Source organism: Aythya marila (genome assembly GCF_965140915.1).
Source record: "Aythya marila genome assembly, chromosome: W".
Taxonomy (NCBI): domain Eukaryota; kingdom Metazoa; phylum Chordata; class Aves; order Anseriformes; family Anatidae; genus Aythya; species Aythya marila.
Genome location: NC_139081.1, coordinates 14,434,983 through 14,723,340, shown reverse-complemented (window position 1 = coordinate 14,723,340; position 288,358 = coordinate 14,434,983). Strand labels below are relative to the sequence as shown.

General features: G+C 43.8%; 1 pseudogene across 1 annotated transcript; it reads right to left on the bottom strand.

Moving 5' to 3' along the window:
* Positions 1 to 103,813: 103,813 nt before the first annotated feature.
* Positions 103,814 to 252,912, bottom strand: LOC309889515 (very low-density lipoprotein receptor-like; annotated as a pseudogene). Its single transcript has 5 exons — positions 252,812 to 252,912; positions 151,172 to 152,272; positions 106,840 to 106,870; positions 104,382 to 104,502; positions 103,814 to 103,842 (listed from the first exon to the last, which is right to left on the bottom strand). The product of its transcript is annotated as a very low-density lipoprotein receptor-like (transcript).
* Between the last annotated feature and the right edge of the window lie 35,446 nt (positions 252,913 to 288,358).

The window sequence follows — 288,358 nt, the reverse complement described above, 5'->3', positions numbered from 1 at the left end:
CAAGGAGTAATGGCTTTAAATTAAAAGAGGGTAGATTTAGATTAACTATTTGGAAGAAGTTCTTTACTCTGAGGATGATGAGGCACTGGAACAGGTTGCCCAGAGAAGCTGTCAATGCCCTATCCCTGGAAATCACATTTAAGGCCAGGTTGGATGGGGCTTTGAGCAACCTGGTCTAGAGCAAGGTGTCCCTGCCCATGGCAGGGAGGCTGGAATTAAATGATTTTTAAGGTCCCTCCCAACCCAAGACATTCTATGATTCTATGATTCTGTGATTCTATGATATTTTTGTATCTAGAGAATATGAATTTTAAGAATGATTTGTATTCTCCTGGCAATAACAGTTTTGGACCAATAAAGAAGTTAATCCCATGGTGGATGTTTCTCCTCCAAAACATCTTCCCTCTATTCCAGCTGTCTTGCTCACCATCATCAGCTTACCATAATGTTTGAGATGGAAATAATATGGATGGAAAAATCAAACTGCAAAGGCTTCTTAATTAACTCACTTCAGAAATATATTTAAAAAATCATTTTCAGCTAACAGTATTCAATAACTGCAGTTTTGCATGCATTTCCAAGGAGTAATGACCACAAGAAAAATCCTTCAACCAGTTATTTACACTCAATTATACAGGAAATAACAAACAATACTGTCATAGCAATTATGGTAGGTTAATTAGACAAATGGCAAAATGGTAAAAATTTTGATGCTTTTATTTGTAGTGAGATAGTTTAGTGTATTGTAGATAGCGCATTTGTGTAATATTTAGAGCTAGTTATTAAACTAAGAGGGAAATATGTATAAGATAGGAGACCCAATCAGGATAGCTTTTATGTCACTACTTCTGGTGTAAATACAGTGAAAGCATTGCAATGTGTTTCACACTTAATAACTACCTAAATTCCTTGTAAGATTTGTGTAAGTGCACTGAACACTATTATTTCATATTTTTATTTTTTTTTAATTATTATTATTTTTTTATGTTTTTTTATTTTTTTTTCCCCTTGGGCAAACTGTGGCTTGTTGTGGTGTACACCTTGTTGCAAATGATCTTGTTCCCAGAATAAATTTTTTTTGAGACTTCACAACTACCTCTTGAATAAACACTGCTAATTGTGGCAATTAACAGTTTGCATTTCATAATAAACAGTTTACCATAAACATGATTTTGAGTCATGTATTTTCAAAGTAAGAAAGTACGATTAATTTCAATCAGATTCTGCTTACTGGCAGAGGAAACAATTTACAGAGTCACAGGATCACAGAATCATCTAGGTTGGAAGAGACCTCCAAGATAACTGAAACCAGGACATTCTTGTCTCCTCTCTTGACATTTCTAACCAATAAATCTGAGGCCAAAATCCAAATTTGTTGTTCATCTAAACAGTAATATATCAGAAAACTTGTGTACTCTAAGGAATAATTTTTGAAAGAAAGGATCCTGCTATGAAAAAAATGCTTATTTGCCTTAAAATCTTAAAGAACTTCCTTGACATTCATTCTGCCATTAGTGCTGTTAGACAGTAATATATGAATGTGTTAAACTGAGTAATTAGAGTAATCTGCATTTCCTGACATGAACGTAAAGAGCTAAAATAGAATATGGAAATTTCATTGGCTTTCATTTCATTCAGATTTACCTTTGAAAGATATGTACAAAATACATAATCTTTGTAACTTCAAGATGACACGTAAAATAATTTACTGCTCTATATTGTCTACTGATATGTATGTGAAAACTAAGCAAAAGCAAGTTTGAATGCCAAATATAACACACTTTGGCATATGAATAAACCCAGAAAAGACATCTTGAGTGTTAGCCAAGTCAGAAATGACCTATTTCATGATTTATAAGCATTTTAGTTATAGTTTTACCTTTTGACTTTTTCCTCTCTGTTGGGCCTATAACACTATTAACGCTACAAGAAAGATTGTATTTATTAACCAATAATTCCATTCTATTATGTACCTTCATTCTAAACAAACATGCACTTCATTTTGACATCATGATGACAAAGGAAAACTTTATTATAGCATAACAAATTTTGGCAGCAAAATGTAATTCCTTTTATGATAATCCTTTCTGAAAGAAGTAATAATTTAGATACACTTGAACTGTAATAGTTTTTACTTAATTATCTCTCTATTTAATTATCACTTCAGGCATGTTTTTTTATGGCATCATTTAAGATGTGGTATTGTTCACCTAAATGTAACTACTTGGTACCATTTTTATACATCTTAGGGCACTAGAGATAACTAGAGATAAATGGTAGACAAAATGCAACAGCTGGATTTTTTGGGATGTTTAAATAATATTAAAATCCTATATTAGGGAGACCAAATGGCATCCACATTAACTAGTCCATGTATTTTCAAATATTTATCCATAAAGAATTCTTCTGATAATGTGAGTGACTACTGGACATAGCAATCTGCTGCTAATCTGTGCACTGGTAAGAATCATTAAACACACTAAACTTTCATGTTAAAAGTTACAGACCTATAACTGCAAGCAGCACGGAAAGGACACAGAAAGGTGATTTATACTAAAAAGATGCCTATAGTTCTAAATAATTTGTAAATGCATCACAAGTCCTATAGTTCAGACCTTACTGATGTGCTTTTATTATATAATAAACACAGAAATATTTACCTTCTCAGTATCCTACACAAGTATATGTTATTTTTATGATTTCATGTTTGCTTGTTTTTCTTGCAAGATGGAGTAAACAAACAAACAAAACGCATCAAAAACAATAAACAAACAAACAAACAAACAAAAACAAAGAAAAATCACCACCACTAACAAAGCAATTGTGATATGTTAGTTTGCATTAAAGGATTCATACACAGCATAAGCATAGCTACCAATCTAACAATACTACAGGAGAATACAGGACTGTCTTTCTGTGCTGTATCTGACTGGTGTATCTGGCGTATAGACTTACAAACAATGCTCTTCCTTCCTTCCCACCCTTCTTAAGTTTGACTTCTAGCTTATGATTTCTGCACAGAATCCTTTCATTAACATTTTTTCCCCAATTTTTCCCAACGAGTACCGTTCACTAGTGGATCAGTTCTAGATACTCATGAACAAAGAGTGAATATCTTAGTGATATTCACCTTCAGAAATTTAGCTGGTTTGTTTAATTTATATATATCAAAAAGCTGAATTAATCGTCAAGAATGAGAACTACTTGCCTTTTTGTAAGCAAACATATTGCCAGAGCATGAGGTAATGGGAGTTTTCCTTCAGAATCAAGTCTGCAGTTGAAATTCCAAGATTTTGCCTTAAGGTTTGTTTTTCATGCTAGAATCTACAATTGATAAGAGATATTTTTATAAAACCTAATCATTATTCTGTAGGCCAGTCAGAATTAAAATAATTCTTTTGCCAGTGGTCTTATATTGTCATCTGAAACATTTTGTACAGCACGGTATGTGCACCTTAGAAATATTTCCTCTAAAATTTAGTACTTTTTTTCCATTACTGTTTTAAAATGAAAAAAAATATATATATTCACTGCAAATTAGAAATACATCGTTTGGATTCAAAGAACATTTTTGTATGCCTTGAATGAAGGAAGCCCATGGTTTCCTATCCTGCTCCATCATACGCATGATGAAAATGGGGTGTAGAAAACAAACAAAACATTAGTGTATTTATAGGAACCTATTAACCTTTTCTCCTTCATGAGAATAAAATCTGTACACTCCACTAATAAAAAGCTAATCTCAACAACAAAAAATATATAATTGCATATGGAAAGTTGCCTAGAAAGCAAAACACTCCATTTATCGATTGATTGATTGATTGATTTTCAATGTTAAAAATAAACCAAAAGTAAGAAGAAGGGAAAATATGTTTTGGAAATGTTGCAATTTTAAGTCTAAAGAATAGCAATTTGAATTATTTGTTAGATTTCAAAACACAATCTAATGTCTTCTGGCTTTCACCAAGATTATATTTTAGAAAATCCCATGTATATATGGGGGGGTCAATATATATATATATATATATATTTATATAGGAGATATATTGGATATTATTTTATTTTATTTATTTTAATTTTATTTTTCCCCTCTGGAGTGTTACCACATTGTTGACAATCATATTAGACAGAGTAGGAACGTTAATACTGTTTGCAGAGGTGTGTTCATCTTGCTGCAGTTGTGTTCATTCTTAGCTTCAGATATTTCTAACATGAAATATTCTGTTCACTATACCACACTTTATTTGATTGCTCATTTCAATCATCATTTTCTAATATACAGACTGGGGGATGAGAGGCTGGAAAACAGACCCATAGAAAGGAATCTGGGTGTTTCAGTCAATGGCAAGTTGAATATGAGTCACCAGTGTGCCCTGGCAGTCAAAGGGGCCAGGCATATCCTGGGGTGCATCAAGCATGGCGTTGTTAGCCAGTCCAGGAAAATGATTTTGCCACTCTACTCTGCACTGGTGCAACCTCACCTTGAGTATTGTGTGCAGTTTTGAGCACATTATAAGAAGGACATAAAATTGCTAGAATGTCCAAAGGAAAGCAACAAAAATGTTGAAGGGGTTAGAGGGGAAGAAGTATGAGGAGCAGCTGAAGTTGCTTGGTTTGTTCAGCCTGGAGAAGAGAAAGTTGAGGGGTGACATCATCGTTGAGAAGCTTTATGAGCACTGGAATAGACTTCCCAGGGAAATGATCACAGTTCCATGCCTGTTGGAGTTCAAGAAACATTTGTACAATGCACTCAGAAATATGGTCTGATTTCTGAGTGGTCCTGTGTGGAGCCAGTTAGACTTGAGGATCCTCATAGGTCCCTTCCAGCTCAGAATATTCTATGGTTATATGACTCCATTGTCTTGAGAATAGTGACATGGAGATGCAGTCTATCTGCATAAAAGTTACCCTCCAAAAATAAACAAGCAAACAAACAATGGTCTAAAATTTTGGGAAGACCTGTGTGGTGCCAGGAGTTGGACTCAATGATCCTTATGGGTCCCTTCCAACTCGGGATATTCTATGATTCTACGATTCTATGATTCTATGAAACAACAAAAAATTCCAGTAACTGGAATTTCTTTTATAATTCTTCTTCTTATTATTATTGTTTGTTTTTTGTTTTTAACCTCATAGAAATATTTAACTGAGAAACAGAAGCTCTTAAAGACCACAGCATGAACATTGACTCTGCTATAACTGCAACTACAAGAGTCTTACTTTCTCAGCAAGCTTATAATAATGTACTTTTTTTTTTTTTTTTTTTTTTTTTTAAGAATGGTTTTGGACAAAATAACAAAGCAATTGTTTATCATTCAGCTTGACAAATGTTTAGTATTTTCTTAATGTTGAGACAATATTAATAAACATTATTTGTCCTAAGAATGTAATATAAGTAGCCATGAGAGTGTGGTATTCCAGTAGCTTAACAACTACTTGATATTGTTCTCTGACATTTTCTGTACAGGGTGGCAACCTCATCAAATTTTGCATAGCAGCTGCAGGTTGATCTGATTAGAAAGTTGTTTTAAAATGCCCCCTTAAGTCGTAGTTCAGATACAGATATCGTCTTTGCCTCAGGGTGAAGGGAATAATAAAAGTATCACTATTCTCATCTTTGGCTTAATGCAGGAAGCCTGTTTTAGTAGTAGTACCAGATCAACTCAAACCAGGAAAAGCAGGGTTGAAGAACAAAAAATATGGTCAGACTTTCAGAAAGATAGCAGAGAATTGAGTCTAGCTTTGCCTGCAGCTAACACTTCTACTGGCTCTGACTGCATTTTTTTTTCTTGTATTCTACCTTAGAGTTGTATCTTACAGCATAATAATATTACTGGATGTTAGTGGACAAGGGAAACTAGGAATCATCTTCAAAAATTATAACTGTTAGAAATAATTAACCCTGAACCTTTGCGAATGCCATGGTTTACTTCCTCAGAGCATTTTATTTCCTTGAGAATAACCCATCTGAAAAGAAGAGAACATCAGGGATATAAAGATGAATGCAACTTAAAGTACACAGTTGCCTCCACAACACAAAATCAGAAGATATTGTGTCACACAAGACAGGAAAAACTTCTTCAGTGCCCAAGCAAAGAATAAGAGAACTTTTCTTTCTTAGGTTCAGCACAGCAGACAATGAACTATGAATATACGTTCATGTGAAACTAAACACGTAGAAACCTGTATGGACAGCAAAAGACAATATGCATTAAGGTGTGCTTGTTATTAATGATGAAATGGTAATGTGTGGAGCCTCAAATTTTCGTGGAAACTGCTAAAATGACTCAAAAGCCAATGTAACAAAGGCCCACAGAGCTGGAAAAGGAAATGTGGCAGTAAAGCATCTAAGTCTAAAAAGACAACTGGAAAAGTCATGACTAATAACAAATAAGGAAGAAATAGACAAAGCAGCTTTGCATTTATATTAAGTGGAATATTTGTTCCTTTGAGGATGAAGAAGTGACAGGAAAAAAAGAAAAAAGACTTAAAAGAATGGTTTGGAGACAAATGTCCAAAGCATTTCTATAGCATTTCTCATGCATTGTATGGGTGAAGTGGTAAAAGACAATATAGACAAAATCCAAGATATCTTTCATAAAAAAGAAACATCAAAAATGTCTGCAGAGATGTAAATGTTGTGCTGGACTCAACAGCAGAAGAATGTGATGTATCCTAGGAAAGACCAAACAGGCACATAGCCAACATTTGTGCCTAATTACACATTTGGCCTCCTACTCATTTGGACTATGGGCAGAACATATACATTAAATATTTGAGTGCGTTAAAACAGACTTTTAGGAAGCATTTAAGGTGAACAGCAATTTCTATCCTCCTTTCCATATTTGGAAGGTATGAAGATAAGGGTAGCCACTCACTGAACAGTGAGGACAAAAGTAAGTATTTTAAAAATATTGAGAAAAAAATAAAATTAAGAAAAAAAAAGTTTATTTTCCTCGGTCTCTTTTCTAAAGCAGTAAAATATCTTGCATAGTTCATTTAACTATCCTTGATTCATGAAATGCCAGGGATCAAAATTCTTGCCCTGCCACATGGACTTCAGTATAACATTTTATTTTTTTTAATCCCTTTGTTTTAGTTAATTTGTTACATAATATTAACTTTAAAATACAATAAGTTTTGCCTGTAGTTTCCATCAGCTACAGTCAAGAGAATAATTATGCCTATAAAATAGACCATTGTGGGAAAGTAAATGCTGGGTGGTTATATAACATTTCAGGAGATACAGCATCTCCTCTGCATAATTGATAGAAATCTGCTTAAAGAGGATACTCACTTGACAACTCTGCTTAATAAATTATTGTTTAATATTTATACCTTTCAATTTTTCTCCTTCTGTGTGATTTAATGACCCATTTAAGGTGTTCCTAATTCCTTAGATGATATTAGAATTCTGTTTCATTAGCATGGTTTTGTTCATACTCACTATTTCAAATTTAGGACACAAGACAGCTTTTCTTATCTGAGTTTACTATGTACAGATTACCAATATGTAAACCAGACCACGGAGAGTTAAGTTTGTTTTCAAAGGAATAACAATAAATTGTAGGGTTAAAAACAGTTAAAAACAGTTGATGAAGAAGCACTAAGAGCACAGGTTATTTAGTGGAAATCACTTGACAGGCTTATGGTGGCGTTGCTAATGGTTATGGCCACTGAAGAATGATCCTTTTTTTTTTCAGTATTTTTCTGAACACACACAGCTTTATGGTATTCCCTCTCCTGACAGGCCGAAAAGCAGTCTGATATAAAATGCACTTCAAAATAACCTTGGTGATTGTATGTTTTGACTCACTGCATTTCCATCTTTTGCCTTAATATTAGCAGGTTGGTGGCAGGGCTGGTTTTGTTTTGGTTTGTTTTGGTTTTATTTGTCTTATAACAAGAGTAAGCAGACTTGGAGAAGAGCGACTAATTCATTGTAGCACTGAGAAGTCTATCATCTTGGAGGATTTAAACTCTTGAAGTATGGGTATATTTAGACAGTGAGGTGGATTGAAAATTAGGTGAATGGCAGAGTCCAGAACGTGGTGATCAGTGGCATGACATCTAGTTGTAGGCCAGTAAATGGCAGTGTACTCCTGACACTGTACTGAGTCTGGCCCTGCTTCACAGGTACATGATCTGGATTATGGGGCAGAGTGTACCCACAGCAAGTCTTCAGATGACACAAAACTGAGAAGCGTAACAGATACTCCAGACAATCACGCTGTCATTCAGAGGAACCTGGGCAGGCTGGAGAAATGGGCTGGCAAGAACCTCATGAAGTTCAACAAGGAGAAATCCTAAATCCTGCATCTGGGGAGGAAGAAACCTAGGTACCAATACAGTCCAGCAGGGGCACCAGCTAGAAAGCAGCTTGGCAGAGAAGGACCTGAAGGTCCTGGTAGACACCAAGTCTATATATAGTGCCAAGCTCTTTGCAGTGGTGTTCAATCACAGACCAAGAGGCAAAGGGAAAAAACGGAAACATGGGAGATTATGTCTGAACATCAGGAGACACTTCACTGTGTGGGTGACTGAACACCAGAACAGTTTTCCCAGAAAAGCTGTGGAATCTCCCTCCTTGCAAATATTCAAAACACATCTGGGCAACCTGTTCCAGGTCTACCTGTTTGAGCAGGTGGGTTGGACACGATGACTTCCAAAGGTTCTTGATTTTTATTATTATTTTATCTATTTTTTCTTTTATCTATTTTCTTTCTTTCTTTCTTTCTTTCTTTCTTTCTTTCTTTCTTTCTTTCTTTCTTTCTTTCTTTCTTTCTTTTAATTATCAATGGAAGGATAAAAGAAAATTGAGAGGTGAAGCTGTAGAAAGCCAGTTCTCCGTTGCTTATTAGAGCAGGAAAAAAGGAAGTGTACAGTTAAAGGTTAATTTAGGACTTCATTATTTACTATTGCTTTGCACAGAGCCTCTGGCTTCTTAACAACAGCTAATGCGTTGTTGTTCTACTTGATAAGTTATTAAGTTTTAAACTTTTTCAGTTTCATGGAGCTTTGATTTTATTTTATTCTTTTGTAAGAATTTGCATATAGTTTTGTACATGTAAATAAGGATGCATTTAATAAAACAGGGAAGCTACAGTTGAATAGAGCCTGTAGGCACAGCTAATATAAAGAATGCTATACCAGCTGAAAATTGCTGCTGACTTCACACCAGTAAAAAATATAATTGTAAGAGCCATAGCCACAAACATGGCTCTTACACGTCATATGAGTGACGCAGTATTTACATAAACTTCTAGGTTAAAAGAAGTGTCAAAAGCCTGCTGGGAGCAGAAGCATATTAAAGACTTGACTTCTTTCACTTAAACTGTCAGCTTCAGCACAAAGCTAATCTACAGAAAGAAAGCAATGTTTAAGAACTATTTTTCAGGCTTCACTTTCCTCTTCCCTTTCCCCTTCCTAATCCTTTTTTTTTCTTTTTTCTTTTTTTTTTTTTTTTCCTTCCCATTGTATAGCACATCCATTTGAACTTTAGTCAAACAAAAACATAAGAGTGATACTAAAATGTAAACTTTTTAAAGAAGAGACTTGGGTATAATATCTAACAATGGAGGTAGACACTCCATTTCTTGAAAACTCTTTGTACTCTGACTCCAGTATGTTCTTTATTTATATTCCCACAGCTATTTGTTGTCTGGGTTTTATCAGCAATTCACTACTTACTGGGTGTGATATTCTAGTTTCTATGAAAAGTTTGTACCTGTTCAGAGGAAACTGCAATACGTGATGGCCAATTCTCCTATTGCTTTAGCATAGGAGGTGGGGAAACTTGTCTATAAATGTGAAGAAATTCACAGCTGGAATTTTCTGGCATGAATATATGTATATATACAAAGATATGCATATACATATATAAAAGCAATTATTTTAATACTTAATTTTAAACAAACAACAACAACAAAAAAGGCTCATTCTTTCTAGGTATTTAGAAGCTATATTCTGCAGAACTGGAACTGAAATCATTGGGTTGGTGATGTTGCAGCTATTTAAGGAGATAATTTTACGTTCCTTGTAATCTTTGACATTGGAATCTATTTTAGGAAAATTCATGATATATTCGCTGCCTCGGTCCATAAAAAGGAAACTTTGAAAGAAAAGGTAATGTCCTGACTGTGGACAAAAAGCAACACTTGCTTGAAAGAATCTTGAACTCAAAAGTAACATTAAGATCTAGTTTAGAGAAAAAAAAAGGCTGAAAGCTTCTGAGTCGGAAGACTTAACGCACAAAAGAGTGTAGCTAAAAAAGAGACTGAGGAGAGGCAACAGGACAGAACTTTTATCAGTAGAATCAAGATCTGGTCTTTTCCATTAAGAAGGCTTGGCCTTTTGTAAAGTTAGAAGGCAGATGAAGCAATTGAATGAGACTTCGCAATCTTCACAGTTCAAGAAAACTGAAGTACCACTTATGCATTTTTTTTATTCCCTGGGGCAGGTATTATTGCAGGTAAGGTAAGGTGGTTGCATCTTTTTTTTTTTTTTTTCTTTTACACAAAAATTTCAGGAAGTGTAGTCTCTCCTTGAAGAACAGAAGCCAGTTGAGGACTTCATAAGAGACTGTCATGATTACTTAGGTGATCTACTTGTTCAGTGCACCAATGACCAGGAAGAGCAAAAAGTGAAGGTTAATGTTTTTAGCATTTGGAAAACAGAGCGTGACTTGCACGCATCTCTTCCTCCAATCTCTTCCTCCTGTCTCTCCTTCATTGTCCATGCAAGTTGTGGTGGTTTAACACCTGGAGGTAGCTCAACATCACTATGCTACTTTCTCTGTCCCTTCTCAGAAGGACAGGGGGAGAGAATAAAATGAAAAAAAGCTCATGGGAAGACATAAGGACAGGGAGGTCACACACCAATTACCATCAGGAGAAATCCAGACTCAGCATAAAGGAGATTAATATAATTTATTGCCTACTGATAACACTAGAACAGTGAGAACTGAAAGCAGACTGAAAACACCTGTCCCCCAACCACCTTCTTCATTGTCCTCCCCTCAAGCAGTGTAGATGAACGGGGAATGGAGGCTGTGGTCAGCCCATGATGCTTCATCTCTGCCACTCCTTCATGGTCACTCTCTGACCCTGCTCCACGTGGTGTCCCTCCCACAGGATGCCGTCCCTCCTGAACTGATCCTGCCGACAAGCAGCAGCTCTTCAAGAACTGCTCCCACATGGCTCCGTACCACGGGGTCCATCCATTCCCCAGGAGCACACTGCTCCAGCACGGGTGGGCGGCAGCCCCCCCCAGACCCCCTGCTCTTGCGTGGGCTCCTCTCCATGGGCTGCAGCTCTGGCCCGGGGCCTGCTCCTGCGGGGGGCTCTCCATGGGCCGCAGCCTCCTCCAGGCCACATCCACCTGCTCCACCGGGGGCTCCTCCACGGGCTGCAGCGCGGAAATCTGCTCCATGTGGGACACATGGGCTGCAGGGGGACAGCCTGCTCCTCCAGGGGCCTCTCCACAGGGGAACTGCTGATGTGTGCCTGGAGCACCTCCTGCCCTCCTGCTGCACTGCCCTTGGGGGCTAAACGGCTGTTCCTCACTCTCCCAGCTGCTGTTACACAGCATTATTTTTTTTCTTTCTTAAATATGCTATCACAGAGGTGCAACCAATATCACTCAGTGGCCCAGCTCTGGCTAGCAGCAGGTTCCTTTTGGAGCCATCAGGAGCTAGCTTTTTTCTGACATGGGGCCACTTCTGGACTCCTCACAGAGGCCACCCCTGCAGCCCTCCAGCAAAAAACCTCGCCAATAAACTCAATGCAAGTGTACCACACCACAGAATTAATTTTGTGTATATTAAATGTGACCTTCAGAAGCCTCTATTGCTCACAGCTGCTGCTAACTGTAGGACAGAACCAGCTTAACCTACCTGAAAAGGGACAACAGGAAATGGTAGGTGGTACTGAGGAGGAATATTAATGACAGTATGAAGAAATTATTCTTTATTATTTTTTTTGTCAACTCAGATGCCATTGTCCATAAATATTACTTGCTGTCATACATAGGTTTAGGGAGAAGATACAAACCTAGAGGAAAACTGACGAAAGCAGGATGGGCTTTTAGGTGACCTGTAAAAATTTGCATCAGTCAGCTGGTGTCACATCTGTCAGAGCTTGCATTAGCCCACAGTACACAGATAGGGTCACTAAAACCAAGATAGGAGAGTAGAGAAACCATCAGCTTCTGATGGAATGATGTGGCTCTTCAATGAACAGCAAATCTGGCTTTTAGCTGCAAGTCAAACACAAGGTTGTCAGCAACCAGCTCTGAAATTGAGCTTCCCTCACTGAACATGCATTCCAATAGATTTTGAAAGAATCTAAAAGATTTTGAAAGAATACTAAAATTCTAGGATTAGAATTAAGGAAAGGAGATAGTGGACTGATGCAAGATGAGGTGAAAGCCAAATCCACTGTAAAACAACATTAGTGGTGGCAGCATTTTAAAATTTTGCATATAGAAAAGATACTTCCAGACCCCTTCCTGAAAAATAGATTAGTCACAGAGTGGAGGACTTTCTTTCCCTCTTTCTCTTTCTTTTCCTCTTTCTCTCTTTTTCTCTATCTCTCTCCCTCTCCCTTCTCTCTCTCTCTCTCCCCCCCCCCCCCCTTATCCTTCCCTTCTTCCTTTCTTTTCTGTCTATAACAGACCATAATTCTGGCAGTATCTCTGCCTGTATTTTTGAGATGAACAGTTTGCTTTAAGAGCAACTGTGAAAGATTCTTGTGCACATTAGTATACTTTCTGATTGCATCACTGGCAAGAGAAAAGCAGCAATGAAGTAGAAAACTCAGAATTGAATAATGGAGTTCATTAAGTGGGAAATGGAGGAGGAATGAAGGGGTCTATGGTGATAAAGTAGAATAAAAGGCCAAATAATCCTAAAAATAATGTTAACTTCCATTCCTAATGTAAAACATGGGATTAAATGATAAAGGCTTAGCAATGAGTTTACAGTAAAAGAATTTATATAGTAAAGACTTTTTCTATTAATTTAAAGCTGAGGCTCTGGTTGCATGTTTACAGATACATTGCTCTATTTATCTGAAGTCTGATTCTGGTACTTCTGGTTGCTAAGGTTAATAACTCAATTCAGGTAGAAACCTGATCATAGTTTATTTTATTTTATTTTATTTTTTATTTTTGCTGCATGCTTATTGCAGGGAAGATGAAACTTTTCCCTTTTTTCCATATCTCTGCTTACAGCCTTTCCTTTCTGTGTTTGCTCTACCTACCTTTCCTGGGTCCCACACAATAGTGTGGCCATTTGTTCTCCAAGGAAACCTTGATGTTTCTAGATTTGTTGGTCACAGAAGAAATTAAAACAACTTGATGGAATTACTTGTATGCATAGGACATCAGCATTGTTAGAAACAATAAAAGAAGCTATTACTGTGAAAAATTTCAGATTTCCCTGGAGCAGAAACTTGAGATGATTCAGTGGTAATTTTATAAATTAAAATTAATTTAAAAATAGACACAAATTTTCTCCCGTTTTGCTTTCCCTATGCTCAAAATAGTTATTTGGCCGACAAGTAATACGTTAGCAAGTTCTGGCAAACTTGGACACCTGGGCTGCATGGACCTATATAGAATGAAGCTTTTTGGAGACAGAAACTCTTTGGTGCTCCTGAAAACTGTATTAGGTTTACATGGCAAGGTTTTGGCAGCAGGGGGGCTAGGCTACAGGGGTAGCCTCTGTGAGAAGAGTTCAGCAGCTGCCCCATGTCAGAGCAGAGCCAGTTCCAGCTGCTCCAAAAGGGACCTGCCGCTGGCCAGAGCCAAGCCATGAGCAATGCTGGTTGTGCCTCTGGGAGAGCAGATTTAAGAAAGAATAAGAAATGCCATGCAACAGCTATGAGAGAGGAGTGAGAAAATATAGAGAGCACCAGCCCTGTAGACCCCAAGGTCAGTGGTGTTTTCCTATGCCACTTGGTGTGAGTACATAGATAAGGATGGAAAGGGCTGGGGGGCAGGGGGGTGGAGCAGGGGAGCCCTGCTCTTAGTTTCTCAGTGTTACATTTTTTTAGTTATAGGTAATAAATTATATTAATCTCCCTGGGCTGAGTCTGTTTGGCCTGAGGAATGAGACAGCAGTTGAGGTGGAGTTTAACTACCCAGCTGGGTAAAACCACCACAAGGAATCATAGCATTTTCATTGGAACAGTTTTCCTACTTGTTCCTGAGTTAATTGTCCTGGTTTTAGTTAGGACAGAGTTAATTTTCTTCCTAGTAGCTGGTAGAATGCTATGTTTTGGCTTAGGATGAGAAGAGTGCTGATAACACCCCAATGTTTTAATTGTTGCAGAGCAGTGCTTACACCAAGCCAAGGACATCTCAGCTTCTTGCTCTGTCCTGCCAACGGGCAGGCTGGGGGTGCAGCAAGAGCTGGGAGGGGACACACCTGGGACAGGTGACCCAAACTAGCCAAAGGGGTATTCCATACCATCTGACATCATGCTGGACAACATATAGGGGTGGCTAGCCGGGGGAGGGGGGGGCCGAACTGCTCGGGGCTAGGCTGGGCATCGGTCAGCGGGTGGTGAGCAATTGCATTGTGCATCACTTGTTTGTACACATTATTAGTAGTAGTACTATTATCATCATCATTGTTATTATTATTATTGTTATTATTATTATTGTTATTATTATTGTTGTTATTATTATTTTCCTGTCTTATTAAACTGTCTTTATCTCAACTCACGGGCTTCACTTTCCATTTCTCTCCCCCGTCCCAGAGAGGGAGGGGGGAGGGTGAGCGAACGGCTGTGTGGTGTTTAGCTGCCAGTCGGGTTAAACCACGACAGTTATGTATTACACCAGCATAAGTAAAAATGATTTAACCCCTCATTTATGGAGCAGATCTGTGGTCATAATATTTACAGTATTAATTAAGAAAACAGTACAGCCTGGCAAAATTTCAGAAAACAGACAGTCAAAATGGATACTCAATACCAAAATGGGCACAGAAAACAACTTTGTAGAAAATCTTATTGGCAGAATATCAGATTTGATTATAATCACATAGGCAAACTATGATAAGTTTCAAAAATCAAATGTATTTTTAGTTTAGGAAATCCACACAGGAGTTTCTACCAAACTTAAATTACAAAAGAGGGTCGGGGGTCCCAGCACAAAAAGGATGCTGATCTGTTAGAATGGGTGCAGATAAGGGCTACAGAGATGATCAGAGAGCTGGAGCACCAGTGCTCTTGTATGATGAAGGGAGAAAGCACCAGCTTTGTGAGACCCTCAAAAAGGAAAGGACAAGAAGTATTAGCAGAGTTTAGCTAAGCTGCAGTGCTATAAACATATCATTTGTTCAGATTAAGCAGAAATGTTGTCATTGCTGTTCAACGAGAAAAAGCATTCTCATACTGCTTTCCCATTTTCTAACCTTACATCAAAGAAAGGAATGCGTCTTTCTGTTATACATCTTTTCCGTATCGTGTTACTTATTTTCTATAAAAGTTTAATTCCATTCTTTTCTCAGGAGGATTTTGCACATTGTAATAACATTTTGCTGCAGTTACTCCATTCTCAGGGTCTGACATTTTATATTTTAAAATTCAAAGACAATTCCAAGCACTGAACTGACATTTTAAAGACTGAAAATTGCCTAGATTAAGTTATTAGAAAAAAAAACATATAACACAAATTTACATTTTATTCCTCTTCGGATAAAGTTTCTGACTGCAATCATACATTATTGAAAGCAGTGTCACCATTGAATCCTACACAGCTAGAACTTCATTAGTTTTAGTTAATTTAAAAGGTCAGAGACTATCCGCAGATAAAAACATCCCTCTTCAGAGAGAAAAAAAAATCTCAGATCTGAATTTGCTAGTTTATTTTCAGTTGGTTTCAGTTCAGGACTGATAACCAGATCTATTTTTAATAAAATCTTGTCTGTATACACTTTTGAAATTTGAACTCAAAATCATTACTCTGTAAAATATTTCATTCTAAAAGTATATGACTGAGCTAAATGTTGCTGTTCAATCCTCTTTTGCTTCCATTCATTTTGTATATCAACAGAGTGTTTCATAACAGCCTGGACCTCAGTCCAGATCACAGCTTGTCACCAGTACTGTCCCTCATGACTCAGTCTCAGGACAAGTTCTTTTTAACATTTTTATCAATAATCGGGATGGAGGGATTGAGCGCATCCTCGGTAATTTTGAAGATGTCACTGAGTTGGGCAAGAGTGTTGATTGCTTGAGAGTAGGAGATCTCTGCAAAGGGATCTGGATAGGTTAGATCAACGGTTTGTATCCAGTTATAGGGCATTCAACATTTCTGAATCTTCTTAAGACTCTTAGTTGCAGTAATTAGAATAAGCTTTCTGACATTTTCAACATTTGCAGAGTTAAGTCCTCATCGTGAACTCCAAAACCATGTTGACTGGCCCAACAGGATACAAACCACAGTGCTACCACTCACCTCTAGTAGGGTGTACCAGGACAGTTTTAATCAAAGGAGTTATGACTGAACTTTATTTGTGAACTATATGGAGGAGGAATTACATTTCTCTTTTAGGGTCCTTAAGCACAAATAATAATGAATTAAACTCCTCTATCGATGTGAAAATATTAACTGACATCCAAAGGCCCTCCCACACTTGTTTAATTTTTGAACCATCTAATGGAAAATGGTATTTTGAAAATATACTTGGAAAACAGGACCTCCATCCCAAAGCTGACCAACCTTTTTTAAAAATAGTAATTGCTCTTACTTTTTGCTCTTTCCCATAGTTATCATAACAGTATATTATGGTTTACTTTTTTTGTTTGTTTTTGTTGTTTTTTTTTACGAAAAGAAAATAATAGCATTTTATTTTTTAAGTATGGCTAAACAATCATTTGGCCATTTTTTGGTTAAGATTGCCAAAGATAATGTTTTAGTCTGTCTACATTCTCACGCAGAAAAAATAAGAAAGAACACATGAAACTGTATTTTAGGTTTGCATGTCCTGTGATTGTGTGCTCTCTGTCATTCTCTATCAAAAATTCCCACTTGAGTCAGTGGCACGTACACCCATGTTACGCTATTATTACATCTCATAACTCATATAATTTCTCTATATTCGTTCTTCTAGAGCCAAGATGAGATGGCAGCATCCTCAGACTGTCTCCAGTGTGAGTTGTTGCAATTATAGCTGTTTGTTCATATCAGTTATAAAAACTGAGAACACGGTGACACACCCTGCCTGTGGTCAGGAAAGCCCCAGCAATCTTCCCTGGTCCTCTTGAAGATTCAGCCTGACTCATTACCTCATGATCATGGAGCTGTCGATAGGACCTGTCACCATCCCCATGCCAGCCATGCCTGCAGGCTGCGGGGCTGCAGCCCCGCCTGTGCTGTGGGACCCCACTGTTTCTGCCTTGTCCTCACTCCTGGAACAGCCTCATTCTTGTTGATACTTGACAAGGTCCTGCAGCAAACATGCAATGTTTTCTGTAATCCTGGGTAAAAACTGAATAGAGCATTTTGTCCAATATTCACATAAATTGTTATCTCTCAGAATGCACTTGTATTTGTTAAACCTTTTTTCTCATCAATAATGCATTTGAGACATTGAAATATTTTATTGTAGTTGTCCTTCAAGATAAAGAGATGCTCAGACACAGTATTTGTGTTAAGGAAACACAACTACTGTAAATAAGCAATATGTATGATATGTATATATAACAGAACTGAATTGCCATATTCAGACGTATAAAAGAAAGCACAGCATCTACCTCAGCTTGGATGTAAGTACATCAAAGTAACAACATCTTCCTAATGTTATAAATTCCGAGTCAATTTAGCTTTTCAATTTAGCTTTTCAATTTCAATTTTCAATTTAGCTTTTTTTTTTTTTTTTTTTTTTTTAGCAGGTGGAATATCTGGTAATTTTTCCCCCTTTTTAAACCAGAGGTCCCTCCTCAAACCTCCCGAGACTAAGGATCTGCTTTGTCTCTGACCCATTCCTGGAACTTCTTTTTATACAAAAAAAGTTCCAAAACTCCTGTCTGTGCCTGTATCTAAAGGTGTCTTGTGACTGTTATCCCACCCACAAATACTTAGAACGATCACTTCGGTCCTTCACCAGCCGAGTCCCTCGCAGAATATTGGAACCGCGGTTAGAAGACCTCCGCACTCACTTCGGAACTGAGTTCCATCTCAATCACACCCTTACACACAGGCACACAACTGAACACACCCAACCGAACAGCATAGTCACGAAATGATAAATCTTCATTCGGATCTTCGTGCGCAGAATTACGGGTTTAAACCAGAGGAGGGGAGAGCTCCTTGTTCTTTACTTGCCTCTTATGTTCGTAATCCTGCTGGGCTCCGTACTGCTCCCGGCAAAGGGCCACAACAAAACAAGGGTGGGGGCACCTCCCTTAGCCGTTCACAGCCTCGGGACCCAAGAGGATCATGTCGGGGTCACCAAATTGTTATAAATACCGAGTCAATTTAGCTTTATAAGATTTATTTATGGGGTCAATAAAAGGCAAGTAAACAGCGCTGGGTGCGCAGGGAGTCTGGGCTCCTCCAACACACACACGTTACATCAGGCATCTGGTTTTTATGCTCCTAGGCTCCTACATATTCATTACTACTTCTAGAAAAGGCAGGGTTATTATATTTAGTTCCTGGAATCCAAACCCTCCCACTGGCGCATGCGTATCAGTCTCCAGTGTTCCCTCCGGGGGTCTCTCATGCCGAAGGCTCATACTCTTCCTCCCAGGCTCTGTCCTTGTCCTTCTCCTTTGTCCATCTTGGCCAGATTTCAGAGACTTGCGCAGCATCCCATGCAATAATCACAATAGTTAGCAGTTATTCTGAAACCCCCCTAGATATCAGAGACTCAAGGTCTCTGATAGAGGTATCTGAGACTCAGATACCTCTGATACCCTTCAAGCCCTCTATTGACAGGAATTTCTGGAACATTCCTTACACTAAGGAGAAAGAGATGTTTGTTTGTTTGTTTGTTTTTTTCCTGTAAACATGTCCAGTTGTTATTGTGCATGACTGTTGTTTTCCCCTAGTGGAAGTTAAAAATGAAAGATTAAATATAATGTGTGGTAACCAAAGGAACTGGTGAATTTCAGCAACCTAAACTCACTTCAGTGTTGTTAAATTCTTATGTTGTACTACCCACCCGTTAGGAATATTTCTTCTTCATTAACATGGTTGGTGAATACAGTTTTCTGGTTCACTGAAGTTTGATTTCAGTAATTTACTCTCTTCTGAAATAGTTTTTATTTGTTTTAAAAATTTCCCCCTCAAGTTTTCAAAATTCTCAACATGCCTGGTTCTTTTAACTGAATATCTATAAACCTCTTCTCAAGTATACATGCTGGAAACCATTAATAATTTAAAAATATCTTAAGAAACGATCAGAAAAACATGTTGTGATTACTTTCTGCCAGTAGTGATATAATAAATAATCCTTGCTCATTTTATAAATTAAACAAATAATAGCTCAAAATTTCTCAGTAGATTCTGGGAATAGAATGAGTGAAATATTTCCATGTTTCTTGGTCAATGTTTGCTGTATTTTAAAGTTTTGTGGCTCTTCCTTCTTCCACTGTAAGTAATAATAGATACTCTTTACTTACACATCCTTTCCACTCACACTCAGTCTTCCTATTTTTGTTTTTACCTTAACTCATTTTCTAAGCTGAAAGATCCAGCTTCAATTAGGATTTTTTTTTTTTATTTAGAAGCTTTTCCATCTTTCTGATTATCTTATCACTATAATATGAAGTATGAACACACATTGGGGCACCAGGAACTGAGTCACCCAGAAGTGAAAATGATTAAACTAATTTTTTGTTTGTTTGTTTTCTGGTGTAGATGATTATATGAGCTTCACCAATGCAACTGATGCCTAGGGCAAGGAAGTCGACTCCACGCCTCAGGACTGCCTCCACCAAGACAGAAAGAAGGGTGATTGTTGTAGGTGACTCCCTTCTCAGGTGAACAGAGGGCCCTATTTGTCGGCCTGACCCTGAAACATGGAATTAGAAATTAGAGAGCGATTGATTAAGAATGAATATATGCTACATTTGCGATGTACTGTGCCTGTGCTGCGCTTAGACCTCCAGATAACAGGAGCCCCTCGGACCCCGAGAACCAGATCAAAACAACCTCATGGTTCGGACTGTGACCAAGGGCTCAGAGATAAGGAGGACTGTTCTTAAAAGGACAAGATAAAGAATGTCAAACATGCAAGGTCTCGAGATAACAGGAGCCCCTCAGTCCCGGACAACCGGACCAAACCGACCTTATGGCCCAGATTGTGACCAAGGGCTCAGAGAGCATGCGCAAGGAGACGAGGTAAAAAGTTCAACCCTGATGAAGATATCTTACTTCATCCTCATGACCCTCAGTGCCCACCGCCAGAAGGCACCGCGCAAGTGCAGAGGGGAGGAGTTTATGGAAATGACTTCTTGTAGCTAATTTTAATACTAAGCGGGGACAGGTTATGAATATGTATAGGCATACTGGAAAACCTCATGCATATGTAAATCTTTACTGCATATAACCAAAGCAAGCTGCCGTGTTAGGGGCACACGACTTTGGTGGGACTACCCCCCGTGTCGCCCAGCGCTGCATAAACATACCTACATTACAATCTTACTGATTGTGGAGTCAGCTTTCTGTGAGTCAACCCTACCTGTAGGGAAGTCTGCTGCCTCCCTGGGGCCAGGGTCAGGGACATTGCCAGAAAGCTTCCCAACCTGGTTCGCCCCTCTGACTATTATCCTCTTTTGATAGTCCAGGCTGGCAGTGATGACATTGAAGAGAGAAGCCTGAAGACTATCAAACGGGACTTTAGGGGACTGGGAAGGTTAGTGGATGGAGCGGGAGTACAGGTGGTGTTTCCATCTATCCCTATGGTGGCAGGGAGGGGTACAGAGAGGACACGGAAAGCCCACCTGATAAACACGTGGCTCAGAGGCTGGTGCCAACACAGAAATTTATTTATTTTTTGACCATTGGGCAGTTTACTTGGCACCCGGCCTGATGGTCGCAGATGGGTCCCTATCTCTAAGGGGAAAACGGATCCTAGGCCAGGAGCTGGCAGAGCTCATTGAGAGGGCTTTAAACTAGGTAAGAAGGGGGACGGGGCTGAAACAAGGCTTGTTGGAGCTGTGCCAGGGGTAACAATGGCAAGGCTGGGAGAGAAGGCAATGGCCCAGCTGAAGTGCATCTACACTGATGCACGCAGCATGGGTAACAAACAGGAGGAGCTGGAAGCCATCGTGCAGCAGGCAGGCTACAACTTGGTTGCCATCACGGAAATGTGGTGGGACCACTCACAAGACGGGAGTGCTGCAATGTCTGGCTATAGTCTCTTCAGAAGGGACAGGCAGCATAGAAGGGGTGGTGGTGTGGCTCTCTATATCAGAGAGAGTTTTGATGTTGTGGAACTTGAGGCTGGGAATGATAAGGGTGAGTCCCTATGGGTTAGGATCGGCGGGAAGGCCAACAAGGGAAGCATCCTGGTGGGGGTCTGTTATAGACTGCCGAACCAGGATGAGGAGATGGATGAGGAATTCTACAGGCAGCTGAGCAGAAGTTGCGAAATCATCAGCGCTTGTTCTCATGGGGGACTTCAACTTCCCAGACATATCCTGGAAGCACAACACAGCCCAGAGAAAGCAGTCTAGGAGGTTTCTGAAGAGCGTGGAAGATAGCTTCCTGACACAGCTGGTTAGTGAGCCTACCAGGGGAGGTGCCCCACTAGACCTTCTGTTTACAGAGAAGGACTGGTGGGAGATCTGTTCTGTTTCTTCAGAACAGATTCACCGGGAGAAAAAAAAAAAAAAATAAAAAAAAATCCTAAATTGTTCTGTTTAGTTTCTTGTTGATTATTTTTCTTTCCTTGTGGAGTTTATTCTATTTATATATATATAATTTTTTCTATTGGCTATGTAGGGGTCTCATCAAAAGAGAACATTTTTCTCAAGCCATCTACTTCAAACATAATTTTAAAAATGAGTATCAAAAGGTCTGATTGATGTTTTCAAATTACCGTATTTTTACATCCTTCTTAGTCTGTATAGCTTTATACTCTGCCTAGAGAAGGTGAAATATGGAGACAGAATTTATATAACAGTAGCTATTTTCCACTGTGTTTTAATTTCTCTGTCTGGAAGGCAGTTGTTTTTAGCTTGAATGACCTTGCTCACTAGCTTATTCTATCATAAACTCTACATTGCCAAACCTAGGATTTGTTTCAAAGAAACAAAGATATAACCATATTCTAATTCTGTACCAAAGTGAAGAGCATCACCTGTCATCAAAGTGCCATAAAACTCATTGCGTTATCTTTCATACACAAAAACTTGCACGTAATATTGATGGAGTCTGGTTTGCTTCCAGGCAGGTGGGAGGTATAATTTCATTTTCTGTATCCTCTAAAATCAAAATTCTAGCTACAATTTTTCCTTACAAAATCTTTCTGATTTTCCAATACAAATTTATAGTAGTTATTTAATAATATTTAATCATATGTTTGGATGTATGTCATCTGTCACCTGCAGCAAAGTGTATGTCTATAAATGACTGGGGCGGGCAAAAATTGCCATAATTGATTAGGTTAGCACTTCATCTACTGAAGCATCCTTTGTGATGGTGATCAGTAACTGAAACTAAAGAGAAAGTTGAGTGAACTCCACAGAACAGGACAGACAAAGAGTCTGGCCTGTGTACCAGTTCTTTTTTTTTTTTTTTTTTTAATGAATAAAGGCATTTAAGGATGCCTTCACCATATGTGTAGGCACTCAATCTTTCAAGCAATATATTGAGAGTATGGGCAAACACTGTGGATGTTCCAGTTCCCTTTAACTTCTGTGTTCTTGGATAATGACCACTTCATTTTCAGTGATTTATATTATGTGTACTATGAATTTGGAAGTCATGGCTCAGCTTCACAGTGAAAAAAAAGGTGTGCTTGTTTGTTTGTTTTTCCCACATTATACTGGTTAACATTTGTAAATAATTTAATAAGCTTAGATGACATCAGCAGTAATTTTATTCTACTTCTTATGCCTACCTAAATTACGAAAAAAACTTGAGAGGAAACTTCAGATAAAAACCTAACACTTGTATAATATTTTAGTTTTCACCTCTAAATGTCTTGTATGCTTTCACAAGATTTCCTAAGGAGCAAAGGAAAAGAACAGGAAAGGGACAACTTTATTCACTGTTCAAGAATAGTCAAACCAGAATTTTGCATTGATTAGTAATCAAAACCTCCAACTCCTTTCAAGTTTTAGCTTTAGAACCACTGATATTAGTCATTCATTAAGTAAATAAGCTAATCACGTTGAATTGCAGAAGGATGTATTTAGGGAGTTACAGAATTACAGAATTGTGCAGCTCAGAGGAAGGTACAGCTCCATCTCTGAGGCACAACCAAAAGCAAGGCTCTGGTGCATGCACAGCACACATATGCAATCATATGCAATACACACTGCATACACAGAAGGAGGCAGTTGTCAAAGGAAGTCATACCTGGGGAATGAGTAGACATCTAAGATAATCCAGAAGGGCTTCCAATGTGATTTACTAAATTAATAGGAAAGGCACAGGGAGTACTGAGAGGTGACAGGTCTCGCTGAAAAACAATCAAGTTGATAATTTACTTAGGTACAGTTTTTACTCTCTTGTGTCTTTGTTCTTAACTCCAGAGTATGGAATTCACCCAAAATTATGCATGGGTACAGCTACTGAACAGAACAACAGACTTAAGTATCAATGTTATATACACTCTATATAATGCTCTATGTATTCCATATGGTCTATACTAACTTAGTGCAAGCATAAATGCTCTAAGTATTAATTATCTTCTGTAAACTTTTAAAGTAAATTTGCATTGAAGTCAGTCCTACAGGATGTCTATTTTACTCAGTAGTAAAGGAGTTAGAAGGCTGTTTACTTTTTTTTCAACTTGTAGTGCATATTTGCACTACATAAAATGAATAATAATTACTGATACTAGTAATTCCTCCAGAAGCCCTTTTGCATGTGAACATGTGAAGTTATTAATCATTGAGATTCATGTGTGAAATTGACATATATCCTATTATTTTTAACGTTATACAAAATATGCATTCAGAGGCACTGTTCACTCTGAGGTCCCAGTTCACAGGCACTTGGGGCACATACTCATAGAAAACTTGGATTTCAGCAGGTTCGTCACTGCTGGTGGTCTGTCAGAGATCTCTCCTGGTTGTTGTTCTCTGGAATGCCCTCTTGCTTACTGAGTCTTGTTTCCAGCTCTCTACACATTCCATTGTTTTGCCTATGACAGGCTTTATATTTTATCTAAAGTACTAACTCACCCCCTTTGTTCTCTTCCCATTACTCTTTTTCCATATTCCCATCTAGAGGAGGGTGAATAGAAAAAATCCAAATAGCCTTTGAGCTAGCCAGAGAGCCCTGCTTTTGTCTACCCATTGGACAACTTTCAATTCTGCAGCAAATTTACATAATTTTCTTCTTTCCTTCTCTTTCATAGAACTGTAGAATCATACAATGGTTTGGGTTGGAAGGGACCTCAAAGATCATCTAAGTCCAACCTCCCTGACACCTCCCACAAGACCAGTTTGCTCAAGGTCCCATCCAACCCAGCCTTAAATTCTTCCACGGAAGTGGTATCCATAGCTTCTTTGAGCAACCTGTTTCAGTTCCTTACCATCCTTACAGTAAAGAATTTCTTCCTTATGTCTCATCTAAACCTACCCTATTTTTGTTTTAAGCCATTACCTCTTGTCCTATAACTACACTCACTGACCAAGAGTCCCTCCCCAGATTTCCTGTAGGCCCACTTTAAGTATTGGAAGGCCTCTGTAAGGTCTCCCTAGAGCTGGGGTCCCAAGTGGGTTCTCATGAGAACAGAGCAGAGGGGGAGAATCACCTCCTTCAACTTGAGGGCCACACTTCGTTTGATGCATCCTAGGATACAAGTATCCTAGGCTGCAAGTGCACATTACCAGATCATGTTGAGCTTCTCATCAACCAGCTCCCCCGGGTCCTTCTCCTCAGGGCTGCTTTCAATCCATTCTTTGCCTAGCTCGTATTTGTGTTTAGGATTTTCTCGGCCCAGATGCAGGACATTGCACTTGGGATGACTAATCCTCATGAGGTTTGTACAGGTGCACCTCTCAAGTCTGTCAAAGTCATTCTGGATGGCAAGACCTTCCTTTCTGAATGACAAAGACTTTCTTTAAGTCTTTCAGATTATTTCTTCTGATTGAGTTTGCTCATAGCTGGCCTTACACAGTTTGATTTTGTAGTTGTTTTATGATGCATCTTTTTGAAGATATGTTGACAAAATCTGCAAAAAATACCTTTCCAGATTTCTAACTTCTTTCTTTCAAAATATTTAAACAATTACTAATGACAGATCTGGAAATAAGATTATTAGGGTATGAAGATATGATTGCATAATAATGTTCTTCCTCTCTTATCCTCTTGTAGTTGCAATTACAAAACAGAGCTAACTTTTGGGAAAAAAAAAAAAAGAAAGAAAAAAAAGGTGGTGTTCTTGTTTGCTAACTTACATTCTTACTTTTAAATCAATCCTAAATCCATATTCCTGCACTGAACTGTGAAGTACCGTGCTCTGGATGATGTTATCTTTCAAGTTAAATAAAAAAATAAATCTGAATATTCATAGTCTAGATCACGTACATGCTTTCAGAAAGCTTAGGTTCCTAATTCAAGGCAAATTCCAAATTTTACTTTACCTGTATTTTATTTCACTGACTTTCACTGGGTGGTAGTTTTGGTTACATCTTCCAGCTCACTGAAGAGTTAAGCAACTGTTATGTTTGTCCCATGTCTGAGTTTGTAGAGGTGGGTTATACTTCAGTAAACAAATACTGTAGGAAAAATGTATCAATACTAAGTAATTTAAATTTAATTTAAATATATATGCATATATATATTTTTTCCTTTGAGCTTAGCAAAACTTCCAGAAATCAAGTGGAAGAGCCCAATTTTATCTCGAGTGCTGCTTTTGAGGAGCAGGATAGAGCTCTGCTAGATATTAATGATGTAGTAATAATAACTATAAAAATGCTGCAGTCTTTAAACATGTTTAAAAATACTAAAAAATCCCAAGTCAGACAAAATCAAAGAAAGAAACTTCCCATCTTTTTCTGCAGCATTCCCAGAGCAGATAAGCCTTTTAATAATTTATTCTGGAGATCACAGTTTGGAAGGGAATACAAAGAATTCTGCTGCCAATGTTGTCACACTGTATTCAGATCAGCTTGCTGAGATAGGACACATGCTTCCCCTCTCCAGAGATGCTGAAATAGAATGCATTCTTTCTCTAAACTGTCACAGCTAAATAGCCATGTGTGATTTCATTTACAGTGATGACTTCTTAATGTATTTTTCTGTACATAGTAGATTAAATTTTCCTCTTTGTCAGTGTCAATAGGAATTTCATAGATGCACCGGGGAAAAATGTCTAGAAATATTGTTTCTACCTATGCACATCTGCTTCCCAAGTCAACTATTTCTAAAATGTAATATTAAACACTGACTAACACCCTTTTCACTTTACATGATTTTCCATTTGACCCCCTCATAGTAGTATTGGACAGTGAGGTCTAGGTTAACAAATTTGTAATACCTTATCTGTGGGATTAGATTTGGATTTACATACTATAAATATGAAATACAATTCTAGTGAAATCAATAATGTGGTCTACTAAGTATTCAAACACATTATAAATGTTTGTATACATATGAATGTTCATTTATATACATATTTATACAGATAAATATATTACATAATCTTTTTCAAAAATGCATATACACTAGTTGTACACAAATTTTACAGGAGTTTGCCAGTCCTTGGTGTATCTTTCAGACTAAACCAAGACAGATTAAATATTGTTCACAAGTAATGAAACGTTTTTCCTTCAAGCCAGTTGGTTCTCCAGCTGTGTCTGCATGAGTATTTTTCTGGAATGCAATGATTAAACAGGTTAAACTTCTCTACACACTGTGCAAAACACTAGTAAGTACTACAGGTGGAAAACTGAGCTATTGAGAAAGAATTTTACTTGTACTAATTGCTACAGACACATAAAAAGGTAAGAAAACAGGAAAAAAATATCATCTCACTCCTCACTACCCCTGACTGACTGACTCAGTACCCTTGTAGGCAATCTCAGGGATCATTTGGGCTACTAGAAAGTTTGGAAGCAGTGGCAGAAAGAATGCTTTGATGCTCGGTTCCTGAGGTGCTTCTTGGGATACATTGACTAGCCCATTAGCAATGTGGCAGAAGGAAAGTGAGCTATGCCAGTGTTGGGTTAGTGGCAATGTTGATGCTTGAAAGGAGACACTCTTCTCTGTGAGTCTGATGTGGGGCTCTGCCTGAGTATGGTGGGGCTCCCTTCCCCAGTGGCCCCTCGGGGCTCACCCTAGGGTAGAGATAGCCAGGGTGCCTGGAGGCAGGTTGGCATACTGGCAATATTCTGGGTACAAGCAAGGTTTGCTTCTTCTGAGCTGCATCTAAGCATTGTTATAGGGCTTCTCAGATTTACAAATTCCCTGTTCTGGATAAGTTTATATGAGTACATGAGGAGAGGAAACAAACAAACAAAAAAATATTCTCTCCTAGTCCCCATCAAGATACATGAATATCTCTTTCTGAATTCTGCCATTGTGATTGTACCCAAAGAAAAAATCAAAGCTTTTTTATCAAAAAGTTTTCCCAGCTTTTACACATTTGAGATCCCAGGAAATGAAAAAATGGGTAGGGAAGTTGATCATTGAAGAAAGTTGATCGTTGAGAGAAGTACTGCCAACTGAAGATTTTAGAAGGGAGTTCTTGTCAAAGATTGATTCAATTAAAACTTCCCGTTATTACATATGTAAATATGAATGCAGTTTATAACTGAATATAATTAATATAGTTGTTGTTTTTTTGTTTTCTTTTGTTTTTACAAAGCCTTATATTTAGTGCTGGATGATGTCCTCTTCCTAAATAGGAACAGAAATTAAAGCAGATGTGAAGTGGTTTGAAGAGCTGTCTGACAAACTACAAAATAGCCCATGTAAAATTATTATTGGCTAAGAGGAACCACTAAAAAGGACAGTACTCTTTGGTTAAGGGAAGAGGAGGTCAAGGCTGGGGGTGATCAGAATTAGTAGTCAGGCATTGGAATGGGTTTCCCCCTGTGTCACTGTCCCTGGGGGTGTTAAGGAAAGGTTGGACTTGGTGCTTAGGGACATGATTTTATGGGTAATATTGGTAGTAGGGTTGTGGTTGTACTGGATGATCTTGAAAGTCTTTTCCAACCTTGATGGTTCTATGACTCTATGATTCTAAGGCAAGCACAGGGCTGTTCATCCACTAGACCCTGCAGTACCAGAGACAGAGGGTGCTCAATGAAGCTAGCAGGATATTTATACAAAGCAGATATACATAAAAAAATAATTAAATAGTAAAGTTCACAAAAACATTGCCAGAAGAGGCTAAGTCAAAAAGTGTAAGAACATTCACAAAGGAATTGAGCAAATCCTTGTCCTGTGAATTCAGAAACAAGAGGAAGAGACAAGGATATGGCCTTTTCCTTCTCTATTCTCATGCACGTGAGTGGAACTGACCCACCTGTGTGTTTCTCTGAAGGGCCTCTCCCACCCCCAGGAGACCAACATTGCCTTACAGGTCCCACTGACCTAACACAGTAGAACATTTTTCATTTTCTAGCAGTACATATTTCTAGAGTGATTCCATAAGTATCAGATCTGGTTCTTCTGGTTAATTGATTTAATTCAGATTTGCTGAATTCCTATTTTGTTAATGGCGTTTATTTTATTATTTTATTATTTTATTATTTTATTATTTTATTATTATTTTATTATTTTATTTCATTTTATTTACCTTTAATTGCTAGTCCTTCCTTTCTTGATGGAACAAAATATAATTACTGAATACATCATTTCTTCATCTTATATTAAAATGACAAGAATGATGATTTTTAAATGGCTGTTTTTTTATTGCTGTATTAAGGATGTGGTAGTGAATGTGGTAAAGGAAACGTATGGTGCCTAAGTCCCTGTCTTTTTCTGTGCTTCTCTGGCTGATTTGTTAAGTGCAAATCTGATTGAATTTTTGAAGAAATGTGTTGACTACTAGCCTGATGCATCACAATCTTGTAGGGCATTGTGAAAGACCAAAATTAAAGACACATAATTCACATAAAAGAATCAGAGCTGCAGATAAATGCAGGAAACAAATAAAAGATTCTTGTTCCCCAAATTCAGCAACATTTTGTAGGTATAGTGCAAGTGTAGGTGTGAAATTAAGACTTTCAATAACTGTGATTTCTTTTCTAGTAATGAGTCAAAACACTCCCTATAAAATATTTTAATTTTGCCTAACCTGTGCCTGACATGTCTATATCCATATTTTTTTTTTGCCTGTGGTCAGTCAGAGTGGTCTACTTGGACCAATTGTAGAGAATTCTGTGGAAAAAATAATATTTTGTCACTATCTTGAAACTACTTGCATTAATTATGAGAACTTTTAATGAGATAATCCAAGAGAAAACTAAAGCTTCTTCGCTCTTGTAAGTTTTTAAGTGAGATGAATGTGACTTTGAAGATCACAGAATTGTAGGGGATGGAAGGGACCTCGAAAGATCATCGGGTCCAAACCCCCTGCCAAAGCAGGTTCCCTAGAGCAAATTGCACAGTTAGGCATCCAGATGGGTCTTAAATATCTCCAGAGAAGGAGTCTCCACAACCTCCCTGGGCAGGCTGTTCCAGTGCTCCATCACCCTCAATGAAATAGATATTTTTTCTTCTTTGAAAAGTTGAAGTATTTTTTCTTGTTGTTTCATTTTGTTTTGTTTTTTCCTTCCAAGTATATTTATTTCTGGTTAAAGAATGAAAGCACTCTGTTCTCTTCCTTACATATCCAAATGTCAGCTTATCCTATGTGGAAAAACTCACTATTTGTATAAAAACAAAAACCTGATTTTAGGAATGGATCTCTAAGATAGAGGCATATGGGTCAACAAAAAGAAAAATGCCAGGGGTCAAAGTCTCCTTTCATGAAATTACACTGAATTTATTGAAGCAACAAGTTGAAACGTATCTTCACGGACATAGTTTTTTAACAGTATCCTTCAGACAAAAAAATTTACTGAAAGAGCAGCATGGATAACTGGTTTGTATTTTACTTAATTTTTTCAAGAGTTCAATAGACATCAAATTTTGAATGTGAAAACATACCAAGTAACTATTACATAACTAAATTGTTCAGATGTCCATTATGGTTAACAGCTAATGTTTAACTCTTCTCATTCATTCTGCTCTGCAGACTCTTAAAAGAGGCACATGCCATAAAACTCCCAAGAGACAAATACTTCTACATTACACTGTATTCTACTTCAGAGTTATTAATGTGATGCTAGTGTCAAAATGATGATTCATGCACAAGCTTTATACTTAAGTCATTGAGAAGCTTTGTGTATGTATATATGTACATCATAGATAGAATCACAGTAAAATTAATGACAGTAGATTAACTACATGGGCCCTAAAACAGCAGTAGTCCTTTTTAAGAATGCTCGTGTGAAATTGTGAATCCTGCTCAGAGTATGATTGGAAAGGAAATTAGGTGTGTATGAAGTATCTGCTATTCATTGGAAAAAGCTCTGACTTCGCTTTGTTGGAGTGACTTCCCAAGCCATAACATTTTGAAGTGTCAAACCCATGACTAAATTTCTGAAGTTTGGTAAATGATACATTCCAGCGTGATTGGTCAAAATTTATCTCAGATAGGTTCCCTACAGGTACTTTTGCAAATTTATTTAGATTTGGTGCCTGCCTTTATGTAGATAGATAACCCTAAACTCATTGTGTCATCCAGACTTTTCTTGCTTCTAACACTACAAGAGCTTAAAAGCAAAGCAAAGCAGCCTGGTCAATTGTTCAGACACAGACTGCAACAAAACTTGGCAGACACACCTTTTTCTGATTGTTTGCACTCCTTCATCTAGAATTCCCCAAACACATTCAAGTTTATGGCTAGAATTTTAGAATTTATAGTAGGTCTTCTTCCTATGTTACAATCAGTTTTCTGATATGTTTTAAAACAAGACAGGGGGGAGCTCCCCAAACTTCCCACAGTAATAGGACTGAATTGCATTTTTGTGGCCATTAGATATAGCTGAAAAGTCGAATAAGAAATGCATGGCTCTAGTTTTAAATCACATTGTGCTGGTTCTGAAATTCCATCCTTAAATGTTATACTTCCTACCCTTTGTTTGGCTGCTGGCTTATATCTCATCTTAACCTGGATTATTTATTCAGAATCCTTAAATGCAGCAGAACTTTATTGTGTTTATACTATACAAAATGCTCAACAGGATAATGAGTAGCTTATATTTTGTAAATTTCATAAATCCTGTAATAGCACCTTTCTGCTGACACAATATGAAGTGCTTTTGGACATAAACACATCAGTGAACTGAACATATTAAACAAATATCTACAAATCTAACACCATGAATTCTTTACTTTTCAAGCTTTATCACACCAATTCTTTCCTCCATATGTCAAAACAGTTTGTTTTCTCTCCTGAGGACAAAAGTCCTTTCAATGTTACCCCCTGAATCTTGAAAGAAGTAGAGAATTCTGAAGAACTGCCAACAACCAAAGAACTGTTAGTAATGAGGTACATCACAGGAGAAAAACACAAGCTGAAACAGAGAACTTCCTTTTGCCCCACCTGTGAAGATCAAGCATGCAAAGATACTCAGGTCCCATTCAGATCAAAAAGTTGTTCCTACATAGAGAGTAGTGATATAATCCTTGCACATACATTTACTTTTCTTCGCTTGGCCTGTGAGAAGTATGCACAATTCTGGGTGAGTTCCTGTTATGGTTTAGCCTCACACAGCCACTTGCTCACTGTCCCCAGGTGGGATAGAGAGAGAATCGGAAACGTAAAAGTTCAAGAAGTCATGATCTGAGATAAAGACAGTTCAACAGGTAAAGCAAAAGCCACACACAAGCAAAGCAAACCAAGGAGTTCATTCAATACTTCTCATTGGCAGGCAGGTGTTCAGCCACTCCCAGGAGAGCAGGGCCCATAACATGTAACAGTTCCTTGGGAAGACAAACACCATCACTCCAAATGTGTCGTGTCGTCATCTCTCCCACGTTTTCCTCCAGCTTTTATTGCTGACCGTGACACCACATGGCACGGGACATCCCTTTGGTCCATTTGGACCAGCTGTCCTGGCTCTGCCCCCTCCCAGCTCCTTGTGCATCCCCAGCCTCTTTGCTGGTGGGGCAGCACAAGAAACAGAAAAGTCATTGTCTCTGTCAAAGCACTGCTCTGAAATAACATCAGTGTGTAAACACCACTATTTTCATCAAAAATCCAAAACACAGCATTGTGTGAACCCTTACAAAGAAAATTAACTCTATCCCAGCTGAACACTTTGTGTGGGGCCATTCAATAGAGGAAGGAGTAACATATTCTACCAGCACAAAATGTACACTATGTCCATATCCTCCTGTCTGTTGACTGATGGTGTTGATCATCTGAAAAAGGAAGCCTCACTGCAGAATTCATATAGACAGGAAAAGTACTGAGAAGGAGCTGCATCATACTTGCTGCAAAAGGGACATTTTTTGCTGACAAGAATGAAGTATTTTCTTTGCCCTGCAGAGCTGCTTCCAGAAGAGACACAGTTTTACAAATAAACTTATCAGTGTCACATTCTTCTTCTTTTCATTCTTCATAGACAGCTCCCATGACTGCAAAATTGAAAAAAAAATATTAAGTGACATAACACTATATGAAAAGGAAAAAAGAAAAGAAGAAATAATTAAAAAAAAAAAAATCAGAAAGATAGGGAGACTGTGGAATTTCTTCAGTTCTTATTTCTCAGAAGAGTTAAGGTTTAGGAAACCATGAAGATAAAAGGGAATGAAGACTAGAAATGGCCTGAGGCTTACACCTACCCTCTAGTTGCAGAAGTCTTTGAATCCTCCAGACTATTTTTTCCCATAGTTCCATATCTTGCAAAATCCATATATCTTTTATATTGCAATATTCAGTGCTAGTGGGGAACATTCTCAATGCCTTTCAATTGTAAGAAATCAAAGAAAAAGAAGAGTAACACATGGAAAGGTAGATTAATGTCATCCCATAGATTTTGCATGAGTCTTGTTAGAACAGAAATATCAGAAAAATAATATGGAGCTATCTTTGGGAAAACATTTCTTAATATATCTCAAGACACACACAAAAATTAATTTAGTGAAAAAAATCTGAAACTGAGTTTTTGCTTTTGCTGGTTTTTGTTGTTCTGTTTTGTTTTGTTTTGATTTTGATCTCTTCTGAATCCACATAATAGTTAAGAAAGCACAAGTGGTACAGTTGGCTGATGTACATCAGATCTTAAGCAGCTCTTGAAGAATGCGTTGAAAAGTATTTTTTCTAAAGTTCCTATATGTCAAAGCAGTCTAAATATGCATAGAGTGAAAGTAATATTTAAAACCAGTATTGGAAGTTCAAATAAGTAGCCTATGAACTTTAGGACATAGAAAATAACAGTCAAAGCCTTTCATTATTACTGATTTTGTCAACCATGACAAGAATTTGCTTCTGCCTCAATTGTTCAGTGGTCAACATTAAGTATCGAGATAACCTTAGGCTAGATTCTTACTGAAGATCTCAAAGGTTGAAAGGGGACTTAGCGATGCTCTAAACTGGGAATACACTGAGAATGAAGGCCTCTGGGCATGACATTTAGTCTGTGTCTAGAAGAAGGAAGTCACTAGCAGAGGAAGGATGACCCAAGATCTGCAAAACACTGAGAAGGAAATTTGTATCATTTGCAGTTTTCTCACATCATTGACAGCTTCCAGTTGTGTTGTAGAAGATGTCTCTGGTATTGATTGGTTGTAAGATGTTTATACTACTATTTTTACTACAGTAGGTGTTTGCTTTAAAATGTGCTGTTTGCTTTCTCTAAAATGGAGGTGAGTTCTCTATGCGATAGAAAAGTAACTGAAGATCACATGTTGTGAACCAGAATACTCTGCACCATCTAAAATAACCCCAGACAAAATTACATTCCTCCTCTAAAGAGTTTTAATTAGTAAGGTTTTAATATTTTGGATGGACAGAAACATGCATAGGAAGGCATATATTATTTAGCTTTTTAACTCAAAATATGAGGGAATGTTTTCATTAAATTACCTGCATATTTCTTGTAAGTCACTTCTTATTCCTACATACTGATGGTGATGATGATAATAGCGATGATAATAATAATCACAGAATCACACAGAAGCACAGAATGTTAGGGATTGGAAGGGACATTGAAAGATCATCTAGTCCAATCCCCCTGCCGGAGCAGGAAAACCTAGATCACATCACACAGGAATGTATCCAGGCGGGTTTTGAATGTCTCCAGAGAAGACTCCACAATCCCCCTGGGCAGCCTATTCCAGTGTTCTGTCACCCTCGCTATGAAAAAGTTTTGTCTCTTATTTAAGTGGAACCTCCTGTGTTCCAGCTTGCACCCATTGCCCCTTGTCCTATCATTAGATGTCACCGAGAAGAGCCTGGCTCTGTCCTCCCCACACCCTTTACATATTTATAAACATTAATAAGGTCACCCCTCAGTCTCCTCTCCCTCAGTCTCCTCTTCTCTAAGCTAGAGACTCAGCTCCCTCAGCCTTTCCTCGTAAGGGAGATGCTCCACTTACTTAATCATCCTTGTGGCTCTGCGCTGGACTCTCTCAAGCAGTTCCCTCTCCTTCTTGAACTGAGAGGCCTGGAACTGGATGCAATATTCCAGATGCGTTCTCACTAGTAGAGGAGGAGGAGAACCTCTCTTGACCTACTAACCACACCCCTTCTAATACACCCCAGGATGCCATTGGCCTTCTTGGCCACAAGGGCACAGTGCTGGCTCATGGTCATCCCACTGTCCACCAGGATCTCCAGGTCCCTTTCTCCTTCGCTGCTCTTCAACAGGTCAGTCCCCAACTTATATTGGTGCCTGGAGTTGTTTTTGCCCAGAAGGAAGACTCTACACTTGCCCTTGTTATATTTCATTAAATTTCTCTCCACCCAACTCTCCAGCCTGTCTAGGTCCCACTGGATGGCAACACAGCCTTACAGTGTGTCAGCCACTCCTCCCAGTTTAGTGTCACCAGCAAACTTGCTGACAGTGCATTCTATTCCCTCATCCAAGTTGATGTATTGAATAATACTGGTCCCTGTATATATTGAATAATACTGGTCCCTGAATAATACTGGTCCCTCTACTGACCCTTGAGGGACTCCACTAGATACAGGCCTCCAACTAGACTCCGCCCCATTGACAACAACACTCTGGCTTCTTTTCTTCAGCCAGTTCACAGTCCATCTCAATACCCAATCATCCGGACCACACTTCCTCAGTTTAGCTACAAGGATACTGTGGGGGACGGTGTCAAATGCTTTACTGAAATCAAGATAGACCACATCTACTGCTTCACCATTATCTATCCACCTAGTTATGTTCTCATACAAGGCTATCGAGTTGGTCGAGCACGACTTCCCCTTGGTGAAGCCATGTTGACTGCCCGTAATGACACGTTTATCTTTGATATGCCTAGAGACAATAATAAATTCTAAAAAGTACAAAGTAAGTGATGCACAAAGGAATTGCTCAACACCTTCTGACTGATATCCATCCCATTCCTGAGCAGTGGTTCTCCCCACCCTAGCCAACCACCCCATATTAATTGTTCAGCTTGACATCATATGGTATTGCATATCCCTTTGGCCAACTTTGGTCAGGTGTCCTGGTTCTGTTCCCTCACAGCTCCTTGTGCACCCCTAGTCTCCTCACTGGCAGGACAGTGTTAGAAGCTAAAAAGGACTCGTCTCTTTGCGAAGCAAAAAGGCATTGCTCTGTAAGTGCTAAAATATCAATGTGTAATTATCATTTTTCCCATCCTACATCCAAAACACAGCACCACACCAGCTACTAGGAGGAAAAATAACATGGATGCATTTTGAAGTCTCTCACCAAGTAACCTTTTCTTCACAGTGACAGAAATGATGTACAATTTTCATGGTTTTGGCTGGGATAGAGTTAATTTTCTTTGTGGAGGCTCACATGATGATATGTTTTGAATTTTTGATGAAAAAAAATGTTTGTGTGGGGTTTTTGCTTTACTTCTTGAACTGTCTTTCTCTCTACTGATGAATTCTTGCACCTTTACCTTTCCAGTTCTCCCCCATCTTCTTTCCCCCATCCCACATGGGGAGAGTGAGTGAATGGCTATGTGGTGCTGAGCTGCCTGCCATGGTGAAACCACAACAGCAGTCTTCATTCTTCTTATTTCTTAAGAAGAAAACTAAATTTTCTTAAGATTAGAAAACATTGTTCCTCTCCTTAGTCTCTTAAATGGCCAAGGTCAATATCAACAAAGTTAACTAGTAGGTCTGCAGCAACCCATGCAGAAATCAAAGCCTCTGTCAATAGTACAACTGTCTGTAGTAAAACTTTCTGCTGTATAGGATTAAATAGGAAGGGAAACCTGCACCAGATTAAAAACCCTTCTGTGTGCACTGAAGGTAGCAGCAGGTTCCAAAAAATACAACTGCACAATTTAATTGCCATCATTGTTGTGCATCTCAAACAAATTTGCAAGGCTATTTGACTCAATAAGATACTAAGTGAAATTATAAAGAATACATGAAGTCATTTTACTGAGGCTGAGCTTAAAATAATTTACACTGATTAAAGTTAGTTTTAGAAGTTCCACTTAGTGCTTTGGTTTGCATTTAAAAACAGAGATCTATAATTATAATGTAATGTAATTTTAGCAGTAATGAGTAAACTTGGAAAAGTTGCCCTTTTTTGTGTAAGAAAAGTGACTGAAGTTCAGCTAGTTTCTCAGCCAGAAGTTAACATGTCTTATTAGACTTCAACTTTGTCATACAGAGTTTTCCTACTCGCTACAGTTGTTGAGATGAATCATAGAATCATAGTATCTTTTAGGTTGGAAAAGACCTCTAAAATCATCTAGTACAATTGTTAACCTAGCACTGCCAATTCTACCATAAACCTTATTCCTAAAAACTACATCTACACATCTTTTGAATACCTCCAGGGATTATGACTCAAACACTTGCCTGGGCAGCCTGTTCCAATGCCTTACAACTCTTTAAGTGAAGAAATTTATCCTAATATCAAACCTAAACCTTCCTCGTTGAAATTTGGGGCCACTTCCTCTTGTCCTATTGATTGCTGCTTGGGAGAAGAGAATGACCCCCCACCCTGCTACAACCTCCTTTAAGGTAGTTGTAGGGAGCAATAAGGTCTCCCCTGAGACTCCTTTCATCTAGGCTAAACAACACCAGTTCCCTCCGATGCTCCTCATAAGACTTCTTCACCAGCTTTGTTGCCTTTCTTTGGACACACTCCAGCACCTCAATGTCCTTCTTGTAGTGAGGGTCCCAAAAGTGAACGCAGTATTTGAGTTCTGGCCTCATCAGAGTCGAGTACAGAGGGACAATCACTTCCCTAATCCTGCTGGCCACACTGTTTCTGATACAACCTAGGATGCTGTTGGCCTTCTTGGCTACCTGAGCACACTGTTGGCCCATATTTAGCCAGCTATCAACCAATACCCCCAGTTTCCTTTCCACCAGACAGCTTTCCTGCCACTCTTCTCCCAGACTGTAGCATTGCATGGGGTTGTTGTGCCCCAAGTGCAGAACCCAGAAATTCACCTTGTTGAACCTCATACACTTGGCCTCGGCCCACCAGTCCAGCCTATCCAGATCCCTTTGTAGAGCCCTCCTACCCCCAAGCAGATCAACACTCTCACCCAACTTTCTGTCATCTCCCAACTTACTGAGCGTTCACCAAATCCCCTCATCCAGACAACTGATAAAGATATTAAAGTGAACTGGCCCCAGTACTGATCCCAGGGGGACACCTCTTGAATGGCTTCCAACCTAATTTAGCTCCATTCATAACAGCAGTAGCCAGACTGAGCTCAAGCTGGGCTTTGGTCCTTCTAATTTTCTTTCTGCACAGCCTCATGATATCTTTGTAGTCCTCCTGAGTGTCCTGTCCCTTCTGCCAAAGGTCATAAAACCTGTTTTTCTTCCTGAGATCTAGCCATAGCTCTCTCTGTTCAGACAGGTCATGCCAACTCATATTTCAGCACATGGGGACAACAGAGGCGGATAGTGTCTCACACAAGATTATTGGTCAAAAGCACTCAGACAAACAACTAGAAGAAAACAACCCCACCTGCAAGAAAACAACCCCCTTGTGATTAGCAGTCACGTAGATCCCATCCTTGAAGCCAACTGCTGGCAACAATATTTTTCTAAATTCCTCAATTGGGCGATGTGGGAACACTGTCATGGGAACTTCTCATAGTTGCCCTGGTAGCTTGGTTTGCTCAGCTGCAGCAAGCCATGGGATCTTTGCTGTTTCAAAAATCCCGCAACATGATCCTATCTCTCCAGATACTTTTTTACTCTCTTCTAATTTTGATTCAGGGTAAAATGATTAAACTGAATTTCAAAAATCAAAAAATCTTGGGATGGAGAAATCATAGCTTTTTGGGGGAATGATTGAGAACCTCTAGTTTTCAAGAAAATCAAAGCCTTCTTGAGGAGTGAGATCTGGTATAACAAAAGTAATAACCTAAGTTTAAAGTTACCGAGGTGTTCATCTAGAAGATCATCAAGAAAGAGCTTATTTATGAAAAAAAATAATGAGAAAGATAGAAATATTTTATAATATAATGGTCTTGTTTAATGAACTTAATTTCCTTTTATGACAAGATTACCCACCTAGCTGACCAAGGGAAGCCAGTTGATATAATCTTTTTGGATTTCAGCAAAGCTTTTGATACTGTTTCTCACAGTATACTTCTGGACAAAATGTCCAGCATATAGCTAGACAAATATATAATACAATGGGTTAACAATTGGTTGACAAGTTGAGCTGAAATATGGCCAGACACCAATGAGGTTCTGCAGGGCTACTTTTTCGAGCCAGTTCTCTTTAATGTATTCATAAATGACTCAGATTCTGGATTCAAATGTATAAAATGTAAGTTTGCATATAATACTAAATTGAGAAGAGCTGTTGACTCCTTTGAGACAGAGAGGCCTTGCAGAGAGATCTTGGCACATTAGAGGGCTGGAAATTCACCAACCACATGAAGTTCAATAAAAGCAAGTGCTAGATTCTGCACCTAGGATGGGGCAACCCTGGCCTAGGGAATGAGAGTCTGGAGAGCAGCCCTTCACAGTGATTTGGGCATTCTAGTTGATGGCAACTTTTATATGAATCAGCAGTGTGTCCTGGCAGCCAAAAAGGCCAACATATCCTAGGGTGAATCAAGCATGGCATTGTAGCCAATCAAGGGATGTGCATGTCCATCTCTGCTCTGTGCTGGTTCAGCTTCAACTTGAGTACTGTGTGCTGTTTGGGGTGTCACAATATAAGGACATAAAACTAGTAGATTGTCCATAGGAGGGCTACAAACATGGTGAAAGATCTGGTGGAAAAGATATATGAGAATATGTTGAAGTTCAGCCTGGAGAAGAGGAGACTGAGGTGCAACCTCACAGAATCCTACAGCTTCCTTACTGAGCAGAGGTGCAGGCTCTGATCTCTTCACTTTGGATGGCCAGTGATAGGACCTGAGGGAATGGCATGAAGCTGTGTCAAGGAAGGTTCAGGTTGGATATTAGGAAATGATTCTTCACTGAGACAGTGGTTGGGCACTGTAACAGGCTCCCCAGGTAAGTGGTCATGGCACAGAGCCTGTTGGAGTTCAAGAAACATTTGGACAATGCTCTCAGACATAGGGTCTGTTTTTCCAGTAGTCCTGTGTGGAGCCAAGAGTTGAACTCAATGATCCTTGTGGATCCTTTCCATTTCAGGATATTTTATGATTCTATGATCAATAAAATATTTTCTATGTTACTTTCAGTGAAATTGCAATTTAATAAAAGATTTACTGAATTCAAGCTGTCACTAGAAATATGGTCTCATCTGAAGATTAACCCTGGCTAACAGGAGAGAGAAATAATTCCAAACATATTCAAATTTGTCACAATTCAGGGAGGGTAAAGATCTGGAGGACTCAGAAATGAAAGACACAGGATCCACAGAAATCCTTGGTACTTCTAACAAAGCGCTACAATTGCTTTGGGTGTTTCATTGAAAGCTGGCTTGTGTTCATTTTCATTTTAGAGAACAACAAATGTGATACAGACAAACAACTCCATGTGAAGAGAAAGAATGAAAAAAAAAAAAAAAAGCAACTCTTCTTTGATTTCTGAAAAGTGGAAAACTGCTTCAGGGACAAACATTAGGAATTTCCCCAATCTTTATCCCTTTTTATGCTTTTGATAACTGAATTTTACAAGTGTCAGGAAGAAGGAAATTTGAAACAGGTAAATATTTTGTTGCTAATCTCTTAGAGGTTTTATGAGCATCTGAAGATCCATGCAGCACCAATAAAAGAACAGATAGTGTAGCAAATAATAGGTGAGGATAGTTTCTAACTGAGAGTTATAACGAATACTTCAGTACTTTTTAATATGCAAAATCAAAATAAAACTTTAATTGTATTTGCTCATATTTAAGATCTACATAAGTTACATTATTTTGTGTGAAATTTAACATTTTGTTTATTTATGTTTACTGCTTCATTATTGCATGCATTTGTTTAGTGCACCAATCAAAGACCTTGAGAGAAGATCTTTCAAATGTATTAAAAGAGAAAATTTCATTTCAATATGGGAATTAATATGCACATTTCTGTGTGCATTGATGGTCAAATGTGTCTATGAAAAATGTATCTCTATATGGAAAAAAAAAGCAAAGGAAGATTTAAAGAATCTGCTTTAATTGTATTTATCTGAAGGAATCCATGACAACAGACAAAACTCTATTTATGTGTCATTTATCCTTGGTTTACCCTCAGATTGCTGATGTTATGTGACCTAGATAAAAATAAGCCTTTAAAGGTGGGCAATGATACAAAGTTTTGAAAAGCATCTTCCTGATTTAATAGTATGTTTCTATGAAATATTCAGGAGGACATACCTTCTAAATTACCTCACCACTTTTGAGAAACTTGAAAAACCTTGGTGGTCCTGTATTTTCAAAGAAATGTATTAAAAGTACACAAAATCTTGTTCACTTCTACATTTACATGTTTCTTTTTGTACAATGGCACTGACAAGGGAGAGAAATGTAGTATTGCCTTTTATAAAAGATATATTTACTTTAAAATTTAAACCACAAAGTGCAGTGATATCTATAATGATAAATACTTGATTTGTTTGCTCTAATTAGGTGGATTAGGCCCTGATAATGTGCTATTAATTAGAACATAATTGGCTAAATCTCTCCAAGATGACCTCAGTCTTTTATTTCAGGCTGTTCACAGAAGATTCTGATGAGTTCCTGGTACTTGTCCTGGTTTGCAGAGTCCTCGAATACAGAGCAGCAGGGCAAGTAGTGTTTAAAGTAGAAATTTACAGCACAACCAAATCAATAAATATTGAAAACGAGAGCCTGAGATTTTGACTGACTGCAGAACACTAGCTAAAATGATACCTTAATGTTCAGAGACTCAAAACATGACACAGAGATAATGAAACAATTCAGAGCTAATGGAACTCGATAAGAGAAGGATGTTAATGATCCAAAATAATTTCTCTGTCCTTCAGTGTAACTTCCATGGTATCTTTTGGTAATTTGGGGACCTATCCTTTTTTACATTAGTACTTTCTCTGCAGGAGAGAAGGACAAACAAGTCTTACTCACTCACGTTTTTATAATTGCATTTTAGATTTTTGATGGGGGAAGATAACATAGGACTGAAATTAATTGTGCAGTGCTAAAGGAGGAAGCCACTTTAGTCTTTAGCACTTGGATCTTTTGAAATCTAAGGCCATACCAGATTCTTGCTATGATATCATTTTAAATTACATTGTTGTGTGAAGCTGCTCTTCTGCACTCCTTCCAATGTAGCAAGGTAGGAAGATTATACAGCAACAAGGGGAGTTGTTGCTGGAAATCTTCAAGCTGCCTCCTTTAAACTACAAGTAGAGTACATGGGAGAATCCTTCAAATGTAGAGATAATGTTGAGAGGGAAAGACACATCACCATGCATGCAGAGGGGAACATGAGATCCTTACTAGTTAATGTCAGTGACTGAAATGTTTAATTTAATAATGTTTAATTCTAAAAGAAAAGTAGTTAAGTTAATATTGTTCTTTTAACACTAGCAGATCAATACACCATACAGATCTGGACACCTGCTTTGATTCTGCTGTCTGGTATACTCAACATAATGTGTGTCAAGAAATCATGTTTTGAGTGGCCTACCTCTATCCACCAAGGAGATATTTGAAGCATATACTTGGGAACAGTTTTCTACATACTAGTAAAATCCGTCTTGTAAAATTATACAAGAGAACTAGATTTTATCTTTACTGTTGTGTACTGCAGTAAGTAGTTTATTTTCAGAATAAGACGCTAGCCCAGACTTGCATGTAAAAATACCAAATAGCATTTATGTAGTTTCAGATCAGGTAAATACCCATATAAACATACTATGAGTTCTGTGGACTTTGGAACTTTTCATGTGCTTAGATTTAAAGACTTTAGAGAACAAGTGTAGTAAATTACAGTACACCATTATTTCCCTCATCTCATTGTCCCCTTCTATATAGATTAATAGAAGAGAGCCCCCGTACTGCTTTGTGAGAGAGAGAGACTGAATGTGAAAGTGTTGGTAATAAGATCACTGAAAAAAAAATGAATATCATTCTGGCAGATGGGAAGCTACATACAAGTAGAGTTTGCAAGCTACTGATGGCTTCGCTTCCCACTGGAGAACAGAAAGGAGCAGGGTGAGCAGGCACAGGAGAGGTTTGCCAAGCTGTTATAACAAAAGCTTGTGGGAAAGCAGCAAAGGTTGATCAACAACTCCAGAACCAGAAACATGAGCAAAAGAAATGGAGAAGAGTATAGTCAGGATATCTTTAGTGCAGAATGAGTTTTCACTATACTAATTCCAGTTTGCCTCCAGTGGGATGAACTCAGTTTTCCTAATTTAAACAAATAACACGGCATACTTGTAGGGATTAATTTTATCTATTGCATGCATTGTAATAAGAGCCCCTCTGGGTAGTTACATATGAAATTATAAAATGTGTAAGCAGACTTATTCTTTTTTCCCCAAACATTCTTGCTTCTTGTAAGGCTAAAGATTAATTATTATTTGAACTGCCTTGGGGGATGGAAAAAGGACAATTAGTGGGAAAAAGAATATAAGGTAGAACCAAACTTATGACATGTTCTCATTTAAAAAATATGTATGTTTCCAGATCTTCAATTAACTTTTCTTAAAATGGAAAATAAAATGTTGTCACACGTCTTCCAAGCAGGGTATTCTAATAACACTTTTCATTTGACTTTTTGCCTGACAATTTGCAGACAGGAACTCCTCATGAGTCATCTTAAAATGAATTCCTCAAATGCTACTGTCATCAAGTCTTGACTGGACAATATAAATATAATTTTTTTTAGAACTATTTGTCAGGAAGAAGGTGTTTGAAATTTGGAGGTGTTGAATCTTATGAAGAGTTTCAAGAATGATTAGAATACCTTAATAATTTCTGCTAAGATTTAGGGTTGGTGGGTTGATCACTTCACACAAACAGTTTCTGTCTTCAGTGATTTTTTTTTTAATTTAATTTTATTTTTTTTTGACTACTGCACCTTTAATATTTTTGTTCTAAATCTCTGCAATTATTTATGTCTTATTTTTTTCTCTTGTTATTTAGAGACACATTTTGTTGTTGTTGTTTTTTCCTGTTTTTTAGTTGTCCTAACTTTTGATCATATTCTTTTCTAAAATACCAGCTGTCATTGATATTGCCTTACCACTGCTAAGGATTTTGTTTTATTGACGGTCTTCCTACATTCCTGATGAATAAACAGGACTGAAGTAGGAAACTTCTATATATTGTTTATCTTCCCATCTTTTCATGAAAGCTAATACCCTTTTTTCCTTAATTATTCATTCTAGTCCTCTCCACTCCCTCTTTCACAGAATGATAGACTTCAAGAAAGATTTCAATGACACATCTAGTCCACTTTTCTGTCTTGACAGATGCTTGTTCCCAAAGAAGCTGTAAATAGAAATTCTGTAACTTCCTAAACACTTGTTTCTACTCAGTTATTCATTAGAATTCATACTTGTATTCAGGCAGTTTTGTCAAACTTCAAGATCATATTAGCATTATTGATCAGACTGGGAAGTGCAATAACTAACTTAGCATCTGGTTTCCAAAGATCCTAAGTCATTTTGACATTCAAGATATAACTGATATGAGGTGTTGCGAAGCACGGACGAAAGCATGACAGACACCAGCCGAGTCAGATCATGCTTCACCATTTTATTGCCCGAATAGCCCAACTTTTATAGTGAATTTTACAGGGGTGGACAGTGTTTCAAACAAGATTATTGGTCAAAAGCACTCAGACAAACCGTTAAGAAAATAACACCACCTGCAAGAAAAGAACCCCCCTTTTGATTAGAAGTTAGGAAAACAACCCCCTTTGTGATTAGCGGTCACGTAGACCTAGTCCTTGAGGCCAGCTGCTGGTAACAATATTTTCTGAGTTCCTTAATTGGGTGATGTGGGAGTCATTGCCGTGGGAGCTTCTCACAGGTACTCTGGCAGCTTGGTTTGCTCAGCTACAGCAGGCCCTGAGATTTCTAAGGCCTACCCCTGGTTGCTTAAAGCAAGCTTAGATCGAACAATTATGCCAATTCCCAACAATTCCCCCGTTTTCTTTTTGTACAGGCAGTACTTGGTTTTACAGCAGATGTCAAATACATAACATAACACAACTATATAACTTAATCCTAATAACACTACAATTACTGTAAGCACTTAATGGTAACACAATCTAATAGTAACACACTTAAACCTAATCACTTGATGGTGATCGACGGCTGTTCTTGACAGTCCTTGAGGTGTCACAGCCCACGTCATTGTCAGAATGATTATCAGGAACCTCTTCATGGTCGTCTTCAGCGTGTGCAGATTCTAAAACTGCTTCAGTCCACTTTGCAGTGATCCACTGGGTACCTGTTCCCGGCACCACTTCAAAATCCCTATAACATTTTGCAAGTAACCCTTTAACCACATTTATCACAATACTACGTGTAATGATGATTGACACCACAATGAACAGAATCCTTAATCCCCCTTTGACTAATCCCATTAACCATCTATGCATTGTTTCAAACAAATCAGTGAACCATTGATTGAAAGGATTGATACCATATTGACTCTTTCTCATGTGTTCTTTCAGGAAAGTAATGAATTTGTGAGTTGAAAAGGTCTAAACAGTACATTCCCTTAAATTTCTCCAAGTGGCTACTTCAAACAATGACTCCGTACTAGTGAAACTTGATTTTGCTCGACCGATCGCAACTCGTTCTGCTAGATGCTTACAATTGACTCTCCGTTTTTCTAACAGCGCTGTAATAAATCCATTTCTTCTGATTTTTGCCGGCAACAATTTCCTATGCTTTTAGCCTGCCCTATGGTTATATCCCGGGATCCTGCACTGTGGCAACAATAACCTGTACTAAGGCTATATTCCGGAATCCTGCACTATGGCAACAATAACCTGAACTATGGCTATATTCCAGAATCCTGCACTATGGCAACGATAACCTGTACTAGGGCCATATTCCGGAATCCTGCACTATGGCAATAACCTGCACTAAGGCAATAACCTGCACTGTGGCAAAAGCGCACTCTCACTCACACAGTACACAGCACAATCACACATACAGAGCACAATCGCACACCCAGAGGCCTCTGGCACATCTCACTCTCAATCATACCACAAGAACATAATTTAGAATGATAAGCAAACAAACAAGTATTGTCTCTCATTGTGTTCCTCGTGAAATGACTTGCAACACTTTGTTTTAAAACCTTACCCTTACACAAATACTTTCAACACAAAATACCTGGACATTTAAGAATAACACATACAATTATTAACACTCCAGTTAGTATCCCTCCAGCAGCTGAAAACATACCGTTTGTCTGCAGTTTCAGGAGATCTTTGCTCCTGCGGTGAGCGGCTGAGAGTGGAGTCCCCTCCGAACAAAACGCTCAGGGTGCACCTAGGGGTGTCCACACCACAGCCGATCCCCGCAGCCGAGCAGTTGTTACGTGCGGCCGCAGATGCCACTCCAGGCACTAAAATTGCCAATGCCGCTCTAGCTGCAACCCCACACAATTCAACATTATCATTGCAATCCGGTGCAAGCAATGCCCATTTATGTCTGGTGATCTCACGCAACTGTAACAAGCTAGGAGCAAATACAATGAGTTTATCTAAGTAACATGGACATCTGATAGCATTTGCAGCAATACCTTGCCAGGCCCTATCACCACAAATCAGAAAAACATCAGGAGGTAAGGCCAAAGCTGTACAATTGTTCCAAACACTGTAGTTGTTACCCCTTGTCTCCATGCTATAAACCCCTAAACCCTGCTTAGCAGCATCATTGTAATCACAGGTGTTATTTGTATTTCTATACCTGTATGGCCCTTTCCAGGTTCCTGTAGCAGGATTCATCTGATAGCCACGGCTACATTCACATTCGTAGCCACCTTTCAGGTTGATACAGATTTGACTACAGCTACCAGGGTTTTGACATTCATCGATATCTCCACAGTTTCTCTTGTCTACAAACTCAAACCCAGCTGGACAGTCACATTCATTTATGATGCATTCCTTCAGGGGCTCATCACCCCAGTCCTTGCAGTCTCTCTGCTGGTTACACACTTTATTGATATCTATGCATTCTCCACTTCTGCACTTGAATTTGCCAGGTCCAGAGCACTGAATAACATTGTTACAGTTTGCTTCATCAGTGCCATCCAGACAGTCTCTCACACCACTGCACTGCCTACTCCCATGGACACAGTTCCCATCTTCACATCTGAACTGGTCTGGCCTGCAGGTCCGAGAAGGGCAGTTAATTTCATCACTACCATCCTTGCAATCAGGATCTCTGTCACAGTCTTTTTCACCATCACATTTCCAGGACACTGGGATACACTGGGTTGACTGAGGACCACAGCTGATTTCATTTACCCGGCATGCTCTCATATGACACAGCTCAGAACTTTCGTCAGATCTATCTTCACAGTCCGGATCCCTATCACACTGCCATCTGTTTGGCACACACTGACCACTGCTGCACACAAAGTCAGATTCAGCACACATCTTCTTCACACAAGCACTCTCATCACTGCCATCTGAGCAGTCTTCACATTTTACTCTAGCACTGTCGGCGGCAGTGCACAGGCAGGTGAGGGCAAGCAGCAGGCAAAGCGCCCCACAGCGCGGCAGCACCCGCCGCCGCCCTGCACCTGTGTCACTTATACTACTCCTATTACCCGTGCTGTTAGTGTCAGTGGCATCCTTCTGGTACCGTTTCTGTCTTTGTCGCCCCTTACTCTCCCCCTTTTCTTTTTGCCACTGACCAATCACCACAAATGGATGAGACACATGATTACTAGTTAGGAAAGAGAGTGTAACGTCTGCTATACGGCTGCAGGCCGTGCCAGCTGCAACCCTAGAAGCTGTTTGTGAACAAGCCTGCCGGTGGTCATTTGGCAGTGTAATCTGCGTCTCTGCACTCCTGCCCTGCAATAGAGCTAAATCGTCATTAATAGCCTGTAGAATGTGGCAACCCCACGGAATGTTATCCAGAAACATAGTTATAACACCGATCTGGGGACGAATAGTCTTTTTTGCATTGCAAGATAAACCTCTAATAAAAGGAATGCTAGAGCGAAACAGCACAGCCACTGCTGCCGCTGCCTCCATGGTTCCGTCAGACAGGCTGCAGGGTCCTGATGTTCGTCCCTCTGCTCTGTGCCGACTCGCCACACGGTGAGAGTCGACTACCGTTGTCCACTGACGCCTCTGGTCTCCCATAGCAACTCCATCTCGGATGTCCCGCACTTTCCGCGGCTCCTTTTCCCGCGTCCCTGCGCGGTTCTGTTTCCCGCGCTTCCCCGCGGATCTTTTCCCACGCTCCCCACGGTTTCTTTTCCCCGTGTCTTACCGTGAGTCCTTTGTACAGTGTTTGCGGCTCGGTGTCTGGTCAGGTGCAGCGCCGGTCCGATGTCCACTCCGATGTCCCGCGCCGCTCCGATGTCTCAGTCTCGGCGCTGTGATGTCGCGGCGCCGCTGGTCCCCGGCGGCACTGGTCCCGGCGCCGCGCCGATATCCCGGCGCCCGGCGCCGCTGGTCCCGACGCCGCTGGTCTCCTGCTCTACCTGCGTTCGGATGTGCCGGTGCCGCTGGTGTCCCGCTGCGCTGCGATGTTCGCCCCGGCGCCGCTGCGATGTCCGTGCTCGGCTGCGATGTCTGCTCCGGTGCTGCGATGTCCTGCTCCGGTGCGATGTCTGTCCCGCTGCGATGTCCTGTTCAGGCCCTGTTCAGGTCTCCCGCTGCGATGTCCTGTTCAGGTCCAGTTCAGGTCTCAGCCTGTTCGGGCGCCATTTGTTGCGAAGCACGGACAAAAGCACGACAGACACCAGCCGAGTCAGATCATGCTTCACCATTTTATTGCCCGAATAGCCCAACTTTTATAGTGAATTTTACAGGGGTGGACAGTGTTTCACACAAGATTATTGGTCAAAAGCACTCAGACAAACCGTTAAGAAAATAACACCACCTGCAAGAAAAGAACCCCCCTTTTGATTAGAAGTTAGGAAAACAACCCCCTTTGTGATTAGCGGTCACGTAGACCTAGTCCTTGAGGCCAGCTGCTGGTAACAATATTTTCTGAGTTCCTTAATTGGGTGATGTGGGAGTCATTGCCGTGGGAGCTTCTCACAGGTACTCTGGCAGCTTGGTTTGCTCAGCTACAGCAGGCCCTGAGATTTCTAAGGCCTACCCCTGGTTGCTTAAAGCAAGCTTAGATCGAACAATTATGCCAATTCCCAACAATGAGGCATATTGCATTTTACAGTAGCGTGTACATATCTGTGTTTCTCTTGTCAGCACCTGGAATTATTTCTAATTCAGTTTGTAAGCTTCTGAAATTAAAACTGAAAACCTGCACTGGGTTATTAGTCATTATTCAGTACTTTAACTTAGCATTTTAGCACAGCTTGTACCTGACAGTTTCCCTGATACTGTCTAATTATTTGTGATTGAATCAAATCTATGTGTCCAATAAATAGCTCTGCCTCCCTCAGACCCATGACACTTACCAAGATGGCTTGAATTTGGAGTAGTCAAAAATAGTGGGTTTGTTGTTAACTGTTCTTCAGCTAAATCTTGTTAGGAGTTAATTTTAGCATATGTTTTCCCTGAGGTGTCATAACATGTGCTAGCTCTTGTGGTAACTGGTGATTGGGATCAGAAGCAGCTGCAGATTTAACATAACCCGCAGGTGTTTTTTAGGTAGTTATTGGCTGTATCAAATAGCTTTTATGCCAAACTGTGCTTCTTTTCTTGGTGTTTACTCTTGGTCTTTTATCCTGGGTGTAGCTTGTGGAGGTTTTACTCAGATGGGCAGCTGAGCTCCACTACAGCTGCTCTCTCACTCCCCTTCCTCAATGGGAAAGGGGGAGAAGAATGCATACTGGAGAAAAAAAAAAGAAAAAAAGAAGAAAAAAAAAAGGCTTACTGGTTGAAACAGGAATAATTCAATTAAAGTGAGAATAAAATAATATTTCTTAATGAAAGGAAAAGGGAAAAAAAAGGCACACAAGAAAAGGATGTGTAGAAACAGAGAGAAAGAAAACAAAAATTCTTCTCATCATTAATGAGGAATGTTTATCCACATCCCAGGAAGCAGGGCCTTGATACATGCAGCAGTTATTTGGGAGGATAGATGCCTTCATTATGAGAGCCCCCCCTCTCCTTCCCCTTTCCCACCTTTTATTGCTGAGTGTGACATCATATGGTGTGGAATATGCCTTTGGTTGGTTTAGGTCAGCTGCGCTGGAGATGTCCCCTCCCCACCTCTTGCTACCCTCTCCACCCCCCTGACTCTGGGGGAGGTTGGAGAGAGTTCTAGTGCTGTACCAGCTATAGGGAAAGCATGGGGGTGATACCAATTCTATTCTAGCTATGGGTGCAGAGCACAGCACTATATGGGCCGCTGCAGGGAAAGTTAACTCCATCCCAAACAGACCCAGTACAGAGCTTTGCTTCTGAAACTCAACAGGTTTGACAACTCTATTTATTTCCAGAGACAAGTTATGAATTCTAGTTTAAAGGTTGTGGCCCTTTTTTGGTTTATCCTTTGATGAGACTGGGCTTATCTAGTTCTTCATGTCCTCCATGACTCCACAAAACAAAAAAATAGAACTTCTGCTTGTTTGTTTGTTTGTTTCTAGCAACTATGCACTCTTCCTGAAGAAATTTTGGAGCTGTGATAGAAACTATATTGCTTTTACAGACAGAGCAATTGACAAATAGTTGTTTTCACTCAGGTCTGGTTATACAAACCACATTTCCCCAACTGCATTATAAACAACCCTACTGAAGATTAATTCTCTGTGTCATGGAGAATGTGAGAATTGTGCAGTTACTACTCGTCAGCTTAATGGGCCAAGTCTGATGCAAGTGGGTGAGTTCCTGAACCATTATGGAAAGAGTTGGTCAGGAAATATGAAGATATTTGACCTCACACCCAAGAACTCAGCAAAGCTTTCTAGAAGAGCTAGAAGTTGATGCCTTCTACCAAAGATATAAATTCAAGCTGAGATGCTTCATAGATCAGTCAGGTAGATCAAGGTTATTTTTCTACTAATACTAATTTATCCTCTAAGATTCCATGCTTTCTCAATGAATGGATAAAAAGCTCAGCAGTAAAAATGTGTTAGAATTTTATTCAAATAAATGTGTGGTAGATTAGTTAGGTCAATAAGTGTGTCCAGAACAACTTTGAATACGACAGAATTAAGATAACTAAGGAATATTGTGGAAATGTGAATTTGGGCCTAAACAAAATAAAAAATAATCTTACATTTCCTGAGACAAATCCAACCTAGAAGTAGGTTATGGGAAACTACTTTTAGCAAATATTTCTTTAGATTTTGTTGGGAATTGGCATACAGGACGTGGACATGTGCCCGTTCTATTGTTCAATCTGAGCTTGCTTTAAGCAACCAGGGGTAGGCCTTAGAAAATCTCAGGGTCTGCTGTAGCTGAGCAAACCAAGCTACCAGAGTAACTGTGAGAAGCTCCCACGGCAATGACTCTCACATTGCCCAATTAAGGAACTCAGAAAAATATGGTTACCAGCAGCTGGCTTCAAGGACAAGGTTTATGTGACTGCTAATCACAAGGGGGTTGTTTTCTTGCAGGTGGGGTTGTTTTCTTGTAACTGTTTGTCTGAGTGCTTTTGACCAATAATCTTGTGTGAAACACTGTCCGCCCCTGTTAAGTTCACTATAAAAGTTAGGCTATTCGGGCAATAAAATGGAGCTTGCTGATCACTCATATTGAATGCGCTTGTCTTCCTTCCGTCGACAACAAATGTCCTCGCAACAAATGGCGCCCGAACAGGGACAGACCTGAACGGGATCTGGACACCGCTGGCGGTGAACCTGGGCCACGGTTGGATGGAATAAGGGAGGTACTGGTCCTGCAATGCAGCCCAGGAGGTGAAAGGGACGAGAATCCCCGCACCCGCGGTCTGGAAGGTGAAAGGGACGTGGAGTCCCCGCACCCGGGAGAGGATCCCGCCGGTCACGTGTCGCCGAGGTCTGGAAGGTGAAAGGGATGTGGAGTCCCCGCACCCGCAACTCGGAAGGTGAAAGGGAGTCCCTGCACCCGGGAGCACCTATAGAGGTTACCGCCGGTTACGTGCCGCCGATGTCTTGCAAAGGCTGCAACTGTATAAATAAAGGTATGGAGAGGCAAGCGGCGTATGATTTGCTCAAATGCTTTTTAGAAAAGCGGAGCAAGCAGGGTATAGACTGCAAAAAGGATTTACCAGGATTATTAGCATATGGAGTAGCGCAGGGTTGTTTTATCAATCCTGATACAGTTTTTGAACAAACAGAGTGGCGTAAATTTGGGGACAAATTGTTTGATGAAGTTATTAATGAAAATAAGGCTGCTAAAAAATTATTGAAGCCTTGGAGAGCAGTCACTAACGCCTTAGCTATACATTAGGCTGAGCAGAGAGTCGCTGCTGCTGCTATAGAGCGACTGGGATTGCCGGGAAGTGCTGGAGCTGGGGATTGCCCACTGCCACCTTCGGTGAGAACGATAACGCTGCCTCAGGGGGCTACGGGGCAATGGGAGCCTCCCCCCCCCCCCCCCCCCCCCCCCTCAGTCACCGCCACGAGCAGCATTGCGCTCCGAGCTCCGCGGAATCGAACGGCAGCCGACCCTCACCGTGCGGCGAGTCAGCACAGAGCAGAGGGACGGACATCAGGACCCTGCAGCCTGTCTGACGTAACCATGGAGGCAGCGGCGGCTGTGCTGCTTCTCTCTGGCATTCTTTTTATAAAAGGTTTACCTTGCAATGCAAAAGGGATACTAACTGGAGTGTTAATAATTGTATGTGCTATTCTTAAATGTCCAGGTATTTTGTGTTGAAAGTATTTGTGTAAGGGTAAGGTTTTAAAACAAAGTGTTGCAAGTCACTTCATGAGGAACACAAAGAGAGACAATACTTGTTTGTTTGCTTATCATTCTAAATTATATTCTTGTGGTATGATTGAGGTTGTGGTATGATTGAGAATGAGATGTGCCAGAGGCCTCTGGGTGTGCAAGTGTGCTGTGTGTGTGCGAGTGTGCTGTGCACTGCGTTAGTGAGAGCGCGTTTATTGCCATAGTGCAGGCTGAAATCATAGGAAATTAGTACTGGTCGAGCAAAATCATGTTTCACAAGTATGGGGTCATTGTGTGAAGTAGCCACGTGGAGAAACTTAAGGGAACGTACTGTTTAAACCTTTTGATCATAATGAGTCAATTCACAAATTCATTACTTTCCTGAAAGAACACATGAGAAAGAGTCAATATGGTATCAATCCTTTCAATCAATGGTTCACTGATTTGTTTGAAACAATGCATAGATGGTTACTGGGATTAGTCAAAGAGGGATTAAGGATTCTGTTCGCTGTGGTGTCAATCATCATTGCATGTAGTATTGTGATAAATGTGGTTAAAGGGTTACTTGCAAAAATGTTATAAAATGTTATAGAGATTTTGAAGTGGTGCCGGAAACAGGTACCCAGTGAATCACTGCAAAGTGGACTGAAGCAGTTGTGCACACGCCAAAGACGACCATGAAGAGGTTCCTGATAATCATTCTGACAATGACGTGGGCTGTGACACCTCAAGGACTGTCAAGAACAGCCGTCGATCACCATCAAGTGATTAGATTTAAGTGTGTTACTACTAAGTTGTGTTACTTACCATTAAATTGTGTTACCATTAAGTGCTTAGAGTAATTGTAGTGTTATTAGGGTTAAGTTGTATAGTTGTGTTATGTTATGTATTCGACATCTGATGAAAAACCAAGTACTGCCTGTACAAAAAGAAAACGGGGGAATTGTTGGGAATTGGCATACAGGATGTGGACATGTGCCCGTGGAACAATTGTTCAATCTGAGCTTGCTTTAAGCAACCAGGGGTAGGCCTTAGAAAATCTCAGGGCCTGCTGTAGCTGAGCAAACCAAGCTACCAGAGTAACTGTGAGAAGCTCCCACGGCAATGACTCTCACATTGCCCAATTAAGGAACTCAGAAAAATATGGTTACCAGCAGCTGGCTTCAAGAACAAGGTCTATGTGACTGCTAATCACAAGGGGGTTGTTTTCTTGCAGGTGGGGTTGTTTTCTTGTAACTGTTTGTCTGAGTGCTTTTGACCAATAATCTTGTGTGAAACACTGTCCGCCCCTGTTAAGTTCACTATAAAAGTTAGGCTATTCGGGCAATAAAATGGAGCTTGCTGATCACTCATATTGAGTGTCCCTGTCTTCCTTCCGTCGACAACAAATGTCCTCGCAACAAGATTTCATTAAGGATTTCAAGTATTTCCTGAATGTCAAAAAGGATTTATTATGGTGAAGGTCTTTTTAAAGTTGGTCTACTAGGGTTGCTTGTGGTAAACATATACAGATTTTAAATTTTTAACGTTGTTTTCCAACTCATTAAAGAAAAAAAAATCTCAGTGCCTGGGTCAGTAGATGCTCACTCTGTGGAAATATTATTCTGGTGGTAAGTTGGACATGTCTGTCAGTCCTGCATAGAGGGACATTTTGCCTGGTAAAATGAAAATGTTAAGTAATAGACACTGTTTAAGACATCCATTGCTCCCCTTTCATCCTATCACCAGGCAAAGTTTCCAAACATGGACTAAGGTTTGAGTTACATCACAGAACTTCTCTTGAGGTGGAAACTCATGGAAGACTGTGTTTCTTTTAAAGACTGCATCTGTCTTTACAGGCTTTTATTAGGGCTGCAGTTCTAGAAATAAAAGCTGCCACAGAAGCCATAATTTATCTGTACATTTTAGAGGACACAGCTCTCCATTCATTCTGAATGGTGGCTCACATCCTTATCCCAGGTCCTGGACCTCCCCGACTTGTTGACAGACCTACCTGTTTCAATAAGCTTAAGCACAAAAGACAATGTAGCTGATGGTACTGCTGCTCTAAGGTGCAGAGCAATGGTGGTGATTGATAGGTTATGAGCTCTGGGCTGTGATGCTTTACTCCTCTTACATATCAACTACTAGTGGCCAACAGCTGCCTGAGAGGCTGCATCCTCCTCCTACACAGGGACCTTCTACACAGTAAAGTTCCCTCATTATTTTCTGTCTTTCCAGCTCACATATCCTTGAATTACTGTGTGGAAATTTGACTCATCAGCAAAAGTTTGAGAGGAATTCACCTGAGTACCTGCAACATCAGTTATGAAGTCAGCAATAAAACTGGAAAGGGGTGGGTGATTGGCAACTCATATAAGAAGCAGAGTTCGCAGTTGAGAGCTTTCAGAGCAAACATTCTATTTTCAAATCTTACTTATATTTCAAGTAGATATGATCCCATGTACTCTAATCAGAAATAATCACGTTTAACATTTTACAGTTTTTCAGTGAATTTTTCTCTGAAAATTTGCAGATTCAGACTTGTTAGCAGAAACATTTTAGTGATAAATTTTGAATAACAGATACAGTTGAGAGCAGTAGTTCACCTGAAAAGCATAACTGTGGAAAGAGAGGTGATATTTGTAATTAAATTATTCATTCCCAATTATTTATCTCTATCTGGTTCTAAACAGTGTAGGTGTAACTTGAAACCATATTGTTTATTTATTCAGAAAGTAGTATAATTGATAATGGTAGAGCGAACAAATGGCATTGTAATACACAAAGTACACACCAGATGAAATATCTACAACTCCTTTGTTTAAACATGTGGTTGCTGGGTGAAAGTAAAAACCTTCTTTAGGACCCAAAGTGTAGTCCAATGTGCTTATCCCTCGCGTTATCTTTAAAATAATAACAATAATTAAAAAAGAAAAGGTGTTTTTCGTGTACACCAGAAACAGAATTTGTCAATGTTTCAAGTACTGAAATGTTACATGAATGTATATGCAAATATATATATATCTAAAAATACATATTATCATCATGCAACTATGCAGAAAATTCTTAATCTACTTTGTGTTAAGTTGTTTTCCAAGAAGCTAAGAAGCTAATGTTGAATGGCAAATTCTGAACCCCTTGAGAGATATGATGTATTTCAGTTTTCAACAGAACAGAAGACAAGTAAGTTGAATAGTTTCTGAAGCTCAAAATACACAAGTGGAATACAAAAGGGTCCCAGAAAGCCAAATAATGTGTTCTAGCACATTGGTTCAAAGAAACCTTAAATGCAAAGCAATTACAGGTAAGCAGAAAACAAACAAAGTGTTGTCATTGACCTACTTTGAAGATAGTGATAGATAGGAAAACAAACAAACAAAAACCATGAACTAGAAACTAGAGAAATTAGTGCAATGGACTAGAGAGGAAATTTTTGAAGAATATGAAGAATGTTGAAGAACTGTTCATACTGGAATAAATAGGAAAAAATATTTTATCTGGAACATGTACATAAATCAAAACTTCAGTATTTAATCTTTTTCTTTTTCTTTTCTTTCTCTTTTTTTTTTTGTCCTTCTTTTTCATAGAAAGCAGAAGATATTTCCTTAATGAAAAATAAAATCTCTTGAAATAAAATCTATACTGTCAAAGATGAGTATTCCTACTTACCTACCCTTCAACAATCTTGTTCATATTGTACCATTATAATGTACTTTCACCTAAGTACAGTAGGTGTTGGGTCACACTGCCTACAGAAAGGAAACCTTTTTATTGACATTCATAACATCATAGAGGAATGAGTTCCACAAGACTTTTTTTTTCACATAGGTATAAAATCCTTGTTTGTCCACCAAGATGCTAACCAGATGTCTCCATCTTCTGCTTTCCTCAACTGTCCTTGAAAAGCAGGATTTAGCCCTTTTGCTTTGTTTATTGCTGATCGTTAGCTTTCACACTGTAAGATATTTGAGGTGGCATATGGAATTTCGGTAAATAAGAAGCTAGGTCTGCATTCATGGAATACATGTTCTTATAGTTAAACCTCAATGGATCGATCCAATTTGTTTCTGAAGGTAGCGGTAAAATTGAATTAAGCTAGTATTTTACCAGATTCTTTCACAAGTTCTTTTTAGCATTTTTCATTGATGTTGAAAGTTTTTGAATGACAAGTTATTTAAGATTTTTTTAATCAATATCTGGAGGTTATTGTCTACTGACAACTTCTCATGCAATAGATAAAATTTTTTAAGGAGTAGATAAGGATTAGTAGATAAGGATTAGTAGATAAGGATTTCTAAGGTATGAAAGCTCCTGTAGATCTTTTCTCTTACCACAACTTATTCCTAGTACTTCCTCTTTTGATTAGGAGACAAGTACAGTTGATAATTGGGCCAAATTTTCTTCTGCTTATGTCCTCTGGCAGGCAGTAGCAAAAAATAGAAAGTCACTAAGGAATACAAAAAGTCAAAATATGAATAAAACCACAAGACAGATATTTGTTACCACTTAAACCTTGTTTGCCTTTTTTTTTTTTGGTTGGTTGGTTGGTTGGTTACTTTGGCTTTTCAGCATACCAGTCTGTTCTTTCCAGAGCTTTCATGGATATATGCATCTCTCATATCTTATCTGAGCATTGGTGGATTTTCCATGTGCTAGAATTAAGACCACATGAGTTTAATGAAAAGTGTGTCTTGTTGTCCAAATGCAAGGGAGTTTCAGAAAGTCTATGATAAGCAAGTTGTGAGACACCTTGGATTGACCCCAGAGATAACTAGTAAGTATATTTTCTAAGGAAAAGAGTGAATGTGACTAGTCCATTTTGTATTGTTTCAAAGAATGAGTTATATTCCTCTTGTGATGGGATGACCTTAGGGGCAAATAAAATATATGTCTGCCATGGAACTGCCTGCTGTGCAATGAATGACAATTATAATTTATGTAACTAAGGATGATGTTAAACGAATTGGCTAGTGGCTAGTCAAACTTTTTTTTTTCTCTTTTATGTCCAAATCAGGAAAAAAAAAAAAAAAAAGACTAAATGCAGGCATTGGAATTCTTTTTTTAATGTTCTAACAACTTCCTGAAAATCATAGCTGCTTGCAAAATAAAATGAACAAATAATAATAATAATAAAATGCATAGTGCAAAAAGATAGAGCTATACATTCCTCTGTCATTAGTGAAGAGCAAAATAAAAAAGACATTATTCATGTTTTTTCTTTTTTGAATTCTACTTAAAGGGAGAGAAAAAAATCATATGCAAGAATTAAAGGATAGAATAGACCTGTCTGTGTTTCCCTAGCGTTCTGACCTATGTGTGACTGCAGGGTATTTTTTTCAATTATATTCAAATCCAATACACAGACCTACAAATGTTTTTCAAAACAAGAAAGATGGCACTATCAACCTGAAAATCAACAACGAATGAAGCTAACAGGGAAATCCTGATTCTGCTCACGTACCAACCATTTGGCCATTTAATCAAGAGAAACTCAGGTTGGAACCCCCAAGCTCAGACAATATCCCTCACAGTGTGTTATTGCATGCACTTAATAATAATTCCCTATTTTGCACAGCTCTGCAGAACCATGTATCACCAATTTCTCACCTACCTTTGCAGGGCTGCAAAGGTACAGAGGAAGACAGTGCTAGTTCTTGAACTGTTTGGGGATACTCACAAGTTAACACTCATATGTAATTTCTTGAGATTTTGTTGTTGTTGCTGTTACTGCTGGTTTTGTTTTATTTTGTTTGGGGTGGGGAGGATGTGTGTGTGTGTGGAGGGAGTACACAACACTGGATTCACAAACTCAAGTACCAGGCAGTTGGTTTGAACTCTCAGTGTAAGTTGCACCGGAAGGAGAAAATGACATCACTGAACACCACTCTCCTTCTCTCTCATTATTACATGTTTAGTATTGTCGTGGTTTAACCCGGCCGGCAGCTAAACACCACACAGCCGTTCGCTCACCCTCCCCCCTCCCTCTCTGGGATGGGGGAGAGAAATGGAAAGTGAAGCCCGTGAGTTGAGATAAAGACAGTTTAATAAGACAGGAAAATAATAATAACAACAATAATAATAACAATAATAATAATAACAATGATGATGATAATAGTACTACTACTAATAATGTGTACAAACAAGTGATGCACAATGAAATTGCTCACCACCCGCTGACCGATGCCCAGCCTAACCCCGAGCAGTCCGGCCCCCTCCCCCCGGCTAGCCACCCCTATATATTGTTTAGCATGACGTCAGATGGTATGGAATACCCCTTTGGCTAGTTTGGGTCACCTGTCCTGGGTCTGTCCCCTCCCAGCTCTTACTGCACCCCCAGCCTGCCTGTTGGCAGGGCAGAGCGAAAGTCTGAGGTGTCCTTGGCTTGGTATAAGCACTGCTCTGCAACAATTAAAACATCGGGGTGTTATCAGCACTCTTCTCATCCTAAGCCAAAACACAGCATTCCACCAGCTACTAGGAAGAAAATTAATTCTGTTCTAACTGAAACCAGGACATCTATCCACCCCTTATTCCATACTATTTATGTCATGCTCAGGTTACACTCTTTTCCATACATTCTAATTAGTCACCTATAGTAGTCATGGTAGTGATAACATACACTATTATATAGTAATTAACATGGTACAATTCAGTTCATGGGCTATTCTCACCCAGTATTAAATCTCCTTGAGGTACACACCGGATCTCTCCACTCTTTTGCATCACCCACCAAGTGTATCCAGGTCCCTGAGCGAAAACAATTCCACGAATAGGTTTGCCTTTTCCTGAGGCAGGAGTAGCCCAGACTGTTTTACCCAGCATATTTCTTACATGCACTACAGGAACTTTATCCCCATCTACAGTACGTAACAGGTTTGATTGGGCAGGTCCAGCTCGGTTGGCAGATCCCCTAGTGTTGACTAACCAGGTGGCCTTTGCCAAATGCGTATCCCAATTTTTGAATGTCCCAGCGCCCATTGCTTTCAATGTAGTCTTTAACAGTCCATTGTATCGTTCAACTTTCCCGGAGGCTGGTGCATGATAGGGGATGTGATACACCCACTCAATACCATGTTCTTTGGCCCAAGTGTCTATAAGGTTGTTTCGGAAATGAGTTCCATTGTCTGACTCTATTCTTTCTGGGGTACCATGTGGCCATAGGACTTGCTTCTCAAGGCCCAGGATAGTGTTCCGGGCGGTGGCATGAGGCACAGGATATGTTTCCAGCCATCCGGTGGTTGCTTCCACCATTGTAAGTACGTGGCGCTTGCCATTGCGAGTTTGAGGGAGTGTGATATAATCAATCTGCCAGGCCTCTCCATATTTATATTTCAGCCATCATCCTCCATACCAAAGAGGCTTTGACCGTTTGGCTTGCTTGATTGCAGCACATGTTTCACAGTCATGAATAACCTGTGCTATAGCGTCCATGGTCAGGTCCACCCCTCGATCACGAGCCCATCTGTATGTTGCATCTCTACCTTGATGGCCTGAGGTGTCATGGGCCCATCGGGCTATAAATAATTCACCTTTATGCTGCCAATCCAGGTCCACCTGAGCTACTTCAATCTTAGCAGCCTGATCCACCTGCTGGTTGTTTTGATGTTCTTCAGTAGCCCGATTCTTGGGCACATGAGCATCTACGTGGCGTACTTTCACAGCCAGGTTCTCTACCCGAGCAGCAATGTCTTGCCACAATGCAGCAGCCCAGATGGGTTTGCCCCTGCGCTGCCAGTTGTTTTGCTTCCATTGCAGTAACCATCCCCACAGGGCATTTGCTACCATCCATGAATCGGTGTAGAGATAGAGAACTGGCCACTTTTCTCGTTCAGCAATGTCTAAAGCCAGCTGAATGGCCTTCACTTCACTCCCTCAGCAGCTTCTGCAACTCGTCGTGTAGGACTCCATACAGCAGCCTTCCATCTCCGATGCTTCCCCACAATACGACAGGACCCATCAGTGAACAGGGCATATTTCTTCTCATTCTCTGGTAACTGGTTGTACAGTGGGGCTTCTTCAGCACGACCCACCTCCTCCTCTGATGATATGCCAAAGTATTTGCCTTCTGGCCAGTCCACAATCACTTCCAATATTCCTGGGCGACTGGGGTTTCCTATTCGAGCCCGCTGAGTAATCAGTGCAACCCACTTGCTCCATGTAGCATCAGTTGCATGATGTGTAGAGGAGACCCTTCCCTTTGAACATCCAGCCTAGTACCGGCAATCGGGGTGCTAGAAGGAGCTGCGCTTCAGTACCGACCACCTCCGAAGCAGATCGAACTCCTTCATATGCTGCCAATATCTCCTTTTCAGTTGGAGTATAGCGGGCCTCAGACCCTCTGTATCCCCGACTCCAAAACCCCAGGGGCCGACCTCGAGTTTCCCCAGGTTCTTTCTGCCAGAGGCTCCAGGTGGCGCCGTTCTCCCCGGCTGCAGTGTAGAGCACATTCTTTACATCTGGTCCTGTTCGAACTGGCCCAAGGGCTACTGCATGGACTATTTCCTGCTTAATTTGTTCAAAGGCTTGTCATTGTTCAGGGCCCCATTCAAACTCATTCTTCTTACGGGTTACTTGGTAGAGCGGGTTTACAATCAGACTGTAATTTGGGATGTGCATTCTCCAAAACCCCACAACACCTAGGAAAGTCTGTGTTTCTTTTTTGTTAGTTGGTGGAGACATAGCTGTTATTTTGTTGATCACATCCATTGGGATTTGACGACGTCCATCTTGCCATTTTATTCCTAAAAACTGGATCTCTCGTGCAGGTCCTTTGACTTTATTTTGTTTTATGGCAAAACCGGCTTTCAGAAGGATTTGGACTATTTTCTTCCCTTTCTCGAAAACTTCCTCTGCTGTATCACCCCACACAATAATGTCATCAATGCACTGCAGGTGTTCAGGAGCTTCCCCCTGCTCCAGAGCAGACTGGATCAGTCCACAGCAAATGGTAGGGCTGTGTTTCCACCCCTTGGGCAGCCGATTCCAAGTATATTGGACTCCCCTCCAAGTGAAGGCAAATTGTGGCCTGCACTCTGCTGCTAGAGGGATGGAGAAAAATGCATTAGCGATATCAATTGTGGCGTATGTGGTGGTTTTACCGTGCTGGGCAGCTAAACCCCACAACCGCTCTCTCACTCCCCCTCCTTTAGATGAGGAGGGGGAGAAGTAAAGCAAAGAACAACTCACGGGTTGAGATAAGGATAATTTAATTAAAGGGAAATAATTATAATAATTAAATAAAGACTACCATGAACTAAACAATTTAACTAAGGGGAAATAAAAGGGAAAGGGGAAAAAAGGGAGGAAAACAAACAAACAAAATAAATGAAAGCTATATGGAAGTGCAGAGGAAAGAAATTACTCTCTACTTCCCACAAATGAGCGATGATTGACCACGTCCTTGAAGCAAGGCCTCAACGCACGCAGCCGGTGTTCGAGAGGAGGACCGACGTCTTCTCAACGAGAGCCCACCCCTCCCCTCTTCTTCCTGTTTCCACCTTTTATTGCTGAGTGTGACACCACATGGTATGGAATATCCCTTTGATTGGTTTAGGTCAGCTGCCCTAGTGATGTTTCTCTCCTCACTTTTTTGCCCACCCCCTAGGAGGGTTAGAGAAAGGCCCAATGCTGTGCCACTGCTGCTCAGCAGTAGACACAACACTGGTGTGATAACACTGCTGTTCCAGCTACAAGTACAGAGTACGGCACTGTATGGGCTGCTGCCGGGAAAGTTAACATTCCAGCCAGACCCAGTACAGCGTACCACTTGGCTGCCTTCGATTCAAGTTCGTACTGAAGTTCCAGCATGTCCGGCACTGCAGCACTCAGTGGTGGCGTCACTTCGTTCAGGCCACGATAGTCCACTGTTAGTCTCCACTCGCCATTAGACTTTCGCACTGGCCATATGGGACTATTGAAAGGTGAATGAGTCTTGCTGATCACTCCTTGGCTCTCCAATTGACGAATTAGCTTATGGATGGGAATCAGGGAGTCTCGGTTAGTGTGATATTGCCGCCAGTGCACAGTTGTGGTAGCGATTGGCACTTGCTGTTCTTCGACCCTCATCAACCCCACAACAGAGGGGTCCTCTGAGAGACCAGGCAAGGTAGATAATTGTTTAATGCCCTCTGTCTCTAAGGCAGCTATACCAAAAGCCCACCGGAACCCTTTTGGGTCCTTGCAATATCCTCTTCTAAGATAGTCTATGCCAAGGATACATGGAGCATCCGGGCCAGTCACAATGCGGTGCTTTTCCCACTCATTCCCAGTCAGACTCACTTCAGCCTCCAATACAGTCAACTGCTGAGATCCCCCTGTCACTCCACAAATACAGATGGGCTCTGGTCCTTTATAGCTCGATGGCATTATAGTGCATTGTGCACCGGTGTCTACTAAAGCCTTATACTTCTGTGCGTCTGACGTGCCAGGCCATCGAATCCACACAGTCCAATAAACTCGATTATCCCTTTCCTCCCCCTGGCTGGAGGCAGGGCCCCCCTAATCCTGGTCAGAATCTTCTTCGTTTCTGTGTTTGAAGGACTGTCTGCTGGAAGTTGGAGCAGCAAACTTTTCAGAGAATCCCTTTTTCCTGATTGTTTTCTTTTGCAACTCACGTACCCGTGCCTCTAGGGTCGCAGTAGATTTTCCATCCCATTTTCTCATGTCCTCTCCATGGTCTCGTAAGTAAAACCACAGGGTGGCACGGGGTGAGTACCCACCATATCGTCTTCCTTGTGTGGATGAACGCCTACCCCTGATAGCTGAGACACTGCTTTGTACAGGTGCGGAGGAGAATAATCTCTCTTCAAGTTGGTGAACCTTTTCAGAAAGTTTCTCCCAAGTGTTCTCTTTTGGTTGGTGGGCACTGGTTTGTTCAGGTGGAGAGGAAGATAGATTCTCTTCAAGTTGGTGAACCTTTTCAGAAAGTTTCTCCACAGCTGAGACGCAGGCCTGTAAGGAAGAGGAGAGACTCTCTTCGTACTGCCGGAGTTGTTTAGCCACTTCATCCACTGTGGGTTCCTCATCCTCTTTCCAGGCCATTATTGCCAATGAGCTGGCATATGATGATGGTGCACTCCGTACAAACTTCCGCCACATGGGTCGTGTACACCTGACTTCATCTGGATCTTTGGATGTTTGTCTGAGGTCTGGATCCTCATAAATCACTTCCCGTACGGCTAATTCCCTCAGGTACTGGATTCCCTTCTCCAAAGTGGTCCACTTGCCTGGTAGACATAAAAGTTCTTCCTTGAAGGGATACCTTTCCCTCACAGCTGAGAGGAGACGCCTCCAGAGGCTGTGAGATTGTGTTCCATCTGCAATTGCTTTGTCAATGCCTGCGTCTCTAGCAAGGGATCCCAGCCGCCTGGCTTCCCTGCCATCTAATTCCACACAATTGGCTCCAGAGTCCCAGCACCGGAGCAGCCAGGTGACAAGCTGCTCACCTATACAACGACCAAAATCTTTTTGCACATCTCGTAGCTCGCGCTCGTATAGGCTTCGGGTAGTTACTGTTGATTTTTCGGCATCCTCATCTTCCTCCTCCTGAACCCTTGATGTCCCAGCGTCGTCGTCGTCTCCATCGTCTCTATACCTAGATTTGGCAGAAGACTCTCTGCGTTCTAAACGACCTGAATCTCTATACCATTTTTTCACCTTCTCTACAGGGGCAACTTGCACTGCTACAGCTCGTTTCTCTGACCCCGTTACAGGGTCTGCCACAGAGGTTGGAATACCCTCTGCAGGGTCAACTTGTACTGCTACAGCTTGTTTCTCTGACCCCGTTACAGGGTCTGCCACAGGGGTTGGAATACCCTCTGCAGGGTCAACTTGCACTGCTACAGCTCGTTTCTCTGACCCAGCCACAGGAGCTGGAGCGGCTGCAGGAACTGGAGTTGGAGCAGTTGCAGGAGCTGGGACTGGAGTAGTGGCAGGAGCTGGGACTGGAGCGGCTGCAGGAGCTGGAACAGGAGTGGCTGCAAGAGCTGGAACTGGAGAGGCTGCAGCAGCTGGGACTGGAGCGGCTGCAGGAGCTGGAACAGGAGTGGCTGCAGGAGCTGGAACTGGAGCGGCTGCAGGAACTGGGACTGGAGCAGCTGCAGAGTCCACCGTAGGGGTCACAGTGGCCGTTGGATCTGTCACAGGGCTTGGAGTGGCCGCAGGGTCTGTCACTAAGTTGATAGCAGTATCAATGGCAGCTTGATAGGCATGAGCCAGGCCCCAGCATGTTACAATGATCTGTGTTACTTTGGAACTGCCAGAATCATGACACCTTTTTTTCAAGCATTCTGCCAGTTTTTGAGGATTTTGCAGTTGTTCAGGGGTGAATTTCCAAAACACTGGGGGTGCCAACTGCTCTAGATGCCTGCCCATATCCTCCCATACTCCCTGCCACCCACAACTATACTGCCTCCGGGCAGATCTCCGGATGAGCTTCCTAAGTAGTTGTTTAACTTTAAGCAGAATCTGAAGTGCATTCAGGAGGCAGAACAACAAGACTATGCTGGTCTGAGTATCCCAAGAATATTCAATATCTTGGAAAGCTATTGTAACAAGCTCGGAGGATAAGAGGGTGGTGAAGGAGGAAGGCAGAGTGATCCAGGAGGATACAGGGGTGGTGAAGGAGAAAGGGAGAGTAATCAAGTAAGAAAAAATATCTTCCCCTTTCCCCTCCACAGATTGACTCCCTAATGGAAAAAAACAATAGGTATAATTGCTAATAGTTTCCAAAATACAGTTTCCAAAGTAGAACCAACAGACTCTATCCAAACTTAGGCAGCCATTATCAGTTTAGCTGAATTTGGTGAACAGTGAGCATTATGGTGGTTGCATTGGCAAAGTGAAGATGGGAAGACTGTAGTCAAATGACAATAGTCTCCTAATTGATTTTCACTCTACAGATGGAGCAGCACACCCCCTTGCAGTTTGTCTTATGGTTTCCCTTGGAGATATCACTCCATGCACACTGTTCCTTGTTTTCCTTTCTCTTCAGACCCAAGACTAAAATGACAAATTAGCCCAGAGGCAACAAGAGTCAACTATTTTTCTTTGCTGTGTGAAGCAGAGAAAGGGTAACTGGGTAGCAGGAGTATCTCTCTCAGCATGTTGTTGGCAAGTTGCACTTTCTCATGTTCCATCTTTGCCTCAGTTTACTTTAAATACTCCTTGCACCTTGATTTAAAAGAAGTGAATTTTGGATAAGCATTCTAAGTACCTTCCCTCATACTTTCCCTTATAATTTGACTATCTATCTTAATTTCTTGTTGAGGTTTCAGACTCTGTAATATCGGTGTACTCTAAAAGGTATAATATGGTAATATGTTTCCCCCCCCCCTTTTTTTTTTCTTTCTGATCACCTTAGATATCTGTTTTCATCTTAGTCTGATGGAGAAAAGTTATTTTTCCTGCAAGCTTGTCATTTGTTGTTTATCAGTTAACTTTTAATGCACAGCTTGGAAGGCTTTCAGAAAGTTAATATTACAACTCTGTAACATACCATTCACAGTGTCCTTGTCTCGGTAAGTGCTCCGTTAATCAGTTATAATGGGTTGATGACTCTAAGCTGATAAAGTTTTGACCCCTGCAGCTCAACAAAGGCACACTTGTTAGACATTGGAACAGGCTGCCTAGGGAAGTGGTGGAGTCACCATCACTGGAAGTCTTCAAAAGACGTTTAGATGTAGAGCTTAGGGATATGGTTTAGTGGGGACTGTTAGCGTTAGGTCAGAGGTTGGACTCGATGATCTTGAGGTCTCTTCCAACCTAGAAATTCTGTGATTCTGTGATTCTGTGACTTTAAGCTAGTCAGTTGCACCTTCCACCATTTATTCTCAGCTAGTGCAAGAAATGGCCCATGTCATTACTATTTGTCCGGTTACACATATGAGGGCTCTGCAGGGCTGAGAGAGGTCTAGAGCCACAGAATTCAGATTCATAAAAGGAAATATCTGAGGAAGCTTATAAACAAGGGCTAAGAAGGAAAGAAAGAGGGAAAGAAAAAGGAAAATCGTAATGTCATTCTCATAATAGATTAGGAATTGAGGACCAGAAAGTTTAAGTGACACTTACAGTGATTCAGAGCAAATAAATTTGGATTTCTGGAATTCCAGGCAACAATTTTAATACAAAAGCACCTGAAAAAGTAGTGTTTAATTTTGATCTCTGAGGACAGCACTACTGGAAACCTACCATTGGAAAAGGTATTGCATCCCTCAAGCGTGTATTTCTGAGAACCAGAACTAACCATCATTTCTAGTGTTACCTCCAGGAAATCATGGCCTTTTTTCCTCTCTTGCAGCAGTGCTTCTGGGCAGACAAGGAAAAGAAAACCAAGCTGTTCCCTGTCTCTCTCTTTCTTCTTTGACATTCTACTAACTGTAATGTTGGTGCCAATGGAAACATTCATAAATGGAGAAATCTATGAAATCCTTTGAGGTACCATTATAAGCCCTCTGTGGTTCAAAAGTTGCAGGTTCTCTTTGTGTGTTAAAGGGCTTTATCTGTGTTATTGCAGAAATCTTTTATTCTTCTAGCTGATATTTTAGTGGGCCAGAAATTTTGCCTACTAGGAAGGTAATGAAGCAGAATTGTACTATGAATGTTTTATGAAAAAATAATTTCGTACACACAGAAATTTTGGCTTAACCTAGAAATGAAGTTAGTGGTTTTTTGTTTGTTTGTTTTTAAGTTATTGCTTCTTGTTGTTCTCTTTATTAACGTAGTTCCTCTGGTTTATTTCCTTAGTGTATATATATATATATAATGAGAGTGTGAGAATAGTTTCCTATTCTTCTTCTGCTCTTCTCACAAGCTGAAAGAAGTGATTATCTTACTATACTCAGCATTAGTGCAGCCTCACCTTGAGTATCGTATGCAGTTTGGGGCTCCACAATATAAAAATGATATAAAACTATTAGATGTGTCTAAAGGAGGGCAACAAAGATGGTGAAAGAACATGAGGACCAGTGAAGGATACTCCATTTGTTCAGCTTAGAGAAGAGACAGGTGTGACCTCACCGCCATCCACAACTTCCTTATGTGGGGGAGCAGGCAGGGAAGCACTGATCTCTTCTCTCTGGTGACAAGTGATAAGAGAAGAAGGGAATGGTTTAAAGTTGTGTCAGGGGAAATTCATATTGGATTTTAGGAAAAATTTCTTAAGGTTCTTAAAGTTCTTAAAAGTTCTTAAAGGGTGATCAGACACTGCAGCAGGTTCCCCAGGGAAGTGGTCTGGCACTGAGCCTACTGATATTCAAGAAACATTTGGATAGTGCTCTCAGACAGAGATTCTGATTTTTGGGTGGTCCTGTTTGGAGCCAGGAGTTGTGCTCAATGATCCATGTGTGTCCCTTCCAATTCAGGATGTTATATTATTCTATGATTCCATTACAGAGACAATATTTTTTTGTGTGTTTACTGCCCAGAAATAATAGATATGTTTATCTATTCTATCTCCTTTCTCATTTTTCCTTTGCCTTACCTCTTGCTTCAATTTCTTGTTCCTTTTACACTCTTTTTGTCTTCTTAACATAAGGCTTTATTTTTCTCCTAACTGGACAGTTGCCATATTTTCTTAAAATATACCTTCTATTCAATTTTTATCTCTCCTCTCAACATTCTATGCAGATTTCTTGCTCTCTGGCTACTTTTCATGCAATTTGTCACAAAATGGTGGCAATGTAAAAGACTGCTTTGAAAAAGTCCGGTGAATGCAGAGACAGATCTTTTTAATCCTTCCAATTTCCCTGACAAGATTTGAAAACCATTTATTTTAATGACAGTTTTTTGTTTTCACAGAATCACAGAATCACAGAATTTCTAGGTTGGAAGAGACCTTGTTTTGTTTTGTTTTGTTTTGTTGGGGGGGGGGGGCGGGGCGGGGGGGCAGAAGGAAGTTGTATGCATATAATACTTTAAGTATGTATCAACTAGTTTACAAATATGATTGTTCAGCATAAAATGCTTTTCTCCTGAGAAAAAATATTAGTTTAAGGTACTATCTTAAGAGACAAACTGTAAGTTTAGATGCTCTTTCAGCATTTTGTGTTTTGTCAAGCTGCTGACAGTGCAAGGAAGGGGTAAATTTGTTTGGGTTTTGGTCAAGTAAATCAGTTTACAGGAGTGGGATTGATACATTTTATCTCCCAGAGATATGTTGCACTTTTGATCACTCAAATCTTTTTCAGGACCTATCATACATTATTTGTCATTTATGAGGAACCATGAAAATTACCAGAAACATTTATTTTCTTGCACTGCTAAAAGTTGAAAGCAGAGAGCTCATATTTCAATATCAATTCACACATTGTGAATTTGGAGACATGCAACTGGGGAATTTGGTAAGTCTTTGAATTATAAAATTATCTTAGTGAAATTAAAATACTTGTCTCAGATGGATTTGCTCATTGATGTCAGAAAAAACATTAATGCTTGAAATAACTAAATTCAGGCTTAAAAAAGGGCTGATTTAACTAAGTGATGCCATTGAGCAGAGTCTGAAGGAAATTAAGTTGGTCCTCCACTGACCTCTTATTAAAATTATAGGGATGAACCTTCATCTTATTGTTCATTTGGTTTCTAACTAACGAGATTGGCCTTGGAACTGGAACTGCCCTTTTGAACAGCTAATGTTTGAAAATCATGCCTATGAGATCTTTTATATTTCTAAAATCTGAAGTAAAACATCCACACTATTTATATTTTATAAAATATTGTAGGAATATCTCCAGCAACAAGTTCTCATTTGTATCAACTGCATTGGGAGTAATTTTTACTAAACATAGGCCTTTTTATAAGTTAAATTTTCTGCAAGTACATGACTTTAATACTAAAAGAAACAATGTAGGTAATTCTAGAGTTTAGAAGGTTTATAGATTAAAGTTACAATATGATGATATTTCATTGACAGAGGTGTTATTCTTAATTTACCTCAGAGGTGACTTCTAACAGTCCTGAAGCCCCTTACCTCTGCAGTAGGCAATTCCATGAAACAAGAAGTTTGAGATGAGAAGAGAGTAGCAGTATATGGGAAAGTACACAGGGCTTTGAACTGTTAGTCATTCTGCTTGGCAGGATCCCATGAAAACTGATATGGCAGGAAGGGGGGGGTGGGGGGCAGAAGACCTTGTTAACCATCACAGTATACAGATAGTCCATTCCAGTGAGCAGAAAATCAGGAAAAAGTGGCAGCAGGCCATGAGGCCATGGGTTAAGACCCCCCAAAATTTAAAAAAATGCTGGAAATGCAGGCAAGTCAACCACTTGGGGAAATATAGACACATTGACCAAGAAAGAAATATCTTGATCATTTCCAGAGCCAAAAAGACCAAGTTCAGCCAGATATGAAACTAGCAAGAGAGGTGATGGTCAACAAGATGAGTTTCTGTGAGTAGCAAAAGTAAGGCTGAGGAAAATGAAGGTCTACTCCTCAGCAGGACAGGGGCCCTACTGACAAGGGATATGGAAGAGGCTGCGTTACTTAATGATTTTTTTGCCTCTGTTTTCACTGGTGAGGCCTGCCCTCAGGCCACCCAGGTCCTTCAGACTCCAACAGAATCTGTGGGAATTAAGCAGTACCCACAGGAGAAGAGAACTAGAGTAGAGAGCATTTTATCCACTGGGACACACAGGTCAATAGGACCACACAGGTTGCACCCAAGGGTACCCAGAGAGGTCTCTGTGTCACTAAGGGTGCTTTTCATCACCTTTGAAATGCTGTGGCAACTGAGGAAGATTGCTGCTTACTGGAAAAATGCAGTTGTTATACTCATCCTCAAGAAGGGCAAGGAGGAAGATCATGATAACCACAAGTGGGTCAACCTCAACTCAACACCTGGGAAGAGGATGAAACAAATCTTCCCGAAAGCCATTTAGAACCCCATCAAGAAGTTACTGTAAACAAGCAACCTGTTCTTTCCAAGGACAAGTATTTCCCAGCAAACCTGATTGCTCCTTGTGATGAGATGACAGATTGTGTGGGTGTCCTGGTTTCAGGGTAAGGGGAAAAACAGAATGACACGCACCTGGACTTTAGCAAGGCCTTCAACATGGTCTCTCTTTAGAGTGGGTATAATGTTTTAAGTGGACTATGCCAGATGATTCTCTTTAAAGAAGGCAGCTGTGGTGGTTTCACACTGATAGCTACCTAAGCTCCAATACACCTCTCTCTCAGTCCCCTTCTCAGCAGAACAGGAGAAAAAATGATGAAAAGGCGAAACAGGTTGAGATAAGGACAAGGAGATCACTCTACAGTTACAGCCATGGGCAAAACAGACTCAGCATAGCAAGATTAATATATATTACCTATTACTAACAGACTACAGCAGTGAAAACTAAAAGCAAACTTCCTCTCATCCACCCTCTTCTACCTCTCCTCCCTGAGTGACACAGGGGAACAGGGACTACAACCTTCCTACAGGCTCCAATATGGGTCTGTACCACAGCATATAGTCCTCCATGAAGACTGCTCCAGAATGCGTTTCCCACAGGTGATAGCTCCTGCCAGACCACCTGCTCCTGCATGTGCTCCTCTGTACAGGCTGCAGCGTGGAGATCTGCTCCATGTGGGACCCACCGGGCTGCAGGGGGACAGCCTGCTCCAACAGGGGCCTCTCCACAGGCCACAGGGGAACTGCTGCTGCATGCCTGGGGCACCTCCTGCCCTCCTGCTGTACTGCCCTTGGGGACTGGCTCTCCCAGCTGCTGTTGCCCAGCACTTCTTTCCCTTCCTTAACTCTGCTCTCCCGGAGGCCCACCCAGCGCCACTCATGGCTCAGCTCTGGCCAGTGGCAGGTCCCTTTTGGAGCAGCTGGAGCTGGCTCTGCTCTAACGTGGGGCAGCTGTTGGGCTCTGCTCATCCATGCCACCCCTGCAGCCCCCCTGCTACCGAAACCTTGCCACATAAACCCAGTACAACAGCTCCTGCCTCAGGAAATCTATAGATACATAGATGGGAGAAAATATTCAAGAGATCACTTGATCTGAGAGGGAAAGAATTAGAGCCTGCATAGGACTTGAGATGGTGCACTGAGGAGGATGGAGCAGCCAGTCAGCCTGAGAGAGGACAGAACAACATGAACTGCATACCTATAGTATTTTGTGGGGTATTGAAACAAAAAGATCCCATTGAAAATGCAGATATATCCTGGGCATCACATCTTTAGTGGAATTGGGTGGAAAGGAAGTAGGAGCCTCAGAAAACTGAGAAACAGAAAGTTTTTCCAACTGTAATTTCCTCTTATGGGTGATTGTGTAGGAACTTTGAAGGCAGACAATACAGATTCTTCCTTGCAAAATGTTCTGGATAAAAAAAGATGATATATTTTTTTAAAAAATATCATCAGGGTTAATTTATTCTCCGTATCCTAGAGAATGGGTTCACAGTGGTTCCTAAAACCTTTTAAAATCATTACACTTCCTTTTTTTTTTTTTTTTTGAAAATAAATAAGCAATATTACTTGTAACTGTGTCTGTTGGGCTGTTGGGCTTCAGTACCCAGCGGATTCTTCCTGGCCTGGCCTGATATGGTTCCCTGTGGCTTGCTCTGGTTCCCTGTCCCTAGTGAGGCAGTAGTGAGGTTGATTCCCAATAGGCAGATGCATCCATACACAAAATATATATATGACCATATGCATGAATCAGTACAGATGGAGAATAATATATTTACCAGCAACCATGTAAACATGAACTACATAGACAGCCTGATCATGATCCTCTTTCCACCTGATAAGGATTTAAGTTTACTGGTAGAATATGGATGTATACATACCTATACAAGTATCTCCATTTTTTCATTTTAAAGAGATTGTCCAATAGCTGGCTGCTAGACCCAAGGCTTTCCAGGTGCTGGTGCTTGGATTTGTGAGACTCAGAAGTTTGTGGTTTCATTCCAGTTGTTGCTACTCAGATTTTTGTCCTAATCACAGGCTAGTTTGTCTTGCAGTTCTCTAGTGTTCACACACTGGTTCAGACTGGACTGCATTGACACAGAAGACATATCAGATGAGATCTGTCTCACGAGATCTCATCTGATCAAATGAGATCATTGTGCAGTGATTGAGAGAAGTGTTCAAACAGATATGTGTAAAACCCTGCATTCTGTTTACACCAACTCCCTCTACCTATTCTGGATGTTTTCCCTAAACTTAGTAAGTTTCACATATTTCTCAAAAGTTCTTAAATATCCCATAAGCTGTTTAACAGAATCCCCAAAATTTCTCCCCATATTTCATAATGAGCCTTATATCTCTTTAAGTAAGAACCCTGTTCAGTCCAGAAGGTATTCTGGGAGAGGTCAGTTTCATTTGATGACTCCTCTTAGTGGGCTTCACACTTGACAGTCCTATGAGTCACTAATTCAGTGTCCTTTATTCTCATTGGTTACGTTGCTGGAGATCCTTTGCATGACATTTTTTATCTGATACTCCATAGTTTTTAGTGTTCACTTAATTTTTGTATTTATTTTTGTGTTCACTTAATTATCACTTAATTACTTAACCTAATACATTGATTCTTGTGTCCATCACACAAAAAGAGATGGTATTTATATTGTCTGACAGTATCACAGAAATGACACTTGTAAGCAGGTAGCCTTCCATATGCCAAGAAGAAGTCCAAGTACCGATATCATGTCATAAAACACAGTATTTAGATGTAGTTAGCTCCCAAACAAATGTTATCAGTGTAACTCCATATGAAGTGGAGAAATTAGGTCAAACCCAAAAGTATCATGTTTGCGTTCACATGACAAGTAGGTCTGAAATCTCTAGTGTGTTACTTCCAGTCCAGTGGCTAAATTAGGCAGGAACGCCCTGTTCCAATCTCTCAAATGCTTTACAGATATCACGTTGAAATATATTGGTGTAATTTAAATGCTCAACTACTCTTTTCTGTGATTTAACAAACATAATTTACCAGTTCAAAGAAATATCTTCATATATTGAAGATATGTAATTAGCACAGTAACAAGAGTCTTCCTTGATTTTGTATTTTTGTTCCTTGCTTATCTTTGCTACCTGCAATTAATTGAAGTGACACAAATATACCATTTTCTTTGACGTTAACTAGATAAATACATCATCTCATTAATTTTACAATATTGTAAATCCTTCCTGGAATATATCATAGAATTATAGAATAATTAGGGTTGGAAAAGACCTCCAAGATTGTCTGGTCCAACCATCCCCCTACCACCCATATTACCCACTAAACCATGTCCATAAGTTCCACATCTAACATTTCCTTAAACACCCCCAGAGACAGTGACTCCACAACTTTCCTGGGAAACCCGTTCCAATTCCTAACCACCCTTTCTGAGAAGAAATGTCTCCTGATTTCCAACCTGAACCTTCCATGGCACTTGAATCCATTCAACAGGTAACCCTACGTTTTCATGGAAATCCATATCAATTCATTTCTTATTGCAAATATTTTTTTTCTTTTGCTTAATTTCCTTCTTGGAATTTGTTTATATGGTAAAAAGGATCAATTAAATTTTATGAATTGTTTCTGCAATTAAAGAATATCTTCAATGATATATAAGTGGAAAAATAAAAGGTTCAATCTGCCCTCAGAATGACACCCTATTTCAAAAAAAAAAAAAAGTTATGTGAGAAATCATAAGTCCTGATAGATGTGAGAAGACCAATACTAGCTCAGAAATATCACCACTGTCTGCATAAATCTGTCACTTAAAAGCATAGGATTCTTTGTCATTAGCTAAGGTATTAACCAACTATGACTGTCGTGGCTGTTTGCCACACTTGTGATTTCTAGTAAGTTGTTTCTAATCCTTTGGCCTGACATACCTGTTCAGACTTATGAAATTGGAAATTTATTAGGTAGATGTAGTGTATATTCTTCCTTTTCTTCAGAGTATAACCCAGTGAGACTCAAATACGTGTTAGGAGTCTCTTATCTTTAAAACAAAACTAATCTTAACTGTGATGTAAGAGTTTTATTTCTTTCAGAAGAATAATTTCAGTAGTCACTTTTGCTTTGCTTTTTGTTAGAATGAAAGTGAGGTTGTTAAAGACAAACGTCTTATGTGTACAAACCTGGATAACCTTGCAACAAACCACAAAGAAAGCACTTCTCTCTCATTGTTTTTCTGTAATTTTCATCATTTTAATGCTTTTCTGACTTAGAATGATATGTTTTCAAGAGTACTAACATATATTACCACCTTTGTGGCAGCTTAAACACTTTTTTCTGTCCCTATCATCCATAGAAACGTATTTCCTTTTTTTTTTTTTTTTTAAGAAATCCTGAAAGAGAATCTACATCATATTCAATCCACATGAAGAAAGTTTAATCTGTAGATGACAGTTTAATGTATAGTTTAATCTATAGAACCATAGATGACCTTTCTAAAATATAAAATAGTGAAATACATATAGAATTATAGAATCAAAGAATTATTAGGCTTTGAAAGGACCTCCAAGATCATCTGGTCTAACCATCACTGTACTACCAACATCACCCACTAAACTATGTCCATAAGCACCATGTCCAACCTTTCCTAGAACACCCTCAGGGACGGTGACTCCACAACTTTCCAGTTTGAACCTTCCATGGCACAACTTGAATCCATTCCCCCTTGTCCTATTGCTTGTTATCTGAGAGAAGAGGCCAACATCCAGCTCTTCACAAATTCCTTTCAGGTAGTTGCAGAGAGCAATAAAGTCTCCCCTGAGCTTCCTCTTCTCCAGACTAAACATCCCCAGTTCCCTCAGCCACTCCTCACAGGACTTGTGCTCCAGACCATTCACCAGCTTCATAGCCCTTCTCTGGACACGCTCCAGGGCCCCGACATCCTTCTTGTACTGAGGGGTCAAAAACTGAACACAGTACTAGAGGTACAGTCTCATCAGAACAAAGTACAGAGACGGATGATCACCTCTCTTGTCCTGCTGGCTACACTATTCCTGACACAAGCCAGGATGCCGTTGGCCTTCTTGGCCACCTGGACACACTGCTGGCTCATGTTCAGGCAAGCATCAACCAACACCTCCAGATCCTTTTCCTCTGCACATCTTTCCAGCCACTCTGCCCCAAGTCTGTAGCATTGCATGAGGTTGTTGTGATTGAAGTGCAAGACCCGGCATTTATCCATGTTGAACCTCACCACCTCATCCCATTGTACTCTGCCCATCGATCCATCCTTTCCAGGTCCCTCTGCAGAGCCTTCCTCCCCTCTGGCAGATCAACGCTTTCCCCCAGCTTGGTGTCATCTGCAAACTTATTGGGTGTGCACTCAAGCCTCTCATCCAAATCATCAATAAAGATCTTAAAGAATCTGGGTCCCAACACCAACCCCTGGAGAACACCACTGGTGACTGGTTGCCAGCTGGATTTCACTCCATTCACCTCCACTGTCTAGGCACAGCTGTCCAGACAGTTTTTAACCCCTCAAAGAGGGTACCTGTGCAAGCCATGGGCTGCCAGCTTCTCCAGGAGAATACTGTGGGAGACCGTGTCAAAGGCCTTGCTGAAGTCTAGGTAGACTACATCAACAGCCTTTCTGTCACCTACCAGGTGGGTCACCCAGTTGTAGAAGGAGATGAGGCTGGTCAGGCAGGACTTGCCTTTCATGAACCCATGCTGACTGGGCCTGATCCCCTGGTTGTCCCACATATGCTGTGTGATTGCATTCAAGATGACCTGTTTCATCACCTTTGCTGGCACTGAGGTCAGGCTGACAGGCCTGCAGTTCCCCACGTCCTCCTTAAGACCCTTCTTATAGATGGGCATCACATTAGCAAGTCTCTAGTCATCTGGAACCTCCCCGGATGATGATGACTGCTGATAGATGATGCTGAAAGAAGCACAGCAATCACATCCGCCACCTCCCTCAGCATCCTTGGATGGATCCCATCTGGCCCCATGGACTTGTGGCAGTCCAGGTGAAGCAGCAGGTCTCTAACTCTTTCCACCTGAACTGTGGGGTTTTCTTCTGTTCCCTGTCCCAGACTTCCAGGTTGGGTGGCTGAGTACTCCAAGGATAAATGGTCTAGCAAGTAAAGACACATGTAAAAATTGCATTAAGAACCTCAGCCTTTTTCTTATTCTCTGTAGTCATGTTCCCTCCGTGACCAGTAAAGGATGGAGATTCTCCTTGGCCCTCCTCTTGCCATTAATATATTTATAAAAACTTTTTTTTTATCCTTAACCGTAGCGAAATGGTTGAGCTTTGGCCTTCCTGATTTTTAATCTGCATATGCTGGAAAATTCCTTGTACCCCTTGAGTCACCCCACTTAACAGATAAATCTTTTAATCAGAGATTCACATCTCTGTGAAATCTAGCAAGATGTGTGAGTGACAGTGTGCAATTGAAGGACAGATGAGTGGAATAGAATATGATTTTATTTTTTTATTTTCTCTATGTAAAGAAATTGGTAGTCAGATGCCCAAATGGTATCAATAACAGCACATTAAAACCTTTTCAATTTTCAAATATAGCTTCTTAGTTGCCAAAACATAGGTAACATTTTTATAATACCAAACTATTCCTGGTCATGACCATGTGTAAGACCTATCAGTTTGGACACTGAAACAAAGTTTTGACTGTAAGAGCATTTTAGTCAAGATGTGCAAGACGGTGTTGTGGGTTAACTGACAGCAAGCTGGACTCCACACAGTTGTTCCTGTCCACAGTTGGATGGGAACTGAAAATGTAAAAGTAGGAAAAGTCATGGGTTGAAACAAAGACAATTTAAAAGGTAAAACAAAAGTTGTGTACAAAAGCAAAGCAAAATAAAGAATTAATTCACTATTTCCCATCAGCAGATAGGTGTTCATCTGTTTCCAGGAAAGCAGGCTCCATTATGTGTAATGGTTACCTGGGAAGAGAAATGTCATAACTCGAATGCCCCTCTACTCCTTCCTCCTTCTTTTCCTCAGCTTTTATTGCTAGTCATAATGTCAGATGGTATGGGATATCCCTTTGGTTATTCTGTCTCAGCTGTACCTGGCTGTGTCCCCTGCCACTGCTCCACTGGTGCAGTGCTCCACAAGGAAGGCCCTGATGTGGTGCAAGCACCACTCAACAACAATGGAAACTTTGGTATATTAGGAACGGAGGTTTATATCACAAATCCAAAACATAGCACTGTAAGAGCTACTGTGAATAAAATTAACTCTAACCCAGCCAAAACCAGCATAGAAAGTAATACAACCTGGAAACTGAAGGAAAGTTCCTTTAAAATTAACGGAACATTCTAATACAGATGTGCATGGTCATCTAATATAGAATAAAACATGGCAAAGCCAAGAAATGTAGCTATTTCTGTTGCAAGTCTAGTTCAGTTTTGTGAGAAAGAATTATACAGTGTGTCTGCTTGTAAAGAGTATTGATCCTTCTGGCCTTGGAGGACTCTCTTCATTTTCTGTCCTATTGGTGTTTGATTTCTATAGTTGCTATGCTCCCACCACTTTCAGTGGTAGGCTTGAGAGCATGCAGACAACAAGAGCACTTCTGTTGACCAAAATTCAATATGCTTACACTATACACCTATTTTGTATTTTATTTCATGAGGCAGAGCACAGCTATTGAAGACCTCTTCCTGGATTTACTGTGTGTGTGTGGTTTTTCTTGTTTGGTTGGTTGGTTTGTTTTGTTTCATTTTGTTTTTTATATTCAAAGCAATAGAAGCCTACGCAAAGTACATTTGAATTCAGGCATGGTGCTCAATTTTGGCAACTGCTGTTAGAAGAAAGAAGATTTTTCTTCTTTTTCTTCTCTGTGTTGTTTCACATACAGGCAAAAACATGAGAAAAGAAAGCTGTTTTATGCTTTACCTAGAGGCCTGGTTATTTAACATTGCCCAGAAGAAATATATAAAAGTCTTTTGGTGAATGAGTTGAAGTTCCCAATTAAAAAACAAACAAACAAACAAACAAACTGGTGTTTCAGATATTCAAAACCTGCATTCAGATTCTACAGGTTAATCCAATATTTATTAGTTCTGCATCCTGTTTATATATGTCAGTTTCAGATAAAAGATCTGGCTGTGTTACTTTTCCAGGGGTATCATTTGTGAAAGGTTTTAGGCATCTAAACTGTTTCTCCAGTGACACAGAAGGACCATCTCCAATCCAGAATGTGAGATCTAATCATCAAAAGGGCCCAGTTCCATGCTGTTTATGGTGCTGTGACAGGATGAACTGGTCACTTTCACTACAGTCTCCTCTTCCTGTGTACTCATGTCTACAGCCAGCTGTGTGGGCCATGAGCTGTCACCTTTCTTTGGAAGGGTTATTTATTCTTGCTGCACAATATGAGGTGAGGATGGGCTGGCATGTAGCCTTAGTACCACTAAGAAGCTAGCAGTGCTAAATCCAAAGTCAGAATGACCACAGTGTAACATACTATCAAGGATACTCTATCTGCTGCAAATCATATCTTCTATTCCAGTAGCTTAAAAATAAACATGTAAATAAATAAAACCTTTAGACTTCTGCTACAGTGACTGAAATTGTTATTAGCATTTATGGAGAAATGTAACAGTTTAAACAGGAGATCTTTGCTAATCCATAAGATGTCTAAGTAAAGTTGAAAAAGGAATGCCCCAAACAGGTTAGAGGGGAAAACAAACAAACAAACAAACAAAAACCACTATAACAACAAAAAACAACCACGCACACATTTTCTAAAACTAATGAACAATTAAGTTGAGTCCCTGGACTATTCATTTAACACATCTTTGGGCAAAAGATTGTATGTCTTTCTACATGGGAGGCTACCAATATCCAAAGAGCCTTCCTGTTGCCACTAGCTGCCTTCATCTGTATCACAGCTGAGACACAGGTGCTGCAATAGCTGTTGTGTCTGCTTCCAGTCCCAGAGGATTTTCCAGAGAAAGAGTCAAATAAATGTTTCTTAATAATTTAATCTGTGAAAAAAATCTGTTGTAAAAAAATAAATAAAATAAAATAAAATAAAATAAAATAAAATAAAATAAAATAAAATAAAATAAAATAATAATAAATGTTTTTATGGACAATTTCAGGGAGCATTTTTCCACCTTTTGAAAATGCCCAATTTATAGCGATGGTAAACCATTAACTAAACAATAGTTCTGCTTTTATATTCTCTTTGAATTAATTTTGTGGGGATTTTTGTTTGTTTGTTTGTTTGTTTGTTTTAGTGGTAATCGTACTATGCATCTATATTATATGTGCGTTCTTACATAAAAGAGTTATTTTACATCTTGAGTAAGAAATGCATAAACTTCTATTTAATTATGCCACTTTAGCCACATCACTAAGTATGATTACATACATTTATAAACAAAGCAGCCCTCTGCAATAAAAAGAGCAGTAGCCAGGGTGGAAAGTATGTCAATAATATTAGACTTGCATATTTAGATTAAATTTCATATAAGAACAAAGCATTTTATTATTTCAAACTTACCTTAAATAACATTCAAAATTTCCTTTTAAAATCAATCATGTTTTAATGAACTATTCTGCTTATCTTAATGTTATTCTGTTAAAAATGGTATGGATTATACCTAAACAATGAGATAGACAAAGGCTTAAAAATGTTCTGAGAACAGTTAATCTGAGTTTTCAATGTATGTAAGCTGGTGCTACCAAAATGACAAATTCAGCCTATAACTACGAAATTTTAACTTTGGTTGATCAGATTCATTTTTTTCTAATAAAGTGTGAATCAATAGTGAGTAAATACAGTTATAGTGAGTAATAGTGAGTTATCCTTAATTACATATGCTTAGCATCTGTATCTATCAGTTTAAAAGGTATCGCACTGGCCATTAGACCTGATAGAAAGAATAAGCAGGCAGATTCATAATTTAGAATTTTTATGTCAGTCCTGAAGTGACTTGTTCTATATATAACTATGTGCTGCTTGTTTTTTTTCCACATAGGAATACTTAATCAGTGGAATCATCAGATAAGCATGATACAGCATCCATACATGCTTAAAATTAATCACAATTATTGACGATTATTAATTCTGTTGTACTACAAAATTCTGTGAATAATTCAAATTTTGCATAATTTGGATAGTTACTTGACCAAGTAGTTCTATACTGAGTCCTGTAATTGTTGTTCTGACATGAGGTAGTTAACAGTAGTCACTTGTGAGTAAAATTTCCAATCAATCCAATTGTAACTTTGTAGGTCTCTAGCAGAATGTTATGTTTATTTGTTTTTAAAGTCTTCTTAAGTTCTTCCCAACTTCTTAACATGAAACAATCAGTACATAAATATTTAATTTTCTGAATTCTTACTATTATAGTGAGCAACATATTTATATATATGTTATATAAATATATATATATTTATATAAATTATATATAGTAGGGTGGAGGGGCAGGAGGACTGTGGAGCTGAAGACTCTTTGACTCCAGAAAGATTTCAGCAAGCACTCATACTCCAAGGCTCAGTATATGAAGTGGCATATGCTTTGCCATTTTACTTTTCTGTTTCCACAAAACCGAAACCAAACCAAACCAAAATCAATCGATCAAACAAACAAACAAAACAGAAAACTTGCAAATTTTGGAAGACTGGAGAAGTTTTGAGAAGAAAGAGGAGTATGTTAGCGCTCCACCTGCTTCAATTCTTTAAACTATTGGAACATCCATTGGAGAAGGACTTTAAATATTGTCAAACACAGAGTAGCCAAACAAGCTTATTTTCATAGATTAACTGTGGAAATCTTAGAAAAGTATGCAGTCTGTTTTCAGTGGATCTAAAAGCGCTGTCTTAACAACCAGCCACAACAAGGTTTGTAGGAATTATCTACAAATTAGTTATTCAGCTTCTTAAAATGGCTCATACTTGGAAAAAAATGAAGGAATTATCTCTATTAAATTATAGATAGAATAGTATATAGATAGAATGAAGTTTAAGATAGTCTGGAGATAGCCTTTCTTTGTACATCAAATCAATAGAAGAGATGTTGCAGGAAGAATGGCCGAAAACATGACAGACACCAGTATGGTCAGATCATGCTATCTCTTTATTACCCAAATAGCCTGACAACCCCACCTACAAGAAAACAACCCTTTTGTGATTAGCAGTCACATAGATCTTGTCCTTGAAGCCAGCTGCTGGCAACAATATTTTTTAATTCCTCAATCAAGCGATATGGAAACATTGTCATGGGAACTTCTCGTAGTCTCGCGGGACCTCTGCACCAACTCTTGGCAGTCTGTGAGACCACACACCTACCATGGTGTCCACTAGGCAGAGAGCTCGCTCCAAAAATACTGTGCTGACCCAGACAGAGGGCCTGCCCAGACACATGGCTGTTCAGATCTCTGGCTGCAGGGAGTGCTTGAGCCTGCCGCTTCTGGGGGGGAGGAGGGCAGCGGGGAAACCGCTTGTTCTCAAGTGGAAGGTCTGCTCACTTTGTTGGCTGAGCTCAGGGAGGAGGTGAAGATACTAAGGGATATCAGGGCATGTGAGCAGGAGATTGACTGGTGGAGTAACTCCCTGGTGTGCCAGAAAGGAGGGTGCCAGGGGGATGCCCCCCAGAGGGTGGTGGAGCCCCTGCCCTGTTGCTGTCAGGCAGAGGGAAGGGACCAAAAAGACAAGGAGGGTTGGAAGTGAGTCCCAGTTAGGCATTGTGGGCAACCCTCCTCCCTACCTTTATTCCCCAGGTGCCTCTCTGTAATAGGTTTGAGGCCCTGAATCTTGAAGGAGAGGTAGGTGAGGATGTGGTGGAAGGCTCACCTATGAGGTCACATCAGAAGAGACAGTCGACACCATGCCTCAAGACTACCTCCAAAAAGAAAGAAAAAAGGTTAATTGTAGTAGGAGATTCCCTTCTAAGAGGAACAGAGGGCCCAATATGCAGAGTTGACCGTCATCGAAGGAAAGTCTGCAGTCTACCTGGAACCCGGATCAGGGATATTAACAGGATACTCCCCAGCCTGCTGTGCTCAACAGACTACTACCCACTACTGATCTTCCAGATAGGTGGGGAGGAAGCTCCATCCCGTAGTCTGAGGGGAATGAAGAAATATTTCAAGGCTTTGGGATGGTTGGTGAAAGAGTCTGGGGCACAAGTCATTTTCTCTTCCCTCCTTCCATTCTGGGGTGATGATGTGGCATGGAATAGAAGGATCCAGTCTATAAATGATTGGCTACAGGCAGGGTTCTTTTATAATGGCTGGTTTTGTAAGACACCAGGCCTGACAGTAATACACAGGAAAGGTTTATCTCACAGGGGCAAAAGGGTTCTGGGACAGGAATTAGCAGGGCTCATTTGGAAAGCTTTAAACTAGATCCAAAGGGAGGTGGGGTTGTAGCTGGGCTTGCACCTGTGGGACAGCACTCTTGCAGTGAGGAAGACCAGGAGGCCTCCCACCCCCCTAGGGTGAAATCGGCGTGCTCAGCTCGCTCATTAAAGTGCCTGTACACCAATGCACATAGCATGGGGAATAAGCAGGAGGAGTTAGAAATCCACTTTCGGTCAGGAGATTATTATCTGGTGGCAATTACAGAGACATAGTAGGACAGCTCACATGACTGGAATGTGGTCATGGATGAGTATGTCCTTCTCAGGAAAGACAGGCCAGCAAGGCGAGGTGGCGGAGTTGCTCTTTACATGAGACAGCAACTACATTGTATTGAGTAATGTCCAGGAGTAGATGAGGAGCGAGCTGAGAGTCCGTGGGTGAGAAGTAAGGGCAGGCTGGCCTGGGGGATACTGTTGTGGATGTCTATTACAGGCCACCAGATCAGGATGAGGAAGTTGACAAGGCCTTCTACAGGCAGCTGATAGCAGCCTCACAATCACAGGCTATGGTTATCATGGGGAATTTTTTTGATTTACAATGATAAATAAACATGATAACAATGATAAATAAACAATGATAAACAAACACATGCTAAATGATACATATATGATATGATGAACATCAGATGATATGATGAACATATATGCAATATGATGATATGATGAACAATGATAAATAAACATAAACATAAAAATAAACAATGATTTATTTACTTTGTCAGTACTCCAAGTTCAGGAGCAGCAGCTGGCCTGATGATTAGCCAAGCTAATAAACCCTGCTGATAAAAAGTATTACCTAGCATTCAGTGCCATATTAATGCAGCCATATGTTTACGGGTATCTCATTTTGTATGCCTACCTTTTATTTACAATACTATGAATAGTTTGTAAAAAGCAACTCAGAAATCAAATCTCCTTAAAATGCCTCAGGATGTACATCCTATATCCTGCCTGCTTTCTAAAATCTTGGTGTGAAGGTTGGTATTCAAGACAAACAAGGAAGTAGGTAGTTGATATGAACTTTGGATACAATGTTTTTGCTCCAAATACAAAGGCTAGCATTTATTAATGAGTGATCTAAATGTTGAAGAAAATGAGAGGTCACTTTTCTCTATGGGACCCATTCTGTGGGAGGATCTTGTTGCAGGAAGGATGGCCAAAAACATGACAGACACCAGTATGGTCAGATCATGCTCTCTTTTTATTACCCGAATAGCCTGACTTTTATAGCAAATTTAATAGGGGCGGATAGTGTCTCACACAAGATTATTGGTCAAAAGCACTCAGACAAACAACTGCAAGAAAACAACCCCACCTGCAAGAAAACAACCCCCTTGTGATTAGCAGTCACGTAGACCTTGTCCTTGAAGCCAGCTGCTGGCAACAATATTTTTCTAAATTCCTCAATTGGGCGATGTGGGAACACTGTCATGGGAACTTCTCATAGTCGTCCTGGTAGCTTGGTTTGCTCAGCTGCAGCAAGTCATGGCCTCCTTGCTGTTTCAAAAATCCCTCAACAGGATCTGTACTCAGCTCTGCCAACTTCAGATAGATTCATTTTAAGCTGTGCATTTTTGTTTATTTATTTATTTATTTATTTCACATCAGGTTTAAAAGCTGACTATGTTTTAATAAGTAAATAAAACTCAAATTAGTGTTGGTGATTAAAGGATTATGTTTTCATTATGCTAATTACTTTGATTCCCAATATATCATTGCCTCCTGTACTCATTCTTTTCTTATGGTCCATGTTCATTAAAAAAGTTTTATTAATAAAAAGATTATCTTCAAATCCATGCATTCTTTTCTAAGATTCAGAGAAGGTCCCTAAAGGTACATGGATTATAAACTCAGGGAGAAAAACTCTGAAGAGAGGGACCCATATGGTGAGAACAATCAGATGCTGTGAGTCACTAGATGTTTCCTAAACCTCTTCATAGCAATTCTTTAATTAACAGATTAGAGTGATTATTCCATTAATTGTTTTTCAGAAGCTTTCTTAATTCTGTAATTTGGAGTTTGGGGACCTGCAACTTGCATTCTAGTTCTTATGTTCTGAGGATTCATTGATGAATTTACTTATGTAAAATGAAATTTGGTAAAGAAAAGAGAAATGGAGAGGAACATGAAAAACAACAACAACAAAAAGAGCACATCTTTCTCAGAAGTCCCCATAGTTAAAAGTTACAAGAATAGGTGGGAAAGTAATCCCCTATATGTATTTTTACTTGGACAGCACTAATTTTTTTTTTCTAGAATTGTAGTATGTGCTTCTTCAAATAGTAAATGTAGTTGGGACTTTATGCATGAAAGGTTTCAATCTCCCACAGATTTATGTCAGTGAGAAACCTCTGAGAATAACTTAGAGAAACAACCAGGGGTGTCTTCAGAGACATAACAGTTACAGAGACAGTTATCTGTGCATAGAAGAGATTTTACTCTTCCACTCTCATCCTCCCTTTTGCCTGTGGGAAATTTTAATTGAAGAAGTTTTTCTGGATCACCAGACATATTTTCTATCATCTCGTGATGATGAGCTCAGCCCAGTATATCTTCAGAAGCAACAGTAACACCAGATAAGTACAAAAAACATCTTTTTTTTTTTTTCTCTTTCTTTCTCAGCAGTAGACAAAACACTGGCATGATAGCAACACTATTCTAGCTTCAAGTGCAGAACACACTATATAGGCTGCTGTAGGGAAAGCAAATTCCATTCCAGTTGATCCTTATATGAATAATTTAGCAAAACATTTTTAATTCCTTTGATATCTGCATTGATATTAGTACTCCTTTCAAATTTAATAGAGTGGGTTATATATATAACCTTTTATTGTAATGATGTAGTGAACTTTACAATGTTGTTTAAAGTCTGCATAATAAAAATTTCCATTCTTTATGCAATATGCCTTGCACAGCACTATTATTCATCTTTTTTTTTTTTACATAAAAGAAAGGTGTTTCTCTTGTAAAAAAAACAAACAAAATACCTATGATTTAGACTGATCCTGTAGAAATCCGCTAGATTTTTAAATACATATGCTGTTTTATTTCCTTTATCACTCAGAAACTTCACTCAGAAAAATAATGCATTAATTTTGTTGCATTAATTAATTTTATATATATGTGTCGCACAGTATGCCCTTTTAAGGAATATGATTTAGAGCTGACATAAATTGATCTTTTGGAAATTGAGAAAATTCTTTGGAAGAGGCATAACATGATGAACTTTTTTGAAGTGTGTGTCTACCAGTTCCTCTTTATCATCATAATGTTCTACTTATGCCATGTGAAGTCTTGGGCAGAGAATTAGGAAGATACTAAAAGCTACTGATGCCAAGGTGTGAGAATATCATGCAGTAATACTGAAGAGTAGAAACATTCTATTTTTCACTCAAGTCACCAGTGGTATTCGTCTCCTCTAGTGAAAAGCTGTTCAGTGGAAGAAAAGTTTAATCAGTATTGATTAAGAGCACTACATAATCTTTGTAATCCATTCAGTTGGCTTTTTGAAAAGCTGTTTGATTTGTGTGTTTAATTAAATAGTCCAGGCTCTGCTCTGAATACTGTAATATTACAAGTAGGAACTTAGCAAAGGAATTGTTACTACCAGTCTTCAAAGTAGATAAGGCAAAAGCTATCTCTTCTTCTGGTCTGGAATACTTAAGGGTTAAGTGATTAAATAAGTTTCATAGATGAATCATAGATTCATAAAATCATAGAATCATGAGGGTTGGAAAAGACCTTCAAGATCATCTGGTCCAACCATTACCCTACTCCCAATGTCAGCCACTAAACTATGTCTGTAAGCGCCAGGTCCAACCTTTCCTTAAACACACCCAGGGACAGTGATGCCACCACCTCCCTGGGCAACCCATTCCAATGCCTGACTGCTCTGCGAAGAAATGTCTCCTAATTTAAAACATAAACCTCTCACCTACATGTAACTGAAGAAGATACTTGTCTCATTTAAAAATTCTAAGAATCTAAGAAAACTTCTGAAGCTTTTTAGATGTAAAGTTCCCATTTTCAAGGAGAAACAATGTAAATGCCTTAATATTGTTAATAATTGCAACTTATTTTAAAGTGCAGTTATAAACAGAAACTTTTCCCTATAAGAAAGGCATAGAAAGGTCGCACGTGTATTTTTCTTTTTTAAATGACATTTAAGAAATGTGCTCGTAATACTGATCAATGAGTAACTTTTTTAACTAGCAGCTCAGCTAAAATCTTTTGATCTGCAAATAATCAAAAGCTGAGTTTTTATGCCTCTTGGAAATCTTGTTCAGCCTGGAGAAGAGGAGGCTGAGGGGAGACCTCATCACAGTCTACAACTTCCTCGTAAGGGGGTGTCGAGAGGCAGGAGACCTTTTCTCCATTAACACTAGTGACAGGACTCGCGGGAACGGGGTTAAGCTGAGCCAGGGGAAATTTAGGCTGGACGTCAGGAGGGGGTTCTTCACAGAGAGGGTGGTTGCACACTGGAACAGGCTCCCCAGGGAAGTGGTCACTGCACCGAGCCTGTCTGAATTTAAGAAGAGATTGGACTGTGCACTTAGGCACATGGTCTGAACTTTTGGGTAGACCTGTGCAGTGTCAAGAGTTGGACTTGATGATCCTTAAGGGTCCCTTCCAACTCAGGATATTCTATGATTCTATGATTCTATGATTACCTGTAAGGAATGTATTAAAATGTATCTAAATAGAAAAGCTGAAAAATCAGGAGCCTGCAAAGGCAGCACTAAAGTTTTATTAAAGATTATTTATTTATTAGAAAATAAATGTGTTTTATTTATTAGAATCTAGCTATTGAAAATTGTTAGTTTTTTTCCCATTACTCTTCTCCCATTGTGACCACATCAGAATAACAAAAAAAATATGTCCCTACAGTAGTCTCTGAGGTATGGAGTTGCTTTTGCTGCTTGTTTTCAGATGAGGAACTAGCTTATAAAAGGCCTCTGGATGTCATAGATTAGATTCATAAAGGGATTTTAGGCTCTGAAAATAATTCAGGCTGTTGTGGTTTAACGCAGCCAGCAGCTAAACACCACACAGCCGTTCGCTCACCCTCCCCCTTCCCTCTCTGGGATGGGGGAGAGAAACGGGAAAGTGAAGCCTGTGAGTTGAGATAAAGAGTTTATTAAGACAGAAAAATAATAATAATAACTATAATAACTATAATAATAATAATAATAATAGTAGTAGTAGTAGTAGTAGTAATAATATGGCAATAATGGCCTGGAAAGAGGAGGAAGAACCCATGGTGGATGAAGTGGCTAAACAACTCTGGCAGTACGAAGAAAGTCTCTCCTCTTCCTTACAGGCCTGAGTCTCAGCTGTGGAGAAACTTTCTGAAGAGTTCCACCAATTTAAAGAGAATTTATCTTGTTCCCCACCTAGTGTCCAAAACCAGTGTCCACCAACTAAAAGAGAATACTTTGGAGAAATGGTCTGAAAAGTTCCACCAACTTGAAGAGAGATTATTCTCCTCCGCATCTGTACAAAGCAGTGTCTGAGCTATCAGGGGTAAGCGTTCATTCGCACAAGGAAGACTATATGGTGGGTACTCACCCCGTGCCACCCTGTGGTTTTACCTATGAGACCATGGAGAGAACATGAGAAAATGGGATGGAAAATCTACCGCGACCCTAGAGGCACGGGTACGTGAGTTGTAAAAGAAAACAATCGGGAAAAAGGGGTTCTCTGAAAAGTTTGTTGCTTCAACTTCTAGCAGGCAGTCCTTTAAACACAGAAACAAAGAAGATTCTGACTAGGACTAGAGGGGCCCTGCCTCCAGCCAGGGGGAGGAAAGGAACAATCGAGTTTATTGGACTGTGTGGATTCGATGGCCTGGCACGTCAGACGCACAGAAGTATAAGGCTTTAGTAGACACCGGTATACAATGTACTCCAATGCCATCAATCTATAAAGGGCCAGAGCCCATCTGTATTTATGGAGTGACGGGGGGATCCCAGCAGTTAACTGTATTGGAGGCTGAAGTGAGTCTGTTAGAAATGGCTCAGTTTTCAAAATAATTTAAATAAAAAAATAGGATTTATTAAAAGAATAGAGGTAAGCAAATAGCGCTGGGTGCACCAGGAGTCTCCGCTCCACCAGGACGCACACCAGTTACATCAAGCAGCTGATTTTTATGCTCCTAGACTAATACATATTCATTCCTACTTCTAAAAAAAAACCAGGTTATTATAATTAGCTTCCGGGGTCCAGTCCCTCCTACTGGAGCATGCGCATCAGTCTCCTCTGGGGGTCTCTAGGGGTCTTTCATGCTGAAGGCTCGTAGTCTTCCTCTCCAAGTTTTTTTCTCGTCCTTCCCCTTTGTACTCCTTTGGCACCATATCAAGTTTATAGAACATCTCCTGCAGGTCTTGTCTCCCAGCCATCCTTCAGCTTCTTTTTTCTTCTTAATCTCTTGGCCACCTGGCCAGATACCAGAGGCTTGCATAGTATCCCATAACAGTCTCTAGTTGTTATCAGTTGTTCTGAAACCCCCAGACATCAAAGACTTCATACAAACACAAATAGTTTTCTTATTGACTCTTCACGAGGAATTAAAACATTCCTCACCAGCCATTCACAGGGACAGTCACACCTATAGCAGTGTCAATCTCGATAAAGACAAAGACAAAGAAAAGGCTGTAACTGTTAGAAATAAAAGTTCGGAACAACTAAAGCAGACAGGTTCATAAATTTAAGGAGTATTTTCTGAAGACTTGATAAATTGACTAGAATGAGGGGGAGACTGGGACACTGCATCTGTGGTTCAAGAATTAAATTGCCAGTGCAGGGCCCAGAGGCAGACAGGACTGTTCTTTATGGACATGAATTGTTAAAACATTCCTAACAATCCCTTATCTTCTTTTTAATATCAACAATTCGTGTCTCTTCTGTCGTTAATAACTGGATTTCATCAGTCCGTTCTTGGAGGGTCCAATTCTTAAGCATCATAATTGACATATCCCCTTCCTTTTTTAATGAAGTTATTACCAATGTACTATTTATCACCTGGTGTATTAATAATGTAAGGCAAGGTATCATACAAGGTATAAACAATAGCATCATTACACCACATAACAATAAAAATAACACTCTTTTAACCCATGGTCCACCAGGCAGCCATGAAAATAAATCCCATTCCATATCGTTCCAGGTTTGTGCTCGCTCGCTCACCTCCCCGCCTCCTTCTCTGGGATGGGAGACAGAAATGGGAAAGTGAAGCTTGTGAGTTGAGATAAAAACAAGAAAATAATAACAATAATAATAATAACAATAATGATGATAATAGTACTACTAGTAATAATGTGTATGAAATAAGTGATGCACAATGCAATTGCTCACCACCTGCTGTCCGATGCCCAGCCTAACCCCGAGCAGTCCGGCCCTCCTCCCAGCCTGCCTGCTGGCAGGACAGTGAGAAGCTGAAACATCCTTGGCTTGGTGTAAGCACTGCTCTGTAACAATTAAAACATCAGCATATTATTAGCATTCTTCTCATCCTAAACCAGAACATAACATTCTATCAGCTACTAGGAAGAAACACCCTTTTCATCAATCTTTAAACAGCAATTACTAAAGCTAAATTTTCCACAGACTTCTCCTTCTTGTGCTAGTAAATAATCCAAAGCTAGGCAATTTTGATACAAAGCAGTTCTCATCTTTATAACTCATTTAGATCAGTTCTCATCATTTATAACTATTTCTATTACAGCTAATAACCTAATTATTCTATTAAGTATGTATACTGGGGTCCTATAGCCCCAGTATCTGTCTTCTTCCCACGTAGCTGGATCATAATAGGCAAATGCCTTCAATCAAGGGGTTGGGCCCGCTTTCAGGGTCGGTTGATTCAGGCTTGTGTTACCGTTCGGCCTGTCAGGGTGATCCAGCTCCTGGAAAACGAATCACAATTTTATATAGGTCTAAAAAAAAAAGGTTCTTATGTTATTTTCTCGGGACAACCTTACCTTAGTGTGGGAGAAGTCCAGTCGAGGCCCTCTCACTCAGCATTCAATACCCATAGGGGTTGCCTCCCTCGGTAGGCCATACACACCGCAGTGGAGGGTCCTGCCCCGGTCTTGCCTTCTCCCTTTTCTCCCTTCAGGTTTGTCCCCTTTGTTTGGCATCCTTAATTCATGCAGAACCTCGTTGCCAGAATATTAGTTCTTCCTTAGCTTGAGTTTCAGTTTCCCAGGAGCGGGCTCAACCCTCCAAGTTTCAGTAGTTACTGGTCCTTTTATTCTGGATGCGTGGGTCCCTTTCTGCAGTTCTCACAGCTGTTTCAGTAGTCAGTAAAAAAAGGTACGGTCCCTCACATCGGGGGTTCAGTGATTCTTCCCTCCCGTGGCTGCTTGTTGAAACACTTTCTTTTTTATCTTCTGACAAGTTAAGCAACGGTTATGTAATTTGCTTTGCCGTATGGCCCTTTCCAGGTTCCTGTAGCAGGATTCATCTGATAGCCACGGCTACATTCACATTTGTAGCCACCTTTCAGGTTGATACAGATTTGACTACAGATACCAGGGTTTTGGCATTCATCATTATCTCCACAGTTTACCAGCTGGACAGTCACATTCATTTATGTTGCATTCCTTCAGGGGCTCATCACCCCAGTCCTTGCAGTCTCTTTGCTGGTTACACACTTTATTGATATCTATGCATTCTCCACTTCTGCACTTGAATTTGCCAGGTCCAGAGCACTGAATAACATTGTTACAGTTTGCTTCATCAGTGCCATCCAGACAGTCTCTCACACCACTGCACTGCCTACTCCCATGGACACAGTTCCCATCTTCACATCTGAACTGGTCTGGCCTGCAGGTCCGAGAAGGGCAGTTAATTTCATCACTACCATCCTTGCAATCAGGATCTCTGTCACAGTCTTTTTCACCATCACATTTCCAGGACACTGGGATACACTGGGTTGACTGAGGACCACAGCTGATTTCGTTTACCCGGCATGTTCTCATATGACACAGCTCAGCACTTTCGTCAGACCCATTTTCACAGTCCAGATCCCCATCACACTGCCATCTGTTTGGCACACACTGACCACTGTTGCACACAAAGTCAGATTCATCACATGTCTTCTTCACACAAGCACTCTCATCACTGCCATCTGAGCAGTCTTCACATTTTGCTCTAGCACCGTTGGCAGCAGTGCACAGTCAGGCGAGGGCGAGCAGCAGGCAGAGTGCCCCGCACCGTCACCTGTGTCACTTATACTACTCCTATTACCCATGCTGTTAGTGTCAGTGGCATCCTCCTGGTACCGTTTCTGTCTTTGTCGCCCCTTACTCTCCCCCTTTTCCTTTTGCCACTGACCATTCACCACAAATGGATGAGACACATGATTACTAGTTAGGAAAGAAAGTGTAACATCTGCTATACGGCTGCAGGCAGTGCCAGCTGCAACCTTAGGTTTGTGAAAGAGCCTGCCGGTGGTCATTTGGCAGTGTAATCTGCGTCTCTGCACTCCTGCCCCGCAATAGAGCGAAGATGTCATTAGTAATCCGTAGAATGTGGCAACCTCATGGAATGTTATCCAGGAACATAGTTATAACACCGATCTGGGGACGAATAGTCTTTTTTGCATTGCAAGATAAACCTCTTAGAAAAAGAATGCCAGAGAGAAGCAGCACAGCTGCCACTGCCTCTGCCTCCATGGTTATGTCAGACAGGCTGCAGGGTCCTGATTTCTGCCTCTCTGCTATGTGCCCACTCGCCACACGGTGAGGGTCGGCTGCCGTTGTCCACTGACGCCTCTGGTCTCCCGTAGCAACTCGATCTCGGATGTCCCGCGTCGCACCGCAATTACTTCAATTTCCCGCATTTTCCTTTGTCCGGGTCGGTGCTTGGAGTTTCTCAATGTCTCTCAGGTGTTCCGGCTTCTGTCAGGTCTCCCGGCGCCGCTGCAATGTCCTGGCGCGCTCCGGTCTCTCGGCCTGTGCGGGCCTCAGCCTGTTCGGGTCTCAGCCTGTTCGGGCCTCATATGTTGCAGGAAGCACGGCCGAAAGCACGACAGACACCAGTAGGGTCAGATCATGCTCCCACCTTTTTCTTGTCACAGTCAAAACATTTAAGAGCAAAAATAGAATCACAAGATACCCCGCCAGGCCCATATATTAGGCACCACCACTCAAAACTTGGATAAAACAGCACTTCTTTTCAGTCTGTCACGCACTTCGTTCGTCTCTGCCTACTCCCCTTGCAGAGACCACGGATCGGAACTCTGCACTCGCTGTGCAGCGACGCTGCGTCTCACTCACACAGCACAATCACACACAGAGGCCTCTAGCACATCTCATTCATACCACAGGAATATAATTTACAATGATAACCAACCAAATAAGTATTGTCTCTGACTGTGTTCTTCGTGAAGTGACTTGTAACACTTTGTTTCAAACCCTTACACTTACACAAATACTTTCAACACAAAATACATACAATATGCAAGTATTACAATATACAAAATATCAACACAAATTACATACATAAAAACACATACAATTATTAACACTCCAGTTAGCATCCCTCCAGCAGCTGAAAACATACCGTTTGTCTGCAGTTTCAGGAGATCTTTGCTCCTGCGGTGAGCAGCTGAGAGTGGAGTCCCCTCCGAGCAAAACACTCAGGGTGCACCTAGGGGCGTCCACGCTGCAGCCGATCCCGCAGCCAAGCAGAGTGTCTCCTGCCTGGCTCACCAAAATGACTCACAGAAAGCTGACTCCACAATCAGTAAGATTGTAAAGTAGGTATGTTTACTCAGTTCTGGGTGGCATGGGGCGGGTAGTCCCACCAAAGTCGTACACGCCTAACGTGGCAAATTGCTTTAGTAAAGAGTTACATATACATGAACATTCCTATACATATGCATAACCTGTCCCTTTGTGAACAGTCCTCCTTATATCAGACCCCTTGGTTAAAGTCCGAACCATGAGGTTGTTTTTGATCTGGTTCTCGGGATCCGAGGGGCTCCTGTTATCTGGAGGTATAAGTGCAGCACAGGCACAAATGTAGCACATATTCATTCTTAATCAATTGCTCTCTAATTTCTAGTTCCACGGTTTCAGCTTGCTCTCTTCCGGATCCACGGGTATTCAAAGCCTGACAGACCCCGTCCTCCGTGGATCAAAATACATGGGGTCTTAAGGGTTCTTTTGGTCATTCTATCATATAATACTGGACCATTTTTAATTTACTCTTTAATTTTCTGGGGCCCCTATTGTTCCAATTTCTAATCATTATTCATAATGGACTTTCTGGTTGTATATCTGGTAATTTACTCCCTTTCTGGTCCTCGGTCTTCGATTTTATCTGACCCATCTGGGAATTTTACTAGTGGCAATTCCCACAGCCCTTGGTTGCCCCCAGTGAGAGTGTCTTGCAGGGGGTTTAGGACCTATCACCCACCCACGTATCACTCCCTTCACCGGCCCAGCCCCCCCACAGGAGATTAGAACTGGTGAGAAAACAAAAAGACCTCCACGCTGACTTTAGAAGTCTCAGTTACACTCTCACACACACAAACACTGGCAACCGCACCTTTACCCAACCGGACGGTATCCACTTACGAATCAGTCGTCTTCATCCAGAATCCAATCGGACGGTATCCACAAGCGTCTCTGCTGTCTTCGTCTGGGATCGAACCAGACGGTATCCACAAAGGACTGTCATCTTCGTCCGGTTCGATCCCGGACACTGGAATCCAACTGAATGGTATCCAAACGACCCTGTCATCTTCGTCCAGATCTTCGTGCGCAGAATTACAGGCAAAAAACAGCCAGCAAGGGAGCTCAAAAAAAAATCAAATTCTTTGCTTACCTTTACTCAGGTTCAGGATGGCATTAGTCCCGATCCGACTCAAACAGGAGCCACCAAATGGTGGGGCGCCTCTCCTAGATTAAATCAGAATTCAGGAACTACAGCCGTCCCGGACGAGCCCCCAAATTGTTAGAAATGGCTCAGGTTTCAAAATAATTTAAATAAAAAAATAGGATTTATTAAAAGAATAGAGGTAAGCAAACAGCGCTGGGTGCACCGGGAGTCTCCGCTCCACCAGGACGCACACCAGTTACATCAAGGAGCTGATTTTTATGCTCCTAGACTAATACATATTCATTCCTACTTCTAAAAAAAACAGGTTATTATAATTAGCTTCCGGGGTCCAGTCCCTCCTACTGGAGCATGCGCATCAGTCTCCTCTGGGGGTCTCTAGGGGTCTTTCATGCTGAAGGCTTGTAGTCTTCTTCTCCAAGTTTTTTTCTCGTCCTTCCCCTTTGTACTCCTTTGGCACCATATCAAGTTTATAGAACATCTCCTGCAGGTCTTGTCTCCCAGCCATCCTTCAGCTTCTTTTTTCTTCTTAATCTCTTGGCCACCTGGCCAGATACCAGAGGCTTGCATAGTATCCCATAACAGTCTCTAGTTGTTATCAGTTGTTCTGAAACCCCCAGACATCAAAGACTTCATACAAACACAAATAGTTTTCTTATTGACTCTTCACGAGGAATTAAAACATTCCTCACCAGCCATTCACAGGGACAGTCACACCTATAGCAGTGTTAAGTTAATCTCGACAAAGACAAAGACAAAGAAAAGGCTGTAACTGTTAGAAATAAAAGTTCGGAACAACTAAAGCAGACAGGTTCATAAATTTAAGGAGTATTTTCTGAAGACTTGATAAATTGACTAGAATGAGGGGGAGACTGGGACACTGCATCCATCTGTGGTTCAAGAATTAAATTGCCAGTGCAGGGCCCAGAGGCAGACAGGACTGTTCTTTATTGACACGAATTGTTAAAACATTCCTAACAGTCTAACTGGGAATGAGTGGCAAAAGCACCATATTGTGACTGGCCCAGATGCTCTGTGCGTCTTTGGCATAGACTACCTTACAAGAGGATATTTCAAGGACCCAAAAAGGGTTCCGGTGGGCTTTTGGCATAGCTGCCTTAGAGACAGAGGACATTAAACAATTAATCTACCTTGCCAGGTCTCTCAGAGGACCCCTCTGTTTTGGGGTTGCTGAGGGTCGAAGAACAACAGGTACCAATTGCTACTACAATGGTGCACCAACAGCAATATGGCACCAACTGAGACTCCCTGATTCCCATCCATGAGTTGGTTCACCATCTGGAGAGTCAAGGAGTGATCAGCAAGACTCGCTCACCCTTTAATAGTCCCATATGGCCAGTGCGAAAGTCTAATGGCGAGTGGAGACTAACGGTGGACTATCGAGGCCTGAATTAAGTCACGCCACCACTGAGTGTTGCAGTGCTGGACATGCTAGAACTGCAGTACGAACTGGAATCGAAGGCAGCCAAGTGGTACGCCACAATTGATATCGCTAATGCATTTTTCTCCATCCCTCTTGCAGCAGAGTGCAGGCCACAATTTGCCTTCACTTGGAGGGGAGTCCAATATACTTGGAATCGACTGCCCCAGGGGTGGAAACGCAGTCCTACTATTTGCCATGGGCTGATCCAGTCTGCGCTGGAGCAGGGGGAAGCTCCTGAACACCTGCAGTACATTGATGACATTATTGTGTGGGGTGACACAGCAGAGGAAGTATTCGAGAAAGGGAAGAAAATAGTCCAAATCCTTCTGAAGGCCGGTTTTGCCATAAAACAAAATAAAGTCAAAGGACCTGCACGAGAGATCCAGTTTTTAGGAATAAAATGGCAAGATGGACGTCGTCAAATCCCAATGGATGTGATCAACAAAATAACAGCTATGTCTCCACCAACTAACAAAAAAGAAACACAAACTTTCCTAGGTGTCGTGGGGTTTTGGAGAATGCACATCCCAAATTACAGTCTGATTGTAAACCCGCTCTACCAAGTAACCTGTAAGAAGAATGAGTTTGAATGGAGCCCTGAGCAATGACAAGCCTTTGAACAAATCAAGCAGGAAATAGTTCATGCAGTAGCCCTTGGGCCAGTCCGAACAGGACCAGATGTAAGGAATGTGCTCTACACAGCAGCCAGGGAGAATGGCCCTACCTGGAGCCTCCGGCAGAAAGTACCTGGGGAAACTCGAGGTCGACCCCTGGGGTTTTGGAGTGGGGGATACAGAGGATCTGAGGCCTGCTACACTCCCACCAAAAAGGAGATATTGGCAGCATATGAAGGAGTTTGATCTGCTTTGGAAGTGTTCAGTACTGAAGTGCAGCTCTTCCTGGCACCCCGACTGCCGGTACTAGGCTAGATGTTCAAAGGGAAGGGTCCCCTCTACACATCATGCAGTTGATGCTACATGGAGCAAGTTGGATGCACTAATTACTCAGTTGGCTCGAATACGGAACCCTAGTCGCCCTGGAATTTTGGAGGCGATTATGGACTGGCCAGAAGGCAAATACTTTGGGATATCATCAGAGGAGGAGGTGGTCTGTGCTGAAGAAGCCCCACATTGGGTGCCAAAAAAGGACTGTTGTGGTTTAACATGGCTAGCAGCTAAACACCACACAGCCGTTCGCTCACCCTCCCCCGTCCCTCTCTGGGATGGCAGAAAGAAATGGGAAAGTGAGGCCTGTGAGTTGAGATAAATGCAGTTTGTTAAGACAGAAAAAGAATAATAACAATAATAATAATGATAATAGTACTACTAATAACAATGTGTACAAACAAGTGATGCACAATGCAATTGCTCACCACTCGCTGACCGATGCCCAGCCTAACCCCGAGCAGTCTGCCCCCCCCCCCCCCCCCCCTCGGCTAGCCACCCCTATATATTGTTTAGCATGACATCAGATGGGATGGAATACCCCCTTGGCCAGTTTGGGTCAGCTGCTCTGGGTCTGTCCCCTCCCAGATCTTGCTGCACCCCCAGCCTGCCTGCTGGCAGGACAGTGTGAGAAGCTGAAATGTCCTTGGCTTGGTGTAAGCACTGCTCTGCAACAATTAAAACATCAACATGTTATCAGCGCTTTTCTCATCCTAAGCCAAAACATAGCACCCTACCAGCTACTAGGAAGAAAATTAACTCTGTCCTAGCTGAAACTAGGACACAGGCATAAGTAGGTTTTCTCCTCCTCGCTTAAAGCATTTGGCTAGTTGCAGGATGGATGCAGTCTTGGTAAGAACATGTATGTGAAACCACACAAATCTCATTAACATGGTGATGATGGCTTAAGAGGCCAGTATTGTGATTTGTATGAAGACTCTGCTCTTGCTAATTACCAATGGTTTTCTTCCCAAAAATACTACAGGAATCAATACATATAACAAGATGTGGAAAGAGTGTGCTTGCAAGCAAGCTTGCTAGCCATGTACAGGGGACTGAAAACACATGGATGGGGCATTCCCACACGCTGAGGAGAAGCAGAGATGCAAAAGTGTTAAGGCATCCAGAGCACAGTGTGACCAGAGGGGCTCTGACACTTCACCTACAAAAGCAGCACAACTTGGTATGGTAATAAAAGACTAAGTCCCAAATAGGGTTACAATCAAAGTTTACAATTTATTAAACGAATAATTACTAAGGTTAAATTTTCCACAGACTTCTTCTTCTGCTAGTAAATAATCCAAAGTTAAGTGATTTTGATACAAAGCAGTCCTCATCTTGGTATTTTGCTTTGCAATTAATCCAAGTGCATCTCCGGTTTTATTTATAACTATTTCTATTACAGCTTGTAACCTAATTATTCTATTAAGCATATATATTGGGGTCCTATAGCCCCAGGATCACGTAGCTGGATCATAATAGGCAAACGCCTTCAATAAAGGGGTTGGGCCCACTTTCAGGGTTGATTTGGGCTTGTGTTACCATTCATCCTGTTGGGGTGATCCAGCTCCTGGATAAAGAATCACAATTTTCTATGGGTTTAAAAAAAAAGGTTCTTATGTTATTTTCTTGGGACAACCTGACCTTAGTGCGGGAGAAGTCCAGTCGAGGCCCTCTCACTCGGCAGTCAATACCCATAGGGGTTGTGTTATAAGTGTCAGTGACAAATTATAATTACCAATCCAAAGTATTATTTATCAGAACAGAATTTATTTAAGCAAGCGGTCAAGCAGGCAAAATAGCGCTGGGTGGCCGGGGAGTCTCCGCTCCACCAACAGCGCACCTTACCCCTGCCAGGGTCCCCTTTTATTGTCTAGTGGTCCCGGGTTGACGTGGCACATCCTGGTTTCTTCTGAGGGTGCACAACCAGTTGCTAGGGGGTCGTTACGGGCTCTCTGGTGGTCACGGGGATGAAGGTCATAGTCTTCCTCTGCATTGCGGGTTGATCGTCCTTTCCTTATTTGGGCATTTCAATTACTGCAATTGTTATCTTGCAGCAGGTAGTTATCACAATTGTCTGCTCAACAGGATGTGGCGGTTGGAGATAATCAAGTTACAGAGGTTAAACAGCTTATCCGGTTACCCCCACCGGTTTGATAGAGAAATTCTTTATACAGTCTTTATTACAATCCCCCCTTTTTGTTTTTACCATTTTGTTCATCAAACCGGGCAATGGTTTCCCGGACTAGGGAGAGGATGGGAGTTTCTCTATTAATAACTTTGTCATCCTCTAGGTGTTCATATTGTGTTCTTATCAACATTAGGTGTGCTGCTTCCAATCTACCTTTTACTAACCCAATTACTTTATTCAGTATACAGGGTCCAAAGGTTAAAGTAAGCACTAGCAATACCAAAGGCCCAGCTATCGTTAACAGCAATGTGGTTAACCAGGGAGAATGACTAAACCAAGATTCCTACCATCCTTGTTGAGCTTCTCTCTCCTTTTTACGCTTCTCGAGACCTTCCCACAGTTTAGCCATGGTGTCTCGCACTACCCCTGTATGATCAGCATAAAAACAACATTCTTCTCCCAAGGCTGCACAAAGCCCCCCTTGCTGTAGAAAAAGGATATCCATTCCCCTCCTATTTTGTAACACTACCTCTGATAGTGAAGTTAGAGACTTTTCCAATGCTGTGATCGACTTTTCTATTTGTTCTAAATCCTCATCTACTGCTGCTCTCAAGGAATTAAATCCCTGTTGTTGTTGGATGAGAGAAGTTATCCCAGTTCCTGCTCCCACCGCTCCAATACCCAGTAATGAGGCTATGGTAATTGCAGTTATAGGTTCCCTCTTTTTCATGTGATGTGCCCTAGTATCCCAATAATCATAAACCTCCCCTTCTGAATGGTATAATATCCTCAGAACGATGTACTTGTATGCAGTACTCCCTAGAGGCAATAAATATGTCAAGAGATAAGCACGGAGTAAGTCCTGTTTTAGAATATATCCATTCCTGAGGAATGACCCACCTTTCATTAGTTTTGTTGATAGTGGGTTGGAGGGAGCTACAAAGCATTTGCTTAAGTTTTGGTACTTTGCCCATGCAACCTCCTGTCCCAGAGACGTGTTGCATGGTTATCCCTTTTTTCCTATCTCCCCAAGAGCACTGGGAGAGTGCGTTTTCAGTGCTAAAACGATATGTACTGTTGACTCCTATCGCTTCATAAAAAGGGGGTTCTATATCATAGCACAGCCAGCAATTAGCAATTAGTTCAGGCTTAGTTCCATTTAGGGTATCATAAGTAGCTTGCATTACTTTCCAAAGAGGGTTCTCCTCGACCATACCTGTAGGTGGGGTTATAGCACTATTTATAATGGTGGTGTTATTTTCAGCCAGGTTTGATGTGTTTGTTGGGCCCGAAGTCGGGCCAGAAGGGGGTAGTGCCTTGATCTTTGGCCTGCTAATAACCCTGTTAGGACCGACCCCTTGAGGAGGGCTCTCTACCCTCTCTTTTTTTTTATAAAAATTAGCCCTCCTCTATCGGCTTCAGGTTCCCAGAACCCCAGGTTCTTCCTACCACCCATCCTAGATCTTGAGGTTATAATACTGTAACCCTCAGAGATTTACAAGTTCCAGCATTATTTACGCTACCATCATAACTGTAAGTAGGCTCACGGCAACCGTCCGGTATCCAAGTAACACTGAGGTACCTATCGCGAGAGTGACTCCACCATCCTGGAGTAGCTATGGTTTCACAGCCCCAGTATGCGCAAAAATAGTGCCCTGGATGGTTACAGTAACTTTTTCCCGGGTTTGAGCTGGGACACCAATAGGTAGCCTTCGCATTTGAAGCCCCCCAGGAGTATTGTCTCTGGGGACTACACAGGTGGTATTCCGTATTTCCTCCATATCCCAGTATTGTCCCGAGTAATTCATAATTGGTTATATTGAAAGAAGGTGAGCCTGCCGTAATATTAGTTTTAAGGATCTTCGAGTCATCCCAACTACCCAGGGTCCACTTGTAAGGCTGGTGAGGGCTCTCTTCTCCCTTTGTTACATCTAACCGGATTATCAGGAGTCCCATTACCCATACAAACAAAGTTAAACTCAAGAGAAACGGAGGGGCACTGCTTTTACTACGGGTATCCCAGGGGTTTTGGTGGGCACTGTGTCTCTTACCCTGGTTTCTTCCTGCTGCAGGTGGGAGGCGTTGAGGAGGTGGTATTTGAAAGGGCCTCTGGGGCTGCTTCCGGAGGTGGTTCACCAACCTTGATCCCCACAGCATTACTCCTCTGCCTCCTCCGTCTACTCTTTTGCTTAGAGCAATGGAGTGTATCATCTTCTCGGCAGCAGCCATATTCTTCAGGGGAACCTCCTTCATCTTTTATCCCACTTGATTTGTATGCTTTTTCCCCAGCTCCACACCTTATCTCGACTGCTGTTATCTGCAGCCTGTTTGGAGGCTCTCAACCTTCGTTGGGCAGGGCCTGTTTTACGGCTTTCCCAGTGACCACCCCCCCCCTCTTTTTGCACTTACCCCTGAGATGGGATACCCGTAGGAGCAATGAACCCTCTGCCCTCTCTTGCAGAACAAAAAGGATTATACGCGGTGGCTTCACTTATCAGTCTTCCTCTGGAAGGTGACCTTCAGGTTGTTAGGGTTCCCAGTTGCCTCCCAATGAGATTCTCAAACAGGTCCTTTTATCCTGCTAGTGTGAGTCCAACCTCGTTCTGCCATTCGAACCGCAGTGTCTGTGGTAAGCAACACAAGAAAGGGTCCCTCCCAACGAGGGATCAGGGAGGACTCTTTCCAGGCCTTAATCAATACTCTGTCTCCTGGCTTGCTATATCCCCTGTGTATTGTTATATCTAAGGATGGTCTCTGTACTACTAATCCCTTCTTTATTAGTTCTCGTCTTCGCTTCATTAGCTCAATGATATACTCTTGCAGCACCCTCTCTTCTACCTTTGGGTGCTCAGCTGGTACTTCCAAGTCGTAAGGCATCCCATACAACATTTCAAAAGGGGAAATTCCTGTGTCTGTTCGGGGTTGTGTCCTCAGATTTAATAAGGCCATTGGAAGACATTTTACCCAGTTCATCTTAGTTTCAATCATCAATTTGGTCAATTGTTTCTTAATTTCCCCATTCATTCTTTCTACCTTCTCTGAACTTTGTGGGTGCCACGGGGTATGATATTCCCATCTCGTCCCCAAGGGATCCAAGGCTTCTCTGATAGTCTTGTAGGTGAAGTGTGGTCCTCTGTCTGAGTCTATTACAGCTATATTCCCGTACCTTGGCACAACGTTTTCTAATAATATCTGTACGACCGTCCATGCTGTGGCTCAAGCCACCAGGAAGGCTTCTATAAAGTGAGTGAAATGATCCACTAAAACTAGAAGGTATTTATACTTCCTGACCTTTGGAAGCTCTGTGAAATCGACCTGTATCTTTTCAAACGGTCTCTTTGCTAGCCCCCGTTCTCCTGGTACTTTTTCTCTGAGCTGTCGTTTATTAACCCTTTGGCATGTCAAGCATTCCCCCACCATCTTTTTAGCAATTTCATAAATCCCAATGCACTTATACTTGGTCCCAAAGTGGTCCACAAGCGCCTGTACTTCCCAGTGGGTCTGCCTGTGGAATTCTTTCATTATCCTCCACGCCATGCCTTTAGGAATAACCTCCCTTCCATCAGGGAGTGCCCACTTCCCCTCTTTTTCAACGATCCCCATTTGTTGTAGTTTCTCTACCTCTCAGGCGGTAAAGCTCTTGCTACTTCCCGCTGCTTCCCTGACCTGTTCTGCTTCTTTTAGTACCAATAGTGCAGCCCATTTTGCTTCCTCATCAGCTAAATTGTTTCCCCTTATCTGGATAGAGGTACCCCTCTGGTGACCCTTTATATGTACAACAGCAATCTGCCTAGGTCCCCTCAAGGCCTTCAGAGTCTGCCTTATCAGAGTCTCATGTACTAGACCCTTTCCTTGAGAATTTATTAACCCCCACTCTTCCCAGATCTTTCCAAAAGTATGAACCACTCCATACGCGTTCTTGGAGTCAGTAAATACAGACCCCACCTTCCCTTTCAGCAGCTGTAAAGCCCTCAATACTGCAAATAACTCACATGCCTGGGCTGACCAGGTCATATCCACGGGGCCAGATTCTTTTACCTCCGAGGTGTTCCCGTCTATTATGGCATAACCTGACTTTTGTTTCCCGTTTATTACCCTTGACGATCCATCTACAAATAATTTCTCCCCATCTGGTAATTCCTCTTCCTCCAAGTCTTCCCTTATTTTAATCTGGGATTCTATTAATCTGACACAGTCGTTTGTCAACTCTTCACTTGGCTCCCCATATAAAAATTGAGCTGGATTCTGTAGACTAGTTGTTTCGATTTCTAATTTGGGGGAATGTACTAGTATACCCTCATACTTCAATAATCTAGCACCAGTAATCCACTTATCTGCTTTTTGTTGTAACACCCCCCTTATATTATGAGGTGTATATACCTTTAATTCTCCCCCCAGGGTGACTTTCCCAGCTTCCTCAACTAGGAGGGCTGTAGCCACTATAGCCTGTAAGCAGGTGGGCCAACCTTTACTGACCGGGTCTAACAATTTTGAAAAGTAACCTATGGGCTTCTTCCTGTCTGCCCACTTTTGGGTTAAAACTCCAAACGCAGTTCCCTCTTCTGTGTTTACGAAAAGATAGAAGGGTTTCCGAGTATCGGGTAGGCTTAGCACCAGGGCATTTACTAAGTCTGTTTTTAAATCCTCGAAGCACTGTTCGTCTGTCCGGCTCCATTTTATTAGCCCGTCACCAATCAATTTCTGATATAGGAATTTTACCTTACTGCTATAGTTTTCAATCCACTGCCTACAGTAACCGAGCAATCCCAACAATTGCCTTACTTGTCTTTTACTCTTAGGTGCCTGGAGTGACAAGATGCCATTTACCCGTTCAGGATCTAATTTCTTAGTCCCCTTACTTAGCCAATGTCCCAGGTATTTTACCTCCTCTTCAGTGAACTGTAGTTTGGATTTGGATACTTTTAGTCCCTTTAAACTTAAAAAGTTCAGTAGTCTAATACTTTCTTCCCTTACAGCTTCCTGACCCTTCCCTGCTAACAACAGGTCATCTACATACTGCACCAGCATCACTTCTGGGTTCAGTTCGTAGGTACTTAATACCTGCTCCAGGGCCTGCCCGAACAAGTTCGGTGACTCCGTAAATCCCTGTGGAAACACGGAAACGGAAACACATTCCACCTTAACTGCTGTTTCCCATGGGTCTCTGGATCCTCCCATTCAAAGGCAAAGTAATTTCTGCATTCTTCCTTCAGGGGACAAGCCCAAAAGGCATCCTTTAAGTCTATAACACTGTATCATTTCAGTTCCGGGGAGAGCTTGCTCAACAATGTATACGGATTGGCTACCACTGGGAATCTGGTGAGTGTTCTCTTATTTACCTCTCTTAAATCCTGCACTAAATGATAGGAGCCATCCGACTTCTTAATGGGTAGTATAGGAGTGTTATGGGGTGACATGCAAGGTTCCAATAGTCCTTGTTTCAATAGTCTTTCAATTACCGGTTGTAACCCCTTTCTACCCTCTTGGGGCATTGGGTATTGTTTTACCCTTATGGGGATCTCAGGGTTCATGATAGTAATTTCAAAAGGAGTAATGTCCAGTTTCCCGACTGACTCAGGAGTATACCATACCTCAGGATTGATTTTTGCCTCATCTTCCACAGTGAGGGTGCACAATTTAATTGCTATTTCCTTGTTTCTTACTTCTAAGTTAATTCCCAGTTCAACCATCAGGTCCCTTCCTAATCGGTTATATTCCGCTTCAGGCACTAATAAGAAGGACCCTACCATACATCGAGATGGGGTTTCTATGTTTACTTCCTTTATTATGAGGACCTTAAAGGGCTCTCCTTTTGCTCCTATTACTTGCAATTTCTCCAGGAAAGGCAAGCATCCCCGGGGCACTGTCTGGACAGTAGATCTTTCTGCCCCGGAATCCACGAGGAACTCCATCTCTTGGTGCTGAGGACCCAATTTTAACTTTATCAAGGTCTCTGTTTTCCTATGGGTCCCCAGCAAATAAAGCCCCTGACCCCCCTAATCTTCCTTAAACATCTGCTCATCCTGCATGCGCTTCCTTCAAGTCCTCTTCATATGCCCTTTCTTCTGACAATAGAAACACTCAACCTGCCTCATGTCCCTCAAATCATTCTGACTCCTTTGGGGCCTTTCCCTAGGTTTTGAAACACCCGCTCCCCCTGTACGGGTTGGAGCTGCCTTTTGTCCTTCTTGGACTGCCGCCACCAAAATCCTTGCCTGTCTCTTCTGAGTCTCCTCTTCCCTTCCATAAACCTTCTGAGCCTCCCTCAATAATTAATCTAATCCCCTCCTACCAATCCTCCAACTTTTCTAATTTCCTCCTAATATCCACCCATGATTTTGCCACAAACTGAGTTTTCAACAGAGCCTGCTCTCTAGCCACTTGGTGGAGGTTTCATTCTTCCTTTGGTGTTCACTAAAGGCCTTATTAATGTTCTGCCCTCTGGGAACAGATTCCTTAATCCCTTGAACAATTATAGTGCGCAGATCTGCCATATGGGTTTTATGTTCAATATTCTGGTTGTCCCAGTTCGGCCGTTGTAATGGCCATTTGGTGTCTGCGCCAGGACCATGTTGGTGTTGCTGTTCCCAAACTCTCATACCTGACCTCCGAATCATTTCTCTCTCTTCCATTGTGAATAGTATACCTAGGATTGCCTGCAACTCTTCCCAGGTGTATACATTAGGACCCAGGAACTGGTCCAGCCTTTCAGACACTCCCAGGGGATCATCCAAAAGATTCCCCATTTCCTTCTTAAATTCTCTCACACCTCCTGAGCTCAGGGGAACCGAAACGAACCCCATTCCCGGCTGCAGGCCTCCCATTGCTATTTCCCTTAAAGGGTACAGTCCTCCTTTTAACCACTCCATCCTCCTGGTGTGACTCCTCGTCACTCTTATTTTCCTCGGGGGAGCTAGGAGGGTCCAAGTCTGGGTCTTGAATGGCCAGCAGGGGTGGGGGAGGAGAGATAGGATCCAGCGTTGGGGTGGATGGAAGAGGTGGGGGAGGTGGAATAGGATCTGGCGCTGGGGAGGGGGGCTCTCGTTTTTTTCTTAGAGTTCGTCTCCCTTAAGGTAAACATGTGGGTCCTGGTTTCTGATCTTATCCATAAACTGGCATACTCGCTTTCTTCTAAAATAAAAGGCTCCTTGGAATTTACATATATATTCAGAGCGTGACAAATCCAGTCCTCAAAGGACCCAAAAACAGGCCAGTATAGGTGGTCCCCTCTTATCTGTTTTCCACCCCACACCTGCATACAATAATGCACCACCTTTTCTTTACTTTTACCTCGTCTGGACGGCCAGTCACCCCAGTGAGCAATCATTAACCCTAAAGGACTGTCTGACGGTATATCGGGTAGCCCTATCTTAGGACCACCCATGGGGTCAGAAGGCTTGCTTTTCTTCTGCCCCATCTTCCGAGGTGCCTCCATAAACTTACACACACGCTCCCCTCGTTCATGGCCCACACCCTCACAGGCAATGGAAACCGCACTACAAGAGGGTCCGCACTTGCTTCTCTCCTCAGGAGCGTCTCAGTCAGTCGCACTTCGGGAAACCCACCCCGACCGAACGGAATTGTTTACCAATACTTACTCAATCCTGAGTCTTCACTCGGATCTTCATGCACAAAAATTATGGGGTACCGCAGGATTCGTTTGCCTGCTTACCCAAATTTAGGGTTCGGACGTACAGGATTTGGACTAGGGATCAGTCACCCGAGGGCCATCCAAAGATGGGGCACCCCCCTCGGGCTCGGATCTCAGACCAAATTGACCTGGATCCGAGTCACGGCACCAAGTTGTTATAAGTGTCAGTGACAAATTATAATTACCAATCCAAAGTATTATTTATCAGAACAGAATTTATTTAAGCAAGCGGTCAAGCAGGCAAAATAGCGCTGGGTGGCCGGGGAGTCTCCGCTCCACCAACAGCGCACCTTACCCCTGCCAGGGTCCCCTTTTATTGTCTAGTGGTCCCAGGTTGACGTGGCACATCCTGGTTTCTTCTGAGGGTGCACAACCAGTTGCTAGGGAGTCGTTACGGGCTCTCTGGTGGTCACGGAGATGAAGGTCATAGTCTTCCTCTGCATTGCGGGTTGATCGTCCTTTCCTTATTTGGGCATTTCAATTACTGCAATTGTTATCTTGCAGCAGGTAGTTATCACAATTGTCTGCTCAACAGGATGTGGCGGTTGGAGATAATCAAGTTACAGAGGTTAAACAGCTTATCCGGTTGTACTCGGTCTGGATGGAATGTTAACTTTCCCTGCAGCAGCCCATACAGTGCTGTACCCTGCACTTGCAGCTGGAACAGCAGTGTTATCACACCAGTGTTGTGTCTACCGCTGAGCAGTGCTGGCACAGCATCAGGACTTTCTCTAACCTTCCTAGAGGGTGGGCAAAAAGTGAGGAGAGAAACATCGCTAGGGTAGCTGACCTAAACCAATCAAAGGGATATCCCATACCATATGATGTCACACTCAGCAATAAAAAGTGGAAACAGGAAGAAGAGGGGAGGGGTGGGCTCTCATTGTGAAAATGTTGGTCCTCCTCCCGAACACCGGCTGTGTGCATTGAGGCCCTGCTTCAAGGACGTGGTCAATCATCGCTCATTTTTGGGAAGTAGAGAGTAATTTCTTTCCTCTGCACTTCCACATAGCCTTCATTTGTTTTATTTTTTTGTTTTCCTCCCTTTTTTTTTCTCCCTTTCCACCTCCCTTTTCCCCTTTCCCTTTTTATTTCCCCTTAGTTAAATTGTTTAGTTCATGGTAGTCTTTATTTAATTATTATAATTATTTAAATAATTTAATTTTTAATTAAATTATCCTTATCTCAACCTGTGAGTTGTTCTTTGCTTTACTTCTCCCCCTCCTCATCAAAGAGGTGGAGTGAGAGAGCGGTGGTGGTGTTTAGCTGCCCAGCACAGTAAAACCACCACAGTCGCCCAACGTGGGGCTCAAAGGGTTGAGATAACAATAGAATTGATTAAAACGTGTACAACTAACACACTTACTTGCTAGTAACCATGTTCAGTTTCCTGTTAATAATGGTTTGTTTGATCATATATCATGCAATCCGTGTCATGGTCTCCTTTCTCCTATATATCCGATCCGACAAAGTGCTACAATCTGTGTTCGTTTTTTTTTTTGAACTCACTGTGCTGCCAAGCACTGGCCTTGAGTTTAATCTGGCATTCAGGCTCTATGCTGTTATCATTTGGGTCTCATCGAAACTATCTTTCAGAGAATATTCAGAACTATACTGCCTTCCTGTCCTCATCTGGATACCAGTTTATTAAAAATATCAGGAATGGTACCTTTTCCTTCTTTCACAGTGGGCTAATTACAACAGTTTGGGAGTATTTTGAACATCCATGTGTAACCCATGTATTGCTATTTCTAATTCTGAATAACGGGTTTCATCTTCTCTCTGAGATTAGTTGATTGTTTAGAAAGCTTACTTGTGAATCTGTCTCGAAACAGTCTTGTGGCAAGTGGCAAGGTGTGTGGGAGGATATAGGCAGGTACCTGTCACGGGTGTCTCCTCCAATAGTTTTGAACTTCACCCCTGAGCAAGTGAAAAATACTAAAAACTTGGTGGAATGCTTGAGAGTTGTATGTCCTGACCCTGATAATGCCAGAGAACAACAGCTTGCAGCATTGTGCTGGGTCCTGGCTTACTCCTATAAAACACTGTTTAACATCATCCAGCACCTTGAAGAGAGGAAGGAAGTCTCTGAATCTGATGACCAGGTAACACATGCTGTGGCTGACCCAGAGGGCCAACCGACTATGGTATCAGTCCCCCCCATAGTCAAGTCAAAACAATGGAAATGGAGGTCAGCTCGTTTAGTAAGGGAAGAAGGCTCTCCTAAGAAGGAGGGAGAAGGGGAAATGGCAGGCACCTCTAAAGCAGAGTGTCCTGGTTTCAGTTAGAACAGAATTAATTTTCTTCCTAGTAGCTGGTGGAATGCTGTGTTTTGGCTTAGGATGAGAAGAGTGCTGATAACACCCCGATGTTTTAATTGTTGCAGAGCAGTGCTTATACCAAGCCAAGGACATCTCAGACTTTCGCTCTGTCCTGCCAACAGGCAGGCTGGGGGTGCAGTAAGAGCTGGGAGGGGACAGATCCAGGACAGGTGACCCAAACTAGCCAAAGGGGTATTCCATACCATCTGACGTCATGCTAAACAATATATAGGGGTGGCTAGCTGGGGGGAGGGGGCCGGACTGCTCGGGGTTAGGCTGGGCATCGGTCAGCGGGTGGTGAGCAATTTCATTGTGCATCACTTGTTTGTACATATTATTATTACTTTCCTATTATCACCATTGTATTATTATTATTATTATTATTATTGTTATTATTATTTTGTTATTATTATTTTCCTGTCTTATTAAACTGTCTTTATCTCAACTCACGGGCTTCACTTTCCATTTCTCTCCCCCGTCCCAGAGAGGGAGGGGGGAGGGTGAGCGAACGGCTGCGTGGTGTTTAGCTGCCGGCCGGGTTAAACCACGACACAGAGCCATCACAAAAACAGCAGGAAGAAGAGATGGAAATCATAAAGGAATCAGAAATCACTTGATCCTTATCCCTGAGTGAGTTGCGAGAAATACGAAAGGATTATGGTCGACGCCCAGGTGAACGCATCCTCACCTGGCTGCTTTGATGCTGGGATGCTGGGGCCAATAGCCTACAATTAGAAGGCAATGAATCCAAGCAGCTGGGATCCCTCTCTAGAGAAATGGTAATTGACAAAGTAATTGGGAGAGGAGCACAGGTCCTCAGCCTCTGGAGATGACTCCTGGCAGCTGTGAAAGAAAGATATCCCCAAAAGGAAGATATTGTATATCAAGTAGGCAAGTAGACCACTATGGATAAAGGTCTCCAGCATCTGCGGGAATTAGCTGTGCGGGAGATGATTTATAGTGATTTGGACAATGCCCAGACACCTCAATATCCCGATGAAGTCCAGTGCACAACATCCATCTGGTGTAAATTTGTGCGGAGTACACCATCAGCACATGCCAGTACACTGGCATTATTTAATTGGGATGAGGGGATGGGACCAACAGTGTATAATCTGTCCTGCCAGCTTCAAAAATATGAAGACAATATCTCTGCTCTGCTACAGTCCTGTGTCTCAGCTGTGGAGAAACGGTCTGAAAGACTTGACCAGCTCGTGGAACGAGCATATTCCCCATATTCCCCTTCATCTAGACGGAGTGATACTTCAGCCACTAAGAATCAGCATTTGTCTGCTCAAGAGAGAGAGTACCCAAGACGTACACCACGTGACACCTTGTGGTTTTATCTGCGTGACCATGGGGAAGATATGAGGAAATGGGATGGTGTACCTACTTCAACCCTAGCTGCTCGGGTACGTGAACTGAAAGGAAATACAGCAGCAAGAAGAGGGGCTCCTAAGAGAAATGCTGCTCCAGTTTCTATTGGGCAGTACCCCAGAGGCAGTAGAAGAGCTGATGTTATTCTTGACCCTGATGAAGGGACCTCTGCTTCTCATTTGCAAGAATTAAGTGGCAGACAAGAATACAATGCTCTAGTGGACACTGGCGCACAATGTACCTTAATGCCATCAGGCTACCAAGGGACAGAACTCATCTGTATCTCTGGAGTGACAGGGGGATCCCAATAACTATCTGTACTGGAAACTGAAGTGAGTCTAACTGGGAATGAGTGGCAAAAGCATCCCATTGTGACTGGCCCAGAGGCTCCGTGTATCCTTGGCATAGACTACCTCAAGAGAGGGTACTTCAAGGATCCAAAAGGATACCGGTGGGCTTTTGGCATAGCTGCTTTGAGCACAGAGAAGATTAGGCAGCTGTCTACCCTGCCTGGCCTTTCAGAAGACCCTTCTGTTGTAGGATTGCTGAAGGTTGAAGAACAACAGGTACCAATTGCTACCACAACGGTGCACCGACGGCAATATCGCACCAACCGAGACTCCCTGATTCCCATCCATGAGTTGGTTCACCGTCTGGAAAGTCAAGGAGTAATCAGCAAGACTCGCTCACCCTCTAATAGTCTTATATGGCCAGTGTGAAAGTCTAATGGCGATTGGAGGCTAACAGTGGACTATCGAGGCCTGAATGAAGTCACGCCACCATTGAGTGCTGCAGTGCCGGACATGCTAGAACTTCAGTACAAATTAGAGTCAAAGGCAGCCAAGTAGTATGCCACAATTGATATTGCTAATGCATTTTTCTCCATCCCTTTGGCAGCAGCATGCAGGCCACGGTTTGCTTTCACTTGGAGGGGAGACCAATACACCTGGAATCGGCTGCCCCAGGGGTGGAAATACAGCCCTACCATTTGCCGCGGACTGATCCAGTCTGCACTGGAGTAAGGGGGAGCTCCTGAGCACCTGCAGTACATCAATGACATCCTCGTGTGGAACAACACAGCAGAAGAAGTTTTTGAGAAAGGGAGGAAAATAATCCAAATTCTCCTGAAAGCTGGTTTTGCCATTAAACAGAGCAAGGTCAAGGGGCCTACACAGGAAATCCAGTTCTTGGGGGTAAAATGGCAGGGTGGACGTCGCCATATTCCAATGGATGTGATCAATAAAATAACAGCAATGTCTCCGCCAACTAGCAAAAAGGAAACGCAAGCTTTCCTAGGCCTTGTGGGATTCTGGAGAATGCATGTGCCTGGCTATAGTCAGCTTGTGAGTCCTTCGAGTGACTCGAAAAAGAAACTATTTTGAGTGGGGCCCTGAGCAACAACAGGACTTTGAACAAATCAAACAAGAAATAGCTCATGCAGTAGCCCTTGGGCCTGTCTGTACCGGACCAGCTGTGCAAAATATACTTTACACTGCAGCTGGGGAGCATGGCCTCACCTGGAGCCTTTGGCAGAAAACCCCAGGAGAAACTCGAGGTCGACCTCTGGGCTTCTGGAGCCGGGGCTATCGAGGATCAGAAGCCAATTACACCCCAACTGAAAAAGAGATACTCAAAGCATATGAGGGCGTTTGAGCTGCTTCAGAAGTTGTGGGTGCAGAAGCACAGCTCCTCTTGGCCCCACGGCTACCTGTGTTACATTGGATGTTCAAAGAGAAAATTCCCACTACACACCATGCAACTGATGCTACATGGAGTAAGTGGATAGCGTTAATTACACAGCGGGATCCAATGGGAAAACGTAATTGCCCAGGAATCCTGGAAGAGATTATGGTCTGGCCGGAAGGCAGAGATTTCGGAGTGCCAACAGAAGAGGTAACCCATGCTGAAGAGGCACCACCATACAATGAGTTGCCAGAAGACAGAAAGCAGTATGTGTTGTTTACTGATGGATCCTGTCGTGTGGTAGGGAGCCATCGGAAAAGGAAAGCTGCTGTGTGGAGTCCCACATGACAAGTTGTGGAGGCCATGGAAGGGGAAGGCGAGTCGAGTGAGTATGCAGAAGTAAAAGCCATGCAACTAGCCCTAGAGATTGCCGAAAGAGAAAAATGGCCAGTATTGTATCTCTACACTGACTCATGGATGGTGACAAATGCTCTGTGGGGGTGGTTACAGCAATGGAAAGAGAGCAACTGGCAGTGCAGAGGTAAACTTATCTGGGCTGCTACCCTGTGGCAAGATATTGCTGCCCGGGTAGAAAACCTGGATGTTAAAGTACGTCATGTGGATGCCCACATGCCCAAGAGTCGCACTACTGAAGAACATCAGAACAAGAAGAAGTGGATCGAGCTTCGAAAATTGAAGTGGCTCAGGTGGACCTAGACTGGGGACATAAGGGTGAGCTGTTTGTAGCTCGATGGGCCCATGAAACATCAGGACATCTGGGGAGGGATGCCACTTACAGATGGGCTCGTGATTTAGGGGTGGACTTGACCACTGAGGCCATCACACAGGTTACCCATGAGTGTGAGACCTGTGCTGCAATCAAGAAAGCCATGAAGGTAAAATCTCCCTGGAACAGGGGGAGATGGCTAGGGTTTCAATATGGTGAGGCCTGGCAAATTGACTATATTGGACCACTCCCACAAACCCACCAAGGCAAACGGTACATACTCACCATGGTAGAAGCAACTACTGGGTGGCTGGAAACATACCCCGTAAATCATGCCACAGCCTGAAACACTATCTTGGGCCTGGAAAGACAAGTATTGCAGCATCATGGTACACCAGAGAGAACTGAGTCTGACAATGGGAGTCATTTCCGAAACAATCTTGTTACCTCCTGGGCCAAGAGGCATGGTATTGAGTGGGTGTATCACATCCCTTATCACCCACAAGCCTCTGGGAAGGTTGAGAGGTACAATGGACTGTTAAAGACTATGTTACGAGCATTGGGTGCTGGGACGTGGAAACAATGGGACATAAATCTACCAGAAGCCACTGGTGAAGCAGGCTGTTCCTCTGCAGACTATGGAGTACCACAGTGGATCAGGGTTCCACGCTGCAGCACGTGGAGGAGACCACGGTGGAGCAGGTGGACCTGCACCGACAGAGGCTGCGGCCTATGGAGGACCCCCGCTGGAGCAGATTCCGGGCCAGACCTGTAGCCCGTGAAGAGGAGACCACGCAGGAGCAGGTGACCTCCTGCCTCCTGACAGCCTGCTTCACCATGGTCCTCATCACAGGCCACAAGGGACTTCTGCTCTAGTGCCTGGAGCACCTCTCCCCCCCTTTCTTCACTGACCTTGGCACCTGCAAGGCTGTTCCTTACTCCTCTCACTCTCTCAGCTGCTGAGTGGTGCAGCGTTTTTTTGTTTGTTTGTTTGTTTGTTTGCTTTGTTTTGTTTTGTTTTTCCTGTCTTAAATATGCTCTCACAGAGATGCAAACAACATCACTTATTGGCTTGGCTCTGGTCAGCAGTGGGGCCCTTACCAAACACGGGGCAGCTTCTAGATCCTTCTCACAGAAGCCACCCCTATGGCCCCTGCTACCAAAACCTTGCCACGTAAACCCACTACAGACAGTATTGAGGTGTTATTAGAAACTGTAATGGAACTGTATAAGCAGTTATGCCACTGATAACACGGGTGGCAATTTGTCTGTCTTCTGTTTACATTCTCAACTGTACCTGCACAGATTGCTCAGCAAAAACAGAGATTGTTCTGGCAATATGTTCTGGCAATAGTTCTTGAAATTATGACAGCCTAGCTTGATGCTCAGAGAACAGGAATTGGAGAACGTGGGATCAGAGCAAGGGCACACATAGGACGGGAGCAGGATATTTTCAATGGCTCACTGATTTGTTTGAAACAATGCATAGATGGTTACTGGGATTAGTCAAAGAGGGATTAAGGATTCTGTTTGTTATGGTGTTAATCATCACTGCGTGTTGTATTGTAATAAATGTGGTTAAAGTGTTACTTGCAAAACTGTTACATCGGGCTTGGTTTGCTCAAAAACAAAAAGGGGGATTTGTTGATGGATTTTTGAAACAGCAAGGAGGCCATGGCTTGCTGCAGCTGAGCAAACCAAGCTACCAGGACGACTATGAGAAGTTCCCACCACAGTGTTCCCACATCGCCCAATTGAGGAATTTAGAAAAATATTGTTGCCAGCAGCTGGTTTCAAGGACGGGATCTACGTGACTGCTAATCACAAGGGGGTTGTTTTCTTGCAGGTGGGGTTGTTTTCTTGCAGTTGTTTGTCTGAGTGCTTTTGACCAATAATCTTGTGTGAGACACTATCCACCCCTGTTAAGTTTGCTATAAAAGTCAGGCTATTCGGGCAATAAAATGGAGCATGATCTGACCATACTGGTGTCTGTCATGCTTTCGGCCGTGCTTCCTGCAACAACTTTCCACATTTTCATAAATTTTCTAACCCTTTTGCTGACATACGCTGGACCATCGTCCATCTTGATCTGCTGTGGCACTCTCATAATGGCAACATACACCATCAGATGTCTACACACAAGGTGTGCTTTTTCTCCCCTCCTGCGCCATTGCCGATATTAATCTTGAAAAAGTATCAATACTCACACACACATATCTTTTAGTACCAAATTCCAGCACATGCGTTACATCCATTTGCCATACCTCAAGTGCCTTGACACCCCATGGATAATTACCCAAACCTAACCCTGGTCCATGATGACTACAGGAAGGGCACGCTCTTACTATTCCTTTCGCCTCTGTCCAAGTAAATCTAAGCATTCTCCAAAGACCCTTTGCATTCTGATGGAACATTTCGTGCGACACTCACGCATGTGCAAAATCACTCTCAGGCCTCTTTGTGACTATACTCACCAACTTGTCTGCTTGTGAATTACCTTCTGCTAACCCAATCGAGAACTGATGACTATGCATACGGATAACACAGTGTCGTGGTTTAACCCGGCTGGCAGCTAAACACCACGCAGCCGTTCACTCACCCTCCCCTCTCCCTCTCTGGGACGGGGGAGAGAAATGGAAAGTGAAGCCCGTGAGTTGAGATAAAGACAGTTTAATAAGACAGGAAAATAATAATAACAAAATAATAATAACAATAACAATAATAATAATAATAATACAATGGTGATAATAGTACTACTACTAATAATATGTACAAACAAGTGATGCACAATGAAATTGCTCACCTCCCGCTGACCGATGCCCAGCCTAACCCCGAGCAGTCCGGCCCCCTCCCCCCGGCTACCCACCCCTATATATTGTTTAGCATGACGTCAGATGGTATGGAATACCCCTTTGGCTAGTTTGGGTCACCTGTCCTGGATCTGTCCCCTCCCAGCTCTTACTGCACCCCCAGCCTGCCTGTTGGCAGGGCAGAGCGAAAGTCTGAGGTGTCCTTGGCTTGATATAAGCACTGCTCTGCAACAATTAAAACATCGGGGTGTTATCAGCACTCTTCTCATCCTAAGCCAAAACACAGCATTCCACCAGCTACTAGGAAGAAAATTAATTCTGTTCTAACTGAAACCAGGACATCTATCCACCCCTTATTCCATACTATTTATGTCATGCTCAGGTTACACTCTTTTCCATACATTCTAATTAGTCACCTATAGTAGTGATAACATACAGTATTATATAGTAATTAACATGGTACAATTCAGTTCATGGGCTATTCTCACCCAGTATTAAATCTCCTTGAGGTACACACCGGACCTCTCCACTCTTTTGCATCACCCACCAAGTGTATCCAGGTCCCTGAGCGAAAACAATTCCACGAATAGGTTTGCCTTTTCCTGAGGCAGGAGTAGCCCAGACTGTTTTACCCAGCATATTTCTTACATGCACTACAGGAACTTTATCCCCTTCTACAGTACGTAACAGGTTTGATTGGGCAGGTCCAGCTCGGTTGGCAGATCCCCTAGTATTGACTAACCAGGTGGCCTTTGCCAAATGCGTATCCCAGTTGTTGAATGTCCCAGCGCCCATTGCTTTCAATGTAGTCTTTAACATTCCGTTGTATCGTTCAACTTTCCCGGAGGCTGGTGCATGATAGGGGATGTGATACACCCACTCAATACCATGTTCTTTGGCCCAAGTGTCTATAAGGTTGTTTCGGAAATGAGTTCCATTGTCTGACTCTATTCTTTCTGGGGTACCATGTCGCCATAGGACTTGCTTTTCAAGGCCCAGGATAGTGTTCCGGGCGGTGGCATGAGGCACAGGATATGTTTCCAGCCATCCGGTGGTTGCTTCCACCATTGTAAGTACGTGGCGCTTGCCATTGCGAGTTTGAGGGAGTGTGATATAATCAATCTGCCAGGCCTCTCCATATTTATATTTCAGCCATCGTCCTCCATACCAAAGAGGCTTTGACCGTTTGGCTTGCTTGATTGCAGCACATGTTTCACAGTCATGAATAACCTGTGCTATAGCGTCCATGGTCAGGTCCACCCCTCGATCACGAGCCCATCTGTATGTTGCATCTCTACCTTGATGGCCTGAGGTGTCATGGGCCCATCGGGCTATAAATAATTCACCTTTATGCTGCCAATCCAGGTCCACCTGAGCTACTTCAATCTTAGCAGCCTGATCCACCTGCTGGTTGTTTTGATGTTCTTCAGTAGCCCGATTCTTGGGCACATGAGCATCTACGTGGCGTACTTTCACAGCCAGGTTCTCTACCCGAGCAGCAATGTCTTGCCACAATGCAGCAGCCCAGATGGGTTTGCCCCTGCGCTGCCAGTTGTTTTGCTTCCATTGCTGTAACCATCCCCACAGGGCATTTGCTACCATCCATGAATCGGTGTAGAGATAGAGAACTGGCCACTTTTCTCGTTCAGCAATGTCTAAAGCCAGCTGAATGGCCTTCACTTCTGCAAACTGACTCGATTCACCTTCTCCCTCAGCAGCTTCTGCAACTCGTCGTGTAGGACTCCATACAGCAGCCTTCCATCTCCGATGCTTCCCCACAATACGACAGGACCCATCAGTGAACAGGGCATATTTCTTCTCATTCTCTGGTAACTGGTTGTACAGTGGGGCTTCTTCAGCACGACCCACCTCCTCCTCTGATGATATGCCAAAGTATTTGCCTTCTGGCCAGTCCATAATCACTTCCAATATTCCTGGGCAACTGGGGTTTCCTATTCGAGCCCGCTGAGTAATCAGTGCAACCCACTTGCTCCATGTAGCATCAGTTGCATGATGCGTAGAAGAGACCCTTCCCTTGAACATCCAGCCTTATAACGGCAATCGAGGTGCTAGGAGGAGCTGCGCTTCAGTACCGACCACCTCTGAAGCAGATCGAACTCCTTCATATGCTGCCAATATCTCCTTTTCAGTTGGAGTATAGCGGGCCTCAGATCCTCTGTATCCCCGACTACAAAACCCCAGGGGCCGACCTCGAGTTTCCCCAGGTTCTTTCTGCCAGAGGCTCCAGGTGGGGCCGTTCTCCCCGGCTGCAGTGTAGAGCACATTCTTTACATCTGGTCCTGTTCGAACTGGCCCAAGGGCTACTGCATGGACTATTTCCTGCTTGATTTGTTCAAAGGCTTGTCGTTGTTCAGGGCCCCATTCAAACTCATTCTTCTTACGGGTTACTTGGTAGAGCGGGTTTACAATCAGACTGTAATTTGGGATGTGCATTCTCCAAAACCCCACAACACCTAGGAAAGTCTGTGTTTCTTTTTTGTTAGTTGGTGGAGACATAGCTGTTATTTTGTTGATCACATCCATTGGGAATTGACGACGTCCATCTTGCCATTTTATTCCTAAAAACTGGATCTCTCGTGCAGGTCCTTTGACTTTATTTTGTTTTATGGCAAAACCGGCTTTCAGAAGGATTTGGACTATTTTCTTCCCTTTCTCGAAAACTTCCTCTGCTGTATCACCCCACACAATAATGTCATCGATGTACTGCAGGTGTTCAGGAGCTTCCCCCTGCTCCAGAGCAGACTGGATCAGCCCATGGCAAATGGTAGGGCTGTGTTTCCACCCCTGGGGCAGTCGATTCCAAGTATATTGGACTCCCCTCCAAGTGAAAGCAAACTGTGGCCTGCACTCTGCTGCTAGAGGGATGGAGAAAAATGCATTAGCGATATCAATTGTGGCGTACCACTTGGCTGACTTCGATTCAAGTTCGTACTGAAGTTCCAGCATGTCCGGCACTGCAGCACTAAGTGGTGGCGTCACTTCGTTCAGGCCACGATAGTCCACTGTTAGTCTCCACTCGCCATTAGACTTTCGCACTGGCCATATGGGACTATTGAAAGGTGAATGAGTCTTGCTGATCACTCCTTGGCTCTCCAATTGACGAATTAGCTTATGGATGGGAATCAGGGAGTCTCGGTTAGTGTGATATTGCCGCCAGTGCACAGTTGTGGTAGCGATTGGCACTTGCTGTTCTTCGACCCTCAGCAACCCCACAACAGAGGGGTCCTCTGAGAGACCAGGCAAGGTAGATAATTGTTTAATGCCCTCTGTCTTTAAGGCAGCTATACCAAAAGCCCACTGGAACCCTTTTGGGTCCTTGCAATATCCTCTTCTAAGATAGTCTATGCCAAGGATACATGGAGCATCCGGGCCAGTCACAATGCGGTGCTTTTCCCACTCATTCCCAGTCAGACTCACTTCAGCCTCCAATACAGTCAACTGCTGAGATCCCCCTGTCACTCCACAAATACAGATGGGCTCTGGTCCTTTATAGCTCGATGGCATTATAGTGCATTGTGCACCGGTGTCTACTAAAGCCTTATACTTCTGTGCGTCTGACGTGCCAGGCCATCGAATCCACACAGTCCAATAAACTCGATTGTCCCTTTCCTCCCCCTGGCTGGAGGCAGGGCCTCCCTAATCCTGGTCAGAATCTTCTTCGTTTCTGTGTTTGAAGGACTGTCTGCTGGAAGTTGGAGCAGCAAACTTTTCAGAGAACCCCTTTTTCCTGATTGTTTTCTTTTGCAACTCACATACCCGTGCCTCTAGGGTCGCGGCAGATTTTCCATCCCATTTTCTCATGTCCTCTCCATGGTCTCGTAAGTAAAACCACAGGGTGGCACGGGGTGAGTACCCACCATATCGTCTTCCTTGTGTGGATGAACGACTACCCCTGATAGCTGAGACACTGCTTTGTACAGGTACGGAGGAGAATAATCTCTCTTCAAGTTGGTGAACCTTTTCAGAAAGTTTCTCCACAGTGTTCTCTTTTGGTCGGTGGACACTGGTTGGTTCAGGTGGGGATGAAGATAGATTCTCTTTAAGTTGGTGGAACTCTTCAGAAAGTTTCTCCACAGCTGAGACGCAGGCCTGTAAGGAAGAAGAGAGACTTTCTTCGTACTGCCGGAGTTGTTTAGCCACTTCATCCACTGTGGGTTCCTCATCCTCTTTCCTGGCCATTATTGCCAATGAGCTGGCATATGATGATGGTGCACTCCGTACAAACTTCCGCCACATGGGTCGTGTACACCTGACTTCATCTGGATCTTTGGATGTTGGTCTGAGGTCTGGATCCTCATAAATCACTTCCCGTACGGCTAATTCCCTCAGGTACTGGATTCCCTTCTCCATAGTGGTCCACTTGCCTGGTAGACATAAAAGTTCTTCCTTGAAGGGATACCTTTCCCTCACAGCTGAGAGGAGACGCCTCCAGAGGCTGTGAGATTGTGCTCCATCTGCAATTGCTTTGTCAATGCCTGCGTCTCTAGCAAGGGATCCCAGTCGCTTGGCTTCCCTGCCGTCTAATTCCACACAATTGGCTCCAGTGTCCCAGCATCGGAGCAGCCAGGTGACAGCTGCTCACCTATACAGCGACCAAAATCTTTTTGCACATCTCGTAACTCACGCTCGTTTAGGCTTCGGGTAGTTACTGTTGATTTTTCGGCATCCTCATCTTCCTCCTCCTGAACCCTTGATGGCCCAGCGTCATTGTCGTCTCCGTTGTCTCTATACCTAGATTTGGCAGAAGACTCTCTGCGTTCTAAACGACCTGAATCTCTATACCATTTTTTCACCTTCTCTACAGGGGCAGCTTGCACTGCTACTGCTCGTTTCTCTGACCTTGTTACAGGGTCTGCCACAGAGGTTGGAATACCCTCCGCAGGGTCGACTTGCACTGCTACAGCTCGTTTCTCTGACCCAGCCACAGGAGCTGGAGCGGCTGCAGGAGCTGGAACTGGTGCGGCTGCAGGAGCTTGAACTGGAGCGGCTGCAGGAGCTTGAACTGGAGCGGCTGCAGGAACCGGAGCTGGAGCGGCTGCAGGGGCTGGAACTGGAGCGGCTGCAGGAACTGGATCTGGAGCGGCTGCAGGAACTGGAGCTGGAGCGGCTGCAGGAGCTGGGACTGGAGCGGCTGCAGGAACCGGAGCTGGGGCAGCTGCAGGAACTGGAGCTGGAGCGGCTGCAGGAACCGGAGCTGGAGCGGCTGCAGGAGCTGGGACCGGAGCAGCTGCAGGAGCTGGGACTGGAGCGGCTGCAGGAACTGGGACTGGAGCGGCTTCAGGAACTGGGACTGGAGCGGCTGCAGGAACTGGGACTGGAGCAGCTGCAGGAGCTGGGACTGGAGCGGCTGCAGGAACTGGGACTGGAGCGGCTTCAGGAACTGGAACTGGAGTGGCTGCAGGAGCTGGGATTGGAGCATCTGCAGAAGCTGGGACTGGAGCGGCTGCAGAGTCCACCGTAGGGGTCACAGTGGCCGTTGGATCTGTCACGGGACTTGGAGTGGCCTCAGGGTCTGTCACTAAGTTGATAACATGACAGCTCGATAGGCATGAGCCAGGCCCCAGCATGTTACAATGATTTGTGTTACTTTGGAACTGCCAGAATCATGACACCTTTTTTTCAAGCATTCTGCCAGTTTTTGAGGATTTTGCAGTTGTTCAGGGGTGAATTTCCAAAACACTGGGGGTGCCAACTGCTCTAGATGCCTGCCCATATCCTCCCATACTCCCTCCCACCCACAACTATACTGCCTCCGGGCAGATCTCCGGATGAGCTTCCTAAGTAGTTGTTTAACTTTAAGCAGAACCTGAAGCGCATTCAGGAGGCAGAACAACAAGACTATGCTGGTCTGAGTATCCCAAGGATATTCAATATCTTGGAGAGCTATTGTAATAAACTCGGAGGATAAGAGGGTGGTGAAGGAGAAAGGGAGAGTGATAAAGTAAGAAAAATTATCTTCCCCTTTCCCCTCCACAGATTGACTCCCTAATGAAAAAAGGCAACAGATATAATTGCTAATAGTTTCCAAAATACAGTTTCCAAAGTATAGAATCGAAGATGTTACTGAGTACAAATACCAAGTTAGAGTCATGGCCATATATTTCATCATCTCATAAGCCACTGATACAACACACAGTACCATAATGATCTGAAACCAGGGCCCGGAAAGGATAAACAACATGACAGAGAGCACATACGGAAAATAACGTGCTATAATGCTCAATTTGGAAAACAGGCGCAGCAGAGTTGAGATTAAAGCAATCAGCATTATGACAAGTGACTATTAAGCAGGTCTAATACTTACACCAATTTTAGTTTAACACACTCTGGTCAGATCTGCCCTTATCTCAACCTTTCGAGCCCCACGTTGGGCGCCAAAAAGACTGTCGTGGTTTAACCCGGCTGGCAGCTAAACACCACGCAGCCGTTCGCTCACCCTCCCCCCTCCCTCTCTGGGACGGGGGAGAGAAATGGAAAGTGAAGCCCGTGAGTTGAGATAAAGACAGTTTATTAAGACAGGAAAATAATAACAATAATAATAATAATAATACAATGATGATAATAGTACTACTAATAATAATATGTACAAACAAGTGATGCACAATGCAATTGCTCACCACCCGCTGACCGATGCCCAGCTTAACCCCGAGCAGTCCGGCCCCCTCCCCCCGGCTACCCACCCCTATATATTGTTTAGCATGACGTCAGATGGTATGGAATACCCCTTTGGCTAGTTTGGGTCACCTGTCCTGGATCTGTCCCCTCCCAGCTCTTACTGCACCCCCAGCCTGCCTGTTGGCAGGGCAGAGCGAAAGTCTGAGGTGTCCTTGGCTTGGTATAAGCACTGCTCTGCAACAATTAAAACATCGGGGTGTTATCAGCACTCTTCTCATCCTAAGCCAAAACACAGCATTCCACCAGCTACTAGGAAGAAAATTAATTCTGTTCTAACTGAAACCAGGACACACAGTAAGGTGCAGTTCTCTCCTGAATGCCATCTCACAGCTGCAGAAATAATCTGTCCCTCTTAGTATGCCATATCAAGGCATCCTCTATCTGTTTTACAACATTGACAACATACAGAGAGCCTGAGACGATATTAATCGGCTTATGCATCCAGCACTGACAAGCCCAAACAACTGCAGACAATGCCAATGTTTGTAATGAATCCTCTGTCTCCTCTGGAATTCCGTTCTCGTACCACTCATACACAGCCTTCCTACTTGCCGCACCTGCATCAGTGTATACAGTGCGACCCACCACTGGTCGGGACGAAAGCCGTGGTACTACCTGCCATTTATATGATCTTATAACTTGCCAGAGAGGCCCCTTTGGAGTTTGGGAATGTACCAATCCCAGGTACCAATCTAACACAGCTTCTTGTAGTGGTATGGATTGCTGTAAACACCATTCCAAATGATCCTGAATAGATCCTGGCAGATCTCCTGGTTCCTGCCCACTGATCTCAATACTCCGAGTCAACCCTCACGTACTAACTCTGCGATAGCTTCTGCCTGTGTTTGAACACTTATTTTTGGCTGAATTTGTAGGAAAATCCATTCCAGAACTCAAAAATGCTGCCCTATCATTCCACCCTTGCCATCACCTGTGTCACTTAGACTACTCCTATTACCCGTGCTATTAGTGTCTGTGGCATCCTCCTGATACCGTTTCTGTCTTTGTCGCCCCTTACTCTCCCCCTTTTCTTTTTGCCACTGACCAATCACCGCAAATGGATGAGACACATGATTGCTAATTAGGAAGGAGAGTGCAATGTCTGCTATATGTCTGCAAGCAGTGCCGGCTGCAACCTTAGAAGCTATTTGTGAAAGAGCCTGCCGGTGGTCTTTTGTTAGTGTAATCTGTGGCTCTGCACTCATGCCTCGCAATAAAGGTAGTAATATAACTAAGTCGTTATTAGTAATCCGTACAACGTGGCAACCCCACTGAATATTATCCAGGAACATTTGTACATCTGTCAAAGTATGTAACACCATAGTTATATCACCTTTCTGTGGATGAATAGTAGAGTCTGATATTTTCCATCCCAAGTATAGCCATGGCTGTTTCTGTTGAACCTTCTCTGGGGCTATCTTCACCCCTTTTGCTTCCAAAGTATCCCAAATAAACTTTAAATCTGAATCCTGGAAGCATTCTGGCCTACCAAACCGAATGTTATCCATATAATGGTAAATAATTACATCACACCACGCTGTCCAAATTGGTTGTAATGCCCAGGCCACATATAATTGACATAATGTAGGGGAATTCCTCATCCCCTGCAGAAGCACTAGCCATTCATAGCACTTTGCCGGGGCTTGTTTGTTAATGGAGGGTAACGTAAAAGCAAATCTCTGACAGTCTTATGCCACCATATCTGGTTACCTGGACTGATCAGCTCTCTGTACCCTTTCCACCTTGTCCTCTACCAGTGCGGTTCTCAGCAGTGTAACTAAGATGTTTTGAGTTTTGGGGTTTGCATCATCAAATGCAAGCATTTTAAACACACTGCTTTTAGACTCCGCTGTTAGATCAGGATGATCAGGAATTGCTGCCCGCAACCGATCGATAAATTTAGCATACGGTTCCCCAGGGGCCTGTTCTACAGATGCGAATGGAGGTGCTTTCTTTTCCCCTGGGAGACTAAGAAGAGCCCTCAGTGTGAGCTGTGCAGCTGTTTGGTGAATAATTGCAGGGAACTGCAACTGAATCTGGGTATTGAGATAAGGACCCATCCCCGTTAACATCTCTGCAGTAATCCCATACAGAGGGTACCCCGGTTGACATAGTCGACCCACTTCCCCCCGTGCTAACTGCAACCATTCCCTTTCAAACAATAACAATTGGGAAGGAGTTAACAATAAGCGCGCCAAGTTTCGACAGTCAAGTGGACACATTGGTTTTGCCTGAAAAATCCATTGAATCCATTATCTGTCGAGCCACCTGGGATTGTAAACCATAGTCCATAACCATTTTTCAAGCTTGTTGTAGAAGCTTGCAGTCATGTGGCTGCCACAATCTGGTGCCTTGCACAGGGTCGATAATAATAGGGCAGGCCAAGGATGTAGCATGCCTATGCCCTTCTATGAAAGCATCACGTATGATGTTGGAGCACTTGTCTCTCCTTGGTGCCGATGGTGTTGTAGCGATGGATAATAAGGGAGTCGGCTCTGGGGGGGCAGACGAGAGTGGAAGCTCCTCCGAATCTGTAATTTTTAAGTTCTCCAATTTCTCTAGCAGTTCTTGGAACAGCTCCTCCATTGAAGGTCGATTTTCGCAACCTGCTGCTGCACCTCTCATTGGCGAAGCATCCCGAGTGGATTTATTGCTGCCTGGCAGTGGCGCAGATGCCGGCAGCGCAGCTGCATCAAGATTTTCCTGCGCGGGGGGTGGGGAGGGCAGCCCCCACTCCCCATCAGCACTCTGCTCCGATAGTCCCTCAGTTATTTCTGCCGCTGATTGCTTTATTGGAGAGGTCATACCCTGAACCGGGGTGGGTGCAGGAACCGATGAAAAAGATCGTGCCAGCCACGTTCCTGAGGTCTCAGGTTTTGTACTCGGCGTTCTGTCAGTCCCAGATGGTACTGAGAAATCTTGCGTCACCATAGCGAGCTGCTGTTCGGTTTTCATACCGCACAGCGCATCAATCACTGTCTGCCACGTCCCACTTACATCTTTATCTAGCTGTCCACTTGAGATGGCTTTATCCCATAAGCGATCTGCTACCTGCTGCCACTCATCTGGGCTAAACATTAGAGGGATTTCCTTCAGAAAACCCTACTTCTGAGCCCAGTGCACCAAAGATTTGATCTTTTTTTTTTACCTTGCAAGATACAACTGTCTTAGAGAGAATACTAGAGAGAAGCTGGATAGCTGCTTCCTCCTCCGTGGTTACGTCAGAGGAGCCACAGGGTCGTGATCTCCATCCCTCTGCTATGTGCCAACTCGCCACACGGTGGCGGTTGTCTGCCGTTTCCACGGACGTCTCCGATCTCCCGTAGCAACTCGGCTCCGGATGTCCCGCGTCTCACCGCGATACTTCACTTTTCCGCGTCTCACCGTGATTCTGCTCCGCGTCTCACCGCGATTCCTCTGTCTCTGCGTCTCATCACGTCTGTACGGGTCTGTGTTCCGATTCTCTCAGCGTCCCGCGTATAACCATGTCTCTGTTCCTAGGCTCTCTGCGTCTCTCAGGTCTCTCAGTGTCTCTCAGCTTCTCTCAGCGTCTGTCAGGTCTCTCAGCATCTGCGGGTCTCAGCCTGTTAAGGCGCCATATGTTGCAGAAAGAACGGCCGAAAACACGACAGACACTAGTATGGTCAGATCATGCTCTCTTTTATTACCCGAATAGCCTAACTTTTATAGCAAACTTAAGAGGGGCAGATAGTGTCTCACACAAGATTATTGGTCAAAAGCACTCAGACAAACAACTGCAAGAAAACAACCCCACCTGCAAGAAAACAACCCCCTTGTGATTAGCAGTCACGTAGACCTTGTCCTTGAAGCCAGCTGCTGGCAACAATATTTTTCTAAATTCCTCAATTGGGCGATGTGGGAACACTGTGGTGGGAACTTCTCATAGTCGTCCTGGTAGCTTGGTTTGCTCAGCTGCAGCAAGTCATGGGATCTTTGCTGTTTCAAAAATCCTTCAACAGTACTAGAACTTACCTGACCAGTCCTGAAATATTCTTAGGGATTAATATCACAAGCAGCAGTTTCGTGCTGATTTGAACATTTGTTACCAATACGGACCTAGGCTCCCACTTGTAAGTTCTCTGCCTTAGACATACAGCTAAGGCAGATTTTTCTTCCTCTTCCTCCTTTCTCTAGTCAGTGGGATCAGTATGTTTGTCTCTGGTAGGCTTCAGACAACAAGATGGTTTTAATATACTTGTGAGTTTTAAGTCTCTTTCTTTTAACTTATTTATTATTAAAATTTTTGTAACCTTCCAGCATTAACAGACAAGAACTACCATGTATAGTATTTTGAAAGTTAAGGGCATGGCGAAAGGAGAAAAGAAAAATACATTAAAAAAATAATAAATTAGGATTTTTTGTTTGTTTGTTTGTTTGTTAAAAAAAAAAAAAGTGCCCTGTTTTTTCCAAAATAGTGAAGGTCAGTTTGTGATTCATGTTGATATCATCTCCAACTGTTAAAAGAGCTTGCACGTACATGTGACATTCAGGTAGCAAGAATGTGAACAAAAAAAATATACCTGTTTATACCACAGGTCCTTACTTGCCAAGGTTCTAGGATGCCTTGGGGAAACAGGAAGATCCAATTACAATGCTCTCTGGAGTTTTCATTTTCAGTTGTAAGTTAAAGATTTTGATTCAGTACATACATCTGCAAGCAGTTAAGCCACTGAAAGAAAACAGAGGTTTTCAAAAGAGCCTTTTTATTGTTCCTTCAATAAGCTCCTGAAAACATCTGCTACTGCCAGGTGCTGTAAGGTTAAGGAGAGGTGGTTACTGTGGCTTAAATTCTTGATTAGGTAGCCTTCCAGAAATTGTATCTTGGGATTGTGTCTTGGGAATGTTCAGGAGTTTAACAGATTCTCTTTTCAAAGTCATGCAGCTTTGCATATTAACATATTCTCTTAAAATTCTGACTGTAGTAAAACTTGGATGCAGAATTGCTGTAAATTTATTCCTTCTTAAGCAGAAAGGTTTCCAAGCCACAGATTAATAGAGGACAACTCTTGTTCAGTGCCTGAAACACAGATAATCCAAGTTAACAAAACTTTCTAGCAGGTTTCAAGATTCAGTGACATTTTCTTTTTTCTGAGAGCTCTGTGAAAATCAACAGTGGCATTGAAGATTATAACAGTGTGTAAAATGAAAGGGAGCAATATTAAAAACATTAATGGTTTTGTAAAGGATTTCAGAAGGCTTTCATTAAGAACAAACTGAAAGATAGTGAGGGGGATCAAGTTCTTGCACAGTAAGCTGCAACAATATATGATACATGAAGGATTTATTAGTCAACTCTTGAAATAAATTGAACATCTCAGTTTCATTTAAGTTTCAGGAGTTATCTCCTGACAGAAGGTGTCTGAAGAGTTACTGTTTCCAAAACAAGAAGTCTGAGGGCATAAGTGTTCTTACATTTTGCTACTGAATTAGATGAGAGGAATTAAAGAGGCAGCTTTCTAGATCCCTCAGCTCCACTGGCTTAAAAACAACTTATACCAGAGCAGTAATACACCATAAAAATTTGTATATGTCTGTAATACCTTTTTTGAGCTAAACAAGCACAAAGAACCAACGAACTGATTCACATTATCAAATAGGTTAAAAGTTCTATAGACCTCTCTACTTTTTCTCACTATCAGATAGTACCTCACTACCACAATAAGATCAAGCATTTGTTGTTGTTTTTCAAGATCTTTTATATTTCCACATAAAACAATGCAAATGAGCTCCATAAAGCATTTTTATAGATTAACAGTTATACAGAGGTTAAATATTTTTTTTTTCTTATATTCTTAACTATACAATGCTCTTTGGATCTCAAAATCTTTCCAAAGATACAGATTGACACTTAATTAAACTCTAAACCAAACAATTTGTTTGGAATAATGTTATCATATTGACATATGCTTTCATTGCATTTTGTTACTAATTCAGGTAATAACTAAACAATGCATCCTACTGCTCACAGTCTACTTCCCAACTGTTGTTGCTGTCACTCTGCTTAGGTATATATTGCTTTAGGAATAGTCTGACATAAAGATTATTGACATATTTTACAGTAAGACAGAATATTTTTTATTAAACCATGTCTTCTATTTATTTATATGATATGATGATTTATCCACAAACAGACACTTTCTCTGACCATTTTAATGGAAAATATGAAATAGGAAAAAGGAGGATGAACAATAATTTTGGTGTACTTATTTGTGTAAGTTTCTTTATCTTCTCAAAGAATAAAGTGCATAAAGCCAGGCTATCACTGATGGAAACAGCTACTGGTGATAACTACACTGGTTCAACATGGTAAATGGTAAAAATAACATGCTACTTCAGGAATGATAATAATTTAACAGTGTTTGATTTCAGGCTCATTTATGTCTTTCACAACTGAAGTACCAAAGTCCACTGGAAAAAGTCCACTTGGTGAAGTTCATAGGAAATTTATCAAGCCAGTTTTATTTGCAAAACATTTGACAAAGAAAATAATCCTGCAATAACTAACTCTTGCATAGCTCATCCAGATAAATACACACACACATACACATACATGTATGAGGTACTAAAAAGCCAACCAACTCTTGTTCTTACCTCTACAATCAGACTGTTTCCAAAGAGTGATTATCAACATGGTGATAGGTATTTTATATATATATATATACACATAATTAAATTATTTAAATTATAAATTATATATATAAACTGATATATATGTAAGCTGTTTGATATACATTTTTAAGAAATCAGCTCTTAACTCTGAGGCATCTTTACTCTGAGGCAACTTGGTAATGGATGGAGGTCATAAGAAGTCAATCACACAACAAACCTCTGAGCTTGAAACAGCTGTAAGAGATGCAAGATTTCAACTCTCAAAGGAATCCTTTCCACAGTGTTCTTCAAAGTGAACACTGTAGGGTGGGGTCTGCATTGGTGCCCTCTAGCCTCAGGTGTCTGACAACATTTCTTTGGATAATAGCTATAAGAACAGCTGTCCTCTCTCTTTTCTGGAATTATAACTCAGGGCACTCTCCAACCTTTCTGATGCTTTTTGTTGACAGATTATTTCTGTGTTTCAGGTGATTGCAAATTTGAAAAACTGCCAAGTGAAGAGGATGAGTTCAAAGATTTTTCCAGCTTAAAGTGCAGATGGTATGACACCTGTCATCTTCAAACAAAACTGTGATAAAACCATTGTTTGGAAAAGTTGGCTACCTTTTAATTTTCTTTCACTTTGAGGGAGGAAGAGGACACAGAATATTTTGACCCAGGCAGGGAGACATAAGCCCAGAGACAATGGCAAAAGATTATTACAAGACCCCTGTACTAGTCTTTACTTCTTCCTCTTCACCTTGTGTCTTTGCCTTTGCATATGTGCTGGACTGCCTAGGCAGCAGAATGCCTGCTTGGAGACTTTCCAAGTAATTTGGTTACAGAAGGAGATATTTCATTTTGTAATACTTTATCATGCTTAAGATATTTCCTCTTTTCCCATGGGTATGGCATGAAATGGAAAAAGCAACAAATGGGAGATAATTCCACTTCTAGCTTTGGTGGTAACAGAAATAGACATCTATGGAAATTGTTTGGAGCACATCATTATAGTAGGGTCACAGAGCGTGGGCGTATTGATTGTAGACTATAAATTATAATTTCTCATTTAGGCATAGGAGATTACATTTTCTTTTTTGTTCACCTAACTTGAAGCAATTACAAGTGTTTTATCTATCCACTTGTCCTGGTTTCAGTTAGGACAGAGTTAATTTTCTTCCTAGTAGCTGGTAGAATGCTATGTTTTGGCTTAGGATGAGAAGAGTGCTGATAACACCCCGATGTTTTAATTATCATAGAATCATAGAATATCCTGAGTTGGAAGGGACCCTTAAGGATCATCAAGTCCAACTCTTGACACCGCACAGGTCTACCCAAAAGTTCAGACCATGTGACTAAGTGCACAGTCCAATCTCTTCTTAAATTCAGACAGGCTCGGTGCAGTGACCACTTCCCTGGGGAGCCTGTTCCAGTGTGCAACCACCCTCTCTGTGAAGAACCCCCTCCTGATGTCAAGCCTAAATTTCCCCTGCCTCAGCTTAACCCCGTTCCCGTGGGTCCTGTCACTGGTGTTAATGGAGAAAAGGTCTCCTGCCTCTCGACACCCCCTTACGAGGAAGTTGTAGACTGTGATGAGGTCTCCCCTCAGCATCCTCTTCTCCAGGCTGAACAGGCCCAGTGACCTCAGCCGTTCTTCGTACGTCTTCCCCTCCAGGCCTTTCACCATCTTCGTAGCCCTCCTCTGGACACTCTCCAACAGTTTCATGTCCTTTTTATACTGTGGTGCCCAGAACTGCACATAGTACTTGAGGTGAGGCCGCACCAGCGCAGAGTAGAGCGGGACAATCACCTCCCTTGACCTACTACCGATGCCGTGCTTGATGCACCCCAGGACACGGTTGGCCCTCCTGGCTGCCAGGGCACACTGCTGGCTCATATTCAACTTGCTGTCTACCACGACCCCCAGATCCCTCTCTTCTAGGCTGCTCTCCAGCGTCTCATCGCCCAGTCTGTACGTGAAGCCAGGGTTTCCCCGTCCCAGGTGCAGGACCCGGCACTTGCTCTTATTGAACTTCATGCAGTTGGTGATCGCCCAGCTCTCCAACCTATCCAGATCCCTCTGCAAGGCCTTTCCACCCTCATTCGAGTCCACAACTCCTCCAAGTTTGGTGTCATCAGCAAACTTGCTCAAAATACCTTCTATTCCTACATCCAGATCGTTTATAAAAATATTGAAAAGTACCAGCCCTAAAATGGAGCCTTGAGGGACCCCACTGGTGACCGCCCGCCAGCCTGACGCAGCCCCATTTACCATAACCCTTTGGGCCCTGCCCGTTAGCCAATTGCTCACCCATCGTATGATGTTTTTATTTAGCTGTATGGTGGACATTTTGTCCAGTAGGATCCTACGGGAAACCGTGTCAAAAGCCTTGCTGAAGTCCAAAAAAATCACATCAGCTGGTTTCCCTTGGTCCACCATACGGGTGATCTTATCATAAAAGGAAATCAGGTTAGTTAGGCAGGACCTACCCTTCACAAACCCATGCTGGCTGGGACCAATGACTGCTTTGTCCCCCAGGTGCGCCTCAATAAGTTCGAGAACCATCTTCTCCATGATTTTACCAGGCACTGACGTGAGACTGACAGGCCTGTAATTGCTAGGGTCTTCTTTCTGACCCTTCTTGAAAATCGGCACAACATTTGCCAGCTTCCAGTCTACCGGGACCACTCCAAATTCCCAGGATCGTTGAAAAATAATTGAGAGAGGTTCCGCGATGACGTCCGCCAGCTCTTTCAGCACCCGGGGATGAATCCCATCCGGACCCATGGACTTGTAGGAATCCAGGTGGAGTAGCAAATCCCGCACACGTTCAGGGTCAGTTGGGAGTTTGTCATCCCCACCGTCCCGGTCCTCCAGCTCAGGGCACCCTGGGTCCCGAAGCCCATCATTGGCATTGAAGACAGAGGCAAAGAAGGCGTTAAGCGTCTCTGCTTTGCCTATGTCATTGTCTGTGAGGAGACCTTCCCTATCAAGGAGCGGCCCTATGTATTCTTTAGTTCTCCTTTTTCCATTCACATATCTAAAAAAAAACTTTTTATTTTCTCTCACAGACGCAGCCAGCTTCAACTCTAGGTGTGCTTTGGCCACAGGAACTTTCTCCCTACAAACACGAACAGCATCCCTGTATTCTTTCCATGACACCTGGCCCTCCTTCCAGTAGTGAAACACTCTCTGTTTCCGCCTAATCTTCATTAGAATGTTCCTGGTCAGCCACGCCGGCCTCCAGCCCCGCCTGCCTGACTTGCGATATTTAGGAATTGCCTGATCTTGTGCTTCTAGGAGGCATCGCTTAAAGAATGACCAGCACTGGTGGACATCGAGGCCTTCAAGAGCAGTTTCCCAGGGGACCTTGCTGACTAGTTCCCTGAGCAGCCTGAAGTCCGCTTTCCCCATATCTAGGGATGAGGTTTTGGTGGCACTTTTCCTTCTGTCAGCGTAAATTTTGAACTCAACCACTTCATGGTCGCTATGACCAAGGCGGCCACCAATCACCACATCTCCCACCAGACCCTCTCTGTTTTCTAGCAACAGGTCTAGGAGGGCACCTTTCCTAGTTGGCTCCGTTAGCACCTGCACCAAGAAGTTATCATCTAGGTGCTTCATGAACCTCCTGGACTTGCTCGTGTCAGCCGTGTGGCACTCCCAGTTAACGTCTGGCAAGTTGAAGTCCCCCATAAGGACAAGGGGAGTTAATCTCGAGGCCTCTCTTAGTTCTGTAAAGAATAATTTATTGGCGCTATCGTCCTGGCCAGGCGGTCTGTAATAGACTCCCACAACGACATCCTCTTTATTCGTTCGTCCCTTGATCTTTACCCAGAGGCTTTCAACTTTGCCATTGCCGACCTGAAGTTCCACACAGTCCAGCCCCTGCTTCACATACATCGCCACCCCACCACCTCGCCTACCCTGCCTGTCCCTCCTGAAGAGCCTGTAACCATCTATCGCAACACCCCAGTCACAGGACTCATCCCACCAGGTTTCGCTTATGCCGATGATGTCGTAGTTGCGGGACTGGGCCAGGACTTCTAGCTCATCCATTTTATTCCTCATACTGCGTGCGTTCGTGTAGAAGTACTTCAGGTGCGTCTCCTTACACTCAGCACCTTGTGGATCTGACCGAAGGACCTCACTGGCACACAGCCCCTCTGATTCTAGCGTACCATCCCTTAGGTCTTCACCGGCGTGCCTGGTTTTAGCCCCTTCCCCCTTCGACTCTAGTTTAAAGCCCTATCTATCAGCCCTGCCAACTCCTGACCAAAGATCCTTACCCCTCTCCGAGAGAGGCGCATCCCATCCGGTGCCATCAGGCCCGGTGTAGCATAGACCTTCCCGTGATCAAAGAACCCAAAGTTCTGCCGGTCACACCAGTCTCGAAGCCACGAGTTTATGTGAACAGCACGCCTTTCAGCTTCGATCCCCCCTATCGGAAGGACAGAGGCAAACACAACCTGCGCCTCTGATCCTCTAAGTAGTTGCCCCAAATCCCTAAAGTCTCTTTTGATCGCCTTCAGACTTCTCGTTGCTACTTCATCGCTACCAGCCTGAAAAACCAGTAGCGGGTAGTAGTCAGTGGGCCGTACCAGGCGCTTGACTTTCTTGGCAAAGTCTCTCACCCGAGCCCCAGGGAGGCAACAGACTTCTCTGCGGGTTGGGTCCGGTCAGCATATCGGTCCCTCTGTCCCTTTCAGAAGGGAGCCCCCCATAACAATAGCCCTTCTTTCTTTTTTGAAGGATGATGTGGCAATGCGATGTGTAGGTCGCCTTGTCTTAGGCGCCCCCTCCAACTGGGACGGGTTTTTATCTACTTTGTCATTCAGATTGTCTTGTTCTAGTCCTTCATATCGATTATTTAAGGGTAGATGAGAAGGTGAGGTGGGCAGAGAGAGGGCTCGCCTACCACCCCGAATAGGCACCTGCCTCCATTCCCCCCTTGATCTAGGTCTCCGCTGCCTGGCAGGAGGAGGGAACCTCCGTCTTCTGCATAACAGGAGACGCCTGTGCTGTGGCAGGCTCGTGAGCCTGCCTCAGAGAGGGTAGAGTGCACCTCCACCAGTCAATTTCCATCTCTGATTCCCTGATGCTCCTGAGCCTGTTCACCTCCTCCCGGAGCTCCGCTACCTGGCTGAGCAGTTCTTCAACCTGGGCACACCTCCCACAGGCATACCCACCACTGCTGTCGGAGACCGACAGAAGGCTGGGGCACACTCTGCAGCCCAGGACCTGGACGGCTGCGTGTTTCCCCGAGCCCTCCGTCTGAGTAGCCACACTGGTGACCGTGGCTGGAGATGCCACACGAGATGCGGAGGCCACGGTTTTCTGCCTGGTTGATACCATGGTCAGGTTCTATGCAAGCAGGTTACAAGCACCAAAGGGAGAGGCAGCTGCAACAGAGCGACGATGGCCCCCCGCTCGCCCTGCCCGCGCGAACTGCCGCGCAAACTGCCGCGCCACGCCCTTCGACGCACCACGCCGTTTGCCCGTCCTGTTCGCCGCGCTCCTGGTTGCTCGCACTCCCTAGGGGCAACTTTTAAATTGTTGCAGAGCAGTGCTTACACCAAGCCAAGGACATCTCTGCTTCTTGCTCTGTCCTGCCAACAGGCAGGCTGGGGGTGCAGCAAGAGCTGGGAGGGGACACGCCTGGGACAGGTGACCCAAACTAGCCAAAGGGGTATTCCATACCATCTGACGTCATGCTAAACAATATATAGGGGTGGCTAGCCAGGGGAGGGGGGAGGGTGAGCGAACGGCTGTGTGGTGTTTAGCTGCCAGCCAGGTTAAACCACTACACCACTTTTCAAATCAGTCTTGAGCCACAAGAAATGATTATCACCACTGACTACTTAGAATTATAAAGAAAATTATGTTTACATGTGGACACCTGATGACTAATGTTGGAATTTTCCACTTCTGAGCCTACCTTTTGATACACCTTTTATGCAGTCTTCTTGTTAGAAATAAGATCTAGTACTTTACTAGTCAGATCTAAGAAAATCTTTTCTTGATTGCAGAAAAATATAAAGACTACTTGTGTATATTGACTTGTCATGGCCTTGCTGAGACTAAATTTTTGAAAGTAAGCCATAGTTCAGACCAACAACAACAGTGTGATAGAGAAAAACAAAAACTCTAGCTCTAAGACCCCGTATCTCCAAGGACTTTGGGGTCAAACAGATCAGGACTAGTAATAAGCATGTTATATTATTTATGTTATGATGGAGTATGGCTATGATAATGGCAACTTCAATATTCTGAAATTAATAATAAAGTGAAGAATGAAATTACTGGAAGTGAAGCTGTTCCACTTTTTTTCACTTCTGGCATTAAAGTCTAATAACATTATTTCAAGTTAATCTGAATGCTTCAGTTTCAGACAGAGCTGTTACAATTACAGTTCATGAACTCCTCCCATAACTAATCCATAAAATAAATAAGTTCAGCTACAACTACATCCCTTTATTTCAGTTTTGAAAAAAACAGTGAAATGAATACACTTTGGGTTTGTTTGCTTCCACCCCACCCACCCCATCCACACCCTTTCCAGACTTTCAGTAGCTGACAATTTAACAACAACAACAAAAATAAAGGAAATTTCCACGTGGATAGTTGCTGATATGGTTGGCTGTAGATTACATCAGCATCAGAATGGTATGGTGTTGTGTAATCTTAAAAAATATTAGAATCATAGAATATCATAAACTGGAAGTGACCCACAAGGATCATCAAGTTCAACTCCTGGCTCCACAAAAGACTATCCAAAACTCAAACCGTGTGTGTGAGAGCATTGTCTAAATGCTTCTTGAACAGTTTTGGTGCCATGACCACTTCCCTGAGGAACCTGTTCCAGTGCCCGACCATCCTGTCGGTCAAGATTTTCCTAATATCCAAACTGAACCTCCCTTGATGCAGCTATATCATTCCCTCGTGTCCTGTTGCTGGTCAGCAGAGAGAAAAGATCAGTGCTTCTCCCTCCACTCCCCTTTGTGAGGAAGCTATTGACCACAGTGAGGTTACCCCTCCGTGCTCTCTTCTCTGAGCTGATGTGGTGGTTTTACCATGCTGGGCAGCTAAACCCCACAACCGCTCTCTCACTCCCCCTCCTTTAGATGAGGAGGGGGAGAAGTAAAGCAAAGAACAACTCACGGGTTGAGATAAGGATAATTTAATTAAAGGGAAATAATTATAATAATTAAATAAAGACTACCATGAACTAAACAATTTAACTAAGGGGAAGTAAAAGGGAAAAGGGGAAAAAGGGAGGAAAACAAACAAACAAAATAAATGAAAGCTATATGGAAGTGCAGAGGAAAGAAATTACTCTCTACTTCCCACAAATGAGTGATGATTGACCACGTCCTTGAAGCAAGGCCTCAATGCACGCAGCCGGTGTTCGAGAGGAGGACCGACGTTTTCCCAAAGAGAGCCCACCCCTCCCCTCTTCTTCCTGTTTCCACCTTTTATTGCTGAGTGTGACATCACATGGTATGGAATATCCCTTTGATTGGTTTAGGTCAGCTGCCCTAGTGATGTTTCTCTCCTCACTTTTTGCCCACCCCCTAGGAGGGTTAGAGAAAGGCCCAACGCTGTGCCACTGCTGCTCAGCAGTAGACACAACACTGGTGTGATAACACTGCTGTTCCAGCTACAAGTGCAGAGTATGGCACTGTATGGGCTGCTCCCGGGAAAGTTAACATTCCAGCCAGACCCAGTACAACCTCCACCCCTTATTCCATAACATTTGTGTCACACTCAGATCCCCATACTTTAGCATACAAGCATTCTCATCATTATCCCTTGTCCTTTAACAGGACAAGGATTTAACAGGACAGGATTAATAGGCAGGTGTATCTTTTCATTCCATAGGTCTTTCTTGGAAAATGTTCATAAGAACTGTTGATGATTAGGTCTTCATCTGCCAAAGTGGCCACTCAAGGCAGGCGGAGTTGGATGTCTGGACACCAGCACCAGCTTAGCTCAAGTCCTTGTTGCACTGCCCGGCTCCTTGCAAAGTTGACCTGTCGTTGATCCTACAGCATCTTCCTTCAACATATAACTTAGATTACAGATTAGTTTTCTCTCAAGGTCAAATCTCCTTGAGGCACACACTTATATCCCCATTCTTTTGCATGACCCACCAGGTATACCCCGGTCCTTGGGTGAAGACAATCCCACGAGTGGGTTTGCCTTTTCCCGAGGCAGGAGCAACCCACACTGCCTTCCCCATCCACCTTCCTATATGCACTACGGGAACTTTAGCTCCTTTCACAGTGTGTAGGGGTTTTGTTTCGGCAGGACCAGCACGGCTGTCAGACCCCCTATTGTTAACTAGCCAAGTGGCTTCTGGTAGATTTATGTCCCATTGTTTCCACGTCCCAGCACCTAATGCTCGTAACATAGTCTTTAACAGTCCATTGTACCTCTCAACCTTCCCAGAGGCTTGTGGGTGATAAGGGATGTGGTACACCCACTCAATACCATGCCTCTTTGCCCAGGAGGTAACAAGATTGTTTCGGAAATGACTCCCATTGTCAGACTCAATTCTCTCTGGTGTACCATGACGCCACAATACTTGTCTTTCCAGGCCCAAGATAGTGTTTCGGGCCGTGGCATGGTTTACAGGGTATGTTTCCAGCCACCCAGTAGTTGCTTCTACCATGGTGAGTATGTACCGTTTGCCTTGGCGAGTTTGTGGGAGTGGTCCGATATAGTCAATTTGCCAGGCCTCACCATATTGAAACCCTAACCATCTCCCCCTGTTCCAGGGAGATTTTACCTTCATGGCTTTCTTGATTTCAGCACAGGTCTCACACTCATGGGTAACCTGTGTGATGGCCTCAATGGTCAAGTCCACCCCTCGATCACGAGCCCATCTGTAAGTGGCATCCCTCCCCAGATGTCCTGATGTTTTATGGGCCCATCGAGCTACAAACAGCTCACCCTTACGTCCCCAGTCTAGGTCCACCTGAGCCACTTCAATTTTCGAAGCTCGATCCACTTCTTCGTTGTTCTGATGTTCTTCAGTAGTGCGACTCTTGGGCATGTGGGCATCTACATGACGTACTTTAACATCCAGGTTTTCTACCCGGGCAGCGATATCTTGCCACAGGGTAGCAGCCCAGATAAGTTTACCTCTGCACTGCCAGTTGCTCTCTTTCCATTGCTGCAGCCACCCCACAGAGCATTTGCCACCATCCATGAGTCAGTATAAAGATACAATACTGGCCAATTTTCTCTTTCGGCGATATCTAGGGCTAGTTGTATGGCTTTTAATTCTGCATACTGACTCGACTCACCTTCCCCTTCCATGGCTTCCACAACTTGTCGTATGGGATTCCACACAGCAGCTTTCCATTTCCGATGGCTCCCTACCACACGACAGGATCCGTCAGTAAACAACGCATACTGCTTTCTGTCTTCTGGTAACTCATTGTATGGTGGTGCCTCTTCAGCACAGGTTACCTCTTCTGTTGGCACTCCGAAATCTCTGCCTTCCGGCCAGTCCATAATCTCTTCCAGGATTCCTGGGCGATTGGGTTTTCCCAATCGAGCCCACTGTGTAATTAACGCTATCCACTTACTCCATGTAGCATCAGTTGCATGGTGTGTAGTGGGAATTTTCTCTTTGAACATCCAATGTAACACAGGTAGCCGTGGTGCCAAGAGGAGCTGTGCCTCTGTACCCACAACTTCTGAAGCAGCTCGAACACCCTCATATGCTGTGAGTATTTCTTTTTCAGTTGGGGTGTAATTGGCTTCTGATCCTCGATAGCCCCGACTCTAGAAGCCCAGAGGTCGACCTTGAGTTTCTTCTGGGGTTTTCTGCCAAAGGCTCCAGGTGAGCCCATGCTCTCCAGCTGCAGTGTACAGTATATTTTGCACAGCTGGTCCAGTACGGACAGGCCCAAGGGCTACTGCACGAGCTATGTCTTGTTTGATTTGTTCAAAGGCCTGTTGTTGCTCAGGGCCCCACTCAAAATAGTTCCTCTTTTGAGTCACTCGATATAGAGGACTCCCAAGCTGACTATAGCCTGGCACATGCATTCTCCATAATCCCACGAGGCCTAGGAAAGCTTGCATTTCCTTTTTGCTAGTCGGCGGAGACATTTCTGTTATTTTATTGATCACATCCATTGGAATATGGCGACATCCATCCTGCCATTTTACCCCCAAGAACTGGATTTCCTGTGTAGGCCCCTTGACCTTGCTCTGTTTAATGGCAAAACCAGCTTTCAGGAGAATTTGGATTATTTTCTTCCCTTTCTCAAAAACTTCTTCTGCTGTGTTGCCCCACACGAGGATGTCGTCAATGTACTGAAGGTGCTCAGGAGCTCCCCCTTGCTCCAGTGCAGACTGGATCAGTCCATGGCAAATGGTAGGGCTGTGTTTCCACCCCTGGGGCAGCCGATTCCAGGTGTATTGGATGCCCCTCCAAGTGAAAGCAAACTGCGGCCTGCATGCTGCTGCCAAAGGGATGGAGAAAAATGCATTAGCAATATCAATTGTGGCGTACCACTTGGCTGCCTTTGACTCTAGTTCGTACTGAAGTTCTAGCATGTCCGGCACTGCAGCACTCAGTGGTGGCGTGACTTCATTCAGGCCTCGATAGTCCACTGTTAGCCTCCACTCGCCATTAGACTTTCGTACTGGCCATATAGGACTATTAAAGGGTGAGCGAGTCTTGCTTATTACTCCCTGACTCTCCAGTCGGTGAACCAACTCATGGATGGGAATCAGGGAGTCTCGGTTGGTGCGATATTGCCGTCGGTGCACCGTTGTGGTAGCAATTGGTACCTGTTGTTCTTCAACCTTCAGCAATCCTAAAACAGAAGGGTCTTCTGAAAGGCCAGGCAGGGTAGACAGCTGCCTAATCTTCTCTGTGCTCAAAGCAGCTATGCCAAAAGCCCACCGGTATCCTTTTGGATCCTTGAAGTACCCTCTCTTGAGATAGTCTATGCCAAGGATGCACGGAGCCTCTGGGCCAGTCACAATGGGATGCTTTTGCCACTCATTCCCAGTTAGACTCACTTCAGCTTCCAGTACAGATAGTTGTTGGGATCCCCCTGTCACTCCAGAGATACAGGTGAGTTCTGTCCCTTGGTAGCCTGATGGCATTAAGGTACATTGTGCACCAGTGTCCACTAAAGCTTTGTATTCTTGTGGTTCTGATGTGCCAGGCCATCGGATCCACACAGTCCAATAAATCCGGTTATCCCTCTCCTCTACCTGGCCAGAGGCAGGGCCCCTCTAGTCCTGGCTGGAGCGTCTGCCACTTAATTCTTGCAAATGAGAGGTAGAGGTCCCTTCATCATGGTCAAGAATAACATCAGCTCTTCTACTGCCTCTGGGGTACTGCCCAATAGAAACTGGAGCAGCATTTTTCTTAGGAGCCCCTCTTCTTGCTGCTGTATTTCCTTTCAGTTCACATACCCGAGCAGCTAGGGTTGAAGTAGGTACACCATCCCATTTCCTCATATCTTCTCCATGGTCACGCAAATAAAACCACAAGGTGCCACGTGGTGTACGTCTTGGGTACTCTCTCTCTTGAGCAGGCGAATGCTGATTCTTAGTGGCTGAAGTATCACTCTGTCTAAATGAGGGGGAATATACTTTCTCCACAAGCTTGTCAAGTCCTTTAGACAATTTCTCCACAGCTGAGACACAGGACTGTAGCGGAGCAGAGAGATTGTCTTCATATTTTTGAAGCTGGCAGGAGACATCATACATTGTTGGTCCCATCCCCTCATCCCAGTGAATTGCTGCCAGGGTACTGGCATGTGCTGATGGTGCACTCCGCACAAATTTACGCCACATGGATGTTGTGCACTGGACTTCATCGGGGTCTTGAGGTGTCTGGGCATTGTCCAAATCACTATAAATCATCTCCCGCACAGCTAATTCCCGCAGATGTTGGAGACCTTTATCCACAGTGGTCCACTTGCCTATGTGATATACAATATCTTCCTTATGGGGATATCTTTCTTTGATAGCTGCCAGGAGTCGTCTCCAGAGGCTGAGGGCCTGTGCTCCTCTCCCGATTACTTTGTCGATTACCCTTTCTCTAGAGAGGGATCCCAGCTGCTTGGCTTCATTGCCTTCTAACTGTAGGCTACTGGCCCCAGCATCCCAGCATCGGAGCAGCCAAGTGAGGATGTGTTCACCTGGGCGTCGACCATAATCCTTTCGTATTTCTCGCTTCTCACTCAGGGATAAGGATCGAGTGATTTCTGATTCCTTTATGATTTCCGTCTCGTCTTCCTGCTGTTTTTGTGATGGCTCTGCTTTAGAGGTGCCTGCCAATTCCCCTTCTCCCTCCTTCTGAGGAGAGCCTTCTTCCCTTACTAAACGAGCTGACCTCCATTTCCATTGTTTTGACTTGACTATGGGGGCGACTGATACCATAGTTGTTTGGTCCTCTGGGTCAGCCACAGCGTGTGTTACTTGGTCATCAGATTCAGAGACTTCCTCCCGCTCTTCAAATTGCTGGATGATGTTAAACAGTGTTTGATAGGAATAAACCAGGACCCAGCACAATGCTGCAAGCTGTTGTTCTCCGGCATTATCAGGGTCAGGACATACAACTCTCAAACATTCTACCAAGTTTTTAGGATTTAGCACTTGCTCAGGGGTGAAGTTCAAAACTATTGGAGGAGACACTCGTGACAGGTATCTGCTAACATCATCCCACACACCGTGCCACTCACCACAAGACTGTTTCGGGACAGATTCCCAAGTAAGTTTTCTAAACAATCGACTAATCTTAGAGAGAAAATGAAACCTGTTATTCAGAATTAGAAATAGCAATACATGGGTTACAGATGGATCTTCAAAATACTCCCAAACTGTTGTAATTAGCCCACTGTGAAAGAAGGGAAAGGTACTATTCCTGATATTATTAATAAACTGGTGTCCAGATGAGAAAAGGAAGGCAGTGTAGTTCTGAATATTCTCTGGAAGATAGTTTCCATGGGACCCAAATGATAACAGCGCAGAGCCTGAATTCCAGATTAAACCCAAGGTCAGTGCTTGGCAGCACAGCGAATTAAAAAAAGTGAACACAGATTGTAGCACTTTGTCGGATCGGATATATAGGAGAAAGGAGAATATGACACGGATTGCATGACATATGAACAAAGCTATTATTAACAGGGCAAGGAACATGGTTACTAGCAAGCAAGTATGTTAGTTGTATGCGTTTAATCAATTCTATTGTTATCTCAACCCTTCGTGCCCCACGTTGGGCGCCAAAAAGGACTGTGGTGGTTTTACCGTGCTGGGCAGCTAAACCCCACAACCGCTCTCTCACTCCCCCTCCTTTAGATGAGGAGGGGGAGAAGTAAAGCAAAGAACAACTCACGGGTTGAGATAAGGATAATTTAATTAAAGGGAAATAATTATAATAATTAAATAAAGACTACCATGAACTAAACAATTTAACTAAGGGGAAGTAAAAGGGAAAAGGGGAAAAAGGGAGGAAAACAAACAAACAAAATAAATGAAAGCTATATGGAAGTGCAGAGGAAAGAAATTACTCTCTACTTCCCACAAATGAGCGATGATTGACCACGTCCTTGAAGCAAGGCCTCAATGCACGCAGCCGGTGTTCGAGAGGAGGACCGACGTCTTCTCAACGAGAGCCCACCCCTCCCCTCTTCTTCCTGTTTCCACCTTTTATTGCTGAGTGTGACACCACATGGTATGGAATATCCCTTTGATTGGTTTAGGTCAGCTGCCCTAGCGATGTTTCTCTCCTCACTTTTTGCCCACCCCCTAGGAGGGTTAGAGAAAGGCCCAACGCTGTGCCACTGCTGCTCAGCAGTAGACACAACACTGGTGTGATAACACTGCTGTTCCAGCTACAAGTGCAGAGTACGGCACTGAATGGGCTGCTGCAGGGAAAGTTAACATTCCAGCCAGACCCTGTACAACCTGTAGGCCCTTCTCCAACTTTGTTGCACTCCTTTGTACACGTTCTACTATTTTTATAACCTTCTTATACTGTGGTTCCCAAAACCACATACAGTACTTGTGGTACTGTGAAGTACCCTTCAGAGTACAGTGGGAAAATTACGTCCCTTTACAAGCTAGCAATGCTGTGCTTGATGCATTTTTGGCCCTGCAGGATGCCAGGGCACACTCATGTTCAACTTGCTGTTGACCAGAACTTCCAGAGTCTTTGCTTTGGGGCTGGTCTTCAGCCTCTTTTCCCCCAGTCTGTACATATAGCCAGGGTTAACCTATCCCAGGTGCAGAATCCAGCACTTGCACTAGTTAAATTTAATATGATTGGTGATTGCCCAGCCCTCTAATCTGTCAAGATCTCTCTGGTATGTTTCTCTGCCCTCAAGGGAGTCAACAACTCTTCCTAATTTAGAACCATTTGCATTCTTACTTAGTATTCATTCAAATCCTGCATTCAGATAATTTATAAAAACATTGAAGAGAACTAAAATGGAGATTCAGGGAAGGCCTGTAGTAACAGGCCACTAGCCTGTTGTAACCACATTTACTATAACTCTGTGAGCTCTACCCATTAAATAATTGTTCACCCACTATACTATGCATTTGTCTTTCTGTATAGTGGAATATTGTCCGGGGGATACTGTGAGAAACAATATCAGAAGCCTTGATGAAATCCAAAAAGATCACATCTACTGGCTTCCTTTTGTCAACTATATGGTCAATCTTGCCACAACAGGAAAGTTAGTTAAACAGGACTTCCCCCTTGTGAACCTGTGTTGACTATGACCAATGACCAATGTTTTTTTTGCAGTTACTGAAATTATGAGTATCTACAGTTATTTATGCGGGAACTTCATGTCTTTTAGTAATTTCAAGGCAAGAAAATGCCCCGTGATACATAATTTCACTGTCCAATTGTATTTAATGAGACTTTCCAAGTGGAAGTCAAAATTTGATTCAATATATTTAAGAAAACGCAAGGGTCAGGTAACTAAATTTGAGTTTATCCTTAGCTAATCCTAATGTCTTTTCAAGATTTTCTGGTATTTTCTAGACATGACAAGGTAGGATGAAATTGGTAAAGGTGCCTGTAAGAAATTCTTAGACATGAGACGTGAGTGACTGCTCTGAATTTAGACACTGGGTTAATAGCGTAGAAATATATAAGTACATAACCGAAGATACCAAATGTCAGCTGACACTTCAAGAAGCCAAAATAATTCTCTAAATAACTTTACATGATTAACAAATAATGTGTTTTGTTTAGCTTTTCTGCTCTTCAGCAGCTTTTGTGACAAGAAAAGAGCATGGGATGACTATTTTTGAACATATTCTTGGATAGTGATAATGTTTTCAAACACTGATAATTAGAACTATTTGAGAGTTAGAGTATAAGAAGAAGGATTTGTTACTGCACATTTGAAAATGGCCACAAGGTTCTTACACAACATGTTTGTGCTAATGGATAGCTGATATTGTATGTATTCTTTCTTGAATTATCTTCAAGTTTTAAAAAATGCTTAGCAGTGAATGATGAGATTCAAAATTGAACGGACTTCATCCACCTAGTATATGTGTAGGTAGGATACAGATATATCTGAGTGATGAGTTTAATCAAGAACTGTTTCTAATTTTTTAATGGGAAAATCTTGAAGAATCAAAAATAAAGTCTTCTTGTATTTGGCTACATCTTTGGTAATATAAAGTATTGAACAGCATTAATGTACTACCTAAAACACACATATATGTGTATATAATTATAGTGCCAAATCTAAGCTGTATACAGCTGATACAGCTTATACAGCCATCCATAACTCTGGAGCTTGGTATAGCAACCTTTTTGATATAGCTGTTTATGAAAGGTGTTATTTGATCCTAATGAAATAAATAAATAAAGGAAAGGAAAGGGAAGAAGGGAAGAAATCTTTTAATTCAATTTGAGGGACTTTCTCATTTTTTTTGTTCGTTTGTTTGTTTCTCTGTAGAAAAAATGTTTGAAATTAATTCCAAAATATTTTTAATTGCAGGTTGTTTCATTATTTTTAAGACTCAACAAACTTTTCAATATATTTTTATTCAAAGATAAAGATCAAATGTCTATTGTTAAATTTAATGATGAAAATAAATATTTGATTTTTCTCCTGCTCTTCTTGAATTAAAACAGTAGGGTACTGTGAAAAAATATTTGATCAAAAGCAATCTTTAATAGTTACAGAAATCAACAAAACTAGTTATTCTTGGGTTTAGATGAGGTTTATATAGTACAGACTCCAGTCTAGTTATTTTTATTATTCTTATGGACTAGGCTACCTGCAGCATTTACTGTCAGTACTTTTTGATGTCTCTTGTGCTGAAACATAAGAATATTTTCACTAGTATTACTCAATAAAACATTGCCAAGTTAAAGGTGAGAATACACTGAAATTAATCATTTTGATAACACTTGGATTTCAGATTGGAAAATTTGGAAAAGCATGTATCTTTTTCAGTAGAAAAGGATCTGCACTCTATCCAGATCTTTTTTTTTTTTTTTTTTTTTCCCCAGATCAAGCCTGAAGGAAAGAATTTACAAGACTCTGTACTCTGCCATGCAAATATCTCATGGCTTACATACATGAATATTCAATAAAAAAGTGGCTGAGGAAGACCTAAGCCGCCAACCCTGAGAGTGAGATTTACAAAGGCCTTTCGTAGTTAATGCTCTCTTACTTGCTTCCATCAAATACAAGGTGAATGCAGTAATTTTTGTTTTCTTGTAATGTCTGATTCCTGGTTGTCAATCTCCTATGTGTAATTAACAAACTCAAAGGAATCTTTCTGCTTAGATTTTTTTTCTGACCTCTAAGTACAGAAGTTGTACAATTACAACAATTCTTATAGATCTGTTGAACCATGGCATCCACAATTAACAATCTAATCTCTTTGGCAAATGTTCATACAATTTTTACCAGTTTAATTTAGTTACTGATACCACTGTTACAAATTGGAGGGAACAGATGCCTTTTGCCAAGAAATGGTTTTAAAATATTTTGTGGCAAGATCCCATAGCCTTGAGGTGGAGATAATCCAAGCTTTTCTTTGAAGCAAGAACACCAACAAAGAAAAAATGTCTTCAGTCTCTAAATCATATTGCGTTAAAACAACAAAGTAATATAGCTAGATAAGGGAAATCTTAGCACAGAATATAAGTGTGAGTGAGTCAAAGCAAATAAAAGGAGAAGAAAAACAGCTTTTGCCTTTGGTCTCATTGCACAGAGGAAAAATTGAGAGAAAGAGAATTGTCCTTTCTCCATTCTGCCTTATCAGCAGAGTAATTTTCTATAGCTTTTGCTATACAAATCACCCTCCACGCAGACAGCAAGAAAGTTTCCTTTTCACACCCATCTCTGGGACTGCAATTTGAATTTGTTCTCTACTGCAGACAGATTTTTCTCCTCCTCACTACTGTATGCTGTGTGCCTGCCGGCTCTCCTGCCTTACAAATCCACTTCATAGTCCAGGATGTTCTCCTAGCTCAGCAATTTTGGTTGATCCAGAAGAAGAGTAAATTAAAGTTAATTAATTCTTCCTTCCAGATGGCTCAGTCTGACTCTGTGTAAGACACAAGGTTAGTAATGTAGATATTTCCCTTTTTTACCTATGTGTCATGATGCACTCCCATCTGAACAGAATGTGAAGTGCTCAGAAACCTTGGGATGAGGAAACCAAAGAGCTACTATTTGATGGACCCTGCTACTTCATGGTGCAGTTACACATGACACAAGTATTTTGCAACAGATTGTTATTGCCAACTCCCATTGTAGCAGAAAGGCTTAAAAATTTTTCAGTAAAAAGTAGTGTACATGTAAGAATGGAAATTAATTTTTTTTTTAACACTTGAAACCTGAAGCATACTGTTTTCTAAATTAAATAATAATAACAATAATAATATCATTCCTTTCACTGTGTAACAGGGGAAAAATGTTTTGTTTTGTTTTGTTTTGAATCCTATAGTGTGCAGGTCAACTTGATTGATTTTTGATTGCTTCATGAGTCACTGGGCTTGAGCTGAAATGAGGTACCAGTTCATATGTATACCCTCAGCTAGGTCCGAGTAGCAGAGTTCTGGCCTTGCCCACTTGCCAAAATCGCCAAAGTCACCCTATTTTGTTCTTTCAGTGAAAGTACAAAATAAAAACAGAAGAAAAAAAAAAAAGTGATGTTGAGTTAGAAACACTTGTTGAAGTTTTGGAACATGAAGTTTTTTCTCCTAACTGCTCATGTACCTGGAAGTGTAAGAAATTGCATGTATATCAGCATTTCTAACTTGCATCCTGTTGTATCTGTGCTCCCTGCTGTCTCTACAATTCTGTTCACAAAGAGAGCTAATCAGTAGCCAGACTGATAAAAGGTATTATGTAACTGTGGCATAATGACCACACGGTGTGGTGGTTTTACCGTGCTGGGCAGCTAAACCCCACAACCGCTCTCTCACTCCCCCTCCTTTAGATGAGGAGGGGGAGAAGTAAAGCAAAGAACAACTCACGGGTTGAGATAAGGATAATTTAATTAAAGGGAAATAATTATAATAATTAAATAAAGACTACCATGAACTAAACAATTTAACTAAGGGGAAATAAAAAGGGAAAGGGGAAAAGGGAGGGGAAAAGGAAAAATAAAAAGAAGGGAGGAAAACAAACAAACAAAATAAATGAAGGCTATATGGAAGTGCAGAGGAAAGAAATTACTCTCTACTTCCCAAAAATGAGTGATGATTGACCATGTCCTTGAAGCAAGGCCTCGACACACACAGCCGGTGTTCGAGAGGAGGACCGACGTTTTCCCAAAGAGAGCCCACCCCTCCCCTCTTCTTCCTGTTTCCACCTTTTATTGCTGATTGTGACATCACATGGTATGGAATATCCCTTTGATTGGTTTAGGTCAGCTGCCCTAGTGATGTTTCTCTCCTCACTTTTTGCCCACCCCCTAGGAGGGTTAGAGAAAGGCCCAATACTGTGCCACTGCTGCTCAGCAGTAGACACAACACTGGTGTGATAACACTGCTGTTCCAGCTACAAGTGCAGAGTACGGCACTGAATGGGCTGCTGCAGGGAAAGTTAACAATCCAGCCAGACCCAGTACACACGGACACCAGGGTTCTTTTAGGATCAGTAACTGCTACTTCTTTATTGATGACATAACTTCATTATTCTCTCTTACTGAGGGCCTAACTTCATCTCTCATATCACAGAATCACAGAATTTCTAGGTTGAAAGAGACCTCAAGATCATCGAGTCCAACCTCTGACCTAACGCTAGCAGTCCCCACTAAACCATATCCCTAAGCTCTACATCTAAACGTCTTTTGAAGACTTCCAGGGATGGTGACTCCACCACTTCCCTGGGCAGCCTGTTCCAATGTCTCACAACCCTTTCAGTAAAGAAGTTCTTCCTAACATCTAACCTAAAACTCCCCTGGCTCAACTTAAGCCCATTCCCCCTTGTCCTGTCACCAGGCACGTGGGAGAATAGACCAACCCCCACCTCGCTACAGCCTCCCTTGAGGTACCTATAGAGAGCGATAAGGTTGCCCCTGAGCCTCCTCTTCTCCAGGCTGAACAAGCCCAGCTCCCTCAGCCGCTCCTCGTAGGACTTGTTCTCCAGGCCCCTCACCAGCTTCGTCGCCCTTCTCTGCACCCGCTCAAGCACCTCGATGTCCTTCTTGTAGCGAGGGGCCCAAAACTGAACACAGTACTCGAGGTGCGGCCTCACCAGAGCCGAGTACAGGGGGACGATCACCTCCCTAGCCCTGCTGGTCACACTGTTCCTGATACAAGCCAGGATGCCATTGGCCTTCTTGGCCACCTGAGCACACTGCTGGCTCATATTCAGCCGACTATCCACCATCACTCCCAGGTCCTTCTCTGCCTGGCAGCTCTCCAACCATTCCTCTCCCAGCCTGTAGCTCTGCTTGGGGTTATTGCACCCCAGGTGCAGGACCCGGCACTTGGCCTTGTTGAACTTCATGCAGTTGACCTCTGCCCATCGGTGCAGCCTATCCAGATCCTCCTGCAGAGCTTTCCTACCCTCAAGCAGATCGACACACGCGCATAGCTTGGTGTCATCTGCAAACTTACTGAGGGTGCACTCAATGCCCTCGTCCAGATCATCGATGAAGATATTAAAGAGGACCGGCCCCAGCACCGAGCCCTGGGGGACGCCACTAGTGACTGGCCTCCAACTGGACTTGGCTCCATTCACCACAACTCTTTGGGCCCGGCTATCCAGCCAGTTTCTAACCCAACGAAGCGTGCGCCAGTCCAAGCCTAGGGCAGCCAGTTTCTTGAGGAGAATGCTGTGGGAGACGGTGTCAAAAGCCTTGCTGAAGTCAAGGTAGACCACATCCACAGCCTTTCCCTCATCCACCCAGCGCGTCATTTGTCATAGAAGGAGATCAGGTTCGTCAAGCAGGACCTGCCTTTCATAAACCCATGCTGACTGGGCCTGATCGCCTGCTTGCCCTGCAAGTGCTGCGTGATGACTCTCAGGAGGATCTGCTCCATGAGCTTCCCGGGCACTGAGGTCAAACTGACAGGCCTGTAGTTTCCCGGGTCAGTCCTCCGGCCCTTCTTGTAGATGGGCCTCACATTTGCTAGCCGCCAGTCAACTGGGACCTCCCCCAATAGCCAGGACTGCTGATAAATGATGGACAGTGGCTTGGCCAGCTCCTCTGCCAGTTCTCTCAGTACCTGTTGCAGGAAGCACGGTCGAAAGCACGACAGACACACAGTAGAGTCAGATCATGCTCCCTTTTATTGCCCGAATAGCCTAACTTTTATAGAGAACTTAACAGGGGTGGACAGTGTTTCACACAAGATTATTGGTCAAAAGCACTCAGACAAACAGCTACAAGAAAACAACCCCACCTGCAAGAAAACAACCCCCTTGTGATTAGCAGTCACATAGACCTTGTCCTTGAGGCCAGCTACTGGTAACAATATTTTCCTGAATTCCTCAATTGGGCGATGTGGGAACACTGTCATGGGAACTTCTCATAGTTGCCCTGGTAGCTTGGTTTGCTCAGCTACAGCAAGCCATGGGATTTTTGCTGTTTCAAGAAATCCCTCAACAATTCCCCCTTCTTCTTTTGAGCAAACCAAGCTTGACACAGCAGTTTTACAAGTAACTCTTTAGCTATACTTACAACACACAACGATGATTACCACCACCATAAACCAAATCCTTAATCCCCTTGTGATTAAACCCAGCAACCATCTACACTTTGTTTCAAACAAGTCAGTGAACCATTGATTGAAAGGATTGATACCATATTGAATCTTTCTCATGTGCTCTTTCAGGAAAGTAATGGATTTGTGAATTGACTCATTATGATCAGAAAGGTTTAAACGGTACATTCCCTTAAAGTCCTCACACCCATTCCTTTGAGCCAAAAGCAAGATCCTGTAAAAGCAGATGTCGCAGACTATTTTGATCTGGTAACATCTCCTCAAGTATCTCTGTCGTGGCATAGGCTTGCCTCTCGGCCCAGCATACCAATTTTTCTAAGTTGTTACGTGTGGCCGCAGATGCCACTCCAGGCACTGAAATTGCTAATGCCGCTCTAGCTGCAACCCCACACAATTCAACATTATCATTGCAATCCAATGCAAGCAATGTCCATTTATGTCTGGTGATCTCACGCAACTGTAACAAGCTAGGAGCAAATACAATGAGTTTATCTATGTAACATGGACATCTGATAGCATTTGCAGGGATACCTTGCCAGGCCCCATCCCCACAAATCAGAAGCACATCAGGAGGTAAGGCCAAAGCTGTACAATTGTTCCAAACACTGTAGTTATTACCCCTTGTCTCCATGCTATAAACCCCTAAACCCTGCTTAGCAGCGTCATTGCAATCACAGGTGTTATTTGTGTCTTTGTACCAGTATGACCTTTTCCAGGTTCCTGTAGCAGGATTCATCTGATATCCACGGCTACGTTCACTTTTGTAGCCACCTTTCAGGTTGATACACATTTGACTACAGATACCAAGGTTTTGACATTCATCAATGTCTCCACAGTTTCTCTTGTCTATAAACTCAAACCCAGCTGGACAGTCACATTCATTTATGATGCATTCCTTCAGGGGCTCATCACCCCAGTCCTTGCAGTCTCTCTGCTGGTTACACACTTTATTGATATCTATGCATTCTCCACTTCTGCACTTGAATTTGCCAGGTCCAGAACACTGAATAACATTGTTACAGTTTGCTTCATCAGTGCCATACAGACAGTCTCTCACACCACTGCACTGCCTACTCCCATGGACACAGTTCCCATCTTCACATCTGAAATGGTCTGGCCTGCAGGTCCGAGAAGGGCAGTTAATTTCATCACTTCCATCCTTGCAATCAGGATCTCCATCACATCACCACTTCTTGTGGATACATTCACCTGAGCCGCACTGCACCTCACTCGTAGCACACTTCACTGGAGGTGCAGGCTGGCGGCCACACTGCTCCAAAGATTCATCCGAGTGGTTGGAGCAGTCAGCATCATCATCACACACCCAGCTGATAGGGATGCAGGTAGAACTCTTGCACTGAAACTCATGAACACCACAGGTAGGAGGTGCACACTCCAACTCATCGCTACCATCACTGCAGTCATCTTGAACATTGCAGACAAAGCTTTTGGAAATACATTGCCCACTACTGCATGTGAATTCTGCTGCACTACAAGTCACAATGCCACAACTCTCTTCATCTTCTCCACTGTCGCAGTCCTTTTCACCATCACATTTCCAGGACACTGGGATACACTGGGTTGACTGAGGACCACACCTGATTTCATTTACCCGGCATGTTCTCGTATGACACAGCTCAGCACTCTCATCAGACCCATTTTCACAGTCCGGATCCCCATCACACTGCCATCTATTTGGCACACACTGACCACTGTTGCAGACAAAGTCAGATTCAGCACACGTCTTCTTCACACAAGCACTCTCATCACTGCCATCTGAGCAGTCTTCACATTTTGCTCTAGCACCGTCGGCAGCAGTGCACAGGCCGGCGAGGGCGAGCAGCAGGCAGAGCGCCCCGCAGCGCGGCAGCGCCCGCCACCGCCCCACACCTGTGTCACTTATACTACTCCTATTACCCCTGCTGTTAGTGTCAGTGGCATCCTCCTGGTTCCGTTTCTGTCTTTGTCGCCCCTTACTCTCCCCCTTTTCTTTTTGCCACTGACCATTCACCACAAATGGATGAGACACATGATTACTAGTTAGGAAAGAGAGTGTAACGTCTGCTATACGGCTGCAGGCAGTGCCGGCTGCAACCTTAGAAGCTGTTTGTGAAACAGCCTGCCGGTGGCCATTTGGCAGGGTAATCTGCGTCTCTGCCCTCCTGCCCCGCAATAGAGCTAATTCGTCATTAATAGTCTGTAGAATGTGGCAACCCCACGGAATGTTATCCAGAAACATAGTTATAACACCGATCTGGGGACGAATAGTCTTTTTTGCATTGCAAGGTAAACCTCTTAGAAAAGGAATGCTAGAGAGAAGCAGCACAGCCGCTGCTGCCTCCATGGTTACGTCAGACAGGCTGCAGGGTCCTGATGTCCGTCCCTCTGCTCTGTGCCGACTCGCCACACGGTGAGAGTCGACTACCGTTGTCCACTGACGCCTCTGGTCTCCCGTAGCAACTCGATCTCGGATGGCCCGTATCGCACCGCGATTCCGCGTCTCTCCGCGATTCCGCGTCTCACCGCAATTCCCTTTTCCGCGTCTCTCCGCGATTCCGCGTCTCACCGCAACTCCGTTTCCCGCGGCCCTCCGCAAATTCCACGTCCCGCCGCAACTCTAATTCCCGCGGCCCTCCGCAAATTCCACGTCCCGCCGCAACTCTAATTCCCGCGGCCCTCCGCAAATTCCACGTCCCGCCGCAACTCCGTTTCCCGCGGCCCTCCGCAAATTCCACGTCCCGCCGCAACTCTAATTCCCGCGGCCCTCCGCAAATTCCACGTCCCGCCGCAACTCTAATTCCCGCGGCCCTCCGCAAATTCCACGTCCCGCCGCAACTCCGTTTCCCGCGGCCCTCCGCAAATTCCACGTCCCGCCGCAACTCTAATTCCCGCGGCCCTCCGCAAATTCCACGTCCCGCCGCAACTCCGTTTCCCGCGGCCCTCCGCAATTCCACGTCCCGCCGCAAAACCCCGTTCCCCGCGGTTTTCCGCGTGTCTCAGCGGGAATACCACGCCTCACCGTGAGTCCTGTGTACCGTGTTTCTGGGCCGGTGTCCGGTCCGCTCAAGCGCCGGTCGGATGGGCGCTCCGAAGTCCCGACGGCGCGGCGAGGTCGCGGCGCCGCTGGTCCCGGCGCCGCTGGTCTCCTGGTCTACCTGCGTTCGGATGTGCCGGCGCCGCTGGTGTCCCGCTGCGCTGCGATGTTTGTCCCGGCGAAGCTGCGATGTTCCGTTCGGGTCCTGTTCAGGTCTCAGCCTGTTCGGGCGCCATATGTTGCAGGAAGCACGGTCGAAAGCACGACAGACACACAGTAGAGTCAGATCATGCTCCCTTTTATTGCCCGAATAGCCTAACTTTTATAGAGAACTTAACAGGGGTGGACAGTGTTTCACACAAGATTATTGGTCAAAAGCACTCAGACAAACAGCTACAAGAAAACAACCCCACCTGCAAGAAAACAACCCCCTTGTGATTAGCAGTCACATAGACCTTGTCCTTGAGGCCAGCTACTGGTAACAATATTTTCCTGAATTCCTCAATTGGGCGATGTGGGAACACTGTCATGGGAACTTCTCATAGTTGCCCTGGAAGCTTGGTTTGCTCAGCTACAGCAAGCCATGGGATTTTTGCTGTTTCAAGAAATCCCTCAACAAGTACCCTTGGGTGGATCCCATCCGGCCCCATCAACTCGTGCACATCCAAGTGCCGTAGCAGGTCACCAACCAGTTCTTCATGGATAGTGAGGGCCACATCCTGCTCCCCATCCCCTTCCACCAGCTCAGGGTACTGAGTATCCAGAGAACAACCGGTATTGCCGCTAAAGACTGAGGCAAAGAAGGCATTGAGCACCTCCGCCTTCTCCTCATCTCTTGTAACTAAGTTTCCCCCCGCATCCAGTAAAGGATGGAGATTCTCCTTAGTCCTCCTTTTTGTGTTGATGTATTTATAGAAACGTTTTTTGTTATCTTTAACGGCAGTAGCGAGATTGAGCTCCAGATGAGCTTTGGCCTTTCTAATTTTGTCCCTGCACAGCCTCGCTACATCCTTAAAGTCCTCCCTAGTGGCCTGCCCACTTTTCCAAAGCTTATAAACCCTCTTTTTTCTCCTAAGATCAAGCCACAATTCTCTGTTGAGCCAGGCCGGTCTTCTTCCCTGCCAGCTCATCTTTGGGCACGTGGGGACAGACCGTTCCTGCGCCATTAAGATTTCCCTCTTGAAGAGCGCCCAGCCTTCCTGGACCCCTCTGCCCTTCAGAACCGCCTCCCAAGGGACTCCACCAACTAGTGTCCTGAGCAGCTCAAAGTCAGCCCTCCGGAAGTCCAATACAGTGGTTTTACTGGTCCCCTTCCTGGCCTCGCCAAGAATAGTGAACTCCACCATTTCGTGGTCACTCTGCCCAAGACAGCTCCCGACAATCACATCCTCCACCAGTCCTTCTCTGTTTGAGAAGAGAAGGTCTAGTGGGGCACCACCCCTGGTAGGTTCACTAACCAGCTGCGTCAGGAAGCTATCTTCCACGCTCTCCAGAAACCTCCTAGACTGCTTTCTCAGGGCTGTGTTGTGCTTCCAGGATATGTCAGGGAAGTTGAAGTCCCCCACGAGTACAAGAGCTGACGATTTCGCAACTTCTGTCAGCTGCCTGTAGAATTCCTCATCCGTCTCCTCATCCTGGTTCGGCGGTCTATAGCAGACCCCGACCAGGACACTAGCCTTGTTGTCCCTGCCATGTTGAGGACATAACTTCATTCTTCTTGTTGCATCCCCATATTGAGGACAGGCTCTCTTTTTATACCATTTGCCCCACAGCAGTACTTTTCCACTAACTATTCATTGGTCAACAACTTTGCCCGGCAACAGTAAACACCCAGCAACTTCCATGCCTTAACGGAGTGAGAACAAGCAACTGGAGACAACAAGGTGTCTCTTGAATCACCCTTCTTTGCTCCCTCTAAACTCTTTACATTCCTGATGGCCTCATCATTAAGAGTCCGATGTTATCACCAACCATTGGGCTTGTCGACCCCCATGGCCACACTCCCACATGTAACATATTTCAATATCTTGATATATTCAATCAACTCTAAAGCAAAACAGTGTTAAAATTACTTTAGTAATTTTAGTCATCAGTTAGGCTTCCTTCAGTTTGCTAGAAAGGCATATGCTCAGAGAATTGAAGGTTTACTAAAGTAAAAGTAGTATCAATACTAGAAACTCACACTATTTAATTCTGTAATTCATCATTTTTTTCATTAATGTTCATGATCTCAGGTATGGTGGAAAGTATCTCGGTATGGGTTTTCTTTTCAGAAAAAGATAGCATAGAAAGACATTCATGTATATATAATTAAGGCAGCTGTCTGTTTAGGATACTCTATAAATCACAAGAGGAAAGAACAAAAATGAATCAAATTGGATTTAACTTTTTGTCCAATGTCTAGTATAATTATTTGTTCTTGTTTTCTTTTTTTTCCCCTCTGGCTACAGTTATTTTTACTTTAAGCTCAAACTTTTCACCCCAAAATAAGATAGCATGCTACAACTGCAGGCAATGTCACAGACTTAATTTGGATATCTATATGAGGCAATATTATTTATTTATTTATTTATTTATTGTCTGTTCTTTGTTGGGAGGAGAGGGGGAAGATGTGTTCATATACTAAGCTGTAAAAAAAAAAAAAAGGGGTGCTTTTCTTTTTAAGTTTTGACTGAATCAATGGCAAATGTTTATGAGAAAACAATAGAACATATTTTGCTGTTGCTTGGCTCTGAGAAAAGTAATATTCTGACATGATTTTTGTTATCCATTTGTAATGATTCCACTGTTAAAATAGTGTAATGTATTTATTGACTTGAAATCAGTTTTGCACTGTTGAGTGGTTCTTTACACTCTCCACTACTGCAAAGCAGTTGCAAAGCTAAATCAGCACAGATAATGTTTGAGTGACCTAGATTCATCATAGCATCTCCTTTGTTTCTTTTTGTCTGCTGACAAAAGCAGCCACAGATTTTGAAATTTCCTAACCTATAGAAATGCATCTGTTTGAGCAGGCTCTGACAGTTGACCAGAGAGAAGGAAGAAAAACAAACCTAGCAGGGTTTCAAGGCTAGGAAAATTAAAGGCTTTTTCCTGTTTGTTTGTTTGTTTCATGGCAGTGTGAAGGTGCTTAAGGTACACTTGCAATTCAGCCCTTTTAGTTCTACCCTCTTAGTTCTGCCCTTTCGACAAGAGAATTATAACCATAAATTATGTGCCTTTGAGAATTAAATTAGAACCCACATACTATATTTCATTTGAAACTAGAACATGTCATTTTACTTACTGCAGTTGGAAATCTGGCCTTATGTATTTATAGCCGACTTCTGTTTATTTCAGCAAGAGTTTGAATTTTTCTGATGCTAAGAATCTGTGTTCAAAATATATTTTAATGTTCATTCACTTTCTTATGAGAAAACATATTATTTCATGAATAAATCTACTTTGCTACTGACAGTTATGCCCCATCTATGTTCAAGACCATTATACAGCAAAGTAGCTTTTGTTCTACAAGCATGTATTATGGAAGGACGAGTTGTGGTCAGAATCAGTGGATGAAAAAAAAACTTCAGTGGAGTTAGTGTGTATGAAGACTGTATTTTAGCACAAGTTTGCACTGTAATAGCACTATTTTTGTTTATATTTGGACCTGTTGTTGTAAGGTCTAAATGTTTTGAAGCAAAATTTAAAAATCTAGATTTACTGACGCAAATTTCAAAGCATTTTATGCCTCAAGGGTAATCATATTTTGCACATTAAAGAATCATTAAAGAATCATTATTTCTTACACATTTTTGTTCAATACTTAAATTCATTTGGAAACAGCTCACAGGATTTTTTTCTAAAAAAATATCTGTGATAAGAGAGAAAAACATGAAAAAATCTGTTTAGATAGTAAAAGAAGTGACACAAATTTATGGTGGTTTGAACCTCTACAAACACACAATGACAAGCACAGACTGAGAAATGACAGAAATTGGACCATTCATTTTAGATAACTAGAATGCAAGTGAACTTGTTCAAGTCGTGCAAACATTCTTATAACTGGCAGTCCATTTTGTGATGGTATCTCAGCTATAAGTGCATTTGCTAGCTTACAAACTAGAGAGTTCTCTCCTCCATGAAATTTTCAGCCAAAAAAATGAAATGCTTGCTTATGGATGATCTTCTTCTTTTTTTTTTTTTTTTTTTTTTTTTTTTTTTTCCCTGCTGTTTGCAATCTGGTCATGTACAAGAACAGAAGCAACTGAAGGCACTGAATGGACTGAATGGAATACACTGAAATATAAATCAGTTAAACAAAATGACACATTCCAGAGGTGTGACAGAATTCCATATGACTCTATTGTTGTCAATATTGTAAGCAACAATACTGTGATATGTGGACCTTATGTCGAAATGTATAATGTCAAGTAAAATAGTGTTAGGGAGGTTTTTGCAAGCATTGATCTTCAGATATTCAGATGAGACATTAAGTATCATTCAATTAAGTGTCAATTTGAGGCATCCTTCCAGAACTTTATTGCTCACAGTAACATTAATAATTGATCATTTGTGTTATAGTATAATTCTGATGGCATAGGAAGATCAAGGCCTTGTATCCTTAGAGCTATGCAAACTCATAATCAGAGACAGTTTTCCTATTGAAGATGTTACAGACCTTTTATTATGGAAGCTGAAAGTCATCACCATTTACTATGAAAGGGTACGTTAATGGTTGTCATTTACTACAGGAAGTTCTGCACTTATGAGACATAGATCCTGACTGCACAGCCATAGCCGTATAGGATCCAGCCCTTGTTTTCAAAGATAAGAAATAAATACAATACAAGACATTGCATCTGGCAATTAAATTCCATGCTGAAATATGTTATTAGGACCCACATCTGAAGAACAGCCATAATTCACTACGTTGCTAGGTGTGGCAGTTCTAATACATGGTGATATGATTCCAAACAGATATTTCATAAACCTCAAAAAATAAAGGAAAAGGGAAATTAAAGTATTTTCTATTTGTTTGTTGTGTGTGTGACAGTGATTTTCATGGAAGGCTTTTCTAAGGACAGCATTTTTGTTATGACAATGGGAATGTCATGGGAAAGTCAGTAGTAGTGAAGGATGTCTTCACTTTGCCATCTTGTCATTTTGTACTGTGCAGATGGAAGCAAAGACATCCAAGATTTTAGTATTTTCCCAGAGTCGACCTCCTCCTCAGGTTTGCCCATCAGTGTTTATTTATTTCCATAAAGGAGTAAACCTTCCCGTACCCACATCAGGGTTATAACCACATTTTGAAATACTCAGTAAGCATGAAAAGTAAATTATACTTTTGTCAACACTCATTTTCATCATGTTATTGTCCATCCATAAGGGCAAGAGGCAATCTTCTTTAAGTCTTTTAGGCTTTTATATGATTCCTTTTTTAAGGTATAAAGTTTTGTTTATTGTGTTCCTCCCCACCTGCTCCACCCCATATAGTTTATAGATCAAGTGAAAAACAGAATGGCAGATAAATGAGAATGCTTTGATATGACTGTGGATTAAGAGAAGTAAAACAGTCTTTTGCAGGTATAAGCCACCCTGTATCCCTATGTCCTATCAAAACAGCCACAGGTGCTTTTCTGTTGGGGGTACAGACTTCTTGGTTTGAGCTACATGTTCATTGTGCTCCCAGGTGTGTTTTGCTGCTTTATGCACAAAAGCTCCCAGAAGCTGCAGCAGGTCTTGTACACATTAATGCCTTTTCTGTGGAAAGTTGCTCAAAATGTACCATTCATTGGGACTGAGAGTAAGGGTAGTGCTTGTCCTATACCTGATGCTTAGTAATACAATGAAAAGGAGAGGTTTTGCCAGTAATAAACAGGAAATTTTATGCATGTGCAAAGTTTAGCCCACACTGTTTGCTTGGATGCAGTTTTTACTGCAGGGATGAAATACATGTAAAATTAAAAAAGAAAAATAAAAGGCAATGAATGCAAGTTTGTCAAAAAGTAATTTCATAGCTGAAAATGTCAGCATTTTGAATGAACTATGAGATTGCACAGTATTTTGTTTAAGAAGCAGATATCAGGTTTTATAAATTCGAGCTGAGACTCCATAATAGAAATTTATGAAAGGATTAAGTCACAACAGCAGCAAACAGAAAAAAAAAGGCAGAAATAGAAGACAGCATCTGGTTAAGGAAGGTAAAGGAGTATGCTGTTCCTTTCCAAACCACTGAATGCTTTAGAACTAATATAAATTTCTTGTTACCAATCATTTCAGTGACTTGATATGAAATATTTTCTGTTTGATACTGACATGGGATCTAAAATCTAATTTCACTGTGCTTGATTTTGATAGCATTTTCCTAGCTGTTAAACATAAATATCCTGCTATCTTTTCCCCTAGCAATGAGTAGCAGAACATTGGTGTATCGGAAGTAGAAACAAACAGAAAAAAAGTCATGTTGACCCCTTCCTCCATTTCTGTCTGTTGTAACAGAACTCTAAGGTTTTCTAGAGGAAATTTGAGAAACTTGCTCCATCTGATGTCTAAACATTCTCCATTGCAGTAAGAAAGTACAGGTTTTTTATGAATGTTTGCAACGTTTTTTGCAGCTATGTGTGTGCTGAGAACAGTATGTAGCTCTATAATATAAAAGATAAGATTTTTAAAAAAATTAGGAAAATTGTGAGGAAGAACTGGATAGTTAGGTATTGGATGACTGTGCAAAAGAATGCATACAAACACATGAAAAGAGAAAAAGACTTATACCTTTTCTAGTGTTTGATTTTTTTTTTCTTAATGTGGTACTTAATGGTTTCTTAATGGTACTACTTTTTACAAAACCTCTTGCTAAATTTGAGAGTTTTGTCTGAACATATATTTCCAGAAATTTTTGCCCTCTGAAGGATTCTGAAGTAGTTTAAAAAACATTTAGTGATTGTTTTTTATTTCTTATCAGATGGGAGATAAGAAAGATGGACTTCTTAAAGAAAATATGAATAAGAAAAAAAAAAACTTCAGCATTGTTGTTAGTGTATGCATTTTTGTATGCAACTGACATATGAAATGACAAATAATACATTTATATGAATCATATAGATTCTATTAAGCTCTTGCTCTAAAGATCTATGTATTACACAGACCTTGATATACTTATGTTTAAATGCATGTTTGTGTGAGAGGATATGTGTGCAATGAATGAAATCTAGAATGGAATCTGGTTTCACCAAAACTGCTAATATATTCAGCTATAGGTTTTTGTTTGTTTGTTTGTTTGTTTGTTTTGTTTGATCTTCTTATAATTTCTTTATTCTTCTAATTTCCTGGATTATTTTTTTTAAGATTTTTACACAGCTCAGGATCAGAAATGATACTATTGTGTATGAAAGATAAATATTATTTGTAAGTGATTAATACCAAATGCTAAAAATGATCTGTCTCGTTCTCTTGCTTGCAAGTGAATTCAATTTCTAGATAGGCTACTACTATCAAGGCTGATAAAGTGTACTCTCAAGGCCACATATCTCATGACAGTGATACAGAATAAAGCTTGTTCCATATCACAGAATCACAGAATTTCTAGGTTGGAAGAGACCTCAAGATCATCGAGTCCAACCTCTGACCTAACACTAACAAGTCCTCCACTAAACCATATTGCTTTGTTGTCCTCTGGATGGCGGTGTAGGAGCCTCAGCCCCTTTTCCAAACCTCACAGCTCTATTTCAGTTCCCATCAAGACAAACAAGAGAAAACTGAAAGCTCAGCTACAAGGGAAGCACAGAGTCAAGCAGGAAAGGCTGCCTCGATCATACTTATGAAAAGTCCTCTTGGAAATGTGCTAAGGGTGAGCTGAAGCTCCGAGCAGATCCATAATCACTGGGAAGTGTAAATTTAGGGCATCCGTCTGTGCACTGCATCCCTAGTGACCATCAGCTGGAGACTTACCGTGTGAGTGGGTGTCAAGGTTCCTCCCACAATGAGCTCTAAATTGCATTCCAAGTTCAGAAAGGTTTTCCAAGTTCAGAAAGCTTTTAATCTCTGGCTGTCTCCTCTTCCATGTTTCAAGTGTCCTTGGTCTTCTTTGGGCCAAACTGTTCCTTTAGATTATTAAGACATATTTCTTTAGAGCAAATGACCTCACAGTTCCTGAAATAATTAGAATGGATGGCTGATGCTGTTGGAGTGTTGCAGCTTGACAATAAAAATAAATGTTGCATATCCTTGTGTAGCATGAGGACAAGCCAAAATAATGTTTGAAGGACTGGTTTAGAGGTAACAAGAATTAAGCTGTATTCTAAGCAGCATCTAAAATGAACTTCTTGTGCCTGAATTTGTACTAAAAGGAGCTAGATAGCATACCTGATGCTGTGAGAGGGTTGAAGGAAAGGGGACTTGTATTTACCAAAACAAATGAGCTATGAAATTTGATATTGTCGGTGTTTTTCCTGTAAACTAGGGGCATAGTGGTTAACAAAAATAAATAAAATAAAATAAAATAAAATAAAATAAAATAAAATAAAATAAAATAAAAATGTTTATGAAGCAAAACCAGGAAGGCTATACCTTAAACTACTAATTTTAGTGACAATTATATCATGTTTAATCAAAAATGTAACTGAGTATAATACTTGAATATATATTACCACAACTAAATCTGCATGTGCAAAGAAATTGATGAGATGAATTGTAATGTATAACAAGATGTTATTGCGTGTAATTTTGCAAATGTTTCATCCCATTTTTCTTCTGTAATGTACTATTGTTTTGCTTTGCCTTTGAACAGAAACAGACATCACCAAATTTATCACCATATTTTAAATAGACACTTAAAACCATAACAGTTAATCAATCTCAGATGCTTCCCAATCCATTGTTGTTCAGTTAATAATTAAGTAATTAAATTTATGGTTAATAGAGAAATCTACTGCAAAAGTTGTCATTTTCTAAATACCACTACACAGCAAAAACTAACAGTAACCAAATTCCTTCAGATTTTAAATAGCTGAGTTACTTGTTGCAGGTCTGTGATAGCAGCTAAAAAAATATGTTTTAAAAACACACGTATTTTAAGAAAGAGTAAGAAAATTAAAGAATATCATTCTGTAGTAAAATCTGTCAGCTTAATCTTATTTCATGCATTCAGAATAAAAGGCTGAATTATGAAAATGGCCACAAAATTTTCAGCATTTTTTAGTTCGTAAGAATGATACTGTTTTTAATATAGCTTTATTAAAATCAAATACATATTGATGAGACTACAAAAATGCCCTTTTGATTTATTGAGTTGATAATAAACAGCTTCTTAGAGCCCAGTCACTGCTAAACCACATTTTATGTAAAGCTGAGTTATCCCCTGGAAAAGTTACAGTTGCATGTGAGAAGAATTACTCTACAGTGGAGTTTCTTGGGACTGCCTATCCCATGATACAATTTTTAATATCCAATTTCCTTTGCAAATCCAGGAAATGAAAGTTATATTTCATCATGTAAAATATTGTGTAGCAAGAGAGTTGCTGGCATTTGGAGAAAATAAGTAAGTATTTGAGTTTTTGCTTACAGGAAGCAGTAGATCACATTAGGTTAATTCAGCTGAATTTTAGCTAAATTGAAGTATTTTAAGATTGTTCAAATTTGATAGTACTTTTTTTCCTGATAGCTTGTGAACTTCACAAAACATTAAATGCATATATGAGGGTCCCTTCAATTTTATTGCAAGCCAGCCTCCCTTTCTTCATGCACAAGTAGAAAACAGTGTTAGCTAAACATTGTCAAAATGTTGCTAAACTAGATAAATTTGTTGAGTTTTCAGATGAGTGCTTGGAAGGTGAAAATGCATCTGCTATGCTGTGGAAGCTTGTGAAGTAAGAGATTTATTTAAAATAAAATAAAATATAAAATCAAGCAAATAATTAAGTTATTGGATTTTTCTAGTAAAATATTTATTGTAGAAAGTAAAAAAAATAATTCTGCAAGGTAAATGATAATATTTAAATCTACACTAATTACATTTTAATAAGAGTTTAATGATATGACACAAAATATTTAATTTGAATTAGTTTAACAAAACTTGGAGTTTTTAATCACTGTGTATGTAGTAATTTGCAGAGGCTTAGAAAGGCTGCATGTCTTTATCCACAATGCAGACTTCTTTCTGACTGAAGTTTGTAAGAGCAAGGGAACTGCATTTTTGGGTAAGCCAGATATTGTCTGACCAAAAATATTAGAGAGATTATTAAACAGTGACCTCCGTATGTTTTTTAAAATGTTTGTGAAAGTGCCGTGTATTTTTCTGAAAGAAAAATATTAGGTTGCTTTTACCTCACAATCAACTGTCTTTGTCCTCATGGGGGACTTCAACTTGCCAGACTTTAAATGGGAATATCAGACAGCTGACACAAGCAGGTCCAGGAGGTTCTTAAAGCACCTAGATGATAACTTCTTGGTGCAGGCACCAAGGGAGCCAACTAGGAAAGGTGCCCTCCTTGATCTGTTGCTTGAGAACAGAGAGGGTTTTGTGGGTGACGTGGCAATAGGCAGCTGTCTTGGTCATAGTGACCATGAAGCAGTTGAGTTTAAAAGTTTGGGTGACAGAAGGAAAACTGCCACCAAAACTTCAACCCTGGATATGAGGAGAGCAGACTTCAGGCTGCTCAGGGAACTAGTTAGTAAGGTCTCCTGGGAAACTGCTTTTGAAGGCGTCAGAGTCCATCAGTGCTGGTCAGTCTTTAAGCACTGCCTCCTAAAAGCGGAGGCAAATCAGGTAAATCCAAAATAACAGAATTCAAGCAGGCTGGGCAGAAGGTCAGTTTGGCCTAGCAGAGATCTTCTCTGGAGCTTAGGCACAAAAAGAAAGTGTATGGCTGCTGGAAGCAGGGTTAGGCAACAAGGAAGCACTAAAGGAACTGTTCACCTTTATAGGAAGAAAATTCATGTGGTCAAAGCCCAATTAGAGTTGAAGCTGGCCAGGACTGTGAGAGACAATAAAAAGGGCCTTTTAAAATATGTGAACAGAAAAAGGAAGACCAGAGAAAACATAGGTCCGCTACTTCATGGGGATGGTCACCTCACAAACAAGGACATAGGCAAAGCAGAGACGTTTAATGCCTTCTTTGCCTCTGTCTTCAACGCCGATGATGTGCTTTGGGACCCTGGGTGCCCTGAGCTGGAGGACCATGACGGTGGGAATGATAAACTCCCAGACAACCCTAAATGTGTGTGGGATTTGCTGCTCCACGTGGATGCATACAAGTCCATGCGGCTTGATGGGATTCATCCCAGGGTGCTCAGAGAGCTGGCTGACATGATTGCAGGACCTTTCTCAATTATTTTTCAATGGTCTTGGGAATCTAGAGAGGTCCCAATTGACTGGAAGCTTCCACAAGTTGTGTGACCTTTCAAGAAGGGCAAGAAAGAAGACCCTGGTAACTATAGGCCTGTCAGTCTCATGTAGTGCATGATAAAAATATGGAGAAGATTGTGCTGGGAGTTATTGAAATGCACCTGGGAGACAATGCAGTCATAGGTCACAGCCAACATGGGTACATGAGGGGTAGGTCCTGTTTAACACAATTTCTTTTTATGATAAGATCACCCATCTAGTCGATCAAGGGAAAATAGCTAGGTAATCTTTTAGGATTTCAGTAAAGCTTTTCATACAGTTTCTCATAGGATCCTACTGGACAAAATGTCCAGCATACAGCTAGATAAAAACATCATATGATGGGTGAACAATTGGCTGATGGGTAGGGCTCAAAGTGTTATGGCAAATCGGGTTATATCAGGCTAGCAGCTAGTCACCAGTGGGGTTCCCCAGGCCTCCATTTTAGGGCCAGTTTTTCTCAATGCTTTCATAAACTATTTGTATGTAGGACTAGAAGGTGTTTTTGAATTTGCTGACGATACTAAACTGGGAGGAGTTGTTGACTCTGTTGAAACTGGAAAGGCCTTGCAGAGAGATCTGGACAGATTGGAGAGCTGGGCGATCACCAACTGCATGAAGATTAACAGGAGCAAGTGTCAGGTCCTGTACCTGGGAAAGGACAACCCTGGCTATACATACAGACTGGGCAACAAGACACTGGACAGCAGCCCCGCAGAGAGGGGTCTGAGGGTTTTGGTTGACAGCAAGCTGAATACGAGCCAGCATTGTGCCTTGGCAGCCAGGAGGGCCAACCATATCCTGGGGTGCATCAAGCATGACAATGCTATTTGGTCAAGGGAAGTGATTGTCCTGCTCTACTCTGTGCTGTTGCGGCCTCACCTCAATTACTGTGTGCAATTCTGGGCACCACAGTACAAAAAGGATGTGAAACTGTTAAAGAGTGTCCAGAGAAGGGCTACGAAGATGGTGAAGAGCCTAGAGGGAAAAACGTACAAGGAGTGGCTGAGGTCACTTGGTTTGTTCAGCCTTGAAAAAAGGAGGCTGAAGGAGACCTCATCACAGTCTACAGCTTCCTCACAAAGGGGAGTGGTGTACTGGGTCTGGCTGGAATGTTAACTTTCCCTGCAGCAGCCCATACAGTGCCATACTCTGCACTTGTAGCTGGAACAGCAGTGTTATCACATCAGTGTTGTGTCTACTGCTGAGCAGCAGTGGCACAGCATTGGGCCTTTCTCTAACCCTCCTAGGGGGTGGGCAAAAAGTGAGGAGAGAAACATCACTAGGGCAGCTGACCTAAACCAATCAAAGGGATATTCCATACCATGTGATGTCACACTCAGCAATAAAAGGTGGAAACAGGAAGAAGAGGGGAGGGGTGGGCTCTCATTGAGAAAACGTCGGTCCTCCTCTCAAACACCGGCTGTGTGCGTTGAGGCCTTGCTTCAAGGACGTGGTCAATCATCACTCATTTTTGGGAAGTAGAGAGTAATTTCTTTCCTCTGCACTTCCATATAGCCTTCATTTATTTTGTTTGTTTGTTTTCCTCCCTTCTTTTTATTTTTCCTTTTCCCCTCCCTCTTCCCCTTTCCCTTTTTATTTCCTCTTAGTTAAATTGTTTAGTTCATGGTAGTCTTTATTTAATTATTATAATTATTTCCCTTTAATTAAATTATCCTTATCTCAACCCGTGAGTTGTTCTTTGCTTTACTTCTCCCCCTCCTCATCTAAAGGAGGGGGAGTGAGAGAGCGGTTGTGAGGTTTAGCTGCCCAGCATGGTAAAACCACCACAAGTGGAGGGCCAGGTGCTGATCTCTTCTCTCTGGTGACCAGCAATAGGACACATGGAAATGGAGTCAAGCTGCGACAGGGAAGGTTCAGAATCATACACACAGTCACAGAGTATTAGGGATTGGAAGGGACACTGAAAGATCATCTAGTCCAATTCCCGTGCCAGAGCTGGAACACCTAAATCACATCACACAGGAATGCATCCATGTGGGTTTTGAATGTCTCCAGAGAAGGAGACTCCACAACCCCCTTGGGCAGCCTGTTCCAGTGTTCTGTCACCCTCACCATAAAAAAGTTTTGTCTCATATTTAAGTGGAACCTCTTATGTTCCAGCTTGCACCCATTGCCCCTTGTCCTGTCATTGGATGTCACCAAGAACCTGGCTCTGTCCTCCTGACACTTACCTGTTCTCCTGCACAACATTTACTGCAAAGGGACATTCTAGGGTAAAGGACACAAATCCCAGCCCTTATTATCCTTTTTATTTATTTTTTATTTTATTTTATTTTATTTTATTTTATTTTATTTTATTTTATTTTATTTTATTTTATTTTATTTTATTTTTTAACACTCTTTATCTGCAGCCAGACCATGTTTTTCCTTGTCTAAACATCTGCTGTATTATACTGGTTGGCTGCAACATGCTGATTTTAGGCTGCTGGGTATTTCTAGCTAACATGGCAGACTTTTCAATGGTTATACATTGTGAAAGACAAGACAAGGAAGAATTTATGGGATGCGGTGGTGTGACCCACAACAAAGCCTCTACTGGCACTACTGGAGATAATGTGTAATGTCAGAGGGAGAGAGGAAGGGGATCTAGGGGACTCTGAATATTGTAATTCTCTCACAGTTTTCCATTACAGCATTTGAGATGTCAAAAGCTTTGCTCTAGGCTCACAGAGCTCAATTCAAGCGTGGGTAGTTCAAAGCTTACTAAATTCCAATTATGATATCACACAACTGTAAACTTATTTAGCATGCATGATACTAACACAGCTGCTTTAGAGTGAAGAACTATAATTAATCTATCCACGGTCAAGTAAAAAGGAAAGGAAAGGAAAGGAAAGGAAAGGAAAGGAAAGGAAAGGAAAGGAAAGGAAAGGAAAGGAAAGGAAAGGAAAGGAAAGGAAAGGAAAGGAAAGGAAAGGAAAGGAAAGGAAAGGAAAGGAAAGGAAAGGAAAGGAAAGGGGAAAAAACATTTAATATTTTTTTCATTCTGCTAGAGAGGTAGAGAAAGCTATTGTTCTTCTCTAAATCACAGCTATTACACAGTATTATGGGGGAAAAGTCTTTCCCTTTGGTTTCCTTACATTTAGAAAAAAAAGTGAAAAAAAAAATAAATAAATTCTCTAATTATTCTTTCATACTCAAAAAGGATTAAAGAGGAAGTGGTATTATTAATATATACTGCATAATAATATTCTTCAAATTATGTAAAATCACATTCTTTTTACATTTATTTACTGCATCAATACAAAACTGTCAATGTGGTTTTGAAATGGTTTTGGCTTCAGCTGTGATCCCAGATTTTGTGCAGATAACACAAGAAATGGTCAGTGGTAGAAGAGATGACAGCATGAAAGACAAATTTTATAATTTAATTAGAAGGATCTTGGATGAGGATTTAATAAACCTTGAGCTAGTTTGGATGTGACTTCAGCACAACTTTGATGAGGGCAAATAAGTGTGCCACAGTCTTATTTGGCAGTTGTAGGTAGGTAAATAGGATCAAAACATGGCTACATGTTTACACTAATGAGAAAGAGACACCACTGTGGTGGTTTTACCGTGCTGGGCAGCTAAACCCCACAACCGCTCTCTCACTCCCCCTCCTTTAGATAAGGAGGGGGAGAAGTAAAGCAAAGAACAACTCACGGGTTGAGATAAGGATAATTTAATTAAAGGGAAATAATTATAATAATTAAATAAAGACTACCATGAACTAAACAATTTAACTAAGGGGAAATAAAAGGGAAAGGGGAAAAAGGGAGGAAAACAAACAAACAAAATAAATGAAAGCTATATGGAAGTGCAGAGGAAAGAAATTACTCTCTACTTCCCACAAATGAGCGATGATTGACCACGTCCTTGAAGCAAGGCCTCAACGCACGCAGCCGGTGTTCGAGAGGAGGACCGACGTCTTCTCAACGAGAGCCCACCCCTCCCCTCTTCTTCCTGTTTCCACCTTTTATTGCTGAGTGTGACACCACATGGTATGGAATATCCCTTTGATTGGTTTAGGTCAGCTGCCCTAGTGATGTTTCTCTCCTCACTTTTTTGCCCACCCCCTAGGAGGGTTAGAGAAAGGCCCAACGCTGTGCCACTGCTGCTCAGCAGTAGACACAACACTGGTGTGATAACACTGCTGTTCCAGCTACAAGTACAGAGTATGGCACTGTATGGGCTGCTGCCGGGAAAGTTAACATTCCAGCCAGACCCAGTACAACCACCTACTTCTATTTTTTTTTTTTTAATTCAGTTCAAGGGTAATCATAATAGCCAGCTCAGAAATTATTTCTCTGCAGTAATTGCTTTATCGCTAATATTTGATATATGGCAATCCATGCTCAAAGATTTTGAGATGATTTTTGCTTGTCTCTGTACTCGGCAAATATGTTTGTACTTGTTGTGCTACTCTGTCTAGAAAGTTCAATTTCATCTACCTCATCAGCTGAGGAAATCACAATCTGACCTGAGAAAATCTCTTTCAATTTACAAATCATTATTATCACTGTCCCACAAATGACCCTTTGAATACATCAGGCCAAATTCTGCTCTTGGTTATTCTGGTCTGATCCAGGAGAAACTGTAGCAACTCCAGCAGAGCAGTCCTCATTCCAAATGGACATACCTGACTGCAGTGCATAGCTCATCTCACTGCCTCCAACGTTTTGATAATCAAAGCTGAAATGGCAAAATTGCATTGCTCAGTGATTTACATCCTGCAGGTGTGGTTTCTGTTTTTCCTAAGTGGAATGAGAAAAGCTTTATGGATTGAGACTTTGAACCAAAGATTTCTGCTCTGAGGTTTTTGTCCTATGAGGTGCCTGTGCTGTCACCAGTATCTCTGGTTCCCTCTGTTCTCTCCCCTCAAATCTGTGACAAAACATGAATCCAGCAGCAGTTGCTTTGCACAGCTTGACAAATGCTTCTTTGCTTTCCAGCTCAAGAATGTTAGTTTAATCACTCTAAGCCAGGTTGAGGTGATCCAGATCTCCCTCTTTTGGGTAGGCTTTACCCGGCATTCCCAAACAACAGTGTCAGGTTGCATTTGGAGGAAGACCTATGCATAGGAAATCCTATGGGAAAAAATAAAATAAATAAAAGATAAGATAAGATAAGAGATAATGAAATTTAGAACTGTAATGAACAACCTGTAGTTGTTGTGAAGGACAAATGTTTACACCTAACGTGCATGCTGTTGTACTTCAAAAGTTTCTTTTTACTTAGCTGATATCTAGTAAGTGATGGTGTGTAGCAACTATTTCCATCTGAGATGTAGTCCTAGTGCTTGTAGCATTTCCTACGCAGACACAAAATATGGATTAAAAATAGCCCGGCTTTGGGAATTCAGATTCCTTGCTTACACTGGAAAAAAAAAAAAAAGGGAAAATGACAGTTGAAATCAGAATTGTTCTCAGCTAATATTTCTAATATTTAGGATCAAAGTCATTTTATTTTATTTGTTTTTCTTTGCCTCCTCTGTCTAATTACTTTTATACTTATACTAATATTTCTAATAAAACTCATTGCCTTTGTTCACTGATTTAGCCTCATGCATGTCCTTATTACAGCAACAAGCAGCCACTAATATGAATCATAACCAAAAAATCAAAAAATCAAAAGCCTTGCTGAAGTCCAAAAAGATCACATCAGCTGGTTTCTCTTGATTGACTAGATGGGTGATCTTATCATAAAAGGAAATCAAATTTGTTAGGCAGGACCTAACCCTCATGAACCCATGTTGGCTGGGACCAATGACTGCATTGTCCCCCAGGTGCACTTCAATAACTTCAAGGATCATCTTCTCCATAATTTTACCAGGCACTGATGTGAGACTGACAGGCCTGTAATTGCTAGGATCTTCTTCCTTGCCCTTCTTGAAAATTGGCACAACATTTGCCAGCTTCCAGTCAGAAGGGACCTCTCCAGATTCCCAAGACCATTGAAAAATAATTGAGAGAGGTCCCGCAATGAGGTCGGCCAATATCCTTTTTGAAGAGCCAGTAATCATTCATTGTAACACACCAGTTGCAGGAGTCCTCCCACCAGGTTTCGCTTATGTCAATGATGTCGTAGCTCTGGGACTGAGCCAAGGCTTCTAGCTCGTCTTGTTCTGTGCACTGGTGTAGAAACATTTCAAACGTACTTCAGTGTACTGAGCACCTCCTGGAACAGACTGAAGGGCCTCACTAGCATGCAGTCCCCCAAATTTTGGCGTACCATCCCATAGCTTATCACTAGCGAGCCTATTTTTATCCCTTTCCCCCTTCAAATCTAGTTTAAAGCTCTATCAATCACAACTGCTAACTCCTACACAGAACTCCTTTTCCCCCTCTGAGAAGTGCAGCCCATCAGGTGCCAGTAGGCCTGGTGTTGTGTAGACCATCCCATGATGAAGAACCCCAAAATTCTGCCAGTAACACCAGCCTCGGAGCCACATATTGATCAGCTGGTTCTGCCTGGATAGAGGAAAACACTACCTGTGTCCCTGATCCTTTAACCAATCGCCCCAAGGCCCTGAAGTCCCTTATGATTGCCCTTGGACTTCTCTTTGCTACTTCATCGCTACCAATATGACAAATCAATAATGGATATTAATCTGAGGAACGTATCAGGCTAGTTAGCTTTCCAGTAACATCTCTTACTTGGGCCACAGGGAGGCAGCAGACTTCCCTATGGGTTGGGTCCAGACAGCATATTGGGCCCTCTGTTCCCCTCAGAAGGGGTCACCTATGACAATAATCCTTCCTTCTTTTTGCAACGGAGGTGGTTGTGATACAGGGGGTAGGCTGACTTGCCCTAGGTGACCCCTCCAACCTGAATGGACCTTCATCCACATCATCATTTTTCTGGCCATCAAGATCCAGAGCTTCATACCTGTTATGTAAAGGCACATGGGAAGGGAAGGCATTCAGGGAGGCGATTTTCCTGCCCCGAGCAGAAACCTGATTCCATTCCCCCCTCTTAGGTCCCTCCTTCTGCATGATGGTGGCAAAAGGGTAGTGGATCCTTCGTTTCTTGCACTGTGGCTGGCTGATGCATCTGTCTCAGGGATGGTAGAGTATGATTCCACCAGTTGATCTTCTTCTCTGACTCCCTGATGCTCTTCAGCCTGTCCACCTCTTCCTGAAGTTCTGTCACCACACTGTGCAGTTCTTCCTGGGTGCACCTCCCACAGGTATACTCATTGTTGCCTTCAGACACTAATGTTCCCCTTTTTTTTTTTTTTTTTTTGTTTCTTTGTCTGGATAGCTGCATCTGTTCCTGTGGCTGGAGAAGCTACAAGGGATGCAGTTCTCACTCTGTCCTCCCAGTAGGCAGGCTGGGGGTGCAGCAGGAGCTGGGAGGGGACAGACACAGGACAGCTGACCCAAACTGGCCAAAGGGGTATTCCATGCCATCTGACGTCATGCTGAACAGTTAACGTGGGGGGGCTGTCTGGGTGGGAGGACCGGCTGCTCAGGGATAGGCTGGGCATTGGTCAGCGGGAGGTGAGCAATTGCATTGTGCATCACTTGTTTGTACACATTATTAATAGTAGTACTCATTATTATTATTTTCCTTTCTTTTCTGTCCTAATAAACTGTATTTTATCTTAACCCACAGGTTTTAATTTCTTTCTAATTCTCTTCCCCCATCCCAGAGAGGGAGGGGGGAGGGTGAGCGAATGTCTGTGTGGTGCTTAGCTGCCGACTGGGTTAAACCATAACAGTCCTTTTTGGTGCCCAACGTGGGGCACGAAGGGTTGAGATAACGACAGATTTGACAAGAGTGTGTTAAACCAAAACTGGTATCAGTATTAGATCTGATTAATAGTTTCTAGTCACAAAGTTGATTGCTTTGATGTCAGGTCTGCTGTGCCTGTTTTCCAAATTGAGTTTTATAGCACATTTCTTATTGTATGTGTTCCCTGTCATGTTGTTTATCCTTTCCGGGGGCTGGTTTATGATTATTATTTTACTGTACAGTATAACACTGGGTTATGATATGATAAAATTGCTGGTCATGAGACTAACCTGGTATTTGTACTCAGCAATGTTATCTACTCTATACTTTGGAAACCATATCTCGGAAACTATTAACAATGACACCTACTGCCTTTTTTTCTTCAGGAAGCCAATCTGTGGAGGGGTCAGGGGAAGATGTTTTTTCCCACTTGTTTACTCTCCCTTTCTCCTTCACCACCCTCTTATCCTCCGGGCTAGTTACGATAGCTCTTCAAGATTTTGAATATCCTTGGGATACTCAGACCAGCATGTTGTTATTGTTATGTCTCCTGAATGCACTTCAGGTTTTGTTTAAGGTTAAACAACTACTTAGGAATGCCATCCAGAGAACTGTCCTGAGGTGGGATGGTTGTGAGTGGCAGGGAGTGTGGGAGGATATGGGCAGGGTTCTAGAGCAGTGGGCACCTCCAATGCTTTGGAAATTCACCCCTGAACAACTGCAAAATCCTAAAAAACTGGTAGAATGCTTGAAAAAGATGTGTCATCACCCTTGGAATTCCAAAGAGACAAAAATCACTGCAGTGTGCTGGGGCCTGGCCTATGCCTATCGAGCTGCAATCAATGCCACCGTAACCCTAGTGACAGACCCTGCGGCCACTCCAAGTCCTGTGACACACCCAATGTCTACTCCAACCTGTACGATGGACCCTGAGGCCACTCCATCCACTGTGGCCACTCCAGCCCCTTCAGCCACTCCAACCCCCGTGGCCATTCCAGTCCCTGCGGCCACTGCAGCCTCTGCAGCCACTGCAGCCTCTGCGGACACTCCAACCCCTGTGGCCACTCCAGCTCCTGCATCCACTCCAACCCCCATGACAGACCCAACGGCTGTTCCAATCCATGTGATGGGCCCAGGGGTCATTCCAACCCCTGTGATGGGCCCTGCATCTGGGTCAGGGAAATGGACTGTAGCAGTGCAAGTTGCCCCTGTAACCAAGACAGAATCACAGAATCACAGAATCACAGAATCACACAGAATCACAGAATTTCTAGGTTGGAAGAGACCTCAAGATCATCGAGTCCAACCTCTGACCTAACGCTAGCAGTCCCCACTAAACCATATCCCTAAGCTCTACATCTAAACGTCTTTTAAAGAATTCCAGGGATGGTGACTCCACCACTTCCCTGGGCAGCCTGTTCCAATGCCTCACAACCCTTTCAGTAAAGAAGTTCTTCCTAACATCTAACCTAAAACTCCCCTGGCTCAACTTAAGCCCATTCCCCCTTGTCCTGTCACCAGGCACGTGGGAGAACAAACCAACCCCCACCTCGCTACAGCCCCCCTTGAGGTACCTATAGAGAGCGATAAGGTTGCCCCTGAGCCTCCTCTTCTCCAGGCTGAACAAGCCCAGCTCCCTCAGCCGCTCCTCGTAGGACTTGTTCTCCAGGCCCCTCACCAGCTTCGTCGCCCTTCTCTGCACCCGCTCAAGCACCTCGATGTCCTTCTTGTAGCGAGGGGCCCAAAACTGAACACAGTACTCGAGGTGCGGCCTCACCAGAGCCGAGTACAGGGGGACGATCACCTCCCTAGCCCTGCTGGTCACACTGTTCCTGATACAAGCCAGGATGCCGTTGGCCTTCTTGGCCACCTGAGCACACTGCTGGCTCATATTCAGCCGACTATCCACCACCACTCCCAGGTCCTTCTCTGCCTGGCAGCTCTCCAACCATTCCTCTCCCAGCCTGTAGCTCTGCTTGGGGTTATTGCACCCCAGGTGCAGGACCCGGCACTTGGCCTTGTTGAACTTCATGCAGTTGACCTCAGCCCATCGGTGCAGCCTATCCAGATCCTCCTGCAGAGCTTTCCTACCCTCAAGCAGATCGACACACGCACCTAACTTGGTGTCATCTGCAAACTTACTGAGGGTGCACTCAATGCCCTCGTCCAGATCATCGATGAAGATATTAAAGAGGACCGGCCCCAGCACCGAGCCCTGGGGGACGCCACTAGTGACTGGCCTCCAACTGGACTTGGCTCCATTCACCACGACTCTTTGGGCCCGGCTATCCAGCCAGTTTCTAACCTAACGAAGCGTGCGCCAGTCCAAGCCTAGGGCAGCCAGTTTCTTGAGGAGAATGCTGTGGGAGATGGTGTCAAAAGCCTTGCTGAAGTCAAGGTAGACCACATCCACAGCCTTTCCCTCATCCACCCAGCGCGTCATTTGTCATAGAAGGAGATCAGGTTCGTCAAGCAGGACCTGCCTTTCATAAACCCATGCTGACTGGGCCTGATCGCCTGCTTGCCCTGCAAGTGCTGCGTGATGACTCTCAGGAGGATCTACTCCATGAGCTTCCCTGGCACTGAGGTCAAACTGACAGGCCTGTAGTTTCCCGGGTCTGCCCTCCGGCCCTTCTTGTAGATGGGCGTCACATTTGCTAGCCGCCAGCCGATTGGGACCTCCCCCGATAGCCAGGACTGCTGATAAATGATGGACAGTGGCTTGGCCAGCTCCTCTGCCAGTTCCCTCAGTACCCTTGGGTGGATCCCATCTGGTCCCATCGACTTGTGCACATCTAAGTGCCGTAGCAGGTCACCAAACAGTTCTTCATGGATAGTGAGGGCCACATCCTGCTCCCCATCCCCTTCCACCAGCTCAGGGTACTGAGTATCCAGAGAACAACCGGTATTGCCGCTAAAGACTGAGGCAAAGAAGGCATTGAGCACCTCAGCCTTTTCCTCATCTCTTGTAACTAAATTTCCCACTGCATCCAGTAAAGGATGGAGATTCTCCTTAGTCCTCCTTTTTGTGTTGATGTATTTATAGAAACGTTTTTTGTTATCTTTAACGGCAGTAGCCAGATTGAGCTCCAGATGAGCTTTGGCCTTTCTAATTTTGTCCCTGCACAGCCTTGCAACATCCTTATAGTCCTCCCTAGTGGCCTACCCACTTTTCCAAAGATTATAAACCCTCTTTTTCTCCTAAGATCAAGCCACAATTCTCTGTTGAGCCAGGCTGGTCTTCTTCCCCGCCAGCTCGTCTTTGGGCACGTGGGGACTGACCGTTCCTGCGCCATTAAGATTTCCCTCTTGAAGAGCGCCCAGCCTTCCTGTACCCCTCTGCCCTTCAGAACTGCCTCCCAAGGGACTCCACCAACTAGTGTCCTGAGCAGCTCAAAGTCAGCCCTTCGAAAGTCCAATACAGCGGTTTTACTGGTCCCCTTCTTGGCCTCGCCAAGAATAGTGAACTCCACCATTTCGTGGTCACTCTGCCCAAGACAGCTCCCGACAATCACATCTCTCACCAGTCCTTCTCTGTTTGTGAAGAGAAGGTCTAGCGGGACACCACCCCTGGTAGGCTCACTAACCAGCTGTGTCAGGAAGCTATCTTCCACGCTCTCCAGAAACCTCCTAGACTGCTTTCTCAGGGCTGTGTTGTGCTTCCAGGATATGTCAGGGAAGTTGAAGTCCCCCACGAGTACAAGAGCTGACGATTTCGCAACTTCTGTCAGCTGCCTGTAGAATTCCTCATCCGTCTCCTCATCCTGGTTCGGCGGTCTATAGCAGACCCCGACCAGGACACTAGCCTTGTTGTCCCTGCCGATCCTAACCCAAAGGGACTCGACCTTGTCATTCCCAGCCTCAAGTTCTACAACCTCAAAAGACTCTCTAATATAGAGAGCCACACCACCACCCCTTCTGTGCTGCCTGTCCCTTCTAAAGAGCTTATAGCCAGGCATTGCAGCACTCCAGTCATGAGACTGGTCCCACCACGTCTCCGTGATGGCAACCAAGTCGTAGCCTGCCTGCCGCACGATGGCTTCCAGCTCCTCCTGTTTGTTACCCATGCTGCGTGCATTGGTGTAGATGCACTTCAGCTGGGCCATTGCCTTATCCTCCGGCCTTGCCATCGTTCCCCCTGGCACAGCCCCAACAATCCTAGCTTCAGCCCCATCCCCCTTCCTACCTAGTTTAAAGCCCTCTCAATGAGCCCTGCCAGCTCCTGGCCCAGGATCCTTTTTCCCCTAAAAGATAGGGACCCGTCTGCGGCCATCAGGCCAGGTGCTGAGTAAAGTGCCCCATGATCAAAAAAAACAAGATTTCTGCGTTGGCACCAGCCCCGGAGCCACATGTTTAACAGGTGGGCTTTCCGTGTCCTCTCTGAACCCCTCCCTGCCACCATAGGGATGGATGAAAACACCACCTGCACTCCCGCTCCATCCACTAACCGTCCCAGTCCCCTAAAGTCTCTTTTGATAGCCTTGAGGCTTCTCTCTTCGATGTTGTCACTGCCCGCCTGGACTATCAAAAGAGGGTAATAGTCAGAGGGGCGTACCAGGTTGGGAAGCTTCCTGGCAACGTCCCTGACCCTGGCCCCAGGGAGGCAGCAGACTTCCCTACGGGTAGGGTCAGGCCGACAAAAAGGGCCCTCTGTTCCCCTAAGAATCGAGTCTCCAACAACAATAACCCTCCTGTCTTTCTTGGTGGAGGCAGTCCTGAGGCGTGGAGTCGACCTCCTCACCCTAGGCATCCTCCTGGGAACACTTGCTACCTCTTCCTCAGCTACTGGTCTGTCGAGCTCCAGGGCCTCAAACCTGTTGTGTAAGGGCACCTGGGAATGCGGGGCCAGAAGGGGAGGGCGTCGCCTGCGATGTCAAGCAGGGACCTGTTTCCATTCCTCCTCAGCTCCCAGATCCCCTCCCTCTGCCCGACGGCTACAGGGCGGGGGGTCCACCCCCATTTGAGGAGTCACACCTCGGTACCTCTCCTTGAGGCCCTGCAGGGAGTTACTCCAGAAGTCTATCTCTCGCTCACACTCCCTGATGTCCCTCAACCTCTCCACCTCCTCCTTGAGCTCCGCCACCATGCGGACCAGATCATCCACCTGCTCGCACCTCACACACGCAGTTTCTCTGCCTCCCGCTGATGGCAGCAACAGGCTCAGACACTCCCTGCATCCGGTGACCTGAACTGCGGCATTTTTTAACGGGTAGTCAGTCTGGGTGTGTACCGACTTTCTGGAGAGCGCACCGTGCCTGGTGGAGACCATTATCACCTAGCTACGGCTGTTGTTAAGGAGGTGTTGTTTGTGTGTAGGGGGAGCGCTCTGCCCTTCCTGCGCGCCCTGCCTGCGCAAACTGCCGCGCTAACTACCTCGCAACTCCCTTCTGACGCGCCACGCACTGTTTGCCCGACCTGTTTTCCGCGCTCCTGGTCGCTCGCGCTCCCTAGGGGCAGCTTTTGAACGCCTGGGGAGGGGGTGCTGCTGGCTCCGCCTTCGCCTCTTCAGTCTCCCTCACGAGGGCTGCCGGGTCCTGGCGGCTCCCTCAAGTAGGCTCGATGCCGGAAAAATTAGCCCTGCCTGGCCCGATCCCCCGCTCCGCTGCAGAACGCGTCTGCCCCGGAGCCGATCGCCTCAGCAAATGGCCAAAAGACAAAAAAAAAAGACAAGACAAAACAATGGATGAGAAAGTCAGGTCGTTTAGAACACAGAGGAACTCTTACTCGGACTGGAGAGGAAGACAACGACGGGATGGGCTACTCTGCAATGGCTGGGCTATCATGCGAATGGAAAGATGAAGAGGAAGATATCATAAAAGCATCAATAACTACCTGAGGCCTATCCCAGAGTGAGCTACGAGATATGCAAAAGGATTTTGGTCATTGTCCCTTTTTTTTTTTTTTTTTTTTTTTTTTTTTGTTTCTTTGTCTGGATAGCTGCATCTGTTCCTGTGGCTGGAGAGGCTACAAGGGATGCAGATGACATAACTTTCTGCTGAGTGGGTGCCATGACTGAACGTTTCAGCTTCTCACTCTGTCCTCCCAGTAGGCAGGCTGGGGGTGCAGCAGAAGCTGGGAGGGGACAGACCCAGGACAGCTGACCCAAACTGGCCAAAGGGGTATTCCATCCCATCTGACGTCATACTGAACAATTAATATGGGGTCCCATGCAAACTGCCATGCTGCGTTTCTGGATACCGTTCTCCCTAGGGTCTGCTTATGTACGTGTACAATAGGGGATTAAAAGGGCCAGTCAAATTGTAGTCCCATAGCTGGGAAAAAACAAGAAACCTTGAAGAATATAGGGAGTGTTGAGGGATTTCTTGAAGCAGCAAAAATCCCATGGCTTGTAATAGCTGAGCAAACCAAGCTAGCAGGGCAACTATGAGAAGTTCCCATGACAGTGTTCCCACATCGACCACTTGAGGAATTCGGGAAAATATTGTTACCAGTAGCTGGCCTCAAGGACAAGGTCTATGTGGCTGCTAATCACAAGGGGGTTGTTTTCCTCCCTGGGGCCAGGGTCAGGGACGTTGCCAGGAAGCTTCCCAACCTGGTACGCCCCTCTGACTATTACCCTCTTTTGATAGTCCAGGCGGGCAGTGACAACATCGAAGAGAGAAGCCTCAAGGCTATCAAAAGAGACTTTAGGGGACTGGGACGGTTAGTGGATGGAGCGGGAGTGCAGGTGGTGTTTTCATCCATCCCTATGGTGGCAGGGAGGGGTTCAGAGAGGACACGGAAAGCCCACCTGTTAAACATGTGGCTCCGGGGCTGGTGCCAACGCAGAAATCTTGTTTTTTTTGATCATGGGGCACTTTACTCAGCACCTGGCCTGATGGCCGCAGATGGGTCCCTATCTTTTAGGGGAAAAAGGATCCTGGGCCAGGAGCTGGCAGGGCTCATTGAGAGGGCTTTAAACTAGGTAGGAAGGGGGATGGGGCTGAAGCTAGGATTGTTGGGGCTGTGCCAGGGGGAACGGTGGCAAGGCCGGAGGATAAGGCAATGGTGCAGCTGAAGTGCATCTACACCAATGCACGCAGCATGGGTGTCCTGGTTTCAGTTAGAACAGAATTAATTTTCTTCCTAGTAGCTGGTGGAATGCTGTGTTTTGGCTTAGGATGAGAAGAGTGCTGATAACACCCCAATGTTTTAATTGTTGCAGAGCAGTGCTTATACCAAGCCAAGGACATCTCAGCCTTTCGCTCTGTCCTGCCAACAGGCAGGCTGGGGGTGCAGCAGGAGCTAGGAGGGGACAGACGCAGGACAGGTGACCCAAACTAGCCAAAGGGGTATTCCATACCATCTGACGTCATGCTAAACAATATATAGGGGTGGCTAGCCGGGGGGAGGGGGCCGGACTGCTCGGGGTTAGGCTGGGCATCGGTCAGCGGGTGGTGACCAATTGCATTGTGCATCACTTGTTTGTACATATTATTATTACTTTCCTATTATCACCATTGTATTATTATTATTATTATTGTTATTATTATTTTGTTATTATTATTTTCCTGTCTTATTAAACTGTCTTTATCTCAACTCACGGGCTTCACTTTCCATTTCTCTCCCCCGTCCCAGAGAGGGAGGGGGGAGGGTGAGCGAACGGCTGCGTGGTGTTTAGCTGCCAGCCGGGTTAAACCACAACAGTCTTTTTGGCGCCCAACGTGGGGCTCGAAAGGTTGAGATAATGGCAGATCTGACCAGAGTGTGTTAAACTAAAATTGGTGTAAGTATTAGACCTGCTTAATAGTCACTTGTCATAATGCTGATTGCTTTAATCTCAACTCTGCTGCGCCTGTTTTCCAAATTGAGTATTATAGTACATTATTTTCCGTATTTGCTCTCTGTCATGTTGTTTATCCTCTCCGGGCCCTGGTCTCAGATCATTATGGTACTGAGTGTTGTAGCAATGGCTTATGAGACGATGAGATATATGGTCATGACTCTAACTTGGTATTTGTACTCAGTAACATCGTTGACTCTGTACTTTGGAAACTGTATCTTGGAAACTATTAGCAATTATACCTATTGTTTTTTTTCCATTAGGGAGTCAATCTGTGGAGGGGAAAGGGGAAGATATTTTTTCTTACTTGATTACTCTCCCTTTCTCCTTCACCACCCCTGTATCCTCCTGGATCACTATGCCTTCCTCCTTCACCACCCTCTTACCCTCCGAGCTTGCTACAATAGCTCTCCAAGATATTGAATATTCTTGGGATACTCAGACCAGCATAGTCTTGTTGTTCTGCCTCCTGAATGAATTTCAGGTTCTGCTTAAAGTTAAACAACTACTTAGGAAGCTCATCCGGAGATCTGCCCGGAGGCAGTATAGTTGTGGGTCTGTCCCCACGTGCCCAAAGACGAGCTGGCGGGGAAGAAGACCAGCCTGGCTCAACAGAGAATTGTGGCTTGATCTTAGGAGAAAAAAGAGGGTTTATAATCTTTGGAAAAGTGGGCAGGCCACTAGGGAGGACTATAAGGATGTTGCGAGGCTGTGCAGGGACAAAATTAGAAAGGCCAAAGCTCATCTGGAGCTCAATCTGGCTACTGCCGTTAAAGATAACAAAAAACGTTTCTATAAATACATCAACACAAAAAGGAGGACTAAGGAGAATCTCCATCCTTTACTGGATGCGGGGGGAAACTTAGTTACAAGAGATGAGGAAAAGGCGGAGGTGCTCAATGCCTTCTTTGCCTCAGTCTTGAGCGGCAATACCGGATGTTCTCTGGATACTCAGTACCCTGAGCTGGTGGAAGGGGATGGGGAGCAGGATGTGGCCCTCACTATCCACGAAGAACTGTTTGGTGACCTGCTACGGCACTTGGATGTGCACAAGTCAATGGGGCCGGTTGGGATCCACCCAAGGGTACTGAGGGAACTGGCAGAGGAGCTGGCCAAGCCACTATCCATCATTTATCAGCAGTCCTGGCTATCGGGGGAGGTCCCAATCGACTGGCGGCTAGCAAATGTGAGGCCCATCTACAAGAAGGGCCGGAGGACTGACCCGGGAAACTACAGGCCTGTCAGTTTGACCTCAGTGCCAGGGAAGCTCATGGAGCAGATCCTCCTGAGAGTCATCACGCAGCACTTGCAGGGCAAGCAGGCGATCAGGCCCAGTCAGCATGGGTTTATGAAAGGCAGGTCCTGCTTGACAAACCTGATCTCCTTCTATGACAAATGACGCGCTGGGTGGATGAGGGAAAGGCTGTGGATGTGGTCTACCTTGACTTCAGCAAGGCTTTTGACACCGTCTCCCACAGCATTCTCCTCAAGAAACTGGCTGCCCTAGGCTTGGACTGGCGTACACTTCGTTGGGTTAGAAACTGGCTGGATAGCTGGGCCCAAAGAGTCGTGGTGAATGCAGCCAAGTCCAGTTGGAAGCCAGTCACTAGTGGCGTCCCCCAGGGCTCGGTGCTGGGGCCGGTCCTCTTTAATATCTTCATCGATGATCTGGACGAGGGCATTGAGTGCACCCTCAGTAAGTTTGCAGATGACACCAAGTTAGGTGCGTGTGTCGATCTGCTTGAGGGTAGGAAAGCTCTGCAGGAGGATCTGGATAGGCTGCACCGATGGGCAGAGGTCAACTGCATGAAGTTCAACAAGGCCAAGTGCCGGGTCCTGCACCTGGGGCGCAATAACCCCAAGCAGAGCTACAGGCTGGGAGAGGAATGGTTGGAGAGCTGCCAGGCAGAGAAGGACCTGGGAGTGGTGGTGGATAGTCGGCTGAATATGAGCCAGCAGTGTGCTCAGGTGGCCAAGAAGGCCAACGGCATCCTGGCTTGTATCAGGAACAGTGTGACCAGCAGGGCTAGGGAGGTGATCGTCCCCCTGTACTCGGCTCTGGTGAGGCCGCACCTCGAGTACTGTGTTCAGTTTTGGGCCCCTCGCTACAAGAAGGACATCGAGGTGCTTGAGCGGGTGCAGAGAAGGGCGACGAAGCTGGTGAGGGGCCTGGAGAACAAGTCCTACGAGGAGCGGCTGAGGGAGCTGGGCTTGTTCAGCCTGGAGAAGAGGAGGCTCAGGGGCAATCTTATCGCTCTCTATAGGTACCTCAAGGGAGGCTGTAGTGAGGTGGGGGTTGGTTTGTTCTCCCACGTGCCTGGTGACAGGACAAGGGGGAATGGGCTTAAGTTGAGCCAGGGGAGTTTTAGGTTAGATGTTAGGAAGAACTTCTTTACTGAAAGGGTTGTGAGGCATTGGAACAGGCTGCCCAGGGAAGTGGTGGAGTCACCATCCCTGGAAGTCTTCAAAAGACGTTTAGATGTAGAGCTTAGGGATATGGTTTAGTGGGGACTGCTAGCGTTAGGTCAGAGGTTGGACTCGATGATCTTGAGGTCTCTTCCAACCTAGAAATTCTGTGATTCTGTGTGATTCTGTGATTCTGTGATTCTGTGATTCTGTCTTGGTTACAGGGGCAACTTGCACTGCTACAGTCCATTTCCCTGACCCAGATGCAGGGCCCATCACAGGGGTTGGAATGACCCCTGGGCCCATCACATGGATTGGAACAGCCGTTGGGTCTGTCACGGGGGTTGGAGTGGATGCAGGAGCTGGAGTGGCCACAGGGGTTGGAGTGTCCGCAGAGGCTGCAGTGGCTGCAGAGGCTGCAGTGGCCGCAGGGACTGGAATGGCCACGGGGGTTGGAGTGGCTGAAGGGGCTGGAGTGGCCACAGTGGATGGAGTGGCCTCAGGGTCCATCGTACAGGTTGGAGTAGACATTGGGTGTGTCACAGGACTTGGAGTGGCCGCAGGGTCTGTCACTAGGGTTACGGTGGCATTGATTGCAGCTCGATAGGCATAGGCCAGGCCCCAGCACACTGCAGTGATTTTTGTCTCTTTGGAATTCCAAGGGTGATGACACATCTTTTTCAAGCATTCTACCAGTTTTTTAGGATTTTGCAGTTGTTCAGGGGTGAATTTCCAAAGCATTGGAGGTGCCCACTGCTCTAGAACCCTGCCCATATCCTCCCACACTCCCTGCCACTCACAACCATCCCACCTCAGGACAGTTCTCTGGATGGCATTCCTAAGTAGTTGTTTAACCTTAAACAAAACCTGAAGTGCATTCAGGAGACATAACAATAACAACATGCTGGTCTGAGTATCCCAAGGATATTCAAAATCTTGAAGAGCTATCGTAACTAGCCCGGAGGATAAGAGGGTGGTGAAGGAGAAAGGGAGAGTAAACAAGTGGGAAAAAACATCTTCCCCTGACCCCTCCACAGATTGGCTTCCTGAAGAAAAAAAGGCAGTAGGTGTCATTGTTAATAGTTTCCGAGATATGGTTTCCAAAGTATAGAGTAGATAACATTGCTGAGTACAAATACCAGGTTAGTCTCATGACCAGCAATTTTATCATATCATAACCCAGTGTTATACTGTACAGTAAAATAATAATCATAAACCAGCCCCCGGAAAGGATAAACAACATGACAGGGAACACATACAATAAGAAATGTGCTATAAAACTCAATTTGGAAAACAGGCACAGCAGACCTGACATCAAAGCAATCAACTTTGTGACTAGAAACTATTAATCAGATCTAATACTGATACCAGTTTTGGTTTAACACACTCTTGTCAAATCTGTCGTTATCTCAACCCTTCGTGCCCCACGTTGGGCACCAAAAAGGACTGTTATGGTTTAACCCAGTCGGCAGCTAAGCACCACACAGACATTCGCTCACCCTCCCCCCTCCCTCTCTGGGATGGGGGAAGAGAATTAGAAAGAAATTAAAACCTGTGGGTTAAGATAAAATACAGTTTATTAGGACAGAAAAGAAAGGAAAATAATAATAATGAGTACTACTATTAATAATGTGTACAAACAAGTGATGCACAATGCAATTGCTCACCTCCCGCTGACCAATGCCCAGCCTATCCCTGAGCAGCCGGTCCTCCCACCCAGACAGCCCCCCCACGTTAACTGTTCAGCATGACGTCAGATGGCATGGAATACCCCTTTGGCCAGTTTGGGTCAGCTGTCCTGTGTCTGTCCCCTCCCAGCTCCTGCTGCACCCCCAGCCTGCCTACTGGGAGGACAGAGTGAGAACTGCATCCCTTGTAGCTTCTCCAGCCACAGGAACAGATGCAGCTATCCAGACAAAGAAACAAAAAAAAAAAAAAAAAAAGGGGAACATTAGTGTCTGAAGGCAACAATGAGTATACCTGTGGGAGGTGCACCCAGGAAGAACTGCACAGTGTGGTGACAGAACTTCAGGAAGAGGTGGACAGGCTGAAGAGCATCAGGGAGTCAGAGAAGAAGATCAACTGGTGGAATCATACTCTACCATCCCTGAGACAGATGCATCAGCCAGCCACAGTGCAAGAAACGAAGGATCCACTACCCTTTTGCCACCATCATGCAGAAGGAGGGACCTAAGAGGGGGGAATGGAATCAGGTTTGGCCAGTTCAGGTCAGTTTGGGTCAGCTGTCCTGGGTCTGTCCCCTCCCAGCTCCTGCTGTACCCCCAGACTGCCGGCTTGCAGGACAGTGTGAGAAGCTGAAAAGTCCTTGGCTTAGTGTAGGCACTGCTCTGCAACAATTAAAACATCAGTGTGATATCTACATTATTCTCATCCTAAATCCCAAACACAGCACCATACCAACTACTAGAAGGAAAATTAACTCTTTCCTAGCCAAAACCAGGACAGCTTCCAAGGTGGTGAACTTTAAACTAGAATTTCGGGGGGGGAGGGGAACCATCTCACTCCTCCCAGTTTGATGCCAGTGTCAGTAATAGATGTCCAGAGCCTGGAGAAGGATCACAGGTCAGCAGGAGAGCAGCACGAAGGAATTCTAGCCATTCCAGACAGTTAATCAACTTAGGGGCTCAACTTAAGTGCCTCTATGCTAAAGCACATAGCATGGGGAATAAAAAAGAGGATTTAGAGATGTACACATGCCCTCATTGGCATTACAGAGACGTGGTGGGATGGCTCCCATGACTGGACCATTGGAATGGAAGAATATAAGCTGTTTAGGAAGGAAAGGCAGGAGAGATGAAGACGGGGTGTTGCACTCTGTATCAATGAGCAGCTGGAGTGCATGGAGCTCTGCCTGGGGATGGAGGAGGAGCTGACAGAGAACTTATGGGTCAGGATTACAGGGAGGGCAGGGACAGGGGACATTATAGTGGGGGCCTGCTACAGGACATCTGATCAGGAAGTCCAAGCAGATGAGGCCCTCTATAGACAGATAGAAGCAGCCTCACATTCACAATCCCTGGTCTCCATGGGGGACTTCGACCACCCTGATAGCCGTTGGAAGGACAACACAGCTGGGCATAGGTAATCCAAGATGTTCCCGGAAAGCATTGATGATAAATTCCTTCTCCAAGTGATAGAGGAACCAACAGGGAGAGGTTGTATGCTGGCTCTCATTCTCACCAACAAGGAGGGGCTGGCTGGTGGGGAATGTGAAGCTCGAGGGCAGCCTTGGCTGCAGTGACCATGAAATGGTGGAGTTTAGGAACTTGAGAGCAGCAAGGAGGGAGCACAGCAAGCTCACTACCCTGGACTTCGGGAGAGCAAACTTTGCCCTCTTCAGGGATCTGCTTGGTACCATGGGACAAAGCCCTGGAGAGAAAAGGGGCCCAAGAAAGCTGGTTAATATTCAAGGATCACCTCCTCCAAACTCAGGAGCAATGCATCCCAACAAAGAGGAAGTCAGGCAAAAATGTCAGGAGGTCTGCATGGATGAACAAGGAGCTTCTGGCAAAACTGAAGCAGAAAAGTGAGGCCTGCAGAGGGTGGAAGAAAGGACGGTTAGCCTGGGAGGGATAGAGAGAAATTGTATGAGCAGCCAGGGATCAGGTTAGGAAAGCTCAAGTCCTTTTATAATTAAACTTGGCCAGGAACATCAAGGACAACCAGAAAGGCTTCTATAGGTACATTGGTGATAAAAGGAAGACTGGGGAAATTATGGTCCCTTTCTGGAAGGAAATGGGAGACCTGGTCACTTAATGACTTTTAATGGGTGACCGGGTACTTAACGACTTTTTTGCCTCACTCTTCACCGACAAGTGCTCCAGCCACATAGCCTGGGCTCCAGAAGGAAAAGGCAGGTACTGAGAGAATGAAGAACAGCCTGCCATAGCAGAAGATCTGGTTCAACACCATCTAAGGAACCTGAAAGTGCACAAGTCCATGGGACTTGATGAGATGCATCCACAGGTCCCTAGAAAACTAGCAGATGTAGTTAATAAGCCACTATCCATCATATTTGAGAAGTCGTGGAAGTCAGGTGAAGTTCCCACTGACTGGAAGAGGGTAAACATAACCTCCACTTTTAAAAAGGGAAAAAAGGAAGACCCGGGGAACTACAAGGCAGTCGGTCTCACCCCTGTGCCCAGCAAGATCATGGAGGAAGTCCTCCTGGAAACAATGCTAAGGCGCATGGAAAATAAGGAGGTGATTGGTGACAGCTAACATGGCTTCACTAAGGGCAAATTGAGCCTAACAAATCTGGTGGTCTTCTACCATGGGGTTACAGCATTGGTGGATAAGGGAAGAGCAACTGACATCATCTACCTGGACTTGTGCAAAGCATTTGACACTGTCCCCCATGATATCCTTGTCTCAAAATAGGAGAGATTACTCAGTGGGTAAGGAATTGGATGGATGGTTACACAGTCAAAGAGTTGCAGTTAATGCCTCAGTGTCCAGGTGGAGATCTGTGAAAAGTGGTGTTCCTCAGGAGTCGGTATTGGGTCTCGCACTAACATCTTCGTCAGTGACATGAACAGTGGGATTGAGTGCATTCTCAGCAAGTTTGCTGATGACACCAAGCTGTGTGTTGCGGTCAACACATTGGAGGGAAGGGATGCCATCCAGAGAGATTTTGATAGGCTTGAGAGGTGGACCCATGTGAATTTCATGAAGTTCAAAAAGGTGAAGTTCAACCCAAGTGCAAGGTGCTGCACCTGGGTGAGGTCAATCCCATCTAAATACAGGCTGGGTGGAGAATGGTTTGAAAGCAACCCTGATGAGAAGGACCTGGGGATCCCGGTTGAAGAGAAGCTCAACATGAGCAAGCAATGTGCTCTTGCAGCCCAGAAAGCTAACTGCATCCTAGGGTGCATTGAAAGAAGTATGGCCAGCAGGTCCAGGGAGGTGATTTTCCCTCTCTTCTTGTGAGACTCCACCTGGAGTACTGTGTTCAGCTCTGATGCCCCCAGGAAAAGAAGGAGATGGACCTATTAGAATGAGTCCAGAAGAGGGCCACAAGGATGATCAGAGCACTGGAGCACCTACCCTATGAAGAAAGGCTGAGGGAGTTGGGGTTATTCAGCCTAGAGAAGAGAAGGCTCCAGGGAGACCTTATAGTGGTCTATAAGGGGAGAGCCTTGCAGTACATAAAGGGGGCTTACAAGAAAGCTGGAGAGGGACTCTTTATCAGAGAGTGTAGTGAGAGGACAAGGAGCAATGCCTTTAAATTGAAATCAGGGATATTTTAATTAGGTATAAGGAAGAATCACAGAATCGTCTAGGTTGGAAGACACCTCCAAGATCACCTAGTCCAACCTCTGACCTAACACTAACAAGTCCTCCACTAAACCGTATCACTAAGCTCAACATCTAAATGTCTTTTAAAGACCTCCAGGGATGTTGACTCAATCACTTCCCTGGGCAGCCCATTCCAATGCCTAACAACCCTTTCAGTAAAGTTTTTCCTAATATGCAACCTAAGCCTCCCCTGGCACAACTTTAGCCCATTCCCCCTCGTCCTGTCACCAGGCACGTGGGAGAATAGACCAATCCCCACCTCGCTACAGCCTCCTTTAAGGTACCTGTAGAGAGCAATAAGGTTGCCCCTGAGACTCCTCTTCTCCAGGCTGAACAAGCCCAGCTCCCTCAGCCGCTCCTCGTAAGACTTGTTCTCCAGACCCCTCACCAGCTTGGTCACCCTTCTCTGGACTCGCTCGAGCACCTCGATGTCCTTCTTGTAGCGAGGGGCCCAAAATTGAACACAGTACTCAAGGTGCGGCCTCACCAGAGCCGAGGACAGGGGGACAATCACTTCCCTAGACCTGCTGGCCACACTGCTTCTTATACAAGCCAGGATGTCGCTGGCCTTCTTGGCCACCTGAGCACACTGCTGGCTCATATTCAGCCGACTATCCACCATCACTCCCAGGAAATTCTCTGCCCTGCAGCTTTCCAGCCACTCGTCTAGCGCTGCTTGGGGTTGTTGCGCCCCAGGTGCAGGATCCGGCACTTGGCCTTGTTGAACTTCATACAGTTGACCTCAGCCCATTGGTTCAGCCAATCCAGATCCTCCTGCAGAGCCTTCCTACCCTCGAGCAGATCGACACACGCACCTAACTTGGTGTCATCTGCAAACTTACTGAGGGTGCACTCAATGCCCTCATCCAGATCTTCAATAAAGATATTAAAGAGGACTGGCCCCAGCACCGAGCCCTGGGGAACGCCACTAGTGACTGGCCTCCAATTGGATTTACCTCCATTCACCACAACGCTTTGGGCCCGGCTATCCAGCCAGTTTTTAACCCAACGAAGCGTACACCAGTCCAAGCCTAGGGCAGCCAGTTTCTTGAGGAGAATGCTGTGGGAGATGGTGTCAAAAGCCTTGCTGAAGTCAAGGTAGACCACATCCACAGCCTTTCCCTCATCCACCCAGCGCGTCACTTTGTCATAGAAGGAGATCAGGTTTGTCAAGCAGGACCTGCCTTTCATAAACCCATGCTGACTGAGCCTGATCGCCTGCTTGCCCTGCAAGTGCCACGTGATAACACTCAAGATAATCTGCTCCATGAGCTTCCCTGGCACTGAGGTCAAACTGACAGGCCTACAGTTCCCCGGGTCTGCCCTCCGGCCCGTCTTGTAGATGGGCGTCATGTTTGCTATCTGCCAGTCGACCGGGGCCTCCCCCAATAGACAGGACTGCTGATAAATGACAGTAAGCGGCTTGGCCAGCTCCTCTGCCAGTTCTCTCAGTACCCTTGGGTGGATCCCATCTGGCCCCATCGACTTGTGCACATCCAAGTGCCGTAGCAGGTCACCAAACAGTTCTTCGTGGATAGTGAGGGCCACATCCTGCTCCCCATCCCCTTCCACCAGCTCAGGGTACTGAGTATCCAGAGAACATCCGGTATTGCCGCTCAAGACTGAGGCAAAGAAGGCATTGAGCACCTCCGCCTTTTCCTCATCTCTTGTAACTAAGTTTCCCCCCGCATCCAGTAAAGGATGGAGATTCTCCTTAGTCCTCCTTTTTGTGTTGATGTATTTATAGAAACGTTTTTTGTTATCTTTAACGGCAGTAGCCAGATTGAGCTCCAGATGAGCTTTGGCCTTTCTAATTTTGTCCCTGCACAGCCTTACAACATCCTTGTAGTCCTCTTGAGTGGCCCACCCTCTTTTCCAAAGATTATAAACCCTCTTTTTCTTCCTGAGCTCTATCCGCAGCTCTCTGTTCAGCCAGGCCCGTCTTTTTCCACACTGGCTCATCTTTGGGCACGTGGGGACAGACTGCTCCTGAGCCATTAAGATTTCCTTCTTGAGTAATGCCAGCCTTCCTGGACTCCTCTGCCCTTCAGAACCACCTCCCAAGGGACTCTGCCAACCAGTGTCCTGAACAGCTCAAATCTGCCCTACGGAAGTCGAACACAGCAGTTTTACTGATCTCCCTCCTGACTTCGCCAAGAACAGAGAACTCCACCCTTTCATGGTCACTCTACCCAAGACAGCTCCCAACCACTACATCTCCCACCAGTCCCACCAGTCCTTCTCTGTTTGTGAAGAGAAGGTCTAGCGGGGCACCTCCCCTGGTAGGCTCACTAACCAGCTGCATCAGGAAGCTATCTTCCATGCTCTCCAGAAACCTCCCGGACTGCTTCCTCTGAGCTGCATTGCATTTCCAGGATATGTCTGGGAAGTTGAAGTCCCCCACGAGAACAAGTGCTGATGATTGCACGACTTCTGCCAGCTGACTGTAGAATGCCTCATCCATATCCTCATCCTGGTTTGGCGGTCTATAACAGACCCCCACCAGGATGCTTGCCTTGTTGGCCATCCCACTGATTCTAACCGATAGGGACTCAACCTTACCATTCCCAGCTTTGAGTTCCACAACCTTGAAATCTCTATAGACTCTTTATATTTTTTAACACATTTATAGCCAGGCCGAGTTATTCATACTTTTAGTATTTGAGTGCTTTGCAGAAAGTGAATATATCACCAGTAATCCAAAGAAACTGTGTACTTGTTGCTTTAATAAATTGCACTACTCATTAAATCTAGCCATGATAGTTCTCATTGAACGTGACCAAACTCTTTAAGTGTGGCCATGGTAGTTCGTGGAATGTGACTAAAGTGAGGGTGTATTATGTTATTTGTGAATCTGTAATTGTGATATTTCAGTACCTTGAACGGGACCGGACTTATAAAGGCTAATTGGGCATACCCTTAATGCAACAACACTGTAACCTGTAAAATGCTTTTCTCGCCATAGGATGAGTGCCACATAAAAAAATTTACCCAAATCCCTCACTGACTTTGCAAAAATCTATTCAGAGTACTTAACTGTGCCATTACATTGTGCTCAAACAAAACGTTGATCATAAATTCCTTTTCAGAGACCAGAATGAATAATAATAGGAAAGGAGGTTTCTATGGTAAGGTAAGTATGTTAAAGCTTTTAATAACCATGTCAGATCCCAGGGGTTTTAATTTGCTGCTGTGGTGGCATTTTTTTATATCTTTAAAGAATTCAGTAGCTACATGACATGTCCCCACTTTTTTTCAATATTCTTTGGTAAAATTTTAATTGCTGTTGTGTTTTAACCTGTTTAACCTGGCAGGCAGTTATACACCCCACAGCCATTTGCCCCCCCCCCCCCCCCCCCAGTGGGCTGGGGAAAAGAATCAGAAGAAAAAATGGTAAAACTTGTGGGTTGAGATAAAGACAGTTGAATAGGACAGAAAAGGAAGGGAAAATAATAATAATGATAAAGGAATATACAAAACAAGTGATGCATGATGCAATTGCACACCACCCTCTGATCAATGCCCAGCCTGTCCCAGAGCAGAAGTTGCCCCCCAGCCCTGGCCAACTTCCCACAGTTTTATTGTTCAGCATGACATCATATGGTATGGAATATCCCTTTGGCCAACTTGAGTCAACTGTCCTGGTTCTGTCCCCTCCCAGCTCCTGCTGCACCCCCAGCCTCCTCACTGGCAGGGCAGTGTGAGAAGCTGAAAAGTCCTTGGCTTAGTGTAATCAGTGCTCTGCAATAATTAAAATATCAGCGTGGTATCAACATTATTCTCATCCTAAATCCCAAACACAGCACCCTACCAGCTACTAGAAGGAAAATTAACTCTTTCCTAGCCTAAACCAGGACAATTGCTCTCAGATATTTGTGAGGAGCAATGGTCACCAGAGTACTTTTGTGAGCATTACAGACAGGTGAGGCTCTGGGCATCTGACAAGTACCAAACATTGATAATTTAAATTATTTTTGGGAGTCAAACAGGCAAGGACAAATCATTTTATTTTTAGCATTCTACTTCCCCACTCAATGCTGAGTGACATCAGCTAGCATGCCCTGTCTGTAAATAATGCTTTCACTGCAGAATAAGTTTCATGGAGAAAAAGGAAAAGAAAATTTCTAGAACTCTAGCTTGCTTTTTTCCTCTTCATCTATTCTCCCTTGTTTTTTGCCTGTTGAATTTAAGATTAAATATTCGTGTTTGCAAAGACAAGCAACATATTGTTACTGTATGACAAAAACAAACCTTGCCTTTTCTAACAATAGCCTGCCATCCTCAGAGACAGTGTCCAATAGGCACATGGCTTGGCCCTTCCAAGACAAAACTTTAGACACTGTATGAATAGTAATGTTTGCGTAGTACTATGAAATACAAAAATGCTGATGCAGCCCTAAAATATTGTCCAATAGCACAGTAAAAGCTTGCAGGATGCAGAACCTGTTTGCAACAGAGAATTTAAAGAAGTAATATGGGGTTTGCTGGAAGGTTTCTGGTATTGATCCACAACTAGCATGGAAAATTATGATGAGAACCAAAGTTTTATTTTGGAAATTACTCCCAGCACCTCAAAGCTCCTGAATGGGAAGACTATGATGTTGGTATCTACAACTCTTCCCCTGTAGGTACAGTGAGTATTCTACTAAAAAGGTAGACAGAAATCCAACCTAAAACTAGAGTGGATTAAAAAAATAAGGTGACAAACTCAATATTTTATTTATTTATTTATTTATTTTGAAAGACAAACTTCCAAGAGCCAGGTAGTAGAAATTAGCTCAATACAAACAGACTTCAATTTTCCTCTGATCACCAGAAATTAAGACCATCAGAGTACTTTCAAGTAAGAAAATTATAAGCATTATAGTGATGAATAACTGTTCACATCTGTTCCAGCAACAAAAGCTGCAGATAAGAAAACATTTCTCTATTTCTGACCATTGCACAAAGCAGCCATCTAAGCAAAGGCATGATGTAACAGAAAATAGGTTGATAGAGGTTGTGAGACAGTTGGTCCGGCTCAGATCTGTCTCTGTCATAGAGGGAGGGCAGTTGTCCAGAGTGCAGTCAGATTAAAAATGCTAAATTTGTGGAATCCATTGGTGGTTTTGCAGGATTTTTGGCAGAGTTTTCCTGTATTTCTATAGAACTACATTGGTTTCTTGCTGAGCCTTTTGTGGAGCTCATGCTGTGAATTCCTTTAATAGGTACAGGACTGCCACACTTTTCAGCAGTAGTACTTTATACCAATCTTCACAAAACTCCCAAAAACTTGACTCCTGAAGAGACTTATTAGTCTAAATCAAGAATGAAGCAACTGATGAAGCAACAATTAAGGAAAAACAACAACAACAACAACAAACACCAAAACCTGGGAATCAGATTTAAAGCTTTCTTTTTCATCTCTGGAAAAATGCATAATTGTATCAAAGCTTGCAAACTCCACTATGCAAACTAGATGAGATCACTTTTAATACAAGTTTAAAAAATCTTTATCTATTAGCATTTACAATCTGAATATTAACACATATTCTGAATATTATATATCAGTAACTATATTCTGACATTAATTCTGAGTTATACTCCTAAATGAGATTTTTTTCCCATACAAAAAAATGAATTAAAATTCTATTAAGATAATACAGTTAAGCAAAAGAAGTGGAAACAAATGAAACAATCTAAAAAGTAAAAGAATTTTAAGACTGCAGGATAGAGAAAATTATGGTCTTCAGTGAGTATACTAACAAAATAAGCACTTCAGCATGGACTTCTAGCATATCTAAAAATATTTTATAGCAATACTATTTCTGCATTATTTAACACCACAAGTGAATAAACAAGATCGTTCTCAACATAAAAAGTGATAAATTTTAAATAATCAAAGTAGTATACTACCTTGAAATCCCAGTGTAAGCATTTTGTGGGCTTAAATTATGTTTTTTAATAATGCTCATATCTTCTCACTGAGTTACAGGGGGGAAAAATAACCACACAGATTTATAAGTCACCACGAATCTCAAAAAAACATGCAGATTTGAGACAGATTCAACTGTTTCTGGATCAGACACCTGTAGTAAGAAGATAATAGAACTTGCTTTACTTATTGAAATGAATGAAGGATACAGGATACTTTTTTAAACAAATTATAAATAATTTGGTCTTATTGTATATTATCTATGTATTATGTAACTCAGGAATACCTTTTCAGAACTTGACAGTGTTGTATTTATTTCCAGTTATTACAATAAAAGAGAATTTAAACTGATATCAAAGTCTTTTTCAGAGAGTCAAAAAATGTTTTGAACAGCAATGTTCAAGTATCAAAGCAACATCACCTCCTAAAATCCATTTACTTTGCAGATATTGCTGTGAAACAGGTTACAAAATGTCAGGTTATACCAGTACGCTAAACATTGTATTTTGAATATAAATTCAAAATGTAAATACAATCTTAATTCAAAATTATTTTTCAGTCACGCTAAAACAAATCACAGAATCAGAGAATCACAGAATTGTAGGGGTTGGAAGGGACCTCGAAAGATCATCGGGTCCAACCCCCCTGTCAAAGCAGGTTCCTTAGAGCAGTGTCCTGGTTTCAGTTAGAACAGAGTTAATTTTTCTCCTAGTAGCTGGTAGGGTGCTATGTTTTGTCTTCTTTCCTTTGTTTCTCACTTCTCTAGCTTGTTAGTAATAGGTAATAAATCTTACTATCTCCCTATGCTGAGTTTGTTTTGCCCGTCACAATAATTACTGTATGATCTCCCTGTCCTTATCTCAACCCTTGAGCCCTTTTCATCGTATTTTCTCCCCGTTCCTCTTTGAGGATGGGAGTGAGAGAGCGGTTGTGGTGGAGCTCGGCCTCCCACCCAAGTAAAACCACCACAGTCCTTTTTGGGGTCTTCCTCCTTTTTTTATTTTTTAGGGAGATAGCCACATAAACCCACTACAGGTGCTCTCAGGGTCTGAGAGCAAAGATATATTTGCCTATGAGTGGAAAGACTCTGAAATGGGGTGGAAGCAACAATACAGATGGACAGTTTTACCTCAGGGGTTCAGAGTCACCGAATTTATTTGGGCAAGTTCTAGAACAGATTTTGGAGCAATTCCAACCTTCAGAGGTGAGTTACAGTGGCAATGAACGCACAGACTCCAATGCTAGTTGAAAGCGAAGGAAATGAAGTTTTTTGTTGTCTCTACCGCTGCTCTTTTATCCATCCCGAAATAGCACAATACCGTGGAAACCTCCTAGTGACAGAATACAGCCTATGTGCACTTTGTTACTTTCTCACTGCCCAAGGTTAAGCAATCTCACATAGCGCCTATATTACAAAAAAAGTCTTTCTGTGCTTTCCCAAGTTTCTCCTAATCGTCACGTCCCCAGGGCTTTCTGCCGACCAAAGCAATAAGACTTTGGTGGCTATCCAAGTTCATATATACTTCTGGCCCCACATCTCCCCCTTCTTTGTTTTGTTGGACAATCAGGATTGCTTTCCACAATTTTTCTACCATCCTCTGCACACACTGCAAAAGGCACGGCACACATATTAGCATATATAAAAAGATCAGTAACCTTATAGCAAGCAATTTCAGGAAGTGTATCATCCAGCTCCCCAAGCCGAAACCACTAAACAAATTATTAAACCATCCCCACTCATCATTCTGCCTAAACTTATTGACACCTTCCCTTAACTTCTGAATGCTCTCATGAATGGACTCAGAATGGTCCGAGAGGTTCATACAGCACATCCCTTGAAATTTGTCACACCTGTGCCCGTGGGCTAGCAATAAGTCAATTGCCACACGATTCTGCAAGGTAGCGTGCCTAACTGAATCTACATCCATTAATAGATTAGATAATGCTAAAGATGTGGCATTGCTCTGCTTAGCAAGCCAACAGCCTAACTTAGTGTGGCTAAAGCTTTCGATGCCGATACTCCTGGTGCAAATATAGAGACCAGAAGTATCTCTTTGCTACTCCAGAATTCTATATCATCCCCGCATTCTGCCTGAAAGGCGTGGGTTGATAGTCTACTGCGCTGATGGCATTTTCTGTACGTCAGAATCATGGATATATTCGGTGTCAACAATGTGAGCCTTCCCAAGCTACAAGGTCCTCCCCCTATATGTGAGGGTATTCTTCCACACATGTGATCTCTGCAGATAAAGAAGATCCCTGAGGGGAGCGCTAAGGGCACCTTGGTGGAATGGAAGATGTTCGGGCAGATGGGAGATGATAGTTGCACCAGGCTGCACTATTTCTATATATTGATAGAGAGGAATTAACATTTTGTGCTATAGATTGATTTTTACCAGTGTAGTTAAAATACAAAAAACTGTCCATTTTGATTGAACCCAAAAGTTCACACTCCTGCAGTTCAAGTGTAGCTGGGACAAGTAAGCACCCCATCCAGCACAATTCTCTGTACATGGTGCTGCACAGAGATGCCATCATCAAATTGGGTGCAGGCCAGGAACTTCAACTAGGCAAGTAGAGAAGGGGTTCCTGGGGGTGGATAAGGAGAGGCACATAGTGTCCTGATCTGCTTTATCCATTAAGGTTACCTATATGTTCTCTTTCAGCTTCGGTGGAACCCAGAAGGCTACAGCAATGTTCAGGTAGCTCCAGATAATGATGCAGGCTGCATAAATCTTGTAGGCACCCATCTTGAACCTCGATCTGTGGAAACACAAGCATACTCTCTCTCGTCCCTAGGTTATATCCTTTATACGGCACACTAAGAGAGACAGATTATTTCTGCAGTTGCAAGATGCCATTCAGGAGAGAACTGCACCTTACTGTGTTATCCATATGTATAGTCATCAGTTCTCAATTGGGTTAGCAGAAGGTAATTCACAAGCAGACAAGTTGGTGAGTATAGTCACAAAGAGGCCTGAGAGTGATTTTGCACATGCGTGAGTGTCGCACGAAATGTTCCATCAGAATGCAAAGGGTCTTTAGAGAATGCTTGGATTTACTTGGACAGAGGCGAAAGGAATACTAAGAGCGTGCCCTTCCTGTAGTCATCATGGACCAGGGTTAGGTTTGGGTAATAATCCACGGGGTGTTAAGGCACTTGAGGTATGGTAAATGGATGTAACGCATGTGCTGGAATTTGATACTAAAAGATATGTGCATGTGAGTATTGATACTTTTTCAAGATTCACATGGGCAACGGCGCAGGGGGGAGAAAAAGCACACCTTGTGTGTAGACATCTGATGGTGTGAGTTGCCATTATGAGAGTGCCACAGCAGATTGAGATGGACGATGGTCCAGCGTATGTCAGCAAAAGGGTTAGAAAATTTATGAAAATGTGGGGAGCAAAGCATATCAAAGGTGTTCCATATTCTTCCACGGGCCAAGTGATGGTTGAACGATCACATCAGGTTTTAAAGGCACAATTAGTGAGATTAAAAGAGATCAAGAACATCGATGAACGATTGTCCGAGGCATTGGTTGTCTTGAATCACTTATGTTTGACTAGGGACCGAGAAGACCCTCCTGCGAGTATTCATTTTCAAACAATAAATATAGCAGCACCAAATGTGTTACCACAAATAAGAATGAATTACCAAGATCCTGCTACAGGAACTTGGAAAGGGCCATACAGGTACAGAAATACAAATAACACCTGTGGTTACAATGGCACTGCTAGGCAGGGTTTAGGGGCTTATGGCACGGAGACAAGGGGTAACAACTATAGCGTTTGGAACAATTGTACAGCTATGGCCTTACCTCCTGATGTTTTTCAGATTTGCGGGGATAGGGCCTGGCAAGGTATCCCTGCAAATGTTATCGGAGGTCCATGTTACTTAGATAAACTTACTATATTTGCTCCTAGCTTGTTGCAGTTGCATGAGATCACCAGACATAAATGGGCATTGCTCACACCGGATTGCAATGATAATGTTGAATTGTTTGATGTTGCAGCTAGAGCGGCATTGGCAATTTTCGTGCCAGGAGTGGCATCTGATTTGCGGGGATAGGGCCTGGCAAGGTATCCCTGCAAATGCTATCAGAGGTCCATGTTACTTACGTAAACTTACTATATTTTCTACTAGCTTGTCACAGTTGTGTAAGATCACCAGATATAAATGGGCATTGCTCGCACTGGATTGCAATGATAATGTTGAGTTGCTTGGTGTTGCAGCTAGAGCGGCATTGGCAATTTTCATGCCAGGAGTGGCATCTGCGGCCGCACTTAACAACTTAGGAAAATTGCCATGCTGGGCCAAGAAGCAAGCCCATGCCACGACAGAGATACTTGAGATGTTACCAGATCAAAATAGTCTGCGACATGTGCTTTTACAGGATCGAGCTGCTATTGACTTCTTGCTTTTGGCTCAAGGGCATGGGTGTGAGAACTTTGAGGGAATGTGCTGTTTAAACCTTTCTGATCATAATGAGTCAATTCACAAATCCATTATTTTCCTGAAAGAGCACATGAGAAAGATTCAATATGATATCAATCCTTTCAATCAATGGCTCACTGATTTGTTTGAAATGATGCATAGATGGTTACTGTGATTAATCAAAGAGGGATTAAGGATTCTGTTTATTGTGGTGTTAATCATCATTGCGTGTTGTATTGTAATAAATGTGGTTAAAGCATTACTTGCAAAGCTGTTACATCGGGCTTGGTTTGCTCAAAAAGAAAAAGTGGGAATTCTTGAGGGATTTTTGAAACAGCAAGGAGGCCATGGCTTGCTGCAGCTGAGCAAACCAAGCTACCAGGATGACTATGAGAAGTTCCCATGACAGTGTTCCCACATCGCCCAGTTGAGGAATTCAGAAAAATATTGTTGCCAGCAGCTGGCTTCAAGGACAAGGTCTACGTGACTGCTAATCACAAGGGGGTTGTTTTCTTGCAGGTGGGGTTGTTTTCTTGCAGTTGTTTGTCTGAGTGCTTTTGACCAATAATCTTGTGTGAGACACTATCCGCCCCCGTTAAGTTTGCTAGAAAAGTCAGGCTATTTGGGTAATAAAGAGAGAGCATGATCTGACCATACTAGTGTCTGTCGTGTTTTCAGCCGTTCTTCCTGCAACAGTTATTAACTGATACGGCCCTTCTCATCTATTAGTTTCTAGGTTTTTAACTAACTCCATGGCCTTCCCTTTTATCTCCGGTCAGGCCTTGTGCATAGAAAGGAAGTAATTAAAAATTGGAAGCCCATCTTCATCCATCTATTTATTTAGAAAGTTTAGCATGTAGTTTGGTTTGGCTAGCCTTTCCTGAGGGGACAGGCCACCTACTCCCCCTTTTTGTTTATCTAGCATAGCTTTCATTGACCTATGCGCTCACTTGACAATTGCCTGCCCGGTGTGTGAGTGGGGGATGCCAGTGACATGGCGGATACCCCAGAGCTGGAAAAAGAACAAGGACTGTAACAGCCATTGCAACATCTTCATGGATACAGGTAATATTAATGTGTACGGTTCTTGACTGCTCAGTGCCAGCAACCTCTGTCTACCCTTTATGATTAATGATGCTAACAATTTGATTTTAATAGATATGGTCCTTCCAAATTGATGAGGTAAAAAGACCCATTCAGTAATTCTGAGTGGGTCTTGCACAGAGCTGTGCAACTCTTCTTCCCACTGGAATATGAGGCCATAAGGTTGAAATAATGAATCCGAGATTAATAGCTGGAATGGGTAGTCTGGGTGGTAGCGCTGAGCTTGTCTGGTTGATATTTCTGTGGCCACATTTTGAAGGGTGGTCAGAGCTGCTGGGGTTAGCGATCAGGCAAATCCCAGAGCCGGATCCCCCTTCAATAGGGAAAAGACGGAGTGTAGGTCTTCATTAGTGATCCCTGATAGGGAACGCACCCAGTTTATGGTGCCTAGCAATTTTTGCATATCATTCAAAGTTTTTATATTCTGGGAGATCTTTAATTTCTGTGGGACTACACTTTGCTCCAAGATATGCCATCCCAGATAGTGCCACGGGGCATATTTCTGCACCTTTTCAGGGGCTATAACCAAATGGAATCTAGTGAGGCTGAAGACCACAATTTGCAACATCTCCTCCATTTCAGACTGTCTTCGTGGCCACAAGAATGTCATCCATGTAATGGTATATGACTACCTGGGGAGCTTGCTCCCTAGCGTGTCTGAGGGCTCTTGCCACAAACCATTGACAAATCGAATGCAAAATATGGTGCATCAGCAGGGTCTAGGGGAATAGTGAAAAAACAATCTTTTAAATCTGTAATTGTTAGATGCACGGGGCTGGGGGAGGGGTGGGAGGGCAGTTGCAGGACAGGATTTTTTGGGGATTGCCCCGCTGTATGTTTGCTCTTTGGCACTGACTTGTTTTTTCAGTGCTTCAAACACTACTCTCCAGGGCCAAGGAGTCCAGCCACCACTGTGTCAGATCGTGTGGCTGCATCCCATAATTTAACTCCGGCCTCATCCCATTTCTCAGGGATATAAATATTAGCTGAGTCTATTCTGGGGGGTTCTGTTGTAACCCATTTCAAGAGGTGCTTGAGATTGTTACCCACTATCGTCACATTATTTTTCTTTACTAATAGCTTGAACATCCTGTGCACCACTTTCTCTTCCACGTACATACTAAGACCGATTGTTCCCCATTGCTCACCTCTGTCCTGCAGAGATGATGAATGCAACATCACTCTTCTGCTTCCTTTCAGCAGCTTCAACGGGGCTTACCACAGGTTCGGCCATTTCTTGGCTCCTTTACTCAGGTCCCTGTTCAGGCACCAACTGTGGCAATGAACACATGGACTCCAATGCAAGTTGCAAGCAAAGGAAATTAATTTTTTTATTGTCTCTTCCTCTGCTCTTTTATCCATCCCAAAATAGCACAATACCGTGGAAACCTCCTAGTGACAGAATACAGCCTATGTGCACTTTGTTACTTTCTCACTGCCCAAGGTTAAGCAATCTCACATAGCGCCTATATTACAAAAAAAGTCTTTCTGTGCTTTCCCAAGTTTCTCCTAATCGTCACGTCCCCAGGGCTTTCTGCCGACCAAAGCAATAAGACTTTGGTGGCTATCCAAGTTTGTATATGCCTCTGGCCCCACATGTTGCTGTTACAATATGTGGATGATCTTTTATTATCAGGACAGGAGAAAATAGTTGTGAAGAAAACCACTAACAAGCTATTCAACTTTCTGGAAAAACAGGGCTTGAGAGTATTGAAAAATAAATTACAATATGTAGGAGATGTCAAGTATTTAGGGCATTTAGTGTCTGAGGGAAAATGAAGAATAAATCCAAAGAGAATTCAGGGAATTGTTGAGCTACCCCTAGCCAAAACTAAGAAAGAACTAAAAAAGTTTTAAGAGAAAGCATTTTTTAAGGAATCAGGAGCCACAGAGTCTGAAGGAAAGTGGATACTTCCTGACTGGATTGTGTCCTGGTTTCAGTTAGGACAGAGTTAATTTTCTTCCTAGTAGCTGGTAGGGTGCTATGTTTGGGATTAGGATGAGAAGAGTGCTGATAACACCCCGATGTTTTAATTGTTGCAGAGCAGTGCTTATACCAAGCCAAGGACGTCTCAGCTTCTTGCTCTATCCTGCCAATGGGCAGGCTGGGGGTGCAGCAGGAGCTGGGAGGGGACAGACCCAGAGCAGCTGACTCAAACTAGCCAAAGGGGTATTCCATACCATCTGACGTCATGCTAAACAATATATAGGGGTGGCTAGCCGGGGGAGGGGGGCCAGACTGCTTAGGGTTAGGCTGGGCATCGGTCAGTGGGTGGTGAGCAATTGCACTGTGCATCACTTGTTTCATACACATTATTAGTAGTAGTACTATTATCATCATTATTGTTATTATTGTTGTTGTTGTTATTATTACTTTCCTGTATTAATAAACTGTCTTTATCTCAACTCACGGGCTTCACTTTCCCATTTCTCTCCCCCATCCCAGAGAGGGAGGGGGGAGGGTGAGCGAACGGCTGTGTGGTGTTTAGCTGCCAGCCAGGTTAAACCATGACAGAGAGAAATGATGAATAAAACACTAATGAGGCAAATATTAACTGTTTTACATCAAGGGAGTCATTGGGGAATTGAAGCAATGAATGACTATGGTAATACTATGTATTGTGACTATGGTAATGCTACTATGGTAATATGTATGTGTAGGAATATTGTGTTGTGTCTGTCTGAGCTGGAGTCACCTTTTCCCTGCAGCAGCCCACACAGTGCTGTACTCTGCACTCGTAGCTGGAACAGCACTGATATCACTCAAGTGTTGTGTCTATTGCTGCATAGTGCTGGCACAGCATCAGGACTCCCTCCAAGCCCCCAAGAGCCAGCAGGCTGGGGGTGGGCAAGTGATGGGGAGGGGACATCGCCTGGGCAGCTGACCTAAACCAACCAAAGGGATATTCCATAACACCTGATGTCACACTCAGCTATAAAAAGGGGGGCTCTCGTGGGGGAGGGGGCTGTTCCTCCTGAACAACCACTATGCGTTTTGAGGCCCTGCTTCCCAGGACGTGGCCAAACATCGCTCGTTGATGGGAAGTAGAGAATAATTTTTTCCCTCTCTCTGTGCTTCTGCGTGGACTTATTGTTTCTTTTTCCTCCCCATTCCCTTTCTCTTTAATTAAACCTTTCTCATCTCAAACCTCGAGTTCTCTGTGTTGTATTTTCTCCCCCTTCCTCTTTGAGGAGAGGGGGAGTGAGAGAGCAGTTGTGGTGGAGCTCGGCTGCCCACCACAAATATATATACTCTGGCTGAACAAGAATGTAGGAGTTGTGTAGTAGGTCAAAAGGTAAATAGGAAAATTATCCACAAAGGGGTGTGAGAACCAGGAATTTGACCTTTCCAAAGTATACAGGTAGATTTTACAGAACTCCCTAGAGTAGGTAGTTTTAAATACGTAATAGTCTTGGTCAGACATTTGTCAGGGTGGGTGGAAGCTTTCCATTCAATATCTGTGACTGTGAGTGTGGTAGCTAAGGTAATTCTAGAACAGAAAATTTCTCACAGGAGGAGTACAGGGATGCTGTCTGGAAGTGCAAGCATGGGATCAGGAAAGCCAAGGCACAGATGGAACTGAGCTTGGCAAGGGGTAGAAAGAATAGCAAGAAGGGATTCTGTAGTTACATTGGCCAGAAAAGAAAGGGCAAGGAGAGCGTACCCCCTCTGATGGATGAGAAGGGTGAACTGGTAACAACAGACATGAGAAGGCTGAGGTACTCAGCAATGATTTTGCCTCCATATTCACTGCCAGTCAGACTTCCCACATCTCACATTTCCCTGAACCCGTAGATGGAGGCTGGGGGAGCAAAGTCCCTCCCACTGTAAGTGAAGAGCAAGTTCGACACCACCTGATGAAACTAAACAGGTACAAGTCTATGGGGCCTGATGACATGCATCCCAGGGTCCTGAGGGAACTGGCTGATGTAGTTGCCAAGCCTCTTTCCATCGTATCTGAAAAGTCCTAGCAGTCAGGAGAAGTCCTCGGTGGCTAGAAAAAGAGAAACATCACTCCCATTTTTAAAAAGAGTATAAAGGAAGACCCGGGGATCTACAGAACGGTGAGCTCCATCTCTGTGCCTGGAAAGATCATGGAACATATCCTCCTGGAAGCAATGTCAAGGCATGTGCAGGACAAGGAGGTGATCCGAGACAGCAAGCATGGCTTCACCAATGGAAAATCATGACTGACCAATCTGGTGGCCTTCTATGATGGAGTGACTGCATCAGTCAACAAGGGAAGACCGACTGATGTCATCTACCTGGACTTCTGCAAGGCCTTTGACACAGTCCCACATGACATCCTGATCTCCAAATTGGAGAGAGATGGATTTGATGGGTGGACTATTCAGTGGATAAGGAATAGGCTTGAAGGCTGCACCCAGAGAACGGTGGTTAAGGGCTCTATGTCCAGGTGGAGGCCAGTGATGAGTGGTATCATTCAGGGGTCTATCTTGGAACCGGTGCTTTTGAATATCTTCATTAATGACATAGACAATGGGATCGAGTGCACCCTCAGCAAGTTTGCAGAAGACACCAAGATGAGTGGTGCCGTTGATACAACAGAAGGAAGGGATGCTGTCTCAAAGGACCTGGACAAGCTTGAGAAGTGGGCCCAAGTGAACCTAATGAGGATCAACGAGTCTAAGTGCAAGGTGCTGCACCTGTGTCAGGGCAATCCCAGACATGAGTAGAGACTGTGCTTGCAACCCAGAAGGCCAGCTGCATCCTGGGCTGCATTAATAGAGGAGTGGCCAGCAGGTCAAGGGAGGTGATTGTCCCCTCTCCTCTGCCCTTGTGAGGCCCCATTTGCAGTACTGTGTCCCCAAGCACAAGAAGGATGTTGATCTGTTAGAGCGGGTCCAGAGGAGGGCTATGAAGTCGATCAGAGGGCTAGAGCATCTTTCCCATGAAGAAAGACTGAGAGAGCTGGGAATGCTCAGCCTACTGTGGTGGTTTTACCTTGCTAGTGTCGCGTTAAGGGGTGTAGCTGATTAACCATTATGGACTCGGTCGGATTCAGGGTACTGAACTATCACTATCACAGATTTCACCAATAACGCATTAACCGTCTGGGGTCCGGTCGGATATTCACCAATAACGCATTAACCGTCTGGGGTCCGGTTGGATTCAGAACACTGAACTATCACTGTCGCGGATTCACCAATAATGTATAACCACCCTTACCCTAGTCGCACTTAATGAGAGCTATAACAATGCAATCAGGTGTGATTTATTACAGCAACAGGCACACAGGTTCTTTGGATTGCCGGCGATAGTGACTGTCTGCAAAAGCAAGCTAGCATGCATGACATACATGGTGTTACAGGTGTTACAGGTGCGCAGCCTAGAAATTAACATGTTAAAAGGATCAAAGACTCTAGAAATATTTATAACCAAGTGTTCAAATCTCATCCAAAGGTGTCCCAATGATGGGGGAAGAGAGGTTCAGCCCGTCGACTGGTCCCAGGAGTCAGGGGGTCCTAAGGATGTTGTATTCCCTCGGGATGGTATCTCCCCTGATGGTGGTATCTTCCCTAACATCCCCTCTCTCTTAGGCCAATTTATATTATTTTCTATCTTTTAGGTGGAGCTTGAGTGGCTCTAGTCAAGCATATCTTAGTTATGATTGGTGAAAAGTTCTCCTGTCTCCGTTTAAAGTAATAGGCTCCGAGAAATTCAGAGCACATGCTCGGTGAGGGGTGGTCGCACCTTGGAGGTGGGTAGCTTTTGGGATAGAGGTGTGTTTTGGTATTATAATGATATTATAATGAGCAAAAAATACACTAGGGTACAGCATTTGTCAAAACATGACAAGTCCTTGGCTCAGGGTAGCAAAAACTGCAGCTTATCGGTCTCAGTGTGCGCAAGAACAATCGAGTCCCCACCTGGTCACAGAGCCTAGCCATGGTGTCTCCACTCCACTCTACTCTCCGTACTGTTCCTTAGAGCTGGCACACCAGGTTTCCCCAGCACGATAGCATCTAAGGTTGGAAGCCTAGGGAACGCTCAAGTAATGCAGTTATGCCCTACCCTGAAAGCCTCTTCAATGCTGTACATTTTCTTTAAGTTTTATTTTCCTAGTTACTTCAGGCAATTACACCACAGCTAGGCAGCTGAACTCCATCGCAACTGCTCTCTCACTCCCCTCCTCAGGAGAGGAGGGGAAGAAGTAAAGGAAAGAACAACTCACAGGTTGAGACAAGGATAATTTAATTAAAGGGAAAAATAATTATTAAGGAAAGATTATTATTAATTAAACAAATCAACTAAAGAGATAAAAGGGAAAGGGGAAAAAGGAGGGGAAAGGGAAAACAACAACAACAAAGTAAAGGCTGTGTGGAAGTGCAGAGGAAAGAAATTACTCTCTACTTCTCACAAATGAGTGATGCTTGACAACGTCCTTGAAGCACGGCCTCAACGCACGTAGCTGGTGTTCAGGAGGACCGACGTTTTCGCAACGAGAGCCCACCCCTCCCCTCTTCTTCCTTTTTCCACCTTTTATTGCTGAGTGTGACATCATATGGTATGGAATATCCCTTTGGTTGGTTTAGGTCAGCTGCCCTGGTGATGTTCCTTCCTCACCTCTTGCCCACCCCCAGCCTGCTAGCTCTGGGAAGGTTAGAGTCCTGATGCTGTACCAATACTGCTCAGCAGCAGACACAGCAGTGGTGTGATACCACTGCTGTTCTAGCTACAAGTGCAGAGCATGGGCTGCTGCAAAGGAAGTTAACATCCCAGCCAGACGCAGTACACCTACAGAAGAGAAGGCTCCATTGCAGCTTCTCAGTACTTAAAGGGGGCTTGTAAAAAAGACGGAGAGCAACTTTTTAATTGGGCAGATGATAGCATAAAGGGGAATGGTTTCAGACTAAAAGAGGGGAGATTTAGATTAGAGGTTAGGAGGAAGTTCTTCACTCAGAGGGTTGAGAGGCACTGGAACAGGTTGCCCAGAGAAGTTGTGGATGCCCCATTGTGATGGTTTTACTCCACCACAACCACTCTCTCACTCCCCTCCTCAAAGAGGAACAGGGATAAAATACAATGAAAAGGACTCAAGGGTTGAGATAAGGATGAGGAGATAGCACAGTAATTATCGTGACAGGCAAAACAGACTCAGCGTAGGGAGATAGTAAGATTTATTACCTATTACTAACAAGCTAGAGAAGTGAGAAACAAAAGAAAGAAACCACAAGCACCTTCCCCCTTCCCCCATCCACCCTCTTCCACCTCCTCCCCCCGAGTGGCGCAGGGGAACGGGGGAATGAGAGTTATGGTCAGTCTACAGCACTTCTTCTCCACCGCTCCTTCTCAATCACTCTCGCCCCTTGTGCTGTGGGGTCCCTCCCATGGGATGCAGTCCTTGATGAACTGATCCGGCGTGGGCTTCCCACAGGCAGCAGCTCCTCCAGAGCTGCTCCAGATATGGGTCCGTACCACCGGGTCCATCCCTCAGGAGAAAACTGCTCCAACCTGGGTTCCCCACGGGCAGCAGCTCCTGCCAGGTCACCTGCTCCTGTGTGGTCTCCTCTCCACGGGCTACAGGTCTGGCCGGAATCTGCTCCGGCAGGGGTCCTCCACAGGCCACAGCCTCCTTCAGTGCAGATCCACCTGCTCCACCGTGGTCTCCTCCATGGGCTGCAGCGTGAAACTCTGCTCCACCATTGTACTCCATGGGCTGCAGGGAGACAGCCTGCTTCACCATGGTCCTCACCACAGGCCGCAGGGGACTTCTGCTCCGGTGCCTGGAGCACCTCTCCCCCTCCTTCTTCGCTGACCTTGGTGCCTACAAGGCCGTTCCTCACTCCTCTCACTCTCCCGGCTGCTGTGTGGCACAGCATTTTTTTTTTCCCTGTCTTAAATATGCTCTCACAGAGGCGCAGAACAACATCACTTATTGGCTCAGCTCTGGTCAGCAGTGGGGCCCTTACCAAACACAGGGCAGCTTCTAGATCCTTCTCACAGAAGCCACCCCTATGGCCCCTGCTACCAAAACCTTGCCACATAAACCCACTACACCCGTCCCTGGAGGTGTTTAAGGCCAGGTTGGATGGGGTCCTGATCTAGCTGGTGGTATCTGTGCCCATAGCAGGGTTTGGAAATAGATGACCTTTAAGGTCTCTTCCAACCCAAGCCATTCTATGATGCTATGTTTCTATGATTCTATGAAAACAGTCTCATATTCATTTTACAGGAATTTAAGCATAGGCAGACTGTCATCTACAACCCCAAAGATAATGGCCATCCAATTATTGGTGATTCCAGTGAAAGTTTGAATTTAAAGCAGGAATTAAGATCTTAACAGAGCAGAAAAGAGGACTATTGTCTTCCAGCTGGTGCTATCACCCTACTCACTGAACATTTCAATTTTTTTCCTTTTTTAAGATGCCTCTGATTCAGTTGACTTTACAGTGCTTTTATATGCATGGACTGTTGTTAGAGGATGCACGGCCGAAAGCACGACAGACATCAGTAGAGTCAGATCATGCTCCATTTTATTGCCCGAATAGCCTAACTTTTATAGTGAACTTAACAGGGGCGGATAGTGTCTCACACAAGATTATTGGTCAAAAGCACTCAGACAAACAACTACAAGAAAACAACCCCACCTGCAAGAAAACAACCCCCTTGTGATTAGCAGTCACGTAGACCTTGTCCTTGAAGCCAGCTGCTGGCAACAATATTTTTCTGAATTCCTCAATTGGGCGATGTGGGAATCATTGTCGTGGGAGCTTCTCATAGTTACTCTGGTAGCTTGGTTTGCTCAGCTACAGCAGGCCATGAGATTTTCTAAGGCCTACTCCTGGTTGCTTAAGGCAAGCTCAGATCGAACAATTGTTCCATGGACTCATGTCCACGCCCTTTATGCCAATTCCCAACAGACTGTGACATACTCAAATTAAAGTGTGATATCAATCCTAAGAACTATTGTCATTAGGAATTCTGTACCGTACATATGTTACTGCTATTGTCATGGTATTGTCTTTGCTGACTGGAAAAGTTATGCAAATCATTTAAGCAATAAACTAGTATGACAGTTTTCTAGTCTTGCTGCTTCACATTTATTTCAACTTCTGTATTCTGAAAAGTACAGTTTTGAGTATTACAAGAGCCTACAATCAGTAACTGGAAGTGCTTAAGTGTACGATATGTATTGTCTGAGTACTGTGATCAAGCAACGTAGGAAAATTTGACTTTCACTGCTCAGAATTATCATTCAGGGACTGACTACATTATAGTCAAGTGACTAAAATATGTCAAATGCTAGAAAAACATGCCAAAGCTGTTCATGGACATCTCTATCATCTTTGAAAGGTCCTGGAGAACAGGAGAGGTGCCTGAAGACTGGAGGATAGCCAATGTCACTCCAGTCTTCAAGAAGGGCAAGAAGGAGGATCCGGGAAACTACAGGCCAGTCAGTCTCCTGTGCCTGGAAAGGTGTTGGAACAGCTTGTTCTGGATGCCATCTCCAAGCAATTGGAAGAGAAGAAGGTTATGAGGAGTAGTCAGCATGGATTCACCAAGGGGAAGTCGTGCTCAACCAACCTTGTGGCCTTCTATGATGGCATCACCAGCTGGGTAGATGGGGGGAGAGCAGTGGATGTCATCTACCTTGACTTTAGCAAGGCTTTTGATACTGTGTCTCATGACATTCTGCTAGCAAAGCTGAGAAAGTGTGGGATAGATGAGTGGACAGTAAGGTGGGTTGAGAACTGGCTGACTGGCCGAGCTCAGAGGGTGGTGATTGGCAGCACAGAGTCTGGCTGGAGACTTGTGACTAGCGGTGTTCCCCAGGGGTTGGTGCTGGGTCCAGTCTTGTTCAACATCTTCATCGATGACCTTGATGAGGGAATAGTGTCTGCCCTCAGCAAGTATGCCAATGATACAAAGCTGGGAGGAGTGGCTGACACGACAGAAGGCTGTGCTGCCATTCAGCGAGACCTGGACAGGCTGGAGAGCTGGTCAGGAAGAAACCAAATGAGGTTTAATAAGGGCAAGTGTAGAGTCCTGCACCTGGGAAGGAACAACCACATGTATCAGTACAGGCTGGGGGGTGACCTGCTGGAGAGAAGCTCTGAGGAGAAGGACCTGGGGGTCCTGGTGGACGACAGGTTGACCATGAGCCAGCAGTGTTCCCTGGTGGCCAAAAGGGCCAATGGGATCCTGGTGTGCATTAAAAGGAGTGTGGCCAGCAGGTCAAGGGAGGTGATCCTCCCCCTCTACTCTGCCCTGGTCAGGCCTCACCTGGAGTACTGTGTCCAGTTCTTGGCTCCCCAGTACAAAAAAGACAGGGATCTCCTGGAAGAAGTACAGCAGAGGGCCACAAAGATGATATGGGGCCTGGAGCATCTTCCCTATGAGGAAAGGCTGAGAGACCTGGGTCTGTTCAGCCTGGAGAAAAGAAGACTGAGAGAGGATCTCATCAATGTGTATAAATACCTGAGGTGTGGGAGACAGAGGGATTTGGCCAACCTCTTTTCAGAGGTTTGCGGGGACAGGACAAGGAGTAATGGCCACAAGATGGAACACAGGAAGTTCTGCACCAACATGCAAAAGAACGTCTTCATGGTGAGGGTGACAAAGCACTGGAACAGGCTGCCCAGGGAGGCTGTGGAGTCTCCTTCTCTGGAGATATTCAAGGCCTGTCTGGACGCCTATCTGAGCAGTCTGTTTATTGTGATTTAACCCGGCCGGCAGCTAAACACCACACAGCCGTTCGCTCACCCTCCCCCCTCCCTCTCTTGGATGGGGGAGAGAAATGGGAAAGTGAAGCCCGTGAGTTGAGATAAAGACAGTTTATTAATACAGGAAAATAATAATAACAATAATAATAAAGACAATAATGATGATAATAGTACGACTACTAATAATGTGTATGAAACAAGTGATGCACAATGCAATTGCTCACCACCCGCTGACCGATGCCCAGCCTAACCCCGAGCAGTCCGGCCCCCCCACCCTGGCTAGCCACCCTTATATATTGTTCAGCATGACGTCAGATGGGCTCCCCAGAAGATGATTGGATCACGAACAAGCCCCCAGTTTGTGAGAAACACTCAGTAGCCAATAACACCGGCTCAGGCGAGGATCTCAGTGAAGTAGCACTTTTATTTGTGATTGCAATGGCAGGCATCCTGCAAGCAGGAGTGCACAGCAAAACTATCATAACCTTATATTCCCTATTACCCAACAGTTGATTCCTCCCCTGTCGCCTCATTGGCTGAGTACTACAGATTCACAAACTACTGGACGCTTATTACTATACCATATATGTACAACTTTATTTGACCAACCATTAATTTCTCCTTTTTTTTTTTTTCCTTCTTCTCGTGTGACTAGAGGGCCCATGATATTTTGTTTTTACTGTTTTCACACTGCTCGTCCTGTTTTTTTTTAGCTATCCTCCTTATTTTGGGACAGTGGGACCTTCTGCTGTCCCCTTATCTGCTTAACATACTCCCCACTGTTATGCCACTGTCATGCCTGCACAATCGCTTTTGAATAAGCAAGGTAAGTGGAATTTTCCACTGCAAAAACACATTCCATTGCAAAAACACAACTTTGTTTCTCACAGTCTCAGGCCACATGTCCCTGCTTCCACTGCCTGTGGATTTACTTCTTATACCTGAGTTTGACGAGCAGGTTCCTGCTCAGCAATTCTGGTTTCCTCCCTCCCCTGCTTGACTTCCTACACATAGGGATGGAGAGCTTTTGCACTCTAAGGAAAGTGTCTAAGTCAGAGTTACCAACTCTGGTCTGTTCCTCTGTCCCTAAGGACATTTTCCCAGGGAATCTATTCCACCAATTCTTTAAACAGCTGGAAGTTCACTCTTCAAAAGTTCTGGATCCTGCTATTTGCCAGGTCCATGTTCCTTGAGATCACAAACTCAACCAGGACACAGCCACCGCAGACTAGACGGCATGCAATCTTAACCTCTTTAATGAGTTCATCTGCCCTGGTGAACACCTGTAACGCTTCTCCTCTGGTTGGCTTGTCTAATACCTGGACCAGGAAGTTATCCTCTGCTTTTACCTTGCACAATAAACAAGAAGAAATTAATAAATTAATATATTAAAATCAATATTTGTTGTGGTTTAACCCAGCCAGCAGCTAAACACCACGCAGCCATTCGCTCACCCTCCCCCCTCCCTCTCTGGGATGGGGGAGAGAAACGGGAAAGTGAAGCCCATGAGTTGAGATAAAGACAGTTTATTAAGACAGGAAAATAATAATAACAACAACAATAATAATAACAATAATGATGATAATAGTACTACTACTAATAATGTGTATGAAACAAGTGATGCACAGTGCAATTGCTCACCACCCACTGACCGATGCCCAGCCTAACCCCAAGCAGTCCAGCCCTCCTGCCCCCGGCTAGCCACCCCTATATATTGATTAGCATGACGTCAGATGGGATGGAATACCCCTTTGGCTAGTTTGGGTCAGCTGCTCTGGGTCTGTCCCGTCCCAACTCTTGCTGCACCCCCAGCCTGCCCGTTGGCAGGACAGAGTGAGAGGCTGAAATGTCCTTGGCTTGGTATAAGCACTGCTCTGCAACAATTAAAACATCGGGGTGTTATCAGCACTCTTCTCATCCTAAGCCAAAACATAGCATTCTACCAGCTACTAGGAAGAAAATTAATTCTGTTCTAACTGAAACCAGGACATCTATCCACCCCTTATTCCATACCATTTATGTCATGCTCAGGTTACACTCTTTTCCATACATTCTAATTAATCACCATTTTCATCTAGGGTATATAGTAATCATGGTAGTGATGTCATACAGTATTATATAGTAATTAACATGGTACAATTTAACTCATGGGCTATTCTCACCAGGTATTAAATCCGCTTGTGGTACACACCGGACCTCTCCGTTCTTTTGCATTACCCACCAAGTGCATCCAGGTCCCTGAGCAAAAGCAATTCCACGAATGGGTTTGCCTTTTCCTAAGGCAGGAGTAGCCCAGACTGTTTTACCCAGCATATTTCTTACATGCACTACAGGAACTTTATCCCCTTCTACAGTACGTAACAGGTTGGATTGGGCAGGTCCAGCTCGGTTGGCAGATCCCCTAGTGTTGACTAACCAGGTGGCCTTTGCCAAATGCGTATCCCAATTTTTGAATGTCCCAGCACCTATTGCTTTCAGTGTTGTCTTTAACAGTCCATTGTATCGTTCAACTTTCCCGGAGGCTGGTGCATGATAGGGGATGTGATACACCCACTCAATACCATGTTCTTTGGCCCAAGTGTCTATAAGGTTGTTTCGGAAATGAGTTCCATTGTCTGACTCTATTCTTCCTGGGGCACCATGTCGCCATAGGACTTGCTTTTCAAGGCCCAGGATAGTGTTCTGGGCGGTGGCATGAGGCACAGGATATGTTTCCAGTCATCTGGTGGTTGCTTCCACCATTATAAGTACCTGATGCTTGCCATTGCGGGTTTGAGGGAGTGTAATATAATCAGTCTGCCAGGCCTCTCCATATTTATATTTCAGCCATCGTCCTCCATACCAAAGAGGATTTGACCGTTTGGCTTGCTTGATTGCAGCACATGTTCCACAATCATGAATAACCTCTGCTATAGCGTCCATGGTCAGGTCCACCCCTCGATCACGATCCCATCTGTATGTTTGTGGTGGTTTTACCGTGCTGGGCAGCTAAACCCCACAACCGCTCTCTCACTCCCCCTCCTTTAGATAAGGAGGGGGAGAAGTAAAGCAAAGAACAACTCACGGGTTGAGATAAGGATAATTTAATTAAAGGGAAATAATTATAATAATTAAATAAAGACTACCATGAACTAAACAATTTAACTAAGGGGAAAATAAAAGGGAAAGGGGAAAAAGGGAGGAAAACAAACAAACAAAATAAATGAAAGCTATATGGAAGTGCAGAGGAAAGAAATTACTCTCTACTTCCCACAAATGAGCGATGATTGACCACGTCCTTGAAGCAAGGCCTCAACGCACGCAGCCGGTGTTCGAGAGGAGGACCGACGTCTTCTCAACGAGAGCCCACCCCTCCCCTCTTCTTCCTGTTTCCACCTTTTATTGCTGAGTGTGACACCACATGGTATGGAATATCCCTTTGATTGGTTTAGGTCAGCTGCCCTAGTGATGTTTCTCTCCTCACTTTTTTGCCCACCCCCTAGGAGGGTTAGAGAAAGGCCCAATGCTGTGCCACTGCTGCTCAGCAGTAGACACAACACTGGTGTGATAACACTGCTGTTCCAGCTACAAGTGCAGAGTACGGCACTGTATGGGCTGCTGCCGGGAAAGTTAACATTCCAGCCAGACCCAGTACAATACCACACTGAAGGGTTAATGAATTCTTCATCTTTTTGTGTCAAAGTGTATAATTTAATCTGCAATTTATCCCCTTGGCTTTGAATGCTTAAGTTTAATTTCAAAATCAAATCCCTTCCTAGTAAATTGTTCTCCTCTTCAGGGAGCAAAAGTAAATCATTAAGACAGATTTTTTTCTCTGTTTCTATTTCTACATCTTTCAAAACAGGAACCTTAAAGGGTTCTCCTTTTGCCCCTATTACAGACATGTAACTCTTCCCTTCTTCTATTCCATTTGGGAGTTTTTGAATAGTGGATTTTTCAGCCCCTGTGTCTACTAAAAATAAGACTTCCTCTTTATGGGGACCAATTAATAATTTTATCAAGGGCTCTGTTGATGTTGAAGTCCCCAGAAGATATAGCCCCTGACACCCCTATTCTTCTTTGAACATTTTCTCATCTTGTTCCCGCTTACGACAGTTCCTCTGAACATGTCCCTTCTTGTTGCAATAGTAACAGACGGGAATTGTCGATTTCCCTTGACAAGGCTGACCCCTAGGAGTTTTTTCTATTTTTTGTTCTCCTCTCCCCAGAATAGGTCTTTTTCTGACTTTCTCTTACTGCTGCTACAAAGATCTTGGCTTTTGCTTTTTGTTTTTCCTCATCTCTTCTAACATATGCTTTCTGTGCTTCCCTAAATAATTCTTCTACTCCTCTCTCTTGCCAGTCTTCCAGCTTTTCTAATTTTCTTCTTATGTCCCCCCAGGATTTAGCTACGAATTGTGTTCTAAGGAGTGCGGTTCCAATTGCTGTATTCAGATCAATTCCCAAATACATTTGTAGGCTTTTCTTTAATCTCTCCAACCATTCTGTTGGAGATTCAGCTTTTCCTTGTTGTTCATTAAATGCTTTATTAATGTTTTGCCCTCGGGGAACCACTTCCCGTATTCCCTGTATGATTAATGTTCTAAAATCCCTCATATTCTGTCTTCCCTGGGGTTGCTGATGATCCCAGTGGGGATCCACATTTGGCCATTTTTGGTCTCCTGGGGGTCCTGCTTGATTTTGTCTTTCCCAAATCCTCATTCCGGCTTGCCTGATCATTCCCCTTTCCTCAGCAGTAAATAAGATTCTTAAAATGGACTGTATTTCTTCCCAGGTATAAGTATTAGGGCCTAGGAATTGGTCCAGTTTTTCAGCTACTGTGTCAAAAAAGAAACTGTCTCAAAAGCCTTGCTGAAGTCCAAAAAGATCACATCAGCTGGTTTCCCTTGGTCAACTAGATGGGTGATCTTATCATAAAAGGAAATCAAATTTGTTAGGCAGGACCTACGCCTCGTGAACCCGTGTTGGCTGGGACCAATGACCGCATTGTCCCCCAGGTACGCCTCGATAACTTCAAGAATCATCTTCTCCATAATTTTACCAGGCACTGACGTGAGACTGACAGGCCTGTAATTGCTAGGGTCTTCTTTCACAGAATCACAGAATCATCTAGGTTTGAAGAGACCTCAAGATCATCGAGTCCAACCTCTGACCTAACACTAATAAGTCCTCCACTAAACCATATCACTAAGTTCAACATCTAAACGTCTTTTAAAGACCCCCAGGGATGGTGACTCCACCACTTCCCTGGGCAGCCCATTCCAATGCCTCACAACCCTCTCAGTAAAGAAGTTCTTCCTAAGATCCAACCTCAAACACCCCTGGCACAACTTTAGCCCGTTCCCCCTCGTCCTGTCACCAGGCATGTGGGAGAATAGACCAACCCCCACCTCGCTACAGCTTTCTTACCCTTCTTGAAAATTGGCACAACATTTGCCAGCTTCCAGTCTACTGGGACCTCTCCAATTTCCCAAGATTGTTGAAAAATAATTGAGAGAGGTTCCGCGATGACATCAGCCAGCCCTTTAAGCACCCTGGGATAGATCCCATCCGGACCCATGGACTTGTATGGATCCAGGCGGAGCAGCAAATCCTGCACACATTCAGGGTCGGTTGGGAGTTTGTCTTGAACTTGTTATTCAAGTTCAGGAAGGAAAAGTCTAAAACAGTTTTTTGAACAAGCAGAATACCCTAAGATAAGTGTAAGCTATGTGGACACAAGGATAATATTTAAATAATATTTAGTATATTTCTTAGATAGTTTCATCAGTGAAGGAAAAGTCAGCCACTGCATACAGCCCTCATCTCAATACAGCAAATCTCCAAAATAATTCACTACAAAAGAATCTCCAGAGATTTTGTTGATTGGTTAATGAACGTCTTTTGAAAGCCTACACCCACATGCATCTCACATGAAGATAACAGAAAGGCTAAATCAAGTTTCTGACTTGTTGTACCAGATATCAGCGGGGCACAGAAACAACTAGAAGAGACCTGCTCCTCATTGTTAGAAATGGCTCAATCTTCAAAATAGGATTAAATAAAAAAATAGGATTTATTAAAGGAATAGAGGTAAGCAAACAGCGCTGGGTGCACCGGGAGTTTCCGCTCCACCAGGATGCACACCAGTTACATCAAGCAGCTGATTTTTATGCTCCTAGACTAATACATATTCATTCCTACTTCTAAAAAAAACAGGTTATTATAAATTAGCTTCCGGGGTCCAGTCCCTCCTACTGAGCATGCGCATCAGTCTCCGGTGGTCCCTCTGGGGGTCTCTAGGGGTCTTTCATGCTGAAGGCTCGTAGTCTTCCTCTCCAAGTTTTTTTCTTGTCCTTCTCCTTTGTACTCCTTGTCAAGTTTATACAGCATCCCCTGCAAGTCGTCTCCTAGCCGTCCTTCAGCTTCTTTTTTTTCTTCTTCTTAATCTCTTGGCCACCTGGCCAGATATCAGAGGCCTGCATAGTATCCCATAACAGTCACTAGTTGTTATCAGTTGTTCTGAAACCCCCAGACATCAAAGACTTCATACAAACACAAATAGCTTTCTTATTGACACTTCACGAGTAATTAAAACATTCTTCACCAGCCATTCATAGGGACAGTCACACCTATAGCAGTGTTAAGTTAATCTTGAAGAAGACAAAAAAAAAGGCTGTAACTGTTAGAAATAGAAATTCGGAATAACAAAGGCAAACTGGTTCATAAATTTGAGGAGTATCTTCTGAAGACTTGATAAATTGACTAGAATGAGGGGGAGACTGGGACACACTGCATCTGTGGTTCAAGAATTAAATTGCCAGTGCAGGGCCCAGAGGCAGACAGGACTGTTCTTTATGGACACGAATTGTTAAAACATTCCTAACATCATCGACCTGGCTGAATCTTCTTTTTAATATCCCCAATTCGTGTCTCTTCTGTTGTTAATAACTGGATTTCATCAGTCCGTTCTTGGAGGGTCCAATTCTTAAGCATCATAATTGACATATCCCCTTCCTTTTTTAATGAAGTTATTACAAATGTACTATTTATCACCTGGTGTATTAATAATGTAAGGCAAGGTATCATACAAGGTATAAACAATAACATCATTACACCACATAACAATAAAAATAACACTCTTTTAACCCATGGTCCACCAGGCAGCCATGAAAATAAATCCCATTCCATATCCTTCCGGGTTTTGTGCTCGCTCGCTCACCTCCCCCCCTCCTTCTCTGGGATGGGAGACAGAAATGGGAAAGTGAAGCCTGTGAGTTGAGATAAAAACAAGAAAATAAAAACAATAATAATAATAACAATAATGGTGATAATAATACTACTAGTAATAATGTGTACGAAACAAGTGATGCACAATGCAATTGCTCACCACCTGCTGTCCGATGCCCAGCCTAACCCCGAGCAGTCCGGCCCTCCTCCCAGCCTGCCTGCTGGCAGGACAGTGAGAAGCTGAAACATCCTTGGCTTGGTGTAAGCACTGCTCTGTAACAATTAACACATCAGCATATTATTAGCATTCTTCTCATCCTAAACCAGAACATAACATTCTATCAGCTACTAGGAAGAAAAACCCTTTTCATCAATTTTTAAACAGCAATTACTAAAGCTAAATTTTCCACATTCTCCTTCTTGTGCTAGTAAATAATCCAAAGCTAGGCAATTTTGATACAAAGCAGTTCTCATCTTGGTATTTTGCTTTGCAATTAATCCAAGTGCATCTCTGGTTTTATTTATAACTATTTCTATTACAGCTAATAACCTAATTATTTTATTACGTATATATATTGGGGTCCTATAGCCCCAGGATCTGTCTTCTACCCACGTATCATAATAGGCAAACGCCTTCAATCAAGGGGTTGGGCCCGCTTTCAGGGTCGATTCAGGCTTGTGTTACCATTTGGCCTTTCAGGGTGATCCAGCTCCTGGAAAACGAATCACAATTTTATATAGGTCTAAAAAAAGGTTCTTATGTTATTTTCTCGGGACAACCTGACCTTAGTGTGGGAGAAGTCCAGTCGAGGCCCTCTCACTCGGCAGTCAATACCCATAGGGGTTGCCTCCCTTGGTAGACCATACACACCGCAGTGGAGGGTCCTGCCCCGGTCTTGCCTTCTCCCTTTCCTCCCTTCAGGCTTGTCCCCTTTATTTGGCATCCTTAATTCATGCAGAACCTCATTGCCAGAATATTAGTTCTTCCTTAGCTTGAGTTTCAGTTTCCCAGGAGCGGACTCAACCCTCCAAGTTTCAGTAGTTACTGGTCCTTTTATTCTGGATGCGTGGGTCCCTTTCTGCAGTTCTCACAGCTGTTTCAGTAGTCAGTAAAACAAGGTACAGTCCCTCACATCGGGGGTTCAGTGATTCTTCCCTCCCGTGGCTGCTTGTTGAAAGACTTTCTTTTTTATCTTCTGAGAAGTTAAGCAACGGTTATGTAATTTGCTTTGCCGTATGGCCCTTTCCAGGTTCCTGTAGCAGGATTCATCTGATAGCCACGGCTACATTCACATTTGTAGCCACCTTTCAGGTTGATACAGATTTGACTACAGATACCAGGGTTTTGGCATTCATCACTATCTCCACAGTTTCCCAGCTGGATAGTCACATTCATTTATGTTGCATTCCTTCAGGGGCTCACCACCCCAGTCCTTGCAGTCTCTCTGCTGGTTACACACTTTATTGATATCTATGCATTCTCCACTTCTGCACTTGAATTTGCCAGGTCCAGAGCACTGAATAACATTGTTACAGTTTGCTTCATCAGTGCCATCCAGACAGTCTCTCACACCACTGCACTGCCTACTCCCATGGACACAGTTCCCATCTTCACATCTGAACTGGTCTGGCCTGCAGGTCTGAGAAGGGCAGTTAATTTCATCACTACCATCCTTGCAATCAGGATCTCTGTCACAGTCTTTTTCCCCATCACATTTCTAGGACATTGGGATACACTGGGTTGACTGAGGACCACAGCTGATTTCGTTTACCCGGCATGTTCTCATATGACACAGCTCAGCACTCTCGTCAGACCTATCTTCACAATCCGGATCCCCATCACACTGCCATCTGTTTGGCACACACTGACCACTGTTGCACACAAAGTCAGATTCAGCACACATCTTCACACAAGCACTCTCATCACTGCCATCTGAGCAGTCTTCACATTTTGCTCTAGCACCGTTGGCAGCAGTGCACAGTCAGGCGAGGGCGAGCAGCAGGCAGAGTGCCCCACAGCGCGGCAGCGCCCGCCGCCGCCCCGCACTGTCACCTGTGTCACTTATACTACTCCTATTACCCATGCTGTTAGTGTCAGCGGCATCCTCCTTTTCTTTTTGCCACTGACCATTCACCACAAATGGATGAGACACATGATTACTAGTTAGGAAAGAGAGTGTAACGTCTGCTATACGGCTGCAGGCAGTGCCAGCTGCAACCTTAGAATCGGTTTGTGAAAGAGCCTGCCGGTGGTCATTTGGCAGTGTAATCTGTGTCTCTGCACTCCTGCCCCGCAATAGAGCTAAGTCGTCATTAGTAATAGTTATAACACCGATCTGGGGACGAATAGTCTTTTTTGCATTGCAAGATAAACCTCTTATAAAAAGAATGCCAGAGAGAAGCAGCACAGCTGCCACTGCCGCTGCCTCCATGGTTCCGTCAGACAGGCTGCAGGGTCCTGATCTCCGCCCCTCTGCTATGTGCCGACTCGCCACACGGTGAGGGTCGGCTGCCGTTGTTCACTGACGCCTCTGGTCTCCCATAGCAACTCGATCTCGGATGTCCCGCGTCGCACCGCAATTACTTCAATTCCCCGCGTTTTCCGGCTTCTGTCAGGTCTATTCTGTGTCTCTCAGAGCCGTCCGTGGCTCTAAAGCGTCTCTCAGGGCTCTCACCGTCCAGCGGTAGTCCCCTCCGTAGTGCCTCGGGTCTCCCGGCGCCGCTCCAGTCTCTCGGCGCCGCTCCGGTCTCTCGGCCTGTTCAGGTCTCAGCGAGTCTGGGTCTTAGTGAGTCCAGGTCTCGGCCTGTGCGGGCCTCATATGTTGCAGGAAGCATGGCCAAAAGCACGACAGACACCAGTAGAGTCAGATCATGCTCCCACCTTTTTCTTGTCACAATCAAAGCATTTAAGAGCAAAAATAGGATCACAAGTTACACCGCCAGGCCCATATATTAGGCACCAACACTCAAAACTTGGATAAAACAGCACTTCTTTTCAGTCTGTCATGCACTTTGTTCGTCTCTGCCCACTCCCCTTGCGGAGAGTACGGAACCATGGATCGGAACTCTGCACTCGCTTTGCAGCGACGCTGCGTCTCACTCACACAGCACAATCGCACACAGAGGCCTCTAGCACATCTCATTCATACCACAGGAATATAATTTAAAATGATAACCAACCAAACAAGTATTGTCTCTGACTGTGTTCCTCGTGAAATGACTTGCAACACTTTGTTTCAAACCCTTACATTTACACAAATACTTTCAACACAAAATACCTGGACATTTAAGAATAACACATACAATTATTAACACTCCAGTTAGTATCCCTCCAGCAGCCGAAAACATACCGTTTGTCTGCAGTTTCAGGAGATCTTTGCTCCCACGGTGAGCAGCTGAGAGTGGAGTCCCCTCCGAGCAAAACACTCAGGGTGCACCTAGGGGCTGATATAGTATAAACTTACTTTAGGATAGAATAAAGCTTGTGAAATGATATTGTATAAACTTACTTTAGGATAGAATAGAACTTGTGATTAAAAGTTAGCAAGGACAAAGTAAACAACATCTTGTTATCCGTAGACCTTCTGTTACGTTTAAGCATTTTGTTATTTGAAAACACCCCATTATCCGTTAACACTCAGTCAGGCTGAGACTTGAGATAACTTGAGTCAACTGTCTGTTATGTCCTGTTAACTGAGACATCCTGTTATCCGCCGACCCCCAGTTAAACCGAAAGACAACTCAGCATTTTTACAGCCTGGAAAACAACTGATTAAGAAAGTGCATTACGAGGAAGACCTACGGCCTTCCTCCCAAAGACCACTGCCCACATCCTGGAGACCCTGGCCCACAATTCTTGGAAGGCTTTGCGCAAGTGCAAGGACTGATAAGCTAATTAGCATACGAAGTGAGGGTAGGCGGGGTTAGGTAATGAATATGTATAGGTGCTAATTGAATATTCATTGTTTCGCTGTATAAATACGAGATAGTTTGTCACTTCAAACATGCACGATAGGCGGAAGGATCCCCCGTGCATCCAGCGCTGCAATAAAGAATATACCACTTAAGGAAATTCGGCTTTGATCTTTAAATCAATTTGGCACCCCAGATGGGACAACCTCTCTGCTGGTCTGCAGGACCCGCTGGGGACAGGACTCCCTAGGGTACCCCCGGGATTTCCCGGAGGGACTCCTCGACTCACTGGATCACTGCGGAGGCAGACAAGGACTCCATCATTGTAAGTGAGTATATTCTTTATTCTGGTTTGGTTTTCTGGTAGACCGGTCATCTGGAACTGTCCATTAAGTCGGAAGGTGATCTTCTGCAGGACAGTGTTTGGTATATACTTTGTGGTTAGTACCACAAGTATATCTGGGGACGTTGAGGTCCATCTGGATCTGGAACTGTCTGTAAGTCGGAAGGTGATCTTCTGCAAGGCAGTATTTGGTATATACTTTGTGGTAAGAACCATAAGTATATTTGGGGACCTTAAGGAAAGAGCTCGCTTTAAGGTCCATCTGGAATCGTGTTGCCTATTTTGGTTTTCTGACTCATGGAGTGTGGTATTTAACTCTGGTTATTGTTACTGCGATTTTGGCTATTTTCTTGGTGATAATAATAAGTTTTGTGACGTTGTTATAAGAAAGATATCGTTACAGTGTTACATATTTCGGTTTTCTGACCTATCGCATGTGGAATTTGACTCTGATTATTGTTATTGTGACTTTGGCAATATCTCCTGGTAATAATAGTAGTTTTGTGACATCGCTATTGAAAGAAACCTGCGTGCCCACATTTTTGTAAGTGATACATATATTCTGAAATTGTGAATTAGAAAATGGGGGGGCGAGAAAGCAGTGAAATTCCTAAGAAAAGTACGTTGGGCTGTATTTTGAGTCATTGGAAGGATATAGGAGGGGTCCCGGGTGGAGGTGAAAATAAGAAAACTCTGATAAAATATTGTTATCAATGGTGGCTGCTTTATAAGTTGTAATATGGAAAAAAGTGGCCTTTTAATGGAGCCTTAAACCATAATACGTTGCTACAGTCAATGTTGTTTTTGAGAAGGAAAATAGAATGGAATGTTGTCAGCATCTTGGAGGGAAAAGGTACGGAATTAAGTTGGTCCCTGACTGAGCCTTTGGTGCTGGCATTAGAAAAGTACAGGCTGGAGAAAGATAAAGGAAGTGTTAAAAGGGTTGTTGAAGGTGGTAAAGGTTGTGTGGCATGTAGTATTTGACAGAGCTGTTTGAAGTTGAATGAGCAGGGAAAGAGGATGTAGGAATGTTAACAGTTCTGCCTCAGCCCAGGGCTGAGATCTTAAAATCTTGGGTGTTAGCCCTCTGGGGCAAAGGGATCATGATGGGTCCCAGAGAGTTGTCACAGAAACAGAAAAGCAGTTAACTCTTAAAACAACCTGAGTTCATGTGTGAGCTCAGATTGCCGATGGGATCGCTCAGAGAACTGTGGACAATTGCATTTCCCTGACCGACCCCCACTAAGACCCTAATCATCCTGAAAATTATGAACAGTTAAGTAAATACTAAAATCTGGACGAATTGGGAATTGAGAATATGCTTCCAATAAGGTCTAAAAGAAACCCCTGTGGAATTTTTGAACCAACTCTGAAATATAATGGGGAAGGAGAAAAAAAAAAAAAAAAGAAAAAAAAAAAAAAACAGTTTGGACCTGGCTTCGGACAACAAATTGACTAGCCTGTTTCTAGGGTAATCATCGGCCCCTGATTTCAACAGGTCTAAGGGGGACCTGGGGTATCTACCCTAGCAGATCCTCCACTGATTATAATGAAGTTAGGAGAGGAACAGAAGTGAAATTTTTTTATTGATATGGGGCAACGTATTCAGTTCTAAATCAAGCATTAATGCCTTTACGGAATGATTATGTTAGGGCAAAAGGGTGCAACCAAAAAGGCTTATTTTCGTGAACCTTTGAAGTACAATTTGGGGAAATGCTATATATGGAGTGGTAATTCGTGTCGAGAAAATGGTTGATATTAACAAAGAAGGGTGATTCAGGAGACTCCATGCAGTCTCCGGTTTCTTGTTCTCCAGCTGGTTCTCTTGTTCTCCAGTCCATAAGGCATGGATGTTTCTGGGTGTTTGCTGTTGTTGTTACATTCAAAGTTGTTTGACCAATAAAAAAGCTGTTTTGAAAAGAACTGCTGTGGAGAGAAGGGTATAAGAGGGGAGCCTGCCCTCAAAGGAAAAAAAAAAAAAAAAAAGCAACACTATGAAGTTACATCAGTAAAGAAGCAGGAAAAAGAAGTGAAGAGGAACAGGCTGGGAGAATAGAGACTGTTAAGTTATGGAACTTAAAGGATTGTTTGTTACCTATCCTGATTGTATGTATGTATAGTCATACTCGGGTTATTATGTAAAGCAATGTTCTGTATACATGTATTTAGAACGTTTGATGTTTGTGTGTGTGTGTTGGTGGAGCATAGACTCCCTGCACACCCAGCACTGTTTACTTGCCTTTTATATACCTTTTAGAAATATTTGTTTTATAAATATTACAAAATTCAGACCTCATTTATAACAGGAAACAAATGGGGATACATAGGTTTTTATATCCACCTGGATCTCCAAAATCTCTATTAGGTTGAGATTTGTTAGAACAATTAGAAGCAGAAATTATCTTTGAAAAAGGGAAAATGGAATTAAGGATAGGAGAAGAACAACTAATAAATGTGTTAAGCCTGGCACTAATATAAACAGACCCTAAAAGTGAAATACCCTTAGAGATCATAAATCAAGTATATCCAGGAGTTTGGGCCACTGAAGTTCCTGGAAGAGCTAAAAATGTGACCCCAAAAATTGTTAAATTAAAGCCAGGAGAGAAACCCGTTAAGGTTAAGCAATATCCTTTGAGGATAGAAGATAGGAAAGGAATTAAAGAGATAATTGATAGATTTATACAGTATGGATTATTGATTGAATGTGAATCAGAATATAGTACACCCATATTGCCAATTAAAAAGGCAGATGGAAAAAGATATAGGCTAGTTCAGGATCTGAGGGCCATAAATAAGATCACTGAGGATATACATCCAGTAGTGGCAAACCTTTATACTTTGCTGACTAAATTAAGGAATAGTCAAGTCTGGTTTACCGTACTGGATTTAAAAGATGCCTTCTTCTTCCTACCTTTAGCCACTGAAAACCAAAATCTATTTGCCTTTGAATGGGAAAACCCTGACTCAGGCAGAAAGACACAGCTAACAATGGACAGTGCTACCTCAAGGATTCAAGAATAGCCCCACTATTTTTGGAAACCAATTAGCAAAGGAACTTGAAAAATGGATACCTCCGGACACTGTAGGGGCTTTGTTACAATACGTAGATGATCTCTTAATAACTACCAAGACTAAAGAGAATTGTATTCGATGGACTATAAGTCTCCTTAATTTTCTGGGTTTAAATGGATATCGAGTCTCTCAACAGAAAGTCCAGCTGGATCAACAACAGGTGACCTACTTGGGATTTGGAATTTCGGGAGGTCAGCGAGAACTAGGAACTGAACGTAAGGAAGTCATTTGCCGGACTCCAGAACCCCAAACGGTAAAGGAGCTACGAACCTTTCTAGGAATGACAGGTTGGTGTCGCCTTTGGATTTATAATTATGGACTAATGGTAAAGCCTCTATATGAATTGATAAAGAGTAATCAGTCAAAGTTAGTCTGGACTGGAGAAGCACGAAACGCCTTTAAACAACTTAAACGAGAATTGATGCAAGCTCCGGCTTTGGGATTACCGGATCTCTCGAAACCCTTTTGGTTGTTTTCTCATGAGAGACAAGGGATAGCTTTGGGAGTACTAGCACAAAGATTGGGTCCCTATAAACGAGCAGTAGCTTACTTCTCTAAACAATTAGATGAAGTAAGTAAAGGATGGCCCGGATGCCTTCAGGCTGTTGCAGCTGTTGTTATCAATATACAAGAAGCTCGGAAGTTTACAATGGGACAGAAAATGACAGTGTTAGTCTCCCATATGGTCTCAACAGTTTTTGGAACAAAAAGGAAATCATTGGCTTTCACCACAAAGATTTTTAAAATATCAAGCAATATTAGTAGAACAAGATGATGTGGAAATTGTGGTCACTAACATCGTAAATCCAGCTTCTTTCCTTAGCGGAACTCTGGATGAACCTATAACTCATGATTGTATAGAAACAATGGAGACTGTGTATTCTAGTCGACCCGATCTTAAGGAAGAACCTTTAGAAGATGCTGATGAATCTTGGTATACTGATGGGAGCAGCTTTGTAAAACAAGGACAACGTAAGGCAGGATACGCTGTTACAACTGCTCAACAGGTAATCGAGTCTAAACCATTACTCCCTGGGACATCTGCCCAGAAAGCAGAGATAATTGCTCTTACACGAGCACTGGAACTAGCAGCAGGAAGGAAAATAAATATTTGGACAGACTCTAAATATGCATTCGGCGTTGTACATGCTCATGGAGCAATTTGGAAAGAAAGTGGATTGCTGACTGCTCAGGGAAAACAGAAAAAAAAAAAAACATGCTGAAGAAATTTTAAAATTGTTAGAGGCTGTAAAACAATCAGAAAAGGTAGCTATGCATTGTCAAGGACACCAAAAGGGAACGCTGACTTTGAAATTGGAAATCGATTGGCAGATCAGGAGGCTAAACAGGCAGCTGAAATAACTGAGGTGAAGGCATTGTCTTTAATACCAGATGGTAAAATCCAAACTATATACATGAACATTTGAAAGGTAAAATGAAACCAGATAGATGAGTATATTTAAAAGATAACTGTGTAATAATACCCTCTAATTTGACATGGCCCATAGTTCTTACGGAACACAATAAAACACATTGGGGAAAACAAGTAACTCAACAATGTAGCATCTGTTTATTTAATAACCCCAATACCAGGAATAGAATAAAATTTGGAATAATCAGTAAAGGAAATTTATATGGGACAACAGTGGTAAATTGATTTTTTCGAAACTCCCTAGAAAAGGGGGTTATTGTTATTTACTGGTTCTTACTGACACGTTTTCAGGATGGCCCGAAACTTTTCCTTGTCGAACAAACAAAGCAAGAGAAGTGGTTAAAGTCTTGTTAAATGAAATAATACCATGCTTTGGGATTCCAGTAGCAATGTCTTCTGAGAGAGGTTCACATTTTTGTGTGCAAGTGGTACAACAGATAAGTAAGATTCTAAAGACAGATTGGCAATTGCATACTCCTTATAGACCACAGGCAAGTGGACAGGTAGAAAAATGAACCATTTGATTAAACAACAAATAGCTGAAATCGGACAAGAAGCTAATTTGTTATGGCTTCAATCCTTTCCTTTAGCATTACTCAGAATTAGAGTTAAACCTAGAGTAAAAGAGAATTTGAGCCCCTTTGAAATTTTGTATGGAAGGCCATATCAATTTCTATTTAGTGGAAATGATCTAATGCAGCTGGGATCAGAATATTTATATACTTATATAACTGAACTTCAAAAACAATTAAATAAAGTACATAAATTTGTGTTAGGGACCAGGGTTAGAGGGCTGGATCAACCAATCCACCCCTTTAAGCCTGGGGAATATATATATAAAGACTTTTTTAGGACAACCCCTCGAGGAAAAATGGAATGGACTATATCAAGTGTTGCTGACAACTTACACTGCTATCAAGATTAAAGAACAAGCCACTTGGATCCACTATTCCCGAGTGAAGAAGGCTCCAGGAGCTCCTTGGAAAGTAACACTAGGTGACGATGAACTGAAACTAAAGCTTAGTCGAACAAAATGAGGACATTATGGTTGGGAGTATTTGGTAATATGGTGTCGTGGTTCCGCTCGAGTGGGCAGCCGAGCTCCACCACAGCCGCTCTCTCACTCCCCCTCCTCAAAGAGGAATGGGGAGAAAATATGTGAAAAGGGCTCAAGGATTGAGATAAGGACGAGAAAATCACGCAATAATTATTGTAACGGGCAAAACAGACTCGGCATAAGGAGATAGTAAGATTTATTACCTACAACTAACAAGCGAGAGAAGTGAGAAAACAAAGGAAAAAAAAAAAAACAAAAGCACCTTCCCCCCCATCCACCCTCTTCCACCTCCTCCCCCCGAGCGGCGCAGGGGAACGGGGAATGGGGGTTATGGTCAGTCTACAGCACTTCTTCTCTGCCGCTCCTTCTCAGTCACTCTCGTCCCCTGTGCTGTGGGGTCCCACCCACGGGATGCAGTCCTTGATGAACTGATCCGGCGTGGGCTTCCCACAGGCAGCAGCTCTTTCAGAACTGCTCCAGATATGGGTCCGTACCACGGGGTCCATCCCTCAGGAGAAAACTGCTCCAACCTGGCTCCCCTACGGGCAGCAGCTCCTGCCGGGTCACCTGCTCCTGCGTGGGCTCCTCTCCACGGGCTACAGGTCCGGCCCGGAATCTGCTCCGGCAGGGGTCTTCCACAGGCGGCAGCCTCCGTCGGTGCAGGGCCACCTGCTCCACCGTGGTCTCCTCCACGGGCTGCAGCATGGAACCCTGCTCCACCGTGGTACTCCATGGGCTGCAGGGTGACATCCTGCTTCACCATGGTCCTCACCACAGGCCGCAGGGGACTTCTGCTCCGGCGCCTGGAGCACCTCTCCCCCTCCTTCTACACTGACCTTGGTGCAAGGCTGTTCTCTCACTCCCTTGACTCTCCCGGCTGCTGTGTGGCGCAGCGTTTTTTTCCTGTCTTAAATATGCTCTCACAGAGGCGCAAAACAACATCGCTTATTGGCTCGGATCTGGAAAACAATGGGGCCCTTCCCAAACATGGGGCAGCTTCTAGATCTTTCTCACAGAAACCACCCCTATGGCTCCCTGCTACCAAAACCTTGCCACGTAAACCCACTACATATGGTTGGCAGAAAATTTGTTCATAGAATTGTTTTGTTTTTATGGCTTATAGTTGTAATTGTGATTCAAGAAGGTGCCTCTGTGATAATAGAGAATGGTGCGTGGCCTTGAACTAAAGCCGTAACAACAGAGGATAAGAACTTTAATGGAAAGTTAGCAGTTATGGTCATCTGGCGAACAAATGGTTACTATTTATATAAACCATCAGAATGGCAAAAATTAGGAGCACAAGATAATGTATCCTTAGCTCTTAGTTGTATGCAAGCACAGTTATGGTTGCAGGCAACGGCTGCCTTGATCATTAGGGAAGGAAGTGAAGGCATTTTTCCAGCTGAAGTCCGAAAGGCAGTCTGGGACAATACCAATGATTTTGAAAAGAAGTTCCAGTCTTGGTGGACCCTGGTGAATTTTACTTATGATCCCGTTGTTAACATGGCTACTGCCTTCGTGCTTACTATACGTAATGCCACAGTTTATGTTATCCACCTGATCATTGCACTAGGATTAAACCATGAGAAGACAGTGCTTTATCCTTCGGAGCATAGAACATGGGCACGAATAGAGAATGGGAAATGGCAGTCTGTAAATCTAGAATCATGTGTTACACGGGAACAACAAGGATTTATTTGTGAAAGTAATACAATTGATGCTCAGGATGTATGTTTTGACACGGAGCAAGGTATCTGTCACTTTGAAATTCATCCAAATACTAGTCAAAAGACTGCGCTTGTATATGTTAGTCAAGGGTGTGCGTGTTTAAGAACTGCTTGTGATTTTGTAGAAGTAGATAAGGAGAATATAACTCTCCATAGCAAAAATCATTCTAATTTTTGTATTTGTAACTTTGTTAGAATCGTTGGGTGTGATTTTCTATATTTGGCACCAGTGGTATCCCACCAGCTGATCAAGTCTAACAACACAATGTATCATAAGTTACTACCTACACTTATTGGGATGAACCTCACACTAGTGAAGCAACTAGTTAAACACCAAGACCTGATTAAAATTTTAAAAGGCATTCAGGAAAATGGAGAGAAGACTCTAATTACTGTCCATCATGATACAAAGGAAATAAGCAGAGTTTTGCAAAGAGTAAAACGAGACACAAGTCACAACTGGTGGGATACACTTTTTGGATGGTTGCCAACTGTAACTGGAATTTTGAACACATTGAGTCACCCAATTATTGTTTTATTGATATTAGTTGGTATAAGTTTAATATTGTCTTTTATATTACTTGCTTGGAATTGGAAATTGTTACAACGAATGTCCATGTTAACCTCCTTGACAAATGTGCATGGTAAGGTATTGAGGGGTACATATCATAAAGATTGGGAAAAAAATTTTCGTATTAAGTAAAAGAATTTACTAGATTTTCCAAGAAAAGGGGGGAATGATATAGTATAAACTCACTTTAGGATAGAATAAAGCTTGTGGATTGATATTGTATAAACTTACTTTAGGATAGAATAAAACTTGTGAAATGATATTGTATAAACTTACTTTAGGATAGAATAGAACTTGTGATTAAAAGTTAGCAAGGACAAAGTAAACAACATCTTGTTATCCGTAGACCTTCTGTTACGTTTAAGCATTTTGTTATTTGAAAACACCCCATTATCCGTTAACACTCAGTCAGGCTGAGACTTGAGATAACTTGAGTCAACTGTCTGTTATGTCCTGTTAACTGAGACATCCTGTTATCCGCCGACCCCCAGTTAAACCGAAAGACAACTCAGCATTTTTACAGCCTGGAAAACAACTGATTAAGAAAGTGCATTACGAGGAAGACCTACGGCCTTCCTCCCAAAGACCACTGCCCACATCCTGGAGACCCTGGCCCACAATTCTTGGAAGGCTTTGCGCAAGTGCAAGGACTGATAAGCTAATTAGCATACGAAGTGAGGGTAGGCGGGGTTAGGTAATGAATATGTATAGGTGCTAATTGAATATTCATTGTTTCGCTGTATAAATACGAGATAGTTTGTCACTTCAAACATGCACGATAGGCGGAAGGATCCCCCGTGCATCCAGCGCTGCAATGAAGAATATACCACTTAAGGAAATTCGGCTTTGATCTTTAAATCAGGGCGTCCACGCCGCAGCCGATCCCGCAGCCAAGCAGAGTGTCTCCTGCCTGGCTCACCAAAATGACTCACAGAAAGCTGACTCCACAATCAGTAAGATTGTAAAGTAGGTATGTTTACTCAGTTATGGGCAGCACGGGGCGTGTAGTCCCAGCAAAGTAGTGCACGCCTAACGTGGCAACTTGCTTTAGTAAAGAGTTACGTATACATGAACATTCCTATACATATGCATAACCTGTCCCTTTGTGAATAGTCCTGTTATAAATGGCTCAGGATTCAAATTAGGATTAAATAAAAAATAGGATTTATTAAAAGAATATAAAGGAATAGAGGTAAGCAAACAGCGCTGGGTGCACCGGGAGTCTCCGCTCCACCAGGACGCACACCAGTTACATCAAGGAGCTGATTTTTATGCTCCTAGACTAATACATATTCATTCCTACTTCTAAAAAAAACAGGTTATTATAATTAGCTTCCGGGGTCCAGTCCCTCCTACTGGAGCATGCACATCAGTCTCCTCTGGGGGTCTCTAGGGGACTTTCATGCTGAAGGCTCGTAGTCTTCCTCTCCAAGTCCTTCCCCTTTGTACTCCTTTGGCAACGTATCAAGTTTATAGAACATTTTCTGCAAGTCTTGTCTCCCAGCCGTCCTTCAGCTTCTTTTTTCTTCTTCTTAATCTCTTGGCCACCTGGCCAGATATCAGAGGCCTGCATAGTATCCCATAACAGTCACTAGTTGTTATCAGTTGTTCTGAAACCCCCAGACATCAAAGACTTCATACAAACACAAATAGCTTTCTTATTGACACTTCACGAGTAATTAAAACATTCTTCACCAGCCATTCATAGGGACAGTCACACCTATAGCAGTGTTAAGTTAATCTCGAAGAAGACAAAAAAAAGGCTGTAACTGTTAGAAATAGAAGTTCGGAATAACAAAGGCAAACAGGTTCATAAATTTGAGGAGTATCTTCTGAAGACTTGATAAATTGACTAGAATGAGGGGGAGACTGGGACACACTGCATCTGTGGTTCAAGAATTAAATTGCCAGTGCAGGGCCCAGAGGCAGACAGGACTGTTCTTTATGGACACGAATTGTTAAAACATTCCTAACATCATCGACCTGGCTGAATCTTCACAACACTTCATGAAGAAAGAAAGGGTATAGCTTATAAGCTAGCACTCAAAAAAATAAATAAATAAACACCGAAACTTGAATCATGGGATGTGCCCGTTACACTCTCCTCCAGTAATATTAAAAAAGGACAGGTAAGCTGGACTAAAAGCCATCAACTTATTGCCTAGCCATGCCATACAGTTGACATGCTGACTAGTTATCTGTGCATCAGTAAACATGAACACCAACTGTGACCCCAGACAAAAGTGCACACCTGTGATACAATCTCTCGCAGTCAAAAATCAATATTCATTAAAAAACAATAAACTCCCATACTGATTATGCACAAGGTGATGATTTAGTTCATTCAAGTGAGCCCTATGTTAATGCATTTAAGAAAAATGGAGCAGCACGGGTCATGAGTTTAGCAGTCTAATTAGCAACAAAATAGCGGGAGTACCAGACGTTTCAGCAGAACCACACGAGTTTATAGGCGTTTAATAGCACTGGGAGGAACCTAGAACAGTACAGCCGCTTCTGCGCAGAGCCCGCCCACACCCCTCGGACCCGACGGGGCACCCACTGCTGCGGTGGCTCTACTTCCACCTGCTGCCCCCCCCCCACCAGGAGACCACCTGAAGCACAGGGTGTTCAGTAAGACACTCAACGGGCTAGCTGCAGGGGGCACAGCAAGGGGTGCTAGGAACCTACCAGGTAATCCATATAACGGGTAGCGCTAGGCACCATGCAGCCGAGGAGGTTTCCGGGATCTTGGGTGCTCGCCCAACTGACAACAGCGCTAGACTACCAGGTGCTCCGCTGTTTGGAGGAGTGGCGCTTCAAGCCGCTGCCCCACCGGAATCAGTGGGGCGGGAGGCTCCGTTGCCGTAAGACGCAGCGCTGAAGAGAGAAGAGGCTGTTGTAGCAGCGCTGTCCTAGCGCTTGTGCCTGCCATTGCTGTCTCTCGCACCACACTAGCCCCGAGTACACGGGCAGAAAAGATGCAAAGGAGAGGCACACAACTACAGTATAGGAACAACCAACACTAGCCCAAACACAAGAGGAGAACCTTACCCTACCCCCTACACGATGTCACTATCAGCTGATCGCACACGTGAAATATGAGGAGGAAGCTCTTAAAGGCATAAGTGCATGCTGGGCAGCACAGGGGGTAGTCCCACCAAAGTCATGCTCATCTGATGCAGCAACTTGCCATGGTTATATGCAGCAAAGAGTTACATATGCATGAAGTTTCTCAATGCGTCTATACATATCCATAACCTGTCCCCGCTTCATAATAAAATTAGTTCAAGAAGTTATTTCCATAAGCTCCTCCCATCTGCGCTTGCACAGTGTCTCCTGGTGGTGGTCATTGGGGGTCATAGGGATGAAGGTTGATGACTCTTCCTCGTCACTGCGAGTTGACCTCTTGTCTTTGCGCAGACTCAGTTGCTCCTTGGCTCTTGTCCATCCGCAGGACCAGTTTCTACCACTTTCTTAAGATAGGCTCACATTCTTATTAGGAGACTGACCTTGGTAAGGGGCCCAAGGCTTCTTGCTTTAGTTAATTTGCACAATGCACCATGGTTAGCAAAGACACTAAGTAGCATCCAAGTTTAATGCTGTCAGCGCTCTATCTCTACTTGATAAGATTCTCCTAACTTCCTCTCTCAATGGGAGGTGCTTGAAGCCCCATGGGTGAGGCAGAAGGCAGCCCACAGTGGCGGCGCGCAGCACCTGAGGTTCATTACAGCCCTGTGGTGGCAGGTGGCCTAGCAGCCGTTAGGGAGGTCCATCGCAAGGCAGGTAGGTGCCTCAGCACAGCTCACCTCTGGCTCACTTGCCAGGGCGCCATCTCCAGGCTACGGTAGCTTATGCTTTACACATACATGTATACATGTTTTGTTTGCAGATAGCAAGGTCATTTTTAATGCTGTGTTTGTGTATGAGTGCAATTCTGCCTTCTTCACTAGGCAAGGCATGTTGGAAGGTGATATCTCACAGTAATCACTGGCTCTCTGCAACAGCTAGTGCTCATTTTTTCTTTCTTCCATTTGAAGTGTTGTCTACTTAAAAGCTTCAGCCTGCATTTCATAAAGGTGTATAGGTGCAAATACTTTGTGCTGCTGCGGTACATCAATTTTAACTTTGTACAAAGGCATAGGTGCAGGTGGTCTAATGGAGTAGAGAAGAGGCCATAAGCAGTTAGCTGTGGTTTCAGGGGTGTGCAATAGCTTCATCCTGGGCATTTAGTTCCTCTGTGCAATGCAAAAGAAGATTTAATTGCATCAAAATGGAAATCAAAAAAGCTTCTGCATGCTGAAAGTAAATACCCAAACCCTAACTTTTAAACACTGAAACATACTCCAGAGAAAGCAAGTCCATTCTGAGAAGGAGTGGCTGTAATAGTCAGGGCATTTAGCTGGTGTTTTGAAGTGGAGGAAACTGGCTAGGTTAAACAAAAGGTCTACTGAATCCTGTTTATTATGTAGAGATTGGCAGGGAAGGAGATCATGGCTTCTAACTAGACAGGTCTGTTACCTGATCATGAGGGCATTCCTGTCACAGGGGAGATGTGGTTTTGAACCACCTCATGTGGATGAGCCACCTCTGCTGTAGATATAGGAATGGGTGTGAATTCACATCCTCTGGCTGTTAACTGAAACAGGCATTGCTATATTTTGTGCTGAGCCTAATTTTTTTAGGCACACAAGAATAGTCATTTTAAAAGGATAGTCAAGACCATCAGGCTAGATAGGGGAGCTGTGGGTGCCAAATCTTTGGATAGAGTTTGTTATGTATGGTTTAGGGGTTATGGTTTGTAGTATTAGCAAAATTAAAGTATTTCATTTTGGGGATGCCTAGAAGCAGGACTGTAGGCACCTGCAAACTTTAATGTTGATAACTCACATCTTTGTTTTTTATGTACCTCTAGTGTTAGGCAACAGTGGAGCAGGTATACTGTGGACCACAATTTTTAACTTCAGCACTACCACTTTTGGTACCTTCAGGCGTTATGCTCTTCTCACTTAGAAGGGGGTGATGCAGAATGAAGAGACCTCTTACCCTTTCAAAGCTAGCGTGGCACTAAGTAAAGGGTAATCAAGTTTGCGAATAATTACTTAGTCCTGATGAGTATGGACAGGAGATTTGTTATTAACCTCACTAAAAACAAACTCTTCTAGATGGACCAAAGTAGCTAAACTACGTTCAGCAGAATCTTTGAGTAAATTCGTTTCTGAAAAATCTGATGTAGGCTGGTAAGAAGCTTATCTTTATCACATAGCATAATTCCCTCAACCACCTGTGAAAGCAACACTAGTACATTATATTAGAAGGCAACATCTGGCCTGTAGGCTTTTCCACATATTTGTAACATTAGCAGTGTGAGAATTAAAGTTGTGTTTTTGCAGTGGAAAATTCCACTAACCTTGCATAATCAAAAGAGATCATGCAGGCATAACAGTGGCATCACAGTGGGGAGTATGTTACGCAAATAAAGGGAAGGTCCCACTGTCCCAAAATAAGGAGGATAGCTAAGAAGAACAAGACGAGCAGTGTGAAACCAGTAAAAACAAAAATCATGGGCCCTCTAGTCACGAGAGAAGAAGGGGGAAAAAAAAGGAAAAGGATTTTAAACTTTTTTTTTTACCTTTAAACTAGGTAAGAAGGGGGATGGGGCTGAAGCAAGGATTGTTGGAGCTGTGCCAGGGGGAACAATAGCAAGGTCGGGGGATAAGGCAATGGCCCAGCTGAAGTGCATCTACACCAATGCACGCAGCATGGGTAACAAACAGGAGGAGCTGGAAGCCATCGTGCAGCAGGTTGCGACTTGGTTGCCATCACGGAGACGTGGTGGGACCAGTCTCATGACTGGAGTGCTGCAATGACTGCCTATAAGCTCTTCAGAAGGGACAGGCAGCACAGAAGGGGTGGTGGTGTGGCTCTCTATATTAGAGAGTCTTTCGATGTTGTAGAACTTGAGGCTGGGAATGACAAGGTCGAGTCCCTTTGGGTTAGGATCGGCAGGGACAACAAGGCTAGTGTCCTGGTCGGGGTCTGTTATAGACCGCCAAACCAGGATGAGGAGACAGATGAGGAGTTCTACAGGCAGCTGACAGAAGTTGCGAAATCTTCAGCGCTTGTTCTCGTGGGGGACTTCAACTTCCCTGACATATCCTGGAAGCACAACACAGCCCTGAGAAAGCAGTCTAGGAGGTTTCTGGAGAGCGTGGAAGATAGCTTCCTGATGCAGCTGGTTAGTGAACCTACCAGGGGTGGCGCCCTGCTAGACCTTCTCTTCACAAACAGAGAAGGACTGGTGGAGGATGTGGTGGTCGGGAGCTGTCTTGGGCAGAGTGACCACGAAATGGTGGAGTTCACTATTCTTGGCGAGGCCAGGAAGGGGACCAGTAAAACCGCTGTATTGGACTTCCAGAGGGCTGACTTTGAGCTGCTAAGGACACTGGTTGGTGGAGTCCCTTGGGAGGCGGTTCTGAAGGGCAGAGGGGTCCAGGAAGGCTGGGTGCTCTTCAAGAGGGAAATCTTAATGGCACAGGAACGGTCTGTCCCCACGTGCCCAAAGACGAGCTGGCGGGGAAGAAGACCGGCCTGGCTCAACAGAGAATTGTGGCTTGATCTTAGGAGAAAAAAGAGGGTTTATCATCTTTGGAAAAGTGGGCAGGCCACTAGGGAAGACTATAAGGATGTAGCGAGGCTGTGCAGGGACAAAATTAGGAAGGCCAAAGCTCATCTGGAGCTCAATCTGGCTACTGCCGTTAAAGATAACAAAAAATGTTTTTATAAATACATCAACACAAAAAGGAGGACTAAGGAGAATCTCCATCCTTTACTGGATGCGGTGGGAAATTTAGTTACAAGAGATGAGGAAAAGGCTGAGGTGCTCAATGCCTTCTTCGCCTCAGTCTTTAGCGGCAAAACCGGTTGTTCTCTGGATACCCAGTACCCTGAGCTGGTGGAAGGGGATGGGGAGCAGGATGTGGCCCTCACTATCCACGAAGAACTGGTTGGTGACCTGCTATGGCACTTGGATGTGCACGAGTTGATGGGGCCGGATGGGATCCACCCAAGGGTACTGAGAGAACTGGCAGAGGAGCTGGCCAAGCCACTGTCCATCATTTATCAGCAGTCCTGGCGATTGGGGGAGGTCCCAGTTGACTGGCGGCTACCAAACGTGACGCCCATCTACAAGAAGGGCCGGAGGGCAGACCCGGGAAACTACAGGCCTGTCAGTTTGACCTCAGTGCCAGGGAAGATCATGGAGCAGATCCTCTTGAGAGTCATCACGCAGCACTTGCAGGGCAAGCAGGCGATCAGGCCCAGTCAGCATAGGTTTATGAAAGGCAGATCCTGCTTGCCGAACCTGATCTCCTTCTATGACAAAGTGATGCGCTGGGTGGATGAGGGAAAGGCTGTGGATGTGGTCTACCTTGACTTCAGTAAGGCTTCTGACACCGTTTCCCACAGCATTCTCCTCAAGAAACTGGCTGCTCTTGACTTGGACTGGCGCACGCTTCGTTGGGTTAAAAACTGGCTGGATAGCCGGGCCCAAAGAGTCGTGGTGAATGGAGTCAAGTCCAGTTGGAGGCCAGTCACTAGTGGCGTCCCCCAGGGCTCGGTGCTGGGGCCGGTCCTCTTTAATATCTTCATCGATGATCTGGACGAGGGCATTGAGTGCACCCTCAGTAAGTTTGCAGATGACACCAAGCTATGCGCATGTGTCGATCTGCTTGAGGGTAGGAAGGCTCTGCAGGAGGATCTGGATAGGCTGCACCGATGGGCTGAGGTCAACTGCATGAAGTTCAACAAGGCCAAGTGCCGGGTCCTCCACCTGGGGCGCAATAACCCCAAGCAGAGCTACAGGCTGGGAGAGGAATGGTTGGAGAGCTGCCAGGCAGAGAAGGACCTGGGAGTGATGGTTGATAGTCGGCTGAATATGAGCCAGCAGTGTGCTCAGGTGGCCAAGAAGGCCAACAGCATCCTGGCCTGTATCAGAAACGGCGTGACCAGCAGGGCTAGGGAGGTGATCGTCCCCCTGTACTTAGCTCTGGTGAGGCCACACCTTGAGTCCTGTGTTCAGTTTTGGGCCCCTCGCTACAAGAAGGACATCGAGGTGCTTGAGCGGGTCCAGAGAAGGGTGACCAAGCTGGTGAGGGGCCTGGAGAACAAGTCCTACGAGGAGCGGCTGAGGGAGCTGGGCTTGTTCAGCCTGGAGAAGAGGAGGCTCAGGGGTGACCTTATTGCTCTCTACAGATACCTTAAAGGAGGCTGTAGTGAGGTGGGGGTTGGTCTATTCTCCCACGTGCCTGGTGACAGGACGAGAACCAATTAAAGGAACTGCAGTATATATATCTGCCCCAGTTACTTGGGCCAGTAGTCTCATACAGTTGTCCTCCCATTCTTGTTTAAAAATGATCATCCCCCCCCCGTCATAGATCAGTCTACAAGTTTGTTTTATATCAAACGGGAGCATGTCGTCTCCCCCGAAAACACCATCTGTGAGGGTGGAGACCATTGCAGAATTAAGCCCTTTATCCGCAATGGCTTTAACAATCGCTTGTACATCCTTAGGGTTTATTGGTGCGTGAACCCTCTGTCTCCCGTCCGTCTCCCGGACCAGGAACGCTAGTGTGGCCGATGGGGCCCAGTCGGCACACGCAATCTTAATTTTCCTCCAATCTGTGAGAGGAATTTCTCCCCCTCGCGGTGCTGCTTTATTTCGGATGGGGATATTTTTGCTATCTGTCCCCATTTCCTCCTCCTCCACCGAATTTGAATCGGTATCTGATCCGGAGTCGGAGCTTGACTGACTAGTCAACTCCGAGTTCCGGTACCCTCCCATCGAGTTCCGGCCCTGCCCACTACCCCTGTGAGCGGGCCGTTCTCTCCCTCGTGGCTCACCCCGCCTTCTGCTCAGCAAGGTGTTTGCCCCACAAGAGCATTTTTTCGGATGGACGTTCCGATTGGCTCTCTGCCCCTCTCTCGCGCTTCTACCTCCTCCCCGGTCGCCCCCACAGCCATTCTCTTTCTCGTTCTCCTCCTCTCATTTGCACGTGTTAGTTAAACCTAGTACTTCTTTCCCGCTCCCGCCGGAGGCATCTTCGCCCCACCCTTCGTCTTCTAGTTTGGCGCCGTATTGGGGTGCAGATGGCGGTGGCCTCTCCCAGATTTCCTCAGACTCTGGTTCCCCACCGGCACCCCTGGCTTCCTCAGCTGACCCACCCCATAGCTTCCATAATTTTGATACGACCTTCACAAGAAATTCCATCTTCCTTGTTGGTCCGGGAGCGTCCTCCCCGCCGGGCTGGTCCCGCCGCTCCGGCCGCCGTTCACCCGAATCCAGGAGTTATCCCGGGTTTCGGCACCACTTGTTGCCTTCAGGGGGCAGTGGCGACCTGGTTCAGGAACGGCACGGCAACCAACCCCAGGCCGCTCGGTCCATCGGCTCACAGACACCAATGTGGAGGATGGCAAATGGCGTTTATTGTCGAGTCACATGGTGTTATATAGCCGAGGCCCACAACGTCACTTCCGCTTGCTTACGTCACAGACCACGCACTTCTGTCCATCAAGGGAGGGGCTCCACCTTTCCGTACAGCGCGACATCTTCCGGCCGCCAGACCCTAACTACCCACACTTTATTGATGTAACTTCATCATGCTGCCCTTTTTTTTTTATCTTGAGGGCAGGCTCCCCTCTTATACCCTTCTCTCCACAGCAGTTCTTTTCAAAACAACTTTTCATTGGTCAAACAACTTTGAATATAACAACAACAGCAAACACCCAGAAACATCCATGCCTTAACGGCTGGAGAACAAGAGACCAGCTGGAGAACAAGCAACCAGAGACTGCATGGAGTCTCCTGAATCACCCTTCTTTGTTCCCTCTAAACTCTTTTATATTCCTGGTGGCCTCATCGTTAAGAGTGAAATGTTATCTCAACCATGGGGCTTTCCAACCTCCATGGCCACATTCCCAAATCTCCCCCTTCTTTATTAATATCAACCATTTTCTCGACATGAATTGCCACTCCATATATAACAGTAATAACCCTTGCTAGTTTAGACAGGAACATACCAGGCAGGGGAGAAAACGAATATATGTCCATATGCACCACCTAGTATCCGAAGTCTCAGCTAATGCTTTGCAGTACAGTGATGAGGAAGCACCTGTCGTTAAATTTCTCCATGCACTAAATCTTGACTAGCTGATACTTTCCATATACAAGTGACGTCAGTTTATGTTGGGTCCCAGGACTCTCCCCATATTTTCTGACGTTTTACCTACTTGGATAAAAACGACTGGATTTCTTAGACAAATTCTAGTCCAAAAGTCTAGGACTTTCAGCTTCTCGCTCTGTCCTGCCAGCGAGCAGGCTAGGGGTGCAGCAGGAGCTGGGAGGGGGCAGACCCAGGACAGCTGACCCAAACTGGCCAAAGGGGTATTCCATACCATCTGACGTCATGCTAAACAATATATAGGGGTGGCTAGCTGGGGTGGGGGTGGGGGGCAGCTGCTTGGGGTTGGGCTGGGCATCGGTCAGCAATTGCATTGTGCATCACTTGTTTTGTACACATTTTTATTTGTAGTACTATTATCATTATTATTATTATTCTTTTCCTGTCTTAATAAACTGTCTCTATCTCAATCCACAGGCTTCATTTTCCCGTTTTTCTCCCTTTCTGGGAGGGGGCAGATTGAGCAAACAGCTGTGTGGTGCTTAGCTGCCGGCCAGGTTAAAGCACAACATGGTGGCACCAGCCACATATTGATATGCCTGTTCCTTTCAGTACTGATCCCCGCTACTGGAAGGAAGGTCAGAGCAAAACACTACCAATGCACCCGATCCCTCGACCAATCGCCCCAGAGACGTAAAGTTCCTCTTAATCTCTCTTGAACTTCTCTTTTCTACCTCATTACTGCCAACGTTAAAAACAATAACAGGTAAAAATCAGAAGGCCGTACTAGGCGAGTGACTTTCCAAGTGATGTCTCTTATCCGGACTCCAGGGTGTGATATATGGAGTAATAATTTGTGTCAAGAAGATGGTTGATATTAGTAAAGAAGTGGGAGATGTGGGAGTGTGGCCATGGCGGCCGGCAAGCCCCATGGTTGACGATAACATCAGGCTCTTAACGATGAGGCCATCAGGAATGTAAAAGAGTTTAGAGGGGAAAAAGAAGGGTGATTCAGGAGACTCCATGCAGTCTCAGGTTTCTTTTTCTCCAGCTGGTTTCTTGTTCTCCAGTCGTTAAAGCATGGAAGTTTCTGGGTGTTTGCTGTTGCTGTTATATTCAAAGTTGTTTGACCAATGAAAAGTTGGTTTGAAAGGAACTGCTGTGGTGTGAAGGGTATAAGAGGGGAACCTGCCCTCAAGATAAAAAAAAAAAAGGCAACACGATGAAGTTACGTCATCAATAAAGAAGAAGGAAAAAGGAGTGAAAAGGAACAGGCAAGCGGAATGGAGACCAGGACGGGAACAGGCACATTGATTGCCTCATGAAGACAGGTTTGGCCAAACTCAGCAAACCGCTCAAAGAAGCTCGTACAGAAAGTCGCTGGAAATGGGCGTGCTGGAGCTGGAGAGAAGTTCAAGCTGATAGAAGCGGACCTGCGCACACAGCTGCCCCTCGCTGGTAAGCAGCTGTGCATTATGGGGAATCATACGTCCTTAGAAAAAAAGACTGTCCTGGTAACCTTAGAGCTTATTCTCCTTATTGGAGATAAGTAGGATGGACAAGTAGGTATGTTTATTCAGCGCTGGGCAGCACAGCAAAAGTCGTGCGCACCTTACACGGCAACTTGGGATGCAGCGGTAACCTCGGATTTGCTCGATCTACTCCCAAGATCGCTAGCGGCCGCTCTATCGGTCAGCAAATCCCGCTTGATTCTATCGGTCACCAAATCTCCCTTGACCACTCTATCGGTCAGCCTGTAGGGTACCCTCCTCCCATATGGGGACTATGCTGCACGCCAGATGTCTCTGCACGATTTACCAGCTGCCCTGGCCATGTGTACGATTTACAGGACCTTCCTGTTCTCTAAAACATACTGTTTGCCCACAGCTTCAGGAGGTCCTTGTCTGCTCCTGCGATGAGCAGCTGAAAGTGGAGGCTCCTCCGAGGAAAATACTCGGGGTGAACCTAGGGGCCTCCGCTCCGCAGTCGATCCTGCAGCCAAGCAGAGAGCCTCCTGCCTGGCTCGCCAAAACTGATGTGCGGAAAACGGACTCCACAATCAGTAAGATTGTAAAGTAGGTATGTTTATTCAGTGCTGGGCAGCACAGGGGGGTAGCCCCACCAAAATCGTGCGCACCTGACATGGCGACTTGCCATGGTTATATGCAGCAAAGAGTTACATATGCATGAAGTTTCACACTACGCCTATACATATTCATAACCTGTCCCCGCTTCATATTAAATATAGTTCCAAGGAGTCATTTCCATAAACTCCTCCCATCTGCGCTTGCGCAGTGGGGGTTGTGGGGATGAAGATTGATGACTCTTCCTCATCACCGCTAGCTGATGCCCCCCACCCCCACCCCAGCTAGCCACCCCTATATATTGTTTAGCATGACGTCAGATGGTATGGAATACAATATTTACAATACAATTTGTCTACCTTGCCCAGTACAGCAATGGAAGCAAAACAACTGGCAGCGCAGGGGCTGCTGCATTATGGCAAGATATTGTTCCCCGGGTGGAGAACCTGGTTTTAAAGGTACACCACGCAGATGCTCACGTGCCCAAGAATCGGGCTACTGAAGAACATCAAAACAACCAGCAGGTGGATCAGGCTGCTAAGATTGAAGTGGCTCAGGTGGACCTGGACTGGCAACATAAAGGTGAATTATTTATAGCCCGATGGGCCCATGACACCTCAGGCCATCAAGGTAGAGATGCAACATACAGGTGGGCTCCTGATCGAGGGGTAGACCTGACCATGGACAGACACTATAGCAGAGGTTATTCATGACTGTGAAACACGTGCTGCAATCAAGCAAGCCAAATGGTCAAATCCTCTTTGGTATGGAGGACGATGGCTGAAATATAAATACGGAGAGGCCTAGCAGATTAATTACATCACCCTCCCTCAAGCCCACAACGGCAAGCACCACGCACTCAGAAATAGTAGAAGCAACCACCGGATGGCTGGTAACATATCCTGTGCCAAGGTGATGTAATCAATCTTCCAAGCCTGCCCACATTGATATTTCAGACATCCTCCTCCATACCCAAGAGGCTTTGACCGTTTGGCTTGCTTGATTGTAGCACATGTTTCACAGTCATGAATAACCTGTGCTATAGTGTCCATGGTCAGGTCCACTGCAGGTGTTCAGGAGCTTCCCCCTGTTCCAGCGCAGAGTGGATCAGTCCATGTTAAATGGTAGGGCTGTTTTTCCACCCTTGGGGCAGTTGATTCCAGGTGTAATGGATGCCCTTTCAAGCAAAAGGAAACTGTGGCCTGCACTCTGTTGCTAAAGGGATGGAGAAAAATGCATTAGCAATATCACTTGTGGCGTACCACTTGGCTGCCTTTGATTCCAGCTCATACTGGAGTTCTAGCATGTCCAGCATTGTAGCACTCAGTGGTGGCGTGACTTCATTCAGGCTACCGTAGTCCACCTTTAGCCTCCCCTTTCCGTTAGACTTTCATACTGGCCATATAGAACTATTAAAGGGTGAGCAAGTCTTGCTGATCATGCCTTGGCTCTTCAGATGATGAACCAACTCATGGATGGGAATCAGAGAGTCTTCGTTGGTATGATATTGCCGCCGCTGCACCGCTGTGGTAACAGTTGGCACCTGCTCTTCTTCAGCCATAAGCAACCCCACAACAGAAGGGTCTTCTGAGTGGCTGGGCAGGATAGACAACTGCTTAATCTTCTTTGTGCTTAAGGCAGCTATGCCAAAAGCCCACACGTAACATTTTTGGTCCTTGAAAAATCCTCTCCTGAGGTAGTCTATGCCCAGGATGCATGGATGCTCTGGGTCAGTGTTGATGGGGTGCTTTTGCCACTCATCCCCAGTTAGGCTCACTTTGTCCTCCAGTACAGTTAACCATTGGGATCCGCCTGTCACTCCAGAGATATAGGTGAGTTCTGCCCCTTGGTAGCCTGATGGCATTAGGATACACTTTGCGCCGGTGTCCACCGCAGTGTTGTACTCCTGCGGGTTCAATGTGCCAGGCCATCGGATCCATACAGTCCATTAAATCCAGATGTCCCTTTAACTCTGCCTGGCCAGAGGCAGGGCCCCTCTAGTCCTGATTGGAGTATCTGTCACTTAATTTTTACCAATGCAGTTTTTAAGAAAAGCATATTTTGTCTTGAATTGAGGTAATTCGTTCCCTTTGCCAGGTACAGCAATCCAAATAATATTTCATATGGTGATACTCCCACATCTTTTCGTGGCACTGTTTGAATTTGGAGAAGTGCCAAAGGTAAGCACTTCATTCAGGGGAGCTGAGTTTCCAGAACTAACTTCATCAATTGCTTCTTTACTGTCTGATACATCCTCTCCACGCTTCCGGAAAAGGAAGGATGCCAAGGAGTGTGAAATTCCCATTTAATTCCTAGAGTCCTCATTAGCCCTTGCAGTATTTGTGTTGTAAAGTGACTTCCTTGATCAGAGTCAATACTTTCAACAATTCCATACCTGCGAATTACCTAGAATTACCTATAATTACCTTACCTTGTTCTAGAATTACTTTAGCTACCATGCTCACAGTAGCAGATACCAAAGGGAAAACTGCCACCCACTCTGAAAAGTAATCGACCAAGACTAATAAGTATTTAAATCTACCTATTCTAGGGAGTTCTGTAAAATCTACCTGTACACTTTTGAAGGGTTGAATTTCTGCTTCTTCTGCCCCTGTGGGCTGACTGTGGAAGATTTTCCTATTTATCTTTTAACATACTACACAACTCCTGCATACGTGTGCAGCTAGAGTATATACATTCCTACACATACATATTTCCATAGCACAGCATCACGCACTGCTTAAATTCCCTAATGACTCTCTTGATGTAAAACAGTTAATATTTGCCTCATTAGTGCTTTATTCGGCATTTCTCTCCCATCTGGGAGTATCCATTTTCTTTTGGACTCCGTGGTTCCTAATTCCTTAAACACCTCTTTCTCTTTTTAGTTAAATATCTGTTTTTCTGGTGTGGATGGTACTTCAGATATTAGATAATTTACAGTGATTTCTGACTGCAAGGCTGCCTCCCGAGCTTTTTCATCTGCCACACGGTTCCCTCAGGCAGTGACTGAATTCCCTTTCTGGTGCCCTTTTATATGCACTATTGCAATTCCAGTAGGTAATAATAAATCATCTAGGTCTTGCTTTATAAACTCTTCATGGACCACTTCCTTCCCCTTACTATTGATCAACCCACGCTCCTCCCAGATTTTTCTAAATGTATGAACCACCCCATATGCATATCTCAAATTGGCATAGATGGTTCCCTCTTTTCCTTCAAGAAGTTTGAGTGCCTCATTCAAGGCATATAATTCATGTGTTTGGGCTGACCAGTTATTGGGCAATTGGCCCATCTCTTTTACTTCTTTACTAAATCCATCCACTATAGCATATCCATTATACCTCCTTCCCTGTACTACCCTTGAGGATCCATTGATAAGCAGAATATCTCCTTCCTCAAGGGGAACATCTTGTAAATCAATCTTACTTGAGTCTGATACTTGATGAAATCCAGGCAGTTATGTTCTATATCCTTTCCAGTCCTTTCTCCTCTCCATAGGAAGGCAGATGGATTCAAGCAAGATTTTGTGGTTAACACTAAATCATCCTTTTCAATCAGTATTGATCAGTATTGCCTCACATTTAAAAATCCTAGAATCAGTCAGCCAAGCACCCAACTCTCTGAGTCTAGATCGTCTTAAGCTGGTGTACTATCAGATGACCCCCCAAGGTTAATTTCCTGCTCTCTTCCACCAGAATAGCAGTTACTGCTACAGCTTGAATACATTCAGGCCATCCTCTAGAAACTGGGTCCAGCAGTTTAGACAAATAAGCCACTGGTTGACATTTATCCCCCCACTCCTGGATGAATACTCCCAATGCTGATCCACCAATCCACAGTAGCAAAGAGATAAAAAGGCATGTTTAATGCGGGAAGAGCTAAGACTGGTGCTGTGATTAAGCTCTGCTTCAATTTTTCTATGAACTCCTTTACCTCTTCTGTCCATTCAAGTATATTAGGCTCCTCCTCTAATAATTTAAGATACATCTGTTTTGTCTTCTGAGCCTATGCTTCTATCCATAATCAACAACATCCCATTAATCCTCAAAACTTTCTTAGTTCTCTCTTAGTTTTTGGGTAGGGGTAGCTCAACAATTCTCTGAATCGTCTCTGGGTTTATTCTTCATTTTCCCCCAGACACTAGATACCCTAAATACTTGACTTCTCTTTCCACATATTGCAATTTATTTTTCTATACTCTCAAGCCCTGTTTTCCCAGAAAGTTGAATAGCTTGTTAGTGGCTTCCTTCCTGTTTTCTCCTGTCCTGACAATAAAAGATCATCCACATACTGTAACAGTAACACCCTCTCCAGAGGCTTGAATTGCTCTAAAATCTGCTGTAAAACTTGCCCAAATAAATTCAGTTACTCTGTAAACCCCTGAGGTAAAACTGTCCATCTGTATTGCTGCTTATGCCCTGTTTCAGGGTCTTCCCACTTGAAGGCAAATATGTTTCTGCTCATATCCTTCCTGAATATCTGTCTTCAGGGGAGTTGAAGGGATGAAAGACACGGACTCCTGATGGCTCTTGAACAGAAGGCCCTTATTACCCTTTTTTCTCCACTACATACACTTTCCCCGTAACCCCATGTGCTGTCCACACACCTGAATCGGACATACAATTGGTTAGAGACCCTCAGATGATTCACGGAAAGCTGATACCCTGTACCCCTGGAGTCCCAGAAAGTTTAGGAGGCTTACCATCCAGGTCACACAGGCTTCTTCTGTCTGGGTGGCTATTAGGAGGTCATCTACATACTGCAACAGCCTTCCTTCTCCTGATGGGGCTTCCCAGGTCTCCAACTTTGCAAGAACAAAGAACAACAAAAGAACAACTTTGCAAGTTGTTCTCTGAACAAGGTGGGTGAATTCTTAAAGCCCTGAGGCAACCTTGTCCATGTGAGCTGTGTTTTGCACCCACTCTTAGGGCTTTTCCAATCAAATGCAAAGATTTTCTGACTGGCTTCATGGAGAGGGAGGCAAAAGAAGGCATCCTTCAGGTCTAAAACAGTAAACCAAGTTAGCTCTGGTGTTAAGCATGTTAATCAATTATCGGGCTAATTCCTTCTCTATCTTCCTTTTTCAAGAGGTGTAGTGGGTTTACGTGGCAAGGTTTTGGTAGCAGGGGGGCCATAGGGGTGGTTTCTGTGAGAAGGATCTAGAAGCTGCCCCATGTTTGGTAAGGGCCCCACTGCTGACCAGAGACGAGCCAATAAGCGATGTTGTTCTGCGCCTCTGTGAGAGCATATTTAAGACAAGGAAAAAAAAAATGCTGCGTCACACAGCAGCTGGGAGAGAGAGAGGAGTGAGGAACGGCCTTGCAGGCGCCAAGGTCAGTGCAGAAGGAGGGGGAGAGGTGCTCCAGGCGCCAGAGCAGAAGTCCCCTGCGGCCTGTGGTGAGGACCATGGTGAAGCAGGATGTCACCCTGCAGCCCATGGAGTACCACGGTGGAGCAGGGTTCCATGCTGCAGCCCGTGGAGGAGACCACGGTGGAGCAGGTGGCCCTGCACCGACGGAGGCTGCCGCCTGTGGAAGACCCCTGCCGGAGCAGATTCCGGGCCGGACCTGTAGCCCGTGGAGAGGAGACCACGCAGGAGCAGGTGACCTGGCAGGAGCTGCTGCCCGTGGGGGACCCAGGTTGGAGCAGTTTTCTCCTGAGGGCTGGACCCTGTGGTACGGACCCATATCTGGAGCAGTTCTGGAAGAGCTGCTGCCTGTGGGAAGCCCACGCCAGATCAGTTCATCAAGGACTGTATCCCGTGGGTGGGACCCCACAGCACAGGGGACGAGAGTGACCGAGAAGGAGCGGCAGAGAAGAAGTGCTGTAGACTGACCATAACCCCCATTCCCTCGTTCCCCTGCTCCGCTCGGGGGGAGGAGGTGGAAGAGGGTGGATGGGGGGGGGAAGGTGCTTTTGGTTTCTTTCGTTTGTTTCTCACTTCTCTAGCTTGTTAGTAATAAGCAATAAATCTTACTATCTCCTTATGCCGAGTTTGTTTTGCCCGTTACAATAATTACTGCGTGATCTTCTCGTCCTTATCTCAACCCTTGAGCCCTTTTCATCATATTTTCTCCCCATTCCTCTTTGAGGAGGGGGAGTGAGAGAGCGGCTGTGGTGGAGCTCGGCTGCCCACTCGAGCGGAACCACAACAAGAGGTACTGTTTAAGTGCATTTTTCGCCTTCCATGGTACATTAGAAGATCATACTCCAGAAAACACTTGACTTAGGATTTCCTCACTAATTTCCTCTTTGGTCTCAATAGCTGTCAATATCAAACTCAACACTTCCACGTATCTTTGATCATTTACCTCCAGAATAATCTCCCCATTTTTAAATGAATTGGTTGCTTGTAATCTTTCCAATAAATCTCTCCCTAGGAGTGACTCCGGGGAGTTGGGCATGTATAGGGATTTGTGAATGCCCCACTGTTTCCCATATTTACATTTCAATGGTTTGCAGAAATATGCTATTTCAGATTGGCCAGTTGCCCCCTTCACTACAATGTAATCATTCCCCACTGATACCAATGCTTTTTTTAAAACTGAATATGTTGCCCCCACATCTACCATAAGTTCCACCTCTTTTCCCTCCTTCCCCAGCTTCATTTTTATAACCAGCGGATCTGCTGGAGTAGATTCCCCCGGTCCTCTTCATTCTTCTTTTGCATGCGCGACTACCACCTCCCTTCCCCAGTTCCCTTTTCCATTTATTTTGCGTTCTGGGCAATTGTTTTTCCAATGCCCAAATTTCTTACATAGGGCACTGCTCCTTGCCTAGCTGGGGCTGTTCCCGTCTGGGCCTCCTTTTTCCTACTTCCCTAATAACTGCTATCAGCTTCTTCTGCATGTTTAATTGAGGAAGATAAAAGTCCTCTCTCCTTCCAAATTGCCCCATGTGCATGCACCACACCAAAGGCATATTTCAAATCTGTCCAAATGTTTGCCAGCTCAAGAGCTCTTATCAAGGCAATGATTTCCACCTTTTGGGCTGATGTTTGTTACCGCATATCCTGTGAGGCGAAATCCCTGGCGGACGAAGCTGCTGCCATCTATATACCAATCCTCCACATCTTCTGGGGGTGTTTCCTTTAAGTCTGGTCAGCTGGAGTATACCGTGTCCGTGGTCTTGATGCAATCATGAATGGGTAATCTGGAAACTCTGTTACTCAGGAAAGAGGCTGGGTTCAGAGTATTAGTGCTGAAAAAAAAATAAATTAGTAAACTGATAGTCCATTATACACATTCCTTTTCTTCTTCAGTAGCTATCATTTGCGTATTGCAACAATGTCCCCTTTTCCCAAAGGGGTCTTTCAAGCTTCAAGATCACAGTTCCCGAATACGGTGGGGCTATTCTTGAACCCCTGTGGTAACGCTGTCCACGTAAGCTGAGTTTTCCATCTTCTATTAGGATTTTCCCATTCAAAGGCAAAGAGTTTCTGGTTTTCAGTTGCCACGGGCAGGCAGAAAAAGGCATCCTTTAAATCTAGTACCATGAACCAAACTGGGATGTTTTTCTCATTTTGTAATTCCAATCATTTTTCCCAATTTAAATTTCAACCATTGCAAAAAACGCCTTTTCCTGTTGGCCAGTTGCTGCTATTACATTTACAGACTAATTAACACAGAGAAAGAAGCTCCCTTAACCAACAAAAAAATCAAGCCTCTCTCTTCATTCCCTAGCTTTATTTCAACCAGTGGACCTGCTAGGGTAGACGCCCCAGGTCCCCATCATTCCTGACTGTTGTAAGTTTATCCTGCAGCCTAAGACAATTTCTTTCCAATATCAGGGGCTGATTGCCCTAGAAAAAGGCTAGCCAATTGCCTCTGTTTGTTTTCTGAAGCCAGGTCCAATTTTTTTATTTTTTTATTTTTTCTCTTCATTGCATTTTGAAGTTGGTTAAACCACAACAACTGTATCCTGCCTCGGGTTGGGTTCGGGGAGACTCTTGTGTGGAGTGTGAATGAGATGCACTTTTAGTGTGAAGCAAGAGTGGAGTCCTGATCCGCGAGGTTCTGTAGTCCCGCGAGGGGACAAGCGAAGTCCCCTCAGCTGGAGAGGGACAAAGCAAAAGAGAGATGAGCGAAAGAGAGTCTTGGGGGTTTGGGCCCTTAGGTGTATGGTACCCCAAGCACGGTGAAGTGAGGTGCTCAGCAGTACACCCCACCTCTGTCGTAATCCTAGGTGAAGGCGTGTGGTACCCTGTGGGTGGTAAAGTCCACAGCAGCACATCAGGAAGAGATGGGGATTAAGGGTTCCAAGAGTCATCAGGGTGGGGGTGGAGACCCCGGGATTGTGCCTAAAGATAGTCCTTTGGGGAGAATGACAAGGATTTGGAAAAACAACCCAAAAACTAGGGAAAAATATTTTAATAAATAAATAAATAAATAAATAAATGGTTAGATATTGTGTAATGGTCTGGCCAAAAAAGCCAATAAAAGGAACTTCAGTATTTTGGCCAAAATATGGGTCTGATGAAAATTCAGGCTTTAAATTTATATGTAAACAATAAGACTCCTTTTTTGGAGGAGGAATCAAGTTATGCTCCCTATAATCCTAATATTGCACTGGAGGCAGCAGCAGCTGATCCAGGAGGGGAGACAGGGACTGAAATTGATGCTGTCCCTGAAGAAGTCATGCCGAGGAGCGCAGAGCGGAGGGAGCGGAGGTGGGGGGGGTCCTGGCACGGTTGTGCAGGGCCGACGTGGGGCCGGTGCTACTCCCTCCTTACCAGCAGAGAGGTTAGGAGTTTTGAGAAGGAGATGAAGTCTTTCATTGAGGGCCTAGCAGAACAGTCAAATCCATTTCCAGGGCCTAATTTGTATTCCGGGGGGGGGGGGGAAATGTCAGTCTTGAGTATGTTATTCACTGGAGAAGAATGTTTAGGGGGGAATGATTCGTCAGGCAGCTATGCAAGAACGGGAAAGAACTAACACCTCCCCCAGACTGAGAGTAATTCTGATAGAACATAAATATCTGCTTATCTAACTGAGATAATAACAACGCACAACACAAAAATCATATGAGAGACTCGGGGTCAGAATTAGAAAGTACTTGGGGATGAATCCTGAGGACCCAGTAGCCAAAGGGGTTTTTAAAGTTCATTTTGTGATTAAAGCCTGGCCAGATATACAGAAAAAGCTCCAGAAGGTGGGAGGATGGAGTGAACAGTGCAAGTAGTATGAAGGTGTATGCCAGGAGGGGAGACAAGAAGGAAAAGTAGAGAGCAAAACAAATGGTATTCACAGCATACTTGGTAGTGAGGCACGGGGCTGGAGAAAGAGGGACTTTCGGGAGGTGTCGGGCCCAGGATGGAAAGATGAGGAAGAGAGATGAAGGAATGGCAGGAAAGGAAAACTACCTGTGTTGCACCCTAAATCCTAGCAGGGACAGGCTTTGAGAAGATGTTTTAAGTGTGGCCAGGCCGGACACTTCAAATAGGAAGATCCAGAGTGGAAGAAGGAGAGATTGCTGTTATAAATTCAGAATACTGGAGTCAGGGCTTGTCAGAAATCTAGTTCCCTGATAAATGAAAAAGTGTACCTCAAGGATTCCTTGAGTGGACTTCAATGGGGATCACAGAATCACAGAATTTTCTAGGTTGGAAGAGACCTCAAGGTCATCGAGTCCAACCTCCAACCTAACGCTAACAGCCCTCCACTAAACCATATCCCTAAGCTCTACATCTAAACGTCTTTTGAAGACTTCCAAGGATGGTGACTCCACCACTTCCCTGGGCAGCCTGTTCCAGTGCCTCACAACCCTTTCAGTGAAGAAGTTCTTCCTAACATCTAACCTAAAACTCCCCTGGCTCAACTTAAACCCATTCCCCCTCGTCCTGTCACCAGGCACGTGGGAGAACAGGCCAACCCCCACCTCGCTACAGCCTCCCTTGAGGTACCTATAGAGAGCGATAAGGTCGCCCCTGAGCCTCCTCTTCTCCAGGCTGAACAAGCCCAGCTCCCTCAGCCGCTCCTCGTAGGACTTGTTCTCCAGGCCCCTCACCAGCTTCGTCGCCCTTCTCTGCACAGAAGAGCGCAGAGCATGGCATGGCGCCCGAACACGGTGAGATGCGGGACGTGGAGAGACACGGAGCAGAGACGCGGTGAGAAGCGGAGCACGGAGAGACACGGGACATCTGGGATCAAGCCGGAGTTCAAAACTTCTATGGGAGAATGGTGGTGTCAATGAAGACGGGGACGAGCAGCGCTGTGAGGCAAGTTGGCACACATTAGAGGGGTGGGGATCGCGACCCTGCAGCTCATCCGGGGTAAGCATGGAGAAGGAAGCAGCTATCCAGCTTCTCTCTATTATTCTCTCTAAGAAAGGTGTATCTTGCAATGTAAAGAAGATAAAGGACTTGGTGCATTGGGCCCAGAAGGAGGGTTTTCTGAAGGAAATCCCTCTAATGTTTAGCCCAGAAGAGTGGCGGGAGGTAGGAGATCGCTTATGGGATAAAGCCATTTCAAATGGAAAGCTAGATAAAGATGTAAGTGGGACGTGGCAGACAGTGATTGATGCGCTGTGAGGTATGAAAGCCGAGCAGCAGGTGGTGATGGCGGCAGCGCAAGCTTTAGCAGTACCGCCTGGGACTGACAGAATGCCTGGTGCAAAATCTAAAACCTCGGGAATGCGGTTGGCACGGTTCTTATTGTCGGTTCCTGCACCCACCCCGGTTCAGGGTATGACCTCTTCAATAAAGGAATCAGCGGCAGAAATAACTAAGGGACTACTGGAGCAGAGTGCTGATGGGGTGTGGGGGTTGCCCCCCCCCCATCCCTCACACTGGAAAATCTTGACGAAGCTGTGCTGCCAGCACCCGCGCCACTGCCAGGCAGCAATTAATCCACTCGCGATGCTTTGCCAATAAGAGCTGCAGCAGCAGCTTCCAAGAATTGACCTTCAGTGGGGGAGCTGTTCCAAGAACTGTTAGAAAAGTTGGAGAACTTAAAAACTAACGATTCGGAGGAGCGTCCTCTCTTGTCTGCCCCCCCGGAGCCGACTCCCTCATTATCCGTGGCTACAACATCGGCACCAACGAGGAACAGGTTGTCCGGCATGATACGCAACGCCATCATAGAAGGACAGTGGCACGCTGCATCTTTGGCCTGTCCTATTATTGTCGACCCTGTGTTGGAAGCTTTTACAGCAAGCTCGAAAAACGGTTACGGACTGCGGTTTGCAATCCGAGGCAGCTCGACAGATAGTTCAGTGGATTTTCCAGGCAGACCTGATGTGTCCAATTGACTGCCAAAACTTGGCGCGCTTATTGTTAACTTCTTCGCAATTGTTATTGTTTGAAAGGGAATGGTTGCGGTTGGCACAGGGGGAAGCAGGTCGACCGCAGCAGTCTGGGGGCCCTCTGTATGGGATTACTGCAGAGATGTTAAAGGGAATGGGTCCTTATCTCAATACCCAGATTCAGTTGCAGTTCCCTGCGATTATTCACCAAACAGCTGCACAGCTCGCACTGAGGGCTCTTCTTAGTCTCCCAGGGGAAAAGAAAGCACCTCCATTCGCATCTGTAGAACAGGCCCCTGGGGAACCATATGCTAAATTTATTGATCGGTTGCGGGCAGCAATTCCTGATCATCCTGATCTAACAACGGAGCCTAAAAGCAGTATGTTAAAAATGCTTGTGTTTGATGATGCAAACCCCAAAACTCAAAACATCTTAGTTACACTGCTGAGAACCGCACTGGTAGAGGACATGTTGGAAAGGGTACAGAGAGCTGATCAGTCCAGGTAACCAGATATGGTGTCACAGGCTGTAAAGGACTGTCAGAGATTTGCTTTTATGCTACCCTCCATTAACAAACAGGCCCCGGCAAAGCACTATGAATGGCTAGTGCTTCTGCAGGGGATGAGGAATTCCCCTACATTATGTCAATTATACGTGGCCTGGGCATTACAACCAATTCAAACAGCGTGGTGTGATGTAATTATTTACCATTATATGAATAACATTCGGTTTGGTAGGCCAGAATGCTTCCAGGATTCAGATTTAAAGTTTATTTGGGATACTTTTGAAGCAAAAGGGTTGAAGATAGCCCCAGAGAAGGTTCAACAGAAACAGCCATGGCTATACTTGGGATGGAAAATATCAGACTACCATTCATCCGCCTAAAGCTGATATATCTACAATGTTATATAATTTGACAGATGTACAGATGTTCCTGGGTAATATTCAGTGAGTTCGGCACACTGTAGGGATCACTAATGACGACTTAGCTATATTATTACCTTTATTGCGAGGAAGAAGCGCAGAGCAGGAGATTAAACTAACAAATGAGCAATGGCAGGCTCTTTCACAAATAGTTTCTAAGGTTGCAGCCAGCACTGCTTGCAGACGTATAGCAGAAGTTGCACTCTACTTAGTAGTTAGCAATCATGTGTCTCATCCATTTGTGGTGATTGGTCAGTGGCAAAAAGAAAAGGGGGAGAGTAAGGGGTGACAAAGACAGAAACGGTACCAGGAGGATGCCACTGACACTAACAGCACTGGGAATAGGAATAGCGTAAGTGAAACAGGAGATAGCAAGAGTGGAATGATAGGATAGGATTTTCGAGTCCTGGAGTGGATTTTTCTACTGATTCAGCCAAAAGCGAGTGTTCAAACAGGAGCGGAAGCTATCGTGGAGTTAGTACATAAGCGTCGCTCTTTTGGGCTTGATAATGCTGGATGCATAAGCCAATTAATATCATCTCAGGCTCTGTATGTAGTCAACATGGTAAACCGGATAGAGGATGCCTTGATACGGCAAACTAAGAGGAACAGATTGTTGCCATTATTTCTGCAGCTGCGAGATGCCATTCAGGGGAGAACTGCACCTTACTGTGTAATCCATATACATGTACGTAGTCATCAGTTCTCGATTGGGTTAGCAGAAGGTAATTCACAAGCAGATAAGTTGGTGAGTATGGTCACAGCAGGGCCTGAGAGTGATTTTGCACGTGCGCGAATGTTGCACGAAATGTTCCATCAGAATGCAAAGGGTCTTTGGAGAATGTTTGGAATTACTTGGGCAGAGGCGAAAGGAATAGTAAGAGCGTGCCCTTCCTGTAGTCATCATGGACCAGGGTTAGGTTTGGGTATTAATCCACGGGGTGTTAAGGCACTTGAGGTATGGCAAATGGATGTAACACACGTAACGGAATTTGGTACTAAAAGATATGTGCATGTGAGTATCGATACTTTTTCAAGATTAATATGGGCAACGGCGCAGGGAGGAGAAAAAGCACATCATGGCCTCCTTGCTGTTTCAAAAATCCCTCAACAATTCCCCCTTTTTCTTTTTGAGCAAACCACGCCTGATTTAACAGTTTTGCAAGTAACCTTTTAACCACATTTATTACAATACAACACGCAATGATGATTAACACCACAACAAACAGAATCCTTAATCCCTCTTTGATTAATCCCAGCAACCATCTAGGCATCGTCCCAAACAAATCAGTGAGCCACTGATAGAAGGGATTAATATCTATCATATTGAATCTTTCTCATGTGCTCTTTCAGGAAAGTAATGGATTTGTGAATTGACTCATGATCAGAAAGGTTCAAACAGCACATTCCCTCAAAGTCCTCACACCCATGCCCCTGAGCCAAAAGCAAGAAGTCAATAGCAGCTTGATCCTGTAAAAGCACATGTCGCAGACTATTTTGATCTGGTAACATCTCCTCAAGTATTTCTGTCGTGGCATTGGCTTGCTTCTCGGCCCAGCATGGCAATTTTTCTAAGTTGTTAAGTGCGGCCGCAGATGCCACTCCTGGCACAAAAATTGCCAATGCTGCTCTAGCTGCAACACCAAGCAACTCAACATTATCATTGCAATCCAGTGCGAGCAATGCCCGTTTATATCTGGTGATCTTACACAACCGTGACAAGCTAGTAGAAAATATAGTAAGTTTACGTAAGTAACATGGACCTCCGATAGCATTTGCAGGGATACCTTGCCAGGCCCTATCCCCGCAAATCAGAAAAACATCAGGAGGTAAGGCCATAGCTGTACAATTGTTCCAAACGCTATAGTTGTTACCCCTTGTCTCCGTGCCATAAGCCACTAAACCCTGCCTAGCAATGTCATTGTAATCACAGGTGTTACTTGTATTTCTGTATCTGTATGGCCCTTTCCAAGTTCCTGTAGCAAAATCTCGGTAATTCATTCTTATTCGTGGTAACACATTTGGTGCTGTCCTATTTATTGGTTGAAAATGAATACTCGCCAGAGGGTCTTCTCGGTCACCAGTCAAACATAAGTGATTCAAGACAAACAATGCCTTGGACAATCGCTCATCGATGTCCTTGATTTCTTTTAATCTCGCTAATTGTTCCTTTAAAACCTGATGTGATCGTTCAACCATCACTTGGCCCGTGGGAGAATATGGAACACCTGTGAGATGCTTTACTCCCCACATTTTCATAAATTTTCTAACCTTTTTGCTAACATACATTGGACCATTGTCCGTCTTGATCTGCTGTGGCACTCCCATAACGGCAAAACACACCGTCAGATGTCTACACACATGATGACGCCGTGTTCGGGCACCATGTGTTGCAGGAAGAATGGCCAAAGTCATGACGCTACCAATATGGTCAGATCATGCTCTCTTTATTACCCAAATATCCTGATTCTTATAGCAATCTAGCAGGGGTGGATAGCGTATAACACAAGATTATTGGTCAAAAGCACTTAGACAAACAACTGCAAGAAAACAACCCCACCTGCAAGACAACAACCCCCTTCTGGTAGCAGTCACGTAGACCTTTTCCTTGAAGAAATGCCGGCTGCTTGCAACAATATTTTTAATTCCTCACTTGGGCGATAGAAGAACATCGTTATGGCAACTCCTCGTAGTCATCCTGGTAGCTTGGTTTGCTCATCTGCAGCAAGTCATGGCCTCCCTGCTGTTTCAAAAATTCCTCAACAACTCCTATTTCCTTAAAAACCTCCTTCTCTTAAAACTTTTTAGGTCTTTTTAGTTTTGGGTAGGGGTAGCTCAACAATCCCCTGAATCCTCTCTGGATTTATTCTTCATTCCCTCTCAGACAATAGATGCCCTAAATGCTTGACTTCTCTTTCTACAAATTTTAATTTATTTTCCAATACTCTCAAGCCCTGTTTTGCCAGAAAGTCGAGTAGCTTGTTAGTGGCTTCTTTCACAACTGTTTTCTCCTGTCCTGACAATAAAAGATCATCCAAATATTGTAACAGTAACAGCTCCTCGGGAGGTTGGAATTGCTTCAAAAATCTGTTCTAGAACTTGCCCAAATAAATTGGTGGCCCTGTAAACCCCTGAGGTAAAACTGTCCATCTGTATTGTTGCTTCCACCCCATTTCAGGGTCTTCCCACTCAAAGGCAAATATATCTTTGCTCTCAGGGTCTGAGAGCACCATTAATGCAATAACACCATTATTCCAGTCCAGTATAAAACAATAACACCATTATTCCAGTCCAATGATTTACTATTTGAATGCCCAATTTCATTATCAAATCCTTTCCCAACAATTTAGTCCCTCCCTCAGGTGCATACAATAATTGCCCAATGATCATTCTATCCCTAGTCTCAGCTTGGTGTCCCCAAAAAGTGGCACTGTTATCCCAGACCCTTCTACCCCCTTCACATTTAGGGTTTCATTAGTTAATTTAAGCCCTGATACTTTACAGGCCAGTAATGACCTAGCTGCCTCAGTGTACTGGGTTCACATGGCAAGGTTCTGGTAGCAGGGGGGAGCTTCAGTGCTAGCCCCTGTGAGAGGAATCCTGCAGCTTCCCCATGTTAGATAAGGGCCAGTTTCAGCTGGCTCCAAAGGGGCCCACTGCTGCCCAGAGCCAAGGCATGAGCAATGCAGTTTGTGCCTCCATGAGAGCACATCCAAGAAAAGGAAAAAAACCTGCTGCATAACAGCAGCTGGGAAAGTGAGGAGTGAGAAACCTCCCTGCAGACATCAAGGTCAGTGCAGAGGACTGGGTGTGCAGTGGAGAGTTGCTCCAGGTGCCGGAGCCGAAGCCCCCCAATGGCCTACAGAGAGGATCCTGGTGGGGAAGGCAGACCCCCTCCTGCAGCCCATGGTGTACCACAGCAGAGCAGATCTCCATGCTGCCACCTGTGGAGAGGAGCCCATGCAGGAGCAGGTGATCTGGGGGTAGGGTGGACGCCAGGGGGTCCCAAGCCGGACCAACCCGCTCCTGAAGAATAGACCACACAGCACAGACCCACACCTGGAGCAGCTCCCAAAGAGCCCATTTTTCGCTGCCCATGGAGAAACCCACACAGGACCAGCCCAGGAAGGTCGGCACCCCACGAGAGGGACCCCACACCAGAGCAGGGGACAGAGCAACCGTGAAGGAGCAGTGGAAACAAAGCACCATGGGAGTGGGGGACTGCAGCCCCCACTCCCAGCTCCCCCGCACCACTCAGGGCAGGGATGAGTTGGAAGAGAGTGGATGGGGAAAGGTGTCCCCAACTTGTTTCTCTGTTTCTCACCATTCCAGCCTGTCAGCAATAAGTAATACATTTTATTAATCTTCCTATGCTATGTCTGTTTTGCCTGTGACAATAATTGTAGAGTGATCCCCATTGAAGTCCACTCAAGGAATCCTTGAGGTACACTTTTTCATTTATCAGGGAACTAGATTTCTGACAAGCCCTGACTCCAGTATTCTGAATTTATAACAGCAATCTCTCCTTCTTCCACTCTGGATCTTCCTATTTGAAGTGTCCGGCCTGGCCACACTTAAAACATCTTCTCAAAGCCTGTCCCTGCTAGGATTTAGGGTGCAACACAGGTAGTTTTCCTTTCCTGCCATTCCTTCATCTCTCTTCCTCATCTTTCCATCCTGGGCCCGACACCTCCCGAAAGTCCCTCTTTCTCCAGCCCCGTGCCTCACTACCAAGTATGCTGTGAATACCATTTGTTTTGCTCTCTACTTTTCCTTCTTGTCTCCCCTCCTGGCATACACCTTCATACTACTTGCACTGTTCACTCCATCCTCCCACCTTCTGGAGCTTTTTCTGTATATCTGGCCAGGCTTTAATCACAAAATGAACTTTAAAAACCCCTTTGGCTACTGGGTCCTCAGGATTCATCCCCAAGTACTTTCTAATTCTGACCCCGAGTCTCTCATATGATTTTTGTGTTGTGCGTTGTTATTATCTCAGTTAGATAAGCAGATATTTATGTTCTATCAGAATTACTCTCAGTCTGGGGGAGGTGTTAGTTCTTTCCCGTTCTTGCATAGCTGCCTGACGAATCATTCCCCCCTAAACATTCTTCTCCAGTGAATAACATACTCAAGACTGACATTTCCCCCCCCCCCCCGGAATACAAATTAGGCCCTGGAAATGGATTTGACTGTTCTGCTAGGCCCTCAATGAAAGACTTCATCTCCTTCTCAAAACTCCTAACCTCTCTGCTGGTAAGGAGGGAGTAGCACCGGCCCCACGTCGGCCCTGCACAACCGTGCCAGGACCCCCCCCACCTCCGCTCCCTCCGCTCTGCGCTCCTCGGCATGACTTCTTCAGGGACAGCATCAATTTCAGTCCCTGTCTCCCCTCCTGGATCAGCTGCTGCTGCCTCCAGTGCAATATTAGGATTATAGGGAGCATAACTTGATTCCTCCTCCAAAAAAGGAGTCTTATTGTTTACATATAAATTTAAAGCCTGAATTTTCATCAGACCCATATTTTGGCCAAAATACTGAAGTTCCTTTTATTGGCTTTTTTGGCCAGACCATTACACAATATCTAACCATTTATTTATTTATTTATTTATTAAAATATTTTTCCCTAGTTTTTGGGTTGTTTTTCCAAATCCTTGTCATTCTCCCCAAAGGACTATCTTTAGGCACAATCCCGGGGTCTCCACCCCCACCCTGATGACTCTTGGAACCCTTAATCCCCATCTCTTCCTGATGTGCTGCTGTGGACTTTACCACCCACAGGGTACCACACGCCTTCACCTAGGATTACGACAGAGGTGGGGTGTACTGCTGAGCACCTCACTTCACCGTGCTTGGGGTACCATACACCTAAGGGCCCAAACCCCCAAGACTCTCTTTCGCTCATCTCTCTTTTGCTTTGTCCCTCTCCAGCTGAGGGGACTTCGCTTGTCCCCTCGCGGGACTACAGAACCTCGCGGATCAGGACTCCACTCTTGCTTCACACTAAAAGTGCATCTCATTCACACTCCACACAAGAGTCTCCCCGAACCCAACCCGAGGCAGGATACAGTTGTTGTGGTTTAACCAACTTCAAAATGCAATGAAGAGAAAAAATAAAAAAATAAAAAAATTGGACCTGGCTTCAGAAAACAAACAGAGGCAATTGGCTAGCCTTTTTCTAGGGCAATCAGCCCCTGATATTGGAAAGAAATTGTCTTAGGCTGCAGGATAAACTTACAACAGTCAGGAATGATGGGGACCTGGGGCGTCTACCCTAGCAGGTCCACTGGTTGAAATAAAGCTAGGGAATGAAGAGAGAGGCTTGATTTTTTTGTTGGTTAAGGGAGCTTCTTTCTCTGTGTTAATTAGTCTGTAAATGTAATAGCAGCAACTGGCCAACAGGAAAAGGCGTTTTTTGCAATGGTTGAAATTTAAATTGGGAAAAATGATTGGAATTACAAAATGAGAAAAACATCCCAGTTTGGTTCATGGTACTAGATTTAAAGGATGCCTTTTTCTGCCTGCCCGTGGCAACTGAAAACCAGAAACTCTTTGCCTTTGAATGGGAAAATCCTAATAGAAGATGGAAAACTCAGCTTACGTGGACAGCGTTACCACAGGGGTTCAAGAATAGCCCCACCGTATTCGGGAACTGTGATCTTGAAGCTTGAAAGACCCCTTTGGGAAAAGGGGACATTGTTGCAATACGCAAATGATAGCTACTGAAGAAGAAAAGGAATGTGTATAATGGACTATCAGTTTACTAATTTATTTTTTTTTCAGCACTAATACTCTGAACCCAGCCTCTTTCCTGAGTAACAGAGTTTCCAGATTACCCATTCATGATTGCATCAAGACCACGGACACGGTATACTCCAGCTGACCAGACTTAAAGGAAACACCCCCAGAAGATGTGGAGGATTGGTATATAGATGGCAGCAGCTTCGTCCGCCAGGGATTTCGCCTCACAGGATATGCGGTAACAAACATCAGCCCAAAAGGTGGAAATCATTGCCTTGATAAGAGCTCTTGAGCTGGCAAACATTTGGACAGATTTGAAATATGCCTTTGGTGTGGTGCATGCACATGGGGCAATTTGGAAGGAGAGAGGACTTTTATCTTCCTCAATTAAACATGCAGAAGAAGCTGATAGCAGTTATTAGGGAAGTAGGAAAAAGGAGGCCCAGACGGGAACAGCCCCAGCTAGGCAAGGAGCAGTGCCCTATGTAAGAAATTTGGGCATTGGAAAAACAATTGCCCAGAACGCAAAATAAATGGAAAAGGGAACTGGGGAAGGGAGGTGGTAGTCGCGCATGCAAAAGAAGAATGAAGAGGACCGGGGGAATCTACTCCAGCAGATCCGCTGGTTATAAAAATGAAGCTGGGGAAGGAGGGAAAAGAGGTGGAACTTATGGTAGATGTGGGGGCAACATATTCAGTTTTAAAAAAAGCATTGGTATCAGTGGGGAATGATTACATTGTAGTGAAGGGGGCAACTGGCCAATCTGAAATAGCATATTTCTGCAAACCATTGAAATGTAAATATGGGAAACAGTGGGGCATTCACAAATCCCTATACATGCCCAACTCCCCGGAGTCACTCCTAGGGAGAGATTTATTGGAAAGATTACAAGCAACCAATTCATTTAAAAATGGGGAGATTATTCTGGAGGTAAATGATCAAAGATACGTGGAAGTGTTGAGTTTGATATTGACAGCTATTGAGACCAAAGAGGAAATTAGTGAGGAAATCCTAAGTCAAGTGTTTTCTGGAGTATGATCTTCTAATGTACCATGGAAGGCGAAAAATGCACTTAAACAGTACCTCTTGTTGTGGTTCCGCTCGAGTGGGCAGCCGAGCTCCACCACAGCCGCTCTCTCACTCCCCCTCCTCAAAGAGGAATGGGGAGAAAATATGATGAAAAGGGCTCAAGGGTTGAGATAAGGACGAGAAGATCACGCAGTAATTATTGTAACGGGCAAAACAAACTCGGCATAAGGAGATAGTAAGATTTATTGCTTATTACTAACAAGCTAGAGAAGTGAGAAACAAACGAAAGAAACCAAAAGCACCTTCCCCCCCCCATCCACCCTCTTCCACCTCCTCCCCCCGAGCGGAGCAGGGGAACGAGGGAATGGGGGTTATGGTCAGTCTACAGCACTTCTTCTCTGCCGCTCCTTCTCGGTCACTCTCGTCCCCTGTGCTGTGGGGTCCCACCCACGGGATACAGTCCTTGATGAACTGATCTGGCGTGGGCTTCCCACAGGCAGCAGCTCTTCCAGAACTGCTCCAGATATGGGTCCGTACCACAGGGTCCAGCCCTCAGGAGAAAACTGCTCCAACCTGGGTCCCCCACGGGCAGCAGCTCCTGCCAGGTCACCTGCTCCTGCGTGGTCTCCTCTCCACGGGCTACAGGTCCGGCCCGGAATCTGCTCCGGCAGGGGTCTTCCACAGGCGGCAGCCTCCGTCGGTGCAGGGCCACCTGCTCCACCGTGGTCTCCTCCACGGGCTGCAGCATGGAACCCTGCTCCACCGTGGTACTCCATGGGCTGCAGGGTGACATCCTGCTTCACCATGGTCCTCACCACAGGCCGCAGGGGACTTCTGCTCCGGCGCCTGGAGCACCTCTCCCCCTCCTTCTGCACTGACCTTGGCGCCTGCAAGGCCGTTCCTCACTCCTCTCTCTCTCCCAGCTGCTGTGTGACGCAGCATTTTTTTTTTCCTTGTCTTAAATATGCTCTCACAGAGGCGCAGAACAACATCGCTTATTGGCTCGGATCTGGTCAGCAGTGGGGCCCTTACCAAACATGGGGCAGCTTCTAGATCCTTCTCACAGAAACCACCCCTATGGCCCCCCTGCTACCAAAACCTTGCCACGTAAACCCACTACACCTCTTGAAAAAGGAAGATAGAGAAGGAATTAGCCCGATAATTGATTAACATGCTTAACACCAGAGCTAACTTGGTTTACTGTTTTAGACCTGAAGGATGCCTTCTTTTGCCTCCCTCTCCATGAAGCCAGTCAGAAAATCTTTGCATTTGATTGGAAAAGCCCTAAGAGTGGGTGCAAAACACAGCTCACATGGACAAGGTTGCCTCAGGGCTTTAAGAATTCACCCACCTTGTTCAGAGAACAACTTGCAAAGTTGTTCTTTTGTTGTTCTTTGTTCTTGCAAAGTTGGAGACCTGGGAAGCCCCATCAGGAGAAGGAAGGCTGTTGCAGTATGTAGATGACCTCCTAATAGCCACCCAGACAGAAGAAGCCTGTGTGACCTGGATGGTAAGCCTCCTAAACTTTCTGGGACTCCAGGGGTACAGGGTATCAGCTTTCCGTGAATCATCTGAGGGTCTCTAACCAATTGTATGTCCGATTCAGGTGTGTGGACAGCACATGGGGTTACGGGGAAAGTGTATGTAGTGGAGAAAAAAGGGTAATAAGGGCCTTCTGTTCAAGAGCCATCAGGAGTCCGTGTCTTTCATCCCTTCAACTCCCCTGAAGACAGATATTCAGGAAGGATATGAGCAGAAACATATTTGCCTTCAAGTGGGAAGACCCTGAAACAGGGCATAAGCAGCAATACAGATGGACAGTTTTACCTCAGGGGTTTACAGAGTAACTGAATTTATTTGGGCAAGTTTTACAGCAGATTTTAGAGCAATTCAAGCCTCTGGAGAGGGTGTTACTGTTACAGTATGTGGATGATCTTTTATTGTCAGGACAGGAGAAAACAGGAAGGAAGCCACTAACAAGCTATTCAACTTTCTGGGAAAACAGGGCTTGAGAGTATAGAAAAATAAATTGCAATATGTGGAAAGAGAAGTCAAGTATTTAGGGTATCTAGTGTCTGGGGGAAAATGAAGAATAAACCCAGAGACGATTCAGAGAATTGTTGAGCTACCCCTACCCAAAAACTAAGAGAGAACTAAGAAAGTTTTGAGGATTAATGGGATGTTGTTGATTATGGATAGAAGCATAGGCTCAGAAGACAAAACAGATGTATCTTAAATTATTAGAGGAGGAGCCTAATATACTTGAATGGACAGAAGAGGTAAAGGAGTTCATAGAAAAATTGAAGCAGAGCTTAATCACAGCACCAGTCTTAGCTCTTCCCGCATTAAACATGCCTTTTTATCTCTTTGCTACTGTGGATTGGTGGATCAGCATTGGGAGTATTCATCCAGGAGTGGGGGGATAAATGTCAACCAGTGGCTTATTTGTCTAAACTGCTGGACCCAGTTTCTAGAGGATGGCCTGAATGTATTCAAGCTGTAGCAGTAACTGCTATTCTGGTGGAAGAGAGCAGGAAATTAACCTTGGGGGGTCATCTGATAGTACACCAGCTTAAGACGATCTAGACTCAGAGAGTTGGGTGCTTGGCTGACTGATTCTAGGATTTTTAAATGTGAGGCAATACTGATCAATACTGATTGAAAAGGATGATTTAGTGTTAACCACAAAATCTTGCTTGAATCCATCTGCCTTCCTATGGAGAGGAGAAAGGACTGGAAAGGATATAGAACATAACTGCCTGGATTTCATCAAGTATCAGACTCAAGTAAGATTGATTTACAAGATGTTCCCCTTGAGGAAGGAGATATTCTGCTTATCAATGGATCCTCAAGGGTAGTACAGGGAAGGAGGTATAATGGATATGCTATAGTGGATGGATTTAGTAAAGAAGTAAAAGAGATGGGCCAATTGCCCAATAACTGGTCAGCCCAAACACATGAATTATATGCCTTGAATGAGGCACTCAAACTTCTTGAAGGAAAAGAGGGAACCATCTATGCCAATTTGAGATATGCATATGGGGTGGTTCATACATTTAGAAAAATCTGGGAGGAGCGTGGGTTGATCAATAGTAAGGGGAAGGAAGTGGTCCATGAAGAGTTTATAAAGCAAGACCTAGATGATTTATTATTACCTACTGGAATTGCAATAGTGCATATAAAAGGGCACCAGAAAGGGAATTCAGTCACTGCCTGAGGGAACCGTGTGGCAGATGAAAAAGCTCGGGAGGCAGCCTTGCAGTCAGAAATCACTGTAAATTATCTAATATCTGAAGTACCATCCACACCAGAAAAACAGATATTTAACTAAAAAGAGAAAGAGGTGTTTAAGGAATTAGGAACCACGGAGTCCAAAAGAAAATGGATACTCCCAGATGGGAGAGAAATGCCGAATAAAGCACTAATGAGGCAAATATTAACTGTTTTACATCAAGAGAGTCATTAGGGAATTTAAGCAGTGCGTGATGCTGTGCTATGGAAATATGTATGTGTAGGAATGTATATACTCTAGCTGCACACGTATGCAGGAGTTGTGTAGTATGTTAAAAGATAAATAGGAAAATCTTCCACAGTCAGCCCACAGGGGCAGAAGAAGCAGAAATTCAACCCTTCAAAAGTGTACAGGTAGATTTTACAGAACTCCCTAGAATAGGTAGATTTAAATACTTATTAGTCTTGGTCGATTACTTTTCAGAGTGGGTGGCAGTTTTCCCTTTGGTATCTGCTACTGTGAGCATGGTAGCTAAAGTAATTCTAGAACAAGGTAAGGTAATTATAGGTAATTCTAGGTAATTCGCAGGTATGGAATTGTTGAAAGTATTGACTCTGATCAAGGAAGTCACTTTACAACACAAATACTGCAAGGGCTAATGAGGACTCTAGGAATTAAATGGGAATTTCACACTCCTTGGCATCCTTCCTTTTCCGGAAGCGTGGAGAGGATGTATCAGACAGTAAAGAAGCAATTGATGAAGTTAGTTCTGGAAACTCAGCTCCCCTGAATGAAGTGCTTACCTTTGGCACTTCTCCAAATTCAAACAGTGCCACGAAAAGATGTGGGAGTATCACCATATGAAATATTATTTGGATTGCTGTACCTGGCAAAGGGAACGAATTACCTCAATTCAAGACAAAATATGCTTTTCTTAAAAACTGCATTGGTAAAAATTAAGTGACAGATACTCCAATCAGGACTAGAGGGGCCCTGCCTCTGGCCAGGCAGAGTTAAAGGGACATCTGGATTTAATGGACTGTATGGATCCGATGGCCTGGCACATTGAACCCGCAGGAGTACAACACTGCGGTGGACACCGGCGCAAAGTGTATCCTAATGCCATCAGGCTACCAAGGGGCAGAACTCACCTATATCTCTGGAGTGACAGGCGGATCCCAATGGTTAACTGTACTGGAGGACAAAGTGAGCCTAACTGGGGATGAGTGGCAAAAGCACCCCATCAACACTGACCCAGAGCATCCATGCATCCTGGGCATAGACTACCTCAGGAGAGGATTTTTCAAGGACCAAAAATGTTACGTGTGGGCTTTTGGCATAGCTGCCTTAAGCACAAAGAAGATTAAGCAGTTGTCTATCCTGCCCAGCCACTCAGAAGACCCTTCTGTTGTGGGGTTGCTTATGGCTGAAGAAGAGCAGGTGCCAACTGTTACCACAGCGGTGCAGCGGCGGCAATATCATACCAACGAAGACTCTCTGATTCCCATCCATGAGTTGGTTCATCATCTGAAGAGCCAAGGCATGATCAGCAAGACTTGCTCACCCTTTAATAGTTCTATATGGCCAGTATGAAAGTCTAACGGAAAGGGGAGGCTAAAGGTGGACTACGGTAGCCTGAATGAAGTCACGCCACCACTGAGTGCTACAATGCTGGACATGCTAGAACTCCAGTATGAGCTGGAATCAAAGGCAGCCAAGTGGTACGCCACAAGTGATATTGCTAATGCATTTTTCTCCATCCCTTTAGCAACAGAGTGCAGGCCACAGTTTCCTTTTGCTTGAAAGGGCATCCATTACACCTGGAATCAACTGCCCCAAGGGTGGAAAAACAGCCCTACCATTTAACATGGACTGATCCACTCTGCGCTGGAACAGGGGGAAGCTCCTGAACACCTGCAGTGGACCTGACCATGGACACTATAGCACAGGTTATTCATGACTGTGAAACATGTGCTACAATCAAGCAAGCCAAACGGTCAAAGCCTCTTGGGTATGGAGGAGGATGTCTGAAATATCAATGTGGGCAGGCTTGGAAGATTGATTACATCACCTTGGCACAGGATATGTTACCAGCCATCCGGTGGTTGCTTCTACTATTTCTGAGTGCGTGGTGCTTGCCGTTGTGGGCTTGAGGGAGGGTGATGTAATTAATCTGCTAGGCCTCTCCGTATTTATATTTCAGCCATCGTCCTCCATACCAAAGAGGATTTGACCATTTGGCTTGCTTGATTGCAGCACGTGTTTCACAGTCATGAATAACCTCTGCTATAGTGTCTGTCCATGGTCAGGTCTACCCCTCGATCAGGAGCCCACCTGTATGTTGCATCTCTACCTTGATGGCCTGAGGTGTCATGGGCCCATCGGGCTATAAATAATTCACCTTTATGTTGCCAGTCCAGGTCCACCTGAGCCACTTCAATCTTAGCAGCCTGATCCACCTGCTGGTTGTTTTGATGTTCTTCAGTAGCCCGATTCTTGGGCACGTGAGCATCTGCGTGGTGTACCTTTAAAACCAGGTTCTCCACCCGGGGAACAATATCTTGCCATAATGCAGCAGCCCCTGCGCTGCCAGTTGTTTTGCTTCCATTGCTGTACTGGGCAAGGTAGACAAATTGTATTGTAAATATTGTATTCCATACCATCTGACGTCATGCTAAACAATATATAGGGGTGGCTAGCTGGGGTGGGGGTGGGGGGCATCAGCTAGCGGTGATGAGGAAGAGTCATCAATCTTCATCCCCACAACCCCCACTGCGCAAGCGCAGATGGGAGGAGTTTATGGAAATGACTCCTTGGAACTATATTTAATATGAAGCGGGGACAGGTTATGAATATGTATAGGCGTAGTGTGAAACTTCATGCATATGTAACTCTTTGCTGCATATAACCATGGCAAGTCGCCATGTCAGGTGCGCACGATTTTGGTGGGGCTACCCCCCTGTGCTGCCCAGCACTGAATAAACATACCTACTTTACAATCTTACTGATTGTGGAGTCCGTTTTCCGCACATCAGTTTTGGCGAGCCAGGCAGGAGGCTCTCTGCTTGGCTGCAGGATCGACTGCGGAGCGGAGGCCCCTAGGTTCACCCCGAGTATTTTCCTCGGAGGAGCCTCCACTTTCAGCTGCTCATCGCAGGAGCAGACAAGGACCTCCTGAAGCTGTGGGCAAACAGTATGTTTTAGAGAACAGGAAGGTCCTGTAAATCGTACACATGGCCAGGGCAGCTGGTAAATCGTGCAGAGACATCTGGCGTGCAGCATAGTCCCCATATGGGAGGAGGGTACCCTACAGGCTGACCGATAGAGTGGTCAAGGGAGATTTGGTGACCGATAGAATCAAGCGGGATTTGCTGACCGATAGAGCGGCCGCTAGCGATCTTGGGAGTAGATCGAGCAAATCCGAGGTTACCGCTGCATCCCAAGTTGCCGTGTAAGGTGCGCACGACTTTTGCCGTGCTGCCCAGCGCTGAATAAACATACCTACTTGTCCATCCTACTTATCTCCAATAAGGAGAATAAGCTCTAAGGTTACCAGGACAGTCTTTTTTTCTAAGGACGTATGATTCCCCATAATGCACAGCTGCTTACCAGCGAGGGGCAGCTGTGTGCGCAGGTCCGCTTCTATCAGCTTGAACTTCTCTCCAGCTCCAGCACGCCCATTTCCAGCGACTTTCTGTACGAGCTTCTTTGAGCGGTTTGCTGAGTTTGGCCAAACCTGTCTTCATGAGGCAATCAATGTGCCTGTTCCCGTCCTGGTCTCCATTCCGCTTGCCTGTTCCTTTTCACTCCTTTTTCCTTCTTCTTTATTGATGACGTAACTTCATCGTGTTGCCTTTTTTTTTTTTATCTTGAGGGCAGGTTCCCCTCTTATACCCTTCACACCACAGCAGTTCCTTTCAAACCAACTTTTCATTGGTCAAACAACTTTGAATATAACAGCAACAGCAAACACCCAGAAACTTCCATGCTTTAACGACTGGAGAACAAGAAACCAGCTGGAGAAAAAGAAACCTGAGACTGCATGGAGTCTCCTGAATCACCCTTCTTTTTCCCCTCTAAACTCTTTTACATTCCTGATGGCCTCATCGTTAAGAGCCTGATGTTATCGTCAACCATGGGGCTTGCCGGCCGCCATGGCCACACTCCCACATCTCCCACTTCTTTACTAATATCAACCATCTTCTTGACACAAATTATTACTCCATATATCACACCCTGGAGTCCGGATAAGAGACATCACTTGGAAAGTCACTCGCCTAGTACGGCCTTCTGATTTTTACCTGTTATTGTTTTTAACGTTGGCAGTAATGAGGTAGAAAAGAGAAGTTCAAGAGAGATTAAGAGGAACTTTACGTCTCTGGGGCGATTGGTCGAGGGATCGGGTGCATTGGTAGTGTTTTGCTCTGACCTTCCTTCCAGTAGCGGGGATCAGTACTGAAAGGAACAGGCATATCAATATGTGGCTGGTGCCACCATGTTGTGCTTTAACCTGGCCGGCAGCTAAGCACCACACAGCTGTTTGCTCAATCTGCCCCCTCCCAGAAAGGGAGAAAAACGGGAAAATGAAGCCTGTGGATTGAGATAGAGACAGTTTATTAAGACAGGAAAAGAATAATAATAATAATGATAATAGTACTACAAATAAAAATGTGTACAAAACAAGTGATGCACAATGCAATTGCTGACCGATGCCCAGCCCAACCCCAAGCAGCTGCCCCCCACCCCCACCCCAGCTAGCCACCCCTATATATTGTTTAGCATGACGTCAGATGGTATGGAATACCCCTTTGGCCAGTTTGGGTCAGCTGTCCTGGGTCTGCCCCCTCCCAGCTCCTGCTGCACCCCTAGCCTGCTCGCTGGCAGGACAGAGCGAGAAGCTGAAAGTCCTAGACTTTTGGACTAGAATTTGTCTAAGAAATCCAGTCGTTTTTATCCAAGTAGGTAAAACGTCAGAAAATATGGGGAGAGTCCTGGGACCCAACATAAACTGACGTCACTTGTATATGGAAAGTATCAGCTAGTCAAGATTTAGTGCATGGAGAAATTTAACGACAGGTGCTTCCTCATCACTGTACTGCAAAGCATTAGCTGAGACTTCGGATACTAGGTGGTGCATATGGACATATATTCGTTTTCTCCCCTGCCTGGTATGTTCCTGTCTAAACTAGCAAGGGTTATTACTGTTATATATGGAGTGGCAATTCATGTCGAGAAAATGGTTGATATTAATAAAGAAGGGGGAGATTTGGGAATGTGGCCATGGAGGTTGGAAAGCCCCATGGTTGAGATAACATTTCACTCTTAACGATGAGGCCACCAGGAATATAAAAGAGTTTAGAGGGAACAAAGAAGGGTGATTCAGGAGACTCCATGCAGTCTCTGGTTGCTTGTTCTCCAGCTGGTCTCTTGTTCTCCAGCCGTTAAGGCATGGATGTTTCTGGGTGTTTGCTGTTGTTGTTATATTCAAAGTTGTTTGACCAATGAAAAGTTGTTTTGAAAAGAACTGCTGTGGAGAGAAGGGTATAAGAGGGGAGCCTGCCCTCAAGATAAAAAAAAAAGGGCAGCATGATGAAGTTACATCAATAAAGTGTGGGTAGTTAGGGTCTGGCGGCCGGAAGATGATCATTTTTAAACAAGAATGGGAGGACAACTGTATGAGACTACTGGCCCAAGTAACTGGGGCAGATCACCCACTATATGGCTCTAGCCTGCAGCGGCTAATGGGTATGGACCCAACAATGATCGTCCCCCAGGCGCAAGCCCAGGGCCTGCGGGCCCATGAAGTTATGGCAACTACTCGTGCGGCCAGAGAAGCTCCAAACAGCCAACGCCCCAACTTCCAGTGGAAAATGCTGCCTCAAGGAATGATCAACTCACCTACTATCTGCCAGATCACGGTGGATCGGGCGCTGGCGCCAGTTCCGCGCAGTGACCCGACCGCGACTCATCCAATACATGGACGATATCCTGATCGCCACACCGTCAGGAAGTCAAGTGGACCAGCTAGTGTCAACAGTCTCAGAAACTCTAAAAACAAACGGGTTTGAAATCGCGAGCGCGAAAATCTCGAGCACTAGAAGAAGGCCCGTCAGTTATAGTTAGAAATGAGCTGGAAGAATGGGAACAAGGGTGGAAATTAGTTCTGACAGGGCGAGGGTATGCTGCAGTCAGAAAAGATGGCAGGGTCAAATGGTGTCTGCTTAAGTCCATCAAACCGGACCTTCAGAATAAAACTAATGAAAACTGAGTTTCTGTTCACAGGAACGAATCATCGGACACCCCCGTAATCTGTATACCCCGGTGACAAGAGAAGCCAATAAGTCGGCAAGCGTCCTGAGAGTTCCACACTGGCAGAATCCAGACAACAGCGAAGCGGCCTCCGTGGGTGGGGGGCTGCGATGCCTTTGTGTGATCTTATCTTTGGACCTTGTATACTAAATAAGCTTTTGTTGTTTGTTAAAAGCCGGTTAGAGAAAGTTTACATTATGTTGGTAGAACACCAACAACTACTTTAAGAGTGTATTTACTCAGGGTTACCAGTTACCTCCTAGTTTTCTCCTGGTTATTGTGCCTTATGCTTTTTATTTAAGTTATGATGTCTACCTCTTAAGATTGTTATCAGAATTGTTTTTTAGATTGTTATATTTTAGCTAATTTGGTTGTGCATAGGGAGGGGGGAAATGTGGGTAGTTAGGGTCTGGCAGCCGGAAGATGTCGCGCTGTACGGAAAGGTGGAGCCCCTCCCTTGATGGACAGTAGTGCGTGGTCTGTGACGTAAGCAAGCGGAAGTGACGTTGTGGGCCTTGGCTATATAACACCATGTGACTCGACAATAAACGCCATTTGCCATCCTCCACATTGGTGTCTGTGAGCCGATGGACCGAGCGGCCTGGAGTTGGTCGCTGTGCCGTTCCTGAACCAGGTCGCCACTGCCCCCTGAAGGCAACAAGAAGCAGGAAAAAGAAGTGAAGAGGAACAGGCTGGGAGAATGGAGACCAAGACTGGAACAGGCACTTTGATTGCCTCATGAAGATAGGTTCGGCCAAACTCAGCAAACCGCTCAGAGAAGCTTGTACAGAAAGTCACTGGAAATGGGAACACCGGAGCTGGGAAGAAGCTCAAGCTGAGAGAAGCGGACCCGCGCACACAGCTGCCCCTCGCTGGTAAGCAGCTGTGCATTATGGGGAATCATACGTCCTTAGAAACAAGGACTGTCCTGGTAATCTTACAGCTCATTCTCCTTATTAACAATCAGACAGTTTATGATCTGGGACCAAATTGATGTCAAGGTGTGGGACTCTGTAACTAAAAACGACAAGGTTGCAGTGGGATTGCTCGGCACCTGGTGAGCAGTCTCTGAGGCCTTAAAGAGCCATGTGGAGCCACAATCATAAACGTGTGGTTTGCCAGACAGTGAGGGAGCTGCGGGCTTCTTTACTGATCCGACTGCTACGCCATCGGCCCCTCTGCTGCTATAGCCATTGAAGGCTTTTGCTGTTACACCCCCTGCTGACCTGGACATGCCTTTTGACCCAGGCCTATTGGCCTTGAAAAGGAGATGGATATGCTTTTCTTCGATCTGGGAAGAACGGGATACATAAGGCCTGAAGACAGAGTTGCTTGACAACTTAAAGCAAGACATATTGTTCAAAAGAAATGGAAAATGGAGACTGTTAATTCATGGAACTTAAAGGATTGTTTGTTACCTTTTCTGATTGTATAGGCATACTCGGGTTTAGTATGTAAAGCAATGTTCTGTATATTTAGAATGTTTGATGTTTGTGTGTGCGTGTTGGTGGAGCGTAGACTCCCCGCACGCCCAGCGCTGTTTACTTGCCTTTTATACCTTTTATAGCTTTTATACCTTTTATACCTTTTAGAAATATTTGTTTTATAAATATTACAAAATTCAGATTGAGTTGAGACCTCATTTATAACATTACTATGTCCAAGGCGTTTTGGATTTGCCTCTGACGCTTCTGTAAGTTTGATCAAGCTCAAGTATAGTTTACTGACATACTATATCAGGATGGAGTTTTATATTCTAGTATATAGTGAAACTTAAACGGGAACTGTGGGCTGATGATGATTTGAAATGTTTCTGCATCCAAAAATTGGTATATTTTATAAGAATATAGGCAGATGTAACAGGTTTTTCTCAAAGAAGCTGACTTTGCATAGCAATGTCCATTTTGGGGGGTGAAAAAGATGAACAGTTAACAGATTAAAATGAGTCTCTTAAGTCCTTAATACCTTCAAGACAACAATTTTTACTGAAGGGTGTCCAAGACAGCTGTTCAATGTTCAAGCAGCACTTCTGTGAGAAACACTCCGTAGCCAATAACTTAGGCTCAGGAGAGGATCTCAGTGAAGTAGTTATTTATTTGCGATTGCAATGGCGGGCGCCACACAAGCAGGAGAGCGTGCCTACTAGTTCCAAAACACAGCTTATATACCTTTTGATGACAGGACCCTCCCCTGTTTCCCCACTGAGTGGGTAATCCAGGTTCACAATCTATCTGATGCTTCACAGACAATGCATGGCCTTCAGTTGCCCGCCTGTTAAATTTCAAATTTCTTTTGACTTTTTTACTGCTTGAAGTGGTAATGTTTCTTCACTTATCTGACTTGACTTAACACCGTGATTTGCTCCTAATTGCTCTAAGGAGTCCGGTTGTCTGCATTTTACAAGGTCGCCTGCTAAACTTTTTTATCACTGTAAGCATATCTCAGTACCACATTCCTTTCCTCTAAACAATGTAACTCTGAAAAAACAACATTTCTATTCCCACAATATACCACAGTGTTTGGTACATGTGAAAAACACTCCGTAGCCAATAACTTAGGCTCAAAAGTCTTCCCTCAAAAGTCTTTCTAACGGCTGTTCATTCCATCCCTCCAATTTCTGAAGTTTCCTTTGTATGTCCGGCCACGCTTTCATTACAAAATTAATCTTCAAAAGACCCTGCACTACAGGGTCGTCAGGATTCATTCCTGAATACCTTCGCATCCTATCCCTGAGCCTTTCCAAGAAATCACTTGGGGTTTCATCTTTATTCTGCTGAACCTCAAATGCTTTAATAAAATTCTGAGACTTAGGTACAGCTTCTCTAATTCCTCTAATTACCATTTCTCTCAAGTCTCTCATATTAACCCTATCCTGCACATTATTGTTGTCCCAATTGGGGTCCACATTTGGAAACTTTTGTTCTGCTGGAATCACTCCATCTCCTGGAGGATGATCCTTTTCCCATTCCCGCATTGCTGCCCTTCTGATCATTTCTCGTTCTTCCCCTGAGAATAGCAGATTCAGAATTGCCATCATTTCTTCCCAGCAATATAGATTGGGTCCCAAAAACTGATCTAACAGTTCTGCTAATACGATGGGCTCCTCAATCAGAGATTTTATTTCCTTTTTAAAATTTCGCACTTCTCCGCTAGAAAGGGGGGCATTTACATATCCTATCTGCCTAGGTTCCAGCGGCACTTCACGGAGAGGATACATAGCAGCTTCATTAGTGTTAGTAGTATTAGCACCAGGGAGTGGAAAATTCTCAAGGTCTTTTTTGCATTGTTCCAATTCTTTTACAAGTCTGGGGTACCCCCTGTTCCCAGAGTTAATGTTATTTACAGTTCCGGTTTCTTCTCTCAGAGAAGGTGTTACAGTGACTGCTGCTATTGCTGCAGCCTGGGGGTTATAAGGAGGAGGTAAGTTATCCAAAAGGTCCCATTTATCACTTGTCTCTTCCCCTTTCTTTTCTTCTTTATTCTGATTTTTGCTTAAAACCAAATTAGATCCTTGTATCCAACAAGCTGCATACTCCGATTCTTCTTCCGAAAATGGAAATTTGTTATTAACATACAAGTTTAAGGCCTGACATACCCAATCTTTGTCAGACCCGTATTTTGGCCAAAATACTGCAGTTCCTTTAATTGGTTCTTTTGTCCAGACTGATATACAATATTTAACCATCTTCTTCCTATCTTTCTCCTTAGTTCTGGGGTTATTTTTCCAATTTCTCAGCATCCTTCCTAAAGGACAGTCGGTAGGCACTCCCCCAGGGATATCTCCCTGTCCCCTGGAACTCATATTTCCCATTTTTCCTAGCCCTTGTCAGTATGTTGCTACAGAAATTTCCCTTCTGCAGTGTACCACACACTAACGTTCCGACTCTGGAAAATGGGGGTGTACTGCCAAGCACTTCCCCGTGCAAGGGTTACCGTACACCTATGAGTTTACCAGATTCCCTGGTGTACTTCCAAGCACTTCCCCATGCAAGGATTACCGTACACCAAATTTCCCTGGTGTACTACCCAGCACTTCCCTGTGTGAGGGCTTACCATACACCAAATTTCCCGAGACTCTTCACACAGAGTCTCACCCGACCCCCAAGGCAATACTTAATATTTCTTACCTTGGTCTGTGCACAGAGTTACTGGATCGATTCTTAAAAACCCAGAGTACCTACCTTCTTCCTTTCCCCACTACTTCACGGATTCTGCCTCTTTAACCAGTCTCGGGCCCTCTGTCAGCTTTCCGCAGAACCGCCACCGTTGATGCACAGGACCGCTGAAATCAGCGGGGCATGCCTTCCTGCTGCTGCAGCGGTGGAGCTCCCCAGTAGGTGACTGGATCCCGGACGAGCCCCCAAATTGTGAGAAACACTCCGTAGCCAATAACTTAGGCTCAGGCGAGGATCTCAGTGAAGTAGTAATTTATTCGCGATTGCAATGGCGGGCGCCCCACAAGCAGGAGAGAGCGCATCTACTAGCTCCAAAACACAGTTTATATACTTTTTGATGACAGGACCGTCCCCTGTTTCCCCACTGAGTGGGTAATCCAGGTTCACAATCTATCTGATGCTTCACAAACAATGCATGGCCTTTCATTAAATTTCAATTTCCTTTTGCCATTTTTACTGCTTGAAGTGGTAATGTTTCTTCACTTATCTGACTTGACCTAACACCGTGATTTTCACCTAATTTTCCTAAGGAGTCTGGTTGTCTGCATTTTACAAGGTCGTCTGCCACATTCCTTCCTTCTAAACAATGTAACTCTGCAAAAACAACATTTATATTCCCACACTTCCTCCAAACTCAAGGTTGGTGCATCCCTATGAGTAAGAAGGCAAGCAAAAAGGGCAGGAGACCTGCATGGATGAGCAGGAAGCTCCTGGCAAAACTCAAACAGAAGGAGGAAATTTACAGCATGTGGAAAAATGGACGGGCCACTTGAGAGGAATATAGGGATACTGTCAGAGTATGCAGGGATGTGACAAGGAAGGCCAAGGCCCATTTTGAATTAGATCTGGCAAGGGATATCAAGGGCATCAAGAAGGGCTTCTTCAAATACATCAGTAGAAAAAGGAAGACCGAAGAAAATGTTGGCTCACTGCTTAATGGGGTGGGTGCTCTGGTGACAAAGGATAGGGAGAAGGCAGAGTTGCTGAATGCCGTTTTTTGCTTCCGTCTTCATTGCTGATATCAGCCCTCAGCAATCTCAGACCCTTGGAGACAAGAGAGGAAGTCCAGAGAAAGGAGGACATTCCCTTGGCCGAGGAGGATCGGGTCAGAGATCATTTAAGCAAACTTGACATCCACAAATCCATGGGCCCTAATGGAACACTATCCTAGCTGAAAACAGGACATGCTGTCCTGGTTTCAGTTAGCACAGAATTAATTTTCTTCCTAGTAGCTGGTGGAATGCTGTGTTTTGGCTTAGAATGAGAAGAGTGCTGATAACACCCCGATGCTTTAATTGTTGCAGAGCAGTGCTTATACTAAGCCAAGGACATCTCAGCCTTTGCTCTGTCCTGCCAACGGGCAGGCTGGGGGGTGCAGTAAGAGCTGGGAGGGGACAGACCCAGGACAGGTGACCCAAACTAGCCAAAGGGGTATTCCATACCATCTGACGTCATGCTAAACAATATATAGGGGTGGCTAGCCGGGGGGAGGGGGCCGGACTGCTCGGGGTTAGGCTGGGCATCGGTCAGCGGGTGGTGAGCAATTGCATTGTGCATCACTTGTTTGTACATACTATTATTACTTTCGTATTATCACCATTGTATCATCATTATTATTATTGTTATTATTATTTTTGTTATTTTTTTTCCTGTCTTATTAAACTGTCTTTATCTCAACTCACGGGCTTCACTTTCCATTTCTCTCCCCCGTCCCAGAGAGGGAGGGGGGAGGGTGAGCGAACGGCTGCGTGGTGTTTAGCTGCCGGTCGGGTTAAACCACGACAGTCTTTTTGGCGCCCAACGTGGGGCCCGAAAGGTTGAGATAACGGCAGATCTGATCAGAGTGTGTTAAACTAAAATTGGTGGAAGGATTAGACCTGCTTAATAGTCACTTGTCATGATGCTGATTGCTTTAATCACAACTCTGCTGCACCTGTTTTCCAAATTGAGTATTATAGTACATTATTTTCCGTATTTGCTCTCTGTAGTGTTGTTTCTCCTCTCCGGGCCCTGGTTTCAGACCATTATGGTACTGAGTGTTATAGCAATGGCTTATGAGACGATAAAATATCTGGTCATGACTCTAACTTGGTATTTATACTCAGTAACATCGTGGACTCTGTACTTTGGAAACAGCATCTTGGGAACTATTAGCAATTATACCTATTGTTTTTCTCCATTAGAGAGTCAATCTGTGGAGGGGAAAGGGGAGGATATTTTTCCTTACTTGCTTACTCTCCCTTTCTCCTTCACCACCCCTGTATCCTCCTGGGTCACTCTGCCTTCCTCCTTCACCACCCTCTTATCCCCTGAGCTTGTCACAATAGCTCTCCAAGATATTGAATATTTCTGGAATACTCAGAATACCATAGTCTTGTTGTTCTGCCTCATGAATGCACTTCAGATTCTGCTTAAAGTTAAACAACTACTTATGAAGCTCATCCGGAGATCTGCCCGGAGGCAGTATAGTTGTGGGTGGCAGGGAGTATGGGTGGATATGGGCAGGCATCTAGAGCAGTTGGCACCCCCAGTGTGTTGGAAATTCACCCCTGAACAATGGCAAAATCCTCAAAAACTGGCAGAATGCTTGAAAAAAAGGTGTAATGATTCTGGCAGTTCCAAAGTAACACAAATCATTGTAACGTGCTGGGGCCTGGCTCATGCCTATCGAGCTGCCATTGATACTGCTGTCAACTTAGTGACAGACCCTGCGGCCACTCCAAACCCTGTGACAGATCCAACGGCCACTGTGACCCCTACGGTGGATTCTGCAGCCGCTCCAGTCCCAGCTCCTGCAGCCGCTCCAGTCCCAGCTCCTGCAGCCGCTCCAGCTCCAGCTCCTGCAGCCGCTCCAGCTCCAGCTCCTGCAGCCGCTCCAGTCCCAGCTCCTGCAGCCGCTCCAGTCCCAGCTCCTGCAGCTGCTCCAGTCCCAGTTCCTGCAGTCGCTCCAGTTCCAGCTCCGGCCGCTACTCCAGTCCCAGTTCCTGCAACTGCTCCAGTCCCAGCTCCTGAAGCTGCTCCAGCTCCAGCTCCTGAAGCCGCTCCAGCTCCAGCTCCTGCAGCTGCTCCAGTCCCAGTTCCTGCAGTCGCTCCAGTTCCAGCTCCGGCCGCTACTCCAGTCCCAGTTCCTGCAACTGCTCCAGTCCCAGCTCCTGAAGCCGCTCCAGCTCCAGCTCCTGAAGCCGCTCCAGCTCCAGCTCCTACTGCTGCTCCAGTCCCAGCTCCTGCAACTGCTCCAGCTCCAGCTCCAGCTCCTGTAGCCGCTACAGCTCCGGTTCCTGCAACTGCTCCAGCTCCTGTAGCCGCTCCAGCTCCTGTGGCCGTGTCAGAGAAACGAGCTGTAGCAGTGCAAGTTGACCCTGCAGAGGGCATTCCAACCCCTGTGGCAGACCCTGTAACAAAGTCAGAGAAACGAGCAGTAGCAGTGCAAGCTGCCCCTGTAGAGAAGGTGAAAATATGGTATAGAAATTCAAGTCGTTTAGAACGCAGAGAGTCTTCTGCCAATCCAGGTAAGGCTTCTGCCAAAACTAAGTATAGAGATGACGAAGATGATGACGACGCTGGGCCGTCAAGGATTCAGGAGGAGGAAGATGAGGATGCCGAAAGAGCAACAGTAACTACCCGAAGCCTAAACGAGCGCGAGCTACGAGATGTGCGAAAAGATTTTGGTCGCTGTATAGGTGAGCAGCTTGTCACCTGGCTGCTCCGGTGCTGGGACTCTGGAGCCAATTGTGTGGAATTAGACGGCAGGGAAGCCAAGCGGCTGGGATCCCTTGCTCGAGACGCCGGCATTGACAAAGCAATTGCAGATGGAGCACGACCCACCAGCCTCTGGAGGCGTCTCCTCTCAGCTGTGAGGGAAAGGTATCCCTTCAAGGAAGAACTTTTATGTCTACCAGGCAAGTGGACCACTATGGAGAAGGGAATCCAGTACCTGAGGGAATTAGCCGTACGGGAAGTGATTTATGAGGATCCAGACCTCAAACAAACATCCACAGATCCAGATGAAGTCAAGTGTACACGACCCATGTGGCGGAAGTTTGTACGGAGTGCACCATCATCATATGCCAGCTCATTGGCAATAATGGCCTGGAAAGAGGATGAGGAACCCACAGTGGGTGAAGCGGCTAAACAACTCCGGCAGTACGAAGAAAGTCTCTCCTCTTCCTTACAGGCCTGCGTCTCAGCTGTGGAGAAACTTTCTGAAAAGGTTCACCAACTTGAAGAGAATCTATTGTCCTCCCCACCTGAACCAACCAGTGCCCACCGACCAAAGGAGAACACTTGGGAGAAACTTTCTGAAAAGGTTCACCAACTTGAAGAGAGATTATTCTCCTTCGCACCTGTACAAAGCAGTGTCTCAGCTGTCAGGGGTAGGCGTTCACCCACACAAGGAAGACGATATGGTGGGTACTCACCCCGTGCCACCCTGTGGTTTTACTTACGAGACCATGGAGAGGACATGAGAAAGTGGGATGGAAAATCTACCGCGACCCTAGAGGCACGGGTACGTGAGTTGCAAAAGAAAACAATCAGGAAAAAGGGATTCTCCGAAAAGTTTGCTGCTCCAACTTCCAGCAGACAGTCCTTCAAACACAGAAACGAGGAAGATTCTGACCAGGATTAGGGGGGCCCTGCCTCCAGCCAGGGGGAGGAAAGGGACAATCGAGTTTATTGGACTGTGTGGATTCGATGGCCTGGCACATCACGCGCACAGAAGTATAAGGCTTTAGTAGACACCGGTGCACAATGTACTATAATGCCATCGAGCTATAAAGGACCAGAGCCCATCTGTATTTGTGGAGTGACAGGGGGATCTCAGCAGTTGACTGTATTGGAGGCTGAAGTGAGTCTGACTGGGAATGAGTGGGAAAAGCACCGCATTGTGACTGGTCCGGATGCTCCATGTATCCTTGGCATAGACTATCTTAGAAGAGGATACTGCAAGGACCCAAAAGGGTTCCGGTGGGCTTTTGGTATTGCTGCCTTAGAGACAGAGGGCATTAAACAATTATCTACCTTGCCTGGTCTCTCAGAGGACCCCTCTGTTGTGGGGTTGCTGAGGGTCGAAGAACAGCAAGTGCCAATTGCTACCACAACTGTGCACCGGCGGCAATATCGCACCAACCGAGACTCCCTGATTCCCATCCATAAGCTAATTCGTCAATTGGAGAGCCAAGGAGTGATCAGCAAGACTCATTCACCTTTCAATAGTCCCATATGGCCAGTGCGAAAGTCTAATGGCGAGTGGAGACTAACAGTGGACTATCGCGGCCTGAACGAAGTCACGCCACCACTGAGTGCTGCAGTGCCGGACATGCTGGAACTTCAGTATGAACTTGAATCGAAGGCAGCCAAGTGGTACGCCACAATTGATATCGCTAATGCATTTTTCTCCACCCCTCTAGCAGCAGAGTGCAGGCCACAATTTGCCTTCACTTGGAGGGGAGTCCAATATACTTGGAATAGGCTGCCCCAGGGGTGGAAACACAGCCCTACCATTTGCCATGGGCTGATCCAGTCTGCACTAGAGCAGGGGGAAGCTCCTGAACACCTGCAGTACATCGATGACATTATTGTGTGGGGTGACACAGCAGAGGAAGTTTTCGAGAAAGGGAAGAAAATAGTCCAAATCCTTCTGAAAGCCGGTTTTGCCATAAAACAAAATAAAGTCAAAGGACCTGCACGGGAGATCCAGTTTTTAGGAATAAAATGGCAAGATGGACGTCGTCAAATCCCAATGGATGTGATCAACAAAATAACAGCTATGTCTCCACCAACTAACAAAAAAGAAACACAGACTTTCCTAGGTGTTGTGGGGTTTTGGAGAATGCACATCCCAAATTACAGTCTGATTGTAAACCCACTCTACCAAGTAACTCGTAAGAAGAATGAGTTTGAATGGGGCCCTGAACAACGACAAGCCTTTGAACAAATCAAGCAGGAAATAGTCCATGCAGTAGCCCTTGGGCCAGTTCGAACAGGACCAGATGTAAAGAATGTGCTCTACACTGCAGCCGGGGAGAACGGCCCCACCTGGAGCCTCTGGCAAAAAGAACCTGGGGAAACTCGAGGTCGGCCTCTGGGGTTTTGGAGTCGGGGATACAGAGGATCTGAGGCCCGCTATACTCCAACTGAAAAGGAGATATTGGCAGCATATGAAGGAGTTCGATCTGCTTCGGAGGTGGTCGGTACTGAAGCGCAGCTCCTCCTAGCACCCCGATTACCGGTACTAGGCTGGATGTTCAAGGGAAGGGTCCCCTCTACGCATCATGCAACTGATGCTACATGGAGCAAGTGGGTTGCACTGATTACTCAGTGGGCTCGAATAGGAAACCCCAGTCGCCCAGGAATATTGGAAGTGATCATGGACTGGCCAGAAGGCAAATACTTTGGGATATCATCAGAGGAGGAGGTGGGTCGTGCTGAAGAAGCCCCACTGTACAACCAGTTGCCAGAGAATGAAAAGAAATATGCCCTGTTCACTGATGGGTCCTGTCGTATTGTGGGGAAGCATCGGAGATGGAAGGCTGCTGTATGGAGTCCTACGCGACGAGTTGCAGAAGCTGCTGAGGGAGAAGGTGAATCGAGTCAGTTTGCAGAAGTGAAAGCCATTCAGCTGGCTTTAGACATTGCTGAACGAGAAAAATGGCCAGTTCTCTATCTCTACACCGATTCATGGATGGTAGCAAATGCCCTGTGGGGATGGTTACAGCAATGGAAGCAAAACAACTGGCAGCGTAGGGGCAAACCTATCTGGGCTGCTGCATTGTGGCAAGATATTGCTGCTCGGGTAGAGAACCTGGCTGTGAAAGTACGCCACGTAGATGCTCATGTGCCCAAGAATCGGGCTACTGAAGAACATCAAAACAACCAGCAGGTGGATCAGGCTGCTAAGATTGAAGTAGCTCAGGTGGACCTGGATTGGCAGCATAAAGGTGAATTATTTATAGCCCGATGGGCCCATGACACTTCAGGCCATCAAGGTAGAGATGCAACATACAGATGGGCTCGTGATCGAGGGGTGGACTTGACCATGGACGCTATAGCAGAGGTTATTCATGACTGTGAAACATGTGCTGCAATCAAGCAAGCCAAACGGTCAAAGCCTCTTTGGTATGGAGGACGATGGCTGAAATATAAATATGGAGAGGCCTGGCAGATTGATTACATCACACTCCCTCAAACTCGCAATGGCAAGCGCCACGTACTTACAATGGTGGAAGCAACCACCGGATGGCTGGAAACATATCCTGTGCCTCATGCTACCGCCCGGAACACCATCCTGGGCCTTGAAAAGCAAGTCCTATGGCGACATGGCACCCCAGAAAGAATAGAATCAGACAATGGGACTCACTTCCGAAACAACCTTATAGACACTTGGGCCAAAGAACATGGTATTGAATGGGTGTATCACATCCCCTATCATGCACCAGCCTCCGGGAAAGTTGAACGATACAATGGCCTGTTAAAGACTACCTTGAAAGCAATGGGCGCTGGGACGTTCAAAAACTGGGATACGCATTTGGCAAAGGCCACCTGGTTAGTCAATACTAGGGGATCTACCAACCGAGCTGGACCTGCCCAATCAAACCTGTTACGTACTGTAGATGGGGATAAAGTTCCTGTAGTGCATGTAAAAAATATGCTGGGTAAAACAGTCTGGGCTACTCCTGCCTCAGGAAAAGGCAAACCTATTCGTGGAATTGTTTTCGCTCAGGGACCTGGATATACTTGGTGGGTGATGCAAAAGAACGGAGAGGTCCGGTGTGTACCTCAAGGAGATTTAATACTGGGTGAGAATAGCCCATGAACTGAATTGCACCATGTTAAATAGTATATTATACTGTATGTTATCACTACCATGATTACTATAGGTGACTAATTAGAATGTATGGAAAAGAGTGTAACCTGAGCATGACATAAATGGTATGGAATAAGGGGTGGATAGATGTCCTGGTTTCAGTTAGCACAGAATTAATTTTCTTCCTAGTAGCTGGTGGAATGCTGTGTTTTGGCTTAGAATGAGAAGAGTGCTGATAACACCCCGATGCTTTAATTGTTGCAGAGCAGTGCTTATACTAAGCCAAGGACATCTCAGCCTTTGCTCTGTCCTGCCAACGGGCAGGCTGGGGGGTGCAGTAAGAGCTGGGAGGGGACAGACCCAGGACAGGTGACCCAAACTAGCCAAAGGGGTATTCCATACCATCTGACGTCATGCTAAACAATATATAGGGGTGGCTAGCCGGGGGGAGGGGGCCGGACTGCTCGGGGTTAGGCTGGGCATCGGTCAGCGGGTGGTGAGCAATTGCATTGTGCATCACTTGTTTGTACATACTATTATTACTTTCGTATTATCACCATTGTATCATCATTATTATTATTGTTATTATTATTTTTGTTATTTTTTTTCCTGTCTTATTAAACTGTCTTTATCTCAACTCACGGGCTTCACTTTCCATTTCTCTCCCCCGTCCCAGAGAGGGAGGGGGGAGGGTGAGCGAACGGCTGCGTGGTGTTTAGCTGCCGGTCGGGTTAAACCACGACACATGCCAACATAATTTTGGTTTATTGATCATGGGAAGGTCTACATGACACTGGATCTAATGACTCCTGATGGGAAGCACCTTTCTCAGAGGGCGAAAAATGATTTTTACCCAGGAGTTAGCAGGGCTGATTGATAGGGCTTTAAACTAGATTTGAGGGGGTAAAGGGACAAAAACGGGCCCGTCAGTAATAAGCTATGGGACTGCATGCCAGCACTGAGGGACTGCGTGCTAGCAAGACCTTTTGGTCTGCTCCATGATGGGCTGTGTACAGTGAAGCACATCTGAAATGTTTCTACAGAAACACATGCAGCATGAGGAACAAGCAAGAGGAGCTAGAAGCCTTGGCCCAGTCCTAGAGCTATGACATTATTGGCATAAGCAAAACCTGGTGGGAAGAGACCTGTGACTGTTGTGTTACGATGGACGGTTACAGAGCAAGAGAACAGTTGTGGTGTTCAGCTGCATAGCAGGGTAAAACTACCACACCTGTGTGCAAGGAACTCTAGTCATAGCATACACCCTCTGCGCCCCCTCTGGCCTCTCCAGCCACAGGAATTGATGCAGCTACCCCAACAGAGCTTCCCTGGCAACATGCAGCCAGACAGTCTCAGACTGCAGAGCACGCCCAAGTTTTCCATCAGTGATGGCAGCAGTGAGTATACATGTGGGGATGTATGCCCAGGTAGAACTGCTCAGCCTGGTGACAGAGCTTCGGGAGGAAGTGGACAGGCTGAAGAGCAGCAGGGAGTCAGAGAAGAAGATCAACTGGTGGAATCATACTTTACCATCCCTGAGACAGGCATATGGGCCAGCCACAACACAAGAAACAAAGGATCCTCCCTACCCTCTCACCACCAGGCAAAAGGAGGGGAACTAAGAGATGGCAGGGAAGGAAGGGAATAGAAGCAGGTTTCTGCCCAGGGTGGCAGGCAACCCCCCTCCCTGCCTACTTCACCTCCTTGGGTGTTCTTATACAATTATGAGGCTCTAGAACATGACTGACAGACAAACAATGATGTAGATGAAGGTCTAACAAGGTTCGAGATGATGCCTAGGGCAAGTCAGCCCTTATCCCCTATATCACAACAGGCTCCATCAAGGAAAAAAAAAAAAAAAAAAAAGAAAAAAAAAAAGAGGTATTGTCATAGGTGACTCCTCCTCCTTTCTGTGGGGAACTCAGGGCCCAATATATCGACCCAACCCAACCCATAGGGAAGTCTACTGCCTCCCTGAGGCCCAGGTAAGAGACACTGCTAGAAAAGTCGCTTACCTGGTATGGCCATCTGATTGTTACCTTTTATTGGTTTTATATGCTGGCAGGAATGAAGTAGCAAACAGAAGTCCAAGGGCAATCAAAAGGGACTTCAGGGCCTTGGGGCAACTGCTTAAGTGTAATATTTTCCTCTGTCCTTCCAGTAGCAGGGAACAATATTGAAAGGAATAGGCAGACCCAGCTGACCAATATGTGGCTCCGAGGCTGATAGCATCAGCAGAATTTAGGGTTGCTCAATCAAGGGATGGTCTACACAACACCAGTCCTGCTACCACCTGATAGGATGCACGTTTCTCAGAGGGCGAAAAATGATTTTTGCCCAGGAGTTAGCATGGCTGATTGATAGGGCTTTAAACTAGATTTGAGGGGGGAAAGGGACAAAAACGGGCCTGTCAGCAATAAGCTATAGGATGGCATGCCAAAATTGGAAGGACTGCATGCTAGTGAGATCCTTTTGTCTGCTCTAAAGCATTGGGTACAGTGAAGCACATCTGAAATGTTTCTACAGAAACACATGCAGCATGAGGAACAAGCAAGAGGAGCTAGAAGCCTTGGCCCAGTCCTAGAGCTATGACATTATTGGCATAAGCAAAACCTGGTGGGAAGAGACCTGTGACTGTTGTGTTACGATGGATGGTTACAGGCTCTTCAGAAGGGATAGGCAGGGCAGGTGAGGCAGAGGGGTGGCACTGTATGTAATGGAGGGACTGAACTGTACAGAGCTTGCAGTAAGCAATGACACAGTTGAGAACCTCTAGGTAAGGATTAAGGGACAAGCAAATAAAGGGGATGTTGTTACAGGAGTCTACTATAGACCAACTGGCCAGGATGACAACACTGATGAACTATTCTTTAAGGAACTGAGAGATACCTCTAGATCAGCTGCCCTTGTCCTTATGGGGGACTTCAACCTGCCAGATATCAACTGGGAATATCACATAGCTGAGACAAAGAGGTCCGGGAGATTCCTGAGGCACCTTGATGATAACTTTTTGGTACAGGTACAAAGAGAGCTGACTAGGAAAGGTGCCCTCCTAGACCTGTTGCTTGTAAACAGGGAGGGTCTGGTGAGTGAGGTGGCGATAGGTGGCCACCTTGGCCATAGTAAAGACTAGAAGAAGACTATATAAGGTGGAAAAGAATGCATTTCCTTTGCATAACTGCTTTGGTGGAACAACAGTGTACCTCCTCAAAAAGTGTAAAGAGGCAAATATTCACACTGAGGCAATCTGCATTTTTTCCTGGATAGCAGCAACCAGAAGGAATGCTGGTGGAGTTTCCTCCATGGGAGCTAGCACTCACTTCAACCTACACCACCTTCTGCATCAAATCCTGAGAAAATCTGCATTGCTCTTCAGTGACAGAGGCACAATTCAGGATGCAATGGCCTCATATAGTTTCTATTTTTCTAGCACATGCTAGTGTCAGAGCCCGGACAGGCTTCTTTGTAATTTTTCAAGTCTCACCTAACAGCAAATGCTGATATCGCAGCATGTACAGACTATAACTAGGAGCGAGTTTTGGGATGCAGGGAGGAAGAGAAATGGAGACATTCCTCTGGTGATTAAACTTGAGATATCTCAAAAGATGAAATAATCAAAGTATTTTAGCTAGTACCAAAAGTGGTACAGCAGTAACTGAGCATGAAGAAAGTGGTTTTAAGCATTAAGACACTGAAAACAGGGGTTTAATCTGAGGGTGAAGACTGGCATTTAACAAAGATAGCACATTCTCTTGCTGCAAAGTTTTTTCCAACAGGATTAGCACCTTCTTCAGGCAAACCTTAAGGTCTATTGACCTTAAATCTTCAGAGGTTAAAAAGCAAAAGCAAAACACACCGCTATCTCACAAAAATTAAAGATGTTTCTAAAAGTATATGCCAGAACTGGCACAGGGTACTGACACAGATGAAGAACAGTGAATATATTAAAACAGAATTAGTTAGATGAATTCAAGTTGATGTTGTGTACCTGATACTCCATTTAGCCAGATGTCATCAAGAAACACTCTTCAACATAACTCTCCCTACAAAAAATACAACAGATGTGCACTGGACAACCCTGCATGCAACCAATGACAGCACTAACCGTTATTAAAACCATACTAAAAGCCCCAAATTGTAGAGGGATGGGACAGCACTACTTAGTCTGCTTAAAAAAAGTTAACGGGACAGCAACAGAAATGGAAGTTATATCCCTCTGTATTGCTTAGACCTAACTGGACAATGCGATTGCCAGAGCAGTGAAATCAGCAGAAATAATGCACAAATCATCCAAAGCTTCTCTTTTATGAGGAAAAAAAAAAAAAAAAAGACTTGCTACTATGTAATGCCAAAAGCATTTCAATGATAGTTATATTTTTAGCAACAGTAATTTGAGTCAAAGTTTTACTGCAGGCAAGCTAGGATTTTAATAGTATTATGTATAATTGAACAGTTATATAGCTGTTAATTTAAGTAAAATTTAGGGCAATAGCTAAATAACTTAAGCAACATTGTCTCTTTAAAGCAGCGTTAGGCTTCTAGGACAGTTAAGAATGTAAACTACACTAAAAATTTCAGATTAGCAAACTCAACACCTACAGGATGAATATATAATCACTGCATGCTGGAAACTCCCCCAGCAGAAGGAAAGTCCAAGATTTATTTTGTACAATGTGCCAATAGTTATTAGGCATGCACAAGCATCCTGTGAGTTAAGCTGGACACTTCGAGTCCACTTTTCCACAAAAAGGCCTACCATAACGTCTTCATGCATGCAGAAATCCACACACACACACACACACACACAAAAACAGGGAAAAACCACAAACAGAACAGGGTACGTTTCACCTTCTATACTCTTAATGGAGAAGAAGTCATGAAAGTCTCTGCGGGTACTACAGAAAGAAAATTTCTCTAGTCCAATGTATACATAGAATCTATCACTGAAAAAAAGACTCTATTTCCTTAGTTAACAGTAAGAAATTAACAGCACTCATGACAAGCTCGCTTGCAGACTGAGTTATGATTTCCTAGCAGCACCATTCTCAT